At 40.9% G+C, this 244,306-nt stretch overlaps 2 protein-coding genes and 1 long non-coding RNA gene across 14 annotated transcripts; 1 reads left to right on the forward strand and 2 right to left on the reverse strand.

Annotated features, from left to right (window-relative positions):
• Positions 1 to 16,065: 16,065 nt before the first annotated feature.
• LOC138112439 (uncharacterized) lies at positions 16,066 to 146,617 on the reverse strand. 3 transcript variants are annotated; one of them, XR_011151743.1, is made up of 4 exons: positions 146,523 to 146,617; positions 146,262 to 146,335; positions 18,808 to 18,904; positions 16,066 to 17,681 (listed from the first exon to the last, which is right to left on the reverse strand). It is a non-coding gene; the product is annotated as an uncharacterized lncRNA (long non-coding RNA). The 3 variants fall into 3 exon arrangements; XR_011151740.1 differs by having other exon boundaries at positions 146,262 to 146,617; XR_011151741.1 differs by having other exon boundaries at positions 16,066 to 17,685; positions 146,262 to 146,617.
• On the forward strand, positions 111,723 to 200,416 carry COL8A1 (collagen type VIII alpha 1 chain). 3 transcript variants are annotated; one of them, XM_069019407.1, is made up of 5 exons: positions 111,723 to 111,785; positions 127,275 to 127,401; positions 167,079 to 167,211; positions 193,801 to 194,116; positions 195,900 to 200,416. In XM_069019407.1, the coding sequence occupies exons 4-5, from the start codon at positions 193,804 to 193,806 to the stop codon at positions 197,804 to 197,806; spliced, it is 2,220 nt and encodes a 739-aa protein (XP_068875508.1). In that variant the 5' UTR covers positions 111,723 to 111,785; positions 127,275 to 127,401; positions 167,079 to 167,211; positions 193,801 to 193,803; the 3' UTR covers positions 197,807 to 200,416. The 3 variants fall into 3 exon arrangements, with proteins under 3 accessions (XP_068875508.1, XP_068875499.1, XP_068875519.1); XM_069019398.1 differs by having other exon boundaries at positions 167,096 to 167,211; XM_069019418.1 differs by lacking the exons at positions 111,723 to 111,785; positions 127,275 to 127,401; positions 167,079 to 167,211 and adding an exon at positions 186,405 to 186,514.
• A 3,286-nt stretch (positions 200,417 to 203,702) lies between these two features.
• On the reverse strand, positions 203,703 to 243,477 carry ST3GAL6 (ST3 beta-galactoside alpha-2,3-sialyltransferase 6). Of its 8 annotated transcripts, none has more exons than XM_069019525.1 (11): positions 243,316 to 243,477; positions 223,596 to 223,695; positions 222,741 to 222,821; positions 221,403 to 221,480; positions 219,192 to 219,295; positions 218,076 to 218,139; positions 212,253 to 212,348; positions 211,670 to 211,856; positions 210,475 to 210,612; positions 206,819 to 206,971; positions 203,703 to 205,125 (listed from the first exon to the last, which is right to left on the reverse strand). In XM_069019525.1, the coding sequence occupies exons 2-11, from the start codon at positions 223,682 to 223,684 to the stop codon at positions 205,045 to 205,047; spliced, it is 1,071 nt and encodes a 356-aa protein (XP_068875626.1). In that variant the 5' UTR covers positions 223,685 to 223,695; positions 243,316 to 243,477; the 3' UTR covers positions 203,703 to 205,044. The 8 variants fall into 8 exon arrangements, with proteins under 8 accessions (XP_068875626.1, XP_068875591.1, XP_068875637.1 ...); XM_069019490.1 differs by lacking the exon at positions 243,316 to 243,477 and adding an exon at positions 242,480 to 242,549; XM_069019536.1 differs by lacking the exon at positions 243,316 to 243,477 and adding an exon at positions 242,315 to 242,461.
• Between the last annotated feature and the right edge of the window lie 829 nt (positions 243,478 to 244,306).

The following is a 244,306-nucleotide window of genomic DNA, read 5'->3' on the forward strand; positions in this document are numbered from 1 at the left end:
CGAAGCTTCTAAAATGTTTAGTCTCTCAGCTTGACAAACAAGCCCAAGAATGTAGGCAAAAAGCACTAGGAATACAGAAGTTGTAAAAAGGTATAACAGGGGTATAAAAGAAAAGGCAAAAATCTTCATGGCATCAATTGCACAGATTGAGAGGTCTACTCCAGGTCACGGAGGTATCATGAAGTGTGGTGTACATTAATTACACAAAGAGACTGGAGAGCCATTGCATACAGCAGTATGTAATGTAACACAGATTAAATTCAAATCTATCATATTGGAAACACACATACAATTCTGAAAATGCTTAAATCAGTACGGAGACTGAATCTCTATATTGATTTAAAAGATTTTCAATAACTTAGACTCCCTGAAAAAGGGGGAATCAAGTCACCCAATTCCATGCATCTAAAATAGCAGGCCAAAGGCCTTCCTAGGTCCTCCCTCTGATGAGAACAAACAGTGCAGCTCTTCTGAGAGCAATTCAGAGTGTCAGTGCTCTGGATCAATTCTTCTGGGAGACTTTCTCAGAATACTGACAGGAAGTATTGGTGAAACTAAGGAAGCAGTGAGTTAACCTGGGTGATAAAAGATACCTGGTGAAGATAACATCTTAATACATCTGTGGCTTTTACTCAACACTAGCTGTTGAACTTTTTATTTTCTCTGTCACTTTATGTTTAGGATATACTGACCTCCCAGTCAATTCTAGAACTGCTAGGTGAGGATATGTAAACAAGTATATTCCCAGCACAGTGTATGGAGAATATACAGACTTTGGATTGGCTTTGGAAAGGATAGAGTTAATTTTGTTCATAGCAGCTCCTATGGTGCTATGCTTTGGATTTGTGATGAAAACAGTCTTGAGAACACAGGGATGTTTTATCCACTCAGCAGTGCTTGTGCAGCTCAGAGCTTCTCACGACAGCACAGCTGAGGGTGCACAAGAGCTTGGGAGGAGACACAGTGGGGACAGCTGACCCCAAGTAATCATGGGGATATTCACACCATAACGTGTTGTGCTTAGCAGTAAAAGCTGGGAGAAGAAGGAGGAAGGGGGACATTTGTAGTGATGGCATTTGCCTTCCCAAGTTATCAACATGTGATGGAGCTCAGCCTTCCTGGGATGGCTGAACACCTGCCTGTCCATGGGAAGTAGCAAAGAATTCACTGCTTTATTTTGCTTGTGTACACAACTGCCTTTCTTATTAAACTGTCTTTATCTCAAAACACAAATTTTCTCACTTTAATCCTCTCAACTGTCTCTCTCATTCTGCTGGGAGAGAGTGAGTGAGCAATCTGGGTGGGAATGAGCTGCCTGCCAGGGCTAATCCACAGCATCTTCTAACACGCATGTTACAGTACATTTTTCCTTGGCACTCATTGTACATGCACATCTATCATGTCACATGTCATGCTTAGACGTCATTAACTTGGTATTTTTGAGCTTTCCCAGCTTCTGTCCTGAAGGGTGAGATGTAGGTCAATACTGTTTTTAAGAGTCTTAGATACACACTCTAAGAGAAAACAAATTAGCCTCTGAAGGGCATATTTTTTGTTACTGTAAGCTAGGAATTGAGGCTGTGATGTGAATTTACCAAAAGGAAAGCTAGTACACATTCTGCTTAAGATGTATCTTTTCCAACCTTAATGATTCTATGATTCTACCTCAACTAATATCTGATAAACCAAATGAACAACCTACAGAAACTGGAAGCCAAACGAGACAGGTCTTATGCTTGCTCTGTATACCTATCCAGTTGATGGTCATTGTTAGAGACAAGTGCATCAGCAGGGAGAATTTGTACAGCTTGTTGTCAACATGCAGTCAGCACAAAGGCTTGATGGATCCTTGGCAGAAATTAGGCTGGCAGACCTTTGATCCAATATCCAAAAATCATATACTGAATTTTGGATATTGAAATATTTGATCAATGACCAGAGACCTCTGCCACTCTTTAGCTAAAAAATTACCCATCGTATGCCAATCTAAGCAATTCACTTTCTGATTTTGTGATGGCTATGCAGGGAGCATTGCTGTCAATTCCCTCCCTAGAACACCCCCAGCAGCAAAAACAGATGTTACAAGCCAGTTGATGGCCACTTACAAAGCTAAGCTCAACTGCAATTTGCTGCTGTTGAAGTCTGTAAGGATAAACCTGTGCCATCTAAAGGATTTATCTCTTAAGTTCTTGAAGAGATTATTCAATGCACACAGTGACCAAATAATCTCCTTCGGATAAAAAGAGTTTTCTTTAACCTTTTGAAACTGTGGCAATTCCATCCACTCCTTTTGGCTCATCTGTCTTGTTATGACTCCAAGTGTGAGCTGCAGCTCGTTTTCTCCAAGGCAGAGAAGAAAGGACTCGCTGAAATTACTACATCAAGGCATAAACTGTCTTTGGACATTGCAAATCCTAAAATTTTACATGGGTTCAAGGAGAAATAGAAATTCATAGAAGACAAGTCCACTGAGGACTGCTAAATTCAACCATATGTAGCTCAGAAACCCCTGAGCTGCAAGTGGCTGGCAGCAAGGAGGGTATCTGGGGAAAGTACTGAGTATGCCTGTTTTCTTTGTATACTTCTTGGCTCATGCTGGAGGCAGGATACAGTGCTAATAAGAACATTGGTCTGATCCAGAATGGCTGCTCATATATGCTGTATTAGTTAAATAATCACATCTTCCATGCAGACAAACTGTCTGCAATTAAAGTCAATTTGTAGTTTCCTGGCTAGTTTCAAAACTGTAGCAAGTATTTACAGCCTCCACTTTCGCCGACCCTGAATGACCTGACACTAAAAGCTCCCAGCTTGTGGCTCTGCTGCTTAACCTGTGCCTCTGCTGCTTAACCACAGCTCTTACCCTGTGCCACAGCCGGCACGAAGCCAGCAACACTCTGGTACTTCGTGTCTGCATGGAGAGCTGGGCCTGGAAACACATCTGGCTGTGACAGGGCGTGTGCTTGTGTGGCAGAGCGCTTCATCAGCCAGGCCGACCCTTGGGTCTGGCTCAGGTGCTGCGACTCCCCAGCCCCATCCCATCCGGGAGCCTCCCAGGGCTGGTGTGCAGGAGAGGAGCCGGCAGCGGGGAGGAAGGGTCGGGGACTCCTCGCACCGGCGCTGCAATCAAAGCAAACCCGGCGGAACCGCAGCGGGGGCTGCTTGCGATTAACACCACTCCTCCTGCAGCTTCCAAGGCACCCTTTGATCCTTCCCCTTGCCCTGAAGGGGAACATGACCTTCACTTTGAAAAACACTGCTGCAGCACATGCGAGCTGAAAGGGGGAGGCCGCTGACAGTGTGCAGCTGTAAACCTGGGTTAAATAACAAGTTATCCCGGGTTAATGGCTGCTTGCCACTCCTGGTGCACAGCGGCAAATGGGACCCATTCGCAGCAGACGTGTATTGGTTTAAATCAGCCTGCTAAAGTAAAACCCAGATGTAAGTGAAACCAAAAGCAAGGCCTTGGGCCTTAAAAGGACATGAAACAGAAGGAGTGTATACACATTAACTTTCGGGTGAGAAGATATTTTTTTGCTTAAGCAGAAGCAAGCACAGACCAACCAATGGTAGAAATCAAGATTATAATTTTTGCTTTTTTTTCTAAATTTACTGCTTTGTGGGTTTTCTCCCAAACTAATGGCCACAGTCCTTCCCCAGACTTTTTTTTCCCCTGGGTAAAATAGAACATACTCCTTAGATATATCAGCTCCTGAAATGGTAGTAATCACTAATAATGTCCATGTGTAGGCCACCTGATTCTTCTTATAATTTTTTTTTTTGTTATACAACACAAAACACAATAAAACCGATACTATCCCTCTACTATCCAATTTAGAAATGAAAATTGAAAATGACACTAAAATATTTCACAATATTTCACAGAAAATGTACCTTTCCAGCTGAGGGTGGAAAATAACAGCACTGACTGATAATTACAGTATAAAGAAATCATCAGATAATTAACATGTCTTGGCTGGGAGATGAGTTGAAATGTATTCTGTCATGTCTGGCAAGGTCAGAAGCATATCTGAAAACTAACCCATTTTTTGAAAGTTCTCTCCATTGAAAAATTCTCCTTAGAGTGTCCGTGTCTCTTCCTGAAACATCTCGGATGTTACACCATGTAGGATTCATTGAGTCCTAGCCATCTACCAGGAAATTTCTGAAGACTTCTGCCACATCTGCTACCCAAGTGTAATGCAGTCTGGTTTTACCTCATCCAATAAATGCACATATTTGGAAAAACAAATCTTGGCAAGTGAGAAAATATTATGATGCATTCCACTGTTTCATGTTAAAGGGACAGTACGAAATCAAATTAAATTTTGGGGAAAAGTATATTGGAGGAGAAATTAAGCCCAAAGCTAAAGAAATATTCTCAGGGGATTAAATACAAAAGCATTCCTTTCTTTGGACTGTGCTTTTCTACTCTTTTGTCAGAATGTTCTGTATTTGGCATACCACAAAGCTCCAGCCTTCATAAAGACTTTCAGACAGGCAGTGTTGCTGAAAGATCTGTGTAGAACCCTGGAAAGACTCTGTGTGGATTGGGACTTAGTCCTTTCTATTTCAACAAAAGAAAATATAATATTTTTTCTATTGTTGCGTGATCTAACTCATTACTGTTGAAAATGCTGAAAGTTGCACCAGTGTCTATTCTGAGATCCAGCTGGATTTATAGCTGACTGCACGGAGTCTTGGGAAGCTGCTATTTTTTGTCTAGTAAAATAAATCCCTAGAATGTGTCGGTAACCTCATAGTACAGGGTAAGGGAGCAAACTTGGCTGACAGAATGGAATGGTTGGAAGGGACCAGCCTGAGCTGATGCTCCCCAAAAGACACAAGCAGCTTTTCCAAGCATAGGTGGGAAAGGAGGGGTACAACTGTCCCCAAGTTATTTTATTCTACCCAAGAACTGACCAATGAGAAGGCCAAGATGTCTCATTCATACAGATGCATATCCCTATGAATCATCTGCTATGCAGATAGACCACAAGAGGGGCCAAAAAACTGTGTAAAGAGTTACTCCCGAATCCTAGGCAAGAGCAGGTCCCAAGAAACAGGGAAATTCAGTGAATTTAGTAGGTTCTGTACCCTCAGGGACTGATGACCTTTCATAAGCCACTGTGTAGGTATAGTAATAGAATATGACAGTGAATGGTTACCCCATCTTTGTTGCTAACACTCTTTGCTCCTCAGAAGGAAAGAATACCTGTAAGCTGCTAGGCAAAGAACTCCAGCTAGAGACAGTTCATCTCAGTGAATACTAGCTATTTTTGCTCTGATGCAAAACTCCTGTAGGAGAGCAAAGAAAGGGAATATATCCTTCATTTTTCAGCAATAGAAAAGAGGATGCATGGACTGTGGGTGAAATAGGTGAAAAAACCAAGTGCAAGAGAGGATTTCAGAGAGCTTCATCTGTACCATGGTCTAGATGTGCACTAGTAGTATCATTCACATCTAACAACCATACGTTGCAATGCATAGGAAAGGTTGATTTCCACGTTTCCTACAATGGAGACTTTTCTTTGTCGTGGATGGGAGGAATGGGACCTAATACCACTGCAACTGGAGTGGCTGCCACAGAGTTGACTGCCATACATTAGCCCAGTTTACAAAAATATCAGACTGGAACAACAAAGTCAAAAGATCACCCAAGATATTATTCCTTAGCCATGAAAATAGTTAGATGTTTGAAAGAATCACTTTATCACCACTTTATCATCACTTTATCACCACTTTGCAACATTCCAGTGTATTTTATATTTTTTCTTACTGTTATTAAATATGCCACTAATACTTCTTATAATTAGAAAAGAATACATTAAGAAAAACATATTCTGAAATACTTTCTAAACTTTTCTACAATTTCTGTAATTTGTGTGTGCTACCTATTACTACCCACCATTCATTTATTTTCATTTATTCTTCCTGTGATGCTACTTGTTACCTAATCAACCCTCCAAAACCAACTGCTGGATTTGGTTCACCCTTATTCTATTGCTAGTAAGAGACTTTTTGACATTTCGGTTTTTAAGATGCTGTTATAACTTAGTTAAACTTTTACAAGTTCAGTTGAATTTTCCATGCCTGGTGTTTGTTCCAGGCTGTTGTTCATGTGTTTTTAAGTTTCAAGAGTCATGGTTCAATTGTTTCTAAGAAGAAAGTTAAGGAAAAATAAGTTTTACCCACACATGAAAAAATTAGGCCATTTCTTGTATGCAATTTGTTTAATACTTTAAAGAATGTATATAAAATTTGGCAGGGGAAGGGGCACTCCTGCCAGGAGTCCTTTTTGCTGTCTTTGTGAAAGCTCTTTTTAAAAATGCTTTTCACACATCCTTAATAAAGCCCTTGATTTTCTAGTACCTATGATCTCTGGAGGCTCTTGCCCCACAGAGCACAGTCAGCACTCCCTGGCTGGGCCCTGCTGCCAAGTCAGGCTAGGGTTACTGGGGTCAGGACAGCAATGGTGGCTCAAAATTACTCTAGACTATGCACAGAAACTTGAAGCAAGAAGCCTCTTTCTCTCTCTGTGAATAACATGACTGCCACTAACCAACAGCATGGAAGAGGAAACCCACTGAAGCAAATTCATTTGCAATATGTGCTGGAGAGTATAAATAAAAACAAGTAGTTGAAAGTAATGAATCTAATGACAGACTGAAAGCAGTGCTGGGTGCCTGTAAGAGGCCGAATGAATGGAGAGACAAGTGGCTGAAGGGAGAGTCAGTGGGATCAGACAAGAAACAAAAGGGTTGCCAAATTCAGTGGGGGTTTCTTTCTTGGTTTTACTGTAGAAACTTAAAAATGCTATATCTGGAAACTGATTTCTGATTTTTATGTTACTCCAGTGCAACAATGTTGCTGATTTCAAGTGGAGTTACTCTCATTTTTTGGCAGCAGAAGGAAGAGCAGAATCCTTCAGTTGCACTGGAAAACTTTCTGCTTTTCAAATGCACCAGTAAGAGTTATGGCTTTCCATGTGGCTGTTACAAATGTGTTCAGCCCTGGAACACATCAAGTTGTTCTACAAACCTACAACAGTTCTCAAATGTCATGTGCAGCAAACTAAGATTCTCTTAGCAAGAACAGTCAAGCAGGGAAGAAATGCATGACCTTTCCAAAACTTCAAATCATGTTCCAAGTGAATAATGACATATTTGGTTTGCTGCATTTTTCTTCATATTGAAGATGCCTTCATAGCAGGTGAAGAAAAGAAGCAAACCAGTTGCTTATTGGACAGGTTAAGCCATAGAGAAATGTTTGAATTAGAAATGTCATGAAAACAGCCACTTAGAAGCTTTGTTTCATGATGAATAGCATTAGTCTATTTAATCTACTTTGATGAGTGTTTTACATGTGGAGCTACATGAATAGAGTATGTATACCTAAGTAAAACAAAAACGCCTGCCACGCCTGGACATACTCTCAAGAGTGGATATAAAGCACTTGATGTGGTACAAAGGTCACTCTGGCATGGAGCACTAGAGCAGGAGGTGAGAGGCCTCCAAGTCCTGCCTCCCAAACACCCCACATTCTGCTCCCTAAATGTGGCTGGCTATCAAGTAGGTCTTCCCCAAAACCGGGAGCTGGGCATATTATTCAGCTCAGAAAGGCTCCATCAGTCAGATTTCGTGTAACACTACCTTCCTCATTTGACCACCCCTAGGGGAAAACCTTATGACTTTCCACAAAAGGGAGACAAAAGGCTTGGATATTGCATCCATTTTTAAAGAAAGAGATTTTAAAAAGGAAAAAAACCCCAAAAGCTCTGAACAAAACCTTGTGAAGACACATACAATAAAATTTGCAAACACATGCTGGACCAACTTCCGATCTCAGTTGAACAGAGTGAGCTGGAAGAGAGAGAGGAAGAGAACAGATGGGAGAAGCAGATGAAATAAGGAACAAATGTAGACAGAATGATTAATTTATTTTAGAATGGAGAGAACCACTTATCCATAACTGCCTGCAATGAAACACACATATTTTTCCATGTATACAATGTTTTGAGTTGGTACAGAGGCATTATGTGATTGTAAATGGAAGAGCAAAGAGGAAATGAGACTGTTTTTCTGGCCCTTGCTCAGAAAAGGATGTACTTTGTCTTCTGTGGGACTTAAGAACATGTCGTAACATTTTTCTGAACTGGAGCTTCTATGAAGAGATTCTTCATGCTATGAAAATGTTATGTCTCGAGCTATCAGAAGTCTCTGGGTCTCAGTGGTACTTTGCACTTACAACCAAATGATATTTTGAAACCTACTCTGAGTTTAAACTGCTGATTTATCACTCACTCATATCAAAACAAAGATTTGTTTATTTTTCTAGTTTTGTGCTGTGATAATTCACTTTAGTGCATTTAAACTAGGAAAACATGGCAAAGAATGTAGCTAACACTTTTGATTAATGAAAATATGCAGAAAAAACACTACTAAGACACCAAGCACTAAAATGTGAGGGGAATACTGGAATCAACTGCTGCTTGATCAACATGAATATGGCCTTCCTGCATGCAGACATTCTACTGCAACCTTTAGTTATATGTCATCTATTACATTTTCCACACAGAAACTCTATCTGCTTCCAATGGACTAAAAGGAGGGCTCAAACTTTATTAAAATAAAATACTGAATTTCTGTCTTCATCATGGGATGTGCAGCTGCCCCAGTCCCAGAACCTCTCCATTTCTCAGAGCAAAAGACATTGGTCTCTCAGCCAAGGACCATAAGACCTGCTGATCAAAGCATTAGACACAAAGCTATGTATTGCTAATACCTTAACATGCAGCTAAATGACAAACAGAAATCAATCAGAAGGATTTTGCAGAGAACACATTAATGACCAATACAAGCAGCTAAAGCTAGTGCAGGAAAATACAGAATTTTAGCTGTATTCCAGAATTTGTGTGGAACAGCACCAAACCACATGCTATGCCCATAACCCCCTTGATTAGCTGATATAAATCTGTTAAGATGTCACTAGCATGCTATCCGACAGCTGCCACATGAAAAATGCTGGCTCTATAAAAACAACTCTGGGAAAAAGAGGATCTAGGCAGATGACAGGAGCTGCCTGAAATCTCCCTCAGCAAAGCTAGATTTCAAGGATAGAGATTCCATGATAGCTGGCCTTTATAGCATTTGCTATGGGCAGATGGGGCTTTTTTGATCAGTGGATTTTAACATACCTTCTTCACAGCAGCAATAGAAACAGTGGTTCTGGTGGTGTTAGCTATCATGTTAACATCATGTTCTCATATTCAGAAATCACTCATTCTTGAGTTCTTGCAGAAGTGACAATCGAAGTGACAAACTGTGAGAAAATATCCTTTTGTGGAGGGTTTTCAGAAACCAATTGAGAACTGCTGTGCTTGAAAGTAATGAGGAGAAAATAACTGCCAAGGGAGGCGTTTCAGCTAAGACATCAACTTCTTACCACTTTCAGGTCTTGTGACAACCTCTTTTACTACAGATACTTTCTTAATAGGTTTAGAGCAGTGATTGCCTAACTACCTTCTGTCTACTGAGTTTTCAAGTGCCCAGTTACCAGCAAAGTAATAATCATAAGCCATGCACTCTAAATGCCTAAGATAATGTAAAATATGGGATGCACAGTGTTGGCATGGGGACTGTGAGATCAGGATTTTACTATTAGTTTTGGCATGCCCTTTCAGGATGATTTTGTCAAGATCTCCAGATAAAAATCTTTGAAGGTCTAAGACTTACATCTCTCTGTAAAATAACCTTCCTCTTTTCCTTCTCTAACATATATTTTTGTTGTGGCCAGGCTGGTTTCATGGTTTTTTGGGAGATGTGTTACAAATAGGGTTCCTAAGTGGCCCTTTCAGCAGCACAAAAAATTAACAAAAGTGATTTAATTTATATCCTCTTCATGGATATTCTTCTGAAGTCCTCTTATCAGTTACAATGTAAAAGTTATAGCAATGTCTCACATTATTATTGTTATTATTATTATTGTTATTATTATTATTGTTATTATTATTATTATTATTATTATTATTCAGTTTTGTCTTTGTGGGTGTGTATGTTGGGGCTGTTGGAGTACAGCCTCCCAGAGTTGTCATCCTTTCTCTTTCAAGGCTAAAATAAATACATGGTTAAATACTATGGGCCGTGGTGCAGCATCTTATGGAGAATAGAATTCTCAATAATTCATGGTATCAATTCAAAACATAAAGACAATGAGCACTGGGGAGCCTGTACCAGAGAGAACGGTGCAAAGCCATTAAAGTGAAATATTTATGGAGAACTTCCTGTTCAACACTGTGTCTGCACACTGATCTATCTTTTGAGTTGAAGGAATGAGTGGAATTATTTGCTTTGTCTGCCTCTCAAGCCTTTTTTGGACCATTAGAAAAGAGTGCTTGTTTTTATATATTTTTGATCAATAAATGCATTCATTCCTTATTTCTTTAGGTGCCCATTCATGAACCTGCTTCATGCAGGCAAAGGTCATATCTAGGCACCTAGAAATCAATTGGACTGATGGGAAAATACATTTACTTTCTCACATTTTTATGAAAAGCTTTTTTAAAAAGCTGACATTGTTAGTCAACTAAATATTGCTTTTTGTTAGGAAAGCTGTTGGGAAAATTTCCAGTGCTGGTAAGAGCCATGTTTTCATGGATTAGTAAGAAAAAGACATCAAAGTATTGGCTGGATTGTTTCATTTTTATTGCAGTTTTGGGGAATAGTTAAAACCACGGTGCTAGACTCAGTGCAATGCCCAATATCCCTGGAAACCGATGATGCAGAAATGGGAGCAGTGAATGGAAGGACATCAAGCTAACAGTTCCCATGTCCAGAAACTAGAGCCACTTCAGTTCTAAGCCCAGCAAGGATTAGTGATCTCTTTCCTGACCGGGAACAGCATTCAGGAGGCCAGGATAAATGGCAGGGGCCATGAGGACGCAGTATCTTCATATCTATGCTCACTGTATCAGCAGCTTCCCTGAGTGTCTGCCTAAGAGAGATCTAAAGTTTATGGGGTGGCACCAGAACTGGAAGACCAACTGTGGGAAGTTCAAACTCTCACTTCAGACTCTGGGGTCTCACTGAGCCTTTCTTAAAATAGGAGTTAAAAGGAAAATTATTTGACTCTCCTCTACATGTCTTCCAGTGTGAATTCATCTTTCTGGAGCACAAATTACTTGATTTCTTCACTAATGCCTTGTACAACAGTGTACAAGGAGAGATGCTGTGTTGATTGGAAATGCCTTCCTAGCTCCACCCACACATCACTTACTGAATGTGACAGTGACAACTGACAATTATGTTCAGGCTGCTGTTAGGTATCTAATCCAATGTGTTCCTCTAGGCTTCCTCTACTGTCAGTGGTGGGAGTGTTGAACTGGGCTCAGTTTATCCTTTCCTCAGAAAGATATCTGAGATAACTGGCCAGGACTGCCCTTAGAAAGGCTCCTTGCCTCTCTCAAATGACCTCAGAGAGGATGCTGGCAAGCATTTCAGGTTATGCATCTGCCTTTCAGATGCTGACAACAGGTGTTAAGACTCTTAGTCACAGGATCTATTCTCCCTGGGGAATGAAATAACTGCCGTGAGTTTCCAGGACAGGAATTCACAGCCCCAGCTGAATTCTTTATTCAGGGAATAGGGAAAATTTAAGCACACAGGGAAACAAGTAAGAAAAAAGGTGTGCTGAGAAAGAGCTACCTGAAACAGATGAACAGAAATGATCAAATGAGCAGAGCAGCTACAGCCCTGCCATTAACACAGTTATGTGAGAACAGCAGAAATCTCATGGTTTTTGATTGGTCCCCTTTGGCAACTGGCATTACTGCTATTGCTTTCTTTAGAGAAAAAAAAATGGACAAGGGTGAGAACAGTGCTTTGTTTCCTATCACAGTGCAAGGAGTGAAACACAGGATCAGAAAGGAGAAGCCTCACAAGTCCAGGGGGTTTGGGCCCATTTCTGTCCTCTCCCAAGGTAATAATTTCAGCTCCAAAGACCTAGCTGTGATGTGGAAACTATAGTGCTTAGGAAAGCCATACAAGACTGGTAAGGCCAGGAAGTTAATAAATAGGGAGGACCTACTTTTTATTTCAATTCTTTTCCTTACTTGTTTTTGTCTTGCTCCTGAGTATAGGCACCCAGATTCCTGCTGGGTTTTTTACAGACTAGAGGGCACAGATTTTTCTGGATTTCAGTCCTCAGTTCCTTACTCAGCAAAGTTTTGAGGGATGCTCTCAATCTTCCCCAGATTGCTGGAACTGCAACTCCATTCCTAAAGATCTAAAGAGGCTGCCAGAAACAAACAAATTGCAGGCTCTGGGGAATAGGGTGGAAAATCGAAATTGTTCCACAACTCTTTAAAAATCAGACCCCTGTTTATTTTGATGCCTAAACACAGATTTAAATATTTAACTTCTGGCTGTGCACTTGAAAGCTCTGGTTTTAAAAACCCTTTAAAATGCCCTCTTTGGTGGTTTAGGGTCACTGAATCTCATTTGACCTTCCCATAATGTGCAATTTCCCCTTTGACAGCATACAAACAGCACAGTACTAGGATAGCCAATCCAGACAATACTGGCAGCCCAGGAGGCAGCAGGAGAAGGCCAGTGGTGAGGTGGAGGCAGTGGTGGGGCTCACTGTCCTCACTTGTCCCAGCACTCTGCAGGCACTTAGTCCCAGCACAGGCCTCTGGGCAGCTCCATGGCAGCAGAAACAACCGTGGAGGATGAAAGCACAATCTGCCTCTTCTGTGATTTGGGGGAGGAATAATCTGGTTTGGATTAAAACATCCCTGATACATTCACTTATGAAACACCTTTGTAAAGGCAATGCGACCCCCTGAGGCACGGCAATCCTTACCAGCAGCTGCAAGCCTCCAGCTGGGCACTCTGTAATGAACCTCCTTAATCATCTTGAGGCTTTTATTGGGCAGCTCGATCCTTGCCTGTGTGCACCAGCCAAGTGAGGAGAAGGAAGCTCCGATTGGGAGGCTGGCCAGGATGGGAGCATGGCAAGACCCTCCACTGCCATGTAGGCACTGACAACTGTGCAAAGAGTGATACAGGCTATCACCTCAAAGTAGCAAGTGAAAGAATCGGTCTCAATGAACAAGAGTTCACTGGCTGGAACAGAATCAGGCCACTTGGAAGTAGATAAAGAAACAGCCCATACTTCACTTTCGTTACTTGGTGTTCACTCACCTTGCAGAAATTCATGATGGCAGAAAAAAGGGGAGAGAGTTGGACACAAGATATTCGTCTTGCTTTTGCCCTGAACACAGAGCATGTTAGTGCTCTCCAGATCGTGTTTTGGCAAGAACAGCTTTTAACATTTTAAAGGAATGTCTTATTTTACCTCAGTGAAACTTGTTGAGCTGGCAGTCTTTATGACTGAAGCCCTTTATTGAACACAGAGCACTTGCTGAGATGACACAGCCAGAAGTGACACTGTTCCCTCCCATTTTATACTGCACAAAATGAAGAGGCTGCTGTGCTAATGATAGACTGTATCCAATTACAAATAAAAATACTATGTTCCCACCACTAAAGCTACTCCTGGAACTCCTCAGGGTTCCTTTATTTTTATGACCTGTCTGTAAGCAGTCACTTTAACCCTCTGATATTTATAAACATCTGATATACACTACAATAAAAGATAGCCCTCTTTTACAATTCTGGATGATTGCCCATGGGCCTGCAGTCCCTCCCTCACTAGACATCATATTATTCTCCTTCAAGTATAATATTCACTATGTAAAGCTTACTATTCAGAGCATATTTAGATATCCTTGACTGGAAATCACCCATACACTCCCTATCCACTCCTGCTGGAGCTTCCTGGTGAGGTGGCTACATTACACTGAGTGAGGGTTGAGAAAAGGTTTGCAGGCTTTGAGAAGAGCTGGGTTGGTGCAAGAGCTCAGGAATGTCAGAGGCAGCCAGGCTGTTACCATACACCAGCCCAGACAGTGCCCTCCTGACCCGATATACCTTTTGGCTCTATGTATATTTCTTCTTGTATCACTTCCTGCAAATTGAAGTTGATCTGCCGAGCCAAAATTTTCCTAGAAGATCCAGCTCCTGAAATTCTCACTTGTTACATGGGATGTGCAGCACCTTCAAGGTCAAAACATGAGTTTGGACAAAATATCTCAGGCAAAGTCTGAATTAAGGAATTTACGAGTTTTGATTACAGCATGGTATCCTTCTAAATGGCTATCACTTCACTCACCAGTTCTGCAAATCTGAACTTGTTCCTAAAATGGTCCCATCCTTGGGCTTCAGATAGAAATATCCTGTACATCTGAGTGATCATACCTGGAGTACTGGACCTGGCCTAGCTATAATCTTTACCAGCTTCTTGGAGTGCTTCTGGCAAAATCAACTGGATGTTCATCTTCCAGAGTCGGATCACCATAGCATTGTATATCCTGTGGGATTCACTACTAAAGCCACAACTCTCTTCCATTGTCCATATTCCTTCCACCCTGAAGATTTTCTGGAAGGAGAAGAGGTGGCTCCAACACGCAGCCTCAGCTTGGAACAAGCATGGGCTGGGCATGGTGGATCAGCATTTGTTTTGAATAAAATGAGGGGGGCAGTGTGTTTTTCAGAACAGTCAAAAGGAATTTTAGCCTTTTACTTGAACCAGAGTAGAACTTTTCAATATGAGGACCAGATACCTTGTGGGGCATCTAGGAAAAACTATCCCTCTCTAGATGACAAGAGATGTTTAAGCCACGGGCTAGAGCTTTAGTGAACAATGAACCAACTTGCAGGACCATTAGCATTGCCAAACTCCCAAATACTTTCTTCTGGAGCTCAGTTCATGTAGCAGGTCATTCAGCTGTATTTTAATGAAGTTCTGCCTAGACTTCCTGGCCGAGTGAAATAACATTGCTTAAGCTCTCACAGCACTGGGTAGAAGGAAAAAACTCCAGGCTGGACTATGTTATCATCTGTAATACTATAACACACATTTTTCTTCTTTGGCAGTTTCAACAGCATTTGAAATCTTGCTATAAAGTCCAAGGAAATCAGAATATGAGACCTTTGTCGAGAATTTTCTTCTGACTTACATGTTTCTCAAAAAAAAGTGCTGACTTGAAGCTTAGGGAATTGAGAAAATTGAAAATTACGCAGTGTAAAGATACTGAAAATTGCTCTTTTGCTTTGGAGGCTTGGGCAGGTTCAGGGAAATGTCAGTGTAATAATGCAGTAAATTTGTTGAAGAAGTTGGACCATAACTGTTGATCTGTACTTCATCAGTGTTTTAAGAGCACCAATTTTCACTGATCTAACTTCAGAACTGGAAATTAGGTAGCTTTTTTTTTGTAAACAATTTTGTCTCACAAGGACCAGGCATCATCTTCTGCACCTTTGTTGTTATTTTGTTCCAGTGAGTTAAGTTTGGACATTGAGCAATCAGATCACCAGTGCTCATGAGCTGTAATTTTCAGTTTTCTAAGGAAGATACACAAAATGGAAATTGGCAAGCATGTGATTCCATTTCAGGGTGTCTGGTGAAAATATTTTGGATCAGTAATGTATCTGAGACAAGACTGGAGAATTGGCCAGACGTCCTGTATGTAATATGCCAAAAAAGCCAGAGCAGCATCCACTGACAATTCAAATACTTTTTAAAGTTCAGAAAAGTTTAATTAGAAGAGTATTCACTCTTTATGAAGTATGACTTATGGAACAGGGTTGTTTAGGAAGGCTGAAATTATCCATTAATTGACAGCTTTATCCTGAGGATTTTTTCCCCCCTTCAACATAAATATTTGTCTTGAGCATTTTTTTAAAATTACAGTAGACTAGAAGTTTGCCAAATATTTAGTGGTTTTGTGAAGTTGTTTGGTATTCATGTCTACTGCAGTTCTACAGAAAACAGTTCTAAGAGCCATTTCTTTCACCACACGGCTGGCAATCTAGAGAGGGGTGAAAGATAACAAACTTTAAAAAGATGTGCTAAAGAAAAATGTGATTTTAGGTAAAAAAAAAAAAAAAAGAAGACATTTTTGCAGAGGCTGGATTCATGTCTTGCCAATATTTATTACAGCGTTCATCATTAGGATAGTGATTTTTCACATGTTCAGTCTATTCTAAAAGACAATGCTGCCATGTTTTCGGCTCTTGGGCTTCCCGCCTTCCTGAGAGGAGATTGGAGGCTGATGAAAGCTCTCTCCTTCCCCACCCATGTTTACATCCTCACCGGCCCACAGCACAACCCAGACAGCAGAACACCAGAGCTCCAGATCTTTTTGGTTCTCTTCCAGACACATCACACACAGACCAAAGGTCAGGCCACATCTGGACTTTGAGGAGCACGGGCAAGGGAAGAGAGTGTGAAAGAAGCCCGTCCTGCATTTTGCCCTGTGGTCTAGTCAGGTGTCCAGTCACTTCCTAGCACAGTCTCCAACCCAGAGCTGCACTGACCCATCTACTCTTTTAAACAAACAGGTGACTTGATCCACCTTATTCGGCCCCCTAACTCACTGCTTTTGCTTCCACACCTGCACACTGTAAAGCTCTGAGAAACACAGCTTCCTGCTGTTCTGTGATGGCTCTTGGCTACCTTTTTACTTCATTTGTTTAAGAGCCAGAAAGGAGCATGACAACAGGCTCAGCTGGTAGGCTTTGGTATATAATTTATGCCACTTGAGTGTAAAAGTTAAAATTGGAAGCATTGAGGATAGAACAGGATTTATTTTAAATTGTAGCTGGGCACTCAAATTAGCTATTTTGTAATCCCAGTTCAGTTTCAGGAATGCCTGCCTGGGAAATCCTGAAGATCATCTGAGGACAGCTTTCAGTAACCACATATTATGTGGAACTTTGCCAGGACGACATGGAGAAAAGACCCCAGAGACAGTGATTTCTCAGGAAGAAGTGTCAGTCCACAGGAAGCTATACAATTCAAAGCTATACAGTCAGTGGAGTTTTGAATTCTCTGAGAAAAAACCTTTCTCTTGAAGAAAAGTTTCTGTTATGCTACTGCAAGTCTCACTCTTTATGAAGTGTTTTAGAGACACATGATCACAAATGAGCAAACTTGTTTCTTGCTACCTGCATTTCAAAAATCAGGTGCCAAGTTTTTCTGTCCATGTGCTATAAACTCTATCATATGGAAAACAGAAGACTTTTGTGGCATTAAGTGAGAGGAAGTTTTGAGGAATTAAGTGAGAACAGGCTATGTTTATACTTATCAAGTAGTGATGATATGTAAAAGCAGCTTTTCTATTTACAGGCTTGGCCTTTTGTTCTCACAGACTTCAGAAGGAATATGAAGAGAGGCCAGACTGCAGGACAGACAGCAGCACTTCCTCCACTGTCTCTACTGTGAAGAGGCTTCTAACCAAAGAATCACTACTAACTAAGGAATCAGTAGTTCACTTTCAGATCTTAAACATTTATCCTTAATTACTATTTACTTGCACATTTAGGAACACTGGAATGGCCACAGATAAGAACCCTTTCATTCACAATCTTTGACATTAGGCATTCATACTAGCTGGCAAAAAATAATAAAAAGGAAACCACCACTGCCTTCCCTCTGTGCCAGACAGCTGCTTGCTCTTTCCTTCTGTGGCTGACTTCAGTTTTTGATTCACCGTCATTCAGTTCTGCTCTCTCCTCTTGCCTCATTTCAAGAGCTGACATGATACATGGACTTCCATCCTGGCTTGCAAAATATAAAGGGTCACTCAAGACCATCTGAACATCATGTCCAGTTCCCATTCTCTACTAAAGAACTACCTCATCTTCTGATACAAACAGAATAATAATTTAAACAATATAACTTCACACTTTTTAGGTAGTTAGGCTATATATTTATTTCTTGCACCAGCATAAGATTACTGGGCTTTATGTCCAGCTAAATCCCTACCACACTGTTGTTTCAACCATATGTGTCTGCTTTTCTGAAAATCCATTTCTGCTTTGTTCCACAGTAAAGTATAGAACTACTGGTGGATTAACTGCATCTTAGCTAGGCTACAACCAAAGGGGTTTTGGTAAAAACTTAACAGGCTAATGACATAATGTGTTTTGTCATTAGCTGACTAATTGACAGCACTCTAAATATGTTTTTTGCTAGTCTATTCCAGGCCTTAAAAGTTGGTGCATCTCTTTATACCTGGTGCATAATTCACACTTTGTGACAGACGATTCTTGAAGACACACAGCCAAATTTAGGCTCAGAAATCCTAACACCCTCTTGAGCTTCACTTCCATCCACAAGCAAAAGAAATACTTGCTGTCTGTCAGATGCCCTTATTTGAGAGAACTTATATCAGTATTTATGTTGGTGTGATTCCACATCCTTTACAAGGAATAGGATCAGATACGCAGCAAGTTTCCCTGCTGGAGATTTTCCAGTATCTGGAGCAGTGCATCATAAGTACTATAAATGTCAGCAGTGATACTAATTGTGTTACATATACAGGGTAAAAAGAGTAGAAAGGGCAAAATTCAGTAATTTTAGGCCTCCATACCCCAATCATCACCCTTCTGCTAACATAGGCTATTACATTAAGGTATGCAGGGGTAATAAAAAGAATACTTGGCACCATCATGAACACATGTAAGGCCAAGACAGTAATGTAATATGGATACAATCAGATTATCATAAGATATATTTAATTCAGGGCTTGATGACAGGCTTATTTATAAGAGTTTTGACCTAAGGAACAATGAAACATCATTTTGAATTCCCGAGGACTTTCAAGACTTCAGAATGCAAGGCTCTTTGATATAGCTCAAGATTCCTCATTTTTTGAGACCAGTAGGTCAGGTCTCTTCCTACCTGGTGCTGAGTATTTTCTTCTCTTGCTGAAGATAGTGGAAATTCAGGATATTCTTCAAGTCCGAAGGGCTTTCAGCACCTCTAAAGGGCCGTACCTCTGTTAACACAAACACAGTCTTAGATTATATTTTAGAAAACACTTATTCTGGGACATATTTGATCAGAAAGCTTCTATATGCCTAAAGTCAGAACAAGATGCAACAGGATTCTTTTAATTACCTATGAATTTCAATCCTTTATATCCATTAAAATCTTACTAATTTCCCTAACCTTTCCACAGAGTTTGATACAAATCAGAGTGAAATGAATTTCTTTTCTCCCCACAAACCCTATTTCAGGATTCAATGTAAGGTTGTATGTTTATCCCTCCTTGAATTCAAGAAGAGAAGAGGATCAGCACAAATTAGAACATTTTGTCTACTGTTGAACTTATTACAGAACCTGCCACTTCCATATTATAAATGAGGTTTAAGCAACAACCTTCTTCTCTCAGCGCTCTTTAAAACATCTGCAGATTTCTTTATTTCCTAGAAAAGACACTGAAGTTTACAAGGGAGTCCTTGTGCCTGGATGTGCAGCCGTGCCAATAAAACTCCAATCCTTTCAGTTCTGAAAATGTTTCATGTACTACTGAGACTACAGTAATGACTGCCCAAAGAGAGATGTACATTAGATTTTTCATTCTTTCTAAGCATAGGCAAATTTTTCCATTTATGTGTACTTTCTCCCTTACGTATTTTAAGACAATTTCCTTCCCCCTTCTTGTAACATTGGTGATGTAAATCAGTTTCCTAGCCCATGTGGAACAGAGAGGGCATAACTGTTACTGTGAATTCTTTCAACATTATTTCATCTTTTCAGAAAACCAAAATGACAAGAAATACAGTTGGATTATTTTTGACAACTGACTAATATGCTGACACACAAAAGGGAGATATGAGTATCTTCAGTCATCATCATTACTAGCATTGAGCAACTGGTTAAATTTCAGACCTGAATTGTCAGGTTTTTTGTTCACAGTTCTAAGTTACATACACATGATAAGGGGAGTTAGAACACAAGTTAGCTAGCTGATTCGAGATCTAACAGAACCAGGTTTTGGCAGCTGTGTTCTGCTCTTAAAATCTCAGCTGTTATATTTTGCATTTGCTATGATGAAATTAAAAAGCTAATCACAAAATTTTTACTCTATAAGAAAGAGAAACATTCTGTTCTTTCCAAGTTTTTCCTCAAATAAAACATTAATTACTGCCTTTAAAAAATGATTTTTCCACACTTCTAAGACAATGTCAGACATTAAATATGCATACTACAGGTACCTCACTGGTATAGGTGCTCACACCTAAAAATAACCCCATATAACATCAACCTAAATCTAGAGTGATTGATAAACCCTTCTACTGCTCAAATACACAGAAAACATACCATTATTCAGTAAGGTTGCAATTGCAATGGCTTTCTGAAAACTGTATCACAATTCTGTTTTGGACTAGGTATTATTCCTGTACTGCATTATTTACTATTGAAACTCAAGTTTCATCTCTCATCCAGTCTGAATGCTTCCTCACCCCAGATTCTGTATTTTCAGAAGCCTACTATAACCTGATGTGACACATCTGCCAATGAAACTATTTCTGAACAAGTATCTTAAGAGCTGCTTAATTACTGAAGTTTTCATTATCAGCACAATGTTCACTCTGCTAGGAATGGGAGTTTATCTTAGATAAGTCTACAAGAGTTTTCTCTTCTTTGTTTGCAAATTTGGCTGTTTGGGGCAGTGTCAGGCTCTGGGTAACGGACACAAACACAGCAAATGGAGTTATTACTGCTCTCTGAATCCATGGTTATATACAGCTACCAGTATGTTTTTTTCAAGTTACAAATTTAAGAAAACATTTACCAGAAAGGGGAAAAATAACAACAAAATCACACTTCAGACAGCTGTAATTATAACTTCCAATAAATTTGTAACAGGATTCCTCCAAACACACAGGGAGGGAGGGAGGGAGGGAGGGGCAGGCTGCACCTTCATCTAGATTAGCCATGCTTGGTCCCTCTATGTACTTTTGTAGCAAAGGAGCTGCAGGTGGATGCTGACTCCCAATCAGGAGGTGTGAACTGAAGGGGAGCTCACCTGTTGAGACAGGGTCAGTTCTGGCTGAGCTTTTCTCAAGTATTCCATACTGCTTTTGGAAACAATCTTTTTTAAGGCAGAGATGGGGGATTTTAACATGTGTATCTCCCCCAGTGTCACAAGGCATTGCTGGATCTATGTAGGTTAGAGGTTATCAGGCAAGCCTTGGCAAGGACATTGTATAAGGTCTCCATGCACTTCACATTTCATGCTAGCTCTCCCATGCAACTGGCAGCTCTGTGTTTAGTTACTCCAGCACTGAGGAAAACCAACTGCAGCCTGGCAGTACTGCCAGGCTCACTGTTTCTGTGCATTGCAAGGAGTTCCCTCTCCCATCCACTCTCTCAGGGAATGGGAGTAGTTCTCTGATTTCTGCCATTTTAATCTTGCACACCAAGAGGTGATGGCTGTGCTGCCCTCCTCTACACCCTGCAATAAGAGGCCTGAGGTTTCAAGTGCCTGAGCCAGGAGATTCTGAGTGTGCTGCTGCACCTGCCTTCTGCATAGTTTTGAAGAGGAAGTCCTTACAGTTTTCACTTTCGGCCATAGGACAGAAGAATTTGACTAAGAGAAAGGATGAAAAGCTCAAGGGTTTCATGTTAGTATTAAGGGGGTTTTGGCTGAATGTTTCAAGCTTCTGTGCTTAAATTTCCAGAAATAAGGGAAGTTACTGTGTGTGTTCAGGTACGCTTGTTTCAGTATAAATGTAGAGATGAAGTTTGCTGAATTTAAAGTTTAAATGTTTTCGCCCTTCTGAGGACAAGACAAGGAACACTAAGCTGTCTGTTTCAGCTGATTAAAATAAAAATCAGCCTGCACCACCGTTCCAAAATCTTCACAGTAGTAAAATAGCTTCCATCCAAAACTTAATGAAATTAGAAGGCAAGTGTCCATGTGGACACCAGGGAAATAACAGCTGTTTGGCAAGAGCTTTCTTGGCTGTTACTCCTCTAGATCGTCCCTTAGTTTGCATTAGTTTTCTTTTACCCTCCTTAATCAATCACTAACAAACTAATTATATGAGATTACCATCTCATATCAATTCTTAGATCATTACAAAAAATCATACTTGAGATGTGTTCCTTCTGTTTCAGGAATTAAAACTGGGCTTGAAAATTTGGTATATAACTGACATCATCAAGGAATAAGCCTGGTCCTGCACTGATGGGAACAATCCTGATCCTGATCTCTTGGGAAAGGAATGTATGAGACAGAAGTGCCCTTTTATCTCCTGACTGTATTTTCCTTAGACAGAGTAGAAAAATACTGAAAGACAGAGGTTAAGCAAAAATAGAAAACAAATTTGATAAGAAAAAACAATACATGAATGGGAGTGATGAAAAGTGACTACAGACTAAAAAGAACGGATGAAGCCAATAACTTGAAAAGGATTAGATGTTATGGAAAACAAATTAGTGAAATATCAAGAGGAAAAATAAGTAAAAAATGAGATGCCCCTGAGAACTGCAGGCTGGGAGAAGGAAAGCTACAAACAGGGAACTAGTCAGGAGTAAGTAAGAAAGATCAGAAAATGCAGCATGTATTTGAATTGGCACCAACAAGAGCAAATGAATTCAAATATGGCAAAAAATATTTAATGCCCTGTAAAATACCAGCTTTATGCATATAACAGTCTGACTGGTATGAAAATGTTTTTCTAGCTTCAGGCTTCACTTGACATTAAAAATTCTTGGAAAGGTAGGCTAGCACTCTGCTTTTTCTACTCCAGGCCTTTTCTGAACATGTTAGGAAATATATGTTGCTTTTTCTGAGCAATCTCATGTGGGTGCCTCACTCTGACCACTCCTGCTCAGAACGTTTCTTGCACACCAACATAGACCACAAAAAAGGTATGTAATCCTAGATGAGAGGTCTGACTGAAGACAGAATGTACCAGCCTGGTAATTGCTCCAGTAAATTACAGCTTTTGTGAACTGATGATGATGATGATGATGATGATGATGATGATGATGATTTTTCCATATGTACCACAATCAAAATAAGGAATACTCTCCTAGTTGGAACTCTTAGCTATTTCTATGCCATCAAAAGTATTTTAAGACCACTTCATGATTCAATTTCCTGTTAAGTATGCAATGTTTAGCACATATATTTTATCCTTAAAAAACCCTAAGTGTTAGAGTGACCCCATTGAAAGCATGCTTCACATTTAGGAGATAAGAAACCATGTGGAGAGACCACTGTGCAATTGCAGTTAGTGAGAGGACTTAGTTCAAGGGTTAAAGGCAAATATCAAAGTTCAGTTCAGCCTTGAGCAAAGTATATTGATTTGGGATTTTTATATATCTCCCAATTCTCTTAGTTGGAAACAGTCCTCTTGAAAAATGTCTTTAGCACTTCCTGTGCTAGAAGTCAGGAGTTTGGGTGGTTGTTTCTTGTTTATTTGGGTTGGGGTATTTTTTGGCTGTTACAAGGTTTTGAACACAATGCCTGCACTCGGACAGGCATTTGCTTGCTACAGTGGTACTGCCAGACTCCAGGGTGTGGCACGATGTCTGGTTACATGAGCTCCTTAGCGAACAGAACATAAAACACACAGGCAAGGGGACCTTGCCAAAACTTCACGGAAGCATATAATATTTTATGTTTTTCTGATGGGTAAGCCATTATCCAGCCTTGCCCTGAGTTATATAAGAGTAAGTGTTCTCAGGGCAGGCCTAAGAGATGAGGGCACTAACCTGCAGATTTGCTCTTGCTCACTGTACTCATGGTGAATCACTGTAAGAAATAGCTCAGGGTTGGGTTTGGGAATTTTTTTTGAACCCCCTTCCCCGTGTCTCACAGAACTGATATTCATGTGGTTAGCCATGATTTTGTAAAGATAGGCTTTCACTTGTAGCACTGGATGTTGTCATTAATTTACAGGACGAGAATTTGCTAATAAGATGCCACCTAAAATGACCCAAGCACAAAAACTCTTACTGTGTTCTTACCACACACACCAGGGGCTGCAAAGCAAGGATCCTTTCTCACCTTGGACACTACAGCAAAAACCATGGAACAGGGTTTGCAGAGGTTACCAGAACCTGATGGACAGTTTTTACTACATTCTAGGCATTGACCTTCTTCCAACGGGCCCAGCACTTAAGCTAGACGCTGAAGTCAGATGGTGTTAATACTCTTGAAATACAATTTGAAATAGTGCACACTCCCAGAAAATTAGCCCCCTGGTTTCTAACCTCTTCCTTCCCCTTAGCATTACCATGCTACTCATCCTAAGAGTACAGCACCCAAAAACATGATTATTTTGATAATCTGAGCCACAATGTATTCAATTTCCCATCTATAAATGCTTCAGATAAAATAAATTTTTTGTTGTTGTTTTGTGGACATCCCACAGTTCAGGCAATTCTGTCTCAGAATGGATATGCAAGCAGGAGAAGCAGCAGCTCCCTGACAGCCTTACCAATGTATACTGCTGACCAACAAAATGTAAAACAAGTTTCTGATTGTTTGCCAGGGTCACATCTGGGTGCAGAGAAGCAGCAGGATCACAGAAAGAGATTTTCCTTGCTTGTATTACCTGGATGGATTATGACATGTGTTTTACATTGGATAGGCAAATTGATTCACATAACATAAAAGCTTAAATGTAGTCTATTCCTTAAGCCTTGCTTTCCTAAGGTTTGTACAGATTCAGAGAGGTATATCTTACTTTCCTTTTCAAGCCTTCCTGCTTGCTGCCTGGGCTTCTAATAATATTTTCCTAGGGGGCTGTGTAGAGGAGAGTTTCACTATTTTTAGCTATTTCTGCTTCTCTCTAAGTATCATGGGATATACTTATGAGCAAGAAGCCACAAGTTCTGTAACCTTACAGGTTAAGAGAAGCAGCAATGAGAAAAGTGTTTAAATATTAAGAAGAGATTAAACCCAATTAGGGAAGATTTATACTTATGAAACACCATTTTGTTACTTGCTCAGCTTTATTTTAGAAGCATGTAAAGAGATAATTAATGCACTTGAAGTTGTGAGCACTGTTTCTATCTGTCTGCCGTTTACTGGCTCCAAACCTATTGAATTTGTTAGGCATACTACCAGAGGGCTTAATGTGGCCTCAGTAGCCTCAGACCAATTCACTGCCACAAAACATTCCCATGGCAAAAGTCATTAACAAATCAGGAACTTTGACAATTCCTCTGGCAACCTCAGCAGTGGAATCAGCAAATATCAGTTTCTTTCTATGCAAACCAAGCTTTGGGCACATGGAGTGCTTTCTAATGCCAGCTTGCCTGGGCAAACATAAACTGCTGCTGTAATATCAGCCACACAAGAAACAAGATGATCTCCTGTGGTTATTTCTTTGTGAATAATGTGTCAAGAAGAGGAAGCCTGCACCAATGTAGTAAGGAGGGCTCCATATGCACCCAGGTATCCTTGCATAGACCCACAACAGGGTTTACAAAACTGCTCCTTATGCTCATTCTTGAGTTTCGTTTCCTTTTTGGAACTTCACAGATTTTTATTAAGTTGCTCAATAAAATTTAATGGGATTGGAGTTTCATGCTGTGCTGAAGAGTTTACAGTGTATAAAATACTGGCACTAAGAGAAAAAAAAAAATTTAAAAATATTTAGACATTGTACCGATGCAGCCACTTTGAGTCAAGAATTTCAAAACCACATTCTGATCATTAATCACCGCTCCCAGATGCCATGTATAAAAAGTATTGCTGAACCAAATGAGGATGAGACATAGCAAAGATTCTAACTGGCTTGTCTGAGCTCATTCGGGATCTAATCCAAATATTCTGTTCAAGTACATGACTATGGCATTACAGTTGCTGTTGCCTTAACAGCAGGATCCAGAGGATTGACTACAGCTCTGGAAAAGAACCAAGGATCCATACTCCCAGCCAGCCTGCTCTGGTCACCATACCTGGCCTGGATCTCTGAATGAACAAGGGGAATAGGTATTGTAGGTCTATGCTGAAAAATAGCTTAGAAGTTGTCACTGCATGATTTCATGTTTTTTATGGATCTTTCATTTCTAAGCAGATTTGCCATTTGCACAGGCACACATTTCAGTGTTTCTTCTGTTTTTATACGTTTCATCTCTTGTTTTGATAGTAATTCCCCAAGCCAGGTACCTTGAACCTGTGTGCAGGTTCCTGTTTCCTGACAGAGGAAAAAAGAGTTGGCACATGCCTGTGAGGACACAGCTCAGCCTGGAGCCCTGCTAATGGTGCAGACTGAAACAAAGAGATTCTCTCTGGCTCTAAGCCTGAGCTAAGCCTGCATCTCCAGTAGCTGGGGACACCAACCTTTCTGTATCAAGTCTCATATAGCACCAGTGACAGGATGCAAAATCTGCAAGCTCTTTTGATCCCCATCCTCTAGAGAGCTGTACTGTAGAGGAACAGTGAGTCAGTTGCGATGGGATGCCTTTTATTCCAGGCAGGATGAAGGTAGAGGCAGATTTTTTGGTAGCATAGATGACATTGCACTTTCTGGGTGGTAGGTTGCTGAGGTTCCTGTACTCACCACGTGTTGCTCCCTATTGCTGACAGGGATGCAATAAAGCAGTAACTGACAGGTTGGATCCAGGAATATGGCTGCAGTGCTTCAGAGGCACGCAGACCTCCCGGCACAGACCCGCAACAAACCTTGTGGGGAGACCCTCCTTCCTGCTCACATTTCTGGAATTTGTTCACCATTCTGTATGCAAAGCTTTTTTGTGACATTCCTTGGTGGCCCTCAATCGAATGGCTTAATTTATTGTCAGACATAACAGGTCTGTGGTAAACCTGTTATGGTGCAAGAAGACAGATTTCCAAGGAGCACTGCAACAGCAGCTGAATGCCCTGCACACGGAGCAAGATGAGCCCACAGGCCACACACTGCTGTAGGTTCTTATGTGGGAAAGCTCTCCTGGACAAGCATATGTTCTTCACTTTGTATGCTCTGTATTTTGATCTCCATCCTACACAAATTCTCGAGTCAAGAATTTATGTACATTAATTACTCAAATTTTTATAGATCATTTCACTTCTTGAGAAAAAAAAAAAATCAACCAAGACAGTCTGAAGTGGGGATTATTCTTTTTGTAATCTTCCCTTTCTCAGTGACATCTGCTGGAATGAGGAGAACAGCTAATCTTAGGAGGTCAAGGTTTTATGCTAATCTGTCATATAAGGGGTACAGAATGCAAATGTTATTCCACAGGACTCATTCAGAAGCTGTTAATTTCAATAATGTCACTGTCTAAGATCTGGTCAAAACTTAGAGATAGCCCACAGTGAAAACCCATGGGAAACTCACACCAGAAGAATGGCTGTTGGTACAGTAATGCTCCTTTCAAAACAGAAGCAGGAGCCAATAGGTTGACAGGATCTGTTCTTGACTTAAGACAAGTTTATTATTTTAAACTGCTTTTGAGAATTCCCCTGCATTTTAGTTGGTAAAAATAGCAAGATCTGCAAAGACACAACATAAGAATTACATAAATAACCCCTTTTAGAATCATTGGTCTTATTGTTCCTTCACAAGTCTAAAATCCAAAGAGAAATTTGCTTAGGGCCATGTTATCATTCACACTAATACCCAAAGCATTAACAGAGTAACTATGTTTATGTGTTCAGAAGTAATTTATCCTTCATCTGAGAAAGCAACTCTCAACTGTGAGAGTTTCAGGAAAAGGTGGTTAAGAAGTTACTGCCAAAGACTCACATGTAACAAATGCCCCTCTGTGTTAAAAGTGTATTAGGTAACAGCAAGACCTTTCTGGTTTGGAAACTGTAATTTTCATCTAACTCTCAGTTCCTAAGAGATTATTACAGATGATCTTTGGCCCACTCGGTGGGACTCATGGTATGTGCTTGTGCCATCAGAAAGAAGCCTCTATAATAAGTGCTGTACCTTGAAGTTCACAAGCAATCTGGGCTCTTTTCGAAGTGCAAGGAAAGCACTGCTGCAGTTTTCACAATTCCTCACACTGAACCCCACAAATATCACTGCATCAAGAAGGATCCTGTAAGAGAGAGGTTCACAAAAATCTCATTTGTACTGTGTGTTAGCAATTGCTGTATATGTGAGTTAGGTGATGAGGTACCTGCTGCTATTTTCCAATCAGATAATGTCCTCCTGGCTCCTGCACTGGAACAAACAGGTCCTTCTCAAGCCTCATCAAGGCTTTTATGCAGCAGAAGGATTAGGAGTCAAGGACAGAAAAGGAAGTTACAATTTGAAAGAAATGCTCAGTAGAAATCGTATCTGATGTGCCTCCTTCTCGTTGTGAGTCCAATTGCATAACCAGTTGTGATTGCAAGTGGCACACAGTTGTGCAAGACGAGAGAATGGCATTATGGACACAGGTGGGCAAATTAAAGACTAAGATGGATCGCTGTGCAGGTTACACGTGCAAGAACAAGGGATGTTGCTCTTGCCTTTTATCAGGAGGAATGAGTGCACCTCTGACTTCGCCTCACTGATAGCAGATAATGGGTGTTATTCTCTGTAGATTGTTTTGGTGTCTAAAAAGACATCCATACAGAGCTCCAAGGAGACTTTTTCTTTGATAATTCTTCATCTTATTATATATTGCATAGCTTTGTGGCTGATGTAATGGAAGAATCACAGAATAGGCAAATGCCGACAGCTCCATCATGCTGTAAGAAACAAAAAGTCCTGGTCTACGGGTGGAGTCAAGTATTGTGGCCCATGACCAGTCAGAAGCCAAGAACAAGGGAATCAGAGATAGGAAGGGTATAGCATAAGGCAAACCCCTTATGCTGTGTCCTCCCTAGTGAGGACAAAGGGAGTTATCACACTGAAGTGCTTATGAGGAAGGAAGGCCTGGCTCAAGGTCATGCTACTTGAGCAGGACCTGTAACAGAGAGGTAAGAAAGAACAAAAAGTGGAGAAGAGAGAAACTGGCAAGGTTTAGGATTCATTGCTTTACCCTACTGAGTGTCTTCTCCATTTGCAACTACAAAACTCTGCCAACTACACATGAGGGTCAGAAGTAGTTGGGATATGGCTGCTTGCAGCCAGCTGGAGAACCACATATCAGTGCAATATTCTGCCTCTGAAAGCATCCTGGTAGATCTTTAGTCTACCCTGTCACACCATCTTTCTCCTTCAGGCAAACAGACAAGTTACTTGATTCCTAAGAACTATGAGGCCGTTGAGAATCCAGCCTCAATATGAAGAAGGCTTAAAGTGAGTTTAATTTTCATCAGTTCTCTGCCAGAAGAGAATATAGTTCCCCTACATAAACTAGGGGACCACAGTGGCTCTTAACTGCTTCTGCAGTATTGGTTCTTGAAATCTTCTCAGGAGAGCAAGGCAGGTCCACGATCACTACTGGCAGGACTAAGGGCAAAACAGACTAAACAACCCAGTGCCCAGGAAGGTGGTGGATGAAAGGCTTTTGCTCCAACATCATACATCAAAGGCAAAAGGCAAGCCTCTGAATGTATAACCTGAAAGAAGCATGAGTTTCAGATCTCTGTTATAAACAGTAAACGTATTCACAATACAGAGGAAAGTTACAATTGCACGATTTTAAACATTACATAAAAAACTTCAGATAAATGTACTTCTTATTCAGAAAGTGGAACATAAGTAGCAAACAACAGAAGGCAACCAATATTTGCATCCAGACTTCAAATATGAGGTGTCAAATTAATACCTCATGAACTTTCTTACCTCTTTACCACATGTTCTCTCAAAACAGTAATACATTCCCAACTGAATGTCAATGTTACTTTATCAAAGAACTTGAACCAAGTAAAAAATAAGTATTCTTTATGCCAAAATCAATAAAAATGGTACCTTTCAGTAACAAACAGGAGCTTTGAACTTTGTAAAGATGTGTTGTATCAGTTGTTACCTGAGAGGATTATACTATGATGTGGAGTTACCTTTATCACAGCCTGAGGGAAGCAAATATAGGTCTCGTAGCTTCATGGAAGCTGCCAGTTTTGCCAATATACTACAAATGTGATGCACTGAAGTCCTGCCAGAGCTACAGCCTTTTGTAGCAACAATTCAAGTTAAAAGGACCTGGAAGCAAACCTGCCTTTTGTCATTGTATCTCCAACACCTTTAAAGCCAGGCAGAGAAAAAGTGAGTTCATTCCCAGGCTAATGAGCTGGATGATTAGCTGCTTCGATTGCTGAAATCCCAAAACAGCTCAGACTCAAAAGCAACAAATTATGTAGACGGGATCCTGGCTTGGAATCTGATTTTCCTCCTGGAATTACATGATATTGAAAGAAAAATATACAGAAAGAAATTGATAGGCAATTTTTTTCACAACTGCCCAGAATACCAGTGGTTGATTAGACATTACTCAATAAGCCTGTGATTTAAAGGAAATCACAAACACCTCTACAATTAATCAAGTGGGAGAGGCCACTTAGGCAAAAGCAGAGAAGGTTCAGTGCCCTTCTGCTATGCAAGAAAACAAAAGAAACCATCAAGATTTGGACATGGATTCAACTGTAGGTGTGTACTGTACGCAGCAAGGAGGAAAACAGAAAGGAGGAGGCAAATAGCATGGCAAAGCACCAGCTTTTTTATTGTAGCTTGCCGGAAAGACAGGCATGGAGCTACAGGCTCCATGTAACTGCTTTTGTTCAAATATGGTCAGATGAACATGGTTTGTGTACATCCTTTATGCATAAGCAGGACTGCTTCACTCTACCATCATCAGGGTGTTTTCTCCAAATGGAAATAACAAGTGGGAACTTTTTATTGCCTAATTGTTGGCATTTAAAAAGGGATATCAACTTTCCCTACAAAAGGAAACCATTCTGTTAATTCTCATTCTCCCTACAAGAAACTAATTGTAAGATGATATGATTAGCTATTTGGCTATATGCCTATATTTCAAAAGGAGTACTAATTCAGACGACTAACAGGCTGATATATTACAGTCTGTATTGAGCACAGAAAAATAACAAACCTAGTCAAGAACCTTCAGATTATAATCAGAGCAAGGCTGTTGAGCTCCAACCCCAAAGCAGTTTGCAAGGAATAGCGATATCCACAACAGCCAACAAAAGCTGTTAGCAAGCACAGCAAATGTCGCCTAATTATCAATGTCCCAGGAGGAAACAAAGTGAGAACATAATAACAAACCAAAATCAGCTGATAGACCTGACCAGAATATGAGGGAAAGGAATTACACCACACCTCACAGTAAGGATAAAGTGCCACATGCGCCACACAAAGCAAGCTTTTGCAACTGAGTATGGAAACAGGGAAAAAAACATACTCAGTAACCAGTCAGATGGATCTTTGACCTGAAAATTACTGAGGCACAATAAAGGACCCTTAGTTTCACTTTTGCTATCCCTTTCTGGATCAGGAACTGGGAATTGCTAACCAAAAGAAAGACTGCCCCTTTGGATAACCATTTGGTGGCTCAGAATGTAGTATAATAATTCATAGAACAGCCTTTTTAGATGTTTGCAAAGTTCATTATAGACCATTAAGAAACAGGGAATGCTTTAACTGCTACAGTAGCAGCTCTACTATAAAAAGGACCAACCACTCATCCCTAAGATAGTGCTAAAGGATAATAATACAGGAAAGGTGGTTTTGGCCAATTTTTGTGAAAGCTATTGATAATACCGAAGTGAAATGATGGAAAAGGCTTTTCCTGCCATTTCCTTTTTTCATGGTGCCTTGAGATATTGAGTCTTCTTAGTTTTCTATACTGTTTCCACATTCCCCAGACAGAACAGACAGGTAGGCCTTCTCACCAGCATCAATGAATTCCCCTCTACCATAACATTTTAAATGGGTGTCATTTCTTTTGGATGCTGACCCTTCCTCATTTTTTCAGTTAACAGAAAGCATATCCTGTTATGACTATGTTCTCCTTATTTTATGCATTTGAACTTTCCCTAAACCTTCCTTTCTAGGGAAATTTTTAAAAGTGTGTGTGGCAGGTTCCTTAATTCATTTTTAGCTGTATCACAATATTGTATTTGGCTGCCTGATTAAGACTAACATTTACATGACATTTAGGGCACACTATTTTCTGGACTGTCTGTCATGAGTTGATGGACAGCATAAAAGCCTGGATGTGAAGTCTTGTAAATTCATCTGGAAGAAGGGAGTGGGGACTGCTTGGATTGGAGGGGGGAAGAATCTGGGGCTTGGATAGCTCTATTCTCCTGTGTGCAAATGTGGGGGAAAAAACATCTGAATGTAACTCATGTTACTATCCTACACCCAGATCCTTTATCACTTTAGATAAACACATCTTTCTTGAAAAATCTGGAGTATCTTTTAACATTTATAGACTAAAACAATATATTTAAGAGCTGTGGCTGGGAATTTCAAATTGAGATTAAGGTATCCAAATCTCACCAAAATGGGTATTTGGCAGCCATTTATTTCCCTTTGCAAATTCCTGTTTTCATTCACTCACTAACAGTACCTGCACACTATGAAAACCAATTAAAAATTTTTCCCCATAAACAAATAATTTCAGTCCCATATTCTTCATGTTGTTTTAACAACTTATTGTATTTGATAGATGCTAATATTAAGACAAGAGATCAGAATTTATTTAAACACTAGACTCTATGTGGAGTGTTGTTCATTTGCAATCTGATTTTCCCATGAGAACTTGAGACCTGCTTCTGAAATGACCTACAGAAAGCTCTACCCCTTGTCAAAGAACACCGTCTGGTACTCATTTTAGCAAGTTGCAAAGAGAAAAAGAGGGACAGAAGAAAAAGGGAGGCAGAAAGGAAGGGAGGCTTGCATTTTATCTTGATCCTTGTAACAGACATATAGCATTCTGTGCCAAATAGAAAATTTGATTTAAAAGCAAAAAAAGCCCTATGACTTTGAACCCTGTGATGAGTTAAGTTCTTAGCCCATCAGCTAGCTAGTTAACAGGCAAGGGAATTGATGAGGAGATAAGCATGAACACTCCTTACCTCTTTGCCTTTTCTCATTCACTCAAGCAGAGTGAGAGCAGAGAAAGGGCAAGTTACACCAGGCAGCTTTAAAGGATGTGTCTGTGCCTTACTTAGTATTTTGAGACTAAACCAACTATGCTCTATGCCAGATGGACAAGACAGAAGTAGCAACCAGTGTGGCTCTAATAGTTTGTCTTCTCCTCCACTTGCAAAACCTCTCCATTGTGCTTTTCATCCAGGTATACTCTCTTGCAGATGGCCAGCTGTCCCTAACCAGTGTGCTCAGAAACTTTTCCTGCTTGCCTCACCAGACAGTTTTTTTGACACACCCTCAGCCTATTTCGTCCCTTTGAGGAGCATGGGGAAGACCATGTAGATGTACAGAATAAGATTCCTGCTGAAATCCCAACAAATCACATTATCTTCCACCTCTGCTGCATTGTGTTCATTCAAATCTTCCATTTGAAAATGCCTGTTACAGATCAAGCTTGCATGTAAAAGCAGGACAGCCCAAGGCAGCACACACCCTTCTACATATCTGTTCAAAGTTTGATTAATTCTATGCATGTGTGTATAGTTACAAACTAAAAAACAAACAAACAAAAACCAACAACCAACTTTAGAAACTAGTCATAGACTCAAACACTCAAAAATTGGGAAATGTCAAAGGTAAGGTTAAGTTTGTCTAATTCTGCATGTGCATGATGACAGCATACTTAGTTGTGTGATCCTATCTTTTTTCCTTGGGATCGTTACAGATTTTTTGCTGTATCTCCTCAAACTTCCTGCCTTCTGCCTCATCTTTCCCAATAACACTTTTTTTTTGGCTTTTCAGGCTTGTCCTTTTCATTTTATCTTGATAGTCTATCCTTAGTCTGAGCAACTTAGAGAGCAACTCTCCAGCCACTGTGGGACATGACTGTTTTGGGGAGTGATGTGATGCCATTAGGGCTGCAAGTCCTGTCTCTGCATCTGACTCAGTAAAATGTGTCCAATGGATGTGAACTCTGACCTCCATGTGTTTCTGAACCTTTCCAGGCTCAGACATCTTCCTCACAGAAAACATAAGTTTTACTCATCTTTGGCTACGATTTGTGGCAATGCAGATCTGTGAAATATGCTGGATTACATGAAGGAAAAATGTTTTCTAAGAACAAGTTTTTTTCCCTGCAGTCATGGGGGGACTGTGTGAGCCAAGGATACAGAAAGTGCTTATTAATATTTATCTGTTTAGATCTGTGAAACAATTTTCTTTGACAAATTTATTTACCATTACATTAGTTGTCCTAAAAAATGAACTACAGAACAGGGGTTTGCCCTGCATAGGCGGAATCTTCTTTTTTTTTTCTTTCTGGCTAATGATTTGGCATTTATTTTGGAAGAAAACTTCAATGAGTGAAGGGTACAAGACAGAACCATGTGGGTCACACTGAGTTGCCAGGGAAAAATACAAAGCTCTGCAAACACAGTGGTATTGTAGACTAGAATATGTGATATGTTGCAAGACACAAAGTCTCTGCTTGGGGAGCAATAACGACTATGTGTTCTGTAAGAACTGAAAACTCAGTGTGAGAAAATGTCCCTATCAAAAATAATACACACTTGGGTTTGTTATCCTAGCATAAGTCAAAGAAAACTTAAAAAATATTTTGTTGTTGTTGTTGCTGTTGTTGTTGGGTTTTTTTTGTTTGTTTGCTGTTTTGTTTTGGGGTTTGTTTGTTTGTTTGTTTGTTTTTTGGTCAGAGATTAATGCAGGAATTACAAAGCTTTATTTACTCATGACTTGACTATCTGTTATGCTGGTAAGAGTCACCTGAAAACAAGTGCCCACATGAGCCCTGTTTTCAGTCTTCCATTTTCCTTAGAGTCCACAGCTATGAGATGCTTCATATTAAAAAATCTAACAATTATTTTATATACACCTTTTGTTTAGCCCTTGTATTTCCCTTGTCACCTTCTGCACTACAATTCTTCATATGTTGCATCAGCCCTTACACTAAAATAGGAGTTCTCTATGGAAGTGCATTTTTTTCTTCCCCTTTGCATTAACTGCCTTTGGAATACCCTCATCACATAAACTGCATGCATAGTTTTAGAAAAGGAAAAAAGTTGATATCAAGATAGCTACAATCCAAAACTTAAAAAACCTCTCAGGAAATGCCATAATGAGGACTGCCCAAGTGGCATCAACGTGCACCTGGAAGAGGCTAATAATCATTTTCCAAAATGTCTCCAAAGAATGTTTTGCAAAGAACTAACTGCCGAGAGCAAGGGAAAGAAACACTTGGGACACACAGGTCCAAAGCAACATTCAGGAGGAGAACAGTGTTTGGATAGACTGTTTGATCCCCTAGGGCTTGTTTCCATCTCATTTCTTTTTGCACCTCCTCCTCATGGCTTTCCTCTTATCCTAATGCTTCAAATCTTTGTTCCAGAGAATGAAAGGCTCTAGAGATTCCTGATGGACTTAAGAAAAAAAGATCAACAATAGATAAAAACAATGCAGTTATCCCTAATCTTGTTCTTGGAAACATCTGTACCATTTAATCTGAAACATTAAAACAAGAATTTCAGGCTAAGAGCAACATGGAAAATATCAGTATAAACAGCTCAAATTTGGCAAAGTTAATTAAAATTAAAATAGAGACCTATAAAGACATCTCTTAAAAAATCTTGAATTTAAAAAGGGAGCATTTAACCACTTTGCATGTAAAAAAAGACTATATATTAAAAAGCCTCTGTATAATGCAATAATAAGCATCACAGAAATGTGTTATGAAACTCTTGTGGATGGTATGACCTTTCCAATTGTCCAGACTTAGAAAAAAACCAGATTCATAATGACAAAATGAAAGACAAATCTGATGAAAACGTCAGAAATCCAAAGCAAACTTTGAAAAGCAAAGGAATTCAAGGAGTGAGTCAGTTTCTAATTGCTGGGAGTAATCTGCATGAGTGAGAATTTAAGACTAGAAGAAAACAATGCCACAAATTGGCAACACATCAGCTGTGTTTGTTGGCTTAGCAGACATTAAAAATACACAAGCAGGACTCTCCACTCAAATGTTATTTCCATCTAACAGATGAACATACAACTGCAAACTGTCAGATACCCAGACAAGCATCACAGACAAATCATTTAGAAATGCATCAAGTATAAGCAGAATGCATTTGCAACAAATTCCAGTATCATTCAGAGCTAAATGTTTTCTTATCTTTTTGTCTGCCACTATAAGACCCATAATAAAAAGTAAGTACAGACCCTTATACCCACTAGTGACCCCTGCTATTCTTCTGCATTGAGTAAGTTTTGCTGTTTCCATGCACTCTTTGATCAGGAAATGAATTTAAAACAAGGAGGGTAAGTTCATCTTTCTGTGTTGTCCAGGCCAGTTTGTCCTACTCTCAGAGATAAGCACTGAATCTCCCACAATGGGATGTGTAGGTAGATTCCCTGTTGGATCAGGGAAGAGCCAACACTCTCATTTACTCCACAAATGCCAGTCTCTCTTTCAGACCATGGAAGTCCTACAGATCCAGTGGAATATACTTACTTCAAATGGGTTCCCGAAAGTCTGGTTTTGTCATAAGTCTCTGGCAGTACAACTTAGAAAATCCAAACCAAATTTCCTTTTACTTAACTCATTATAAAAACAAAAATCAAAGCCATTGTAAAGTCCAGTAGAAAGTATTCTTAATTCTAGCCAAGTGATAGACTTTCCCCTCACCTTAGCAAGTGTGTGAAGTTTCTTTTTTACGAAATTAGTTTTCATGTTCATAGAAAAAAAGTCTTGAAGTTATTACTCCTTTAATCACAGTGCTTGGTTTGCAATAAGGTCATAGTGTCTTTGTTACAATTCCTGGGGAACCATATGGCTCTGAAACAGTATTAGTGTCTGTTTTCACTTATCCCATTCTTAAGTTCCTTTTTACTTAAGTTGCTGCTGGCTTGCTTGGCATAAAACTTCCTACTTAACAGTACTCATCAGTGTTTTCAGCCAAATAGTGAAGGTAGGGCACAGTTAGTAGGCTTGGCATCTGAGTAATATTCTATGCCAAAAAGCAAAATTTAGCAAGTAATCTGGGGTCCATCTTTTTTTTTCCTCACATTTAAGACCAGACATTAGTCACTTTGTATGAAAAACTATTCATGAGCTTAAAGTAAGCATGGTTTCAAGGAACTTGCTGTTTGGCATATACATACATACATATATATATGTATTTTTTGCAGTATGACTCTATATGACCCATTTACATCATATGGCCTCTAGTTTTCCCTCAGCAGCCCCTCCTCTCAGACCTCACAATATAAAATGCATATCCAGGCAACAAAAACAATTAATCCAACTTCATATGTGTTACACCTTGTCCTGGGTTGAGGTGTATTCTATTACCATCCTCATGAGCTGAGAAAATCAGGTGGGGCAGTGTTTCCTTGCCTCCTCCCCCCAGACTATCTTGCTGTTAATGGCCCACCATTGTCCTGCTGCATGACTCAGAGATAACTCCCTCCGGACCATCTTCTGTTAATGAGCCTAATCAACACTTGGCCTCATGACTCATTACCCCATTGTGAGATGCTCCACCCAGAGGGAGGAACCAAGCATCCCATCTTGGATATAATCTGGAACTCTAAACACCAGAGGTAGGCTTTCCACTGGATTTCCAGAGGACAGGAGCTACACAGCCACCACTGGACTTTCTAAGGAAGAGCAGACCCTTTCTACTACAGGATCACTACTTCAGAGGACTGCTACCACCACCCTGCCCAACAGGGACTCAGGTTGTACCTTGACTCTGTCAGTGTTTTCTTTTACTTTCTTTTCCTTTTCTTTAATTTTCATTAAATTGTTATTCTGACTTGGTGCCTCCCACTGGTTTGTTTTCAAACTAGCACACACATGAACCAAAGAACATGTGTGTGAGGTTGGATACCTATGTTTACATGGAAATGTAGCAGATGCATGACTAAAATCCTTAAAGAAAAAGGAGGTTCAGATGTCAAAACAGAATACATGAAACTCCCTGGTCATGATACCATTGTGTCAGTTCTAATACTTCCCTTCCTAAAAGACTGTCTACAGGGAGACTGTATAATCTTTTCTGTCAATACTGGACATGTTAAACTGAGTAAGGTAGTAATATTACTCTTATTATCTGTTTATTTTCAGACTGTGAACACAGGGCCACTGAACTGCTTCTCTGGAGTCTGTGAAAGGTGAAAAGGAAACTTATATAGACAGTGTAAACTACCACAATCTCTATATGAGAAGATAAAAAATCAGTGTTGAAAATAATTGCTCAAAATGAATAAATGCTCCCACATCACCAAAAGTAAGCATCCACCCTTACCGTGGTGCTTTTGCCTCTTCAAGGCAAAATTAACCGTTTTCATTCTTACTGAGATAAAAGAAACCTAACACTTTGTTTTAAAAATAAAATCATGCCTTTCTATCCTAAAATTGATATTCTTAGTTTCACTGTTTTAAAAAGTACAAACTAGATTAAATGAAACTTGCATTTAGTATTGTAGACCATTGGATCTTAACAAAATTGACAAATTTCTAACATACCAAGCTGTTCTCTCCTGGATATTCTGCTGTCAGTTTCCATTTTTCTTGAGTTTGGGAGAATATTAAAATTTGCAAATATGAAACACAAATGCAAAGAAGATAATTTTTATGGTTTGTGGGAAACACATAACAAAGAAAGTGAAAAATCCCCAAACCCAAGACCTGAATCTTTGCCAGCTTTGCTGCAAGAGTTTTTTTTTTTTTAAATAATTAAGTTAAATTTCCAGATAAGTTGAAACTTAGAGTTAAAAGAATATTAAATTTCTATTTCAAAATTATTCTCTTATTCTACCATATATGACAATCTTATTAACCTGCATGACCTTAACTGGTATATTTTGCAATAGTAATATATTTTTAAGGGATATCCTGAGCCCTTTTTAAATCCACCTCGAGATGTGTGTGTGAAATTGCATGTAATAATAAATACATAAATAAATAAACATTTAGGTGTGTTCTGCACAGCTGGTGTAAAGAGAGTTAGTCTGTATGAAAACGATGCCATTGATAGCACAGTTCCTCAGATTATATATACACAAGACATTAACATGAGAGCAGTTGCCAGTGATTCTCACTCTAGCATAGGTCTCTGTACCATTCTCTGAACACCTGGTGCAGCCTCAAAATTCAAAAATATGTATATTTTCTTGTGGAAACAAAGTAAAGCTCTGGATTGTGATTTTTTTTTTTTTTTTTTTAATGCTTCACTCCATTACTGAACCTTTTACAAGGAAGCAAGAGAACAAAGCTGAGAGAAGCCTGAAATCATCCATACAACCTGACCAAACCTGGGTTAGGATGCCAGTTCTGGTTTGCTTGCAGAAGTGAACACAGTTCTGGTTTGATGATGAGTGCTGTGTATTTTTGCAGCCATTTCTGTGACAGCTGAACAGAAGATGTGCTCAGTGGACATCACAGGGAGCCACAAGGTGTGGCCTTCACTGTCTTAGCACATCTCCCTGACCCATGTGCATACTGCAAACTGACTCCTCAGACAGCCACTGCAGCTGTTCAGCAATGTGGTAAACTTGTGCACCAAATCACAGAAGCTCCCTTACCTTCACGGGGCAAACAGCTTTCAGGAAGTAGGTATGTTTGCAAAGGACAAAGGAAGCTTCTCGTGCTCAGTATTCTCTTAACTGTGTGGCCTCACCGTGCATATAAACCTAGGGAGTTAAGAAACCCCATGGCAAAAGCACTTTCCATATTCTTTGGTATAAGATAGGACTTTTGCAACATTGCAGGAAGAATTGCAAGCTGCTGCTCTTTAACAAGCTGTATACACGACATGAAATCTGTGTATGTCCATTTGCTGTTCACATGCAGTGCTGCTGTCAGATTTAACCAGAGCAAATTGGGAAAGCCATTAGGTAATATAAAACAGTGACTACTACTTGAAATAGAGCTTCACAAGTCCCTAGAAAAACACACACAATTATCAGGTTGTAAAAGAGGCTGAAATGCAATTGGTGTTGATATTTCTTCTGAGACAGTAGGTTTATAGAAGTACTTAAATATGTGTTTGCTGGAAGGATCCCAAGAGGAGATACCAGTGGAACAGAAGTCCCTCTTCTTTCCAATTTTTTTCTTATACTCCTCTATCCAAGAGTGGTTATTGCCCAGCTTGTAGATCTGATGCATACCTTTTCATTGTAAATATTAACAACTTGCTGAGAAGAAAATGTAAGTTCTTTACTACACACAAACTGATTTTCCATTATAAAACTGATGAATATATTAGCCAAGATCCTTGGCAGACAAATATAATGGGATGACATACAGAGAGGTCTTCAATGATCCCTGGTTTAATGAATGGCATCAGGTCATTCAGAGATATTAGATTTTCATTAATTTAGCAATTCTGGTACATAAATCTCCACTGTATCCCCTTCTGTGAATGCTGAAAATGGATATAAAAGGTGAATTAGGAGTTCCTCTTTTCAGCTATAGCTTTGTGCCTTCCAGAATATTACTTTAAAGAGTGCAAAGTTTGCATCCTGTGCTCCGACCTTTCCCGTTGCAAGTGGTAATACATATCGCTGTTTCCAAATAGAAAAATAGAGTAATAGAATCCTAGAATATCCTGAGTTGGAAGGGACTCACAAGGATCATCAAAGTCCAGCTCCTGGCCCTGCACAGGACACCCCAACAGTCACACCCTGTGCCTGAGAGCATTGTCCAAACACTTCTTGAGCTCTGGCAGGTTCGGTGCCATGACCACTTCCCTGGGGAACCTGTTCAAGTGCCCAAACACCCTCTGGTTATAGCACAGATTCATATCATTCCCTCGTGTCCTATCACTGATCACCAGAGAAGAGATCAGCTCCTGCCCCTGCACTTCCCCTTGTGAGGAAGCTGTAGACTACAATGAGGTCTCCCCTTAATCTTCTTCAGGCTGAACAAGCCAAGTGACCTCAGCCACTCCTCAAATAACTTCCCCTCATCCCATCACCCTGGGTGGCCCAGATGAGAAAGGTGTGGAGGTGGCAATGTTGGGGCCCTGATGATCCCCTTGGCATGACTCTTTGAGCCCCAGTGTCTCTGGGACTGAGAGCTTTCTGGCTCTCTGAACTCTAACCCTAATGCAATCTTGGGGTGGCAGATAAGGTCCCCCTCACCATGGTTTTCCTGAATTAGAAAAGCATGGAGACAGAAATGTTGGTGTCCTGCCATGATTCCCTGGCATACCTTTTCCAGCCTCAAGTGCCCCTGGCTGAATCCTTGCTAGCAGACATACATAATGTGAAATCAAACATAGGAAAAAATTAAGGAAAAATACCAGAAATGCAGAGTGCCTAAAGGTTTCAGATCTTGGTCTTGCTATATGAACCCTGGTTGAAACCATAAAAATAATGGCCTCTGCACTCTAATTCACTGCACATCTGAAGATGCTTGAAGCCAACAGCTGGCTTTGTTTTGGGTTTGTTTTGGTTTTTTGAGATTGATAAAACAGCAGTTTCTGATCCACCTTAGGATATTACCTTGTATTCACTTTGCTCAGAATTCCCAAACCAGAAAAAAAAAGGCTGCAGAAACATATATCTTCATGGTTTCTACAAAATGAGCCTTGAGGGCAGAATGGTGTGTCCAAGCATTCAAAGAAGAGAATGGCAGAGCTGGACATTGAATCTGCCAGTTTTCCTGTCTTTCAGTATAATGCTCCTACACTATACAAGTACTACTGTCTCTCTGCTTTCTCAAAGGCTGACACTTAGCACCTTCAGGTCTCTTCCCATATGTCTAACACTGGTATTCCCAGAATCAGTCTCTGTGCACATCCTGCACACCCCTAGCCACGCCCATTGTGATGGTACTGTGTAGATTGAAGTGTGTTGATGTCTGCACATGTAGTCAACTGCCCATTTTTATCAAGGTAAAAAGGCAAGAGTAGTTAAGATATCCAAAACTGCATGAATACAGTCTATCCAGGATGTCTCCTCCAGGACACAAAGAAAATTTAGTGGATTTTTTCTGATGGTAACAGCACTGCTGTGAAGACCAGACAGTCCAGGTCTTCCTGTCTTTATACTGTGTTGACTACTGTGTGGAGAGTAGAGTAACTATAGTTAGTCTGTGTATCCAGCAGTATGTTCCTGATGCTTTTATAGATCACAGACTAGAAAATCTGTGGTCTTTAAAAAATACTGAGCTACATAGTGGGAAAAAAACATATTCTAAATTGATAAACCACCATTCTTGATGTTCTCAGTGGGCCATCCTGTGGAAGACAATGAAGGTAGTTGAACAGTCAAGCTCACTATGCCATTTTGTTCCTAGTTTATGTGTGAACTGTTCTCATATATCCCCCTTCCCTGACTGTGCCCCTTCCCCAGGATGACAACTAAAGAATTGCTTTCCACTTAGTGCTACGATGTATGAACAAAAGTCTCCAAAGCACAAGGTGTATCTCCAAGGCATATCTTCCTACACCCTCAATTCAGCCTTTGGGCTGACAGCCATGAACATCAATTGGCCACCCAAATCCATTTTCTTTTGTCTGGTGCATCTCTTTAACACCACCACTTTGCAAAACAACACACTTAAAAACTCAAACCTAGACTTGTTACTGGTTTTTTTTCTGACACAGTGGACCCTTCCACTGTCACTAATCAATGGAAAGATATGATGTCCCTCAAAAGCCTTTTCTCTTATACAAGACTTTTCCCCCCAAAATTGTTTGAATTCATGTTCTACCTCTTTTTCCTGAAACTTCTCTCTGGGCCACCCACTGCCCTCTAGGCAGTGGCATTTATCCAATAACATGCTGAGAAAACTTTACAAGCCCTGGCTTTTCCTCATCTATAGTCTCCCAGATCCTATTCTTTCACCTACTAAAGCCTTTGGCAAAACTCCGTATGACTTCGATGGAAGCAGAATCAGGTTCCTGATGGATAAATGCACTTCTTCCATCAAATCCCCACAACAGATATAGAGTTGGTAATCGTGTGGGCCTTTTATTTTTCTCTATTGTATTATAAGAATACTGCAAAAGTATCATAACTGTATAATGCTGTATGTGACTCTAACACTATTTGCTGAATCTTACACAAAGTACTTGGCTTCTTCCATTTTGCTTCTTTTGATTTCAGGTTCACATGCCAACAACCACTTGCAGAATTAAAAAGGACTATCTTGGCCAAATAAAAAAGTACATTCCTGATATGGCATCCAGCTGAGAATTTGAATAGGAAGCAACATACTCAAAAGGCATTCTGTGTCTTCCTCCAACCCATCATCCCACCAATTTTCTGTTCTCTCAACACTCTCAGACTAAGCATCAGCAGTTTCTTTACAGGATTAGCTTAGTCCAAGATATTTCATTACCTTAACCATTTGTTTGTAATGGTGGTTGCTGAATGCAACCTTACAAAGGCACGGATGAAGAGAAAGGAGAAGGTTTGAATGCAATAAACTGGCCTGAACGTCAGCCTAGAACGTGTGGTGAACTGTTCTTTGAATTTCAGATTTATGAAGTGTCTCTGCATCCTTCTCTCCCAGTGCATTGCTTGGTTAGTTTCGTTCAGCTCATTCTGTGTGGTCATTGTCAGGTGCTGGTCTGCCCACCAGAAGTACCCTGCTGTAGCAGGGCCTCTCCAGCAAACAGCCCTTTTCTACAATTTCTCCCCCTCATCCTGCTGCCACAGCAGATATTCCCAAGGAGACTGAACACAGCACTCCTTGCAGGAAAGACATTTAATTTGCTATGATTGGCAAACTTTGCTGAAAAGGGTAATAAAACAAGTCATATAGGCTTAACACTAGATATAATCAAAACATCCATCAAAGTGAGTGTAAGCCATGATAGTTAAGACTTGTGCTGTGAGCATCCACCAGACAGACAGACTTTGGATCTGGGAGCTCTCTCTCCTCTCCTGTTATGGAGCCGGCCAGATAAACAGTGGAAGTTTGACTGCTGTGGTATGCCTTTAATCATACCAAAGTGCATTTAATCATACCAAAGTGCATTATAGAGATGAAAATCAAATTTACTTGCCAAAATGTCATTATGGAAACCCCAAAACACGATGAAAGGTAGACTGACATTGTTGTAGGCTTACTTAATCACACATAATTGCTTTATTTACCAATGAATTCCAATGAATGCACTATGATGTCAAGGGCACATTTTAATGGGAACTAAGATTATATAACCAATATTTATGAATTTGCAGTGCTGAGTAATTCTCACTGTCGGTTTTTATTAGCAACAGATCAGTCTGCACTCTACCCATTTTCATCTTGGGCCAAAACTGTTTTCATTTATTGCATGTCCAAAAGAAGTGACAGTCTTCATTTAGTCAGACAAGATATCATTACCATTCCCTCCACTTCTGCAACATTCAAATACAGCTACACAAAGAGAAATGTCCTTTATTACATACTGTCGACAGTCAAAGAGAAACAAAAGTACTTGTATTTTATTATTTTTATTAGAATTATTATCTTATAAGGCTTTTATCTTGCAAAATAATCACTATAAGGCAGTGTTTGGATTTTGGAAGTAAGAGCTACAAACCTTATCTGGAGCATAAGGCCAAGAACTAAACAACCACCAAATTAAAACAAACAAACAAACAAGGACTACAAGATTTTACAAAAATTCCAGTTGTGACAGACATTTTGTTTCTGGCATCCGTTTTGGTACAATACCCCATGGGAAGCCTAGCAAACGCAGAGTCAGGGACCCTCGAGGTTTTACATGTAAGAGCTCAGTAGTGGCTAACAAAGAAACCAAGAAAGCTCATGTCTTTCAGCCCCAGGTTACTTTCACAGATAGCCAACTTAGCATCTCTAATAACTAAGCTTACTAAAAAGTGTGCTGGGATAACTCTGCCAGAGACATACCACTGCATCACAACCAAAATCATACACTGTCTCTGGCAGTCCCACAATCTCTCTACGATGCTGTGCAGATGTCAGACCTGAGTTTCTTTTCTTATTAATGCAAGCACAAACTTCCCCAAGTTTACCAATACCTCCCACACATTTCTACACATTAACAGAGCAAGATCTTATAAAAAAAATCTCACCATAATTCTTCTTTGCTTTTTCCATTGCACTATCCTAGTCCCACCAGAGACCCGGAAAGAATCTTACCCTACAGTCATAACAGGAACAAACACTTTTGCCCTTTATCAGGATTTCTCCCTATTGGGATTTCTTCCTATAAGGAAAAATCTTCTTTCATGTACTCTTTGACATCCAAGCAAAACTTCTGGCTGCTTCAAGCAGCCCTGGACTTCACTCTTGTTTTTGGAGAGAATACCAGTGTTGCTGAGGACAAAGAAGGTCCAAACAACAAATACAAAAGAGAGACTCAGAGAAAAAGAGTAGCTTGAGAAACCATGTGCTACAGTATTTGAAACCAGAACTATTTTCTCGTGACAGAAGCACACCAGCCACACTGTGGCACTCAAGCAATATCATTGGAAGTGCCAAAGGATATGGGATAATGAAGAACAGGAATATGGGTTTTTTTGTGCTGCACAATGGGGCAAGAGTTTCCAAAGCAAATGTTTTGAAGGCAGAAATGCCCATGCAAACCACTGATAACTCAGCATGCTGAGTGATAGATAACCATCTGAGAATTTGCTCTGTGTTTATTTCTCTACAAGATTTTTCATATTATAACCAAAACCTAAATTCAGATGCTTAAAATCTCCTTTAGAACTAGATAACCATATTAATGCAGCTGATTCCCCAATTCTGCACTCAGAGTGCTTTAGGAACTGTTATGGCAACATTAACCAATTTCCTCACAGACTCCAAGTGAATCAGAAATGGAAAAGCCATTTTGACTTCAGTCCTTTGAGTCCCTCTTCATGCTATCTTTTTTGGTTTAACCTCCAGAAAGACAGAAATTATAGCAGAGATTGCTCTTCAAGCAAAAGGCAAACATCCTGAACAGTGCAGTAGGTAGTGTAGTGAAATCCCACTGTTGTATTTGCATATTTCTAAAGCATTTTACAGCAGGGCTGCTATCTATGAAATATGAAGGGTGATTTTACACAGTCATGGCTATGTAAAGAATGTTTTGCTTATACAAATATCACTCCATTACATCACAAAGGATAAATGAATGACAGGATAAGGGAAAGAAACAGCTGGGCATCATATGGGGAGATGCAAAACGGCTGGACCTCGCTACCGAAAACATAAAGTAATTTCAACAGGACTATGCCCTATCCACCTCTAAACCTCTTCCAGACACAAAGGAAATCAATAACATTATAAACAAAAAAAATGAAAAACACAAACCACACTCCTTGCAGCATTTTGATACTCAAGAAGTTAATGACAAACTCTTTAATGTAAAATGGTGCCCCCATTAATGATGTTGATGTGACTTCAGTAACTGATACAGTACAATGATGGGCTCCAAGCAGAACTAAGGAATAGATATTAGCACTCAGGAAAACATGGGAGAAGTCTGAATACTAGCTAGCCCTGGAATGCTAAGAAATTGGCTCCTCAGTCACAGTAGTTTGCAAAGTAACTGCAACACCTCATTAGAGAGGTGTGTGAGAAAGGAAAATCAGAACCACACGAAGGACCTAAGTTTATAAACAGTGAGTAAGCAGCAATGGTAATGGTTTCCAGCATGATTTAATCAGCCTGCACAAATGAGGCCAAACATTGGTCTTTGCTCAGATGTATTAACTATTCACAATGGACTATGAATTCAACTAAATTAGCACTTTTTGTTGGTTCACAGGTTGTAGAGACCTTCCATGCAATGAAACAGGTTAGACAAACTAAGGCTGACATGCAACCTGGTCACAGCAAACTTGAAACATCCACTGTTTTGCATTTTCATTCCTCCTACTGTGATGGCTGCCCAAGTGACATGGTTTTGTTTTACTGCTTGCACAGGTAACTCCTCTTCCAAACAAATATGTATGAAAGCAGGATCGGAATACTTCTGGTGAGAATTTCAATGCACATGCATGTTTACAATTCCTGATGTTCTTCAGCACCCTCCACACTAAATTTCTTGGTTTGTACAAAGAGTGTTGGAATATTAATAGAGAGTGTTACGACTTCTATGTAAAGCTGTGTATTGTTTAAATATATATTAAAATATTTTTTGCATGTAATCTGCCTACTTCTGCTTCTAATGAAATTTGATTCAAATGGAATTGGTAGGAATAACCAAATTAGAATTCCATTTACCAAACTATTTAAATGTCCTCTAATCTATCTTTTCTAAATTCTTCTGTGATGTTCTTTAATCTCTGAGGAAATGAAAACCTACACAAAAATGTCACTAAAACAGATTTATGAGCAGAGCTGCTATTGTTCACCTTTTTACTTTGTTAACAGAATGACCCTGTGTACTAGTTTGAAAACAAACCAGTGAGAGGCACCAAGTCAGAATAACAATTTAATGGAAATTAAAGAAAAGGAAAAGAAAGTAAAAGAAAACACTGACAGAGTCAAGATACAACCTGAGTCCCTATTAGGCAGGGTAGTGGTAGCAGTCTGGTGGAATGGTGGCTGCAATCCTCTGAAGTGGTGATCCTGTAGTAGAAGGGGTCTGCTCTTCCTCAGAAAATCCAGCGGTGGCTGTGTAGCTCCTGTCCTCTGGAAATCCAGTGGAGTCCCTTTGATGCTCAGAGTCCCAGTTATATCCATGATGGGATGCTTGGTTCCTCCCTCTGGGTGGAGCATCTCACAATGGGGTAATGAGTCATGAGGCCAGGTGTTGATTAGGCTCGTTAACAGAAGATGGTCCGGAGGGAGTTATCTCTGAGTCATGCAGCAGGACAATGATGGGCCATTAACAGAAAGATAGTCTGGGGGGAGGAGGCAAGGAGACACTGCCCCACCTGATTTCAACGGCTCATGAGGATGGTAATAGAATACACCTCAACCCAGGACATTATCCACCCCTTATTCTATTACCATCTACATCATCCCAAATCAATACCTTCTTAAACTCTAAATACACATACATATATATATATATATATACAATGAAACCCTACACACCGTTCTCACCTAAGATTAGGTCTCCCTGTGGTACACAACGGGTTTCCCCATCTTTTTGCATTACCCACCAAGTGCAACCAGGTCCTTGAGCAAAGACAATCCCACGGATGGGTTTGCCTTTGCCTGAGGTAGGATTAATCCAAACAGTCTTTCCTAAAATACCTCTCAGGTGTACCACAGGGACTCTATCTCCATCCACTGTGTGCAAGGGTTCGGACTCGGCAGGACCAGCTCGATTGATGGACCCTCGGGTATTGACCATCCAGGTAGCCTTCGCTAAGTTCGCTTCCCAATTTTTGAAGGTTCCCCCACCAAGTGCCTTTAGGGTGGTTTTAAGTAGTCCATTGCAGCGTTCAACTTTTCCGGCAGCTGGTGCATGATAAGGAATATGATATATCCATTCGATACCGTGTTCTCTGGCCCAGGTGTTGATGAGGCTGTTCTTAAAATGAGTCCCGTTGTCTGACTCGATCCTGTCGGGGGTGCCATGTCTCCACAGGACTTGCTTTTCCAGGCCCAAGATGGTGTTCTGGGCTGTAGCATGAGGCACAGGGTAGGTCTCCAGCCATCCAGTGGTTGCTTCAACCATGGTCAACACGTAGCGCTTGCCTTGGCGAGTTTGGGGAAGGGTGATGTAATCAACTTGCCAGGCTTCCCCATACCTGTACTTTGACCATCGTCCGCCGTACCACAGAGGCTTCACCCGCTTGGCCTGTTTGATTGCAGCACAGGTCTCACAGCTGTGGATGACCTGTGAAATGCTGTCCATGGTAAGGTCCACCCCTCGGTCACGGGCCCATTGGTATGTTGCATCTCTCCCCTGATGACCAGAGGCATCATGGGCCCAACGAGCTAGGAATAATTCTCCCTTGTGCTGCCAGTCCAGATCCACCTGTGATACTTTCACCTTGGCAGCTCGGTCCACCTGCTCGTTGTTGCGATGTTCTTCATTAGCCCGACTCTTGGGTACGTGTGCATCCACGTGTCGAACCTTCACGGTCAGCTTCTCTACTCGGGCGGCGATGTCCTGCCAAATCTCAGCGGCCCAGATGGGTTTCCCTCTGCGCTGCCAGTTGGCTTTTCTCCAGCGAACCAGCCATCCCCACAGAGCGTTAGCTACCATCCACGAGTCGGTGTATAGATAGAGCCTCGGCCACTTCTCTCGTTCAGCAATATCCAAAGCCAGCTGGACGGCTTTAAGCTCTGCAACCTGACTCGATCCACCTTGTCCCTCGGTAGCTTGTGCAACTCGTCGTGTGGGGCTCCATACTGCAGCTTTCCACTTCCTGTTAGTGCCTACAATTTGGCAGGAACCATCAGTGAAGAGGGCATAACGTCTTTCAGTCTCCGGTAGCTCATTATATGGTGGGGCTTCCTCAGCACGAGTCACTTGCTCTTCCTCTTCTTCAGAAGATAATCCAAAAGTCTCACCTTCAGGCCAGTTTGTTATAATTTCCAGAATCCCAGGGCGATTCGGGTTTCCAATACGGGCACGCTGTGTGATGAGAGCAATCCATTTGCTCCATGTGGTGTCAGTGGCGTGATGCGTGGAAGGAACCTTTCCCTTGAACATCCACCCCAGCACTGGTAGTCGGGGTGCCAGGAGGAGTTGTGCCTCTGTGCCGATTACCTCCGAGGCAGCTTGGACTCCTTCATAGGCGGCCAAGATTTCCTTCTCTGTGGGAGTGTAGTTAGCTTCAGATCCTCTGTAGCTTCGGCTCCAGAATCCCAGTGGTCGGCCACGAGTCTCACCAGGCACCTTCTGCCAGAGGCTCCAGGACAGACCATGGCTCCCGGCTGCAGAGTAGAGCACATTCTTCACCTCTGGTCCTGTCCTGACTGGGCCAAGGGCTACCGCATGAGCAATTTCCTGTTTGATCTGGGCGAAGGCTTGCTGCTGTTCGGGGCCCCAGTGGAAATCGTTCTTCTTGCGGGTAACCAGGTAGAGAGGGCTCACGATCTGGCTGTACTCAGGAATGTGCATTCTCCAAAAACCTATGGCGCCTAGGAAAGCTTGTGTTTCCTTCTTGCTGGTCGGTGGAGACATCGCAGTGATCTTGTTGACGACCTCGGTGGGAATCTGACGTCGTCCATCTTGCCACTTTACTCCCAGGAACTGGATCTCTTGGGCAGGTCCCTTGACTTTGCTCCTTTTGATGGCAAAGCCGGCTTCCAGGAGAATCTGGATGATTTTCTCTCCTTTCTCAAATACTTCCTTTGCTGTGTTTCCCCACACGATGATGTCGTCGATGTATTGCAGATGTTCTGGGGCCTCACCCTTTTCCAGTGCTGTCTGGATCAGTCCATGGCAAATGGTGGGACTGTGCTTCCACCCCTGGGGCAGTCGGTTCCAGGTGTATTGCACACCCCTCCAGGTGAAAGCGAACTGGGGCCTGCATTCTGCTGCCAAAGGAATGGAGAAGAAGGCGTTGGCAATGTCAATAGTGGAGTACCACTTCGCTGCTTTAGACTCCAGCTCGTACTGAAGTTCCAACATGTCCGGCACAGCAGCACTCAACGGTGGTGTGACTTCATTCAGGCCACGGTAATCCACCGTCAGTCTCCATTCTCCGTTGGACTTACGCACTGGCCATATAGGGCTGTTGAAAGGTGAATGGGCCTTGCTGACCACCCCTTGGCTCTCCAGTTTACGAATCATCTCATGGACGGGAACCACAGAGTCTCTGTCTGTGCGGTATTGCCGACGGTGTACTGTTGCTGTGGCGATTGGTACCTGTTGTTCTTCAACTCTTAGCAGTCCCACGGCAGACGGGTCATCTGAGAGGCCAGGCAATGTACTCAGTTGTCTGATATCTTCTGTCTCCACAGCAGCTATCCCAAAAGCCCAACGATGTCCTTTTGGGTCCTTGAAATATCCATTTCTGAGATAGTCTATGCCGAGAATGCACGGGGCCTCCGGGCCAGTCACGATGGGGTGTTTCTGCCACTTGTTCCCAGTTAAACTCACTTCAGCTTCCAGTACAGTCAGCTGCTGGGATCCTCCTGTCACCCCACAAATGGAAATGGGTTCTGCTCCCACATACCTTGATGGCATCAGAGTACATTGAGCGCCTGTGTCAACCAAAGCCGTGTATTTTTGTGGGTCAGCTGTGCCAGGCCATCGGACCCACACAGTCCAAAAGACCCGATTATCCCTTTCCTCTACCTGGCTAGAGGCAGGGCCCCTCTATTCCTGGTTCTGGTGCATGTTGCTCCCTTCCGGTGAATATGTTCCTGAGGTCCCTTCAAGAGGATCAGTCATACTATCATTCTGGTATCGTCTGGAGTTCTGTGTGTGAGAGACCGGAGCAATGTTGACTCTAGATGCGCTTCTTGTGGTAGTTGTCCCTCTTTTTAGTTCACGTACCCTGGCTGCTAAGGAGGAGGTGGGTTTTCCATGCCACTTACTCATGTCTTCTCCATGTTCCTGAAGGAAAAACCAGAGATTACCTCGTGGGGTGTATCCTCTCTCCCTGGTTGGGGAACGCCGGCTCCTAATGGCAGAGACTCTTGTTGGTTCTGGCGAGATCTGGTAAATCTCTTCCTTAAGTTCCTTTTTCAATTTCTGATGGCCTTCTTCAATCAAACTCCGGACTTGCTCAGCTGAAAGACTTGTTTCCACGGATGAGACATGGGTGCGAAATGGGGCTGTGACGGTGTCCTCGTAAATCCTCAGTTTGTTCACCAAGACGCCCACTCTGTCCTCGCCTTCCCTCCATTGCAGCGTTGCCAGGTAACGGGAGTATATCTCTGGTCCCAGGCGTGCGAACCTCAACCACATCTGTGACGTGCACTGGACACCATCTGGGCTCTTAGGGAATCTCTCGTCTTCTGAGAAAATTATCTCCAGCACAGCCAATTCCCTCAGGCACCGGATACCTTGTTCCATTGTGCTCCATTTCCCTTGGTGCACCTGGAGGTCTTCTTTACAAAGGTACCTGTCCCTGACACTTGTAAGCAGTCGCCGCCAGAGGCTGAGACTTTCTTGGGTTCTCCCGATCCCCTGGTCAATGACCACATCCCGGGACAGAGATCCCAGCTGCCTGGCCTCACTTCCGTCCAGAATGGTGTCATTGGCTGCAGCATCCCAAATGCGGAGCAGCCAGGTCAGGATGGACTCGTTTGTCTGGCGTGTGAATTCCCTCCGCAGGTCACGCAGCTCACCCAGGGATAGTGACCGAGTGATGATCTCTGGCTCTGCCTCTTCTGCTGGGTGCGAAGGTCCTGCTGCATCCTCATCAGTCACTATGCGGACTGACTTGCTTTTTGATTTCTTCTTCTGCACGGGGGCAACTGCAATCGGTTTGGGCTGTTCTGGTTCAGTGGTGGCTTGCATGGGGACGCTGACAGTGCTTTTGGTTCCTTTCTCCTCTGAGTCAGTCTGCATAGTCATGGACGCTGTTGTTTTGTATTTGGTTCCTTTCTCCTCTGTGATAGTCTGTGTAGAGATGGACGCTGTTGCTTTGCATTTGGTTTCTTTCTCCTCTGTGACAGTCTGCGTAGAGATGGATGCGGTTGCTTTGCGTTTGGTTTCTTTCTCCTCTGTGTCAGTCTGCGTAGAGATGGATGCGGTTGCTTTGCTTTTGCTTCCTTTCTCCTTTGTGACAGTCTGCGTAGAGATGGATGCGGTTGCTTTGCTTTTGGTTCCTTTCTGTGTGGCAGTCTGTGTAGACATGGTATTTGCTGCTTTGCTCCTTTTTACCTCCTCCTCAAGCAGACGTTGCACCACACCAAGTAGCGTTCTGTTTCTAAGCATGGTGTACACAATGCAGGCCATAGAGAAAAAAGAGAATAGAACTGACAAGAAGATTATACCATCCTTAACATCCAGAGGGAACTCAATATTTTCAAAAACTGCTGTGCCTGGCCTGAAAGGCTGGAAGAAACCACTCTCTACTCCTCCCACCAGGGGCTGGGTGCGATTGTTGAAGAGATCCCAGACAGAGGAGCCCAGACTAGGACAGCCAAACAAAACTGAGTATATATTCCGAATGGTATTCATTGCCTCGCAGGTTATTATGCTATAGACATAATAAACCAATAAAGCAATTCTCATACCAGTCCCTGGTTTTAACAGGAGTAACACAACAGGCAGGTAGTTCCCCATGTGAGGAAAAATATAGAGAGCAAGATACAGAACCCATGCAGACAAGCTGAGCACCATGGTGAATAGGTTTCTGATTGTAATTCTGACTTTCTCTCAGAGCAGGCCCCACGTTGGGCGCCAAATTATGTACTAGTTTGAAAACAAACCAGTGAGAGGCACCAAGTCAGAATAACAATTTAATGGAAATTAAAGAAAAGGAAAAGAAAGTAAAAGAAAACACTGACAGAGTCAAGATACAACCTGAGTCCCTATTAGGCAGGGTAGTGGTAGCAGTCTGGTGGAATGGTGGCTGCAATCCTCTGAAGTGGTGATCCTGTAGTAGAAGGGGTCTGCTCTTCCTCAGAAAATCCAGCGGTGGCTGTGTAGCTCCTGTCCTCTGGAAATCCAGTGGAGTCCCTTTGATGCTCAGAGTCCCAGTTATATCCATGATGGGATGCTTGGTTCCTCCCTCTGGGTGGAGCATCTCACAATGGGGTAATGAGTCATGAGGCCAGGTGTTGATTAGGCTCGTTAACAGAAGATAGTCCAGAGGGAGTTATCTCTGAGTCATGCAGCAGGACAATGATGGGCCATTAACAGAAAGATAGTCTGGGGGGAGGAGGCAAGGAGACACTGCCCCACCTGATTTCAACGGCTCATGAGGATGGTAATAGAATACACCTCAACCCAGGACACCCTGTGTCAGCAAAACACAGTGTTTTTCAACATCATATAAAATAACTTCACTTTTTAAGACACAGTCTGCTTAATTTAACTTTGACTACTTAGTAATAAAATATCTAGAAAGAAGAAGAAATAGATACTTATAAAATACAGCACCATGTTCTATAACAGTGATATAAAACATTACCAAGAACGATGCTGCATAATTTTAAAGTGTAGTTTGACACTTATTTTCAGAGGAAAAAGAAATAATAACTTTCCAGGACATAGGAAATGTTATGGGAATTATGGGCTTCCCTAAACAACTCAAAATCAAGTATTACGTCTCTGTACATAGCTGGGAAATTACTACTAAATGCTGTTGCTTGGTGTATCTTCTTCCATTCAAGTTATAAAACTCTAGTTAGTAGAAATGAGCAAATCATTGCTTTTTGCTTGACAAGAAATTTTGAAAATATTAGACGGAACCAATACTTGTTTCCTTTTTTCACTTTATAGGAAAACTGGGGAAAAAAACAAACCTTCCTGCACACTGAACATTTCATTTGAGCATTAACAGAACATTACATTCTGCAACAGTTGTACAAAAAGCAAAGAAAAAGCCAAAGGGAGAATACTCCTTTTTTATCTCAATACTCCTTTTTTATCTCCCAGTGCCAAAGCCTCCTCACTGACTTTGTCCACATTCCTCAAGTCTAGTCATTCATCTCCACTTATCTGTTCTTTTCAAATGCCAAAATGTTAATTTGACTTACAAACCCCCATCATTTATTCACATTGGTCAGGAATAGATAATTCAATTTAGATCTGACTTTTTAAATATTCAGCTACTGAACCAAAAATCAGTTGTTAGCACAACACTCTGCAGAGGAAATCTGGAAATTCTATTTGATGGAAGACTTAACTTGGTGAGAGCTTACATTGGGAATATATATGTACTACAAATGCATATACACTGTATCTGATGAAGAGTGGAAAGACCATCTACAAAGAATAACTAAATGTTTCCATTTTCAACTCTGAAGTTATACACTTGAATCTTAACCTAAGAGAAAGGCTTCCCATTTAGACAGGAGAATGCTTTTGGACTGATAAGGACAAAAGCCAGTTTCCTAAGTGACCAAAGCTGAACTCACAGTTGTACTATTCAAAGTTTATATTTTCATTAATTGTAATTTTATAATCTCACAGGTTATAAATCAACATGCATTTGGCAGTCTGGCTTTATGTAGATTGAGTTTAATATGCTGGCATTCTTTTTTTGACTCAGGAGTTAAGACAACTTGTAACAAAGACCCAAATTCAAACAAATTTCCTTCATTATCAAATCCGAGCATGTTTTTAAAAATCTGCTTACCAGGTTTAAAAGGTCAGCTGACTTGACTTCCCTTATTACTATCTCCTCTGGAGTTCACATTTTGTTCACACTTCTGGCATGAGTATTAGCACGATATGATGTAAAGGTTTCACTCCTACAAACTTACAGGGTCTCTGGAAAGGGCAAAAAAACTTCTCATATCTTAAGACTGGAGTCTAGCTCGAAGACAGAAAATGAAATGCTGAAATATGCTATAGCAAAGGATATAAAGCTAAACCTGAGCTTTGCAGCTGGTATTTTATACCAGTTTTGCACCAATGTGTCCTGTACCCTGTAATGCCACTTTTTTTCAATGTTCTGTTATCAAAACTCCATTCAGGTTTTGTCAGCATAGGTCTGTTTTCAAGAGTCTGGGTACTATTCTGCCAATGTTCTTCAAATGAACTTCAAATTTCTGCCACCATCCAGATTTCTGCAACCTACTCTATGAAAACAACAACCTATGATCCATTCTTATCAAGACGTAACAAGATGCCTGACCCTATTTTCCTCTAAACTATTTGTTTTTCTGTCTAGGGCTGTTTTTCTCCAGGGAAGACTTTCTTCTGGCACTGCTTCACTTTCTCCAGCTTGAAGCCAATACTGAGTTGAATACTGAGTTGAACTCCTTGTCACCACTATGAGAGAAGTCCAGGAGAGAGCTCCTGCCCATGCTCAGCCTATTTCCTCCCTGGGAAATATCCATTTGCTTTGGGGCACTTGTCTTCCAAGCACAGACAGTCTGATGACTCCAGGCAGTTTCATCCTGCAACTGGCCAGTACTTTTTAGGGCTTTTTCACTGCAGTGGTCCTCTCCCTGTCTAACATTTGATATGGTAACCAACTGAGAGAATAAAAAAAAAAAAGAGAAGGGTCTTATCAAAAGAAAGGGGGGATCTTACCAAAATGTATAAATAGTGGAGGAGGTGGAGTAAAAAAAGATGAAGCCAGAGTCTTCTCAGAGGGATTCTCTGACAGAATAAGAGGTAATGGGCACAAAGTGAAATACAGAAAGCTCCATTTAAATGGAAGAAAAATATTTTCTTCTATTTTAAGGCTGGACACACATTGGAAAAGATGCCCAGAGAGGTTGTGGAGTCATCATCCTTGGATATGTCAAAACCCAGCAGGATATGGTTCTAAACAGCCATGCAGACTGAATGTGAGATGCCAGAGAGGTGCTCTGTGCCACTTTGGGATTCAGTGACAACGATGTGTAGGACTGAATGCAGGTGCATGGAAGAAGAGATGAGGTCCAGAATAAGAATGAATGACAATACAGATTTAAATTATGCAGGATGGAGGACAAAAATACCCTATAGGAAGCTGGAGTGAGAAACAGGCAATATAGAAGAAAGAATGAAGAGAAACATGGTAGGAGATCCTACCAGGTAAATCTAGAAGCTCAAGGTACCAATACTTATTTACACATCTAAGCCAGCATTCTTGCTGAACAGGCATCTTGACCTGGTGGGACTGTAAATCTCTGCTTGGGCACTTTTCAAGCGAGCAATCAGTGGGTGACAACCCAAATACTGGTTAAGTAGATGCTAAGAAACACACTGAACTCATTTAGTAGTGGGAGATGTCTGTAAACACAGAAGGAATGCCAAATTGCTGAAAGTGACCCTTCCCTCTCAAGCTCCTTCCCCAAGTATATATTATTAACTTGTTGTGCTACTGAAGGTTTGTCTAAGTTTTGAAGCTCTAACACAGAGTTCCCATTAGCCATCACCAAACCAACCTTCACCAACTTCCCTTCCCTCCCCAGCAGTCTGTGAAATCCCCAGTTTGTGAAAGTCAGAGCAATCCAGGAAAACGGTGGTATGTAAACAAATGAGGAACATGTGCTTCCAAATGGGAAAGGGGGTAATGCAGACAGTGAAATTAGTGCAGCAAGGCCTGAGCTAGCAGCTGTGGTAACAGAGGAGTGGGTGGGTTGCCAAGGCGTTAGAGGGAGCTGACAAGGGAGCAAGAAGTAAAACTCAGGTACTAGATGATCACTGTATTTCCCAGATCCAGGCCTGGATTTTGATTTTTTTTTCTCTTTGATGCAGCTAATGTGGATTTTTCTGTCTTCTAGAGGGTATTTGCTGTCATATGGGAACAATTTCCACTCTGCTCCCAACCAGCAGGACCATAATTGCAGGTGGTTGCAGGGATGGGCTGAGAAGCATGGAAAGAATCAAAGGCAGCATGTGCCTTTGTGAAATATTGTTTCTACTTTTTCATTTCCATCCATACTGAAACTGTTTTTTAAGGGCACACTTACAGTGAATACGCTTTAGTAATTAAAAAATAATCAGTGTAAACCATATTTAATAGGCTTCTGTGGGGCTAATATCAGTATATCCCTCTAAACCTCCCTTAGAAAGAAACTCTCAACATGTGCACTGAAAGAGAAGCATGCAGCATATTATTTTCTGTTGTATGTACCCTTTTAGCAATATAGATGGTCCTAAAGTGCTTACTCAGTGACTATTAAACATCTGACTACAGCATACAGACTTAGACTTTGGTTTCTACTCAGACAACATTCAGATAAATTGTATACAACATAGAAGAGGAAGACCTAGCACTGGCTTCACAGCATTTTTCCTCTCTTGGTATCAGAGAGCTCGTGGAGGGAGAGTAATGTCACAGTCCCCCTTTAGAGAGAGAAAAAATGAGGCAGAGAATAGCTGAGCTACTGATGATAAAATCAAAGAGCAAGCCAGGGCTAGAGTAAGCAGCAGGACCCAGATCTCCTGACTCCCAGGCTGCACCCTCCCACATTTCCTTTGGGAGTTTATATCTGCTAACTTGCCTACATATGTTGCCAGGCACCACTCAGGGTTTGTAAGCTTTTAATGGGTTAATTAGCACCAAAGCATTTTTTCTTCTGTGGTCTAGACATAGAAATATCCAGATATTGTTTCCCTTGAAAGGCAGCCCATCCTGGAATCTGTACTCGATCATCCATTTCCATCTTTTTCTAGGGCCAGATGGGGCTAAACATGATTTGAAGTTTTTTTTTCCTTTTCCTTTCTTTAATGTTTCTTGTTCTTTCTTTCACTGACTACCAGCTTGTTTGTTTTGTTTTGAGGATGATGCCAACTGTAAAATAAAAAATGCAATTTCCAAGGTAGAGAAATTAGAGAATGATGGATAAGCTGTTGCCAAGAAAAAATAGTAATTCCTGGACCTAACAAAAAAGTCTGAAAATAAAGAAAGGATTATTAACTGTTATATAATTTCAATAGGACAAAAGCAGAGAGAACTTTCAAGAGACTGCCCTATTTTTTAATGTTTTTTAACACTCTGGAGACTGTGGACCATACTGTTCATTTAGGCATGCAGCTGTAAATATGTGGTTCTTCCTACTGCAGTTGAATTACCCCAGATATCTCTCTTTTACCAGTGTCTCGTATGTGTACATGCTTGCAGGCAAATACTGTATTAGATGTCTGGGCCTCAGCCAGACACCATGGAATCAGATTTGAATTTTCCCAGAGGGCAGGGGCTTCATGTTTGTGGCGTTTTGCCTCCAAATTTAGTGGTCCAAATCCGCATACTTCAAAATGTGTTTAAGTACCAACTCCAATCTAATTCTAAATTTTAGTGTCACTATTATTCTATTTATTTCTCAATATTTTTATTTTAAATTGGAAATGCAATTTTTAAGTACCCTCCAAGTACTTTGCAAGTAGTTTTGCTAGCATACACACAATAAATACATAACAGCCAGTTTGAAAAAAGGTGTCAGTGGCACTCATTTGTGATTAGCTTGCAAATCTTTCCTGGTGCTCCCATTAGATACCATCAGATAAAATGTTCCAGTCTGTACTTTTGAATCACACCACACAACTTCATGTTCTCTTCTTCCTGCATTGCATGTCACCACCTGCTACAAACTGATGTACTCCACTAGTTTAATTTCTTTCAGTCACAGACACACTGTCAAATACCTCCTACCTGTCATTTTACCAGCACTCAGGAAAGCACAAGCCAGCAAAATGTCAAAGGTGCTTGACCAGGACAACAGCACAGAGCAGAGGTGTGTTGGGGTTTGTTTATTTTTTAAAATCAGCTATGCACTCGTTGACACAATCTGAGGTCTGCATTTATTTATTATATCTGTTTATATGTCAAACCTGGATACAATAAGCCGTGCCAGAAACAAATTACTTTCATGCCCTAAAATATGAATGTACAGTATTAAGATTCCCTATGGATCCAAGAGCCTTGGGCACTTCACTCGTATTTATTGCAGATAAATACCATATTGTCTTCCTATCAACATCAAGTTTATGAATGCTGACACACAATAGTGACATTTAAATTCTTGGAATTGAAGAACCTGCTTCAATGGTAAGGCAAGTGTCAATATGATCAATTTTTATGAAAACATACTATTTTACCCCTGAAATAGTAAGATAAGTGTTCAGAAATGTGGTTAATTTTAGCCTTCCTAATCTGCCAAGGCTTAATTCCAGTTCTTTGCTAGTGTTACTGCCACGACTACAGTAGTGTAAAGCTACAACAATGAAGTGCCAAATGAAAGCCAAAAAGCCAAAGGAGTCACCCAGCAATGAAAAATATTTAATTTTATGATTCTGCATCCCAATCTCATTTGTATAGACAATCCCCAACTACTTCCCCTATGATTCCTTTCCAGACAGACTCCCAGTCCATCCTACTAAAAAATAAATAACTAACAATGCAATGATCAAAGACCACATAGAAATGGCAAGTATTTTAGATGATAACATTTTGCACATCTTTGTTGTCAGTGTGATCCATATGTAAGCCAGGAAACATGGATAATAATCTGGGTTTTCAGCTCAACTGATCTTGATGATGTCACATGTTTTTGTACCTCCCTGTCTGTTCCCACCTATCTTTTATTTACTGAGATTGCATTTCCATAGGCAAGAAAACACAACACAGCATACTGGGTTCCAATCTCATTTGTGAGTGTTAGCTGCTGGGTTGGTAAAGACTATATTAAGGCTTTACTTGCAGGTTCACTTTCCTACTCTATCTCAGCTGGTGTGGATGAGCAAGAGACATGGTCAGCCAAGGGCATAGCTACAACACAGCTCAGACAGAACCGAGGGCAAACCCCTCTGCTTAGGAGCAGCTCCTGAGAAAAGCAGTCAACAGCTCATCAGGGCTTCTCTTGGACTCAAGGCCAGCTGTGGACACTACACAAGCAAAGTGCTGCTCACAGTCATGAGCCCAGGCAGCCAAACACAGAAAAGAGAAGAGAAAGATGCCTGTTGCCATGCTACGAATAATGTCAGGGCTTGTTCAGGGCTGGCATGGGAAGAAGATGTGTGACCCATGTCAAATTGCCAAAGTGACTGCTGAAGAGCAGGAGATCCTTCTCCTGTAAAAACTGGAATATAAGAGATTTAGCAGAAGCACATGCTGCCTTGTACATCCCATCTACTCCTCTATCATCCTCAGAAGCCTGTCAACCTCTCAGGACTTTAGCATGGCCAAGATAAGCAGCAAGCAAATGGATTTCGCTCTTCTAAGTATTTTGCCTATGTCTAGGGCCAGATCTGCAGGGCTTCACTTCCTTCACTAGTTCATTCCTTGAAGCCATTCCTCAGGACTCCAAACCTAGCACCCATCTTCTGGTACAGGAACTCATAATTTCATTCCTTTAGATGTTCTTTCCTTATTTCTGTCACCTTGACTAGCCACAGATAATTCCTTCATACCACCTCTATATATCTGAATATAATTCACATTTACTTTCTCATTCATCTCCCTATTTACTCACATCTCCTGTCATGGGCCCTACTTTTAGTGTTTCTTTTGCCCTTACCTAGATCAGACATAGCACCTATCTGTAGTTGCAAAGAAAGTCTTGCCAAACTTTATGGTGCAAAATGGTCTGTGCAGAGATATAATTTAGGAATATTAAACTGTTACATACAAGTAGGTCTTTTCAGAGTCCATGCAAAATGCGTTCTCTTAGAGGCTTATCACTTGACCATACATGCCCAGCACTGAGTGGACTAACAAGTTATGTCACTGACACAAAGCTTTTCCCCTGCTTTCAGCCTCATAATCCCAGAAATTGGTACACCTGTGCCTTAAGGCACTGGAGTTCTAGAGCTTTTCAATACAAAGTTTGCCACAGCTTTTTAGACATAGTCAGAACCAACATATTTTCCTCTAGTCTTATTTTTGGAAATGCCTGAACTGAGTTTTCCAAAATAATCAGACTCGGGCAGACACCTGACATGGAAATTTTCAGCCTATACTGTGTGAGTTCAACAAAGTTATAAAGCATGGAAAAGCAAGGTGTTATCATGGGAAGACTGGGGGCAGACACTGCTACCAATCCCACCTGTGACATAGACATGTGACAGCTGACATCATCATTATCTATCTTAGCACTGATTATCAAGTAATTTCTATGATAATACATTAACCTCATAAAATATTGGTCTTTTGGGCCAAAATCTTCCATGCTTAGTATTTGGCCAAAGGCAATTTTTTCTGGAGAACATTTAGGAAAAACAAAACAAAACAATCTACTGAGACACGTCTGAGATTTGTGTGTGAGAAACACAATATGTATTGAATACAATATGTATAAATACAATACAATACAAAATGTATTGAACACTTTGTCCATTGTTACAAAGTTTCTGCAGATCAATTATGCCAGGATAGCTAAACAACAAAACATAAAACTTGGCATTTGAATAGCCTGTAATGAGCAGTGCTTGTCTGGATAAACTGGGAGGGGGAGGAGAGAGGAGAAAGATCACCACAGATGGCTTGTTGCACCAAAACCTTGAAGATCAATACGAGGGAGTTTTCTGCGGTTTCTGAACTTCTCATTTTGTGTGTGACTCCACTGTTGCCTCCCCTTTGCCACTAAGTGAAAATGAATTCACACCCTGGGTCACTCTTCTAAGCACTGACTGAATTTTCACTGTTTAGCAAACTCCTGGAGCCTGTATTTATAAGTTGGTGATGATTATAAATGAGTTACCGTAAGTTGCTGTCCCTCATGATTATTTCTGGAAGACAGACTTACCTGTCACTCCTCTAATCAACCACTGAGATTTTTTGCTAACAAACCAGTGTCTCACTCTCTGCTTGGCATGTTGGCTGTGAGCCCTGTGGGACTGTAGCCACTCCTTCAAGCTGTTGTCATTATCTTAACTTTCTAACTACTTGTTGGTATCTTAGGCCAATGCTACTATTTTTCCTTTATCTTTAAATCTCACCCAAGCCTTCTTTAGAAGTGCCCACTTTACATAAATTAAAACCAAGTCTTATCAAATCTCTACTTTTGCCCCCTTTGGGCTGGCACCCCTTGCTGCCACTATGTCAAACATGATCTGATGCCATTTTGAAGCAGGAAATTGGGATTACTAAAACTGTTATAGTTTCCTCTCCAGTAAGAACAAAAAATATTTGATAACTCAAGGCCATTTCCCTCAGTTCTGTGAAAGAAACTCATGCTCCCTACATCTTCAGTGTTTTTCCTCTACTCTTTTAGCTAATAGGTATTGTCTAATAGATTGCTTTTGTTCCATCTAGAAGACATTTTGAGCGAGGATACAAAATCTTGAGTGCAATCACATGGCACACAGAGGACAACCAGAGGATCAGGCATGGGTTTAGGAGAGGCCTAGTTGACAAGGTGGTGATCAATCAAAGGTTGGACTCAATGATCTTGGAGGTCTTTTCCAACTTAATTGATTCTGTGATTCTATTCCATGATTCTATGAAAATAAAGTGGAAGAGGACCAGGCTATATTCACATTTTCTACATCACACAGCAGATGAAACAACAGTCACTGATGTGTGAGGGTGTGTGTGTGTGGTTAAACAATTATCCTGCCCTGGAAGGCAAGGTGCTAGGCTGCAGAAATGGGACAAATTTGGGATAAGGCACAGAGATTTGTCTGTACACTGTGTACAACAATAAATCCTTTATGCCACACCACATCAAACCACTTTGCATTCCCTGGGCTCTCCAAGTTTTCTGTGCTGCATACTGTACATATACTTACAGTACCTGGTGAATTTATCATAGATACCTGTAGTCACTTAAGTCACTTATGCATTTAGGCTTGGCTGATTGTACAGGCTTCCTCTGTACTCAGTGAAGGGAGACAAGACACCTGAGGGAAACTCACCAGTTCCCAGCATAGATGTCAAAGCTAAATAGAATAATTGCCTTCTGGAACTGTTTATCTGCTGACCCCATGAAAAGCCTACATGTGGAGCCAGACTAATGGTCTATATTATAATATATATTATAATATAATATTAGCTGAAATAAATATTCCTCAGCATGTTGGCATACACACACTACAGAAACACTATAGAAACCTTATTAATCCAATTTCACTTAAATTCTGTATCCCTGATGGTCAGAATATATCCAGCTTTCTAATACATTTTGAAAGACAACCACTGGCCAATGATTTCTTTTTCCAGGAACATCTTTACTTTAGCTTAGAGTGGAATCAGACTAACACTGCCAGCAGTAAGTGGCAGAAATATTTATTTTGACTCTTAAATATGAAATTTAGCTCATTCAGCATTCACGGGGTTGGCAGGAGAAATGGTATAGTGAAGGCTTTGATTTTTAGAGTGTCTGCCCCACCTGACACAATGGAAAATAAAAAGGATTTTCCTTGTACCTATGAGCTTTGAGCAAGAAGATTGCGAAGTTCAGTAATGATTTAACAGAATCTGAGCTGTGAAGGTATGTAGTGCATTTGAAATGAATGAAGTTGATAAAGAGCACTACTGAGTAAGGACAATAAATTGCTTTTGCATGAAAAAATATATTGTCAGTGACAGGATAGTACTTACGTGTCTGCCAGCATAATTCTCAAATTCATCGAGGCTTTTGCTGAAGACATGGCTTCACTAAGTATTTCTTTCTTACATCTTATCTGGCAAATACCAAAATAATATGAATACTCCCTACGAGACAAGCTCCCAGATTATAGCTGAATAATTCAGACACAAGGAGAAGATTCTGGCATGGTCACAGAGCCAGCAGTAAAAGTCAGGTGTTCCCAATTGCATGGCTGCACATCTTGCAGAGAGCCCTCTCCCCTTCCTTGCAGTGTTCCCATCAATGCCATTTATACGCTTGGTTCAAAATCTCATGGTATTTTTTTCTCTGCTACTATCATGCCTCACTACCTACTCTACACAGCCCCTTCAGCATCTTCACTTTGTCTTTTGGACCTTTCCAGGAGTTTCACTGCAACTTTGCTCTCCCTTCGTTACACAGAGCTGCCTGTGGCCTCCGTGGTCCTGAGCAGGTGGAGAACTCCCTTCCTCAGGTTGTTTCCAGATCCCTGCAGAGGGCTTAAATTTTATCATTGTGCTCAGGCTCACTCATAGAAGGCCTTAAGTTCTTCAGGAATACCACCAGTCACAAACCTCTGCCCTCGCAAACTGAAGATCTTGGAGATTTCTTTGATGAGTCTCTCTGTGTCTTTTAACACATATAGACGACCTTCCTTACAATGACATAAAGATACTTTTTCAAATGTTTGCCTTTGAAAAGTATTGAGTTTCTGCTGGATAGCAGACCACATTTTCAAAAGTAGGATACTGCTCTCAGAACTATTTTGCATGACAGTACACATGGTACATATTGTAATATTATACCCCACTGTTTCAGGAACAGAGACTACACAATTTTTGGAAAATCACAGTTTCCAGTTCCTTCCCTATTCCTTCCTCCTAAAGATGATCACACAAAACTGGATGAGGCTCCAGAAACAGAAGGTTTACTACTGAAGCAGCAGAGGATCAAATAACATGGTGTTGTGTGGAAAATAGAACAGATCTTCCCAAACAACATTGGAGTGATAATATAAAAGCAAACTTTACTTGAAAGCTTTCAGGTACGCAGTATGGCAAAAAAGCACAAGGTACAGTAATTCTACAATTTTAGAAGGTTAATTGATTAGTATATCTATCATATATTGTCCAATTAAAAGGTTAGTTGGTTAGGTAATAATTCCCTGGGTCCTGCCCCACTGAAGTGGTCCAGGGACTTCTTTGCCCCACTTTAGTTATATCTGGTCCAGATTCTGGTTGGAAAACAGAACATCCTTGTAGTTGGTTCTCTTCTTGGAATACAAGTAAACAATATTTTAGGAATGTGTTTAGAAGGTCAGCTTATTGTTCTTAAATGTAGGGAAAGAGGATAGGAAAGGAGCTACAGCCATGCATTAGCAATCTACAAAGCTACAAATATATGAAAAATATAAAAGGCATCAGTGGACTCTGGGACATTGAACAGCCTAAAGAACATCTTTAAACTTCTAAGTTGATAACAGGCAATTTTTTTTGTCAGATGTTCTCATTAAATAGGAGTTGCACTGCCAACTCTGATGAGCAGTGAGGAGGCAGGAAGCAGAGCTTGTGTAACAAGGAGCAGGAGCAGCACATGTTTTATATTCAGCCAACAGCAGTGTTGAATGACGCTGCTTGGAACCACAGCCAGAACTTTTTGGCCAGGAAGACTAGTTAGCTGTGTGCCAACATCTGCAAAGGTAAAGGAAGAGGGAATAGAGGGGGCTCTCGGAGACCTGCGAGTTTGCAGCTAAATATCTTGAGAAGGAAGAAGGTAAATGACTCCCTTTCAAAGAAGTGTAACAAGTGTTCAGGCTCAGAGAAGTAATGTAAATAGAACAGTGGAACTCTTTTGCAGATGGAAAATTAACCTAATATCTCTCACTTTGGATCAAACCACATCCTATTTTCAGGATCATTGAGCCTAGCCACATTAGACATGCATCTGGCCTATGGTACTCTTCTCAGCCCAGCAGTACCATAGCAGACACACAGTTTAGCTCACAGAAGTTGTTACATTACAGTTTTCCACCATTAGGGACTGAAAAAACCAGCATGAGAGGATAGCCCAAAATGTACAGATAGGCCTTAAATGCACAAAATCCCTTTAAGTCTCAAACAGCCTTGATCTTTAATCACTTAGATACTTTTAATCTCACGCTCAGCCTAGAAGATATCAGGCAGGCCAAACACAGACTAAGCAATTGTAAACTCTTTCTACATAAGAATTTACATCTTCCCAACTTTGATTTATTTTTGAGGATGAACACCAGTAATATCTCATTTTGCTTTCATTTACTTTTTTTGACTCAATGAAAGAACAAGTCCTTCAAATAGATTTAAAGCTGCCCATGACAATTCCTGAATCCTATGCACTGACTTACTGTGTACAGATACTGAACTAATATAACAGTGGCACAGTCAGGCTGGAAAATTAAGGTGGGGCTAGATTAAGACTCTTCATACACCTGAGACATAAGGGAAAAGCCTGCTTTTTTTTTTCTTGGGATTTTTTAAATACAATCTTTGTAATAGACAAATTGGAGTAGGTTTTTTGGGGGGGGGGTATTTTTTTCAGGTTTTTTTGTTTGTTTGTTTTTTTGAAGAGATAAGCAGTTGTTGCAGGGAGAGCAGGAATACAGGGATTCAAGAATTTTTCAAGAAATACACTTGAAAGAAAGTGAGAGAGTTTATGTCTCGAGACTGAGAAATGAGACTCTTTTTATGAGAATTTAGGGAAAGGTTTACCTTTTAGGAACCCCAGGAAGAAGAAAGTCGAGCACTTGGAAAGGTGAACTACATACAGACCTGGTATAATTTTAATATCATGTTTCTCTAATGTTATGGTTTGCTCCTGCTGTTAGAATTATACAACAGTTTAGCTTATACAGACTGGCCTTCTTATTCCCACTCAGTCACAAATCCGCTTGTCCAAGAGAAGGACCACAGTTACCAGAAACACATTCGAGTCTGCTGGGTAAGCTCAACTGATTGACAGGCTGCAATTCTGTGAGAAAATTCAAAAAATATATGGAAGAATGAGGACTTGTAAATGCCATGGGAGTACTTTTGGAGACCCAGAAGGGAACAGTTATGTCCTCTCTCCTTGACCTTACCAAACTTTTCCTTCCCTGGAAGAGCAAACTGGTGGCAAAGTAGGTAGAAAGCACAGGAAAACTGATCCTTTGTCAGCAAGCTTCTTGTTACATGGAAGAAGACAAAGAAGATGAAGGAGAAGGCAAAGGAGATGAAGGAGAAAAAGAAGAAATAATGGGGAAAAGCATATTCAAACACTCAGATACTTAAATCCCTCCACCTCTTACCCTATAAACTGATATCAGATGTGACTGCTGTTTATGTGAGTGAATCATGCTTGTACTTCTGAACTAACAACTTTTCCTGTCTCTTATCAAACAAGGCCCTCCACAATCTAGGACTGCAGCTTTTTACCTGGTTGTTACTGTCCTAATATAAAACCTCATGTGTACAAATCATAGAATCATAGAAAGGTTGGGCTCTAAAGGCCATCTAGTTCCAACCCCCCTGCCATGGGCAGGGACACCTTTCACTAGACTGGATTGCTCAAAGCCCCATCCAGCCTGGCCTTGAACACTTCCAGGGTTGGGGCATCCACAGCTTCTCTGGTGATCGTTCCAGTGTCTCATCACTCTCACAATGAAGAATTTCTTCCCTGTATCTAATCCACATGCTCTCACAGAAAGTTCCTCTCCAGCTTTCTTGCCGGCCCCCTTTAGGTACTGAAAGGCTGCTATAAGGTCTCCCCAAAATTTTTTCTTCAGGCTGAACAGCCCCAACTCTCTCAGCCTGTTGTCATACAAACAGTGCTTCAGCCCCCTGATCCTTCATCTTCCTGGCCCTCCTCTGAGCCCAGTCCAGCAGGTCCTTATCCTTCTTCTGTTGGGGACCCCAGAGCTGGATGCAGCACTCCAGGTGGGGTCTCACCAGAGTGGAGCAGAGGATGAGAATCCCCTTCCTCACCCTGCTGGCCACTGCTTTGGATGCAGCCCAGGATGCATTTGGCTTTCTGGACTGCCAGTGCACATTGCTGGGTCATGTTGTGCTTCTTGTCGACCAACACATTAATACCTCTAAGTCCTTCTCCTCAGGGCTGCCCTCAATCCATTCTCTGCCCAGCCTGCATCTGTGCTTGGGATTTCCCTGAGCCAGGTACAGGACCTTGTGCTTGGCCCTGTTGAACTTTGTAAGGTTTGCACAGGCCCAGCTCTCAAGCCTGTCCAGATCCCTCTGGATGGCAGCAGTAAGTCACCACAGTTCCACAAAACGGACCTTAGTGTCTCCATGCAGCTCCCTGCTTCTGCATTCAGTGACTCACAATTGAACATAATCATTCACAGAGTGTGCAAACACAGCCAATGCTATGCAAATTATGTGAAGTATTTATTTTCTCATATGTTGCTGACAGCACTGGAGAGGCTGAGCACACAAACCAGTATTCCTACTGTGACTCAGTGACACTTGCTGTGTTTCTAGCAGGGGGTTTATCCTGGATTGCAAATGCTTAAAATTCAGTAATCTGCTCTGATGCTGCATGTGACAACAAAACTTGCATAATTTCAGAGCAGTGTTAGGTCTAAATGATAACAGAAGCAAAAGGCAATAAAAGGTTACTTTTTTTCCACTATGCCTTTGATAAACACAAGCTAAAGCTCTGTTGAATAAAATGAAGCTAATGTTTTTGTGTTACAAAGCTGAATCACAATTGAAAAGGTTTCTACGGAAATGAAGGAAAGAGGCCAAAAGAAAATTGTGTTTTCTTTTTCCCTTCAAATGGACAAGCTTTGCAGTGGTTATATGATATTTAAGTTACTGAATGCAGAACATTACTCTGTTCAAGAATAAATGGTTCACATATGCAGAATGATTCAGCCAAATTTACATTCTGTGAATAAATGTTTATTTATGAAATTACACACGCAGCATAACCAAAATGAAGCAGGGACAGGCAATGACAGCTCTTCTAAGATATGTACAATACCAAATCTTTCACAGAGCTACTAAACTGGCATATATATATTCAATATGTAGCTGAAGTCACAAGATGCAAACTGACAGACATGAAACAAATTTCTTACTACAGTGTTCCTGCTTCATCTTTTGCAGGCCATGGACAAACTAGGTGGACCTGCAGAGACATTATGCCAAAATAGGTGTTTTGAGACACTGGTGAGACAGCAGAAGAGTAAAGAAAGAAATAGGAAAAATGTTCAAGAGAGACACCTTCTAGCTCTGCATTTAGGGCAGGATTCTAATTCAGACCAGAAGGAAAAGCAATGATTAACAACTTTAATAAAGTCAATATAAGTGGAACCTACATAAAGAAACTTTCAAAAGCATGGCTTTCTAAGCTGCTGGAAAGGTTGAATAAGTTTCTCGGTGCGAAAGCTCCAAAAAAAATTTCTTCGAATTTGGCTTGAATGTGTATTTCTTTGAAACTTGAAGACAGAGCCACATAGGAAAAATACATGGACTGTACTGAAACTAACTGCACTTGAACTTTGCATTATATAATGCATTAACTTACAATTTACCATGGTGGCCTCCTTAGGCCTCTTCATATAGTCAACATAAAAGAGCTATTAAGAAGAGCTTTGCATTAAACAACTGAGAGGTATTATTCTTTGAGCACCTGTGGGGTTTTTTGATTTTGTTCCAATTTCCAGGTAAGAAAGCAGAGACTGAAGAAGCAATTTCTCTGAAGGTAAAGAAAAAGCTAACATATGGGACTTAGAACTTTGCTTATGGTGGAGCTGCATCCTGTTTCAGATGCCAATTCCTTCCTTACACATATATGCCTGCGAACCCATATCCTTTCCTGAAATTCCATTTTCCCATCTATGAAATGGTTAAAATAACCAGCCTAAAGAGATGCCTGTTTATTTCTGTTAATGGAAATACTTGTATGTCTGGATGATAACTAAGTGGGAAACAGAACTTGGGAGCCTTCATCCTAACACTTTTTCTTGTTTTTCTAAGCCTCCTAATTGAATACATCAGCAGCAGTATCAAAACTCATGGGTTCCCTAAAGCATTTATGAAAACATGTTAGAGTTTTAAAGAATCTGTAAGCCTTAAATTGCACAAAGGCACCCTGCACTCTGAAAATCAGAGCTCAGTATTACAGAAGGAAGACCAACATCAAAACACAAGAGATAAAGAATATATTTTAAAAGAGCTATAGTTGTTCCTTCCCTTTTGCAATTTTCCAAGCAAACAGATAAAATAAGTACTGACACTGCTAAAGCACAATATTGCCTAAGTCCTTGACACTGCTTGCAAACAATAAGGTACTGACAAATCTAAGCAAGTGGTTATAATTTTAAAACCTATTTTCAAAGTTTTGGGACTCAGTGAGAGCTACAAAAAGGCAAGTTACAGCATATGCAGCTAAATTACTGTCAAGATAGGCACATGCACATTTATGTTTTGGTAGGAGCAGTAAAAGCATTCTTCATTGTGGATGTGGTTTCTAATACTTGGCATCAGTATGACTTAATAAAGGGTGGATGTGTTCTGCTGAAAATCTCCTGACAAATTTTTTGCTTGTCTATAAGCAAGAATGTAATAATTCTGCTTGAGTGCTCTGAAAGTTAGGACTATCTGAAAGAAGCAGCTTGCTGACTTACAGAAATAATTGTACTTTTAACTGACACCATCATCACCACCCTTGTTCTCATTATAAAAATCCTGTGTAAAGAGCAAGAGTCTATTTCATTGACCATAATAGAAATTGCTGTAAGCTAAATAATTCTGCCATGATCACACATGTTCTTACATGTTATTTTGATTAGATGATGCCCATAGGCTGAATGCTTCAGTGGGAAAAAAATAGTATAGATAAAGTTTATCTAGATAGACTTTAGGTATAGATAAAATTAATCTTTGTTTTTGGAGTAGCAAGAGAAAGGAAATAATTTTTATGGATGCCATACAGTTCCAATTTAATGCATGATAAACATTTTTATGCAGATAGAAAGATCTCAGAGTTGCCAGTGGAAGGAAAACAAGTTTTCCAAAGTGCTTTTGGAATCTTGCACATATTTAGTGAGCTTGGTCCATCTGACACTTTACAAGCTTGGATAGCCTTTGTGTAGATTTCTGTACATGTGAAATACTTCAGTTCTATTCCAACAGACTTCAGAGAAACTGGATCAGTCACCACAAAAGGGTGGGGTTTTCATTCTATTTCTCTAGACAGCATATGGCCAATTCATCTATTCCTAAAGGTTTGAATTTACAGTCACATTTTTCACCTACAAGTCTTGACCCCTCTCATAGATAAAATATCATAATTCCTGTTTTACAGCTGAGCCCTATATAAGGCAGAGAGAAGCAACTTGCTCGCAGTCCTATGGGGAGTCATCATGATGGGTCCCCAGGAATTTGTTCAAGCCTCTTGTCTTGGCCAAAACGATCAAGATCATGTATTAATTATGTAAAGTATTAACAAGTCTCCTATCTGTGAATGGTTACAGGAAAGACAACCCCAGCAATGAAGGGCAGCTTGCAGAGGAATCAGCTAAACTAAACTAAAGAGAGCCTATATGAGGCATTGCATTACACAATTGCATCTGTATTTGTCATCAAATTCAGAATCATCAAAAGTCTGCAAAACTGAGTTGTTTTGCCACTGTAATACCTCAGACATTTCTGGGAAGTTCAGATTTTTCTAAGAAATACAATAGAGTGCTTATCATTCACTGTAAAATTAGTGTGAACTCAGACAAGAACCTGCAACATTCGGCAATGCTTGTCTCTCTCAGGGCCTTAGACCCAAGTAGTTAAGTTAATGTTTCATACATATATTACAGCATTTGTCAAAAAATATGAAAAGCATATCTCATATGCATGTAAGCAACAGTAAAGCAATTAAGCTTTATTAATTTCAGCTCTTATAACTAGCAAATAATAAAACAGATACAGAACATAACAAATAGAGCAGTCTGATAAGAAACGACAGCTCTCTCACCGTGATTAGGAAAAAGTGCAATCAATCACCATGACAGCCAAGAGGACAATGATTCCATTTCACAGCAGCCCTCTAGAATACCAAAACAAAATTTGTTTCTCATATGATTAAAACAAATTGTTGTTTCATTAAAAAACAGAAGTAAGCAAAGTGTTGCACAGACACTTTGATAGGACTTGGATAGCGGTTCGTTTTGGTTTTTTAATTTGGTCTTTCAGTGCTGGTCTCTTGCCCTGATTCTGAGCAGAGGCTTCATTCAGACAGAACAGGGACCAAGTCCTTACATAAAGTCACTCTTCCCCATCTTCAAAGTTTTCCCAGGGAAAAGTTTTGTTGAAATATAAATATTTCTGCGGTGCTCCTTAAATGACAGGAACACTTTTTGTTCAGCTGAAAATCTCCTCTCTCCAGGTCTAGCCTGCTAGGACACAGCTGGAGCGGCAGGGGTGCATCCCCATCCTCCTGCTGCCCCGTGCCCCTCCTCTGCCCCGCAGGACTTCAAGCCGTGAGGGTGCTAGGAGATTACACGTATCCATGGGGAATAGCTACTCTAATAATTTCCTCCATCCCCCCGGCCCCATCATGAATTTGTCTAGACACGGAACAATTTTCCCCAGGGCAGATCATCCTCCTCGGCCCTTTCCCCCCCCCCCGGGCCGGACTCAACGGCGAGGGTAAGGCGACGCGGGAGGCAGAGCCCGCGGCTCCCGGGCGCCTTTCCCCGGGACAAGCCCTCGGCTCATGGCGGGGGCTCTGGGAAGCGCCTGGACGAGTGCCCCGGGACACGAACCCGCGGGCCCCGGGACACGAACCCGCGGCCCCCGGAGCCGCTGCGCCGCCTGCGGGCGGGGGACGGCGCCACCTGGCGGGGCCGCGGCGGGCCGCAGGTGCGGTGCCCGGGGCCAGCGGCGCCCCCGGCTCGTCGCTGTCCCCCTCCTCCCCGGCCCAGTGTCACCCCGCGCCCTCTGGCCCCGCTTCACCGCCCTGAGCAGGAGATGGTGCTCCCACCCCTCGGCTTTCCGCGGGCGGCGCCTGTTTCGGTAGCAGGCGGGGCTGTTTGCGTAAATGCCTCTCCCACGTGTACGGAAAGGCGACTTTTCCCGTGTGACCAAATGTTTGTGTAAGAACAGGGGAAGGAACAAGTGAAACCCGCCTCGTTTGCACGACCCCACGCTGTCCCCGTGTCTGTGCGGTGCTACGGGACAGGCAGAAAACTGCCTGCGTGAAAGTCTCTCTGAACCCCGCCGGTGACCTGGCCTTGCTGGGTGCCACCGGAGATTTGTGAACCACTGACATGGCAACGACTTCTAGACCATCCAGGCTTCCTCTGCCCCGAAACGTTGTTTGTGGCAGCATAACGCATGTCGTGCTACTGCACCTCCAGAAAGGGAAAGTTTCTATCCAAAGGCAACAGTTAACTCCGAGCATCCTGTATCAGTGCTCCACAGCCTCCTTTTCACCACCCTTCACGGTCAAGTGCTGTTCATAAGCTGGCGAGCCCGCCTGCAGCAGATGCTAAGTGAAAATTAAGTCAGCATGCTTCGATTCCGTAAAAGCCATTGCAAAGTTTTCATGATGAGCTGCTAAGCTCCACTGAAACCGGAAAATTCTGAGGCTATTACAGCATCAGAAGGGATGTTTGCAGACTCAGGTGCAGACACGTGTGAATTTGTGCTGCCTGTCTCTCCAGATGCCTGGATGCACGCTGCTCCAGAAGGTGCTCAGATGTGTGAGCATGGGACTGGCGCCTGAGCCACCAGACCATAGCCATGCACCAAAATGGGCGCCAGCCTGAGCTGTCACCAGCCCCTGTGGCTTGCAGATTGGGTGGAGCTACCATCACTATGCAGATATACCCCAAAAATATTGTAGCTCCGCTGTGGTTTTTAAAACATTGAAGGGGAAGAAAAAAAAGAGCACATTTTGGTTAAACTACAGAACATTTTTTTCTTTCAGTCACTGTAACAGCTACAAGTGCTTGTGTGGAGAGTGGATGAGGAGCAACACTTGACCAAGTGACTGCACTTGTTTACACACCACAAGAACTCTACAGACTTCATTGGATCTATTTGTTTGGCACTCATAACAAGAGGATGGGTACCCAAGTCCTAATCTTACAGATACCTGCAGGTATGTGAGCATGGATTACTGCTTTACCTCCTCTCTTTTTCCCCACGTTCAACTTTGACTTTTTAACATCACTTTTGCTTGTCATGTAGCAAAAATTTTTGCTTACCATGCAACATAGCCATATTAAGAATACCTGAACTGCCAGGAAAGGTAACCTTTGTTATGCAGTGGTTCTGGGAATCAGGCCTTAAACCACAAATACAGCCAGAACTGAGTACACTTTAAAGCTAATTCTTGTCCTGCTTGGGCCATTGAGGGGTGGGGTAAGGAAAGGTTCAAAATGGTCAGTATGAATTAGATGCCCTCAAGTGTTCCTTTAAGTGTTGGGCTGGTTTTTTCCCCCTTTTGAAAACCTCTCAGAGAACAAAGTTCTAAGGGAGAGGAAAAGGAAGACTAGAAAAAACACCACACTTTGTTTATGCAATCCTGACAATGGCATAAGTCCATGTGTGAAGAATGAGGGTAGAGGTATTCTACTCTCATATTTTTTTAAGGACAATACATCCTCTTGTTTTAGACAACAGCTTATACACATATGCAGGCTAAAGGAGCTGCCAGAAGACAGCATCTTTGGGAAACATGGTGCACAGGACAGCATGGGAACCAGGCTTTGCTGTTTCTAAGGATTCAGCACATCAGCTTTCTTGCAGATGGAATAATGAACTACTTTCTCTCTTTAATGCATAAATGGTAATCTCTGCTTCATCCCAAATGGCATCTGCAAATAGACAATAATCTGTTTTATTGTCTAAGTGGGACCATCACTTTAAAATAAAAACAACTGAAGAAATTTAAAAATGTACAGTAGTCCCTAGATCTAGAAAACATGCCATCTGGACCATAAGATTTCAAACAATACAGTTCAGAAAGCACATCTTGAAAAGCATAGGGTGTAAGAATCAATGGGGAAAGAAATTAAGAAGAGCAGGACATTCAGTATTTGTTTGCAGCTGAACATTTACTTCAAGGTTATTTCTTCAGACAATTTGCTAGCTAATAAGTATCAAAATTTCCCACTGCAGTGTCACCTTTGGAGAGAGTTTTCCACCTGCATGCCCTGCCATTCCCAATCACACAGCAGCTTGTAATATTCCAAGAACTTCTCACTTGCTCTCTATGTTGTTTTTTTTTCTGTCTTCTCAGTCTGAATGTGCTCACCAGATGCAGTGACAGTTAAACAAAAGCACCATAAAAAAAATAGGCCAAAGAAAGATCTAGCTAAGTGCAGTACTTCCCAGTGGTTTATTTTCTAGTGGGTTATCCTTGCTGGAATGAGTATGTAACAAACTGTGCTAAGCAGTGGAAATTCCAGAGATATATTCATAGCAGAGATACGCAGCTCTATGCAATTTCGGGCAACTCTTGTGCAACAGTCAATCTAAGCATTCACTTGAATAAAGAACAACTAAATGCAGTTGGTGGGTTTTTATGTGTGTGTGTGTCTCATTTTGCTTGTCATTCATGGACGTTCGTAGAAATAAATGTGTGTGCAAGAGAAAAATTGTGATGGCAAGGTTTTGTTGATGGTTGTGAGAAGGCAACAGAAACATTCATATATCATGCTGGAAATTAATTTTAAGCTCAAGAGTTATCCATCCAAGACCAAGCACCCATGTTGTCTGGCAATGAACCTTTTTGCAGACTCAAGAAACAAACCTTCTTGGTTCTTGGGGGAAATTATTTGGAAACAATTCATAGTCTGGAAGATATGTACCCATCTGAACCATTTACCGAACCCTTGAGAATAACCAACTCATCCTTAACTGTATTTCTTCATCGCTAATTTTGAGCAATGCTGGGGCTGGGTTGTGAAGAGTATCTGCCTGGAGGACTTCTGGCAGCAGATAATGCATGTGAAGAGAGGACGAAGCGGAAGGATGCCCCCAACCTTCCCATTCACTGAAAAATCTGAGTAGGGGCAGTATCACCAGCCATGCCCCCCCAAAAGGAATGCCCCAAAGGTGTGGTCAGATCAGTTATGTGATGGGGGAAACAGACTGGAGACCACAAAAGAAAGAAAAGCTGAACTTCAAAGTGGAACAGGTAGGAGCTGTCATGTAACTTCTTTTCTGTGAGGTCTGCCACTTACCCAAGGCTCAGAAGTATCTCTGTCACACTCCCATGGATGTATTTAACACCAGCTCTGCAGAACTGCCAAATCATATGATGAAACTACAGAAAACACGATCTAAGGGAATAAATCTCACATCACTTCAAGCTGCATTTAAGGCTCTTTCCCTCCTCCCCTCCCCTTCTAGAATGGTCCTGTTTGAACACTTGTTTCACACTCTAAAGCCCCAGAGTCTTGATATGCCGGGCAGGAACTGATATGCTGTGCATCTGTAAGATGCATGCCTTGAATCCCCTTATTCAAATGGTGGTGTTTCATTAGCAACAGCTTAAAAATTGATTTAAACATTATGTTCATTGCTCACAAACACTTCTCACAAAGCCTTCTGTTCCCATTGAGGCTAAAAAATTCCATTGTATGCGTAATCTTTTATGAGTGCATTCTTTGAATACTTTATTTCTTAGAACTGTAACAGTTCTGTTTATAAAAAGGAATGATACTGATAGCAATGTTAGGAACTTTCAGAAGGGACCACTTAGATCTTTAAATTTCCATATTAGTCCTGTTTCAAGAAAAATACAAAACAAAACAAAGAGCCTCAATTACATAGTTTAAATTCTTTAAGAAACAGCTTCACATGCCAGGCTAAGAGGATAGAAAATCCAATCTTTACCCCCTTGATCAGATCTTGCAGCCCTCTGAGGACGGCTTCACATAGGAGTTTTTAATTTGGCACAGGTTTAGCTACCAAATCAGGTTTTCATGTTGGACTGGGATATTTAAAGAAGATAGCAAGCTGTGGGGTAAGAAGAAGCACAGGGCTGACTGCTTCCCAAGTAGCACAGGGAGCAGGGGAGAAAAAAACCCAGGGATCCTATGTATGTCAGCCAGGTTCTGTGTCCAAGGAGACAGATGGAACGGTGTACCCACTGTCCTCTCCTTAATATCCAGATACTTTTTAACATGAGTCGGTGCTACTGAAACAACTGCAGTGCAACACTTCAGGACAGGACCTTGGAGTCTAATCTGACCACCTGAGTGCCTGTTCAGAAACAATTCACTCTGAATCCCCTCACTTTGAGAACAGCAGCTGTGGAAATCTAGCATGCAAGCAGTTGGTCTGAATTACAATTTCTTTTAATTTAGAAGAAACATTCTTCTTTTTAATGAACATCCTGCCTCTCAGTTTAATGAAGAACAGTGATAAATAGGACACTGCTTTAACTGTTACAGTTACCAAATAATCAATCTCAAGGAAATATTCCCCAAGGGAATATTTCACTCTCTCACAATGCCACATGTTGGAAAAGGCAGTCTGCACTGCCATGGGTGACCCATTTTTGTGGGCTTCACTGTACTGCTGGTAAAGGCTGTAATCTTCTACAAATCTGCTGAGAAATGAGGACATTTCAGGGGAGGATGGGGATAATGCTCTGCTCTATTCCTTCTGCAAAGGTAATTATGCAGTGACTGAAAAGCATTATATCACTGGACAGGTAGACAATTAATTTCAGCATTCAATAACTCAACAGGCAGGGTGAAGAAATAGATCTGACATTCTTCTTTACAAAAAATCTCTTCAGTGCCTTAGTGACTTACTTGTCAGAAGTAAGTGCAGATTTAAGAGTTCTCTTTCCAGAGAGGCACTGCACTAGATTAGAAGTAAGGGCATTAAAAGTTTTCAGTGCTCAAAGCCTCTGTTGTTATGGATCAGCACTTCATGGCCAAATTAAGAGATTTCTCTTCTCTGCCTGATCTCCTTCTATAGCTTTTATTATTTTAATACTTTCTTCATGTTTGCTGAGACACTATTTTGAAGGAAAACAGCAAAATATGCTGCCACAGTGAAGCCTTGGAAAGAGTGTGCAGGACAAAAGATTCCCCAGTACCATGAAATATACCATTTGAAGAGCTTTGCTAAAGCTGCTGCAAGGACAATACAGGGCCCCCTTTTTTCCATGATGTCTAAGTCCCACCAAAGTGAATACATCTTCCATAACAGAAAAGTAAGTCCCTTTGACCACTTGGTTCTCTTGATCTGCTTAAGATCCCTCCTTAATCCTCACTCTACTTTCTGTTTTCTTTCCACATCAAGCCAGCCAAAATGCATTTATTAATCATTGCACAGTTAAACACTGATATTTAATGAGATTCCCCCCTGCCTGATTTGAATGCAAGCAGTTACTCTAGAGATCCAGGTGGGACTGAATGCCTTTATTACCTCCTAATCCAATTTAGAAACACCCTGTCTGAATTAGCAGTTGTTATATGATGCATAGGAGTCTTGTGTTAGAGGAAGCAACTGAACTGTAGCTCTAACATCAAGGCACAAACTTTTTTATCTAATCTTGGTCTTTGTGATGCCTGTAGCTGAGAGAACCTTGCTTTTCATTTGCTGCTCTTTCTCTTGCCATTTTCCTGGTTCTCCTCTTATACTGTTTCTGTGGGAGGAAATCACTCCTTATTCAAAGCTTCTGTTAAGCTTGGTAGCAGCCCAGGTCTGGCCCATTTCCTCCCTTTCACTTTGAGTGCTAGTTGGACTATGAATGAGTATGTTTAGCTTATTTGCAAAAGCACTTGCTTCTCTTTCCTCACATTAAACTAGTGCAAATAAAAAACATAGCAGAATATATAAAGTACTTAAAATACATGAAGTAGTCCTTTGGCCTCTAGGTGAGGCACAGGTAAGGCCTCAAATGCCATGCATGAATGACAAATGAACTTGCTGGAAACAGTCTAGAAGAGAGCAACAAGAGCAAGTGGAGATCTACACAGCAAGACCTATGAGGCAAAACCGAGTAAGCTGAAACTATTTTTTTCAGTGAAGAGAAAACCAAAGTGAGGAGAAACAGCAGTATTCCAAAATGTAAAAGGCTGTTACAGACTGAAGAGTTTTCCACTGATTTTTATGCTCATTGGAAATAGCATTGGTAGAGGGACAGGCTATTTGTTGAGGGAAGGGAAAGAAGCCATCTGGTTTAGTTGTTTTTCTGTGATTCCATGAGAATTTCTTTCAACCTTGGTGTGTTCTGTCCTTTTCACTACAGACTCTCTCTCACTACACTTAGTGCAGCTTCTTTTATTCTGTAGTACCAGTTATCACCATTTTGAAGCATCTATGTTGCTATACTCAGAGCAGTGAGCCAGCATTTTCCTGGATTACCTTTGATTTTAACGGTAGTTAAACTTTTCCTTCCTGTTCAGACCTCTTCTCCACTCACTCCTTCCTTCCCAATATACTGGCTAGGAGTACTCTTCTGCAAATTGGAAGCCAAATTCCTGTTCAACGAGGGTGATTATTTGAAACATGTTGCTATCCTCACACACGAGCCTTTGCATTTAATGTCTACACTATATTCTGCCTGGCGGCCAGCCTGCTGAGCCAGCACTCCTAGAGGTAGCCAGGTTACTGTGCACCATGAGCAACTGTCTTAGGATAGTGCTACACCTTGGAAAAGAAGGTTATTAACTCAGGTTCATGCCTATGGCAATAAAACCATCTGACTTTGAACTGGCTTGAAGAACTGCAAGAGTAAGCTCATTACGGCCCACAATATATCACAGAGAGGTTATCAGAGTTTCAGCACCTTTGCTTCCATTCTTGAGCCACTTCCCTGAACACTTCTTTTAGAACTTGCAACCTAAGCAGTAAAAATTAATGTTCAGCACTTGCAGTGACCTGTTACCTGGTGCTCTGAACTGTCACACATGCTGTACAGCGTGCCTCTGGGCACAGACAGAGCAAATGGTGGCACATAGGAGATTCTATTAGGGCCACAGACTGATTCTTTAGCAGAGCTAGAATTAAAACACATTATTCTCATCTTCACAGGACAGCTTGCACAAAAATGCCCAAAACCTCAATTCCTTAAGATTTCCGAAGAGTCACGAAATATATTTTGTAACTGCAGGTTTTATGGGAGAAGTTAAAATTTTACTTTTATCTTGCTTCTCTGGTTTGTTGTAGAGTTTTTTTTTTCCAGCCACTTGAAATTCAGGCAGCTATCAGCAATGTCTGAAATGTATTTTAGCAAACAGCTCTTTGCTGTTACTGGGGAGAAAAGCAACCAAGAAAACCAGACATCCTGATGTCCTTTTTGGTGGTAAAGCCTGACTATATGGTGACGAGGGTGAAAAGGTCTTTCAAGAAGGTGTTCTTTAGCTCAGACATAATGAGAGGCATGAAAGGTCAGTGAACTGCCAAATACCAGCAGGTCAGGGAACACTGTAAGAAAAAATAAAAACTTGGTTTTAACCCAAGAATGTAATGTTCAAATTGTAACTGAATTTAGAAAGTGAAAATAAATGGAGGAGGAGGAGACAAGAGACAAAGCTCTATTTTGTATTAAATTTATTGAGTTATTTGGAGAGTGCTATCAAAGCAAAATTGCTGCAGTTTCCCAGAACACTGTGGCAACAACAAATGTTTGTACAGGAGAGAAAGCTAACACCAGCAACCCAGCTGGCTGAGAAGAGCAGAAATGACAGTATCTACCACATTTTTACCCTTGCAAATCTCGTGCCACCCTTGCACAAGGCATTCCTACCCAGTGAATGTAATCAGAGAGCTGTAACTATTCTGTTATGGCTATTTCTGCATAACTCCCTCCTGTGGACACTCTATTCTGGAACAATTAGTAAGAGTAATTATTTCAGAATAAAGCCGGTTTTATTCCAGAGCACAATGTCCACATGAGGGAGTTACACTGAAATAAAGCTATTTCTGCTGTAGCAATGCTGATCAATTCTCTATGTAAACAAACCCTTTGATACTAAATTAATGCAGATATCTCTTGAGATTAAAGTTCTGTAGTCCAAGAGAATAAATCTTCCAAGATTAACTGTATGGTGTCAAAACAGTGACCCTCAAAGAACCCAGAAACACATGAATTCACTGGTTTATGCTTCATAACTCAAGTTTAGGTTGTGTGAAATATAACTGAAATAACTGTAGTATTAAGCAACTCTCTCACACACACATTCACTTTGGAGTGTCTTTGCTACCCTAGGGTATGAGAAAGTTTGATGGGTGACAGGAGGAAAGGTCAACAAAGGATAGGTAAATGCTACATGAAGATATATTAAAAGTTCAGTAGTTGCTACACTGTGCTGTAGAGTTGCAAAGGCATAAATTTAATGCCATAACATGTTGCAGTCGTTTCTGATTGCCATAAAATCCTCAGTGTAATCTTGGAAGGAAGTATTGATCCTTGTTCCTGTATTTCTGCTCATTCTGTAGAATGAGGATGGGGAGAAAGGAAGAGCTGTCTCTTCTAGGGAAAACACATTTTCCTCCCAACTCAGGATAGTACAGCAGCAGTTTCCTAATTCTTTTCATGGATGCTTTCCCTACCATAAAAAGGACAAAGAGCAGGCTGCAAGACTGTAAATCCCATGTGCAACAATGGCATGAAGGAGAGTTTCTCTGGAGCTCTTTTCATGCATTAGACTCCTCCTGAAGGCTTTGTGAGTCTAGAAAGGGAATAGCCTCTGGTTTTTCCTCAAAGGCAGGTTAGCTTTGCATTGTTCACAAACCTGAATCACGCCAAAGTGACAGCATTTAGCTTATGAGGAAAATAACCTATTGATAATATTCTTCTTTAGGCATCACCCCACCCTATCAAAAAAAATTAAATAATTAAGAGCTATTTTTTTCTAAGCACATTCAAATGCATAAAGCCCTTTCTGGCAACTTTCCCACCAGATTTAACATCCTACCCACACCCACCTCAGGAGTACAGCGTTTCTAAAAGACTGTAAACTTTTTCTTTAAGAATGAAAAAATTAATTTCTTTCATTCTCAAAAGGGATTTGGTTACCAAAGCTGAACCTTATCAAATGGATTCGTAGCTAAGCAGAGAAGAAAAAATGTTTTCATTCTCTCCATAGCCACAAACTGCAGAAGTCTAGGAAAAGCTGAGGCCCTAAGAGATGAAACTGCAACACAGATGTTTTAGCCAAAGTTCATACAGCTGTCTGCAGTTTTCCATTTATAAAATGAATTTAAATGACAGTTGCAACAAACTCTCACATGCAGGTAAATGGCACTGAGTTTAAAATTACACACAGTAAAGCATCCAATGGAGTGATATAAGAAATGCAGATCCATTCCATCAAATTCCTGCAGTTTTTCCCTAGTTTGAAGAAAAGATGGAAACTTATCCTTAGTAACAGAGTGAGGGTATAAAGGATACTTCATTTACAGAGCTGCAATAGTGTGCTGGTAAGTCTTACTGCTCTCCTCTCATACTGAAAAGACATGTTACAACCACAAGCACTGAGTGAAGCTCTCACTGCAGCCACATGGTCTCATAAGAGATCACCATAAACAGGTTGTGAAATCAAGAGATTTATATGAAAACACTTGAAAAGTGTTCAAGCGCTGTACATATTAAATCAATCCTGATTTATTCAACAAAGCTGTCAAAATTATTTATACAGTGGAAGATACATAGAAGACTATTTGCCAAGACTTTCATCCTTACATAACACACACTTAAAAACACCACACAGAACTTGTCTTCCCCAGTGGGTGCAGATTGACTCAACCTCATTCTGCTTGTACCCTGAACAGGCGGGACAGAAGCCGGTCCCGGTCTCAAATCCATGCACCCTTCAAACACTGTGCTCCATCTACTGTAATTCTTTTGCCTCTCAAAAAACAAACAAGAAAACTAAAAACCTAACTGTCCACCCCACCCCCCCAAAAAATAAAGAATAGCCATCCCTCTGCCTCAACAACCTAAAACAGTATAAAGAAAGTAATCTGACTTCTGGTACTGCTGTTCAATAGACCACTTTCTACCCTGTCTCCCAGTAGAGGTGGCATAACAGTTGCAAAGAAAAATAAGCCACCAGCTTATAGCCTGTTCTTATATGGGATCTTTGGCTTCTTTTTATTTGACTGTAAGTACAGAATTCCGGATTTGGTCAGCATCGTTATGCATTTTAACATATCTAACCTGAAGAATACTGACTGCATGTTTTGGATCAGACAGAGAAAGCAGATCAGATGACATATTTCTGACATGCCTCACACACCTGCTCTTGGACTCAGACAGAAAATAAGTTTCTACAAGAGTCTTTGCTCACAGAGATTCCATTTGGCTTCGTGTGAGGAAAGGAATGACAACAATCACAATATAAGGAGTGACAATTTCCTGATTTGCTGTCTTAAGGCTAACCAAAACTACAGTGAATCCTGGTGTAAGTCATTTAATGTCTCATCCCAAAATAAGTTCATTTATTTTGAGGGTCCCACTTTGAGACATCTTAGTGTTTGTACCACCAAGAGAAGGAGCATGGATCCTCAAAGGGCAGGTACTCAGGGCTTTGGAATACAAGGCAATGTAAAATTGCTTGCTTTGACACTCAAATATAGGGATTGCCAGAATGCAAAAAAATCTGAAATTTTGAGAATGACAAGCATAAGGTGTTCACCACTGTTAATGCTAATTTTAACTGGAAATGTAACTATACAGTGTTTCTGAATAGAAGTCTGGAAAGTCTGGAACTGAACGTATTGAGCAGGTAGTGGTACAGTCTCTTTGGTGTGTTTTTCCAAACCAGTGAAATGGGGGCAACAATCTTCACATAATGAGTTTTTATTGTTTTAAATTGGAAGTAAGATTTTTCCACATTCTCGAAAGATAATGCTACCTGTACAAATTACAGAAAATAATTTTAAATCCCTCACCCCTTTATTTTATACTGTTCATAATGTGGCTCATAAAATCAAAGTTTATGTTAATTGGCAAATCAGTTCAGTTCCAGCTCAACAGAAAGAGTAGCACAGACCTTCAGGAACTATAAACATGTTTGAAAGCTGCTTGAATAACTCACAGATTAAATGAATATACTTTTACCCAAGAAAGGAAAAAATACAGGAAGAGACCACCCTGATTACCTTCAGCTTGAGAATCAGATGACTCTACATGGATATTCAGACTCTTTTAACCTCTGTAATGGTGAGTCCCTGTGTAAAAACATAAGGATGCTGAGGTAAAGTTGACTTCTTCCTGACTGGGGACTTTGTAATCAAAGTTACTGACCTCAAAGTGTTTTAAATAGTTTGAATATCCTACAAGCAGTGCAGTGAAAATCCAGATGTCATAGCGAAATTAAAAAGATCAGAGTAGGGATTTCATCCCTTTGAGATGTCGACCTAAGACTGGTCTTAGGTGGCAGCTGAAGAGATGGAAGTGTAGCTAATGATTTTAATTTCTCATTTTAAAATGTCCAAATCAAAATAGCTCAAAACCACTCAGTTCCACCAAATAATAAAGCTTTGTGACCTCTGTGAGAAGCAAACTAAGGTGAAAAGAAGTAAACCCAAAGTGCCTTCTAAAATAACAGATTTGATTTGTTTGATAAATGGTTATGCTTTCTACATCTCCAGAATGGCTTTCCATGCGTTTCCTTATATGGGCAGATTTGATTTCCTCCAAAACTTCATTGCAATGAATATATCCTGCAAGTCAGAAGGAAGAGAAAAAAAAGCCTGCAGATCTTGAAATTTAGGACTCCCACAGCACAAAACAATTGCTATCTTAAATGTGAAGAAACAAAGCGGAAAATTGTTTGGTCAAATTCAAAATCACTTGCACTGGCAATGGGACCAAGGCAGAGCCAGTATATACCTATGAAAAAATCAAATTGCCCCAAACATGCACTGAAATATCCTCCAGACCAAACGACAATATTCAATGCATATACTGTATTTTCCATTTCCCTACGCTGTTAAAAAAGATTAACAAATTAAATTGGGGAACAGTCCCTGAAGATAAACAGCAGTACAGATTACAGTGGTTTTAAACGGGAAATAGGAGCATGAAATCATAAAGCGAGGAGGCTCTCCTGACTCCTCTCACAGGCAGACAGTCTTGCCTTTGCCCACGTTCTCTGCATAAACAAAGGTGATCTGATATTTCTGAGTTCAGTTGATCTATTTAATAGAAAATGAAGACAGTTTGCCTTTCTAAAACATTTAACTGTCTAAATTTAAGGCCAAAGAAACCTCTTGGCCTGTGTCTGATGAGAGCTGCAGCCTTTATCTTGCCAGTTTGTTCTTGGTCTGTGCTTATCAGAGATTAGTGGTTGTGTCTTAGACTTCCAGAGATAAGACACTCAGCTACCTTCTGCAGTGCAGAGTGAAATAGTGGCATTATGGGTTTTTCGTTGGTTTAGTAGTCAGGATTGAATTTTAAAACTTTTTAACAGTGACACAGAACATGTCAAAGGCAGAGGTTTGCTCTAATAAAGTATTTTTTAAAATGCAATCAAATTCTAAGATTATTGACTACAGTGTCCAGAATAGGAAGAAATACACTCATCTCAGTACAAAGTCAAAGAGAAAACACTGCTAAATAAAAATGCCAGAATCAAATCCTTTCCACTCAGAATAGAGATCAAAGAAAATCTCAGTCCTCTTTATTCAGCATTTGAGGCTGGCTTGTATTCCTTTCAGACCCTAGTAGCATACTTCCCCCTTGGCAGGGGGTGCCTAGCAGGCAGACCTAGTATGGCTGCTGGCATGAGCAAATGGGTCCTTCAGAGTTTTGGAGGTCGTGGCTTTCACATAGCAAGCTCACGAACAGTAAGAACTCCTGGGGTTATTGGTGAACTTCCCTGTGAAAACAGCACATTAGAGAACCCCTGAACAACTGAAAGCAGTAACTGAAGTTGTTGGGCTTTACCAGCCATCCCAAATTAATGGGAATCATTCTATTCCCATCTGCCATCATAGCAAGTTAGAACTTCCAGTGCGATACATAATTTCTAGGACAGATCTTTATCATAACAATTTACAAGTAGGACTTTCTATCAGAGACTCCAGATACCCCCTGCAAATATGTTCAGTCCTCAACATTCAGCCCTGATTTTCAGGTGAAGCAACAGAGGCAGAAACAGCCAGGTTATATCCTGTGTAAAGGAAAGACTTTAGTGAGTACTTTGAGGTGACTGTTAGTGGCAAGATAAGGATTCAGACTCAAAAACTACTGCACTATGGAGCTCCATAAAGGGCATCTGTGTGATCATCTATGATGCTACCGGATCAAGAGCTTAATTTTCAGAGGGTCCCACTACAATTTTTTCCCCACAGACACTGGAAGCTTAGGCTACCTTAACATTTGCCCAGTGATCCTATGAGAAGTATGTGCTTCAATTTTTATGGCACAAGACCTGACCTGCAGAAATGAAAGTTACAGTGTTGGTTCAAGGGTCTGAAAGCCACTGAATGCTCCACTTGCACAGATTTCACAGTGACAAGGACACTCAGGTCTTGGCAACAGGTATTGTGCATGTAAAACTATTCCCAGCCATATGGATTTTAATTATAAATGTATTATTTATGAGTTTTTAATTCATTCTTCAAGAAGAAATGTTATCTTCACAAGAAAAATGAAAGAATGAATAGAAGGGAGTTTCGGGAATTGAAACAGAAGCTGCATGCAAAATCAAGAAGGAAAACAGAAGCCAGATACAGAATTTCCTTCTGGGATCATGAACCCTTCCCTAGAATTTGATCCAAGAATCCATATCACCTACATGTCAGGAGGGATCTGCAGATTTGCAGGGATATCAGTGAGAAGTTACACAAATAAAAGGATCTTCTTGCAGGAACAGGCTGGAGGCTAGAAGAGCTCCCATGATACTCATATATCTAATTAAGAACAGCAGATTGGAAGGGACTCTTGGGTCATTGAGTTCAGTCCCTTGTTTTTGTAGGCAACCATGCCATATAATCTTTTTCATATGATGGCTCTGCTTATAATCAATTAGATTTTTTTTGGTTTGGGGGTTGGGCTTTTTTGGTGTTTTTGCTCTTGGTACTCTTAGGGGAGGGCTTCAGAGAGTCTCATTTCTTTTAGAATTAGAAACCTTTTCAAATCCAGAATAATTGTACACAAATAGTTTATACCATCTGTTCTTGCATCAGCATTTCCCTTAGTTTAAATAGCACTTTTTCTAATGTAGTTATAGAATACAATCATATCCCTCTTTTTGTTTTGCCTGAACATGCTGGCTAAGCTTCCTTATTCTTCCTTACAGGATACTTCCAATCCTGGACAATCTCAGCACATTTTTACACCTGTTACTTTTTAAATTAAGATTTCGTAAGTAACAGGATCTGGCTATACTGAGTATTCCTGATTGATGAAAACCATCAGCCATAATGTTTCCCAACAATGTTTTTGGAAATATCTTGAACTGAAGCAGCATGAAGCCCATTTCTGTCAGACATACTAAATGGAAATTTCACAAAAAGTCCCACTGCCTTCAGTGGGTGAGCCATGTCTGCTATTTGTCTTCCAATATCCAAACATCATTTTCCAGTAAAAATATAATTTTTTCCCAACTATTAAAATTTTGGATCACAACAAAAGCTAGCAATGTGTATTTGCAAACATTTATGAAATGAAAAGCAGTAGTACTTGTACCAACATTGGAACGAGATCTTTCTGAGAATGAATGTTAAGTTGATTGAATTCAAAAGCAACAGCAGTATTTTCTAATCATTTGAGGAATAAATTATTTGACCAGCATTTGTAACAATATATACTGAATATTTATCACAAATAAGAATTTAAAATCTCCACTGTAGTTCACATGAAGGAAGTCAGACTTATCTCACTGCTGGATGCTATAGTTGGCATGAATTCCAAATTTGCAACAGGGTGGAGTATTTGATCAAAAGATCCAGAAAATTTATGTGGGTAGCCAAAGTCAATCTGTTTGGCAAAGCATACAGATGATGTTTCTCTCACATTGCTTTGGTATTTTGGAAAAGTTGCAATATCAAAGAAAAAGTTTGTACTCAATGCACTGGAAGCAGTAAGTCATTAAAAAGGTGTTTTCTGAAGGAATAAGTAAGCATAGAAGATGTAGGATTTGAGGCTGCAAATAGTCTTTTTTAGTACACTCATAGTACAAATTCTGGAAATTCAAAATTGTGCCTCCATCTGCTACACTGCCCACTCTTTCAAAAGTGACAGCTGATACTTCGTACTGATTGATACAGCCTGAAGTGATACACACTTCTGATGCTGCTGAAAACTGTGCTCTTTGGAGTAGGTTCTAAACTAAGGTACCTCACTGCACTAATAACACAGGAAAAAGCTAGCAAGCATGCTTAGTATCTTCATATATTACATATATACTGGTTGAGAACAATGGAAGAATAATCCAGCTACAGGATGTTCTAATGATGGACTCTCATTTATGAGTATTTTTCAATGAGTAGCAACCTGCAGTGTTAGAACATGGACTTAATTGATTTGTAACATTTTTATGGCCGACTCATGCTTCCAGAGTAATGGCACTAATCATAGTGTAAATCAGAGCTGGTCCTATATTTACTAAATATGCTTGCAAAAATCTTTGAACACCTTTTAAAGACAGATTCTTAAGATGGAAGTCTCGCCATGTTTCCTTCTTGGACAGTCACCTTATTTAATCAATAGGCAGGATTTAAAACTTCATATTTTCTTCTAAAATCAAGCTAGTATTCGGTATTGGTGCAATTGCTAATGCTAACTAACATTTCTATCAGTCAGGAGGAGTCTCCATTTAACTGGAGTGACACTCTCTTGGTGCTGGAAAAGTGCTGAGGTAAATTAGCTGTCAAGATAAAATAGACGTGTGTTCAACAAAAACGAGTTCTAATCTTACAACTATGCTTTCACTGCAATTATCATTATTGCAAGACATGAATTTACCAGTATTTCCAGCATGAAAAAGGAAGGATATATAGACATAGGATTATTGTCAAGTATCAGACAATTAACAAAATAGTATCAAGAAACCCATTTTCATGTAATTACTGAAAGTCATGTGGAGCTCTCAGTATTTCTGCAACTAAGTCTATTCCTTCTCTAAGGTCTTGTACTAAAGTGTGGGTGAACTGGGAGGATTGGGAAAGTGACAGCCTATTGCCTTTGCCCTGGCTGTTGGTGTGCCTCAGCACAGCTTTGATATAAAGCAAGGCAGCTCTAACCCCAGCTTTCAGGCACTGGGCAGTGAAAGCAGAACAAATAGTTTCAGCTTCAGCTTATCCAGGAACTCAAGAGGAATGAGTTATGCTGTCAGTGAAAACTGCTCAAGCCAAACAAATTTCATTTTTCATCTGTATTTGAATGCAGACATGCACAAACTTGGCACACACTAGGCACAGGAAGTGTATGTTATTTCATGAATTTATCGTCAGCAGTAGCAGTGAGATACTCCTAAAAGTAATTTGTGGGTACATTAAATGCACTCCAGCACTTGATCAGAACAGTAATGAAACGTAGAATTATATAAAATCAATCAGTGGTACCCTTCTGCCCCTCCTTGAAGTCTGATTTCAGTGGGATCAGAGTCAAGCCAGTCCATGGCATAGTTGAAATCTGTCGTAAGATTCAAATCTATCTGGACTACTGCTGCATTAGTCATGGATCTCTCTGGCCTCCCTTCTTTCCTCCTCTTCTGTGCCCACCCTGTCAGAGCTTGTGTTACTGTTCCAAAGAGCTCCTGCTCTAAAAAATGACCTCTGAGGTCTGTTTGCTTTTCCACAGGCATGGCTCTTACTGCAGTCAAATCCTCCAAATCCAGTAGAACAGAACTGAATCTCTGAGAAGCCAAAGAATACTCCTGAATTTCCATGGTTCCCTGAAGCAAGCACCAGAGCCCAGCAAAGAAAAATTTCTCTCCCCAAAAGAACTGGCAAAGGAAGGGAGACCTAAATACCACAAACTGTCAGAAGACTCAAATCTGTACTATTTGTACCATGGGAAGGAAGAGGAGAAAGAGGAGCAAACTACTTCCTAGCATGACAGGATGATTAGAGGCATGCACCAAGGTGAAGAGAGGGCTTGATGCTCAGACAGGTGAATAAAGCTCTGATTAAAACACTTGGATGTACAGTCCAAGGAAATCTGAGTGTGTCTGTCCACTTGTATGTACATCTGTCTGAACTTACCTCAGTTTAGCACAGCTATCCAGTGGAAACTGTGCTGCACTGCAGCAGTAAACAAACAAAGCCCCTGAGTGTTCCAGTCACTTGGGCCAACTGTGCCAGTCCCAACCCAGACATAAATAGGCTGATTTTGCATGGGAGGGGATGCATCAATTTTGTACATTAACAGGTCATATCTCACATTTCACATGGTTGTAAAATAATGCTATTAATTTCTTTAGGGTGCTATGTTATTTGATTTAAGAAAAAATGCATTTTGATTCTATTTATATAATGTTTGCTTGCTGGTACACTGAGAAGCTTTAAGCAAAGAATCACATTATTCTCAGAACAAAAATAATGAACTAGGACGTCTTTTTTGATGAAAATGATCTCTTGTTGCCAAATGCTTCACATTTGAAGTACTGGCTTAAATCTTGGCCATGCTTCCTAGCTAAGTCTTTTCTTATAGCCTCTTCAAACAGTATTTTCAAGCAGTCCTTTTACCATATTAAAATTTCACATGTAGTTGTGAGACCAGATATTTGATTTTGAGTTATGGACAAACTAGAGCATAAACAGAGCCACAGAATTCAAGGTCTTGTTCTCGACTTCTCCTAAAACTCATTGTGTAGGTGCATTTGAATACAGGGGTTTGGTTTGGTCCCCCCTTTGATTTTTTCTTAAATCAATTGTCTTGTTTTATTTTTTTGCTACTTTTATTTTTGTAGGCACAGGGTAAAGCAAAAAGGAAATTAAATACCGTCAGAAATAATGAGGGATGCAATTAAATGCTGTCATGAGAAAAAAAATGTTTCAGGCTTTCTCCTTCCTTTCATATTTAAACTGAAAATACGTTTTAGTTGGATAATTTGCCTACTGTCAGTGACCAGAAGCACCTGAGTACTGCATGCAATAAAATAATGAATGTAAAGCTGACTTCCATGCAAAATAACCAGCAAAACCCATATTCCACTTTAGCTCTTAAAACAGGACCTACGTAAAATTCAAAGGGTACATCTGTTTGTGGGAATATTTCAATAGCTGTCTACTTCCTTTAAAAATCCAGGGGACAAAAAATCAAAATACTATTTAATTCCTTTCCCATTTATATTTTAACCACCATATTACTTCAACTTCTGAGAGACAGCACACAGCCAAGCTGGAGTCTGCACCACTGCAGTAATAAAAGCATAGTGTATCATAGAAATATTAACCTGAGAGATCATTGTATCAGGAAGCTCACATACAGATCTAGGAACTCCTGATCAAGGCTGTACAGATATCTTTTGCAGTTGCTGACAATTAAAAAGAAGTTACAGCACAACAATCTAAAACAAAGCATGTCTTCAATTTTTAGCAAATCAAAAGGGATGATGTGTTTAATTTATTTTTGTTTCATTTATTTTCACTTAATTTATTTTCAAAACAATGGTTTCGAAAACATACTTCCAAATATTTAGTGGGTTTCTTTTCCTATCTGAAAAGCTTTTTTTTCAAAGTGTTTCAAATACAAAACTCCAGAAATAAAAGGCTATTTATTTTCACCAGAAAACCTTACCTATACTAGCATATATTTATGAAATGCTTGCTTTCACAGTTTTTTGTGAGAAAGTTCTGACCAAGACATTTTTTCAGTTCTGTTTCATTTTCACTTACTCCTTTCTGTAGATGCACAGTATCAAAACGTCAATATTTAGGTCCACAAGCCATTCAAGAATGCCAAGATGAAAGGATTCCACTCTATAACTTGACGAGTCACTTGCCTCTCCCAAACTTCTATTTAATGGGGCAAATATTTGCTCTCTTGCATCACACACAGAGTTTGAATAGGCACTTTGGGTCTGCCGAGCCAGACTGAGAAGTGGAAACCTGTCAGAGAAGTTAGATAGAACCATAGGATAGAATCACAGAAACATTTACATTGGAAAGACCCTTAAGATCATTGAGCCCAACTGTTAACCAGTACTGTGATGCCTTTGGCAGATTTCAAAAGCTCTGCTCCAAGAGAAAGCATATAATGAAGGAGAAATTTTGAAAGACAGCAAGAATTCGGTTCCTGTGTGTCACTTATGCATGTAAAGAAACTGCTTTGTTCACACCATGCCCTGCTGCATTTCTAATACGGGGATGAAACAGCTAATGGCATAACTCTATCTATAACTGCAACCTCACAACAAAAATGAATGTAGTCATACTCATTGTTACCACATGCCTTTTACTTTCTTGGACAGAACTGTCGAACACAAAAAGATTTATTAGTTTCAGTTAGCTGCTGCATCTCTCCATGGCTACGAGTGTCTAGCTGACTGTACACCACAGCTTTATCTTCAACTTCACTCATCCACCAGACACTGGAGTGAAAAATACTGCTTACTTTTGCTCTAACTGGCATGACCCCTACCTTCAAAGTAGATATCTAAAAATGTTTTATCCTCCTCCTTCAATGAAGAGACAATCCATTACAGTGTGGGCTCTGTAAATGTTACTCAGCAAAACCAAGGTGATAGATCGCTTTATTTAGGTAGGATTTTTAAAATAATTAACTGGTTTTGGAGCACCAACACCATTGACTTTCACTGGGATTTAGACAAAAAGGCATTTGGGGGGAATTCCACAACTGTTTTGTTTCTGCTATGCTACAGAGTAATTTTGAATCTTTTGGGGGAGGGGGGAGAAATGTGGGCATTCAAGAAAACAAACAAACAAACAAGAACAAAAGTCTCAGGGGATTTTTAAAGAAAGCAAGCTGCTTTTGGAAGAGCTATTCTGAACAATTACTTATTTGAAAGTTTTTTAATACCACATTCAAAAGTTATCATTTAAATGTCTCCTTCCAGTTCTAAGAGAACAAAAGCCTGCATCACAACACCCACCAAAATAAGTCTGCCAGAGATGGCAGGGATTGCATGAGCTGCAGATATTTTCCCTTCCTGGCAAGGTGGTTGCACAATTCCAAGAATGTGTGCGGAGAGCATTTCTTCCAGTGTCTGCCTCCTTGCTGGAAGAAAACTCCCAATGCCCTACCCTGGCTGGTTCTCCTGCAGCACGGTGCTCCAGTGATGCCTTACAACTGCAGAAAGATCCCCAGGGAAGATGCTCAGATCTGTGAAATATATCATCATGCCTCCCTCAGTTTGTTATCTGTTTTCAGGGAAGTGACAGGCCCTGATCTACTTTATGAATCAATTAAAAGAAAAAAAAAAATCAAAACCACCACACAACAAAAAACCTAACCAAAAAAACCACAACCAAACAAAAAAACCCCTTCAGACAAACTTAGAAATTAATCCCACTACTATCACTTGTCTATGTTCTGTGAGGTTTTGAGGCATTTTGCAAGTTACTGTCATCATATGGCTGGCCTAGGCACAGAAAAAACAACCCCACCTCTGGCTTGTTTAATTTCTTTGTTAAAAAGGAAAAGATATTTATGCCCAAATGAGGACATTGCTGAATCCAAAGATAAAATCTGTAGGAAATTTAAATGGAAAGCAGCATGTGTCTATCAGAAAATGAATAATTTGTAATAAATTTTGTTGTCAGGAGCTCAGGCAAACACCCACATTATACATTTTAATAGAACACTATTTAAACATGGAAGAAATTACTCTAAGCCACGATGTATGTGCACCCCTTCTTAGATAATGGATTCTCCCTTGTAATCAGCAGGTTTAAGTCCTCTCTACCCCATTCAAACTTTCATTAATCGAGTTTACTGATGGATTATATAAGTGAGAAAAGTTGTGTAAGTGTGAGGGCCACATGGCTCATTTCCACATTTTACGCCCTACACATGCACCAGTCTGACACTGTACTGATGCTGCTGAACATTTACTTGAGCAGTTCCTCCAAACAGCCTGCTCTGACAGACAGCAGGCTTTGTCCATCTTCCCCTCCACAAGTGGGAAAGGGATACAGATGTCATTCCTACAAAGCTACAAGGTCATATGAAATCTAAACCTGGAAGGCAAAGAGAATTCAAGCAATGAAATCTCGTGTCCACTTGGATCTTCAAAAAATGAAGTTTCTATGTCAGATTCAGCAACTGATCAAAAGAATGGTTTTGTTGCTGTTCTTAAGGTTAACATTGCTGATATACAGAGACTACACACAGTCCAGTGACACGCAACTTCATCCAGAATTTTGTGAAGAGAAATCTAAATGTTGGCTCTCTTATTTTAATCAGTAGCTAACAACAAGTTCTTTCTTTTCTGTCTAACGAGATCCTTCCCTTCATCCTTCCCCAACTGCAAGAAAACAGTGGCTGGGACGTGGGTGTTTTATTTCATTCTGTAGCAAATCTCTAAAGGAGTGCAATCACTGTGCTCTTAGGTATTTAGATTAATAAATCTGTCAAGATTTTTAAATTCCAAGGGGATGGTTTTTTTCAAATTACTATTTTTTTTGCACAAGGCAAAGAACAAGAGGACTTCATCTAGCTTAAGGAACATAGGCATTAGTGTAAAAGAAAAAAAACCCAAACATAAATCTCACCTTTGCCACTGGCACGTGTCTGTACTGAGGATGCAGCTATTGTGGAAGCTGATGAAATAAGCAACAGCTGCAACCTCTGCCCACCGAGGGCTTAGAATTTGACACTTGTGACAGACAGCCAGTGATCAAAATAATGGAATGAAAGGATTACACCACCCTATATTGTTTACTGGACCAGCTGCTGTTCCCATGTAAGTAAACAGCAGTGGGGCCAGCAAGCCCTGAACTGTGCCACTTCCTTCCACCAGAGACCTTGGGAAGGGGTTCTGCTAATGGTGACGGGATGGAGCACTGCTAGAATATGGCTGGGAACAAGTCTGACATATCACTGAGGTCTTTCCATCTGGTATTTCCTTCATACTGGATGTATACATCTAGACAGAAGAAAAATCTATAGCAGCCATACAAAAATCAGAATCTGTTTTTAACACATAACTATTATTAACATAATAATATGTTTTTAACACATAATTATTAGCCCTAAGTGCTAAATCAACATCATTACATACAACTCCATTTTTTATCACACAACAGATACCCTTTCAGAATCTATTTTTTTTAAGAAACATTTTTTTTGCCTTAAGTTCTTGTGTTGGTTTGTGGCCAGAGGAAATTATTTTGGGAAAGTGTAAGGCCACTTGGACAAGAGATCCCTGGGAAAGTGGACTGAAAAAAAAAAAAAGGGGGCTGTCACTCATCACTTCAGAAAAAAGATTGCTTTCCCTCACTCTTTTCTTGCTTATAAGCATATCTCCAAAATCTGTGTTAAAATAAAAATTCTACAAATTACCTTTTTTATTATGTAAGAATGCACAGGATTTTTCTCTCATAAGAAAAAGCACAACTTTTGGAGATGATCAACAAACAACCCCTACTACAATTTATCCATCATGGAGAGTTTAACACCTACCTACCATGTCACTCCTGTATATATAATTTGGAATTAACATCACAGCTATTTTCACTTTGTACCGGTTTGGGCTAAAATACTCATTACTACATAAAATACAGAGGGTTTATTATGCATGGGAACAGCCTACTTTAATATCCAGCTATCAAGACAACAGAAACCTCACAGAGAAAGCCCTCTTCCACATCCACCGCAACATTGCAATTCTATCACACAAGACAAAGAAATTCCACAATCTGTGCAACCCATTCTACAGAAAGGGGGCAAAAGAAATCAGATCTCTGAAAAGTATTTTCATTTCCTCAGACTAACCACACATGCCTTCTATCACCTCTTTGCCCCTAGCACATGTAGCACACAGTTTCAGCTACAGTCAATACAGTGTAATTCAAATTTACCTTGACTGAGCCAGATATCAGCTTTCAAGAACCATCTAAAGATTTAAGTGCCACTCAATCCTCTCCAGGTTTTTATAAACACTGGGCCTGGAAAATCTTCCTTTATGGGCTATTTTAGACCAAGAAGGAAAAGAATGCAGAGTATTTCTATTTCTTACCCAGAAGACACAGAGTGCCTAGTTAGTCTTTCTGCAAGAAGGGTCAGCTTGATGCCTTTGCTTGGTGGCATCTCTGGCATTCAGACACAAGGAAAAAGTCATCTTTTCCCTCTAACCATTTACAACCATTTGTTGTGTTGGGGCTAGGAAATTGTAGCTCAGTGTAGGGCATCAGGCTCTCAGAGGTTTAAACAGACATGGAATCTCTGACATGGAAGATATTTCAGTGCAGGCAAGGAAGGATGAAGGTACAAGATCTATATAGGCATATGAACATCTTAATCTTTCTACAGTTTTTCCTGCACACGTGAAAAGGATAAAACAAATAACATTTCCAAGTGCCCTAAGGTGGTTCCCTAGTGACAGGCCTACCTCCTCCAACAGTCAAGGGTCTCACAGCCAAACTGGACAAGCTGGGAAATGCTGCCCTGTTATCCCCAGTCCCCCAGCAACTGGGACACATGGTTATGCCCAGAGCAAGGCCCACTGAGAAGCCAGAGTACACTCAGAGAAGTGTAAAACACTATTTATTTTGTAATTGTGCCACAATATTACATCATCCCCCTTACTAAAAATCTTATATTGCCCTTAAATATAATTTTCTTACACGCTCAGTTCTGTGCTTCAGGCTCAGCAGTGAGAATTCATATCTAGGTGTACCTGCACTGCAAATAGAAGCTCTGCAAATACCCCAAATGTACAGAAGTTCAAGTATTTTTCTCTCTTCTAAATACTCACTGGTTTAACTATATTTTCAGTGACATTTTCACTATTGTAATGATTTCATAAACACATTTTTAGGATTCTTGCCAGGGCTTTTCTTACACTAAGTGCTTGCATGTGTATATTTTTGTGTATGCTTGGTTTTATAATAAACTTTCCAGTGTACTATTCTTTCTGACTGCCTGATGGTCAGGAATGACTGTCCTGCACTGAGTTTTTTTTCTCTACGAGGCTTTTCAGCAACACAAAAAATTATATTCAGCTGAATTAATTGACTCAGTATTTGTTTTGTCAGCTCCTCCCCTACCTTAATCAGGCCTCTATACACATCACTGTGCACAAATACAAACTCCAGGTGTAAGTCAGAGTACATGTCACAGGCCACTTCACAAGCCTGCAATTATGTATGGAGCAGGTACCCTGCACTTTGCCTCCCAGACCAGAATATTTCACCCAGAGAGCAATGGATATTGGGTGAGGCCCACAAATTATTATCTGGAGAAAATGACAGCCAAGAAGGGTTACAGTAGTGGCCCATAAAACCATGACTGTTACAGGGAAATTATGATAGTTCTTCATTGTCTCTTCCACACAAGAATTATAGGGCAAACTTGTTGTTCAAATTCAAATTCTTTGGGTGGCTCTGGCAGCAATAAGAAAATAAGCATCAGTTTTAAGTGAATAAAAAATTGAACTGCAGACACAACTGGAAGTTCAAATGTATTTGAAAATAACCTAAGTTTGAACAGGGGTTGAGATGGATTATCTAAAGAAATGTCTAAATTTATGGCATAAACAAAGGTGCAAAAAGTTTTAGTTTTTAAAAAAATGTTTCCCTTGCCAATGTTTGATTGGCAACAGACAAACCATGAGACAGTTCAATTAAACAAAAAATGTTCAACTTATCTTTTTCTGCTAAGAGATTTCCACAAGCAGTCACACACATGCACACACTTACTCTGAACCACAGCAGTTTATCATTTACTTTATTTTACAAATTAAGAGTATTGGATGCAACAAATATAGGGTTTTGTAAAAATTTTTTATAATTGTTTCCTTCTGATACTGGCCCTGATTCCCCATTTTACACCTGTATGCCTCATAATTAGGATATTAATGTGAAAAGCCTGTTTTTTCAGTACCCCACTCATCTACTGGAAGTCTTCACATTAGCTAAGACCCAGGACTTGCACACCAAGCCTGCTTTCTTCTCTTGCTAAAAGCAGCAATGTGCCATCACTGGAATCAAACTTACTATCTAGAAGGTTAATAAGCTTCTCTCCTAACATCTATGTTATTAATTTACCAGGATAGTAATCTGATTTGTTGGAGGGGTGAAATCACTTCAGGAAGAAGAAGGAAATGGAAAAGTAGGGGAAAGTGTCATTTAGAAATTGTAGCCTTTTTTTTTTTTTCTTTTCTTCTTAGTATTATGGGATTTATCTGATTTCTGTGATATTGAAAGATAATGTGAAGTGGCATGATGTTTCTATAATATATTAAAATATAATTTGGGAAAGACCTTCAGCACATATTTTCTTTTTCCAAGAACCACATTACTCTTTATTGACAGCTCTACCAACTGGCATAAACTGGAAACAAGGGGCAACTGGAAACATACAGAAACATATAGAAATAGATAGACATGGGAGACAGCAGAAAACAACCATACATTTTAAAATGAAATTAATGTGAGAAGAAATAATATGAAACATGAGGATTGAATACATGGGAAAACCTGTAAATATTAATGCTGAATGATTTAGAAGGAAAAAAAATACTGAGAGTGGCTGGATAGTTCATAGGAATAACTTAGACCCTTTTAGTTCAGAATTGATCCCTGAACAGATCAGCATTCAAAATTATTTAAGTAACTTTTTATGTATGTTCCACTTTATAGACTGCACACAAAATCTTCATAACCACAATGGCCCTGAGTACTACTCAAAGCATGCAATGTCATTTAGAGTGTTTGATACTGATTCTCACACTGGGTAACTCCCAGTGCAACACAGAAGTCTCTAAAGTTGACTGTACAAATGTTCCAACACAAACAGACGAATTGAGATCCTTCTGCAAATAAAGAATTTACATGACATCAAACTCTGCTTTTTGTTAATCCAAATTTTGACCTCTTGTTCATTTGCCTTTTTCTCTTTGTAATGTGCTTTTACATACTTCTGAAGGGTTTTAGTGTCCCCCCTAAATTTTCTCTTTCAACCAAACTACTCAAGCTCTCCTACATTCCTCATAGGTAAGAAGTCACAGAGCTCTGATTATTCTTCTTGCTGTATTCTAAATCCTCTTCCTCTGTAGAATCATATCTTTAGAAGCTGGGTGCCTGAAGTGGGCCCTTGTCAGCTCTGTGGAGAATAGTTTCTTATGTAGAACAACACCTTTTTGCAGAAAGTGTCATGTTTTAAAAGTACTGTGTGTTATGTGAACAAACAAATGCAAACAGAGAAAATGTGGCACCCCAAATATTCAGATGGTAAAAGCCAGAATTGGTCTTTTTTGGTTTAAATAAACTAATTTTTTGTCTCTGGATATCCATAATCTTATGCTTTAATTTTGTTCCAGCTGTATTGGTAAGCACCAACTGAATGACAATGAATAATCAATCAACAGGAATGCACTGAACCATTTCACTGCTGCACACATATCAGTCCATGACGGTTTCATTGGAAGTTTTTGAGTAAAAATTAAAATACTCCACCTAAGGAACAGCAGGGTCATTAATAGTTGGGGAGGTAAATTAAGAGCTGTAAGCCACCTCTCTAATGACTCACTATTTTGCATCAACCCAGTATAAGCACAGCTACATATATATATATATATATATATATATATATATATATGCATACATAAAAACCTCCACAATCCCCAATGCTAAATCAAGTAATTACATGGAAACAACACTCAAAACCTATGTTCATTCTTATTAAAAGGTCACAGATTCTTTCCTCATGTATAGTATAATTTATTCTCAGTTGTCTTCGGAATGTGGAAAATACTATGACATGAAATGTTATTTGGGAGCATTAAGAAAGTTAAATGTTTATATTCAGTAAACGCCCCTGATCCTTCTTCTGTAGCCAGTGTGCACAGTGCATATATTTTAAAATGACAGATTTAAATATAACTGCATTCCCATTTTACTTACTAGCCAATCTACAGACTGTGACTGGTTCCCAACTCTCATTTTTAAGTAAATAAATTAATACATATGCTGGAAGTTCCTCTACCAGACAGTCACGCTTGGAATATACACTGTTCCCTTTCCTAAAGATCCCAAGTTCAGTCAAAGAAGGAAAAAAAAATCTCTTGAGGATCCTCCTATTTCCCTCTTCTCAGAAGTCTGGAAAAAAATATGCTGAAGGAACATGAGCTCAGATTTGTACATGAGGCCTTATTTTTTGATTGACAATGAATATTATATAGGTATGTTAATGTTAGGGTTTTTTGGCAGAATATCTACAGAACCTAAATATTATACAAAAATTATACAAAAAAGCCTGAAACACTTTTACTTGAGCAAATATATTTGGACTGCACAGTGCCTTTTCCACATTTGCCCTTATAGTATTTTGTAGGGAGTTTTTTTAATGTAAGAGATCAATAAATTTGTTAGCAAAGTTTACGAAAATTTTAGCAACTTCCGCAATGGGACTATGACCCATCGTAGGGATCTTATTTACAAAAATAACCCCCAACAAAAAAGAGCACAAAGAAAAGAATAAATAAGAAAAGAAATTAGTAAGACATCTCTGAAGTAAAGCCATATTTGAATCTTCAAGCTGTAATTTTGGAAAGTTGTGAACTCTTAAAAAAAGTTATGAAAAAAACCCCAGGATCAGCAAATTTCTGGAGTGTTATCTGACGTTGGCTCTGTCTTGTCTCCCTCTGTGGATTATTCCATAGTCAGAAGCTTTGATCAAGTCCACCTCTTCGCTAGTTCTCATGAACTTCACCCTGAAATTTGCTGTTCCAGAATCATAAAGTTGGCCTACAGAGACACAGCTTGGAAAGACCTGATGGAAACTGGTCCTCATGAACTGAACACCATGAAAAAATAAATGAAATCACTTTTTGCTCTTGCCACACTGTGGTTTTTGCTAGTACTTACTGTACTAGTTCACCACCTGCAGTATAGAGGGAAGAAAAAAATAAAATGTTTTTTACTGGGCAGAGGAAGTGAGTTTGAGAGTAAGAATCAGAGTGTAAGACAAAAAGTGGTAAGAAACTTTAAAACAATTTTAAGCAAATTGTGACAAACCTAGACTACATTAAAAAAAGAGTGCATTACATAGCCTCCAAGTTGCCTGCAACTTCATCGATTTCTGTTGTTTACCATAATTAAAGAAACACTAAAAACTTTCCTTTGCTTCAGGCAACATGACTGTGTTTTCAAAATACATCCAAGTGTACCCTCAGTCAGTTCACAGACAACACCAAGTCAGTGAGTGTTGATCTGCTGGAGGGTAAGAAGGCTCTGCAGAGGGATTTGGACAGGCTGGATTGATTGGCTGAGACCAATTGTATGGGGTTCAATAAGGTGAAGTGCCAGGTCCTGCATCTGGGTCAGAACAACCCCATGCTACAGACTGGGAGAAGGGTGGCCGGGAAGCTGCCCAGAGGAAAAGAACCTGGGGGTGCTGGTCAACAGCAGCTGAACATGAGCCAGGGTGTGCCCAGGTGGCCAAGAAGGACAATGGCATCCTGGCCTGGATCAGGAATAGCGTGGCCAGCAGGACCAGGGCAGTGATTGTCCCTCTGTGCTTGGCACTGGTGAGGCCACACCTCAATTTCTGTGTCCAGTTCTGGGTCCCTAAATTCAGAAAGGGTGTTGAGGTGCTGGAGCATATCCAGAAAAGGGCAATAGAGCTGAGGAAGAGTCTGGAGCACAAGCCTTACAAGGAGTGGCTGAGGGAACTAGGGATGTTTAGTCTGGAGAAAAGGAGGCTCAGCGGGACCTTATCACTCTCAACAACTGCCTGAAAGAAGGGTGAAGTGAGGTAGGGGTCGGTCTTTTCTCTCAGGTAACTAGTGATAGGATCAAAGGAAATGGCCTTAAATTGTGCCTCAAATGTGTTTAGATTGGTTATGAGGAAAAAAATCTTCATGGAAAGGATTGTCATGTCCTGGAACAGGCTGCCCAGGGAAGAGGCTGAGTTGACATCCGTGAAGGTATTTAAAAGATGTGTAGATGTGGCACCTGGGCACAGGGTTTAGTGGTGGGCTTGGCAGTGCTGGGGTACTGGTTGGACTTGATGACCTCAGAGGTCTTTTCAAACCTAAGCCATTCTGTGATTCTGTGTTCTTTCCCCAGCACGCCTTATCTTTGAGATGCCAACAGAAGAAGAGCTCAGCACATGACTATGTCGTGATTTTCTTTCTTCTGTAATATTACACAAACAAATTAATATGAAAATGTTCTTAAAGAAAAATTATGGAGGAAACCAGCTGATAGTTCCAAATCATTAACAAAGTACATATAACAATGTCCTCCTCATCCAAAACTACTTGTCATAACAGCCTGAGAAAGAATGCAGTCATGGTATTTCCTCCAGCACCAGAAAAGTAGAGAGAAGCCTATGAGAAAGTTATTTCCAGCATCTCTGACTTCCACTGACTATCCAAACCAAAAAGTGAAAAAGGACTTACCCCAGAGCTTCTCTGGAATGGATATCTGGTTAAACAACATTTTATGAGGCAAAATTGTGATAAACCATGGCACAGACATGCTGGATAGCACATTTGTCAGCATTTTACACCAAATTTCTCTTCCCTGAGCGGTTCTTTGTTCAGAGCTACCTCAGCTTTGCTGCATGGTAAGAATATTCAGAGTTGTCAAGCAGCAGCTGACTTGCCAAACAAACTACTTCCTTCTACAGTCAACTGTGTACATGCAGTTCATTTCTGAAGATCTCTGGGAGGAATTACTCTGGAACTGTTGCTGGGAAGCCTAACGGAGCTACAGAGAACTGACTCCATCAGTTTAGAAAAACAGAAAAAAACACAACACACAAAAACCCAACCAAAAATATACAAATAAAAATCTTCTTTAATTCACATAAACTTCATCTGATGTCTATGGGACAAAATGATTTTGGCTTAGAGCTTATTCAAATGTTAACAGTAACATACAAACATTTAACTGCTTGAAAAGAAGTAACACTTGTTCACTCCATCCAGTCCAACATAAATAGAAATAAATGCTTTAAGATATGAAGGGCCTTTGCATTTGGATGGAGTAGAAAGGCTTTCACATAACACACTATGCTGAGAGCTAAAGCTTCAGTAGTTCAGCCTGCCTTTTCTTGTTGCAAGTGCATGAATGATAGATGCTAGAAAAGTCCTTGTACTTCTGTAAAATAAACCCTGAACTGAGCACTCACAGAAATAAAACAATGTCAAGTTCTCTACACTTAAAAAAATTTATAACACTGAGTTCTGACATGGAGATAGGACTATAAAGTTTGATAAAGAGTCTTAAAGTATTCTAGTGCAAAAGAGACACATTGTTAGAATAGCATAAGTCTATGTATCTCCCATAGGACAATGTAGGGTCTGTACTAGATGCATTACTCTCCCTCTCTGGCAGTGGAGGCACACTGCTATTAAAAAGATAAGATAATTATGGATGCCTCATCCCCCCGACATTGATATAATTGGTCCACAGTAGGAGAAAAATTCTGTGAAAGAACATGAAATGTTCTTTCCTTTTACCAAAGTTCCTCTTAATACCTAGAGAAAAGGGGGATTGGAGATGAGGAAAACTGAAAAATCCTTTCTGCAGGTTTGTTGCTTGGTTGCCACTGAAGTCTCTCGAAGAGACAAACACAAGTGAAAAACAAGCTTACTAGCACCATCTTAAATGCAAAAGGTCTTGGTTAAGCAAGTGGTGAACTTATTGTCCTGTCATTGGTCTAACATTACTGAATGCATTAGTTAAGGCTACCTAAAGCTTTGGATAGATTAAATAAAAATAGTAAATACTGATCTGACTCCATCTATATGAACAGTATGAGAATGTATCCATCATGCAAAATGAGACAAGTTTATAAAACCAAAGAAATTGTTATGAACTTAAAGAGTTGTCTGAATTTCTACAATTAGGAAAAGGCCTTTGTCCAGAATATAATATACAGATATGACCATTTTCTATTCATCGTTTCAAGGTAATGTTTTGAATGTTCACAAGAAAAGAGGGTTTTTTTCCAGATGAAATGCCATGGCAAAAAAAGAGATCAAAGTATCAATTTGGGAATGCATGCAGAAATGCTGATGTGTCATGAAGCATTCATTTTTTATTCCTTTTCTCCTCCTGGTGAACATGGTGGCAAGCAAATTTCTTACTCAGTAATAAACCAACACTTTGAAAAATCTTAAGAGTGCTGAAATTTATGTGGGTGTTGTATCTGTTCACCAGCAATGTCAGAGAAACTTTTCATCCACATCAGAACTTCTTTTGATGTAGCTGCTGCCCAGTAGCAATGATTTCAGTGGCTTCCTGTGAAAGATCAGAGACACAAGCTGGACAGAGCACTCATGTCTTCTTCATCATCTTGCTAATATGAACTCAGAGGACTTGTTTCCAGAGTTGACTGCTCTTTTAGAACTTCACTAAAGTACTTTGTTCTTAAAAAAAAGGGGGGGTGGGAGGGCAGGAAGAAAACTAAAGTAGGGGAAAAAAACCCTGTTAGAACTTCATTTTAGCCTATGGTTCTCAGGAACAAATTAACATTGTTTAATGTCTCTAAAAGAGAGCAATGAAAACACTGAACTGTGAACCAAAATCAGTAACTTGCAACTTAACTGATTGCAACCTAATATATAATAAAAATAACGGAACTGGTGAAAGATTTGCAAATGTCATTGAGCTGACAGGCTCTCTGCTAAACACTCCATAGGCCATGCTCTGATCTATTACAGCAAAGGAAGAAGACTGAAATAGAATGAAGGATTGAAAAGCAGCTCTAGCAGAATCTGTGAGCAGTGCAAACCATGTCTCTGCTCAAGCTCCTATTTTTCCACAGTACAACTGAGAGCAGAAGCTGGCCTGCTTCCTTCACACAACACTCTCAGGAGTTAGAATAAAAAGTACTGTGTCTCCCCCAACACTAAAATTTGATGCAATTTGAAGAAAATGAGGGTTGTTGCTACAAGATCTATTTTTGTCAGTGACTAAATATGCAATGAAACTACGTTTTTCCCAGTCCTGAAGAAAAAAATTGTTATGATGTTTGGAATCAAACTGCTATTGTTTAGTGATTTTCTCATAATATTAGGCAGTTTGAACATTGATGAACATGAAAAATTTAATTCTGTCTCTATACAGCTTTTTTTTTGTGCAGAAGGGAAAATAATTTATTAATGATGTTAACTAGGATATCAAAATAGTGTATTATTTCAAAATTCATTAATTGTGTAGTTACGAAGTGAGCAATATCTGTGAGATAAGGCATAAGACCCATGTGGTAGAGATGGATTAGAAAACATGAACATTTTTATTCAAGTTCTGCTTGATTCCCTTTTTAACTTCAGTGTCACTGAGCCAAGTATTTCCTTTGATCATAAATATATTTTCCCAAGGATGCTATATTTCATTTGAAACAGGGCACAAATTATCTTTCTAAAATTAAAAAAAAAACCCCAAACCCTATACAATCTTTTGGCAGAAAGTTTTAAAAGAACATATATTACAGACAAAATGTGTGCCACTTGGCTTCATTAAATACAATTTCAGGAAGCTTATTTAAAAGAAAAATATTCAAAATGCACACACAGAATGCATAATACTGCCACCAAGCACATTCTGGTGGAACTGAAGACAAGTCTTATTTAATCCCCAATCATATGTTAAAGGTTATGACTTCTCTGTTTTATCTTGGTTACTTCTCAGGAATGGACAAACCCTAGATTTGAATGTAGGGACAATTTATGCTTTGCTCATCCTCTGGGCCAGTGTCCCAATTTCTGAAATGCAGATGAACTGACACACATCTAATCTGAACTCTTGTACAATCACCTGAGTGGAAACTTGCTCAGTGTACAATAGCATAGGAATGCAGCATAATTAGGAATCTTAGAAGATCTTTAATTGAATCAATCCCTGCTTGAGGAAGGGTCAGTCATGAAGTCAGACCAGGATGCTCAAGGTTTATCCACTTGGCTCTTGAAAGCCTCCAAAGATGGAGCCTGCACAGCTTCACCAACAACCAGTTCCACTGCCTGATTGCTTTTAAAGGGAAGAAGCTTTTCCTTGTGTCCAGACACACCCTCCTTTCTTTCAGCTTAGGCCTGCTCTCAGTTGTCCTTCCAGCACCGTGAAGAGCCTGTCTCCACCTTCTTAATAACCTCCCCATGGGTACTGGAGGCTGCTGCTTGACAGACCCCCAAACCCAACTGTTGCCAGGCTGGACAAGCCCCATTCCTGCAGCCTTGCTTCCAAGAGCACGTGCAGCAGCCCCGGAGATGATGTCAGTGGCCCCCCACTTACCCTGACCCAGTTCACTGGCATCTTCCTTGCACCAAGAGGCTCAACACTGGACATGATCTTCTAAAAATGGCCTAGTAAGTGCTGAGTAGAGGGGGATAATCGCTTTCCCAAGCTACCAGCTGTGCTCCTGTTATTACAGTCCAAGATAATGCTGTCCTTCTTTGCTGCCACAAACTGGCTCACATTCAGTTTGCTGTCTAGCAAGACTCTCCCAGTTTTAGCAGAATTGCTTCCCCAGTCAGTGAGCTCACAGCTTTTCTATGTTCAATTTGGCCAATGCTGTATCATACACCTTCCAGAAAAACTGCCAGTCTTTAAGTTAACACTGCAAAGAGTTGCTCCATTAAAAAAATATGTTATCTTTATTTTCCGTTTTGGTATGGCAAGCATCAACATCAGCTGGAGAATCCCAGTGGAAATTCCAGAGCTGACACACAGACAAAGGAATTTAGTAAATATAGGAGATAAATGATGCATTCGTAGGCTGGATTGATTGAACTGATACTAACAGCTTTGGGCTGCATTCCCTTTTCACTGGTGGACATAACAGAAGACATCCAAAATGGCATTAGTTACAGCTACAGTATGGTCTGTATCAATTCTTTTGTCTTTCTTTTTTCAGTTCTGCCTCTATCAGATTATGTGCTAAAGAATGAACCTTGTAATACTGGAGTAAACACTGTTTGAGGTAGACATGTGTTTCCTCCACACGCAGCCAGGCTCTGGGTGTATGCTCATCTACAATGCAAGATCTGCATTTTCAGAATGTATCCTGATTCTGTATCCTACACTGGATGGCATACAGTGGTTTTGTAGCCAGACCATCTGACGGGCACTAATCTACAGATAAAAATCTGAAAGGCAATATCAGACAGATTCTCAGTATCATGCAGAGAAAACTTTTGAGAACTGTTCACTCTCTCCCATTACTCTCTCCTCTAAGTATATGAATCTACTATTAAAATAAAAACCACCAGCCAACAATACTCTATAAAAACTGCAATACTGTCACATTTAATTCTTTAAAAGGCAAACTTGCTGGAAAGACTTTGAATAAAACTTACAATGATGGGAAGCATGACAGAGGACAGAACGTTGCCTGAAACCACAGGTTAATAAAATATACCACTGGTGAAATGGAGACATTGTGTGTGTCTGTGGTCCTACAGTCCTACAGTCCTACAGTCAAATAAGATGCAAAGAAGAATACATTTACATGAGGGTTGCATAGGGTAACAGAAATTTAGGCTGTTCAGAAAGAACGTTTTTCTATTAACAACCATCAAAACAAAACTCTGAAATGTTTTCCTCTTCCCTGAATCACAAATTTTTTACATTTACAGCTGAAATTTGGAAGTTTTAACTTTTACCTCACAAGTTGCTATTGCCTATGTTATCTCACTTTATATTAGGAGGTCTCTCAATACTTTTTTGGGTTGTGTTTAAAAACAACGTTGACACCTTGATCTTGAGAGCTTATCTTCTGCCATCACCATGTTATCCAACTGTTTGGGGACCCTCCTCCTCTGATAATATTGTCAAGCAGCAAGTAGCCACCTACCCAAGCTACTGCTGTGATGCTACGTAAATGGCCATTTATTTCCAAAGGTTCAACATCCCAATCTATCCATGGTGATTCTTTCCACTGCTAACACACTAGGCCACATTATTTCAGCTCTGTCACATTCAGGGCAAACTGAGAGTAATCAATTCCTTTATGGAACAAATGCAGGAATTTTGGCTTATCTCCTTTTAAAAGACCTAGAGTGAAATGCATTCAGTTGTACAGCTATAGTTTTAACCCGTCTCTTAAGGATGATATTAATAATTGCTCGTTGCCATACACCTTGTATGCCAGAACTAATTTTATTTAATAGAATACTCTATTACTAAACAAATTTATTAGAAGACACATTGAAAAGAAAATGTGCAGTGTTCTCAAAAGTGTGATAAAACCATCTAACCAAGTTTGAATACTTCGTTAATTCCCTTTCTAACAGTTCTGTTCTGCACTATGGGTATAGCCCTACCATCAAGTAAAGCAAGTACCTGATACAGATTTTGGAAAGGACAGGCCACCTCAAACAATTCTTTGAAGCTCATGGCAAACCAATCCAGATATTCTGAAGCAAGAATGAAGCAAGAATGAAGCAAGAGGGTTAGAGCACTGAAGGATCTTCTTGAAAAAATATTTATTTTTAAAAGGCAGTTGGAAACTGAATGTTTGGACATCACTCCTGGTCATAGGAACATGACAACCTTTCCTGCCATGTGTCCACATTGAATTTACTGTCCAGCCTCACAGTGTGCCCTGAAATCTAGTTGATCATATGATGACCTAATTCAAATTTCTCACAGATATTTTGGTGAAGTTTCATCTACTACAAGTCTCATTACAGAAGATAAGTGTTGCAGGGACCAGAAACCCACAGGCCCTGGGACAGGGCAACCATGGCTGTGTATACAGACTGGGGAACAAGAAGCTGGAAAGCAGCCCTGTGGAAAGGGATCCCTGGGGTCCTGGTCAATGGAAAGCTGAATCTGAGTCAGCAGTGCCCTGGCAGCCAGGAGGGCCAACCCTGTCCTGGGGGGCATCAGGCACAGCATCGCCAGCCGGGCAAGGGAGGGGATTGTCCTGCTCTGCTCTGCACTGGGGTGGCCTCAGCTCGAGTGCTGGGGGCAGCTCTGGGTGCCACAATATCAGAAGGATATAAAGCTGTTAGAGAGCTTCCAGAGGAGGGTAATGAAGCAGTGCAGGGCCTTAAGGGGAAGCCGTATGAGGAACAGCCGAGGTCACTTGGTCTGTTCAGCCTGGAAAAGACCGAGGGGAGTTTTCTCACGAGGGCAAGTGCAGGGGAAGGAACCGGTCTCTCCTCTGTGGTGACCAGTGACAGGACCCAAAGGAATGGCCTGAAGTTGTGTCAGGGGAGGTTTAGGTTGGGTATCAGGAAAAGGTTCTTCACCCAGAGGGTCGTTGGGCACTGGAACAGGCTCCGCAAGGAGTGGTCACAACACCAAGCCTGCCAGAGCTAAAGGAGTGTGTGGACAATGCTCTCAGGCACATGGTGTGACTCTTGGGAGTGTGGGGGCAGGAGTAGGTCTTTGATGATCCTTGTGTGTCCCTTCCAACTCAGAGAATTAATAATTCTATGAAGTCTCTGCATAATGTTGTAACCTCATCAGGTAATCCTCCATATAATTGCATCATGATGCTGCTTTAATAATCATTAATATAGGTCTAATACTTTTTATCCATGTTATGTGTTGGTAGGTCTATTAAACACTTGTAACTGCTTTACGAGTCCCCAAAGGAAGGAGATAAGAAAAACTTCTTTAATTATTCTCTTCTAGAAGTATTAAAGGGTAAGGCTATCCTTGAGTCTGCAGAACAGTAGGACACATGATCAGGGCACACAACCCATGGAGTAGGGAAGAGTACTGACTCACTTCTGAGAATTGAAGTGGTGCTTAGCACCTGCAGCTTATGGTCAGGAGTTAAAAAAACAAACAAAAATATATCAACATACAGCTAGTCCTTTACATGTAAACGTTTCTTCCCAAGAAAATAAAAAAGAGAACTTGATCTCTTGAAGGTATGGAGTTTATAGAAGTATGCACTGATTTTTAGAAGGGGACTACAGAAAGCTGAGCAATTTTGAGACAGGAGAGCAGTTTAATCATCACATAAGGACATGGGTATCTGTTTACTCTCTAATTTCTGAAAATTCTCAACCTAGATTTGTCCAAGTACAAAATCATCTGATTATTTAGATGGTAGCTGAGAAGAATACCACTTTATGTGCATCATTTAGTCAGTTGAACCACTACCAGGTGCCATAACTGAACTAATTACATAAGCCTATTGCAGTAAGTGGTATCCTTTCTTTTCCTATTCCCATGTTTTAATTACTTCGTGTAGCTTTCCTAAAAGCATGCTGTAATCTCTGCACAGCAGAAACTCATTCCTTAATGAGAACTGTAAAAATACTTTGAGTGCTGCAGAAATAACAAAATAACATGAATTCTTTTCCCAATTAGTTGCAATAATGTAGAAAATGCCCTAGCCAACAGCAAATCAATACCTGTGAGAAACACTAGCAATTTAACCAATCCTTTTCAGCTTGACAATTCCAAATCTCAGAGGCTACATCACCACGGTTATGCAGCTTCTTTTGCTACATAACACTGTCATCCAAGTTGATGGGTGCTTGACTGTAAGCCTTTTTCTAAAAAGACAGGACCAAATAAAGTCATATGTAACTAAGAATATTCTGATCAACTCACTCACTACTGATTTTTTTTTTTTTTTTTTTTTAAAGTATAACTCCTTAACCAGTTATCAGTTTGGCCCTTTTGTGAAAGATGCAGTAGATATCGTATCTCATCTCCACAAGCTCTGCTACAAACTCGCTTATCTCAACTCTGTAACTAAGATACTCATTCATTTTTCTACCTGGTCCTTCCCAGATTTTAAGTCAGGATGCACTTCTAGAATCTCCCTTAATTGCACACTACTGCTCTCCCCTTCCTGTTCTATCTTTCCAGCTTTCTCCACTCACTAAATGTTCCAATATGACACAGGATTTACTCGTGTATTATGGAAAATAATGCAGGCCCAGATGCCTCATGCAGGAAGATGTGGAAATAGAGAATTAGTGTATTTGAGATGGGTACAACTGTTTCACCTGCAGGAACCAGTGTCTGGAATTTGTGCCATCAACTCATCTGAGTGGAAAGCAATGAATGAGTTAAAATGAACAATGAATGATTTTACACAGAAACCACCAGGAATGCATATTCCTACTGGTTTGTCTTTTTGGCTACATTTGCCTTTTGAGAATACCAGTTGGGAAAATTGTTTAGAACTCAAACACAGTGAACAATAAAACTGCTCTAAACTAAACTGCTAGAAAGTCAGTGTGTAGATGGAACATGTTACAGCTGTGTCAAGAAAAAGCTGTGTGGCTCGGCAAAAAAGAAACTTAGGAGGGTTCTGGAGCTGAGATGTAGAAGACATTTGGAATATAAAGGAAGTTCAATCCCTGAGAAAACAGACAACTTCAAAGATCAAGGGGCTGATTCTTCATAGCTATGCCTTTTCAGAAAGGGAAACACTGACCTTTCTGATAAAGACTTTGCATTAGTATCTCACTGCTACAAAAATCCTTCCAAAAGACAATGTGAGACCTAGTAACATTGTAACTGCAACTGGAATAATTCAGATATTCAGAATTAGAAAAATAAATACAGTAGAAAATCTTTAGTTAACTACAGATTTACAGAACCCCCCCCACCCACCCAGCAAATAAATCCAACACTATTTCTCATGTAAATGCCATCCAGCTTGCTTTTCCTCCCTCTCTCTGTCCCCAAAGAGCAAAAACCTACTCTACAATGCCTTCTGAAGGCTGTCTGCCTGCTATCCTCACTGCCCACCTACCGTAGGGAGCAGCTCCTCCCACCTGCACATAAAAGCCAAGTGCATGCTACCAGCAGCAGATCAGAGCACTTTCTCAGTCCTCCACTGTTTTGAGCCAGTGATCTTCTCTCCTTGGATCTTGTGTACTCAAGGTAAGATTACTGCTACTTCAGGTTTCTGTTCTAACCAGCTATTGTGAGGAAGTCTTAATGTGAACTCTAGCACTGCCTTGCTGGGTGGTGCTGGCTCCCCCCCCGCCTTTTTTTTTTTTCAGATGTAGTGTCATCTGACATTTAAGTTAGTAACAGTCTGTTGTTTTAGCAATGAAATAAAAACAGATCTCACTGGGAAACACTGTGGCTGGGAAAAGCTCTCCTCTCCCTTTCTGATTGATTTTGAAGAGATTAGTATACCCAGACCAATTATAACAATTTATTATCCCTCTTAATAGTCTCCTTCTCAGTCCAGTCAAAGTTATAAAAAAAATTTCACTGTAAAGCTTCCTTAAATTCTGTTTGAGGAAAAGACAATGCTTAGTGCTAATTTAAGGAAGGAGTTGTGTTTTATTGCTAATACCATTTACTAGCCAGGTTGAGGCAATCATGGGACTGAAGTGCATCTTCATTGCCTTTAAAAAAAGTGTGATGGAACTTAAGCCCTCACAGAAGCACAGTAATAAGACTGATGGAATTCATTATCTGGTACCAAATATGCTTAAAATACGTATTTTACAAGCAAAGTTCTGTTTCCTGGAACAACAGACCTTGTGTCTCTATGAAACTTTTAGATCAGCTTGTTTATATGTTATCTACAGTTTTCCTAGATAGGCATTTCTAGCATTAGAGGAAGGAATAGTTAAGTGCCTCAGAGATAGCTACTGAACAGTTAAAACATTTAAAAGTGGTTTCAAAACTGTATTTGCATTCCCATCCGTGCATCTATCCATCCTCACCGAGATGAATCTATTAGTGACCAGTAGCAGTTTCTTACGTTGTGTGAGTCAGTGCGCTTTTAACACACAGTCAGTCACCTGTTTGAAGAAATTCCACCACAGAAATCCTAATCCTAGAATGCCTCTCCCCAGTGCTCAGAGAGGAAAGCATGAGCTACCAAAAGCAAGCAGTTAACACTGTCAATACATAATACATTCTTCAGTTAAATAGTGATATTCTCTTCTTAATGTCTAATTGCCTTTTTTGGTCTTCAAAAATAGAAAGTCTTCTCTAAAAAAGAATTACGTCCACATCTAACTGTACTCACATTAGCTGCAATATTTTAAGCTATAGCACTGTATAACAGCAGAACTCTGCTCAAAGTAGCCTTTTCTGCATACTGTATCTAAGATTTTTTCTGTATTTTATATGCTATCTATTCTAACTAGTGGGGAAAGGAAAACATTGCCTTCAGCTATTTGCCTGCAAGATTACATAAGTATCTTTAAAAAAACCCAAACAACAAAAATCCAAAACCCAAATAAATTGAACTATTCAAAGAACAAAGTACAGTGCTTTCTATAGCAACCTTACAGTCAAGCTGTTTTTACATCCAGGTAGTTCATATCAATTGCCCATGGAAGACAGGAATAGAGCCCAATGGTTTTCCTCATAACTGGCACTAACTCTGACCTACAAAATTTTATTTCTTAGTTAACATCTGATTTTTACAGCAAACCTCCCCTTTCCAAAAACACCCCTGTTGCAAAACACAGATGTGTGATTTTAAGTTCAATGCATACAGAATTTAGGTCTACAGTGTGGCAGTAAAATCTCATTTGTTCACACAGAATTTTACTCTATCAGATAAATCAAAAATTTTAATAGAGCAAATTTCGTAGGGAAAAAAATAAATAATGCATTTGCCACAGGAAATGTGTATATAACAAAATACCTTTTATTAAAGCCTGCTGTGAAATGTAATGTTTTGGCATTTGAAAAATGGATTGCAGGACATATTAAGAAAACTCTATTCAAAGGAATTAATCTAATTTAGAACAGAATCTCCTCTGAGCAATTTCTCTCTTAGGCTGAGTAGATAATTCAGCTTAGCATCACTTTGCAGCAGGGCATGAAGGGAAACTGCAGCCAGCAGGTCTCCAAGAGAACTCAGATGATGAGGAATGCATTTATTGAGCTCTGTGCTGATCTGAAACTCCTTTTTACAAGATCAAAGCACACTGATATTAAAATAAAAATACTGCAATTTAAAAGTAATGCTGCAGCCTGAATTAAAGGAAGAAAAGGGGACTCACTGGGAGAACAAGGAATTCAGAATTTTTGAGTAATGATCATAACATTTAAAAATAATAAAGGTAAAGAGACTATATTCATTTTTTCAGCCACAGACCAGTTAAGTGTTAAGCAGGGATGCTAAACCACTTTTCCTGGCAGTTACACTTAGGTTTTTTAGGTGTTTATTTAGGGCAGTAATATCTACTTAAGCCACTAGTGTAACTCCCAGTGCTGTCTAAAGTGCTAGACTAGATACATAGAAACAGAGGATAAACATATCGCTGTCTGCTTATCTATGCATAGTTCTGCCACTACCACTGCTTGGGAGAAATTCTTACCTACAGGAATTCATTTTCACACTTCTCTGTAGGGCGAGATTATGTTTTCCCCTGGCCATGCTGTCACTAAATATATAAAATATTTTACTCATGGTCACAGTGAAAATTCATGATAGAGTGTCAGATTTAGCTCCTCTGGTTTCCAGGCCAGCACTTTAATCCCATACTTCATTTTGTATTCAGCCTTATGAAGTCCACCCCTTTGTAGCTGCTCTGTCTTTGCATGACTTTTTAGGGCTAAACATTCCAGTGACAAATCTTGAGAAAGGGCATTTACTCCTAACACTTTCAAACTTCCTGAGACCCTTTACAGACGCCTTAACAGGATTTACAAATAAATCGTTCTTGGATGGAGTAAATAAACAATTGAACAAATAAACAAATGCTCATCTCTTTCTTACGCTCTGTGGTTAAAGGAGACCGACCCACTCTTGGCAGGCTGAGGAAGCAGAGATCCATTGCTGTGGACCAGAAATTATGGGCAACATCTGACTGATCTGACTTTTGTAAGCTGTGGGTTCTTTCCTTCTACAGGGAGATAATTCTTAATTTTCACTACTGTCATATTTCTAAAAGAGCAAGGGTTCAGTGGAGGTGATGTAGTGAGGAACAAGACAAGACAAAAACATTAGGGGTAGTTCTGCCTGTTAAAAAAACAGCAAACAGCTGTACTTAACTGTACAAAGGTTTCTTATTTTTGCCACTTACACTTTCTAGAGTTTTGTGTAAGTGGTGCTGCCTTTTTTGTGGCTTTCCCTCTGCAAACAGAAATCCCAGCAAAAGTTGTGGAGCTGTATATGTTCAAAAAGATAACGATGAGTCCTGGTTCTGAAGCCTTTTGTGGGTCTTGAGCAATAACTGTGCCTATTCTCTGTACTTACCAGTAAACAACTATGCTTGCTCTCCCTGCCCTCCTGAAATGTTGGATGTGTTTCTGTAATTGTCTTGATGTGTAATGAATTTAATGTCTCATAATTGCACTGCAGGGAATTAATACCACTATTTAGTCTTGGGACATTTTTAGCTGATTAGAACTTCATGCAAGTCCATATTTTACAGCAAAAGCAAGATCAATATAAGTTTGTTGCTTCCTGAATGGCAGGTGAAACTGTTGAGGGGTGACATTAAATGGACCCTTTTCAAAAGGAGTGAGAATCAGTGCCCTCTCTTGGTTAGAAAAAACACAGAAAGCAGCCCTATGAGAGTGTTTATCAGTTCCCTCTGCTGGCTACAAAGCCCAGGCCAGATGAGCAGCTGTGTTTGCGGAGGCGAAGGTCTGAGGTTCTATTCCCAGTGCGGGGAGCCTGTGGTTAACTGATGACTGTGGTGTCTGTGCACGTCTGTGGACATCATTCTTTATGGGGTCTCATCAACAACCACACCGAGTTCAACATGAGGGCACTCAAAAATAATATGGACTTCCTGGTAGGTAAGAAACTTCCCACTTTGGATTTGAGAAGCATGCTAGCAGCTATGCCATTCATAATTCTACACAGTTAGAGATTCGTTCTGTTCTGCATTATATGCACACCTTGCTGTTTCCACCTCTCCAGGAAAAGTGTGTGTGTGTTCATTACACTCAGTTTAGAGCTATCTGGGCAGTTAGCGCAAATATTCTTGGCAATCCTGAAGTGTAACACTTCAGAATGTCAGCTTCAGCGAACTTCACATTTGCAAGTAAGAAGTAAAGAGTACCAAAAAGAACACTCCAACCTTCAAAAAAAAAAAAAAAAAAAACCCAAAGCAAAACTAACAGAAAACCCCACCACAGAACAAGTTAGAAAAAGAACGTCTTTTTCTATTCGTTTCCATTCCTGTAGGAAAAGGCCTATATAACCTGGTTACACAACTGGAGAAACAGGTCTTACAATTTATGCAGTCACTTTGAAATAAAGCTGAGATTAAAAAAAAAAAAAAAAAAAAGTACTGCAAACTTAAGAAAGAGCTTTTGTTTTAAATAAATATCCACAGCACTAAAAATCACAAACTCCTGGATCAGCTATGCCAGTTTACTTCAGCTCCTAGGAATCTATCATGGCAACATATAGGATACATAAAACCTACCCCATTAAATGGAGAATGAGTCAAAACTAACAGCTTGACATAGTAGATATCAAAGGTATATTAAAAGCCAGAACTTTGAAACATCTGCAGCACATGTTTCCGGCTAACTAAAAAAGCAACCACTCTTTCCAGACCAACATAATGCTGCATTCTTCACTCTGAAAGTAAGAAGTTGACAGTAGCACACTGTGGATTTGCATAGGGAACTTCAAGCAAAGCATTTGACCATTTTTGCAACTGAAAATTCTGGAGAGTTAAACAAGTTTCTAACAAAGCCCACTCTAATTATATGAAGCAACAACACATGTATGTAATACATACTCTCTGAAATGGAGGTGCTTACTTTGCCTCTCTCTTACTCGACATAGTTTTCAAAGGGACAGAATGGAAGGTGGCACAACCCCAGGGACACACAAACCAAAGATAATCAGTTTACCACTAAAGAAATCGAGCTCTCAAGTCTGCTTATGCCAGCACATAACTCACCTCTGTTCTGCCCTTCCATTCTTCCCACCACACATAGAGTTCCAGTGAATGCATAGTATCAGAAAAAGAGTCTTTATGTAGCTTGGAGACCAGAAATTCTCTTTCAGCTTGCCTTAAAGAAAAGCAGCAACAACAAAAAAACCACCAAAAAACCAAAGGTTCTGGTATTTCCCAGTATTTCTTTTTAAATGAAGTAGGTGATCTTAGTTGAACTCTCAGTTGATGGACATTAATGTAAAACACACAGCTGGGACACTTGTTGGCAAATCTCAGCAAAAAGTCAAGAGGTAGCTGCTTTAGGTCAAAGCTGAGCAATAAAAGCAGGCGTGTGAGGAAAGTTTATGTTGCCAGCACTGATAGATCTGTCACCTTCACTATAGATAAAAAGCAAATAAGTGAAGAGTCGTTAAGGAAGTGTATCTCACAAGCACTAACATTCACACAAAACATATTTTAGAAAATGAAGGGAAAAAAAAAGACAGTGTTCAGTACTTACTTCATTTCAGTCAGTGGCTTGAATTGAATTTACCATAGTAGCACATCACATTGTTTGCTGCAGAAAAATGCAAAGCTTAGGCCTTTAGGAGTAAGTCTCTTGTGCTTTACTGGTTCCAAAAATGTCAGTGCTTGTCAAAGTGTTTTTGAAATAAAACCAAAACCATGTTAATAAAATGAACTTTCCAAGACAATGCTGGCCAAAACTGATTCTTAGATTTCTTTTCAGTAATAAACTGCCTCTGTGGTTGCTGAATTGATAGGGAGAAGGATTTAAAGGATCAAAGCCAAGTTCTGGTTAACTCAGGGGAAAAAAAAAGAAAAGAACACTGAAACAGAACACAAGCCCTCCAATGAATGGACAGACTTTTGCTGAAGGTGGGCAGAACTTAGCAAAATCCAGATGTGCTTTCAAAAAAGGATGTAATCATTATTAGGCTCTAATTGAAGATATTCCAGGACTGCAATATTTGTTGTGGGTACACCTTGTGACATGCTGCTGTAGGCTGCTGGACAAGCCTCAGTACTTTAATGTGCAATTCACTGGCTGAGTGTTAGTTCAGAAGAGCTACCCTGCCTGTTTATTAAGTAGCAATTCCCTAAGTGAATTAACCACTGGAAGGATTCTGTCCCATCTTATCCCAGCCTTATGGATGAATAGCTCAAAAAATACACTGCAGTGAAGGCTGAAGGCATACATGACTAACTGAGCTCCTGCTGTGCATGCAAAGCCAGGCAGTGAAATCTCCAGACTGTCTTGCTGTATGTTCATATAGGTGCAAAGGCAGCAGCAGTTTCTGTCTTCTGCAGAAGAAAGTGGTGCCACAGTTGGACATTCTCTGTCTGTAACAGGAATTCCTGCTCTCCTCCAGTTCAGCCACCCTACCTAAATTTAGGAATTCTATGCAGTACAGTCCAAGTTGCCACTGCAAGGATTTTTTTGTTTTTGTTTTTGTTTTTGTTTTTGTTTTTGTTTTTGTTTTTATGCTTAGGAACTCTGCAGACTATTACTATTTTTCGGATATCTGAGCATAACTTATTACATAAGGAAACATGGAAAACATTTTAGGATTGTTCCCTAAGCCTGCATTACTAGTCTCAGTTAAAAACATTGTTCATACAGAAAACTGTATGTGTAACATTCAGTCCTCATACCTGATTAAAGAGTAATTTGCAGGAGTGATTTTTTTTTTTACATTTGTGCACTGGTATAGAATTATCAGATGGCTTTTAAATTGTAGGTTAAAGGAAATCCATTTGTCTCAGCTATGTTTTGTAATGTCACCTTCATTCCATTTTGATTTTAGATTGCTCTTAAGCAACTGGCTGCAAATACTCAGTGTCTAAAATCCAAGCAGTGGTGGCTAGTTCTGGCATGTGATTCTTTTGGATTATTTCTGTTCCACAGTCAGGACAAGACAGCTCTTCGATTCAAATTTCAAGCACAAAAACTGCCTTTCACTGAGTTCAGAATTCACTTACAATGAATATTTTATATTATTCTTCGAAATACCCTATTTTCAACATCACATCTCTCACTCCTATGCTAAACACTGTCAAGAACTCAATACAAAAGGACTGACAGGCAAAATAAATTCAATCTGTGACTGCTCAAAGACATTTTCTCTGCTACATGTGCTTCGAACTATTAACTGCTTATCTCATGGAAACAAGTATTTCAAAAGTAAGCAAACAGAAACCTATTATATTTTCAATGCTCCATTTGTCAAGCTCGTTTCAAGAGCTTGAATTTTAGCTTGATATACATTCACAACATACACACAGCCTTATCCTTCAAAATAATGACTGCATCTGAGACCGAGAGCTGCTCCTGCAATTCTCCCCAAACCTGAAGCTGACTGAGGAAGTAACATGGGACTTTGTGGGGGCACTCAGCATGACAGACCTCAGCTCAGGGTGCAACCCGTCCTTCCTGGGTTCTCCTTCTCTGCCACCAGAGATGATGAGAAATATTTTTGCTCTCTCAACTGCTTCTAAGTTGAGGCTTCAGGAAACACTAAATGTTGTACCTAATGCCCAAAAACTTTCGAGATAGCAGGGGTTTGTGTCTGCATTCTGTAAATTCTGCATTCTTTGTGTCCACTATCAGTGGGCATCCTTCTTCCCAAGCTTTGTTAACCTCCCCCCAGCTCTAAGATCACAGAAGCATGTCAAGGCCTAAACCTTAACATCAAGGCCTAAACCTTAACAAGGCCAACAATTCTACCAACAAGTAATTAGATTTCTATCCCCTGGACATCACTTAGAGCTTACTTCTTAGCTGCTCTCTGTTTCGTGGATTAAATCTCCCTTCTTGTTGATCAGGCTTGAAAGTATACAAAGATCAAACATTAAAGAGCATCCTTACTTGGGAAAATTTTACATATTCCACATTTTGCAACAAGCGGATTGCATTTAGCGACAGTCGAGTTGTAATGGCGTTGTAGTGTACTCTAAACCAAAGCCAAACCGCAGGGCACCCTGAGGGCTCCACCCTGCTCCACGGCCATTACCTGCCAGTAACACGGTCCTGAGGAAAGCTGCCATGGCCCAGCGGGGTGGTGACAGCTCCTCCTCACCAGGCTGCGGTGACATCTTGCCCTCACTAGGCTGCGGTGACATCTTGCCCTCACCAGGCTGTGGTGACATTTTGCCCTGAGCAGGTTGTGGCAAGGGAAGTGCCAGCCCAAGCATGGCCCTGGCTCGGGGCCCCTCGTCAGTCAGGCTGGGCCCGCCTCGCCTCAGGTGGTGGTTGTGGTTCCCTCACATTCTGATGTCAGCGCCATTTCTGCACGGGGCAGTCAGAAAATTCATTTACAACCTGCGCCTCCCATTCCCAAAGGAGAGGCAAGGGTTGAGGAGAGCAGAAACTCCCCACAGCCCAGTCAGCTGAGGAGCATTTATGGAAACACAATGCATTTGAGGTTTCTTGGGTTTCAGAGATATAGCCCGGGGGCTTTGCTTCTGCGTGCCAGCCCTCGGTGCCCCTTGGAGAAGGATCTGGGCAGCATTAGCTCACACAGATGCCGACAGTGCTGGAAGGCCAAAAATGAGGGAGGCTGAAGGGGGGGGGGGGGCTCCACTCTCAGCTGGAAAGAAAATGTCACATCATGTGAGGGGTGGCTGCTCAGAAAGAGAAGGAAGGCTGCTCCAGCACACACTACAGGAGGTTCAGGACCTTTCAGATTTCCACATCTGGAGGCAAAACTGAAGCCACTGTAAGTTTTAAAAAAGGAGAAAGGAGAAAAAAAGGGGAAAGGAGAAAGGAGAAAGAAAGGAGAAAGAAAGGAGAAAGAAAGGAGAAAGAAAGGAGAAAGAAAGGAGAAAGAAAGGAGAAAGAAAGGAGAAAGAAAGAAAGGAGAAAGGAGAGGAAAAAAAGGTCCATTCTGAAGTTAATGTTCTCAGGTCTTAAAATCCAAAAACCCACCTGCAAAAGATACAACTGTATATGGGTATCTAGTATAGGAAGAGTAACCAGTCCTATAGAGTTAAAAATCTAAACCCTCAAAACTCCCCCCAGAAATACCAAATACTTGGGTGGGATGTGAGGAAAGAAATATCATGTGAGGAAAGAAAATTATAAAACTACTGTACTCAACAGGCAGGGAGTTCAGAGGGCAAACAGCTGAACGGAACAGCTTCATCATTTCTTAACAATGTATTCTCCTGGCCCCGCTTTGTTCAGCACAAGGGTTTTTAAGGCTGAGTCCTTTTGATCTGTATGTTACACCCCCTAGCATGGTGAAGCCCTGAATCATGATCAAGGGTTTGAGACACAGAGCGGCAGCTCCTGAACTTGAAGGCTTGTAAATTGTACACAGAGCAAAGCTGACTCCTGGACTCTTGCTCCAGTCACTTTAGCACACTCCTGTTTATGCAGATGATTGGTATGTCTGGAAAGATACTATGCTACAAATGCTTCACCTCCCTCTTCTGGCTGCAGAAGCATCCAAGAACCTCACACACAGCAGGTTAATAAATTTATCCTTACAAGAACCCTGGCAACATCACTCTCATTTTAGAGGAAATTGAGGCACAGAGAAAGTTGCTGGTGTAGCATTTCCAGAGATTGCTCCTGGCCAGATTCTCAAGTGTCTTCCCATCATCATGGGAGCGAGATGGAGAGTTTGATTCCCATCCGGGCACCTCAATGAGAACCAGATTTTCATGAGTGATCAGCACCCAGTAGCTCTCACAGTGACACTTGCAGCCAGATTTTCTAAGAATTTCCTTTGATCATCTAGGCCACTGCCTCAGTGGAGGCAGAAAGCTTTTGAAAAATCTGATCCCATTTGTGGGTGCTGAGCAGTTCTCAAAATTCTTGCTTAAGTGACCTGGCCAAGGATGCAGACTAAAATCTGAGCAGAACTCACTTTGCCTAATCCCTAGGCCAGTGATTTAACCACAAGTGTATTCTTCCATCTTCAGCAGAGAAAGAATAGACACTAGTTGGGGCAGCAATCAAAATGCCAAACAGCCGCCAGTATCCGTGCCTGCCAAGAAAAATGCCCGGATACTTGTGGGCAAACCAGACAGCCACATTTTGGTACTTTCCTGAGAAAGAATTATTTCTAGTAGCAGCGCCAGAATCTGGCAACCTGATTTATGCTCTTTCCAGATGTATCTCTTTCTTTCTGGGCTAAAACTTTTGTGAACATGCCCCCAAAACAGGCACACCCTCCCCACTCTTCAGAAAAACAGAAGCTATCCAAACACTGTCCTGTCTCCATTATTCGTAGAGAGCCAGGCACGCTTGGGCAAGACAACACTATTCTGTGTAACGATTAAGAAGCAGTGGTCGTGTCAGTGAAGATTCTTGTTTTCATTGAATATTTCATTCATTTTTGAACATAAGCAACCACTTAGCCGCAGTTGTGCTAGATGCAGAGGAGGAAACACATGCTATTCTTGGCCGGACTTTACCTCCGTGGGAAGCAGCAGCGTCCTTAAAGCAGCCTCTGTACACGGCATGATTTAGCTACATTTATGATTGTCCTGCACCTCTAGCAAGGACCTGAGTACCTGAAAGTGTAAATGTGTGCAAAACCCCCAAGCCCCAGCCTGGATCCTCTATTTTATGCTCTGTTTGTGTGAGGTCCATTTGCAAATGACAGTTTCCAAAGCCATGAGCTAAAGGCTAACTTAAAAATTCTTCTTCAAACTGACTATATTCATTCAGCTGCCAGTTGAGATGCTGCTCTCTGTGTCACTCAGCAGCAGCTTGTCGGACTGTCTGTCACAGGACTGCATGTCAGAATCCAGCTTTCATTAAGTGTTCTCTGTTTCACCTCTGTCCCCAGCTTTTAGACCACCTCCCAAGTAAGTATCTGACCAGTTTGGCAATACAAAGATAAGGCATGCAGTCACTAGTGTGTTTTAAGGGAGCATAGATATTGCATGGTAACTATTGAATGAAAATGTTTACAGAAAAATAGTTTTGTTAAACAGCTCAGACTAAGCTGTTGCTGAATGTTGAGCTCAAGCTGTATAAGCCAAAAAACGCAGCTGTATCTTTTCTAGCTACAGCTAAAAACAGCAGAGTGTACTGGAAAAACCTTTGGGGGGGAAGGGAGATACTCTCCTGACAGAGGATTACCTCTAAAAGCAAGTGTGAACATTTTTCTGCTCTGTTGGTTCTATACCTGCAATAGCACACAACACAAGTGATGACTGTGGTTCGTACTTTGATTGTTGAATGGCTGCTTCTTTTTCGGACATCTGCTGCAGCAATTATTGTAACAACAAATCTTGACAGAAGCTGGACTTCAGAGCAATGCCGCAGTCTAATAATACAGCCACAGCTTTACAAACAGAACAAATGAGGCAGGAAGGGATGAGCTCCTGAAGCACATTTATGCAGGCAGTTAACTGCACATACTTTGATGTACCTTGTGACCTAAAATGTTGGAGGGACTATCAGTGGAGGAACTTGGATTATGATTAGTTATTTTGTGGGCCTTATGGTTGTGTTAGTAAATTTCTCACTACAACTTTTCACTTTTTCCATCTTGCAGATTTTTGTTTATTTTAAATTCTCTTGTTCTGTCCAAGAGAAACCAAGGCATTTCAGTGTAAAAGCTAGGGTCAACTGAGGGCCCAGGTCAAGAAGTCTGTCTTGGGTATCACCTCCTGTAAATTCAAAATCTAGCAACAGTTCAAAGAAAGATCTTTGTTCAGAGAGCATTGAGGTAATCACAACACAGCTTGCTGGTAAAGGACTGGGAGGTGCAACGCTGGACCAGAAAGGGCCCATGAGAAAGGCTGGGAGATTGACAGTCCAGCCTCATGTGCCTTTGGAGCAAGAGCAAACAGGCATTCCAGTGGTGACAGGAAGGGTGCTGACAGTAATCAAGGTTGATATGCAGAAGATGGACTCTTCTGTGCAGTCGGCTTACTCTAGAGTCCAGGTCTTGGGACAGTGGGGCTGTTCCATTTTCCTTTTAGAGCTAGATATATCAGCACTGACTTTTTCACCTGGTCTTAAATGTAATTTGTGGCTTATGTCTTTTGTACTAACAAGGTAGCACAGAGACTTAAAGGTAGGATAATCAACTACAGATAACTGGTCTCATTGATTGTGTTTCTGTCAAAATTTGTCAAGAAATGCACTCCAAGAAATAGGAGACATTTCCTTTTACGACTAATGCATGCATTTCCACTAGGAAGCTGTAGTTTTGAATTGACATATTCTGAGAAAATGTTTTGCTTAGAAATTCCTGCTTATTCCTTTGGGAAATAATTGGAATTACTTATTAAATATAATCACTTAGAATTGGAAGAAAATCCACTGTCAGGAGAGAACAGTCAGCATTTCCCAAATCATTCTTCTTTCTGTGCCATGCAAATGATCACTTGAAATCACTGCCTGACACAGGTCTTGTAAGAACCTGAGTCCCATTTTTAACCCAGACAAGTGTTAGAGAAAACTGTACTTCTGGAAACTGCACAAGGCAGCCTTCCTAAACTGAGTAGTTTTCCAGCTTTTACAGATCCGCCCATGACAAAGCAAAAACCCTCCTGACTGAATTTACACAGCTAAATAAATAACTTTCTAAGTGTTTAAATATCATTGTGAAAGTAAAAAGATGAAATGTGCTGTATATCATCTCTACAAAACCAGAAGTAGTTATATTATAAATAAACAGAGTTTGCTTGGTATTAGGGACATAGGAAATTCCATTCAAGAACAGACAAATGGCACATCTTGTCTGGTATCCTGCATCTGGCACAGGCCTATAACAGATGCTTAAAATACTTGGCTCCCTTGGTCCCACAATCTCCCCTGTTCCACCTGCCACCAATATTATAAATCACAGTTTTCCTAACCTCTGGTGAAAGTCCCTTCCCTGTTCACTTGCGTAACGTGGGAGGTGGAAGCGAGGGCCAAGGGAATACATATTTGCCCTGTGTGATCCTTATGACACTGCTTGGTACCAACTTTGCCCAAACTGTGGTTCTGACTGCTGCAGAACATGGAAGGCATTGCTGCCTGTGTTGCCCATGTAGCCAAACAAAGCAGCACAGGTAAGGACCGTGCTTGGCTCCAGGGAAAGGGGGGAGCGAACCCCTTCTCACCCTTGTTTGCACCCAGGAGCACAGCTACCACTGGCCTGTTACCAATCAGCTGCTCTCTTTCTGTCAAGGCAGTGCCTCCTAATTGCACCCTACTGCTCAATGACATTTATATTCTGGTGTTGCTTTCTTAGTGACTTTGAAAGTTTAACACATGATGACTGAAAATTAAATGAGTTTATTGTCTCTCAAACAGAGTTCACCTCTGTCCTTATTCCAAAGGTTATCAAAACATGGTTCATCTACCCAGTGGGCCACTTAATGCAGGTTCCCCTCTTTAGCTGGCTGGTGCTTCTGGCCATTGTCCCCAGTGTGATATGCCTGCATCCAACAGAACTGACTGTGACTTCTCCCTTATTAGAAATGTTACTTGCCACAGACGATCTGCTTCATAACCAACATTAAATTCAATGGTACAGTTGATTAAAGGCCTCTAAAACAGACAAATGAAAAACCAAAACATTTCCATTTTGAAAGTTAAAGTCTAAAACCCCCTTTCTATTAATTGCATTAAAGCCTCCCCATATTCCCCAGTGAAATATAATAGTATTTTTAAAAGGCTATAGAGAACTTATGACTATAGGTAAAGCAACCAGCTAGGCAAAAAAAAAAAAAATTGCATTTGAAGGAAAAAAATTGTGTTCCTCAATTTGAGCATGTTGTCTCTAAACACTGCTTTTAGAGACTGACCTAATAAACCTTTACATATTAATAAAGGAAAACTGAATCCTGATGGGTGTGCATGGGCTGTTGGATACAGTTTGATATGTCAGCTTTCTCCATGCTCAAGGATATTCGGATTTTGGTTCCATCCTACTGAATATAAAATTCAGTGTCAAAGGTCTGAATCTAGAGCAGACCTTTGACCTAGCTACCCCAAATTTTATATCTACAAAGGACAAGACTTGGCCACATCAATCTGCTTGAAAGAGTGAACACATTAAAGCTGCTACAGTACCTAGAAGTTTGCATCCTTTAACATATTCCAAATCGATATTACATTCAATGAGGCTCAGTATTAACAGGAGCTCTGTGACTTTCTGTACTTCTTTCCTGTTTCACAAAAGCAATGACTTTCAGAATATTCATTTCAGTCAGGAACAGTTGTAGAGGTTTTTCAAGGCAGACAAATGAGTCAGCCACTTGTTCCAAATAAATGGAAATGGTGTTCCAAGTTTCCTAGACAGCTTTAAAAACTACATACAGCAATTCAGCTGCTTAGTCTATTATGTTCTACATCTCACATTTAAGAGGGCATAAAATCACATGCTTTTTATTCCAGATATAAGTTGTTTTGTCCGCAGCAGTCCATAGCCATCTCATTTTGTCTCTGCTGTTAACATGTATGCTGGCCACCTTACTTGTGCCATTCCCAAGAACACAAGTAGCACTCTTCAGAGTAAAGAGCAACTGCTGAGGTTCCCAGACTGCCATGGATGTCCTAAATAATAGTGAACCAAATTTCTTCATGTCTGTGATTGCATTTTCCCAGTTAAGGAGGATGTTAATATTTTGCTTTCTGAGGAGAAATGCTGTAAACCTCAATTAATATATCCATTACAAAAAGGGCATGAATTACAACTTTAACTGTGCAGTAAAACAGAACATCTGCGTGAATAAATAATTATAAGGAGATATATAAAACTATAAAAATAACTTCTTTACTGCAAACCTTGCCTTAACAAGAAACATAACTCCTTCCTCCCTCAAGAAATCTGAATACACTGACTCATGTCTTTGTTTAAGTGTCATGGTAAATTTGTTCTTTTATAACATGTAGTAGTTTAGCTTTGAACTTCTGAGTTTTGGAAAAGGCAGAGCGGAAAAATGTTTTCATGGGAGAGGAGTGTGCATTCCAGAGCTGTCGACTGTTGCTCGTTTATGAGGCAGGGGAAAAACTACTTTGGTTTTAGGCTTTGGTTGATGCAATTTGTTGTCTGGTATTTTGTGATAAACCAGAGTTTACACTGTACCTTGAAGTATTTCAGTTTTCTCTCTCATCTTTCCAGCTTTTGCTTGTTCAAAATTCTGACCAAGCTTGAAACTGACTGCTGTTGAGAAGAGAAAAATCAGCTGTGTACAACTAGAAATAATGATCCTTTGTAAAATACAAAGTAGTCCAGTGAGAAAATAACTCATAGTTTTCTGTGAATTACAGAGCTGCACCAAAGCATAGTGGAGGAATGCAGACAATACTACTCATAAAAATAGTACAAACCAAAATGTGAGCCTTTCATGGTGTCTTTGTAACCTGAGCAACAGTTTTAAACACAATTTTCCTGGGCTGTTTCATGTTTATTTCATGTATTAACGTCTCATTACATCAAAAAATATTAAAACAGGAAAATAAAATAAACTCTCTGTAGCTTATTTACTCAAGTAAAGTAAAAAGTATCTTTTTGCTCTCCTGCCTTTTTGAAGGCTATTAACATACATTCTTACTTCTTTCTCTTTCTAGAAAAGAAAATGCAGATTGTCAGAATCCTTCAAATTTGATACTCGGCACTGTCACGATCTCTTCATTACTGGATGTTGAGCCTGGATATCAGAATTGGTATAGTGAAGTACTCTCCTATTAAACTGAGGTAATTTTCTGCCATAATTAATGAAAAAGTCTAATGCTGAAACAACGCAATTAATACGTCTTTTAAAGATTCATTTCCCTAGAAAAAATATTGCCACTGGAAAGGATCTATCTTGTCAAAAATCTTCACAGACAAAGGGTAGAAACTACATGAGAATGCTAACCCCTAGCTAGAGATTAGAACTTCTCCATATACAAAGGCAGAAGATGTCAGGGTATTATTCTGAGAGAGGGAGGCTTTGCCGAGGACATCAAACTTCTTTTCGGACACAAATTGAGATCGGTTTCTGCTTATGGGGATGGGCTTCCCTACAGTGGCCTACTTCATAAATATGGCTCACTCAGGAGGAAAACAGCCTTTCTGAAAGCCCACCAGTCACTGGTGAACAGTGTCACGTTTTCCCTCAAGAAAGGAACTTCACACAGTGCAGGGCTGATGCAGGCACAGTGTGTTACAGGAACGTGTAGCTTAGGATGCAGACAGGAAAGCACTCAGCTGCAGAATTAAGTCAAAAAATACAAACTAAGCAGGTGGCTCTGAGGCTCACCCATAAGAATGCAGAGATGTAATTAACTTCAGAACCAAGTTATGCAAAAAAGATTTTCAGAAAGTATCTCTTCCTTTCCTGGCATATCAATTATCAAGATACTGTCAGTTTTCTGTCCATTGCCCTAATAGCATTGCACAACATTCATGGTATATTAACATGAATCCTAAAGATTTAAATGGGTTGTCATAAAATCACCACTCCAGATAAAAAGAAACAAAATGCAAAGATAGGAGCACAGGAAGATGAGCTAGAGGATAGATATATTCTTATAAATATATCCAACAAAGCTGCCACAGGCTACACATTTGCTTTCAAAGTAATGAAATTCCATTACAAAACAGTAACCAACACGGAGGTCATTTAAAGCCTGCCTGTTAAACAAATGATACTCCAATTTTATTTTTTTTCCCAAGGCTTCATATTTCTTACATATTTTCAGCAATTTTTGTCCTATCCATCTCCTAAACCAGCACTTTGGACCACTGAGAAGTTGTTTGCCTAAAGCAAGAACTCTGACTTCAATACCTTTCTGTTATTAATATTCCTTAAGTTACATTCCAGCTTCCAATCAAGGTTTGCTGCAACAGTTTCTCTTTTGATGTGAGTCCACTGTACAGTACCTTGGATCTCACCTAGAATGCACACCATGTCATGTGAACAGTAAGAAACAATATAGCTCAACTTTCCCAAAGTAGGTTGAATCAGGAGTTTTAAGGATAATCGAAACCATATTTTTACCAGCAAACAGGGCCAGTAAGTCACTGAAGCTATACAAATATATTCATATCCATATCCACATTGCACTTCATAAGAAAAAGAATCTCACACCCAGGAACACAAAAAATTCAGAACACTGAATAATTGTGGAACCAAGAATACAGTGGCTTTGCATGAGAAGTGCATCATAAAGGGATTCCAGTAAAACAAGATGAATCTTCAGACTTTGTATAAACTTTTTTTATGCCTTTCTTAGCAGCCATTGGAGAACTTGAGGGATTTTGCATAGAGCAGTATTAATTACAGAAGTATTTATTACTTGTATTTTTCAGGTGACACTTACTTACGTATGAATTGATATACAAATACATGCAAGTATGAAAGTGCATATATGTTTTCAGCAAAGTCTGTCGCTAAATATTTAGGACCACCTGACAGTCTTTGGTAATGTCAATAGATAGGTGCCAGTCAATTTGATATTTTATGTCAGCAGGTTATTCTGCATGTGAGAATACATCTGTGTAAAGGCAAGAGTATATTTCTTACAGATGTTATTTATGTGCAAGTCTTTACAGGACTTGCATCTAGACCAAATCTGAATTTAGGCTGCTGTCACTGACAGCAAAATATACATCTTTGTTCAGTTTCTTCCATGTTTATTTTTATTTTACATACTGGCTTTCTTTTTACTGCTAACTACAAAGGCTTATTTATCAATATAAGTGGAAGTTACCTGAACAGCAGCCAACATAGAACAGAGTCAATAGCAACAATTCATGGCCTTCTTCAGTTTGTTGTGGATTTTTTAATGCTCAGAGCCCATACAGGCAAGAAACTATTTCCCATACTGTGAGATGGAAATATTGCTCACCCCTTTGTAGAATACAAAGAAGAGAAATGAAATTTAAGTGATTTAGTCAAAACTAAGCACTTTCCTCATCGCAGAAAGGCAGTACTGCCCAATTCAGCCAAATTGTGGCTACCTGAAAAAGGGAAGAATTTGATCACCTATGCCTGAAATCACACATTTTTAAATTGTTCTAACCACAGTGTAGGCACAGCTTAACAGAATGATTTCACCATGCAGAGTTATTTCCCACGTTCCTTTGTTACTCCAGTAATGTGAAAAAATTCAGGAACTGGAAAGTCATATGATCCATAGAAAAGAGAATATTGTGGTTTCTAAGAAAAATATTTATTACCAAGCAAGCTATTTTGATTTATTAAATGATAGCTTCCCATCATAGTGTTTTTTGATACAGTGCTTGAAACCACAATGATTTTACAAAGCCAGCACCTTATTTGTTTAAAGGCACTCACTTGTGTTTTTCTTAATAGAAGTATCAGTTCATGACAATGCCAAGTTCATAGAAGCTGGTCCAGGAATAAATTCTTGAAAAATTATTTTTTTCCTAGAGTGTCCATTAAGCCAGGGCAGGCACTGTGTCCCACTGCTGGTCTTCTAACACTAGATTTATAGGATGTTATAATTAACAACAGGTGATGGGCAGCACTACATGCACAGCAAGCAAAGTGAAAAGACTGGCAGCTCAAGAGCCACTTGTGAATCATCAAAGCTTTTCCCTGGATAAACTCAGTAGTAAACCTGATAGGTTTTCTGGCAATTTTTTTGGGTTGGGTTCTTTCTGTTTGGTTTGGTTTGTTTGCTTGGGTTGTTCTTTTATTCCACCACCACCCTTGATCCTTTTTCATACCAAAGATTAGGGACCATCTGTCTGTTTTTACAGTTGTGTAGCTTTTCCACTTCTGTGTTTACTATCTGTAAAATGAGACAAATTATGCTTCCCTACTCACAGAGGACTTGTTGGAGGATTACAGACAAGCCTACAGAAAATTTTGAAACTATGCAGATTTTTAAGAGACACTTGTGTCTCCATTATTCCAGCTCTCTCAAACTTGCATTCTATACAAGTAACAGAAAGAAAAAAAGGTTCAAAACACGTACACCCGCCACTCCAATTTTAAGAAAAGCAGTTCTTCAGCTTAGGACTAAAAAGAAGGGAGAAAGATACTGAAACACGTGAATTGACAAAACAAAAATATATCCAAATGAGTTTTTCTTTGCATAGCTAAACAAATACCTTTTTTTTCCCTTCAGTTGTGAGAATATAAGCAAGGCAAGGTATGTTGGGAAAGGCAATGACTTTGTTTAACCAAGTGAAGAAGAACCAATAGATCTAACCTTTAAGAATAATTCTCAGGGTACTGTCCTGATCTGATCATGGTATTCATGAGTTAGTTACATGTTGTAACATATTAACTATAACAAAGGAGCACCTTATTTTAATTGAAAAACCACATCTGTTTTGGATAACCTACTATGTATTCTTGTGGGCATTCGTAAATACTTTAAATGCACTAACTGGTAGAAAGATATAAAAAGAAATATTTAAAAAGAAAAAATACTTAAAAGAAGAAATATTTTAAAAGAAAAAAATCACTATTCATACTGTAGAAAGGATTGGAGATTTTTCATGGATTTCACGCTCTTGACAATATTCCACGAGTTCCTCTACAAATAACTCTTATATATTAAAATAATTTACACTGAAGCACTTCTAGTGTGTTTCTTCCCTACTTTCATCCTCCCCACCTCAAAATACACTTGAATCAGTAACCTTAAAGCTCTTAGCACTACTATATTAGAGAGCAATTACTGTTATTCTAGATTTATGTTGCCAGGTTGCCAACAGGAACACATGGTGCAGTGGTGAATTTATCCTGCTTGCTGCAGAGTTTGCACTTCATTAAAATTCACATAGCAGTGCTTATCTATAGCTGAGACACAATGTGGCCCAGGGGAACACTTGTTATTCTGGGTAATTAATCAGAGGTGATGGGAAATTTTTCTTAGTGTTCTTGATAATCTCTAGGGCATCATCCAACTGTGAAATTTTGGCCTTACTGAAATGGAAAGCAAGTTTCATCAGTAACTAGGACAGGCCAAGACATTTCTCACAAAGCACTTCACGACCTGGTGTCATCTGGCAAAGTTTCTCAGAACGGTCTTTTTTCAGAGCTGGAGCAGCAGTTCATTTCTATTGAATATTTCACATGCATACATTAAAAGTCCTTTCTTTTGGCAATCATAAGCGTATTTTAAGAAAGGTTCTGCACATTCTTTAGGGTAAATACCTTTTTAAAGGGCTTGAATCTAAGCTCAAATAAAGCCTCTTAGCTCAATGAAATTGCAATCACATCCTCAGTAGGAAATTCCTAGTTTTGCATGGGCAGGGAGAAAATACATTAAACTGTCAAAATGCTTGAAGATTCAAGCACATCGCTTGAAGATTCAAGCACATAGCTTGAAACAGCCTGAAAATTTCCCCTTTCTAGAGTGAGGCTAGCCTCAAAGATAATTTTTTTAATAGAAAAAGAAGAATCACTCCCTCTATCACATATTCAAACTTAAATTTGTGTTACTGAAAAAATAATACCTTAAAAAAACCCCAAAACCCAAACCCAAACCAATAGCATTTTATTGTTACGGTTGCTAGTCACAAGTTTTCAAATTCATTTACTTTGAGATCAAACAGAATTGGGTTGTTCTTACTGAAGTGCTTCAGGATAGCTAAATGTTTACTGCACAAAAGTAGTAGGAAGTTTAAAAAGACTGAAAATATTTTCAGTTCAAAAGAAGAATCTTCCCCAGCCCAAAGGACTATCCTAACATCAGTCAGGTCTCTTAGAAAAAGCTCAGTGATTTAGACAAGTGTTAGAGCTGAAACTGACTCAGCAATTTTATTTCCCTTTAGCTCTTCCAGGTACAACTTTATTATTACTGACTGTAAATGATGAATTAACATTCATTTCACTTTTTTATCAACTATTCATTAGTTTAGCCAATCTTGTCCTAAACCCAAGATTTTTTTCCAGCTGTAACTATTTAAAACAACATTATTTCAAGAGTTACAATATATACCAAATAATTGAATCATGAACAGTTATGGCATATGGGACAGGAATTTACAAGCTAAATTTAAATTGACTGATATTTCATTTAAGTGTTGCTGCAACATAGAGAACTGCTGAACAGATATTGATGGACGGGTTTATCGACACTCACAAAGAGAGCTGCAAGCTTCCTATTCCGTTTTTTGACTGACCCCTGGCTCACAGTAAATTTTTTCTGGTTAAGAACATGCTGTGTTACTGCTGGATGCTCTCATTTTGAGTGTGTTGTACTAGTTTCACTGTGGCAGGAGCTAAATGAAAGCCCATATTCTCAAATTACTAAACAGCATCGCGAATTCTAGCTTGGACATTACAAAATAATTTCTCATTATGATGACTAATACAAGTTCTCCATAATAGATTCACAAAGGGATTAACAATTTTATGAGTTTAGCAAAAGTAACTGGCTCTCAGCATTAACTTCAGCCTTGAAAGTCTATCCTAAACAAGTCATTGTAATGCCTTGGATCCAAAAGACAATCAGTTCTCTTCTTTGCAGGTAGATACATTGATGGATGTAGCTTCTTGATACTATCTCTTCTAAAAGAAAGTTAATGCTGGTGTTTTGGTTTTAGAATGAGATATATCTTACTGATTGGGTAAATTATGAAACAAGACATTTCTGGGGTCAAGTTACCATGTGTCCAAGTGCAGAACCTGAGTGCAAGATGTATAGCCACAATCTTGAGGCACATAACTTTCCCTGAATACTTCACTGATCAGCAGCAAGGCCACCTGCTGCTTGTGTAAGTCTGAGTACAATTTTTATTTGGTGATACATGCCTTAATATAGGAGTTAGGATGATAAACTGGCTACTGCTTGTGAAGTAATGACATGTTGAAGACTGCTTAGCTCCGTGAACTCAAGGATAGAGCTATATGAATTCTGTCTTAAAGAACTCACAATCTTGCTGTTTAACTGTAAGAGACATCCACATTGCTTATCTAATCTGTGTATGTGTCCTGAGATCCTGATTCAGCTCTCTCAGTCTGTGAATGGCTGTAGTTAAAGCAATGTAATACTTTTCACGCTGGGGACAGAATTAAGTCTGTCCCTGATATTTTGTTTAATATTTATGCAAGAGTACATGTGCCTATGGATAAAATTTTCTTGATGGGGAAGTAAAATCAAAAGTCACATAGAAACAATACAAATTACGCTGAATTTGGGCTATAAAAATAAGGGAAATGTAAGATGAAGGCTCTTTACAGAAATAAATCACCTGAAACCTTTTGGTTGAACAGCACAATGAAACCCGTAACCTCTCCAATTCAGCAAAAATATCCTTTATGCTTCTGTTCTCTTATTAAATGAATGAATACTACCAAGCCTGCTAGAGACATATAGGTGGGTGTATGCTTGTCAGGCTAACTAACATCCATATAAATACTGGGACACTTGCTGTCATTGTATCAGGAAAAATTTGTGGTAGCGGGAGAACGAAGGAAATTACATCGAGTCTCTTCAAAAATTATCATGCAAACTTTACAGGTTTCCTTGCACAGAATTATTCACACCACCCCACCAAACAGCTGAGCAGGACTACCCCCAAAACTCTGCAAATATACACTGTAGAAACAAGCTGTATCTATACATATCTGCCTGAGCTTAGTACTACACCTAGCTACAAATTTGGAAAGTAGGTTACAGAATATGCTGACCCTCAAACCTGATGGATTAAAAGAAATAATTATTAATATGATTTCTTTCAAAATAAGTAATTCCCACCTTACAAGATTTTGGAAATTAGTGAGAAAAAGAACAGCTAAAGAGATCTGGATTATTCATAGACTTAGGCAAGATGGAAAATAATTAGATCATCCATCCATTTTCCTGCCAATGCAGTGTTGTTCCCTGCAGTACATTTTCTAATGCTTGGTTTTCGAAGCCCCTTGAGAAGGGAGATTCCAGCATTTCCTTTAGACACATACTGGCACATTTTGTCAGGCAGGTTTATCCTCCCTGTCTTCAATCAAGCATTTCCTGTCTGTTCTTATTTCATCTTGCACTCAAGAATTCTTCCTCCTCCTTAGTGCCAGGGCCTTTCAGGAATCCAGAAGGGACACTCTGCCTGCAGGAACAGATATCCCCAGAACAGGATATTCCATAGCAGGAATAGGAAAAGGAATAGGAAATAGGAAATATAGCAGGAATAGGAATAGGAAACCTATAGCAGACAATTTTAGGAGAACATTCTAGTAGGCTCCTTTTATTGACTGGTCCTTGTGTGCTAGCTTGGCAGGATGCATCTGAAGGGTACTTAACCACCTTGGAACATTTCCAGTTCTTCAGTATGAACTTAGGGGAGAGTATCTGTTAAAACCAAAGGTTGACTGCCTCAGATCAGGTTAGGAGGACTGCTGAATGAACATCCTGCAGTGAAAAATAAGTACTATGTCACTAGTGATTTGTCCCTTTACATATGTGGACATAAGAAAGAGGCCTGAGGAATACAGAAGAATATGGAGAAAAATACTGGCCCAGTGGTGACTGAATACGAACCCATCTGTGCTGGATGGCTGTGCTCAGGAGAGTATCACATATAGGTACAATATTCATAGTCATGCTACAAACACAGTAGCCCACAGCAACTCATTCCAAGCAGTTCTGTTATTGACACAGTAGTTGTGGGAAAAGATTTATTTCCACTCAGCAGGCTGTGTGCAGACTCAGCATCGTGAAATCCTGACGCGTGTTTGTGAAGAGATCCCTCTGTAATTCCTGCAAAAGCTGGTGGTTCCTAAGGAACCACGGGCCAAGTATGGCCTAAGGGTTTTAGACATCTGAAGAATCATGTCAAGACAGGAATTTAAGTGTGGTTTGCTGAGTGGAAGTGTTAAGCTTGTCAGATTGAGTAATACAGCATTTCAACCTGAGCAGTCCAAGTCTGCTACCTTGATGACTACATTGTACAACAGGTCATGATAAATATCATTCTTGGACTAGAGGTTTAGCTTTGTCTTGAAAGAGCCTTGCCAGAGTACTCAGGGATATTTTCTTAGAACAACAACAAATGTTAAATATCTTTTTGTTCTTCAGATTTGAGCAGGTGGACTTCGTAGTCATTGGTCTTGCAAAACAGTTTGCAGCAGGGAAGGATTAAGTTTCCATTACCTAACTCGAAAGACTGGCCAAATATAAAACAAAAATGATGAAAGAATTTGGTTTTAATTTGTTCTGTGTCTTTGAAGGGATAGAAATATTCTTGGATGTGTCCTTTGTTTTGACACATTTATGCCGATTACAAATGGAAGAGCAAAGTTGGAGTATTATTTCCTCCAAACTGTCTCAGCCCCACTTTGTTCTACTGTCTCTGACAGAATCCCTGTGACAGTTCTCTTCTAATGTAATTGTTCTTGAAGGTATTTAAAGCATCCAAAAGAGAAAAGGAAATAGTTTTACAAGTAATTTGTGAAAATCTGGAAAGGATCTAGAACTTGTAACTTATACAAGGCAATGTAATTTTAATAAATCTTCTGCTGCTCTTTTAGAAAAAAAAAGGTAGAGCCAGAAAAGGTGCATCAGGACCTTACCTCAATTAAAATTCAGAGAGCTAAATCAGTGTCTTCCTTTTCTTTTATGTTTTACTGAAACTGTGTTGGGTGCTGCTTACTTCAGCAGCATTAATTTCAGGAGTGAAAGTTAATTAGAAGAAAGACAAGCAAACCTGGAGTGAAAAAAAAACATGCTAAAAGTTAGATGTTTATATACTTCATTTGAAGAGCTGTAAGAACATTCAAAAAGGAGAAAGGCAGAACAAAAGTCCTGTAAAGTGCAAGATGTTTGTCCTGAACTACCAAAAACTGGATGATCATCAACTGACATCCAATTTATATTTTAAAAGATAAGTCAGTCTTTAAAAAAGGGCTTTTTAAATTGTGATGTGAGTAGAAAAATATATATTTGTTACTTCAAAAAGAGGGAAAAAATAATGTAGAGTATTTGGCAGTGCTGAATTATCATTAATTCGCAACACAGTAATCACTGTGCCCACCAGCACACAATGCTTCCTGCTTCAGTGATGCACTCCCTGGGAAGGGGCAGTGAAGCTCCATTGGGCAAATCTGTGCTGCTTCATTTGGTGGTAAATTTAGGTTTTCAATTAATTCCTTCCTAGTAAACTGTGCAAAGGCAGTTCCCGGGAAAGCAATGGAAAACTTGTCCCATTCGAGTGGGCAAGCTTCATCCATGCCACAGAATGTTTCTGACAGCAAATGATAAGGTATCCTAAACTACATTTGAATCTGCACCCTGACAGGAGGTGAAGTAAAGAACAACCATCCACTTGTGGTGAAGGTTATGTTTATGGATAGGACTGCACCTTGGGCAAGTCTCCTCCTGTTAGCGCTCGAGGTAGTAGCTTCAGGGCAAAGACAGCACAGTAACACTGCACAGACTTTAAGATCAACTCGATATTCATGATGAGATTAAAAGAAAAAATACTTTTTATTGAATCAACAGTCACAGCAACTGCGAAAAAGAAAAAAAAGAACACCCTCTTCTTTAGAGCTATGCATGGAAGTTACTGTCTGTAGTACTTCCAGCTATTCAACCAAATGCACAGTCAGTCATAAAACTTCCCGAAAGAAGCATAGTTCCCCTGAAGAGTCAGAGGGGAGAGAAATCAGATTCACAGGCTTTTTCTCCTATATAAGCACAAGAACAATCACGTATTTGTCAGCACTTGTGCGAGGCGCATAAAATTGAAAGGAGGAGCAATTTTAGACACTTGCACCATTTCCACTCCCACCCACAAAAAGGAAAAGCTTCTTTTTTCCTAATTCACTGGAATCAAAGAACTTGTGTGTCTGCTCATTTAGGAATTTATCATCAGAAAAACAAACAAAAAAGCAAAATCCAAAAGCCCAAACACCCCACAAAAAAACCCCAGACAGCACACATCCCCAAACACACCACAATCAGTTTGATAGGTAGGTATAAAACAGATATGTGGGTGAGCAATATAACGCTGGTTAAAGCTATTTGATTTGCACCCTAGCGAAATAGATGAAGTCTGTTTAATGAGCCATCATCTTTCAGAACACAGGAAGAATATTTTCTTGAGGTACGTTTCCTCTTTTCCTCTTATTACTCTGATTCCACAGCTTGAGCTACTGCTTTGATAAAAGCAGAGGAAAAAAAGCTTTCTAAGTCCAAATTCCCTTGAGTAACACAAGAATATTCACATCAAGAATATTCACAAATACTTTGCAACAGCTTCCAAGCTCAGTGATGGCATTCCCTTGAAACAGTCCAGTGAAGAGATGAAATCAAGTAAATACAACAAACTGTAATGTGTTTATAGTATTTTTGTCACATCTAAAATAACTTCTTTTTAACGCAATTATGTTGTTCCTGGAAAGACTCACTGCAGAGACAGATCACAAGCTGGTTCATTCCCTTTTCCTGCAAAAGAATCTTTGTTCACCAGACAGAACTCTTGTAAGGCAAGTGACTTCTAATTCAGTTGTGGGCAGCTTTATGACTCTCTACATGTGCATGAACCACCTTCTTTAATAAGCCTTGGGGCTTTTACTTTGAACAGAGCAATTGAAAACCTCTGCGGCTAAGCAGTTGTCAGTATGGGTCTTCCAACAGACACCAGCTTGACATAAACCATTTCCATTTATATTTCAGCTGATATTCCATGCCATTTATTTCATGGATGTTGCCTCATCCCAGCTCCTTGAGCTGCTCTGCATCATGGAACCCAACCCACTGGAAGTGCAATTTGTGGCAAGCAGTAGAGGCCATGAAAGCTGATGAAAAGCTCACTGCTGTTTGTGCTGTCCATTGCAGCACCAGCTCGGCCTGCAGAGCTTGGTCAGGTATTTTAGCAATGCCACAAAAACCACAGCCCTCCCAGCTCTGCACACAGCTACACAAACCACTGTCGCTCTTTGGGTGTGAGCAATTGCTGACAGCACCTAACTGTGAGGAGCAGAGGGTGCATTTTGAGTGTGGAGGTCACAGTCAAGTCCTCTAAGGAAAAATTCCAGTGACTTTAGCGCCCACACAAAGCAAACATACTGGCTAATAACACTTGGTCTCCCTTCTCTGTCATATATGACACTTAAGCTCTGCCAGCCACCTCAGAGTTGCTAAAATAAATAGCAGTGCTACTAGCTGGTACTGTTTCCACTTGTTTCACCCCCCATTCATGCTGTCAAGTTTCTCTAAAAGAAAAAGAAACCCTGTTTTTTTTGACAGGGAAGGAAGGCCTCAACTTTGTATCTGCTTTCTTTAAATTACCAAAGCTTACACGTTATGTAGTAATATTCGTCCAGTGAGTTTGACACATGTGACAGTATTTAATTTAATACAATCAGTCTATGCAGAATAATTTGCCCAGACAGCAGTGTGCTAGGTTGCATGATGTTCAGACTCCCTCTTTGTGTTGTCCATGCTACACAAACAGTACACTCAAATCAGGAAGATGTATTATGTCAGATACACTGCTTTCTCTTCTTTAAGGACATTCTCTAAAAAACTTAAAAGAAATAAAACCATACAGACCTGAACTCCAAGCCTGTTCTCACACAATTGTTGTCTTTCTTTCTTTCCTTCCTTCCTTTTAAACTATTTTGGTTTTATCCCATGATTTCATCCAAGTTTTACAATTGTTGTATTTTGGAGATAGGACATATGGTTTCTTAAAGGAGTTTCCCACTTCCATGGCAAGGTCTCTTGAACATTTCAAATTAAGTGTTTCTGTTAAGCTGTATGTAAATTTGCATGTGATACCTCACATTTGTTTTATTGGTTTCGTAGGGGAACTCAGATTCTGCTTTTCTTATGAATATCTAATAGAAAGATTCCAAGGCAAAAACACAGCTAAAGCAGCAGTGAGGATGCTTTAGTATTTTGTAATTTATTTCTGCAGTTAATTCCTTAGCTGATTCATCTGATCTCTGACTGATTTCACAGGTCACTGGACTTGCCAACACATTTTTGCTCTGAGCCACTTCTTAGCCAGACCAAAAAAAAAAGTATCCTCAGAAAGGAAACAAACCTGTCTTTCTACCTCTGCTGCTAAATACAAGACAGGAAATAATTATGAGAGACAACAAAAAGAGTAAAAGTACTTCCTGTGCATAAGCACACATGTACTCTATTCCATGAAGGAGTTAATTTAATGCATAAAATTCTAGGAAATATTCCAAACCCAACAATACTTGACTGTTCAGTCCTGGATCAATACTTCTTTATGCACTTTAAATGTATAATAAGAAAGCAACCTCTGAGCTAAAGGGCTTTATATTCCAAGCTAGATCCTCTAGTCCTCCATCAGATGCCAATGGGATTCACAAACCTGTCAATGTTACAATCTATTCCTCAAAGTGAAAAAAATTCTGCATTTAAACCAAAATATCCTGTTACAAGATACTCAGGTTAATATTCTATTATAAATGTAGCCAAAATGTCCTGCTACGACAAGTGCTCCCTGACAGAAGTGCTCCTCTTCATAGTGTGATAGGGACAGATTATACAACAGTTTTCACATCATTTGTTGGGACACCATTCACCATTTTCTGTGGATATGAAACTTATAAAACGTTAGCATTTATTTATTTCTACCCAGGCTTCAGTGCACTAAATGAAACAGACTGGTTTATTGGCATCTATAAGATCTTAAATTTATTATAGGATGAATCTATGGTAAGTTCAAATGCTAACTCAGTTAGGTGTTTACATGGGGTCTTTGCACAATGTTTATGAGATGAAGTTTGAAGTAAAACCCAGACATGTTCTGTTTCTGTTTTGTACCACAAAGATTGCAGTGCAGCTAGGAAACATACTTCAGTGAGTCACATCTTGGAAAAGAAAAAGATAAATGGCTAAAAATGCAATAATAGTAGGATATCTGGAAATAAACACTAACTGAGCTAGCAGACTTTTTTGTAGTCCTTCTCACAATCACTTCTAGTCCATGTTCAGGATGTTTCTTCTGCTATGCAACTTAAAAAGAAGGGAGACAATCACTTCTCTTGATGACATTGCATCTTTAAGAAGGGCAAAAAGCAACAGAATTGGTGTTGCTGTCCTGTACTCAGCTGAGAAAGGCTGTAGAGGTTTAAACTCCAGGTATTTGCCTTTGCAGCATCTAGCTTACCAACAACCCTTAATGTTTAACTTCATTTCAGATCTCAGAGTTCCTTGCTAACATAATTAGCCAGTGCTTTAGTCTTGCAAAGACACACAGCATTATGCAGGTTCCCCTGTCACAAAGCAGGAATTGAAAGCAGGAATTGCATATGCACTTAGAGCAGCAGAAATGGAGAGGCCAAGCAGCAAAAATGCTGTTGGTATCATTATATACCTACAGGGGTTTTATTTGCACAGGGGTATTCTTTACACACTTACACACAAACATCAAAGGAAAAAGGAGAAAAGGTTGCAATACATCATGAAATACAATTAATTTGTCAAAATTAAGGCCCTTGCAATTCTAACTGTTCACTCCCCTGCTTTTTGGCCGGGGTAGGAACTGTGTAGAACACAGTCCAGTTCCTCTGTAAAGCAGAGGAGTTGGGTAGGTTCTACAAGTAACTTTCTGGCAGTGTTTGGCTCCCAATGTCTCTTCTTCACCTAAATACATTCCAACAGTTGAAAGATTTTGAGTTAGGCCTACATCCTTTGTCACAAGAAACACTGCCTTACTCATCTCCTCTGCCTCAAAGCAGGGCTTTCTTACATTGCAGAGGTTGAATCAGAAACAGGACAAAAGTAATCTTTAACCTGAAGCAACCTTTTTTTAAAATGTATTACTAGAACAGCTGCTTGCTGCACACATTGCATTTGCAAGCATATACTGTCACCTTTTCCAAGTCACTAGGAATATATTTTGAAGCAGAAGCAAAGGGAAAAATATCCAACAAGTCATCTGATTTATTGCAGTAACCCTCATATACATGCAGTGTTAAAGTGATCATATGGTTGGCTGTAGAAATGCTATGTAATTCAGTTCAGTGGAAAGGTTTAAAGGATTAAGTGATACACATATGCTTTTGTAATTACATCAATATGTTTAAAAACCCAGTTTTTTAAAAAAGTGCTAAATCACTGTATAGGATATGCAAGTTAAACCAAGAGCCTACTTTGGAGAGAACAGTGAAAAGATATATTTGCCAAGTTAGATAGCAAAATTTTGGCACCTCTGAAGACCTGGAATGTGTCTACACGTAGGTGTGATTCAAAACAGTATACACACATTTCCAACAGCAAGATCTGCAATTCCTCACCACCCTACCAAAAATGCTGAAGGATTCTGATAGTCTGTGTACTGCCTTGGCTGAGCCTGTGTGTTCCCTGGTGCCAAATGCCATTCTGAGTGGTTATAGACTCCTGCATGAGTAGCAGGACTTAGTACCCAAGAAGTCCCTAATGCTGTGTTATTCGTGAGAAGTAAAGCATGGGGGCTTACCTTTCTTTTTATTAATTTGTTTGGGCTTGGGTTTTTTTGTTTGTTTTTCTAAAAAGCAGTGCTTATCTAGAATGATGTTTCCTGGTCTATCCATCTATTCCTCCCCTGAACAACTTTTGAGATTGCTGGGCAATTTGAAACTCATCCTGAAAGATGTCTAAAAGAAAACTGTATCCTTGCACAAGTTCCTGAAAGTCAGTGGGTGAGCAGTGGGTAGAGACACAACTTGGCATCTTCACAGACGGAAAGGCAGACAAGATTCATCTGTTAGTCATTCAGTTTGGCCTCAGGAAAGCAAAGAATGCAAATCCAGGAGAAATCAAAATTCATTGGTTTTGCTGCTCACATAGCAACTTGGAAAATCCAAATCTTGCTATCTTGGGTGATACATAAACAAACCATTAGGGATCTAATCCTGCTTCCTCAACTATTGATTGCGGTTAGAAGGGAACATCAGTAGAAATACAGTGAGACAATACAGTTTAGGAACTCACTCTTGTATTCCACTCCAACACCAAATCTTCCAAACATCAGCCTGTTGGTTGGGTTCTTTTGTGTTGTGTTTGTTTGTTTTAAAGTGTCACAGGACAGTTACATGTTCCAGAAGAATGGATTTTTCTTTAGGGAATATCTGCTTGATGAGACTACTCCTCGAGGACCCAGTTTAGACTAATGATACTAAATAGCAATGACAAACACATAATTCAGTTTTAGCAAGCATTCTGCTTCAGGGTGATCTGCATGGCAAAAAAACAGAATACATTACAACATTTTTCATTGGCTTAACTTGTCATGTAAAATCAGGCTAGGACTCCCTTGTAGGCTAACTCAGACCACAGCTCTTGGGGTGGCATCTAACAGTAATTTCCATTAACAAAGCAGATATTTCCCTGGTTAGGCTGTACACTGAGCAAAGGAGAGATAGGGATAGGCTGGTCTTACAGGAAAAAAATGCTAGGAATAATCCATTACAAAAAAGCAGACAGGAATAGGAGTTTCTATCCCATTTTGAAACTACCTTTTGCTAACATCAAAAAATGGATTCTTTTTTGAGTTTGAGCATGATGGAAGAATTTACCAACTCCAGTCCATTATTTAACCTAGTTTTGACTTGGGTTCCATGTTTCCTTGAATAAAAAGTTACAATGATCTGCCATAGCTTGTGTCCTGTGGGGAAGGAAGTGTTCAAAACTGCTTAAGTGATCTGAATGCTTACTTCCAAAACTTTTTCTATGGGTCTGTTAGATTCTGTGTAAACCCTATGACAAAATATGAATCCTGATCATAAAAAATCTTAGCTAGGAAAAGATGAAAGATGTTTTTTTCTCTTCATTTGTACTAAAGTGTTATCTTCTCTTAACAAAATGTTTGCAATCAGTTTGTAATCAGAATTTTATTTAAGTAGATTCAGACTTTAGCATCTGATGTTTGATGTTGAAAATATAAGCTGTCCTTAGGGCACACATATATTTCAAATATAATTTCTTCTTGACTCAGTCAGGGAATGCTCAGCCTCACATTTTAAGGGACAGAAGTAGCCATTACAGGTTTAAAACCTGATTTCAGATGGCTTCAGCTGGAACTGGCTGCTAAAAAGAACATGCCCAACAAACACATTTGTCATTTAGAACTTGAGCAAAGAAGCCTAAGTGTCCAGATGAACATTTCTGGGTTTTTTTTCCTACTGCTAGTGCTTGTTCAGAGAGACAGGCCTACCAGGGTAGCTGAAAAAGACAGGCTTACCAGGGTGGCTGAGTGAAAAAATAGGTTGCCATGTTAAGAATACCACTGACCATGGCATAGCCAACATACACAGCAGACTCTTGCTATTATGCTGAAATAGTCACATTTCTGTCTAGCTTTCCTTCCCATGTACTGCCTGCATCCAGCATCCTGCCTCAGTGGCATATGTGTCCTACTGAATCAATTAGGAGGAATGGTAATTATTCAGATCCTCTTAATTATTTATTCTTCTGCAGTGCACATATTAGTGCCTGGTCCTTCCACTGCTCACTCATCTTCAGCAGTGAGATTCAGCTAGTTTTCCAGATGCAAATTCTTTTGAATATTGTGCTCATTCTTACCATGACAAATCAGGGACACACATTACCTGGGTACCAGACCAATGGTAAGATAAACACAGAATTTGTGGAAGAAGAACAGCCTGATGTTCTACCTTTTTAAAAACAGAATGAGTCCTTTCCACTGCTCATTTTTTTTTCCTTATGCACAACCTTCCATTTAGCAACACATTTTAATCTGGAGGACAATTTAAAGCACTTCAATTTAAACAATTTAAAGCACAGTAATGAAATAGATGTCAGAAAAACAGAGCAACCATCATTCTGATCTACGCATGTCCCACAGGATGCAAAACAGATGCCAGTGTCCAGCAAGAGGACTGTGTACTAAGTTTGCTTGAAAGAAAATGTGAAGGAATTGTTGCACTGTTGAAAAAAAAAAAAAAAAAAACAAGCCTTGCCTGAGAAGAGCTGTACACATAGTGGAAACCTGAAAGCTTATCATGTATTCTACTATATTTACTACTATTGAAATACAAGATTCTGTGTTTTAGTTTTTTTATCTAGTCCTATTCATAATCTTAAACATTAAGCAAAATGAATTAGTAACAGAACACCTTATAAAACAGTAAAACATCCTTTAAATTGTTGACATCTACAAATTTGGAAATAAGCAGTAAATTACCAGAGAACAGACTGCAGAAAAGAGAGAAAGTGGTCATCAGCCTGTCATAAGCAGTATTGCCTCTTACAGCAATAAATAACTTTTCTTCTAACACTCTGTCAGAGTCCCTTCTCTCTTACCTTTGTGGCTTAGAATCTTATCAGCATCCACTGCAGGCATATTTCAAGCTTCACAGTTTTCAAACATTTGCATTAAGTTCTTAAACTTTTACTAAAATATGGAAACCATCTACATAAGGGCCCAGTTTAACACTTTGCCTTCAGGTAACACTCCTACTTTCTTGAAAACAGGGCTTTGCTTAAGATGAGTCAAGCATAGACACCGTTCACAATATCCACAATATCTGGTGCTTTCCCGCTGGAGATTATTTAGAATGAAAAATAGAAACAGGAACTATGCTCTTTAAACTAACTCTTTACAAACAAAACCATCATAATTATAAATGCCTTATTTCCTCATCACAGTATTATTTTGTTATCAAACTCAAAATGATAAAAGGAACGAGATGGGTGGCATCAAATCAAGGCATTTCAAGAGCCTTTGGTGCAACATGGTGCTTCAGTGTTTTGTAAATCCACCTCTATAGTCCAGAAAAACATGGGAAACACCAGATAGATTATTTTGCCTATAGACAGGTAGAAGACATCCCCTCAGAGGAGAAACAAAAGATACTTTCCCTCCCAGGCCTGGGAAGAGACAGACATAACAAGTAAGCACAATAGGCTTAGCTCCCTGTGCTCCATCTTCTACAGTCACCTGCTGAAGTGGCCCTGGTCGTGTTTGAGGTTGATATGTCATTAAAATTATAAATCTGTTGATAATTTTCAAAAGTATTTTTTAACCTGTTCAAAACCTACTACATTTGAGTTACATTTAATTCATGTTTTTCAGGGTTATTTCAAGCCTTCCTGAAATATGAGGCTCACAAGCAGATTTACCAAATAAGATGTAAACTTCTAATATAATCCCTCCCATTTCAGGAGACCTAACCAATACCTTTATAACATCTCTGCCTTCATTTTATTAACAGATACAGGATGGAGAAAGTGTCTGCATGTATGTATAGAGAATAGGGAAGTTGGCAAATTAATTCAGAAATGGTTAAACGCTCATCCTACCTTCCCTCCTTCCTCCCCACCCTCCCAAAAAAGTACAAAACCAAACCACAGCACTTTTTAGAGGCCAAAAAACTGAAAATCATTCCTCAGTTAGTGTTATTTTTTCAAAGTGTGCTATGGCAGATTATGTTACCAGCATGAATTCTGAAAACCATTTATATATGTATATATATAAAAATATGCACACTCGTTATTACTTTTCCCCCAAAAGAATGACACTTAAACAACAAATATAAACCCACCTCAAAAGCCTTAGCATTTCATTCTGGTTCAGAAATGCATCTTTCCATTTTCACTGTCTCCTTAAGTGTGGCAGAGAAAAACAAATAAGAGTATTAAAAAAATACAGCAGGAATCAAGAGCACTTACCACTTGGAAGAAGGAGGTGTAGCAAACTGCAGCCAGCTCCAAAATGGCCCCGCTAGGGCTGTAGCTTCTTGGCTCTACCAATAATGAGGAGAAAGCCACAAAAGAAGCACAGTGGGGAGAAAAAAGTTCTTGTTGCAGTCTTGCCAATTTTCAGATACGGTATTTTTCATTAAGAGCTAGATGTCCTCAAGAGACTATATGATTTTTGCATTTAGAAAAAAACCCAAAGAACCCAGATCTTTTTGATTAAAACATATTTACATAGAAATGCAAGCACAAAGTATCAAAACAATCCTCTTGCATCCAGCTTCTGAAGCACTCTAAGGACAGGGAGGTGGAAATAACACACCACAGAAAACGAGCTGTGGGTTAAGTGAGACCAGGTGTACCTCAGTACCAAGGTTCTGTTTGCACTGAAGGAGTTAGCAAGTGTTTTCTATCATCACAATTCTACTAGTTTCTTCCTGCATCTTATTTTTTCATGGTCTGCTCTTGTTATTTATTCAGTATCAAGAACACTTTCTGGTGTTTTTCAAATGTTGTACAAGGTCCAAGTCATTAAATATATTTAAAGCTAGTTAATAACTAAACAAGCTTCTATAAGCTCCTGGAAAGTAGCTGAAAATTATCTCTTAAGATGAAACTGAGTAAATTTAGGCCTAATTTCATGCAGGAGTCAGGACACTTGCAAACAGAGAAGTGGCTGGTAGCCAGCTAGGAAATGAACTTCCAGTGCTTTGGCTAATTTGTGATATCTGCGCATACATAAGCACTGTAATAAACATAAGATGATTTCTCTCTCAGCAAAAATAAGGAATCATTACCTCTGATTTTATTTTTGAAAGACAGGAGTAGATAAATATATTAGCAGGGGCAGTGTGGGGAAGAAAAATCTCAGGTTATCTTACAAAAAGTTGTTCATTTGCCTGTTAGAGAATAAAATGAGGCTTAACTGCAACATGCATACTTCTGACTGAAACTGTAACCCTAAAACCACCAAAGAGCTGCCACCTAAGCATGGGGGGACCTAAAGTTCAAAGATGCCTTACTTCTAGAACTTTCTTCTGTGATGGGGCCACTTGACTGGAAGAACATGAAAGACAAAGAAATTTATTAGGAGACTAGTGATGCTTGAAGTTTGAAGTTCAATGAAAATAAGAACATACGAAAATAAGAATCTGTGTCTCAAGAAAGGCTTATTCCTACTTTGTGACTTTGAGAGGATGTTCCTTTCATGTAACACAAGACAATTTTGCAGGAAGATATAAAAAAAGGAAATCAAAACTTGTCAGAGAAATGAAGCAAACTTTGAAATCTGAATGAAATAATATTTTTCAATGACCATTTCCCCATCCTTACACTCCTATGCAAAGAACATGCTTGAATCTGGAAGTTAATCACATTTATATGAACTCTACTTCACATTTCTCACATTGAACCTGACCTCTGGTGGCTTCAGGCATGAAATCGGAAGTTGGCCCTCCCTTTCACTTAGCCTCACTTCTTTCAGAATGACTCAACCGCAAAGTTTGTTACTTAATTCTGTTCCATAAAACAGTTAATCCAGACCTGACCTCTGTACATCCTACTTCTGGCACAGTTTGACTGGTGAAGAGCTGATCCCATGCACATATGGCTGGCTACTAGTGATTTGCTTTAGGTTTCCATGGAATCAGCGTAGACAGGAGGGATTTTTTTTTCCCTAATTATCCAGTCAAGGAAGAGTATGGTGAAAAAAATCAAATAACTCTCATGTTGATCCCTGCACCAACCTCATTTGCACAATAGTTATGGTCCTAAAACAATAACTTTTCCAAGTCAGCAGGCTTAAGGCAAGGGCACTGCCAGTCACTCCTTCTGCCAAGGGAAATTCATGTCCTCATGCAGGAACTCATTCCTGACCATCAGTACCTACAATTTCCTCTGAAGAAAGTCAGAATGAGAAATACCTGCAAGACAAACTAGCCTTATGCATATATTATATGTCCATAAAGTATTACTGTTCTCATCATTGTAACAGATCATTAGTATTCCCTAAATATTCACCTTATTTGTATGCATATGATAGAAGCTCTGTAGCTCAGTGCTGTAACACCTAGTCCCTAACCCCAACACAAAAATACTGAGTGCCTGGACTAAGGTGCTTAAATCTGTGCTTAGCCACAAAATGCTGAGCACAACAAATAATTCTCCAAGTCTCTAGAAAGTTTTGATGCTCAGCACCTCTGAAAAGAAGCCAGGCTTCAGGCAGTGACATTTGGAAAATGTTGGCCAAAGCTCCTTGGTTAAGCTCTCCATATCTTGTTAAAGGATTTTGTAAACATGAAGCAAACAAGCAATCATTGTGTGGGCTGAAGGCAGCAGTGCTTGAGATACACACAAAGGAGCATTTTGATTAGAAGGATGTGATACCAATTCAACATTAGCTTGAGGTGGCTGAGAGGAGTCCACCTGATGGCTGATAAATGCAAAGGCACATAGACCTGAAGTTTCTTACTTCTGTTTGTTAGTTTTTAAGAATCACAAGTTTTGTTTTCCCCATTCCATGGATTAAACATGCAAAGTCCTTTATACCATACCTGAGGGCTCAAATAAGGCTTTGCCCTTATGATAGGCAGCACTGTGATTTATGGAAGAATTTTTGGAAGATTTGTTAGAAAAGCAAAAGGCAAAAGGCCCAGACACTCTAACTGTACCCTACGTACCTCATAGTTGACCCTTTTCTTTCTCTGTTGCAGCAAATGCTTCTTTCCTTCTAAAGTTTTTAGGGATTGTTCTGGCAAAAGAGAGATACCCCTTTACACATCATAGCATTCACCAGTTTTTTTTTAACTCAGGACAGTATTTTTCTGTTGGCTAATTGCCATAACTTATGGCCACCTGCCACCATCTTGGTAACAGTGATAACAAAACTGATTGCATTTGTTAAAGACAGACTTGTGTTTACAGAGTTTCTTAGCAATCTTTTATTTAGGTTCATTTCAGCTCTCAAACTGTAACTTATTTTTCATTTGAACAATCACTGATAATTTATAAAACTGATTTCAATTTTTGTTCTTGCAATCAGTCATTCAGTTTGTGGGCACATATTTAGCTGCTTCAAATTCCACACACATCAGATGACTGGAACACACATTCAAAGCAAAGAGTGATTTTAGATATCTGGCTTTCCAAATGCCCAGCTGGAGACAGCACAACAAGGCCAACCTTCACCAAGCATGGACCACCCACTTCTGAGAACAAGATTGCCTCAAAGTGTCTCAAACTGAGGATCAGACACTTTTTAAAACTTAGGCATATTGTCATCATTTGTATCAGGTATAATACTAGAGTTACTATTTTTTTAAAAAGTAAGGAAAGTGAGACATAAATGTTCACTTTAAATGTTGCTTTTTAAAAACAGGTGCAATTTTCTTTATGTGACAGCATCATTGATTGCTCTGGAAGTTTCAGCACTTTAGAGTCACAAATAAAATAAGACTGAAATCTTAATCAGAAAAAACCTTTTCTTTTTGCTGGTAGTTTGAGCTGGAGAAAGAGGAATAGAAGAAATCTATAACATATGAGCAAAATTATCTCTAAATGGAGTGTTTAAAAATATTTCCATCAGGCATCAGTAGATGGGTCTTTAAATGAAAGCCAAGTATTACAATGGCATCTATTTTAGGTCTTGCATTCCAAGAGAGAAAATATGAGCCAGATAAGTTAGTCTGTGTTGACATGTAAAGTCTTCCATTAGAAGGGCTGTTGTGGATCTAAATGACCCAAAAGATGCTCTGTGGCTCAACTGAATACCAGAGAACAGAAGCGTAAATGATTTTGGACATGGGTAATTCAATTGTAGTTCTTGCACTTCTGAATCAGCCTGTATGTAAACTTCCACCAGACAGAAAGCACCTGGGAAATCTCTGCTAAGAGGGCTTGATTCTTTGACAGCTTTGGATGACAGCCGACATAAACAGAGAGTCAAGAAAGAGAGACATTGTCCTGTTTTTTCACTACAGCGTTGTTTTTAAGATCACCTCCAAAAGCCCAAATTTACAATTAGAGAGCCTTCTCTGCAAGGGCAGCATGTAATTACATGCTTAGGGGTTTCAGTATATGCTTGATATTTTCAGCACTCTTCACTCCAACTCATGCTGGTTTTCTTTCAGTGCTTATACCTCGTTCTCCCCTGAAACCTCTAAAACTGAAATTTTTGCACATACAAAAGCTTCACTTCTTAGTTATTAACTTCATGTATGACATCACTTCCTTTTGTTGTTTATAAGCAAGAAGATTTATTTAGACAAAATAATGAGAAAATCAACAAGATGTCAAATCGAGACTGATTTCAGTAGTAATGACAGTAACTAATTAACTTCATTCTGCTTGACAATGCTGTTTACATTTTCCTGGCTCTCCTTAAAGTCAATTATTTCAAAACTCAAGGGATTTCTCTTATGCACATCTGCAGATTCAATGTCAGATCCAGATTCGCATTTTGGTGGTGAATCAAGCTGGCCTCAGTTCACCCAATGAGAGCCCAGTTTTTACCAGACAAACAAATTGAGGTGACTTAATACTTGTGGGGTTTAACTGACATATTTACTTGCTTTTGCCATCCTTTTTTCACTTCTAATGAATCAAACATATTACTCCACACTGTTGATAAATTGAAGATGATAGGAGAGAACAGATGAGATAGACATTAACAACTTTAAACAAAAGACGCCCAACTTAACTCACTAATATCTCACATCACCAGCCCTTCAAAGGGAGGGTTACATTTTTTTAAAGGATTGAGAAAAATAACTAAGGTTTAAGAATTCTTATTTTTTTAATTTAAACTATATTAATGGGAAATTAGGCATGCTAGAAATACTCTATATTACTGCACCTTCAAAATTATATGTCTTAGTAGAATACATACACTTAGTGACACAGATTACCTGTATGTATTCTCTTTATATAAATGTTGGTAATGAAAGACTGATCAGCATGTCAACAGATAAGGAATTTACTCAAATTCTTGGAAAATGAAAAAGCTGAGACCTGTTTGCATGTATACGAATCTGATATGTACACGTAGTTGTTTAATTACATTGCAAACAGAAAGTCTGAGCCTGCTTTTTAGTACAGATACCCAAAAAAAGACAATTTGTTACTCAGTGTCTAGTTGTGACCTAAGCCAAGTTGACATTGACATGAATTGGACTTTTTCCACCAACGGGAATGAAACTTGGCTGCTAACATCTGTGCAAAGAGATACGTGACTCTACACAGAGCTCAGCAACAAGTCATGAGACCTAAGGCCTGGCACTGCCAGTGACTTGCGGGGAACCTTCAGGCAAGCGATTCTTTCCATTTTCCTTTGTTTTCCTAACTCGAAGTTAGTAGTAACAAAACTTACTCATACTTAACCCTAGATAGTCTTGTGGCTGTAAGTTGTCTTCAGGTCTAACCAGCATTACTACAAAACTGGCAGTGTTAGGCACTTCATTTTATTGAAAGCAGAGACATCACTTCATGTTCTCCAGTTGTGCTCCCAAAGGAAGCAATACCCCCTCCCAGCTGTTTTTAAACCCTGACTGAAAACCAACAGTCTACCTGCTAATGGTGTTTTCGGTGGGCTATTTACACTTTCACATACGTTTGTTGTTATACTGTTGGTTCACAGGCTTTTCCACCAAGTGGGAATGAGACTGGGCTGCTCATATCAGCAGTATCAATTTGCTGCTGAGCAATAGCAATTCATGAGACCTGAAGAGTGATCTTGTGCCTGTTGCTCACATTGACTTGTACTGATCACTCCTGAGTTCTTTCATGAGAGGCACTGACATTAATTAATAATCAAAGACTTGCTTGGGCTCAGAGAAGCGACAGCATCCATGTGTAAGCCAAATCTGGATAACCTCCTCATGTTACTCTCAGTTTTCTGCTGCAAAGAGAGACTTACTTAAAATATTGTAGAATACTTTCTTGGTCATGTAGAGCACAGTTTTCCACTGATATCATTTGATGCAGTGAAAAAAGTCAGAGGACCAGTTTAAACTGAATCACAGGCATTTCTGCTGAGAAAGCAACAGCTGCCTCAAAGACGTTGAACAATAAGGTCTGCTTTGAAGAGCTAATGCAAGTTTATTTGCTCTGCAACAGAGCAAACCTTCAGTTCTGATTTTTTTTAAACATTCTTTCAATAGTTTAGCCTGGGTTTTGCACAACCTTTGCAGAATTAAGCACTCTAGCAGACCGCTGCCAACAAGGGTTGCTTAATTCCTCAGTAAAGGGGGAGTCTTGTTATTTAAATAAAGTAGCTACTGTAGTAGATTTGCAGATATGTTAAGAGTATTACAGGATCTAGAGGTAGATTTAGGAAGAAAATACTATAAAGCAGGAAAAAATTAAACAGAGTACTTATTGAAACTTGAAAGACATTATGACATGTGATGTGATTGCATCAGATAGGAGCAGGTGGAATTGTGTTACCTGTACATGGAGTGTAATGCATGTTGCAAAGTGAGACTTGATTATAGTTACACGTCCCTTTAAAACACGGTCACCTTTTAAATCTACCACTGCCAATTACATTGGAGGAAGAAAACAGAAGCCACAGGGTTCTTCTGTCTGCAAACCACCATATTATGTTTTCCTAAGGACCAGTATGTTACCCACAATTTTTTGTCTGAAACTGGACTGGTGAATTCATCGGCCACAGATTCGCTGTGATAGGACAGCAGCTACTGCATTACCAGAGAACCACAGCAACACAGACTATTTAGTCTAATGCCTTTGCTGTGGTGATAGGATCTCTTTGCAATAGCCATTCTGGAAAAAATGTCCAGAGTCAACTCAGTTTCCATTCTTCAAGTGAACTTCATTCTGCTTTACTCACCAAAATGGAAGTAGTGTGTGCTATGGTATCGCCTGGTCACTGTGAGTTCCTCCAAATCCAGGATTTTAGTAAAAGTAAGCAGACCCTGTAGCTTCTCCAGCATCTCTCTATCTCACCCAGAAAGACAGAGACAACTCAAAGGCCACAGACATGCACAGAAGGTAGTGACAGCTTTAACTGAGTCCTGAAGCACCAGGAGGGGGAATCCTTGCTGCTGACCTTTTCACAGGAAAGGAGTTGCATGACTATTCCACTGGAACCTTTCACGCTTGCATTCTCAAGTGTAGATAATTATATTTTTTTACTGTGTAAGTTATACTACACCAAAGCAACCAGAGAGTCTTCTGCAAGTAGGAACAGCTCAGTGGTGCTTTCTCGTTGGTTTTCTTCCCTGGCCCATGGTACTTTACAGCAGATGGATTGCCTGTTGCTGTAGGTTGATGGCTGACTGTGCCTGCTTTGAAACAAGGTGTCAGGCTCTTGTCCAGGATTTGCATAAAAACCTCACATAAAAACACACATCTGTGTGTTTAGCTAGTGATATATACACTGGAAAGACACAAACAGTCTGAATTTTTTCACCTTGTGAAAGGTCTGTCAGACCAACCTCTTGAACAAGCACTCTGGGATTTTATTGGAAAAAATTACTTCAAGAGAAACATTCTCCCAGCACTCTCAAAAACCTGTATGCAAACTTGCTCCCTTTAGAGAATAAACAAGTGTTTTTGCAGACTCAGCTGCAGAGGTTTTATTGGCAGGTTATTAAAAGCTGCAATTTTTTTTAATATAGTTTCAAGAAAAAAATTTAGACACTTATGGGAGACTGACAATACTGAAATACGGAGGAATAAAGAGACACTTGGTAAAATACATGATCAAAAACCAGAGCTGGTTCTCCTCAGAGCTTGCTTTGCCTAAATTATTTGTGATCTCCATAGAAGCCCATGGATTTGCATAAATGTACAGAGGAGTCAGTCAATGTATTTGCTGCACAAAGTGAATGCACAGGAGTTCTTTCCTTTCCCCATATTCTTGGATGACCTTTTGCTACTAGAAATTACAAACAAACTAAGCATTGAAAGGTGCTTTTCCCCAACACCACTGAATGGTCTGGTTTATGACTTTCATTTGGGATGGTAACAAACTCTAGAATCAATCAGTTTTTAATGTAAGGTGTGATACTATCTTTTTTTCTCTACTAGATATTTATTACACTAATAATATTCCTTTGGTATCTCAGTGTCCCCATTATTTGACACTATGGAGATCTGCCTGTGTATAAATATTTCATGAACTACCCATAAGCTTGTAGATACACATATAAATCATTAACAATTGTAAGAAAAATTCTGGCATGTTTCAAGTCAATGGCAAAACTTTCCTTGACTTCAGCAAGGATCAGATTTTGCCTCTTTCCCCTTTGCAATGTCTCTAGCAGGTGTCATTGCCCTTTTAATGCCAGCTGTCAGCAGGTGTCTTTGCTAGAAGTTCCAAATAACAGCATTTGCCTTATTATCCAGCATATTAAAACTGTATTTTCTGCTGGCTCACACTGAGCTTTCAGTCCGAGGTGGAGGTTGTGACATCTGCTCAAATGAGATTGCATACTGCTGGAATGAATTCCCAGATCATTCCTTAGTGAATTTGGAGCTAATAGAATCATAAACTGAAGTTGATTTGTATTCTCTATGGCCAAAGAGTGGCAATAAAGCCTTAGGATGGTTGGATCTTCCAAAGCACCCTGCCAGTTAGAACTGTTGTTCGTACCATTGACCTCACTTGACCAACAGTCCAACACTGCGTTGCATCCAGTAGGTTTCTGTGCTGGCATGTGGCAAACACGTGAGCAAATCATCTGGGTACAGAAATAATAATAATAATATTAGCAAATATCTTGGATCTCTAGCGCAGCTTTCAGTCCAAGAGCTTTAAATAACTACACATGTTAATTAATCTCTTCCAGCTTCCACTATGAGGTGGGTAAATGTTAATATAATCATTCTGTAGATGGGAAGACATTAGCACAGAGCTGTTACATGACCTGCCTGCTGGCTGGTATGAGGGAGGGATTCTGAGGGAGGTGGACCCTGCATCTAACAAGGCTGTTTCTCATGTGCTCTCAAGCAAAGTCAGCTGAAGATAAGTTGACAGCATATCTCTACATATTCTGTCCAATTTAACCCTGTCTTTTGTCAGTCTCAGAACAGGATCTACCATGTAGGTGATACATGGCTTCTTAGAAACCACATTTCATATCCTCTGCTGGAGATACTTATGTTCAGTGAACTGGTGGCCTCTGCAAGAATCCTACCTCTAATTAATGGAGATTTCATCTTTGGGGGAAAAGTAACCCACAGGGATATCTTTCTATCTTTCTTTGAAGAAGAGCTCATTTTAGGAGAATGAAATGCTCACTTTCTCTTGTGATTTTGGGGAATTGGAGCATATCTGATTTTCCCCATCCTTTGTCAGTGTCATCCCATATCATCAGGTATTTTTACACTTCTTTCCCCAATAAAAATTCACCTGAAAATAGTGATATAAAAATAGGATGTGAATAGCTGTGCAATTCTGTTGCTAGTTTTGATCTCTAACACAGCTATATCTATCAGTCAGATACAAATTTGACCCATCTTCATCAGACCTCATCCTGTTCAAGTCCAGTTTTAAATTAAAATAACTGTATCCTTTGTTTTACTGTGTTCATAACCAAATATGGTGTCTACTAAACCTGCCAGCTATCCTGCTAAGATCTGAAGTATCTTTTTAATGTTTGCCAGACCTAAAACTTATCCCAGTCAGCCTTGTACTATTATTGCCTAAGAAACTAAAGGCATTAACCAGCTGCTGGGGAGCATAAGTAATTTCATGGTTTTGTTTGCATTTGTCAGTTTTTGAGGGAAGAAATGGCTGGTATTTTTCCAGTTTCCAAAAGCTGAAGATTCCATTTACCTCTGTGCTTCCATATAGGTTTAGATTACCACTTCTGAAGATGGAATCTGAGGTCATCCCACATGAAATCAGTAATAATATGTAAGTCCCTAGGAAATATTTAAGTCCCAAGGAAATTCAAGGCCAGGTTGGATGGGGCTCTGAGCACCTTGGTCTAGTTGAAGGCGTCCTTGCCCACAGCAGGAGCGTTGGAACCAGATGATCTTCAAGGTCCCCTTCCAACCCAAACCATTCTAAGATTCTGTGATCCCCATGTCTCTATGACTTGGACAGCAGTGAAGGTATTTAAGTCTGTTAAATTCTCCACACTTTGAGTCACGGAAACAGATGACAGATTTATTTTTTACCACATGTAACACAGAAATTATCTTTGGGTAAGGTTATATCCATGTTGGAAGTTACAAGTTTATAGATCACTTTGACTGTCATGTCACTCTGTTATCCAGAAGAAGGGTGGAAGTTATCTATAAAATGGTTTTATAACTGTTGTAGCATATGACTTGAAATTAGTTCAGGTTAAAATACCAAGGATAAAAGAAAGAGGGCTTAACTCCTGGAGGGTTCTCCCATATGCATGCAAATTTGATTTTAGTATTAATTGCAGTTTGAACTCTAGAACAGAGAAGTTATATGCCACATTCAGAGGGCTACAATATGGGAACAGTTTAGATTTAGCCACTCCATCCCGCTCCATCAAAATCCTACTTGCCATCTCTTGAAAAGACAGATATGAGACTCAATTCTACATTTATGAAAAAGTAAAATTAAATAAATGAACTAATATCATTTTGAATTTGTTCTTAATTAATCTAAAGTGATACACATCTGATTCATGCTTTAAAAGACTGTTCCCATTCTGTTGGCCAGAATGCTGTCAGCATCTTACAATCCATCTTTATTCAAGGTCTATACTTTCTACACATCTTCATAAATTCAGAAGTGTTAGAACTGTGATTAGAAACATTGTATCACCAAAATCTTTCTGTTAACTCAGAAGAGGTATCTATCTTTAGAATTAGCATTAGTAAATCTTTTTATTCTCAGGGATTCATCAAAGCCTGGACTTCTGTGGCTTTTTATAGCTGAAATATTTACAGAATCTCCGCTTAGTTACACTTCCATCCAAATGTTCTTTCTGTTGCTGTCTGTAGGACTTCAGCTAAGTCAAAGTACTTACTTTATTTTGCAGTGCTTGTGCTATTTTGTACTGTATAAACTTGAGAAAATTTTTTAATGTCCCATGGCGGGGGGGGGTGGAACTAGAGGTTCTTTAGGGTCCCTTCCAACCCAAATACTTCTATGTTTAATTAATGTTGTCATTCTTATCAGCCCAATAATTATATATATTCAATGGCATTTGCCATGTTTATTGCATGACTCATGCCTGACATCTGAGCACCACTGCTGCCTTGTCACAACTCACCTTACAGCTGCTGTCTCTTCAAAGATCTTAATCTGCATAGCAGTACAGCTGAGAGTCTAATACAGTCCCATGTGTAAATACCACCTATGTAAATGCATCTAGTGATGAAACTTCAGAGCAGAAATTCCAGGCATGATAGAAACACAGTATGTACTGTAAGTTTTAATTAGCAAAGTACACTCATAAGGGAAAAATAATTCAGTGCTTGGAAAAGTAGAGGCTCTGCTTTTTGGGGGCAGGGAGTCAAGGGGCAGGGGATCATGCAGGATCTGGCTGAGTTCACAGGACCTATCCCAAGTGCAAGGCAGTTCAAGAGGTGGGATGTGTCATAATTCCTTCAAACACACAAGCAGTGCTTGTGCTGCTGGTTCTGGATAAGGCTCCATATTCCTATAGAAAGGAAGGCTGACCCACTAAAGCCCTGAGACAGGGAATACCTCCTTCCTATGCATCTCTTACAGACCTCCTGACCAGCCTTGGGGAGAGGACTTAGCCTCATTCCAGCTACAAAATGGGAGTAGTATCTCTTCCCTATCTCACAAGGTACTGTGAAGATAAATATGTGAATATTTAGGTAGTACTGTAAAGATGACCAAATAAGCCACTGGCATGAGCTTATTGGGTACTATATTAGCATGGAGAGGAATTCTCCTTTTTGCCTGTAATGGGAAACTCCTAAAATCTTGCCTTAAAAGGAACAGACAACAAACAGCATGAATCCCTAAGGGGAATGAAGAGGAGGTCATACTTTACAGTCCACGTAGGCATTTTACTTCCAAGGGGAGAATTTTGAACATATTTTCTGTACTTTTTCCTCTGTAAACCTGAAAGCATTTTCCTCTGAGATGAAACGTTCAAATATGACATTTCTCCTTTTTGATAAATAATAGTAGACCATGTTTCTATTCATTTCCTCCTCCCAATCTGGGTATAAAACATGTCTGTTTGAGTTAAGTTTAATTGCTTTGATTTTATTTAAGAGGAAAAGTATGGTGAAAAAGAAAACCACCCATACTTTCCTGCCATTGGTATTTTGCTCTCTGCTAAGTATGGGGGCATTTCCACCTCTTCAGCATAAGCCCCTATTCAGTGAAGTATCTAATCAAGTACGCAACTCAACGTCTAACACTTGCTCTCAAAAATAAATGAGATACCTGTTTAATTACTTCATCAGTTTAGTGCTCTGGAGACTTGAACAGAAAAGTTTTGCCTTTTCTTTATGATGTGAGATTCTATAATGCCAATGTAGAAAGTGTTTGGCAATTTCATCTCCTTTAAGCTTTTTCAATTTGCAAAAAGTCAAAGGTGTAGAGTGTTCTATATTCAGTTATCTGGGAATCAGCAATGAAAGAAAGAATTTTCTTCTGTTTGTTTGCTTGTTTCTGCCCATGCACAGTATGCAGATTCTCTGCCCTGATATAATTCACGTGGATTACATTTATGGGGTTTAGAATAATTCCTTCAAATATACACTACAAAAGTTAGCACAGTCCTTATGGCTCTCCTTAACTTTTAGAGAGAAATTACATAAAAGGATGTGGTGTGGGTCATGGAGTTTAGCCAAACAAATCAACAAAGCAGCAAGAAGTTCCTGGTGCCAGTCAGGGTAAGGAATACCACCTATACCTGTGGTAAACAGAGCACATTTGTCATTGCATGATATATTAGCAAACTAGGTGTTCTTTTTATTAGATTATATAAAAAAATGTGCACTTCACTTCATTTTTCCTTATGAGACTAAGCTGATAAAAATTCCAGGATGGATAAAGAATTGATTTGTTCACATTGGCAGCAGTAAGGAACTGGAAAGTTTACATTTGTTTGGGTTTTTTTTCTTCCTTTCTTTCCTTTTTTTTTTTTAAGAGGCACACATAAATAACCTGACTGAATTACACCATGTCCTTTATACCTACTGTTTCCTTTTACAAGTACCTCTCCCAGAAACAGCTAGTCTTGGCTGCACTAGAAAATCCTTCTACATGTTAGTTAGAATCAGGAAAAAATTCAAGACAGAAGTTCAGTAGTCCTAACAGAGTTTGGATTTCATCACAAATTTGAATTTCTGTCCAAGTTCACGGTGTAGAAACATACCAGAGAGAAATATGCAGTGATACATAACTCTGTCCTGAAGACCTGGCAAAATTTCTGTCTGGACCAATAATACCTCCTTATAATCTTCTTGGCCCTCACAGGCCTAGTCCTTAATTGCAGTCCAGCGTGCTCCAACAAACTTTTTCTGGGGAGGTGGTTTTGCAGGAATTGCTTTGGCTGAAACGCCTGAGAAGCTTATCACAATTATAAGCCACTATTAACAAGAAACACATCTTGTGATAGTTCCAGTATCACTAAAAAAATTGAGTACCATTACCCCATATGCTTATGTCTGCCACAAGGCACGGATCTCACACTTTGCCTGGCAAGCAAAACTAAATTACTGAATTTTCATGGACTAAACAAAGTACAACAACTATACCTATTTGCAAACAAGTTGTAATCACACCCCATTAGCCTCTGATAGCCTAATCATGAGGAATCAAGTTACTGATGCTTGATGGATTATAGAAAATGTGGTTTGTACCTATAGAACAAGTCCAAAGTATTGCATAAACTAAGAAGGTAGAAAAATTCCTCAGGCATGATGAGGCAAATTAAAAATGGAGAAAAAGGAGAACATTCTTTTATTGGCTTAAGGGAACACCTTTACAGCTAGATACTGAAAGCATTGTGCTGGTTCCTAATTAGTCAGACATGTATTTCTCTGAATAAAGTCCACAGGAATTATCTGGTCAAGATCACCCATTTGGTTCTTAAATTTTCACCATTAGTCCACAAAGTTCACTTTCCATGTCTCCTACGCAGCATGAAAAAGTGGCGTAAAAGCAGCCCAGCGCAGCCCAGCATGGTAACTGAACAGCTACTTTTGTTATCATACAAGGAAAAGACAGATTTTGGTGGGGAGTGGGTAGGAACAGGGCCCCTGCTAATAACTAGAAGAGCAAACAAGCGGTGTTAAGCAGAGCCAATACTTATCTACCTAATTCACTCTCATGATGAGAAACACAGCTCAACTTCAATCCTAAAGAGTAACTGTTGGAGTTTACAGCACACATACAACTACGCTGAAGTTATCATAAATGGCAAAATACAGGTCTCCACGTGGATGCCTAGATCCTTCCCCACTGTTTGTTGGAGTGGGGCCTGGCAGGCCAAAGTGTCTGCCAGATTCATACTGAAGCCCCCGTGGTGCAGCCAGGGAAGTTGGAAACTCTCATAGTGCATAGACCTCCCTCAAGGACTCTGCCTGCCTCCATCAGGTACCAAAAAAAGCACAACCTTTCCCAAGACCTGAGGGTGCTGACACACTCATGAAGGATGTTTACTGTCTTGCTGACTTGAGCTCTTCATTGGATACCGGGTCAAGGAGAGGGAACGAAAGAAGAGAATACCCCTAGGAAACAGAATACCTTGTTCACCTAACAGTGAGCCAGATTATAGATAATATTACCTGATCACATCAGATGGAGTGAGTAATGTTTCTTCTTAAGTCCAATAATGAGTGGTAGCCTACTGAGAGTGTACCCAGTGCAACTGATCCTAATTACTGCCCTCTAAATAGGAAGCAAGATTATGCTTTGTATCCAGACTAAGTTAGCCACACGTACTGAAATAGTAAATTATCAGTAAAAGGCAGTCAGAATAATTCCTTTCAAACACAGTATCCACGTTGGGCGCCAATAATTATTTGTCCTGGTTTGAGACAAATTCTGAGGAATGTCCGAAATGAACGTCCTCTGACAGAAGGCAGGGTACAGCCACCCCTCCCCCACCAGGTTTGGGAAGAAATTCCTCAGAGGAAAGTGAAAAAGGAAAAAAAACCCTGTTTATTTATTTAACAAGTGCACACAGGCACGGAAAACAAAACAAAACAAAACAAAAGAATAATGCTAAAGAATAAAACCTCTCGCTGTGGAGAGAACCTGGGCAGATTTTAGAGTCCCTTGTGGGTGTGGCTTTTTCCTCTCCAGAGCTGGAGCTTGGCGTGGGCCCCTCTGGGCCTCGGTGGAAAGGCCTCCCAGTGAATCTGGTGTTCTGAACAGTTGCAGAAGAAAAGAAGAAGCCAAAGTCCCAGGGCTCTGTACTTTAGCTAACAAACAAGAAACTAGATAAAAAGCAAAAGGAATGTAACTCTCTTCCCTGCTGCAGAAGCAGAGCCACTGGGCAGGAGAAGCCATTGAGCCTATCTGTGTTTTGAACACAGTGCCGAAGGAATTCCGCTGGCTCTCCCCCCTCTCTGTTAAAGGTACAGAAAGGCACAGAGTTCAGGTCTGGCATAGGGCAGACAATAGAGAATACAGTATCATACAGTCACCCCAGGACAGACAGAAAACACAAGATTTTTTAAGCAGCACAGAAATCCCATAAAGCTAGCAGGAGTACTATCTGAATGATTGTGAATTTACTACAATGGAAAAACCAAACTAGGCAAGAGGATGTCATGACATCCCTTCTGTTATTACTCTCAGTCACCAGTAAAAACTTGGCACACCATTTCTGAAGCAACTGTAACAAACTCAATTTTTCTTCTTCTTCTTTTTTTTTTTTTTTTTTTTTTTTGTGTGTGTGTGTGTATGTCTCTGAAGGAGCATAAAAATGCTTTTACCTCGGTGTTGCTTAAAGTTTTGGTTATGATTCAAGCATTATATTGAGAATAATTGCAACATTATGTGCTGCCAGCATTTGCAGTACAAAACTCTGTGTCTTTCTCACACTTTATTTAAAAAAGAACATTTTGCACCTCAATAGCTAGTTGTGGTTTTGGATCATAAGGCACTAAGGGTTTTGATCTGTTCTGATTCCCACCCCTTCCATCTCATTTTTCTCATGGCTTAGAACAAAATATTAGTGTGACTCATCTGTCATAAGTAATTTTCATATCCTCTACCTTCTATTTTGGTGTGTGATTAGACAAAATCTGTAGTTATGTAAAAGTATTTGTGCATTTTTTATAATGGAAGATATGAATCACAGGTACTTTAAGCAAAAAAGAGAACAATGTCAGGAGCAAAGTGAATTATAATTGAAAGCAACATATATATAATAATAAATACTTTAAAACATGCTATTTCAATTTGCTATTTCTAAATATTAAATATTACAGCTGTCATCTCTGGAACACTGGAAAAGGAAATAATAAAAGGGAAAAAAAATAGAGTTTATGGACTGTCTTATCCAAAGCAAGCCCCAATTTTGATAACAAAACATTTACAAGGGCACTAATTATACTTGGAAAGGTGGAATTCAAAATTGCCAATGTCAGTTCCAGGATGTTAATGTTTTCTGGTACAGTTTAGGAAATCCTATGTAGCATGCTACTTTCAAAAAATGCAATTATGTTTATACATTCCTGTGACTTTTCTCCAGATCAACCTTCTATCCCGCAGTAGTACTTTCTCACAAAAAATCCTAAAAAATTCCCTAGAAAACAGAACAATCAATCAGTACAGAAGTGATTTTGCTACAGAGGCATTTCCAACAGTTGACCAGATTCTTCTTTTCTCCCTCAAATAACAGACTGAAATATTTTACTAAGTGGATCCAGTTCAGTGCAAGCTTCATTCCATGAAAGTCATTTGTATTTGGGCTGAATATTGAATCAGCAGGACTTAAGTTACCTGCTTAAAATAGAAGTTATATTTCTGTGACTACTTAAATTAACTAGGGATCATGATGTTTCTCTGCTAAGAGAGAGAATACAGTGATTTTGTGATCTTCTGCCTTTCTGCTTTTGTCTTTCTGCACCTGAATTGCAAACACAGAATGTTTTCTACACCCAGCTGATACCTGCAGGCAGCAGAGTGGAAGGGAGAGAAGAGTGCAAGCCACCTCACTATATTTGAAGCTTCAGTACACATAAAATAAGTTCTCTCCTCTCCTTTCAGATACAGTTTTGCAATGGAAGGAAGCTCTTATCAATCAGGAAATTCAATGCTTAAATGTTCTCTTAGGAATGGTTTCTTTCATTCTCCCCTCTCTCATATTTCCTCCCTCCCTCCCTCCCTTCCTTCTCCAAGAAGCCTTCTAGGGAGTTATTTTCTCCATAGCAAAAAAAGACTTTTGTTGCTTCAAGTTGCTCAATGCCTCATGGCTTGTACTTGGGACTTCTCCAAATAGTCCTAATATATATATCACGATCTGCATGTAACTAAATAACATGTGACTGAAGACAGGGATTGTATCAGTAGGAAATATTCCCAGAGATTATTTTTTCAGGTTAAAAAAAAATTGTTACACCATCATTAAATTTTCAGTGGTTGGTCTCAGGACATGAAGAGCTGTATAATAATAATAATAATAATAATAATAATAATAATAATAATAATAATAATAATAATGAATTAATGTGAAATAAAGCATCTCAAAGTGGCCAGGAGTTCCCCTAAGAAAAATCAGTGGAGCCCATTGAATGATCTACTAGAGCTGGAATTTGTCTTTTTATTTGTTAGACTGTGTAGCAAAACCAAATTCTCAGTGGAGGGCATCCTTGGAGCAGACAAGGCAAGCAGGGGTAGCAGTGGTGGTGTGGGATGGGGAAAGACATGGGAGTGAAAGGTGGGGATTGAGTGGCCTCTGTGTGGAGAGGTTTAAAGGGGACAGGGCACTTTTTCTGCTCATGAAGTTGTTTCTCTTCCTTGTGACCTCTTCTTTTCCTTCCTTTCTCTCCTCCTCAGAGGGAGGACACCCAGAGACCTTCCCTTTAATTCCACTGTTTCCAACATCACCATCTACACATTTTTCTGTTCTTGATTGTTAAGGATGGGTCAGTCCTGGTTTGGATGGACAGGAACTAGGCCAGGACCAGGGCAGAAAGGCAGAGAAATCCTGCTGCAGATCAAAGGACAGATGTGACTGCTGCTGCTAAACTGGGGCCCTCTGGTACACACTGGCACTCCTTTACCCTCTCCCTAATCTCGCAAAGGCAGTAACAGCAGCATGGATGGTACAAACAGGAGGCAGGAATGAGCTGTTTGGCTGAAATGCCTAATCCCTCTCTCCTCAGTCACAGGCAAAGTAGCTGCCATCCCCTTCAGTCTGGCAGATCTCCATTTTTCTAAGTATACAAAGCTACTTCTGACTTGGCGACTTCCCTCACTCACACAAGAAGCTGAGCCAAATCCCCAAACCTAAATACCTGCAAGGTGCAGAGAAGTTTGTATCCCAAACTGAACTGCGGAGCACAGAGACATCTCTAAAAGTTCTGATAGGGTGTAGATGTGTTCTGAATTACTGCCTCATTCTTTGAAAGAGAAGGCCTGTTTGGCAGGATAAACAATGAAAACCTACTCTTCAGAAAACCAGGAAGCAAATGGCAATGAAGTTGTGGATAATGCATTAGCTGTTGCTGCTCTTCATGCTTTAGTGTCCTCTCAGAAAGGTGCCAAATACACATTTCTTTGTACAGCTCCAATGAATTGGATGAAATCAATTGCAAATAATCCACAGTACTAGTATTGTACACACAGTACTCTTATTGGTTCCCCAGGTGATCACATATCTCCTAAACTGCACCACAAACTCATCAGAGATCTGCTTGCAAGAGATGGATGGAGCCAGGAGAAAATCACCAGATTATCTATCAAAGCAAGTGTGGATTGGAGACCAAATTTGGTATTGCCAGAAAACTTAGCCTGCTATCATTAAAGAGATTTTTAAAATAAATTTTACATCAGAGGCCAGAAAGCTCTGTCATCATTAATCTAGTCCATAGTCTAAGACAAAGGGCCTGGAAAGGAGCCAGTTTCTTTCTGAAAGGGGTTTGGGCTTTGAGAGGAAGCCATGCATACCTGGCTGCCATGACGCAGCAGCTCTCAGAGCCTGTGCTGGGACTAGGTGGGCAGCTGGAGTCACCTTAGGGAGAAACGGATTCCAGCCAGCAATCAGAAACTCAGGGGCTGGATGGCAACAATGTACCCCAGAGGTACTGGGGTGATGTTTGGACATCTCCTTTCTGGCAGAAAACATTCCTCTCTCTAGAAAATTCAAGCTTCTTTTGTTAAAATTCATTGTTTTGAGAAAAACAACTAATTCTTTTGTCAGATTTGAGAGACCTTACAACAGCCCTGGTGTGGCATTCAGATGAAATAGGGTAGTGGGCACATTTCAAATGGACTTGAATAAATCTGAGGTAAAACAGTCAAGCAGGTTTCCCTTGTGAAATCAGTACTCCTCCCTTTTCAAATGCCTCCTGCCCCTGAGGTTTGCATGGTCTTGTGGTGGCCGGGCCACCCAGGGCAGAGCTGCCTGGGACCACTGGGTGCTGGGGTACAGGGCACTGCTGCAGTGCAGCCTTGCAGAGGTCGGGAGCCACTGCTCTTGAGTTTGCATTTTGCCCTAGCTGGTAAAGTGCTAGAAGCAAATGGAGAGATACCTTTCGGATTGTTTGGCTCGTTGGAGTTACTCTGACTGCTAGGAAACCAGGGGCTCTGGAGAGCAAAAACACAGGCAAGGAAGATCTTAGGCCAAATAGGTCAATTTTCAACCACAAAGCAAATCAGCTATTGATGAGCAATCACCCTGCTTATCGATGAGCTGGGTTTCAGGAGCCCATGGCTCCATGTAGGACGGATGCTGAGCAGCAAGTGCAGCATATGGTGAGCAGCTGAGGGCAGGGCCTGTGCAGAGAGGTACGGGACCCTCCCCAGCTCTGATCCAGTGCAGCACCCGAGCACGTGCTCAGTCCAGCTGGAGCGCACTCACCCAGAATTCTCCATCCACAACTGAACCCTAAACATCTCGGTGGCAGCTGAACCCACCAAATCACAGAGACTCTACCCAGACATGTCAGTGGGATTTGTGTCAGGCGAAGCACATAGGACGTGGTAGCAGCTGTGTGAGAATGATCAGACTATAAAAGAGAAAAGCAGATTTTACTTTATGCAGGACACAAGCATTGTCTGTGGCTGGCTCCCCTTGTTAGTGTCCTCACATTATGAGTGCAGTAATGCTCAGGACTTTGGTAGTTCCAAGCACAATGCCTCTTGGGAACTAATGATTTTATTTATGCGTTGCATGAAAGGGTTTGTATGTACATTTTCATGGGCACGACACACATGGAGAAATATGAGATTAGGTAAAAGTTTTTCATCTGTATTTCAGACTGATAATTTTATACCTTGTAATCTGAAAAAAGTTATGCAGTGTCTCTGTAGAAGGGTGGGAACAAGGCTCAAGGCACTTTTGAAATCCAAACCCATATTTTGATTTACAGCATAATTATTACAGGATTGCCAACAAAAACACCAAACACTAGGATTTTTGGTCCATATTCAAACTGCTACATCAGTTTTCACAAGCACTGAATAACTAAAAAGGCTACTCAAAGTGAATGAGTTGCCAGGTTTTCATACTTCTGAACAGTAGACCTTGAATAAGAAGCTGGAATATGGAATTAAAAGACTATGTTAAGCCACTATGTTTGAAAAGTTTGGAAATTTTGACTAATCTGTCTTAATATTTGGGGGGGGGGGGGGGTTGGGGGGGAAGGATAGTGTGCTCATACATTTCTTATAAGCTTTCTTTTCCCCCTAGGGACCAACTTAAAATCAACAAAGTAACACCAGGACTAACACTATCAGGAAATCTTGGTCTCTTAGAGTGAAAAGCAACCAACCTATCCTTCTTCTGCCCTGTCCTGAAATCTTAATGTAAGTATATTCAGCTTTGCAATCCTGAGTTCTATGTAATACCAAAAACAAAGCACAAAGGCTTAAAACTGAAGTTGCCTTAAAGCCATCACCTGCACAGGATTTGATAAGTTGTTCAAGTGTTTGCTATACAACAAAGCCTTTGCATTTTGAGTGGAAAATTATGTGGCGCATAAATTTTGGTAATCATCTTCAGCAGCACTTTTTTATCTTTTAGATAAAACAATCTACCCTTTCAGTCATTCTCCACTGTTTGATATATAACTTTGGCATTTTGTGTTTATATAAAGAAGCTTGGTTTAAATCTATTTGTGTGGTTGGAAAAGAGTCAGGGCAGGTTTCATTAAAAAAGATATGTCAAAAACCATTTTATCCTGGGAATAGAGTGAACCACGGTATTGATGTGCTTTTGATCCCCAAAATGCATGTGTACACGTGTCCACTTCCATATGTATGCACATGCTAAATTAAACAGCAGTAACATTCATTGAGAAATCCATATACAATGTTTAGTTTAGCTCAATAATGGGAAGAATATGTTAAACATCATTCTGAGCCTTAATGGAAAAGTTTCTGACAACGAGACATTAGCTCATACTGTCCACAGTCATCTTATGCCTATGAGTATTGTTTGTTATCAAGTGTGACTTTTGGAAGAAAAAATGCATTATTGCTTAACAAGCTGCATTGCAGTAGTGTCCTACACTCTGTTTTGGTTTCTAGAAAGCTAATTAAAAGAATCCACATGGTAAGAATTAATCATGTAAATCCTTCAGACTTTCTGGGCATCTTCTAAGGAGGAAGAGTGCCACATTTAATAGCATTTCTCGCTTGCGGAGAAGTCATGCACAATTTGTCTGAGATGAAAAACCAGCAGTCACACAAACGTGACTCCACAGTGTGGCTCTAGAGCACCAGCCCTGGCAGTGACCCCACTCTGGCAACCCACTGGAGTTCACGGGGGTGGATACCCACTGGGGAGCACTGAACTATGAATCCAGTGGGGTGGACTGGTGCAGTGACAGGATTTTAAGATCTCTGGCCACTCCACAGCCGGAGCTGTCCCTGGTAACTGTTTCGCCCAGCATCAGCTGCTGTGACCTACCCTACATCGGGTGCTAGAAAAGTCTAACAAGAAAAAAAAAGAAACAAGAAGAGAAAAAAACAATGCTCAAGGCTCCAGCCCACAAACTACTGAGAGAGAATAAAACGCTTCCCAGCTAGTACTTACGTTCTCCCAGAGCATCCATAAAGTTTTAGAGCCCATCCACTTAACAAAACATCCATCCAAGAATGGCTGTGGACTTTGATAATTCAGCTGTGAAGTTGCTGTAGCAGTTGATGAAAAGACTGTATAACAACTCTCCTCTTTACATTAGTAATTTCTTCAAACCCTTCGATAAATATCTTCTGGTGTTAGATAATAATATAGATCACTGTTAAAAAATTATTACATGGGTTTTTTTAGTATTTTAGAATCCTTTACTACAACAGGTGAAACAGTAATATATAAGCTGTTAAATATAGCTTCTATACAGAAAAAAACTACAGTTAAGCTAAGCATTACAAATTAGCACCCACTAATTTTCATGAGTGGCAAAGTTGCTTTGAGAAAAACACTGTCCTCAACAATTCACAGATATCAAGGAACAGAGAATTAAGGGGAAAGCAAACTTAAAAAGAGGTTGAAAGTTCTGGAAAATATTGTTACTTCCTTTTTTTTCTTTTAATCTGTTCCAGTGAATGTAGAAGAATTTCAGCAAAACATTCAGATTTGGATAGAAATATACCTCATCAAATGAAAAGGAAACAAAGCCCTCTATCTGTAGCAAGAATACAGAAAATTTTCGGACTTGAGCATCAACTGGCAGATAGACTTGAAAGGCATTTGGGTCAAATAGAAGTCCCGAGCTGCTACCAAAATCAACAGTCTAATTGTCTCAGCTGAAACTGGGGCTTAGCTGTTGGGTTTCCTGTAACTAAATCTTGCCACAAACAGCTCTGCTAAGTTTTTCCTCCAATAATAAAATAAAATAGAGCAAAATTAAGATAAATACAAGAGACAGTGAAGATGAGTATGTAGTTCCCAACATAAGGAGGGGAACAGACGTTAGAGGAAACTTGTGAAGATATCAAAATAGTTCTTGTCAGTTCTAAATGGTTGACATGACAGTTTTTTAAAAATAAACAATCAAACATCTGAAAGTAATTGCTAGACTAAGGGATTTATTTTATTTAAGCAATAAGGTATTTTAAAAATGTACTTAGAATGTCTAGCTTGCTTCAAATTGCTTTGGTTTTCTACACAGTGTCACTGTAGTCACTACCCACCCAAAAGTGGTATTTTAATAATATTTTTAAATTGGAAAACAACAACTGAAATGAAGAAAACAAAACTATTCAGAAAGGTTACCAGAATGCACGGTTTAACTTCAGACACCTTCTAATCTGATCAGGAAGCAGAATGAAAAAAAAAAAGCTGAATTCAGAGGCAGTGAGTCAGGTGATAAAGTTATACAATTTTATGTGGATTTACTGAGGTCGTATCTCAAAATCCAAAGCAAACCTAAGCAACTGAAAGTAATGTTTCAGTTTATAGAGTCTGATATTTTTTCTGTCTACCCTTTTTCCTGTTGAACTGCCTTTTATGCCTCTCAGTGTATAAACTTCTTGAACATAGGCATCTCCTGTGTCCTCAGTTTCCTCCTCATTTTCTTGTGCTTTATGTGCCTTCATTCAATCCCTGCTTATCTGTTAGTATGGATTGGTTTACTGGTCTGCCTTTTCCCTGTCTGACTTGGGGAGCTGGAAATACTGGATGACTTTTAGAGGAACCTAAACCTCAAATTACTCAAGTATTTATGGAAATGTTACCTAACATTTCCAGGACCATTTATTTTAAATAGGAGTCAGTTGCTGGCCTCCTTTACTCACTCATGAAAACCTAGCTTCAGACTCCTCTCAGCAGCTTTGGATGGGAGGAAATTAAAGGAGAATTACAAAAGAAAAATCTTTTCCAAACATAGCAGTGTTATTCAATAGCTTAGAAATTGACTTTTCTTTTCCTGTTGGTGAATGTGGTTCCTTTAACTAATCCAAGCATTATTGTGAATAAACCCAATGGTTGCTTTTGTCTCTGTTTTGAAGAAGGGGGGCTTGTTTAGGGCTTTAGCAGCAGTAATTGACACAAAAAGCTCCACTACAGAAGAACACATAGAAAGAACAAGATGAACTTGCCTCCACAAATCATTAGAATTGGGGATATTGTATAGATACCTCCTGTTTGCTGTTAGTAACCAGGATGACAAGTTTATGATCCCAGGCTGTGCAAAGCAGAGAGCCGAGGAACCTGCTGCTCTTTAAATTCTCTGCTTCCGAGTCCCTTACTCCCCATACCAACTCACATGAAAACAACTTGAAGCCAGTAGGCAGCAGATTTCTATACTGGTAACAGGAAGTTTGTGGAAGACTGGAACAATGTGCCTCTCTGATTTGAGAAACAGTTACACCAAAGAATAAGCTTTCTTATGGGTTTTGCATTATGCATAAATCCTCCTGTTTATATGTTAAAGCATATGGTTTATTAACAGGTAGCTCATTAAAAGTAACATATAGAGCATAGAGCTGCCATCATCATTTTGCAAATGTTTTCCACACATTTTCCATAGCTTTCACATTCAGGGAAAAGTAGCTTTAAGTGAAAAGTCTTCTTTCAAAAGCCTCATTAACATAATGTATCAATGAAATGATGACATGTGGATCCAGTTTCTTTTGGAAACACCAATGTATTTTCTATGCAGAAGTCTCTCAGGAAATGTCTCAATTTAAGACAGTTTTCTAGACCTAAAGTGTTCAGACACAACTCTATTAATGCCTTTGCCTTGTAAAGTTCAAGGAATGCTACCACAGTGTGAAATGAAATTTGAAATACAGTCAGAATAATTGCCCATCTAATACCAAGAGTTCAGCTAAAACATTTGTTATATAATTCAACCTTATATTTAGTTTCAAAGGAGTTTTATGTAGCTGTCGGGTTTATTTAAGTAACTGATTAAGACTGTCCTGTTTTAACTGGCAAAGTTACGCAAATAGCAACAAATATTACAGTTCACAGTAGTCTTCCATAGGAACAATTTCACAGTCACAAAATGGTTGAGGTTTAAAAGCACCTCTGGAAGTTACCTTGTCCAACCCCCCAGCTCAAGCAGGGACGTCTAGACTGGTTGCCCAGGACCATGTCCAGAAAGCTTTTGAACTATTTTCAAGGATGAGACTCCACAACCTCCCTGGCAACCAATGCCAGCGTTCAGTCACCCTCACTTCTCTATTCCCTCTACTGACTCTCAAAATTTCTACTTTATACATCTGAAATCTCCCCTGCACTTGTTCTCTGCAACAGTCTAGCTCATCATTTACAAGAGTGGATGAATGCTGTAGCACAAGGCTGAAATCAGGGATACTTCATTGCAGAAGGCGATGCAGTTCTTTACTGAACATATTTTTGGACCATTTGTTGGTAGTCACTTGTGTGTTCCTGTGTAAATGCAAGATGGTGTAAATGAAGTCAGCTGTGCAGCAGCAAGGATTCAGGACACAACTTGGGAATGTGAGCTGTGCCAACTGATGGCAAAGCTAAGACTTTCTATAGAACATTTCCTTTGAGTGCAAACAGCATATTTCATGCCACTTTGCTTGCATTACAGCTATTTTTAAGCAATCCATAGAATGGAGACAAAGTATTTTGAACGTGCAAAAGGTCTGGTATGTGCTCAGGTCCCCCCTCCTGTGCAGTGTTTGTGAAGCTGTCCCTTGATAAATGACAAACTGAAAAGGCAAAGAAAAGGCATCAGCATGGAGCCTGTGCTGACAGTGTAAATAGCAGTTTGAGTTTAGCGCACAAAGTTCACAGTTTGCAGTGAAAGGTCATAAGGATTTCAAGCATTTTTGGTATTTTGTCTCTGCTGTCTGCACAATATCAAGCAAATAAAAAACCCCTGATAGACAGCTTCCAATTCTGTATACTTGGCATCCCTGCTCAGCCTGAAGGAACACGGGAAGCTCTGTCTTTGGCATTCTACAATTATTTGAGGACACGCCATCCTAACAAAGCTTTAACACTTACTCAGACCCAACTTTAGATGTGATTTTATAAGCTGAAAGGCTTGCCCAGCTCTGTTAAACCCAGTGGCCTGCAGTTTTTTTGCTAAAAAATTAGCATGATGAGGAAGAGTTATATAATATGTTAACTCTCAGCAGGTTATGTTTGTTTTTTCCCAACCAGTGTACAGTTACATTAAAATGTATCAAATACTTTCATGAGAAATCTCCTACAATCTGCAGTTGAACCGAATGAGACTTGGAGGAGTCTGACTTTTTATTATTATTTTTATTACAATTTTTGCCTGCATTGAGTTCATTCCCTCCTCTGGATATTACTAACATTTCCTTTACGAAAGGTTTAGCTCTGGCCTGTGAAACACTGACAGTGGCATTTTTATTTCCCAAACTCAATAAAATATATACAAAGTGGAAATTGTTTTCCTGGAGGTATGTAACCTCAGAAATCTAAAGAAGAGTTATATTACCTATGAGCCTCAGATGTGACTGCAACCTCTTGTTTTTAGGAAATCACTACTTGCAGTATTCAGGCCTGTACTGTGTAAGTGAAAAAAAAAGTCTTCTGTATTATTCTTGTCTTTGAGTGCATCTCTCCTGGACTCAGAATATTCAGAGCTATCTTAGGAGTGTGAATGGGATTAAATAGTAAAAATAGGACAGTAGGTCCTATTTTTTATAACAGAGCCAGGTGTTGGCTGAATTTTTTGCAAAGTGTACTCTTTTAATCTTCCAAGTAAGCTTTTTCTTTGTGTTCCTAACTTCACAACCTCTGGCATATCTCAGCATGATCATACATGAGGAGTTTGTTGTGCACACCGTGAGTGCCAAACACTCAAGCCCATGTTGTGTCTACAGGTGCTGAACATGCCTCTTCATCCACAGGCATACCTGACAATGTCATGAGGGATCTATTTCCAATCTCAGATGCTTGCACACTTTGCACACCTTGTCCTTTAGGCTCAGGCAGAATACCCATTCCAGTTGCTGTGCAGTGTATTCCTTCATATCCTTCTTGAGACACATATTTTTGTACCTTGAGATACTAGTTTCTTTACTGTACCTAAAACCTGCTGTCCTTTGTACCTGGCTGAGAAGTACAGTTACCTGCACAGGTAACAGTGGTTGTGAAGAGCTGAAGATTTAAGGTCTTGCCAGACAATCCTCCTTTGACTTCCCTCTCCTTTTAATTTCCACTCCCCCCACACTTTTTACCTAGATATGGACGATTTCTCTGAGATTCAGTAGTGCTGAGTGGAGCAGAAAAGATGCCTGAATGTAGATGTTACCTCCTCCTACCGTGGCCAGATGTGGAATACAAGCACCATTTCACATTGTGATTAAACTCAGCCAGGAATGCATATGACCCCTACACAGGAGTTATAATGCATAGGAACTGCAGACACACTCAAACTTTGTTCCCTTTCTTCCCGAAATATAGAATGGTTAAGATCAAAGGGCTGATGCTTACCATTGTCTACTCACGAGCAGAAGAATCTGCAGATTTTGCTGTGCTCAGAGCAAAGCACACTCCAACATGATACAGTTCCATGATAGCTAGAAAACAAAGCTTTTTGACAAATGAGTGAGAGTTTGAAAAGTTAAACACAGTTTAAAAGACAGGGAGCCAGAAAAGACTAAAAGGAAAGGTATTTGTTAATGCTCAGTTTATATCACATTTGCCCTGGCCAACAAAGGGAATACACTGCTAGTAATGAGCTCTCTGTAGGTGATCGAAATACCTGCAAGAAAGGAAGACTCTCCTCATTCAAAGGCACAGGAAAACACTGTGTCTTAAAATACGATTTTACCTTTACCAGAAAAAATATCTTTCATTTATCACAACACTGAAGGCAGTGTAACACAGCCGTGCACCAGCCGACACGGGCCATAGCACCTGTATAAAGGACACTTATGTGAGCAGGTTTTTATTATTTTGCTTTTCTTCTTTTAAGTGCAAGAGGAGTGTTAGACCTGTGTCTGTGCTGAGCGGATGGCTCACGCCACCTACAGGGCAGCTTCAGTACCGAGACGTGTCCGCTCCCAAGAACCGCCTGTGAAAACTCAATGCAATTTCCATCCTGATCAAAAATTGCTCCAACAGACGTTTGAACTGGCTATAACACCTGTCAGTATTTAAATACATATACACAGATAAGAAACATTTGATCTTCAGATGCTACACCATTTCGCATTTAGTGTGCTTGATTTTATAAATATACTTGCTAGCAATCCATTTATTATCGTCGTTAAAAATAAGTATACAAAACCATCTAATTCTCCTTTGCTGCTGCCACAAATTAGTGATGGTGACTGTATCTGGAATTAGAAAAATTATACAAGATGGGTTTTAAATGCCAAACCAAATAAAGACTCCAGTAGGGAATCCAATAAAACTCCAAAGCTTACAAAGCTGCAACTGCTCATAAGAGCTGACCATCCCTGAACTGCCCTATGCAGTGTTTGCATTCAGCCGAGAAGAATCCCAGTGTGCAGCTTTGGTGCCAAAGAGGAAAATGTCTTGGATTATAGCTGTAGAAACAGTACCCTTTACTTAGGAATAATACCATTTTCTTTACAGAACCATGCAAGTACCAGCCTTCCCACTGCTTTCAGAGGCTCATTTCCATCACCCATTGCAGCTCTTTCTTCACTCATTAGCACTACCTAGTCCTTATAGGTCATCTCCAAAAGCAGGTCACAGCTGCTGAGCTTGAAGGTGGGGCCACTGGTGGTGGTAGGAGACCTTCCCCCAGCCCCCTAGAGCAAAGGGCTAATCCTCTGGGGCAGCAGCCCCAGGCTGGCTTGCTTTGCCACCCTGGGAGAGGGTGGAGGTGGAGGAACAAGAAACCGAATAGGTGAAGACACAAACAATGGCAGCATCCCTTCCCCACCCAGCCGGAGCACTGGAAACAGCCAGGGGCAGGAGGCCAGTGCATGCCAAAGACATGGCCTCCCCATGCATTCCACCCAAATCATGCCCTGATTTGTCTTGTCTTCCTTCAGCAAACTGGGCTGTTTACAACATGACAAGGACTTACATGATTAAAGCAAAAAATTATTCCAGACCATATTACACTCTTTTCTCCTTTTTAATGTACTGATCTGCGCCAGGCCATTGTGATTTTTGGTCAGTGCTGCTTTACCCTCTTCACCTCCTTTTCCCCAAGACTTTAGCAGTCTCAGTGTATGCCATATTGAAAAGCTGGCAGTAAGGAAGGCTCCCCTCCTGTTTCTCAGGAGATTAATTAGCTACAAACATGAAGCACTTGTTCTGTTCAGCCATGTTATCCCAATTTTACACATGGACAATGCCATTGATGCAGTGGAGGATTCTTTTAAACTACACTACTCAGAGATGAACATCAGGGCCTAAACTTTACTCCTCTCTCACAAAGCGTAGAGTTGTTACAAAGCTTCCTTACAGTAAGACCTGTCATCTTCTTGACAAATGTCTTTTCAGGAAACTACTCCTTTGCATCTCACTGTCCTGAAGAGAACGTGAAGAAATGTGTCTGCTCATCAAGACTGACTTGTGGTCTCTGTGTGGCTTTATTTGAAGTCAGAGGTTCAGAGACACCTGTAAACAGTCAACTGCAGGGACTGGAAACTGTGGGAAACAATGCAGTGCATAAAAGAGCTTACGGCCACTTACTGCCACACTTACAGTAAATTCATTTGGAAAAAGTGTAAGCCCGTCTTTCCTTAGTTTTCTTGGGGCAGCATGTTCTCATAGGAGATGGGAACAGTATTTCACAATTATTATTTTCTAACCCACTCCCCTCCAGCACTGTAGGAAGAAAGAATATCTGACGAGAATTGTAAACATTCAGCATGTGCCTGTGTCACCATTCTGAATCAGAGCACTAGCCCCACATTCAGAGATAACTGTGGGAGGCTGTGTTTTATCTCAGTAAAAAGCATTGGCTTTTCTGAACACTGACACCTCAACTCATTTATAATGTGCATCCCTTGGCAGCACGCAGCAAAACAAGGTCATAGAAATGCATTTTAAAATGTGGTAACCTTCAAATTGGGTTTTTCTTGACAAGCATCTATATTATAATTGCAATGGCACCACTGCATTTCTTTGCAAGACAATTCAATTTAGGATTATTACTTTTAGTCGGCAAGGCTTCATCACCAAGAATGAACAAGGCTGAACTGTGAGTAAGTTTAAAGCGTCTTAGTAATGAGTTTAATACATTTGGAAGTCCTGGAACCTCCCATGCTTTTTTTTTCACTTATTTTCTGTGGTTGGACAAAGATCAAGGGCAGTTGATCAAGGCCAGCACACAATATGCATGATCACTTTGGTTAAATTATAAAAAAGGCTAACATCTAACTTGTCCATGTCATGTTATTTGGCAAAATAATGATGTAATTAAACGGGTTTAAGTACCAAAACCATATGTATCCATTTACATTTAAACTTTTTTTCCTCCCTATTTACAAAATAATGCTTTTGTTAGAGAACAAAATTCAATGAGCTTCATATGTAACTGGTAGAATTCTGCAGCTCAATTATTTCTTCATCACAATGGCAAGAGAAACTTCAGCACACAAATAATCTAGCAGATTTATAGACCTGATTGCAGCACTGACACTTGGCCTCCAGAGCTCCCAAGCAGGCCAACAAGGAGTAGCCTTTTGCACAGGTATGGAGTGGGTTTGCTATGGCATCAGCTAACCCATGGTGAAGGCTATGAGTAGGAACATTTACAGCCCTACTTCCAGCTAAACTAAGAAATCTTTGAAGTATGATACATTGATTTCATGAGTGTTTAAAGAAAACTTCTTCAGGAAATGGGATCCACATGCATGTTTTCTTGGGAGTTCCTTGTAAAACAATAGTCAAGTCTGAACATAAGTATGTATTTTTAATGTGATAGGTTTACATTACAGGTTCTTTCCTCATTCTCCTACTGCCTGTAGGTCTGTACATCAACAGGGACATCCAAAGTCTGCTTTCATTTAATTAAATGGGATCTTTGTCGCCAGTTGAAAAAAAAAAATCAGATATGTGAAATAATGTCTGTTCTCATGACATTTTCAGCCCAATTTCCAGGAAGACTTTGGGATAGTTTTGAATAGATGAAAAGAATGATAAGAAAAACATTTCCTTAAAAGAAAATAATTAAAGGAAAGCAACACTCCCACTTATCCTCCAACTCTTCCATCTTTGGAAAATTTCCTTTTAGCTCAGAGGGGCTAGGCTAGTGAAGCTGTTCATCTGAGACATCCCATTAAATGTTGTAACTAGTAAGATAAGTTGCAGTAAAACGGACTCAGTAACAATCACTGTTGTCCACTTCAAACCAGATACATTTAACTACTCTGGTAATTTCTACAGCAGAATACCAATATCAATAAATTTAAGCACATGCCAAAGTTAGGACTCAGTGATACTGGATTTTCTGTAAATAGGAATTACCTCCACTACAGTCAAAATGCTTCTATGACTGAGAACAGAATCTGTGCCAGTAGTGGATACCTGTTTGCTTAGCTGCACAATGGCTGGCCAGGATTTGGGTATTTTTAAGTTAATATAAACCAGAGTGATTCTAATTTTACTGCCTGAAAATGGTAATTTCATAGATCTAAACTGACATTTGTTCCTTGCCAAAATATTTTGCACTGGCACTTACTGTTGGAAAGACCAGTTTTTTCCTACTGCCAAGAACTGAGTAAAAGTCAGCCAAATTATTCAGTTCTTAATTGAGCAAAATTCTCATTGTAGTTTTGCTCGATTAGGAAAAACAGGCTACAGTCTACTGCATGGATAACTGTCTGGGTATGTTTAAGTTGAGATTAATTTTAAAATATTTAACAACTAGCAAATTTTATACAAGTTACAGTTCTCACTGAAAATAATTAGGTTATCTACATATGTCAAACTGCCTGTTTGCACAAGTGACCAGTTCTCCAACTGCTGAATTTCACAAGCTTCTAACATTGCTAATTGTTACATGAAGTAATTAATTGAATTACTTGAGAAAAATCTATTCCAGATCATGTAGTGTACCCAGTTACTGAACTCTAGGAAATATAGTTTTTACTTTACAAAATAGATATTCACCAGTATAATCAATAGACAGGAACTGACAGGACACAAGTTTCTCAAAGTTACGGTCTCTACTGCATGTAGTTTTCCATCGTGTCTGTTCAGATTTCTGCATTTTATCTGTGTCAGTGATCCTCCCAAGGAGAATTACCAGACCTTCATAGTCAGGAGGTTTCATAAAGTATTAAACTTCAGCAATCATTTTTTGCCTGAGGCAGACAAGGGAAAACAAGCCAGGAAATTCTTCAACAATATTGCGTTAATAATTTTGCATTTCCAAATGAAAAGTAAGTCTTCTCTTCCATAACAGTTATCACTGGGCTATGAAAGCCACAGCAGTGTTGTATGGTCACAACACACTGATGAATTCAAGTGCACGAAAACACAAATCTCTCCCCTTCCTCTGGATAACTTGTCATGGCTTAGTCCTCTGAACACAAGTTCACTTCAGGTGTCACATCTAATCAAGATGAGGACTTCATTCCAAACCAAAGACATAATGGCATGTAATCCTTATTACAGTAGCCAAAAAAAAAGTAAATAATTTTCAATAGACCACTGTAAGAGACTGCTTTATTTGGGGAATAAACATTAAGTACAAGAAAGGCTAAAACAAGATATAGCTATTAGTCATAGAAAGAAGAGAGAGAAGTAAGAAGGAATTCAGGAAGAGGAGAGGCAGGAGTAGAATTTAGCAGCAGTTCTCAAAGGTGATTTATGAGATTTGTACACATATTAGGAGATAATCCAGTCTAGAGTCTGAATAGGCAAAAAACCCAAAACTGACAAAAAATTAAGTATACCAAGTTGAGGGTTTTTTTCAGCTTCTTAGTGATTTTGATTACTGGTATTGTCTTTTAGGTTGACAAGGAGGGTGATAATTTATTTCTATAGATACTATTTGAAACTAATCCATTTAAAGGTAATGACATTGTCATGTGCCATGTGCCATGTCATGTACATTCTGCCCTGTGTGCCTTAAAAGAAGAGATGAAAACTCTTTGTAAGTTTGCTTTCCTTCCCCACACTGCATATTCCTTTCAAAAAGCTGTACTGAGAACAGTATCTAATGAAAGAGCGAACATGAACACTGTACACTCCCAGAGATTATAAAAGCTTTTAGATTTTTGTCCAGTACAATCACTGCTGATTTATTATTAAAGCTTAAATCGGTGACAACGGAAGAAATTGGATTGCCTCTCACTTCCAAGCAGAGAGTTAAATCTCCGATATCTCAGTTAATTCCTTCACACATTCCCCTGCATTCCAGACCCAGCTCTCCTCCCTGCATTTTTTCCTTTGCCTGCCATGAAGCTGCTGTGCTCTGGGGTCCCCTCAGCCAGCAGTGTGAAACAGTTATGTCACCACAAGCTACTCATATAGATGCAGTAATACCAGCAAAGCTGACTTGGGGTTTTGATTTCTTTATTTGAATTCTTACTGATTGTTTCATTTGTGTGCATACTCTCAGGTGTGCATGCTTGCACTGTCCCAGCACTCTCCCAGCTGCTGCTTTGGCTGCTTCTCAGCTACAACCACCTTGTCATTTAGTGTCGCTTTAGCAGCAAAGTCTTCCTGCTCTAAACACAGCCCCACTTGCACCCTGCATCTAGTACTGGCACTTGTCCAAGGGTCTCACAAAGCTGCAAACACACCTTTGAAAACACTAGCCCCTGGGTGACTTTACTAATACAAATTGTGAGTACAGTCCTCTAAGGAGCTCATTCCTGCAGGATCTAATCAGCCTTACTATTTGACTTACTGAGAATTCTGCAACAATTTTCAGGCAATACTGCTCAAACATAAGAAAAAACCTTCTCACTCTGATCCTGTGGGCTATAATTACATAGTCCAGAATATCTCTTTCATTAGCATAGTTACACATTCCACAAAGCAGATCAGAAGTATTTCTGTCCAGAACATGTGATTTCTGCTAACATCTGAAAATCTGAGCATGTTTCTTGACTAAAGGAAAAATTAACTTGGAATTAATGTAGGTGCCGCCCCATCTCAAGACTCAAACAAAACACCCAAATGAAAATAATTTTAAGCATTGCTGATAGCCATCCTGTTGTATGAAACATAACTCCATTTCCCTTGCTAGAGAAGTACCAGCCTAGTGGATTTATTTTTGAATTTGGTTGAGCCATGGCCTGTAGGTAGCCATAAACCTTTGGTTCTGATGTCCAGCAATAAGAATCTGGTGGACAAGGCTTGTGAGGAAGGATATGACATCATTTAAATGCATTACTTTTTCTAATGACAGATTTTGTGGAATTAGTCATTGTTGATCTAACTGCATCATCCTGGGAATATCTAGCACATGCTTTAACTATGCCTTTGCACAGATACAGAAATAATTTTTTAAAATACTTACCTGCTTAAAAAAATAGAGATTTTGAAACAAAAAAAGGAGGATGGGGCAAGGAATGAAGGCCTTAGCTGATTGACAATACAGGATATAAAACCTTTCAGGTCCTAATCCGTGAGGGGATGTTTGCATCTGGTTCCATAATGGAGTCCACATGCCTGAATTAGATGCCGGGACTCCATGCATGTGTGTAAGTGGAGTTAAGTGCCTCGGAGGGGGATTCACAAAAGCCACTGTTTGGAGAGTTTCCTAAGCCAGCCAAATAGGGAAAGCTGAAGATTGCAGTTCATCCGAAATCCTGACTCTCTCCTGGGTTTAAGTGCCTTCTGGTGAATGAAGTAGACAGGCACAAGTCCCTCCACTCTGGGCTCATACCTCACAATCCTCTTTTGAAAGCAGGTGCCAAATTTTTCTGTCGAACTCTGAGCAGTCGTCAGCAGCTCAAGCACAGTCTTATTTGGGCTGAGGAACACAGGTCTAGTTCCTTCCTTTAGCAAAAAGCACTTCTGAAGTTTGCATTCTCTCCCTCCTGGGCATGCCTGAGCCAGCAGGCTACAGGCATCAGCTCCCAAGAGATGGGTAAGAGATGGCACAGGTCACAGCAGACCCAAGAAGCCATACGGAGGAGGGAAAGCAAGGAGAGACTTTGTCTGAAAGCCTGGGAGGTGTCCACAGGCAAAGCGAGCCTCAAGTCCACACCTGCACTAAGAAAGGCTTGTGCACTGGGACAAGGCTCCTTTGAGGAGGATTTCAGTGATCTGACAGCTCAGGCAACAGCTTATCAGTCCCTGATCAGGGGCTTGGATTTCAGCTGCGGATTGAAGTGTTTTAACTTCTGCTCCAATCCTATATTCTCCTGTACTTCCAGCCCCAGCTCTGCCTCGTAGTGCTGCAGGAAGCTGAAGAGAGCCTGGCATCCACCTTTGATCCAGTTGAGAGCTGGGTAGTTCATGTTTGTCAGCCTGTCCCTTCATCGTGGCTGCAGGATGGATGAAACGCAAGTGCCGGCTCCTGCGGCAGATATTTTATAACTGTTAGTCCGCAGAGCCGAGCACTGACCAGCTTTCCAGCCTGTGCATCTGCTGGTCTCAGTCATCATGGGCCCAAATGGCTGCACTGAACATTTCAGGTTGTTTTCCTTGAGTACAGTTGACAGACTAAGTGAGTGACTGATGGTATTTGCTCTTCAGGGCTTGGCTTTGCTTTCCTTTGGCCTTGGTTGGGTTGTTGCAAGGTGACAGATGTGGTAATTTCAAGTCCTTTAGACCACAGCACCTTGGATTGCATATAGGAAATTAACTCCACCTCATGACATTTTTGCAGTTTACATGACTATAAATTCTCCTAGATCCAGGATAAGTGTGTGTGAGTGGGGTGGAGAGGGTCTTTTGTGTGTGTGTGTGTGTGTGTGTGTGTGTGTGTACGCTTCAGAAGCATCCTTTTTTTTGCTGTGCTTTTGAGAGGCAGGGCAAACTCCTGCTATAAGTATTCACTGAATCAAAGCTACAAGGAGTATTTCACAACTGAGGTTGCAAGTTTTTTTGGTTGTGTACTGCTACCCTTATTTCTGCATTTGCAGAGTGGGAAGTGGGTGGTATCTGTGTAGGCCTGTACACGTAACACTTGTTAACAAATAACAATGACTTCAAGCTTTGTCTTTGCCCCTCCACTGATTTGTGCTTTTGTGCTGAAGCAGACTTGAGTAAGATGCATTTCTTACCAGCTGCACAAGAGGAAAAGACAGAAGGTCTTTAGGAACAGATCTGTTCCTGCATGACACAGGGATGTGTGTGAGCAGTTCAGCCATGGTGGTAGCGTAGAGGATTTTCGGTGATTTTCAGTGGCGTTTTGCAAGCATGTCCCAGATGATGAAGACCTACATTGGTAGATCCAGTGTCTACCATCTAGCAACTTCCACCTTCGTGTCTGCCCACAGGTGTGACCCAGAGCACAAGGGGGCTTTCATAAAAATTGCAAGCCCAGTTTTGAAACCATTTTGAGTGTTTAGCTGTAGTTATTGTCATCTTAATCAAGAAGAATAGCATAAAAGTAAAATAATTTACCCATTTAGGAAATATGTTTGCAAGATAAGATCTGCTTGAATTTTGTGAATGGAGTGTCAGGTCATGATTAGCACATCCAAATACGATGATACCTGCAATATTTGATAATAAAACAGGAAAATAATTATTGCTAAATAATTTTAAAGCATGCTCCTGATTTCTCTCTGGGTGGAGTAGTCTAATATGTTTAACCTTCGAAGGCAAGATTATTTCTTCCACTGTTTGAGCAAAGGTAGGAAAAGTATGCAGAGGGCAGGAATTTTTTTAATGGCAAATAACCTTCCAAAAAAAATTGTCTGAGAGGAAGTTTTTTCAAGAAAAATATTTTACAGACATTTGTTACTGTTTTCATATCTCCCTTGGACTGCTACTCTGGGTTTCTGGTAAATGGCAGAGTTAGAGCACAGCAAATAAAAATAAGGGAGAGAGAAGCTGCTCTTTCTCTTAACAGGCTCATCAAAGCACAGTGAACGGAAATATTGTAAATGGTAACAATTCGTCTCCAAAATAAAGCCTCCAAAGCCTTTTGCTTTTATTTAAAAAAAAAAAAGTAATGAAACAGCATGATTGCAAGAGCCAAGAAAACACATTTTGTACGCCATCAAAGTGAGAAAAGGAACAGAAATGCTGTGCTGTGCCAGTTTCAGACAGAGGCAATCAAGCAAATTTTCTGGCAAGAATTCAATGCACAAGGCCACAGGATTGTAACAGGAGTCACAGAGAACAATAAATTTTTTCAAATTAAGATCAGACCAAGTACTTCAAAAGTCCCACATAAATTTCTTGCTTTGTAGTGCAAGAACTCACTGGACTGTTAAAGTAACTTCTGCTCAAATTGCAAGGGCTGGAGTATGATCACTACCAAGTATGATCACTACAAGAAATAAAATTTCTTTATAACCAAAAGACTGCAATCAAAGAACCTGGGCACCCAGAATTAGGCTCTCTTTCTTAATGATATTTCATGATCTTGATTTCTTTTTAGGGGGTAATGGCTCCCTGTAAAGCATTTAATCAGTTTGCATACAGTGCTAAAAAGAGCTAGAAAGTTCTAAACCTCAGAGATCCTGCTTCATCGTGATAATAAAAAGGCTAAAACTTACCCCTTTTCAAAGAGCCATCCCTCCTGCCTGCCTCAGGCACCCTGGAGCTGCCAGGAGCCTTCGACTCCCAAAATGTCCCACAGCAGAGCACTGGCGAGACCAGGTGTGGGCGGAGACAGACACCTGCCTTTTCCAAAGCTGTGGCTGTGTTCTGTCCACCCAGGACACAGTGCAGCCTTCTCATCCCCAAAAAGAAGACATGGTGACAGTGACCATGGTGTGGCAGGACGTCACACCACAGCAGGGTGTTGTCAGTGGCCCACAGGCCACGCAGGGCAGGTCAGACCCCAAGTGGCACCAGCAACTGAAAAGGTACTTGCTACAGCCTCAGGATCAAGAGAAGCCCAAGAGCAGCTTCTGGCCACTTCTCCCTTGTGTCCTTACGTTTGGCACCAAGTGTACCTTAGGCTGAGCAGTGCAGCCTACATGAATATTACAACTGCAGACAGCTGTAGTGCTTTACATAACACTTAAAGAAGACAGATTACCTTCCCTACAACATTTGCAACAATCAGTCACTGTCATTATGAAGAACACTTCTATAATCAGGATTTTTCTTTGCACTGCCACCTTTTGGGAAGTGTTTAAGGAAAATATATACTCTTAGCACCTCATTGTGTCTTGCAGTTGTCAATGAAGGGAATTTCTGCATGCACATCTACACTTTCCTAAAGGTATTGAGATCTACTAACTCATAGAATGCTCCTTCTCTAAGCAATCCTCCCAGACAGAAGACAGAAAATCGTAAACCATGCCATATTAGAATAAAATATATATAGCCAGATTTAAGACTCAGTGCACCTTCACAAAGCTGACAATTTTTTTTCTGCTTTTAGTACAATAATTTAATTAATCAAACGAGGAACTAAGAGTTCTCTAACCAGTAAAACTGGTAGATATCCTTCAGAATAACATTCTGCCATTTTTGCATATTTGGGCAAAAATTCAGGATATACTTAAGTTTATTAATTGTCACAGAAAGAGACAGCCTTCTTCTCTCACTTCCGTCTACTTCCAAACATCTGATGAGATGCAGCATTCCACTGACTAACAAGTTCAACACTGAGCTGCGCAGATTATTCACTTGTCATTTAGAGCCAATTGCTAGCATGTGGCTTGTTCACAAAGCTGTAGCTGGCTGACCCAAGAGGTAGTGAAATGGAAACTTTTTACACGTCTACCCATGAGTATAATTCATAGCAGCACTGCTAGAGGCACCACTTTGGGTAAAATGCTGTGATACTCTTAGCAAACGATTGTACCATAATAACACACAAACAATTGTACCATGAAAAATTGAGAGACTTCTACTGCAGGCAGCCAGCACAGCCTATCCCAGGGCAGAGCAAGGCCAAGAATGATGAGTAACAGCTGAGAAGGGATGTTTTTTTCCAAAACAAACCTGCAGTTCCCTGTTCACACTGCTATGGAACCGGCAATCACCATAGTTCATTATCAGCACTTCAAGGTTCATCCTACTGGATCCCACACTTCAGTATGAAGCGCATCACCACTTGTCTTTGCATTATTTTGGGCTCAGTGGACTGGCAGTAGATGTGAAGCATTCCCACCAAAACAATCCCCAAATGAACAACACCCCTAGGAAATGGTTGGTTGACTACAAAAGCACTTCCATGAAAACCAGCCTCCCTTCCCGTGTGCTGTGCATGGCAAACCCATTCCATCTGATAAGGTGAATTCCTTGGACAGTGTCAGTGGCTGTGGCCCGCAGAGAGCTCCTTCTGCAGCGCTCGGAAGCACCAGCCCTGCAGAGAAGGCGCTCTCAGCACAGTTCCCACGTTGAACAAACAGTCTGTGCTCGGACACATCGGCGGCCAGTCCCAGGCTCCGCGCCAGCAGCGCGATTCCGTGCTGATAAGCAGGGAGGCAGCTCTGCACTTTGATCACTTTGTGTGTTCCACGTTGTTGGGTCTGGTTTTGTGTGCCACACGCTGCCGATCGCGGAACGGGGATCTAGTGGCAGTCATTTAAGTGTCTCCATCAAATCTGCCTGCCACCAAGACGGCAGGCAAATTGCCCAGAAGGGAGCATTAGGCAGAGGATTCGAGCGCATGCCGTATGGCAAAGAACAGGAAAACGTACTCAAAGGCAGGTATTTGCTAAATCCTACCTATAATTAATTCTAATCCCTTAATTAAAGTCGCATGCTTTTCTGCAAACATTCCCCCACGCTGGTCCTTCCTCTCGAGCCCGAGGTCAGGCACTGATTCGTGCAAATGAGTACACACCACCAGGCAAAAGAGCTGCGTCCCTGGGGACTGTGGTCACCCGGCCCACGGTGCCCAACTTACTGATCCTTGTCACGGCTCCCTGCCATCTGACTCCAAGTAGCTTTCAGGCATTTTCCAGCAAACAGCATCTGGGCCAGATCCTCAAAGACATGCAAGAGATGAATCTGCCTGGAAATCAATTACCAGCACCAAGCAATCTTAATATCATCATAAATTGTGAGCTTCCTGTTTGTGCTGAGTCAGCAGAGCCCTGTGCGTGGGAGCTGGGTGGTGCCAATCTCATCATGCCCAGATCTGCAGAGAGATGAGGAGATGCCTGCCTGAGCCCACATAAGGTAGGATCACAGCACACTGGGCATGGGGAGAAGGCTAGAGGGAACATAATATGTCTGCGTGGGCTAAAATCTCCTTCTCATTGTGGCTGCTCCCACTGCCAGGGTGTGTTGTCACACACAGGCACACATAAATACCTGCACACAAGCAACAGATACAGGCCCACATGGAGATACAGCATGTCCCAAAGTAAGAAACTGGGGAAGCCCAAGGGTGCCATTTTTATACAGAGAGCTTGGTGATCATCCAGAGTGAGCATGCACATGAATGTGCTTGCAGATAAAGTGCTTTGTTTTTGGAAATGCATTTATAAATGGATAAACAGAGACCTCCCCAGGCATTGCAAGAAAAGATCACATAATTACCACTAAAGCCAAAGATAGCTTATGGATGACCGTTGGTTTTTAAGACAAAGCCATTTATTTAGATGTTATCACACTTCTCTAAGAAAGAAACTCTAGGCACCATTTTGAATTTTAAAAAACCTAGAAACAAGCATCTGCCACGTGTTGAATATTCTCCATTAGCAGCAGGTTTATGCATGCATGCATTTTAAAATGTTTATTATGACAATACTTGTTATGACTGCCTGAGATTTAGTAAATACCACATGATAATCAGACACAGTTGTTAGACCTTGAGCAAAATATGATTTAATTTATTTTTAACATACTGAACAATAGCTGTTTCTTGGTAATCTAAACTGAACACAGACACTTGAGACTACTTTGTTTCCTTGGAGGGGACAGTGAAAAGGAGGGAGGAGAAAAAAATAAACCTGATCTCTGTGGGAGAGTTTCACAAGAAGCAAAAAGGCAGGATTACATTTACCATAAATCCTACTTTCCTCCCCACTGAATGCACAGGCCCTTATGACACTGTACCAGGGTAAATTCTTCACCTACTCAAGAAACAGGTAGCCTTCAGTGAAGCTTTAGGCACTGTTACAAGCAAGATGGTGCAGGACCCCAAACCTGCTGGGGTGTAGATCAACCATCTCATGCCTGGGTCCTCGCCTGGGTCCTCGCACAGGGGCTGTGCTCTCCTTTACTGTCCTCCTGCTCCTCACTGCTCACAAAAAAATTAAATCAGTGTAGCTACTGTTAATTTGGGTTACAAAACAGGTTAGCTTTCAGAGGAAATCCATGTCAAGGTATATCTGGTTGCCTTCACTCCCTGCTTTTATGTGGAATATGATTGAATTTGCAAAAAGAAACTCCCTACATTGTGTTTAATTAGTTTGCTGGCAAATTTGGAAACATCTGTCCAAATGATGTAAAGACTGGTTTGGCACAGAAAGACAGAAGAGTGGTAATGTGTGCATTAAATGGCTCTAAGCTCTTAAGCATGTACAAAATTATTTGGCATGCAGAAGATTTTGGGTTTTTACTGTCCCTGAAAACACAGATTCCCACTAAAATTCAGTCTCTGTATAGTACAGAGTATCCTCAGTTCTCTTCAGAAAGTACTCACTGACTGACAGGTTAGTCCTCAAAGGAGTTAATGATCCAGAGATGAATTTTAGCTGTGATGAAGTTATGAAATAGTGTCTTGGAAAACGGTGGACAATGATGTGCTGGTAAATTCACTGCTCAAGTCCCTTACACTTCACAGCACCAGTGCTGAGAACAACAATCAACATTGGCTTGATTTTCACATCTTAAAACACCCCACCCTTGAAATCACCACAGTTATTCACTGGATAGGAATAGCTTAGTTCACTACAGGAACTAAGGCCTTGATAGCTGCTTTTCTTTTGTGCTGAGAATTCTTCCAAAAAAGGGAGCTGGGTAACATAATTAGTTTACAAATGCCCTACTCCCAATTTATAAACCCAGTCCTTAATCCAGTGCTTTTCATGTGGTGGAGACGTTCAGAAAAACATGTGGGGGGGGGGGGGGGGGGGCGGTGTGCACACGTTTGTGAGCACGACCCAGTGGTTTAAGGGATCTGTATTGTAGAAAGCAGGGACAGGATAGGTACTTGCTCCCAAAGTAGCACTAAAAATGGAAACAGAAAAAAAACCTGCCATCACCTTGGGAGGACTTTACTTTTCTCTTATGAGCCCCTCTCTGACGTCCTTTGAGCTGCCATGTACCTCTGTGCATGAACTGGGGGCCAGCCAGTGGAAACCCCCCAGAGAGCAGCTGTGCACCTCACCCACCAGCTCTCTGCAATGCAGTGGGGCTGCTCCTTATGCACCTTAACACTCTGATTGCCATTTCCATTGCATTATATTGCTCCCACATGTCTCTGTATGACAGAGACTTTAGTGAGGTTTATAATGTTCCTGTGGGATTGGATCTCCTGTCCCCAAACAGCAGAGCCAGCCCTGGATACACCATTGCAGATATTTGGCAATAGGATCTGTTATCAAGGTCACCCCAGAAGTCACCCTAACCACTTCTGATCTCAAGACAAAAACACCCTGGAGAATTTAGCTTTTCATCATCTATTTTTTAGTAGCATTCTTCTGGGAACAAAATCTCCAGAGTCACTGGGATTTTTATTTTGCAGCAGTCCTTTTCCATGTGGAAACCAGAGCACTAGCAAGTCCGTCCCCCCAGTGCATTGGGGAACTGGTCCCTGCAGCTTCAGGCAGCCGCTGTGGAAAGGACCACAGGGAAAAGACTTCAGGTCACTGAGATCTACTCATGCCTTATGCTTATTTGGGAAATACAGCAATTCAAAACCAAGGGGTGGTAAATTAAGCCCGTGGGGGTAGTCTCTGGCTGAGTGTCTTAGAGGTTCCAAGACAACCCAATGTTGATTGCAGAGTGATGGCTTTCCTGTAAGAACCAATAAATCAAGGTCTAGTTTCCACTCTTTCCAAGATCACCTATGATTTCAAGTCCCAAGTGGATGGGCATCACTCTTTCCATACATTCTTTACATAATTAGGCTAAACCAGCCATTATTTCTTCACACCAATTTAAGAATTATGACTGCTGGTACATTTTGTTTTGTCTCCTGTTTCTGCTGACAAACTCAAATAGCCAGAGGAAGGTCCTTTCTAGTTTTCTCAGGAGGACAGCTCTACCAAAGAGATTATTGAGAAATGTTCTCACTCAAGCTTTGCCCGTAAAAATGTGTTTTTCCAGGGACACTCTCTCACCCACAGAGACAACCAGATGCCTTCACACACAAGCAGCTGAACACTGTGGTTTAGGATAATGTTCCTTCACCCTCAACTGTCTTGTCCCATCCTAGGTAAACCAAAATGTTTGTTGTGGCTTAATCTGAATGACTGGTGCAAATGACACGTCACATGGTGGGAAGGCTCAGTTGCTCCTCTCCTCCATCTTCCTTCCAACATCCAAAGTTATGGTAAAACTTTGCTTTCTCCAAGCCCTTGGCTTCCCTAAAGGTGCACACATGCACTTACTTACCTGCCACAAATACACAGACACATTTCTATTGCTTTGTGACAAAACCCTGGCAAATCCCAATCCAAAGACAAATTATTGCTCCACCAACAGTCGCCTTTGAAAGCATATCAGATTGCATTACATAAATGGGTTTGGAGGTGATCCCTAAATTGCTGGGATTTGGGTGAAGGGGGTGGGAAGTCTTAGACTTTGGCTGCATCTTTAACACAGATTTTTCTCCTCCTCACTCTATCTTCCTTGAGTTCTGTCACCATTGGGAAAAAATCTCCTTTTGCTGTTCAGAAGCTCTGGAGGACCTGTCCAATATTTAGGATCTATAGGCTTCTTTTAAAAACCAAGAGCAAGATTTTTCAGTAGCTTTTAGACATTTAAAGATGCTGGTGGTTTCCTAGTGAGCTCTTTGAACTAGAGCTGTGCACCGAGGCAGAAACAAACTGCAAGGCAGAAAAAATACACCTTCAGCTTCTCTCAGCACATAAATAACTTTTTAGAGAAGCTGAGTAGAATGAGATAGGCAATGAGCAGAAACACTAAAGGACTATCCCTGGTATCCCTCATGCTTCCGGGCAGGCTTTCCCTGTAGTGATGGTATCTGACAGCAATAATCCAGCAGCAGCACACATGATTCTACCACATATCTCATCAAGACTAATTTTGTCTGACCCCTCCTTCCTTTGGGAGCAGAGGGAGACGAGCTGTGCAGATGGTACCAAACACAGGCTGCGTCTCCAGTACCTGCAGATCCCAAGCCCCAGACAGCTCACAAGGCCACAGGGGACACACTGACCTCCTCCCACAAAGATGTCAGCCAAGTCCCATCTAGCCCAAGGTTGTTCAGTAAATAAACCCCCACCTTCCACCTCAGCTAGTCACAGGCACCAGTCCCAGCCAAAATCAATAGATGAGAAGCAATCTGTCATTTCCAGGCCACACTGGTTAGGTTATGGATGAGTCAAAAAAACACTACAGGAAACACAGATGTGGTGAGATCACCTCCTTCTCTGGAGCCTTCCTATCTCTCCAAGTCTTGCATGATCTCCCTCAAAATTTCCATGTGCGCACACAAAACCATCTCGTGTGCCACGTGGTCGTGCCTGTTCCAGTGCAGGTGCGTTGCGTGACACTTGGCAGCGCCAGGCCAGCCTGGCACAGGCAGCAGGAGGCTGAGTTCACCCTGAGCTGCAGGCAGGCTGGTGTCTCCCCGTAGGAAATTTTTTTCAATTATTTCAAATACCTCCCACTTGCACACAAAGCCCATGTTTTGTAATAAAAACAAGGAGAAAATCTCATCCGAAGGAATTTCACCTATTTCCCCCTCTACTTATTCCACTGAAGTTATCTTTTTTAAAATAACAATGCCCCCCAAACTGGCCACCAGAACAACAAAGTAGCCAATAAGCTAATTTAATAACCTCATTCTTCAAGATCCACCTTGCCCTTCATACTAGTAGGTTTCAAAAACAGTCCTGTATCATCCAGTATCTCATAATTTTTTTTAAAGGTTTCACTGCATTTCTCCCTTCATATAGATAATGCTTTTCCTTTGAGAGAGATGCAGAGAATACTGCAAATGTTCTAGTGACTGGGATTTTCCCTGCAAACTAAGGCAGGCATTACCCTATTCAGGTATTACCCTATTCAGGTATTACCCTATTGAGCTACAGAGAGGCAAAGGTGTTTCAAGTTACTCATTCTGTACAGAAAGGAGCAGGAAGGCCAAGAAAGACAAGAAGGGGGACATATCCTTGTCTACCCCCCCCCCCCCCCGCCAAAAAAAAAAAACCAACCAAAAAAAGAAAAGGTTGCTTAGGGTCCATGTGCCGAGATGAAGCTGCAGTGGGTCAGTTCAGTCACCACACCCCAGCCGAGCCACAGTAACTGATCATGAACAGGCTGTCCTCCCACTCCAAAGCTCACCATTGAGCTTTAAGCAGAAATACCACGTCCCAAGGCCCTAATCTTTTAGCTCACAGCAGCACAGCCAGCTGTGGGCTAAAAGCCACATTAAACTCACTGGAGGAGAAGCATTTGCTGAAATGCTTTGTTGAACAAGCGACTGCTTGGACTTTAGCTACACTTACAAACTCCTGTACATCTTGGCTCCGGTTTTCTTTGCCACATGGCAGCTGGTTACGTCCATGAACTCCTGGGAGGGAAAGTGACCGCAGAAACTCAGCTGTGCAACATATGCTCCATCTAGTGTTTATTCACTGTACTTCATTTTCTTAAAAGGTTTGATTTGCTGTTAACACGTATTTCCATCTTCTCTGTAGTTCGTATGTCTATATATGATAATTATTGAAAATAATAACCTCCTGCTTGTTGTTTCAACTACACCATTTTGATCCAGCCGCCACTTACACCTTCAGTAATGATTATGCACCAATTTCCACTTAGATATTAAATCTCATAGAGCAAAACTAAGGGAAAATGTTTTAAAAGAGCAGCAAGCATTTCCCCAGGTGCTTCGCTAATGCAAACTGAATGGGAAACTTCAAGCAGGAGCAAAACCTAAAGCCTAGAGGACACACAGAGGAAAGTTTCCCCCCATAAAAGATGCTTCCCAGACACGGGGGTACAGTTTTGAGCCCCTTTGCCACAGACTGAAGTGCTTTTTTGTCCTCTATATCGAGCCAGGCTGCTGGGAAGGACAGGAAAATAAGCAGGTGGCTCAAAGCCCTTTGCTGCCTCCTCAGGCCATCCTCATCACACCAGAGCACAGCAGCTGCTGGGAGCAAGTCCCAACAAGCACTTTGGCAAAGCTCTGGAGCATGCATGACCTGGAAGCACATAGAGAACGCACAAATGACCTGGAAATGCACTCAGGTTGGGTGCAAGGCATCTTTGCATGGTAGAAAAACAGGGACAGTGGCAACAGCCATCAGGCCTGGCAACAGCCGTATGTATTTAAAAAGGGTAGGACTTGCATGCCAGATTTGGTTGTGGGACAAAATACTCCAACACAGAGTCTCTTTTTACCACATGCTGCCCCCTAATTTGCACTACTTGAGGGAGTTCTCAGTTCCTAATTTGCTGCTCAGCTGATGGTAATGCCCTTAACTGCAAAAAGAAAATCCAACAGCAAATAGGACAAGAAGTCCCAAGCTAACATTTTGATTAGGAAGTAAAAGACAAAAAGCCCAACCCCGTTCTGTTGTGTTAGCAGGACTGGTGAGGTGCTGGGATGGGCTGCCTTGCAACAGGTCAGGATCTGCAGTGGGGGAGACCTCTAGAAAATGGTTGAACACTCCCAGAGAAAGGCTTGGGTTGGCTGATCCCACCTGAAGCAGTGGTGGACCAAACAGGCCCACTTCTTCTGGGCAGAGGCCAAAAGGATCCCAGCCTAGCTAAGATGAGAGCTGGCAAGGAGCTGTGATAGAAACAGACAGTCCTTGGACGCTGGCAGCCATAGGGCACAATCACAGACACAGACTGAAGCTGCAGAAACAGAGCTTTCATTGCTGTGGACAGCAGAAAGAGCACTGACAATACAGCTTCCTGGACAGAAAGCACTTAGGAGAGCCCCACATCCCCTGCCTGCTCTTCCCCTGTGCCAGAGCTTGAAGCAGAGCTCCCCAAAGCTGTGCTGTGGCACTGACATAGGTGAGAAAGCAGCAAACTCAGAGCAGGTCCGTGTGGAGAAGCCACAGAGGGCACCTCTGGGGAAGCATAAAACTAAATACAATAAGGGCATTTGCTGTAATAGTACTGCTTGAATAGAGCCTCCGGTAAACCAGATACAGGCATGCTGCAGGATTGTCCTCCAGGGCAGCACACAAACCAGGGCCAGACATTTAGGGCCAGTTTGCTGCAGAAAATGAGAGAAGCTTGCCCTAATGGGAAATGCACAACACAAAAAAACCTGTGTGCAACTGTGTGTTTTGTGGTGCTTTTCACAGGTGATGGCTGCGCTGCTCTTCCCTCTGCAGCTGCTGGCAGTGGCTGTCACTGTTTACCTAGAGCTGGTGAGGTCTGCTCAAGGTGGTGCCTACTATGGAATCAAGCAGCTGCCACCTCAGGTGCCCCAGTACCAACCCCTCGGACAACAAGTACCTCACATTCCGCTGGGCAAAGAAGGCATCCCGATGCAGCACCTGGGCAAGGAGGTGCCCCACATGCAGTACGGGAAGGAGTACCCCCATCTGCCTCAGTACAGGAAGGAGGTCCCACAGATGCCTATGCTTGGCAAGGATATGGCCCCCAAGAAAGAGAAAGGTAGGTCAGCATGTCCCTCTCCACTCCTGCATGGTCCCATCTGGTGTGCCAGAGCACTGTTTGCCATGGGGAACACTGGAGCAGGCTGCTGCAGGCTGGGCACAGCACTCCTGTGCCCACAGGACTGGCCAGGCTGGTACCTGGCCACAGGTGGACAAAACAGGCTCATGGGAGCTGTGGGGCAGCTCAGGGTCACCAGCACAAGACCACGGTCATCCTCTGGGCTGCTGCACAGCCTCTGAGCAGCCCTACCTGCAACGAGCCTCCAGCACACAGGGCTGGCCCCAGGTTTGCTCAGATGCTTGTTCAATGCTAGGAAAAGCCTTGTCATCCCACCTGCTTGCAGAAAACCCTCTGATGGGGCTTCAAATGATGGCCCAGGGTCCTTTCTGGATCTGCTCCCACTCTCATTGCAACAACCAGACATATGAGCTAAGAGCCCTAAGATTTGAATTTATGGGAACATCACCATTTTGTCTGAATTTGTCCAGACCCTGTGATTTAGAGGTTTGCAGATAAAAACATACAATTGCTCTTCTAACCCTGGAGTCCTCTTTCTGTAGGTTATTTATGGGTGTTACAGAGGCATTGAAAGTACAGAGGATGAATGCACAAGTCTGCACGTACAAGCACTTTCCCTATTCAGTAAAAGAAGTCTGGACAGTATTAAGATGTTTAAGAAAACAAGAAAAAGTCCGAAATACAAAGGGTGACCAGGAACACCCAGTGTCATAAAATCCTTGTGAGGACCACCAGTGTCTGTGGGACTGCAGACAAGCTGGTTAACTTTGACTTACTGAGGCTTCAGCTAACCACAGCCTCCACTGACTTCAGAGGGAAATGGAAGATTTCAGGGCCTATTTTTGGAGTGTCTGAACAAGCACCATTGGCTGCAGTAAAATCAACCTATCTTGTGAGCAAGGATTTTTGACGTGCATAAAACACAACATATGCAGAGAGGGAGAGTTTCCACCTCCCAAAGAACAGTTAATTCTCTTGTCCTGAAACCTCATCTCCTGTCCTTCCCCAAGTCTCTCGCTTCTTTACCCATTTTAGAGCTGGAAAAGAGTTTCCACTTAACCCAAAAAGCCTGCAGCTTGAAAAGCAACCAACCCCAGCAGCAAATTCCCCACCCTGACCTGCAACGATAACTGGTCACATAACACAAAAATGCAGGTTTGGACAATACAAACATTTTGCAGTGTTTACAAGAGCCATAACTAGACATGGCTGTGCCAAAAGAGCAATGCTGATTAAAGCTGTAGGTTTCCAGTAATACTTTAATGGCATCCAAAGCCTTGAGGAAAATACAGACATACGTATGTATAAACTTCTTACCAATACAATATTTTTAAATTGATGTTGCTCATTTAAGCCGCACCAGAAAAAGCGCTTTTATGCCAGGACTCCTCCCACAGCACGACAGCACTGAGTTTCCTGCAAAAACTCTTAAAGGTAGATTAATCTACAGCAACATGGGACAAAATGCAGATTTTGCTTTAAGATTGTATAGGTGGAAAACACCAGCAAAGTGCAAATGGCTTTTACATATGATGCACAGCAATTATTTTGTGGAAGCAGAAGCATGCATGGAAGTTTGGAGTATGCAAAACAGTAGTAACATCCTCTCCATTCTCAACACCAATCTATAACTCACTAGTTGTCTCTGTCTACCACAAAACCATGAGGCATCATAAAAAGCCTATTTTTTTGAAGCATGTGATTGTAATCACCTTTTATCTCTCTCTCTCCCCTCTTTCTTTTTCTTTTCTTCCCGACCCAGAAATTCCCATGCGCAGTCTGAGGGGTGAGCAAGGCCCCCCTGGTGAGCCTGGACCAAGAGGGCCACCAGGGCCACCAGGATTACCAGGTCATGGTGTGCCAGGAGCCAAAGGAAAACCAGGCCCACAAGGATACCCAGGAATTGGAAAGCCGGGTTTGCCAGGGATGCCAGGAAAACCAGGGGTCATGGGGCCCCCAGGGCCAAGAGGGGAGATGGGGCCGAAGGGGGAGATTGGGCCCATGGGGATACCCGGACCGCAAGGACCACCAGGGCCTCATGGGCTTCCTGGCATAGGGAAGGCAGGTCCTCCAGGGCTGCAGGGACAGCCAGGGCCAAAGGGTGAGCCTGGGATGAAGGGGCCACCAGGAATCCCTGGGATCCCAGGGCCAAAAGGGGAGAAGGGGGTTGGGATCCCGGGTTTACCGGGTCTGAAGGGTCCACCTGGGCTGCCTGGTCCCCCTGGTCCCGTGGGGCTGCCAGGGGTCGGCAAACCAGGCATGGTTGGCTTCCCTGGCCCACAGGGACCCCTGGGCAAACCTGGACCCCCAGGAGAGTTAGGGCTCCAGGGGCCTCCAGGGGCCCCCGGGATCCAAGGCCCTCCTGGCCCGCCTGGCATTGGCAAACCAGGCCAGGATGGCATACCTGGCCAGCCGGGCTTCCCGGGTGGCAAAGGGGAGCAGGGATTGCCAGGCCTGCCCGGGCCCCCTGGCCTCCCTGGAGTTGGGAAGCCAGGCTTCCCTGGGCCCAAAGGGGAGCGAGGTGTGGGTGGTCTGCCTGGCCCCCTGGGGCCAAAGGGGGAGAAGGGGCATGCGGGGCCACCTGGCATGGGAGGGCCACCAGGGGAGCCAGGCCAGCCAGGACTGCCAGGCATCATGGGCCCTCCAGGGGCTGCCGGTTTCCCAGGACCTAAAGGAGAGGGGGGTGCTGTAGGGCCACCAGGACCAGTCGGCCCCAAGGGAGAACCTGGCCTGCAGGGTTTTCCAGGAAAGCCAGGCTTTCCCGGGGAAGTGGGTGGTCCTGGGCTGCGGGGGCTGCCGGGCCCCACAGGACCCAAAGGGGAAGCCGGACACAAAGGCTTGCCGGGGCTGCCGGGTGTCCCAGGGCTTGTGGGGCCAAAGGGTGAGCCCGGGCTCCCCGGTGCTCAGGGGCTTCAGGGCCCCTCGGGCATCCCAGGCATCGCGGGACCCAGTGGTCCCATCGGCCCCCCCGGGCTGCCAGGGGCGAAGGGCGAGCCAGGCATGCCCGGCCCCCCTGGCTTCCCTGGGGTAGGCAAACCTGGTGCTGCGGGGCTGCAGGGACCCCCGGGAAAGCCTGGGGCGCTCGGTCCGCCTGGTCAGCCGGGGCTCCAGGGGCCACCGGGCCCCCCCGGGCCCCCAGGTCCACCAGTCGTCATCCCACCCACTCCTCCAGCCGTGGGACAGTACCTGCCTGAAGTGGGGCCAGGGATAGAGGGCTTGAAGCCCCCCTACGGCTACAAGGGCAAGAAAGGCAAGGCTGGTGGCATTGTCTACGAGATGCCCGCGTTCACGGCAGAGCTCCTCACCCCCTTCCCCCGCGTCGGGGTGCCCGTGAAGTTCGACAAGCTCCTGTACAACGGCCGGCAGAACTACAACCCCCAGACAGGGATCTTCACCTGCGAGATCCCCGGCGTCTACTACTTCGCCTACCACGTCCACTGTAAAGGCGCCAACGTGTGGGTGGCCCTGTACAAGAACAACGAGCCGCTCATGTACACCTACGACGAGTACAAGAAGGGCTTCCTGGACCAGGCTTCGGGCAGTGCCGTGGTGCAGCTGATGCATGGAGACAAGGTTTACGTTCAGATGCCATCCGAGCAGGCGGCAGGACTCTATGCCGGGCAGTACGTTCATTCGTCTTTTTCAGGATATTTATTGTATCCCATGTAAAACAAAACAAACAGACAACACACACACACACACACACAAAATCAAAACCTTTCTCCTCTGCTTCAGTCTTTTATACCACAGAAGATGCATTTTATGACCATTTTGGACCATCTTGTACAAAATCAAAAAAATTAATACGAAGTTTAACATTATGCACAGCTAGTTATAAAAAACAAAGGTGTGGCGAACATATCTAAAGATGTGTATCAGGTTCATAAACAGTTGTTTTGCACCCAAGGGGGACATATTAGCTGTACACTATATATTTCTGCAATGCCATGCTTACTTAATTTCATTCACAGTAATTCAGTACTAAAGCTCAAATCAGTGTATGTCACTCACTCCTGTTGCATTGATCATAGCTGTAAGATGAAAAACAGTGACTTAAACCAGAGTAGGTCAGTCTCTAATTGTATTAAAAAATTTGAGTGGTTTATTTGACTAGGTGGGGGGTTTCTAGGGTTTCTGACAGCAGGTCTGCCTGACAAGCAAAGGTTCTCTTAGCTGGAGACCTGTATTTCCCTTCCCCCATATAAAATAATCCTGCAGGTGTGCTTTTTTTTCCTGAACAATTTTTTATGACGGAAGAGGAATCCTGATGGCATACCTATTCCCCCTAAGCCTTCTCCAGCAGTCATTGGACCTAAAATGTCACCACTGACTCCAGCAGGCACTGGTTTCACCTCCTAATGCCACAGCACTTGAGAAGTCTCCATCTCTATTCACACAGCTCAAGTAGATGAGGTAAATTCCCCATTTGCTTAGTGCCGTGCCATTGAGACATTCTGGCCAACACATGGCAATACTTCAGGGTGGCATAAATTTGCTTGGATTTCTGTGCTTGTACCAAGAACCCATTTGGCTTGTCAGAAGAGACACCTATTCTGCCACTCAGCAAAAGCTGAATCAGTTTGCTCTTCAATGACTAGGCAAAGCAGAAGTAGCTCTGTTTGCTTAACTGATTTGTTGCTTGAGATCAACCAGAAACTTTACCAGCAATACTGATCATGCAAATTTATCCGAGGAACTTGGTTCTATCTAAAAGCTGACTTCCAATCCTTATTTATATGTTACCAGTTGTCAAGGAGAACCTGCAGGCCTCAATACTTTTCTGTACTTGAGGACAGCGACTTCTGTGCCCGAAGTCTCTGTCTGCTCATCAATGGTGCTAATCTCACCTCAACAAGTGTTCTGTTTCCAAGGGGCAGTGGACCTTGCTGTGGTTCCCTGTACGGTGCTGCACATCACACACTGCTGCGCTAGTTCAAAGAGTTAAGTGCTCATCACTTCTTCGATGTCTTTAGCTACCGCTACCGCTTTTGATTCAAAAATGAACTAGATTTTTCATGCAGAACTAAGATTGGATTTAACTGGCATTACCATTATTTAAATGCAGAGTTTAATGCAGTCTAACATTGACTAAGGACTCCAGTGATATAATGTGGTGCTTTATCTCAGAAATTTTATGGAACGGTGGCAGGAATGGACGGACAGTTTACCAGACACTGGTGACTTCAGTATGTTCCCAGAATATATGAGATATGTCAAAAGCAAATAATTTTGTATTTAAAATTTTTGTACTGATTTGAAAAAAATATCTTATTAAATATCTTTAAAAATAAAACCAGAAAACCAATTCTGTTTTCATTCAGGACTATCAGAAGGAACATTGAACAGGCTGAATTCATGTATCAGCCCACAAGGGCTCTCTGAAACCACTGACAGCCTCATGTAGGGGAGCAAAAATTAGTAAGAGATACCCCCTTCTCTCTAGTTCCCATCTCCTAGCAATATATGCTCTAAGCCACTGAGGGAACACATTTGGTGGGAGGGCACAGCAGGGTCTGGGGGGAACACAAAGAGGGAGGGGCTCCCTCAGGCAGTCGGCGGGACAGGTACTACTCAGCATGAGCCCACGTGGGAGCGCAGCTGAAGAAAGGCAGAGGGGCAGCCAAGCAATCGGCCACAGAGGCTGCTTCTAAGGGCTTGTGTTGCCTGAAAAGGCAGAACTGCCCACGATGAGAGATGCTCACCACACCGCTGGCTCTCCTGATGTGGCTTCCCCACCTCACCTCAAAGACCAGCATTTCCTCCAGCTGGTGAACTCCTCAACTCTCCACACTGAAAGGAATGCACTGAATACCTACTGTGCCAGGGAACTGTTATCTAAATCTCCCTTGGACTCCCTGAAGCCCTCAGCATCTCATTTTTACTGCACAAAGAGAAAGAGAAAACAAATAATGAGCAAAGTACTGCAATCAGCACCTCTCAGTTTCTATCTAAAGCCATTTTCACTTTCTGAAATTTTTTATCAGACACCATCTTCTTCGTTCTACATCTCTTATTTTACCATTCCGCTTACAGTCCACAATAAGACAAGCAAGATTCAAAAAACAATAAAAACTTCAAATCACAAGGATGCTGCTCTTGATCTTACAAAAAAACCCCATGTCCCAGCTCTGGTTGTACTCAGCCTGGAGTGAAATCTCCACCCACAGTAAAACTCAGCCCACCTAGGTTCAAGAACTTTCAGCTGTTTGCTCTATGAAGTACTAAAGTTTGTTCCGAAACTTCATACTGTATCTGACATCACCATGTACTTTACACACCAGTAGTAATGGCCCTGGGCATACCCACACACCCACACTCACACACATAGAGCACTGCCCTTGCAAAAATAAGTCTGAGGGCACTGTCTTTAACAGTTTATTCACAGGAAAATAATCTCCTTCCATTTGTAGCATTCAAAATTTCACTTGAAACAACTCTTAAGAATTCTTCAAAATACAGGTGGCACTTTAAAGGCACATAAAACTTAAGACAAATGGCAAATAAAATAAGCATTTCCCAATACCAAAAACATATGTTGAGCTTTGTATGTTCTTAAAAATCAGAGTCCACTTGAAAGTGAAAGCATTTATGCTACCTCCCAGGGCATTGTTAAAAAGGAAAGTATGGCATTGGAAACAAGAAGTACCACATGCTAATTAAACACCAAAATTGTGATTCTGCATTATTATCATCTATATAATCACTGGAAATGTCATTTAGTAGCGTATTTTAGGCACTCTCAGATTCATATTTAGTGCAATAGTCTGTGACTTCCCTTAATTATTACAGCAGAGGAAAAAACAGTTTCCTAACAGAAAACAAAGAAACCTCCTGAAAGTCTGAGCCAAACAGAGCTTTCAGCCAACATGTGTCAGTCATCCTGCCTGTTCTGTGCATAGTTTGAGATCTTAGAGCTGGGTCTTTCTGACAGTGCAGCATTCTGAGAGGGGTGGCAGATAAAATGCAAAAGCACCTTCTCTGTAAGATGATGCTGTCTAGAAATTCGGCAGACTGCTAGAGAACAGGAGAAAGTAAGAAAGGAGGAAAACATCCAACTTCAGATAGAAAAATGATGGGAGACACTGGGGACCTATACAGTTACACCATTATCAGACACAGAAATAAAGCTGGCAGCACCCTGGGATTCAAAACTGGCAGCTTCACTCCCGATGTGATAAAAAAAAACTGGAGAGCTTTTAAGGAGAAGTTTCAGTGCAGAGATTTCATTTTCAGGAATGGCAAAAAGGGAAAAACAAAGTCTTAATAGCAGCACATTCTCAGAAACGATCGAAATATTTGGTGTTAGCATTGTTGTTTTATTCTAAAAGCCCCAAGTCTTTGGTACTGCAAACACCTGTGAAAACATGTGGCCAGACAGAAGAGACACTGATCTGTGAGCAGTGCTGAGAAACACATCACACACGGGTGTTCCTGCCTGAACGAAGTCAGTGCCAAAGCAAGACCTGTCCTCGAGGCAGAGTAGCAGCAATGACGTGTGTGAAGCAGGTGGTGGAACAGGGCTGGTGTACATGGGATCCCACAAAACATCTTGTGGGGAGAAAAATTCATAAACTTGGCTCACTGCTTATTACTGAGGAGAAAAACTACTGGCCTGCAAGCTGGGCTTTCAAAAAAAAACAAACCAAAAAACCAAAACCGAATACCCCAGGGTTTATCAGCAGCATCAGCTCTTGGCTTGGTCCCAAGGGAATAGGCTTTGTTCAAAACATTGCCCAGTCAACCTGGAACAGTAACTGTGATGGACTCAACATCTCTGCCAGGAGCACAGAAGTGGGGGAAAAATATCCCTGGAAATACTGCTTAATTTGAAAACTAAGTCAGTCATACAAATGGGGAGGCTTATTAAGAAATAAAAAGAAACAGCTGATACGGATAAATGCTTGTAGAGAGCACATTAAATTAAAAACATGACTTAAAAAAAAATATTTTGGGGAGACCAAAAAGCTGATGTGGCAAAAATAAAATAGACTAAAGGGATTTTTTTTTTAAAGTACAGAGAGTTTGTGAGACACCATTTGTTTGCCATGAAGCTTTTTTTTTCAATTATTTTGTTTGTTCTGCTACAGTTAGAATCCAAATCCCATCCTCCCACAAAAAGCAGAAAGCCTGCTAGAAAAATTAAGAGAAGGAATCAGTCTAGATTAGTGGGAAAAGCATCTCTGGAGATGAAATAAAGCAGAGAAAATCACCACATCTTCAAAAGCAGAGCTCCCTACCCACTTCCTGCAACTGGAGACAGGGGTGGAGAAACACAGGGATGCAGCCTGCACCTTCACAAGAACTCTTCACAAGTCTGGAGCAAATTCAGCAGCTATCCTGGAAAAATGTCCTCCTGGAGAGCATACTGCAAGATGTTACAGGGATGCAGCTGGATCGTGGCAGCAGCCATTGGGAGAGCCAGGGGCCCCGGCTCTGGAAGCAGCTGTGGATTGTGAGGGTGAAGGGGCAGCCCCCCACTTCTGCCAGCCTCGGCTCTCAACACAGTCTAAGATCTACCAGTGGCTCCTCTGCAACAAGAGCTTGGAGAACACTGATATGTCTGCAAAAAGCCTTGCCACAGCAGCTTTTTCAGGTGGAATTACTGTTATCAGGAGTTTAAATCACTGTAGGTCTGGGGCTGCAGAATCACATACAAACCTTTTTAATTAACTGAAGTAACCAGGAGAAAGAAATGCTGGCAGAGACAAAGACAGTACTGTCACTATTTCCTTACGTGAAGCCCCACCTGTTTGGATTCAGATTTTCAAGCAAAGATGTCTTCAAAGTCCCAGGAAAAAATAAAGGAAATACAAAAATCTAAGAGCCAGCTGGTGAAGAAATTGTGGTTTCCTCGATTTCCACCACGAATCACCTGTTCCAGTGCCCCAGGACCTCCCATGCACTCCCCTCTCCTCCACACTCCCACCTTCCACGCTGCACACAGGGCTGCAGCTGCACCCAAGGGACACGCAGCTGACAAGACACCATGGCAGAGCCTGTCCCTTGCTGGGACACACCTGCATCCTTCCCCACCCCATGCCACAGATTTTTCTGACATCTGGAGTTATTTCAGGCATGTCCAACTTGCTTGAAATAGACCAAAGCTCAGGAATCCTTGGGTGAAAACACAAGCCTCCTCCCCTTCAGCTGTAACACCTCTAAAAATCATACTGCCCTCCCTAATTCCCAAATGGCAGAGCCAAGGAGCTAAAGATGGAAATGAGCACTACGGGAAGGTGGTTGTGGTTTTGGTTTGGTTTTTTTTTAAACACCTACTGCACCCCACAAGAAAGGTGACTCTTTGGTTGCTTCAATGGTTATTCCTCTACATTGCTGCAGCAAAAAAAAAAATTGTGTTCAGTACTCTCACAATCCTCAGCTTCTCTAAGTAACAAATACCATGGTTTGTGTTCATACTGCAATTGTTTGCATTATTCCTAAACATACTCCTATATAATTTTATTTAAAAGCAACAAAGATATTTCTACCAACTTCAAAGATTTTTTTAAGTGGACTTCTTTGTACTTTCTCTTCAGGTGTGATTGATAAAGATAATCACAAAATCTTCCAGCAATTCTGCTATAATTAAAATAAGAACTTTATATACATGCCCTGTGAGAGAACTGGAACAGCGTATTGTTGTTGACAGCTGTCAAGTGCCTTCCCAGGCAGATTTAATTTATTCACAGGCTTGTCAGAGACAAACCAACAGAGGAAACATAAACATCCCTTTAAATGTTTCAATTAAAATCGCGAGTAAGTTCTCACTGCTAAATTATTTAGTTCAGCCACACACTTTAAACTTGAATGTCAAGACAGAAGAGGTAAACAGATGCCGAATGATAATTCAGCTGAGGTACATCCTGGATATTCCCCACCACACTCTACTGCCAAAGATGGGAGTATTCCTTGCTTGCATTGATGCATTACAGCATCTGAGGAAGGAGATTGTCCTCGTTTGGGAAAGACCACCTCAATTTTTGAGGAGCAAACAAAATAACACATGAGATCCTGTCCTGAAGAAGTAGGACTCCAACAAGCATTGACTCTAAACTCAGGCATGAACATCTCTATCCCAGCTCATGTTTCTGTTGTGGTCTAGGGGCTGACACGCAGGTAGTTCGGACAACTCTTCAGTCTTCATATTCCTTCTTTTTTAAGTCAAGCAACTGTAAAATTTACTGGACGCAGAGCACAGGGAGTATGATTTTTCCATAAAATGGATACAACATAAGCATTGTCAACACCAACACCAACATCTCCACAAATCAGACAAAGGAGGCAGAGTAGCAGTTTGCCTTTGGCAAAGGCAGACAGAAGTTCAGAGCTGATGGGTCAGTGCAGAAGCTGTGGCTGCTTGGCTGAAGGTGGACATCCTCTCCTCAGGAGTATGGCAGAACAAAACCTGTGCAGTCTGTATGTTCCCCGTTCTCCAGAACACACAGTAATAATTTAGATGCATAGTTTTAAAGCCATTTTCATACAACATGACAGTCACAACTTTACCATCCATCTACTGATTAAACACTGGTCATCTCAGTCTCTTGACAGTGGAACTCTTTTGGAGGACAATATCAGAAACAAAGGTATTCCAGAGAATTAATTATTTGGAAAGAGTTCTCACTGATAAGTAAGCAATGTGCATCACATTTTTATGTATCCCTGATACTTTCAGCTGAAAGTTTCATGGTTTTCCCACTATTAAATAGCTTCACAGAAATTCAGTTAACTGTTTGCAACAGTCCATTACCCTCAGGCTCAGAAGCTTTTGCCTTGGTGAGGTTTCTGGGCTCTTTTTAAACAGTAAACAGTTATGCTGCACTTAAAAAATAAAAATGTCATACAAAAAATAAAAATTTTTCAGATCTTGAAAATAGTGATTGTTCTTTGTATTTTCCATTCAGCTTTCACGTCAAATTGACGACAAAGTTCTTGTCTATAAGCTTCTTCAAAAATTTCTGCTCGGCGGTGATGTTGTGATATTCATTCTAAAGAGATGTGAAGGAATAATAAAATAAATTATAAAATCAAATTATAACCAGCAGCATCCCTTGGCTATTCCTTTCTATTACCTGTGATACTTGGAAGATGCTAAGAACAGGAAAGGCCTGGGGAAAAGACTTCTTAGCAAAGGCTTAGCCCAGTTTCCCAAGAAAACAGGTTGCTCAAAACTAGATTAGGTATTTCCATAAGGACACAACGAAAAAGGATGATCCTTCGGTGGTAAGAATGGGTGAGATGTGGTCTCACAGAAGTCCTTCCATTATTAAGCCTCCCAACTCCTCGCCCTGCTTATTCAGAACAACTGTGTAACCACATTTACAGCACAAGCAGTCAGAAAACAAGTAATTCTCAAAGCTCAGTGCAGGTTCTTCAAAAGCACATCAGGCACTTGTAGTTCAGATGCATCCTGCCAAATAGTTTCAGCAAGCCCAAACCAACCCACCTTCTGTGCTGTATCCAGATCCTGGATACACAGGAGACCACTAAGCTTAGTGGAGGGCAGCACAAGGAAAGTAAACTTACTTAAGACACTGAATCCCATAAATTAAAATGAATATAATATGAATACTGCATAGAATATTATACACATGTAGGATAGTATTTACAATTTAATGCCACTAAAAATGTAACGGGAACATTTTTGTTTAGTAGTTTGTTCTTTTGAAGTTTCAAGATTTTAGGAAACTTATGGATGTCTATTCAACTAATGATCAACCTTATTCAAACTTAGTGTATATTGTAAAAAAGCACCTGCAGACAGGAGCCTCTAAAGGAAGGCAAGTTCAGTGTCACAGGAAAATGATCTGAGAACAGCAGGCATCTAGGAGTTCTGAAAGAAACATGAGAGGCTCCTATGGGCATTGTCTCTACCCTTCCTCTTCAGCAAAGGGAAGAGGAGGAAAATTGTACCCATATGCTCTGGGCAAATGGAAAAGAAAACTTCACACTGAGGTGAAGGGCTGAGATGGGGTTGCTTGAAATACAGAGCTGGAGGCAACTGAATACAAGAGCAGAGACATGAAAGAAAACAGAGGCATGGCCATAGCAAAGCAGCAGGGAGGAGAATGTTTGCCAGCCTCCTGCTGCTCCGTCTCCTGCTGAGTTGTGGCTTCCCCCTCCTGGAAGCAGCTCCTTCTCCTCCTACCCTCCTCCAAGAGCTGCTTTCCTTTTCTACTTTCAGTTTCCAAAATTCAGTTCTTTTCCTATGCAAGACCTCTACAAGTTCATAGGCCTTAACTCCTTCCATTACCCTTTGCTCTTCTTTCTGTCTTTTAAGGAGTCTGACAGCTGTGACATACGGTACAAGTAGGTGCCAAGGAAAAAGAGAACATGAACAGAAACACCACCACTCGTGTGCTGACAGTGCTAACAAAGACATCTCTAGGACAAGAGCTGTGCAGCCTAAGGAAAACACCAACTAAGCAAAACACAACACACAAATGGACATGTCATGCAGACACTGCAGAATATGGTGTAGCACAAGGGACACAAGTATCAGTATCTGCATTTTTCAGAAGCAGCAGCAGAGAGGAAGAGATTCAAGCAACATTAACCCACAAGCAGCTGAACCAGAAGGTGGGAGGCCCTTCTGACCTGCAGTCCATACTTCTATCTATATTGAATTGCCTTCCCCAGTTACCAGCTCTACTTCCCTCAGCACAAACAACTGTTAGTTACCTGCATCATTTGAGACATGGTTTCATTGCCATAGTAGTGCAAAGAACTATTTCTGTCAGTGAAGTCGTACTTGAAGCCTGCCAGGTGGACTTCATGGCATATGTGAAATGCCAGTGTAATGGCAATTAGCCCAGTTGTTGGATGCTTGGGTTTCTACAACAAAACAAAAAGAGAACACACGCATAAATACCTGGAAGCTTGATGGGAACACTGAACTTAAGAACAAAGACAAGGGAAATCATCAGGCAGCCTGGGTCTTCTACAGATGTTTGGTCTCAGTTTGATGCCCTCCTGTCTCTAAAGGACCAAGGTACTGCCCCCCACACGTTTCCCATGACCAGGGTGTCTGTCATGTCAGCTTTCCCTGTGATTCCTTGGTTTCTATAGTGAGGGCTGAGCCCACAGTGCAGCCCTTCCCTCCAAACAGGCATCAGGAAGGTCTCCCCATTGCTCTGCTCAGCTATTTTCATGAAACAGGTTATGCTTCACTACACTGGAAAACGATTTACAACCCCCTCAAATTTGACTGAATTACAAGATGTGTTCAGAAGTTTCTAGATGATGGAGACCCAGATGAACAGAACATGATATGCTCCAAATTTTCATAGCACCAAACTAAAAAAGCATGAATGCTAGCACTACACACATTTGACTGAATTTACATTTTTTCAAAGCAGGGAAATTCCAGAAGAATTTTGCTTTAGACCTTCCCCTGCTATCCCCATTAGAAGAAATAAAACTGTAAATAAAATTATTTCTCCCTACAGTAAGTTCAGAAGTAAATGCAATGTAAAATAAAGAGCATGGCATAAACAGGTTTTAAATGTGCAAATTAATAGCACCTAACCCAAAGTTAGAATTTCTCACAAAAGCACAAAAGAACTCCATGCAACCATCTGCCCTATCTTGTGCTCAGATACATGACTTCTTTCGTAGCAGCAGACGCTAACATGATCCGGGGAAGGAAACGAGGCAAGCTTTATTAGAGAGGGATAAACTCTTTCATTGCACCAAGATGAAGCTAAGGTGAAAAAGTGTCTCCAGAAATGGACAAAACTTTCAGGCACCAATGCCTTTTTTAGATAAAATAACATGAGCTATACGCTCTCAGCAGCTGCAGTCAAACCTCCAGTTGAGCACAAAAGCATGGGCTTTTTTGATCTCTGACCCAAGGCTCAGTTTGTCTCTGAAAAAGAAGCAGACAAACCAGTACCAGACAACTCTGTACATAAAAATGCAGATGCACTCTCTGTATTTCTTTGTATCATACGACAACACAAACCCCCCCAGGAAGAAGTTACTATTCTCAGCTCTTTTAAGCCTAACTGAAGTCACAGATTTGAACTATCGCCTTTTACGGAGAAATTTCTGGTACCTTTATGTAACCCCTGGAGTACTCCAGAAATAATAACTGCTTAAAATGTGCACTATGCCCAGAGCTCCTGCTAGTTAGCAAAATAACTTTCTGCCCTAGGGGCTCAACATCATAAACTTAGTGGTGACTCTGTTGCAACATCCATACTAAACAGGACTCCAAAACTATGGCAGGAATGCTACATGTCAGGATTAATGCTACTTGGAAATATCAGGAATATCACAGGTTGTAACTAGCTCTGTTCACCTTTTTCTATCATAAAATTCACCTAAAAAGAATATAATTAAAAATCAAGTACTTTCAAAAGGTACTGTAATGAAATATCCAGACATCCTTGGCCTGTAATTAAACTTTTTCAGCCTATTTAATGGAAATGGGCACAGCCCTGGAATGACTCCACAACACTTTCTGAGTTTAGTGGTGCTGGAGCAACACATTTGATTTTATTCTTGATTCTACTAAAAATCAGAAATGCTTGCTGGTTATGCACTAATGTGCACACTGGGAACATGAGACTGGTTTAATGGAAAAGGCAGGGACAGCAGGGAAAGCAGCAGCGGTCACCGGCATCTCCCACAGGCCAAGGTGGCTGAAGCACAGGATAGTGAAGGCAGCACCAGCCCTGCCCAGGGACGAGCAATGGTACAGAAGGTTCCGATGTGAGACTTTCCTGCCCATGGGAACCTCTGTGGTGTGACCTGCAGCTTAACCAAGCTGTGCCAGGGCCACTGCAGATGTGCAGGCTCTCACTGCAGATGTGCAGGCTCCCAGCCACAGCCCACCTCCGAGATGGGAGGAAAAGGGAGGAAGAGCATACTTGAGATTGATCATTGCTGCGCAGGGATGAGGGACTGCAAAGCCCCTTGCATGAAGTAAGTAGGATATGGAGGGAGCAGAAGGGGGCTCCAGGCATGGTCACACTCTAACCCCCCTCTGTGCAGGGGCACCCAAAGGCAGGAGGAACAAAGGGTGACCAACGGGCCTGTGACTCCATACCAGCTGACACCACACACATCTGACTCACTGACAGCACTGCTTTTAACGTCTACTCTCACTGACAGGGCAGCCCTGGAAGAGTCAGGAGGCATTTCTGGACCTATAGAGGCCATGCACATTCTGTGGCCATTTAGGAAATTAGTTAAGCATCCAATTACTATGCTGCTTTCTTCCCACCCTCAGCTGAAAAGCTGAAATGCCACAGAGCCCCAAGCAAGCACATAGCCAAAATGGCTATTCCAGTTTGAGAGTTAGTAAGGGAGAAAAAAGCCACTATTAGGCTGAGAAAAGAGAAAGAAATTTTAGGAAGAGGTATAGAACCTACCCCTCCCACACGTACCAAAAAAATCCACTCCCTCAAATATTAGAATGAGTAAACCAGAAAAAAGTTGTGGCAGATGCTCCACAGTGACAGCCTGTCAGACATTTCCACACGTGTCACTTAGGTGGTGTTGATGAAGTGGGGATGTGACCCCAGTAAACTGTACCTGTGCTAAGTAGCACATGGTTGATCCTGACTGCACAAGGGAATTCTCCAGCTTGAAGCTTTACCTTTCATCAAGAACATTTTTCAGTCAGGAAGTGACAGTTAAAATATATTTTAATGTCCAAATTGCTGGTTAGCTCATTACAATGCTTGGGATCAAACCAGTAAGCACAGTGATGCTGCCAGACATTCATCATTAGCACAGGGCTGGAATATCTTCTATGTTCCCTAGTCCCTCCCGGGCCCCAGGAGCATGGAATTGCAGCAGTGTCAGAATTACAAGTTTGCTGGAGTTTTGGGGAGGTTTGTTTGTTTGGTGTGGGGTTATTTTTGGTGTTTTGATTTTTGGGGGAGGTTTCATTGTTTGTTTGGGGTTTTTTGTCTGTTGTTGTTTTGTGTGCCTTGGTTTGGTTTTTTTTTTTAATAAACACTGTAAAACACCCAACATTCAATAGTTCAAAACTCCGTATTACTTCTAGAAGCTCTTTGGATCTGTCATGTTGCATTACCTGCCCATCTTTCCCAGTTTTGTAAAAGACATTCTGTCTGTCTGGAAAGCAGTCTCATTTCCTACCAATTACAGAATCCATAAAAAGGTATTTTTGGCACACGAGGCTAGCCACTCTCTTTCTGGATTCCATTTTCTCATCTTTTTTAGGCACCATCTAAATGGCAAACTACTTTAATGTGAACCTAAAAGGTTTTCCACATTACAGTCTACTGTCAATAAAGATATAATTGCCTCTAAATACACATTTGGTTGCACAAAACTAGAAGGCACAAAAGAAGAAAGCATACCTCCTTCTTAGGAAACCTTGTTGGGAAATGAAGCCACTCATAAGCAGTTTTCCTGGTGATGCTGGGATCAAGAATCCTGATTTGACTCGATTTGTAGATCATATTCAGAGCCGGTTTCTTCCAAAAACCCTTTGCACTCTGTAACAGGCAAGTAAATATGCATTTTTGACAGCTGTAAACAGTTGAATTTAGTTTTGGAGCAACTCTAACCAGAGTGAACTCCAAGGGCATGAGGTTAAAGAAGAAGAGTGATGAAACCTCCCTAATTTCAAAAACACCTGCTCCTGCAACAGGATAACCCACTGCGGCAGCAGCGGCCAGCTGGCTGGGAAACAGCTTTGCAGAAAGGTCCCTGATGGATAACGTACCAACAATATGCCCTGGAGGCAATAAATGCTTCCTATGTGCTGGCCACATTAGCATGAGCATAGACAACAGGCAGACAGAAGTTCTCATTCTCAAGCACTTTGCACTGTGCCCTTCTGCAGTCCCACAAATGCTGTGCTGGGCTTCCCTCTGCACAAGAGAGTGTGTCAAACAGCAGAAGGTCGCTACAACAGCCAAGGGGCCAGAGCTCACAGCAAACAAAAAGGGTCTGAGGAGGCTGGGTTTGTTCAGCCCATCTTCAACTATCTGGAAGGGGTTTAGAAAGATGAGAGATCAGACTCTTCTCAGAGGCACACAGCGAGAGGACAAAGAGAAATTCTCTCCTGTGAGGGTGCTGAAGCACTGAAAGAGGGTTTGTAGAAATATCCTTGGAAAGACACAAAATTTACCTGGACAATGCCCTGAGAACCCGGCTTTAAACTTGGCCCTGAATGAAGAAGATTCAAAAAGATTTTGGACTTAAGACCTCCTGAGAGAGATCACTTTCAACATTATTCTGCAATTCCACCAAGTGCACAGGGTAAAATCTGAAAAATGTCTGGAACATGCATGTTAAAGTATCAAACAACACTAGGGAGAGGATAAAAACGTATTTCCCAGAGGTAAACTGCTTTGTGGTGAGGAACTAATCAAATATGTGCATTAGAAAGAAAACAAAGCATTTCTGGAAGAGAGATATTAAATAAACTGAGTAGGAGGAGATCCAGTGCTCCTCTCAGCTAAGAGCACTACTGTTAAAAGCAAACATGTTTTTCACATGAGAGATGTGTGGCAAGATGAGCCAAGGTGCAAGAATAATTGAACTCACTATTTTCTGACCACCTAGTATCTCCCAAAGCCACTTCAAATCCCGTGGCTTGAAGACGATGAGAACAACAGTGGTATTAGGGTCGTAGTGGATGGGATCTGAGAAGATGGATTCCGGGTAAGAAAGGCGGAAAGTTGTCCTTCTCCCAACATCCTCTTCGTACCCTATCACAGGGCCATTATTCATTCTGCAGAGGACAGAGACACAGAGACATCAGTGACTGCCCTGCCCACGTTCCTACTGTGCAGCGGCTGCCACACGCATTATTAGTCTGCGGGACAGACACTGTGTCTGGGTACAGCAAAGCTTAGCAGGCCAGCATTTACTTATCACATTACATAGCAGATGAGCAATTATCAGGTGCACTCACCCTCTAAACTCAGAGGGCTCAAGCACATATGGGAACTCTGCCAAGGTGGTTTAGAATACAATCACATAATTGCTTACCGTGTGTCACTTGAGCAGAAAGCAAGCCTTCTGATTTGGCTCCAGCACAGAAACTAGAGAAGGGCAGAGAGAGTACCTGCCTTGGACAATTACCAATTGCTCCACGTACACAAAATGAAAAGGAGATAGCATTTACCTTATTATGACATCGTATGAGTCAATTTTCTCCCCTAATGTCTTATTTCGAAGTACTCCTCCATTACCGACCACGACACACCGTCGACAGGCAATGCTGTGGAACAAAGAGAAGTTTTAATATTCATTATTTCCCTGGCTTCATATTATTAATGATACTTCTGCACGTTAACTGGCTTGTTTTCTAAGTGAGGTCCTGTTTCTTTTACAGCCCTTGGCCCCTACAAAGCAGGGGGAAAAAAAAAAAAGCATTGTTTCAGGGACTGACAAAGTCACTAACTGGCTTCTCTCGTGTGAAACTGTTTTTACACATCTCCTTTTTCTAGTGGTTTGGTGTTTAAGATCACCTAGCCAGATGGTGATACGAATGCCATTAGATAAATTATTTTCCACAGTCCTTCAAACTTATCCCAGTCTGGAGGAACCAGCCAGGACAAAGCATGTCTGGAAAAGCTAACTCAATATTAAGGTGCTTTTGCAAGATTGTACAACTCCACATCTCCAACACAAGCTAAAGCAGCAAGATTTATGTTTACAATTCACCTTACAAGCCTATGAACTGATCGTGTGAAAAACCTTACCCCATGACACGACAGCTCTTCAAATGAATATGGTGTGGATTTTTCTCCCTCTATTTAAAAGGTGCTGTCTAAACACGTTTAAACAAGTGACATGCATGCTGTCATGATGTAACAAGATGGATTCCTTGATTAAAAGTTGCATTCTCAGATGACCAGATTCAAATTAGACAGCAACACTAGGTATATAAAATATCATGTGCTAAAAAGTAAGATCTTGCACTACATCAAATCAAAACAGTAATTTCAAATTTACAATACATTCAGAGATAGAAAGCATGCAAGAAAGGTATTATGGAGATGCTAAAATTATGAAAGTAAATTCTCAGGGTAAGATTTCCAAAGTTATCACAGGTTTTCTCAATGCTATTTTGCTCTCTATTGTCTTGTTTCAATGTTAGTAAAATGTGTTAAATAAAAAAAGAAAGGGGGGGCTCACAAATAGGCTTGCTGGGTTTTTACTCAAGTAATTCTGCGTTTTGAGGGAAGGTTTGAATCAAACATGTAAGCACATCATTTTTTTGTTATAAAAACGTCTCTTTGTTTAGAGCAAAAGCCATTCAATTTGGCTGCAGCAGGAACAATGTGAAATTAAAAATGTTGGTATTTTCTTCAGACACAAGCAGGCTCACAGTTCACTGAGGATGAGTCACCTCACAGTAACACCCCACTCCCTTGGTTCTTTCTTCAAGTAAGAAAAAGGCTCTATGCCACTTCTTGCTCTACATTCAGGACACCAAAATTGTGTCCCAAAAACCACTATAACCTGTATGAATTCCCAGCATGGCACTTTATGCAGACTAATAATATCTTTCTCCTCAAACAGTCCAACCTGTTTTTTCAGCTGAGAGTTATTATTCAACATCCATGAAAACAGCCAGTTCCAGCCAAGACTGAGCGACATCTTAACGTACAAAGCAGTTCCCTGCATTTCCTACAGAATTAACAACATCTGCAGAGATACTTGCCTTTAAATATATATGTGTATATGCATACACACACACACACACATATATACAGTGCTCTAAATGCAGCTTTTAGGGTTGGGTGACATGAAAAAAGCTGGCACACCTTTCTCTACTCTTTCCTGAGCAGCTTAGTAGAAGGCAAGCATTCATAAAAAGACTTCCAGCTAATACCATAAATCATGTGACTTGGTATCTTGGAAATCAGAGGGGTGAAAACCTGTTACAACATCCTGTCCTCAAGTATACTCATTCCCTCTACACCCCTAAACCCTTTCCCTCTCTACCCCTTTTGCTCATTCATTTTCCATTTAATTTTTCTACCTGGTTTGAAAGTATCTTAAGAAAGCAGGCTGATGCACATATGCCTCTTACAGTTTATAGCAGGAGTAAGAAAACAGAAGTTGCCCTTTTCCTGAATTATACCTTGTTCCTTACAGCTATAGTTTAGAACTCAAAGTAAGGAAGGAAAAAGGAAAACTGGATGAAAAAATGTGATCAGTAAGTGATGAAAGTGGAGTGAGGGACAGGGGAAAAAAGCACAAGATTAGCATATGGCTGTATCATGTCCCTGGCATTTACTTTGAGGAGGTACTGCTTTTTCTGTTCCATGTAGATGAACTTACAGTAATTCCTTATTACATACCTTCCAGCTTTTCTAAGAGGTGATTTAAGATACTTCTTCACAAAGGTAACCTCTAGCAATTGAAATAATGCCTTCCACTCTAACATACAACTAAGAGGACTTTGCTTTCTCCTCTCTGTAGTCATGATGCAGCAGGACACACATGGCAGGGAGGGCAAAATAAAACATGACTTTAGAGCTGAGCAACTGAGGTTTGCTCAGCTACAGAAGTTGTATCGCTGTTCTCAAGTCAAATCCAAGCTCTTTTTTCTTACTGATGAATACAAACCAGATTTTGCCTGACTAAAAGTTGACTAATACTACTTGGACAGACAACAGAGTGAAATTTGAAGTTTGATTAAGTTTTTGAATTACAGTGCCCTTCATAACATGAATGCTCAAAACCAAAGTTATCAGCTGCCATCAAATACCCAATGAAGAATCTAACATTAGTATTTCAACTTCTGAAATGGATAAAGTCGACAAGTAGATCAAATATTTCTGAAGAAGTGTATGTGAGTACAGTCGAACAAATTAAAAACAACCCGCTTTTAATCTCTGTCAGGCTCAAAGTGGGCTGGCTCAAACAGGAAGTCTGGCACAAATGTGCTGTTTATGAACTGCCTCCTCCCCTTCCCCTTCCAGTATTCAAATGTCTTCAGGTATGATCCTAAATCTAAGTCCACAGTAGTACAGAGTCCACTGACAAAAATAAGCAGGGAGGGGAACTGTTTATGTAAAAAAAACAACACAGTATCATAGAAAACTAACATATGACATAGAGATAAAAATATGTAGCTAGGCTGAAGTGCGTTTAAAGATTCTTAAGTTAAATAAACTGATCTGTACTTACTACAGATCACAGAAGTCAACATACCAATTTTCAGCAGACTGTTACTCCCAGATATTTTACCAGCCTCACTACTTTAAATTTCCTTTCCATAATGTTTTCAAATTAAACAACCCCAAACACTCACCCTTTCTCCAAGTAAATAAAATGACAAGAAGAGAAATTATTTCATATCCTTAAACAGTATCAGATGTGCTACAAGCAAAATGTAGCAGATTGCAGCGTCCAGACGTTCAGCTTACGATCAGCAGCACAGTATTGACGACAGTGAAAAATATTAAGACCTTGGCCTAACAATAGCTGTAGGAAAGGTTTGAGTGAAAAAAGGATTGCTTTTATGTGTCAGAGATCTACTAAGAGAATAAATGGATCCCCATGCAAACACCGTGGTAACTGATCTCCAGTGTCTGCAGGCAGTAGTCACTCAAACCATTGCTCCAGTCAGGTGGTGTACAAGATCCTCAACCTCAAGGCCAGGCCTTGGCTTATGTATTTTGTTTATATAGTGAAATGCTAAAAGAAACATTTTCCTAGTCTATAAAAGAAAAATATTGCTAAATGGAAATGTAGCCTTTAGAGGTCAAAAGGCTTGCATCCTCCACATTCCACTGAAATTCTGTTTCAGTGGAAAAAGAAAAAAAGATCTCAACTTCAGCTCCTTTAACACACACCCCCATAGCCAGTTGAAGAATGCAAATTATTTCCTTAGAGGTTATGAGGTGAAAGGAGGATGCAGAGGTCACATTTTGTTGACTCAGGACTGTGCAAATGCATTTGTAAGAATTGTTGAGCTCAGAATCCTTAGAGTACTCAGCGAGGAACTGAAGTCACAACTGAACTGAAGTCAGCAACACTGTTCGTTTCCAAACTCTTTGGGAGAGCTAGACCTTTACACAGTGAGAACTCAACCTAAGTTTGGAACACGACACTGCTTGGAAAAAAAACCTTTGTAGCTCACTCTGTACAGATTTACCTAAGTTGTACACAAATACAGCTACATAAGCACCATAGGCTTTGTGCCTATCTAGCCTAATACTTGTCTGCCTTAAAAAACGTTTATAGGGGAAATCTATTCAGCCACGAAGGCTGAATCGGACAACAGCATTACAGAGCTGCCTAATAATTCTGCATTACTGGAAAATGTTGTTAGGATTAATTCCCAAAGCGTTTCACTATTAAAAGCCACTGTATCTCAGTGAAATATATGTATAAAAACTCTTCCCTACTACAGTGATTCATGCCATAAGAGTTCTGTACACAAAACCTGATGGACCTAGAAAGAATATATTGTATGAAGTCACTGTATGTTTGATTTGTTTATACTGCCTATTAAATAGTACCAGCTCTCATTTTGCTTCAGTACCACTGAAGCTTATTACTTTTAATAAAATGAAGCTTACTTCCCAGAATTACTAACCATATCTACATCTCAGACTCTACATTGAAAGGATAAATACCAATTTCCTTATTTATCATCTACAGGACAGACACTTCCATTTAAAAGGTCCAAACATCTCTGCTTTACAGCACAAACAATGACAGCGCTGAACTTGTGGTTTCAGGGAATTTCCAATACAACATTTGGCACTGTCCTTCTCCAGACAAAAGAGCAGCTTCTGTCAGCCAATTCTGTATAAATTTACCCCATTATCACACTCTTGATACAAAATATGGAGTTTTAATTTTTTCCTTTTTTTTTTTTTTTAAGACTAAACTTGAACATCCTAGAAACAGACTAAAGACAGAGAAAGGAAGGAGTATAGTAGGGCGAAAAAAAAGAAAAACTCAGTATTAAAACAAATTCTTAGGTTTGAACATATTCCACCCAAGTTTAATTAAAATGTGATCCTGACATTTGGCTTCAAGCAGCAATCTTGTATGATGTCTGTAATTAAAAAACAGAAACAAGTACAGCCGACCTCATTTGCACTCAACTCTATTAAGAAGTCTGTATATTAACATGGTATCTGTCAGGTTGTCAGCCCATTTCCTAGACTGCAAATCTAAGGAGTCATCTGCATCACTTTGTAAACACAGGACTTTAGTCTACTTGCCAACCCTACTACACTACCTCCAAAAAACCCCAACCAAAGCCAAACAAAAAACAAGACACACAAACACAAAGACCCTCCAAATCAAAACAAAACCAAACCTCCTGGCAGATGTGGCTTCCAACAAGAGATTTAATGTAATTGATCTAATTTAATCTATCTAATCCATGGGAAGCAAGTTACCTAAGGCATGCTCCCTTCCATGCCACACCCTTCTTACTCCCCAAAGGACAGCCAGCCTTTCCTGTCTTCCTCGATCTCCCTCATCCACGAGGAGAGGAAGTAGAGCATACATAGGAACAAGGGTGTGCAGCAGCCAGCAGATGCAGAGGCACAGGGATATGCCCAAGATTTATTCTGCATAGGAGACCTTGGTCTGCACCTGCTTATCTCAAATATTCTCCATCTTACACTGAGTTTGCAAGAGGAGATCACATTCAATCTGAGTGTAAAAGATACTACAGGAAGATGGGACTGCGTTCAGCTGGCAAATTTCTAACACACTTATAAAAGGAAATCTCTAAGTGGAAGCTCCCTCAGAGAATAATTTTTCTTGCACGCTGGTGCTACGTAAGTGTAAAACCCAACCTACTTAAACCTTGCAATCAGCTACACACTGCTCGGACCCTGCCAATCTGATCCATGTCCCGACTAACTTGAGTGTTTTCAGGATAATCCTGCAGACATTCCTTTTCAGGTAAGTACAAATATTAAAAATGCAACTAGCAGAAACAGCAGCAAATAAACCATCTCACCCATCTTCTTCATTGGAAAGGCCACAGTTCTGCAGTCTCGAAAGGGCTAAACGAAAAAATTGCTCTAGAAAGAAAATATAAACAAGATTAATAAAAACATCCAGTATTTGCCAATACAAAAGTAAGTGTGTCACCCTGACAACAGTATTTTTACACACAGTAGTTTATATGCACTGTGCATAAAAGCCTCCAAGTAAGAACACTTGGAATTCAGGGCCACACATCAACTAATGATGCCGAAGAAATTCAGATTTATCAGAGCTCCTCTCTGAGTTTTTTCTGCCTCAAAACAGAAAACAGCCTGAGATTTGTATTAAAAAACAAAACCAACAAAACTCAGTTACAGTAAGTAAGAACTGGAAGAATTTTCAAGACCTACATCCTAACTGACTTTTTCTTCTACCCACCTTCAGCTGACACAAGAGGGTTCCTACATAGCCAGGAACAGTAACAGCATTATGGATCTTGGGAGAAGACATCAATCCAGCCTGTGACAAAGCTGGACAGAGGCACATTCCCAGCCCAACCCTGGTGGACAGGCTCCTGCTGGACACTCAATTTGCCTCGGAGGAGAAATCAACTCATTCCCAAATGTAGTTTTCCTCAATGTAACCCCAAAAGTGCAGGAAAACGAACCATCCCTGTTACCACTGATGGAGAGCAAATCAGAAGTCTGAAGGCCAGACTAGGAAGATGCACTGTTCAGTGTTAAAAACTCTGAAACTGGGACTTCACAATGCTTTCCAAAAGGGTGGCAAAAGCCCTTCGGGTGTTTGGCCCTATTTACCCTGCCCTGACCAACACTGGCAGTGGCAACGAGCCAGCAAACCCTTTGCACAGGTCCAGCAGCCAGGCAGTGTCATCAATTCCCCCATACAGCTCCTGTGACACCTTCCCTGGCAGGAGTAGCCCGCTCAGTGTTGTGCTTTAGCCCCAGATGGCAAATAAGTGCCACACAGCCACTCACTCTCCACCCCTTGACAGGGAGGAGAAGCAAAAAGGTAAAATTTGCATGGAAAAGGAAAGAGAGAGGGGAATAAAATCCAAGAGATTCAGGGGGCTTTACAAGCCATTTAGGTATTTCTGTTTAAAATAAGGTACATGGGAAACACAAACCTGCTCTCTTTATTCCGTAAGGTAGTTCAAACTTATTGCTCCCTTGGAACTCTGCCACTCTGATAAAATCATTAGCGCACAGGAACGGGTATATTTTGTCAACACTGATGAAGGAAAAAAGGAAGAAGTTTCAAAAATCCAAATGATATACCTGCAGAAGCCAGTAAGTCCTGCAACTGCTTTGTAAAAAGCTCTTTTTATCCTATTACAATTTTTATCATATTATCATCCATTTTTAAAAGAAGAAAATCCATGAACACTGGGAAAGCAAGCAGATGATGGAAGAGAGGAAGACCTTGTAACAGAAAATACAGGCAAAGAGTGGGACAAAAAGACTTGTCTATTAGTGCAATTTATATAGACTTATTAGAATTGCCATTACAATTGTGTGACTGAAAGCTTACACCACGAGACCACATATTTAAGAGAATACATAACCCAGGAAGACAGTGAATAACTTCAGGTTTGAAAGTACATTATACAGGTAGCAAGGAAAGTTAAGAGTTACTATTGTACATGGCAATTTAATAAACAAGAACAGGATTTGAAGCAAGGTGTTTTAACTCGAAAATACCATCTCCTGATTTGAGCTGCTCTCCTATTCCAAACAAGTGGCACTATATGACTGTGCTGACATCAGTAAGTTGTTGGGGGCAACAACGGGTATATCCATGCAGCAAAAAAGTACGGAGTTCTCATGTCCACACTACATCCATCTTGGGTATTTTATATTCTGGACTAACCCTAGTAGGGTCCCACCCCTAAGCAGCTGCAGCACATGGGCTGTGCTCCTGCAGTGCATCTTCTGGCTTAAGGAGATGTCTGAAAGAATCCCAGTGTATTCGCACCAGGGCCACCCTGGGATGAGAAGCACGGCATGTGGGGATCACAAGGAGGTTTGCCTCAAAAGCACATTCTTCCTGCAAACTAGAACATGATGGCATGATCCCTTTTAAGTGTCAAGCTAAAAAGGTCACTTCTTTTGTCAACAAACAAGGAAGCACAGAAAAGGGATCTCTCATAGCAGGGAAGGGACTCTTACTGCCTTAGTGACAAGTCCAGGAAAATGAGTGAACAGCAGACACAAACATGTCACATGCTACCATGCCCTTGGCTTCACCTTTGAATTAACTAAGCACACACACAGTGTACTCGCTGACTTTGTCATGATCCTGCATATTAAGTCTTAGATTAAAATGTTAACACAGGAGTATACAGTCACCAGAAAACCTAATGTTAATCATAAAACGCCCCAGTCAGCACAAGCCTTGCTTGTTAAGAATATTAATAGCTGTTAAGAAAACCTTCTCTTTCAGTTTCCCAAATCAAATCCCTCACTCTTTAAGCTCTACGTATTCAGAACATACTAACAGTAAAAAGGGAAAAAACCCCAAACAACAAGACACTACAGCCCACACACTGAGAAACGGGCAATAGCTTAACTAAGCAAGACCAGCCTGCTTTGAGACATGATGCACTAAATACCCATATTAAATTTATTACTTTGCTTTGCTGTTCAGAAGCAGCTGGTAAGCTTAGACATAATAAATAATTTACCTACTGAGAAGAGATTCTTAATTCTAGCTCTTCCAGCTCTGGTTCCTTTCAAATAAATAATTCTGTGAGGTTAGAAATCCTTTCAGCCTCCCCAGGCTATTACCAAAGTGCACAGAACAGATCTCCAGCTCATGCAAACTGTCCCTATAAAGAAGCTAAACATAGGTGTGAGACTCTGTCCTAGCTGTGCATGTACTTTCTTCTTGTTGTGTACCTCTGAGTCCACTCCTGCCCCTTTGCTGAACAGCAGAGCTACCCTGCTGCACCCAACACACAGACCGCTTGGGCACAATCCATGGGCAAGGGAATTAGGACCACCTCACTGGACCAGGAGCTAACCAAAACTCAAAGACTACAAGTCTGCTTTGGGTGGCACAGAGTTAATATGCTTCCACGTGCTTTAAAACCTGCAACAGCACTAAAATTATAGCCATGTTTTTTAATACACAAAAAGTACCAGGGGAAAAAAAGAAGCCATGGTGTCTTTGTGTAGAGGTTTAAGACTTCTTCAGCCAGGACCTGGCCTAATCTTTCCAAGCTTTCTCAGGGCTCTACTCAACATTTGCTTCAAAATGTGTAAATAGCCCAGTTCTACCTCAATCAGCACAGCCTTTCCTTCCCCTCCCTGCCCCCCAACCCCCCCAGAAGACCCACCCCAGTAAAGATTCAAATGCTGGTTTCAGGAGACAAGTGTCCAATGCATTCCTCCTCTCCACAGCTGTAGGTGGCAGCCTGCAAAAAAAGAATTTCAAATAAATAGCAAGACCAGGAATGGGTAGCATAAACAAGGTAGGGACACTTGGACAAATCAATCAGTAAAAGCTGATTACTGAGTTAAGATCACACCAAAATTTCATTACTCCCTCCGTGTTACAAAGATGAAACTTTCTTATTGCAGCACAATTACTTTTACTAGTAAAGGCTTGTATCTCTCACTGCTGCTCCAAGGGGGCTGTGACCTCCCTTGCTCAGCAAGTACCAAAGCAGGCTTAATCAGAAGCGAGAACTCAGGCCCACCTCCAGAAACGCAAGACTCCTGGGCTCAATCACCCCTGCAGCCATTCCACATGGCATCCCCATCACTCTCAGGGAAGAGACAGAGTCTTGTTTGAAGAAGGAAATAGGGCACTTTAAGGAAAATGAGATTCTTTGGGGATAAGTCATTCCTCTCATAATAAGGCTAAGACTTGCACTTCTAAGCACATCCCCGACTTGGGAGATTTAGCCCAATTAATCACAAATATGAAGCCCAGAAGGGAAGGTAAAGTTCAGTGCGAGCAACATGTGCCTCTGGGTTGCATTGAGAGCAGAAGAATGAAATCACCACATTAGAACCACAAGCCAAAGAGACCATTAAGGTTAATTGATTTTTGGAACCTCAAGTTGTTATGTGAGTACTGACACTGAGAAAGCGCCCTGTGAAATCTGTCAGCTGGCCACCTTGTTGCTTTCCAGAATCAGCCTCACAGATGGCATTTTGCAGGACAGCTTCAGAGAGAAGAGAGGTCTGCTTTCATGTTTCAGCATAGGTGCTCATTAGTCCCACAAATCTAACGAAGTCACAAGCACAAGAGCTGCCTATACAAGCACTTGAACATGGCAAGTGAAACACACCTCTGGTTTAGTAAGTTTTAAGCACTGAAGTTGCCCTCCAAGCTGTGCTAACTTTATTCAGCTGTAACTCAGAATTGCACAGATTTGAAAATTTTAAGCCAATGTCCTTCCAACAATTCACTGCTTGTTACAGATAGTTATTGGAAATGGCCATAAATATTAAACAAACACTGGAAACATGACATGGACAAATTCCTTTCTGACAGACAGCTTACCACTGTGTTCATAACAGGAACAGCCACGGGACACAGTTGTACAATTGAGCAGGGAGCCTATGGACAAAGGCTACAGATTTTAGCCTCAATCCCTCCCACCTGTCCAAAACCAGAACAAAAACAAACCAACCCCATTACAAAAATACTCAACTGCTGAACTTACTGATTGTAACTGATTGTAACTCCACTAGTCACATAGAAAGGAGAAGCCCTCACAGAGGAAGTCTGTCCATAAAAGCTAATCCTGCAAAAAGGGAAATGTCACAACATTGTGGTTTTCTGTAAAGAGAAACCACAACAGAAAGCTATTCGTATCATTTGCACACTATAAACAAGATAGAAGGAGCACATTATCCACTACTTTTAAAAACTATCACTTATCTTCATAATGCTCTGGTCAGTCCTGCTCACAGCTGTGCGAAGACCAATGGAAACTCAACTTCTTCAAGTAAGTGCCCTGAATTTTAGGTCCCAAGCCACTTGTCCTGTGAGCCTGGAGACAGTGAAGGCTCACTGCCCTCAAGGGCTGCTGCTAGGCCTCAATAAATTTCAGCTTTTCAAAAGGTGTTCCCTGCACCTGCAGTTATTCCCATGTGTGGATAAGGCCTCTCTCACATCACTTATCAGACATTTAATGGAACAACTAACACTAAACCCACATGGGGTGGAGGGAGATGTGGACACCTAATTTCTTCATTTCATGTATCTCCTCACCTGAACACCTATTTTCATGAACCTCAGTGGGGCTCCCTACCACTGAGGTCCTGACCTCTCCATACAACCAGGCTCAAATTAATTACTATGTTTGAAAGTGACACAAGAGAACAGGTGACAGGACAGAACGATCATACTGATTCCCTCAGAGTACCAACAAACCCCAACCACAAAACACACACACAGAGTAATCACTTATGATGATTACTAGTAAACACTTATGGAGCAACACAAGAACTCAGAGCCACATCTCTCATACAGCCATGAGGTGCCTGCACTCTAAATGAACGAACCATCACCATACCAGTAGAGGTTATTTCTCCACAGATTTCCATGCAGGATACCATACATAACAGCAGCAGCCAGGATAAAAACCAGAAGAATTCGTTTCATGACTGATAAACCTGAAATACAAGAAAAACAAAACAAGAAACTGAAATACAAGATGAATTAATACATGAACTCTTTCTAAAGCATCTGGAAACCTACAAAAGAAAAGTTATTGTTATTACAGCCATTCTCTACCACCGCAAGTCTGGCAGGTGATCACTCCACTTTGGATCCTCACACAAAGACCCAGTGTCAGGAGATGAATGCTGCTTTGCACTTACCATGTGTGTGTACTCTGTATAGAAGCACAGGTTCACTCTAGGTTCTCTCTGAAGACATCTGAGAGTAGAACTCTCTTCTGTCCACTGGTAGCCCAAAGAAATCAGCTGGCCTTTATAGGTACCTGTGCTTCTCCTGTTCCTTGTGCCACACACTATCAGTTTCCGTAATTACACAGTTAAACAAGCATTGGCACAGCGCAGGAGGCAGATAGGCTGATGCTGATGAAACAGAACAGGGTATGAGCTGCCACAAATTTCTACTGTTTTTTTTAGGATTGCTGAATGTTCTTAAAAGTCCAGTTTTGACATTTAAAGACGCACTGAAACTATTTGCTTATGCCTGCAGAGTCTTCAGCTCCTGACACAAGCCAAACTTCATTGCTCAAGCAACAGAAAAATGTTATTTTCACACATTACAAAGTGAGGAAGAAAAGTTAAGACCCCATCTGTTGAACTTGTGAAGCTACAGAAAAACATCAGAGAAAGTGTTCGTTTTTCAAATAGAGTTTGCACCTCATTGCACAGTCTAGTGAAAGAAAAACAGAGAAATATCAGGAACTCACGTATCTGGCAAGACAGACTGAAGGAAAATCAAGTCCTGTCTTGCTCACATCTTGCACAGTGAGCAGCCTTTTCAGTAGCTATGAATGAACTGTTGTTGGTTAATCTTGTGAAAGTCCAAAATAGCCATTCCAGCCACATGTTACTGTGGAAATTTACTTGAGAGGTACAGCCTTCTAGTATTTCACTTCTCCCCCATCATGGGAAGCAGGGTCAAAACACACAATGCATATACACCTACTTGCCTATCTATATTTTAAAGTGAACTGAACAAACAGCTGTCCAGCAAAACAAGCCATATCCAAATGTACTACTTCATTTTCCAAGAGGAGAACCTTGGCCTCTATGGCTTTTTTACCTTTTTAATTTTCTTTTTTTTTAAAGTCCACGTTGGTTTTTAGTCTTTAGTTGCTGTTACCTTAACCAGCTCTAAGGCAGTAAAACTCAAGGTGGATATAGTCCAAGTGATTTACAGCAATATGCTTTATGCTAGTAATATCCTAATATCTCATTTTGAAGGCCAAGAAACTACTAGAGAGCCTTTTTGTTATTAGAAGTTGAAAACCAAATTGCTGCCACTCACATTTCTTCACTCCTGAAGAAGTACCCAACAGTGTCACCACTACTTGAGTGCAACAACCCACTACTTCCTTACTCTTTTCCACTCCTATCTTTCACCAGAATTTAATTGTAGCGTTAGAGTGGTTTTATAACAGTATCTACCAGTAACAAAGCCATGCAATGAACCAGGTAGAATCTATCAACCTGAAGTATATCCTACAGGCTATCCCGCTCTGTTTTGGAAGAAATACTTCATAAGCTGCAGCTGTTGCAATTCCAATCTTTCAACCCTCTTTGGGAAGTAGCACTGCCTCCCTTCAGCTCCAATTCCCTTGACTCTACTTGAAGGGTCACTGCAACTTAGTCTTGACAGTCACTCCCAACTTCTAGAGCAATCTGTAAGTTTTTGCAGTAATTCAGTGAGAGTCTTTCCCTAAAACTGCAAAAACAGAGGAAAACTCACCTACTGGGCTCAGTCAAGTGTCCTTAACAGCAACTGACTCATAATCTGGAGTGCCATCACAAGACACATACAGGACAACTGAGGGATCAGGCCCAGCAGCATAGGTTTATGAAAGGCAGGTCCAGCTTGACCAGCCTGATCTCCTTGCATGACAGGGTGCCCTGCACAGAGGATGAGGGAAAAGCTGTGTATGGTGCATTGTATACAGAGTCCTTAGTAAAGCCTTAGACAGCATTTCCCACAGCATTCCCCTGGAGAAACTGGCTGCTCGTGGTTTGTACGGGTGTGCTCTCCACTGGGTAAAAACCTGGCTGGCCGAGCCCAAGCAGGGTAGGGAACAAAGTTACATCCAACGGGCAGCCAGTCAGTAGTGGGGTTCCCAGGCCTCAGCCTTATTTAATATTTTTAAAGAAAAGATGAGGTCTGGACAAGGGGATCGAGTGCACATTGTCAGTTTGCAGGTAACACCAAGTTAAGTGGGAATGTTGATCTGCTGGAGGGCAGGAAGGCTCCGCAGAAGGATCTGGACAGTCTGGATCAATATGCCAAGGCCAGCTGGAGGAGGTTTAACAAGGCCAAGTTGAACCCCTCTGTCTGGGTCATTCAGCAGCACAGGCTGGGGGCAGAGTGGCTGGAAAGCTGCCTGGCAGAAAAGAACCTGGGAGTGCTGGTCAGCATTGGAAGAACATGAGCCAGTGTGTGCCCACATGACCAAGAAATCCAGTGGCATCCTGGCCTGGATCAGCAAGAGTGTGGCCAGCGAAATGAGGGAAGAGATCACTCCTCTGTTCTCAGGAGTAGTGAGGTTGCACCTTGAACCCTGTGCTCAGTTTTGGGCCCCTGAGAAGACAGAGACTGAGATGCTGGAGCGAGTCCAGAGAAGGGCAAAGCTGGTGAAGTGTCTGGAAAAGAAGCAGCTCAGTGGAGACCTTATCATGCTCTACAATACCTGAAATGAGGTTGTAGCAAGGTGGGGGTCAGTCTCTTCTCCCAGGCAACAAGTGACAGGACAAGCAGAAACAGCCAACAGCCTCAAGTTGCAGCAAGGGATGTTTAGGTTAGGTATTAGGAAAAAAATTTTCTGAAAGAGTTGTCAAGTACTGGAACAGTCTGCCCAGGGAAGAGGTTGAGTCACCATCTCTGAAGGTATTGAAAAGATGTCTAATGTGGCACTTGAGGACAACGTTTGAGTGGTGGATCTGGCAGTGCAGGGCTAATGGTTGGACTCCATGATCTTTTCCAAACTAAGAGATGCTCTTACTTACTTGAAAAACACACTGCACTCTGTAGTAGTTTCTCTCTTTCACTGTTAGTATTTTTTACCCCCTCCTGCTTTGAAAAGGTTTGCCAAAACATCCCACTGAAGTGAAACATCCCACTGAAGTGTTTATCTTTACTCCCTAATTCAATCAATGCAAACTTCAGTTAACAGAACATAACAAACCAGCTCTTCAGATAAAGTAGCTAAATTAGCGACTGATTAAATTGCTGATTTTGCTGACTTCCATGTAAGAAAACCTTGCTGAAGAGTCAGACCAAGCTACAAAACGGAGAAAAGACAAGGAAAAGCAGCCCATAAAGGATCTACTAAAAACCAAAAACATTATTCATAACAGTATTATTCACAGAAGAGGAAAAAAAACCTGTTCCACTTGCAAAGTATTTGCAAAGATATTCATACAGCCTGGAAAAAAAAATCATTAAAACAAGAGAACAGAAGTCAGCATCATTCTTCCAACAGGATCATAAGGGATCTGTAACAACTTCCAGTGTTTTATGTAGGACATTCAGCCTGGCACACATGTGATAATGGGTCCACCCCACCTCCAAACAATCCATCATTAAGAGCGTACCTAACTTGGCCCTTAGAAACATAAAATGGTCTTTAATTATGTGTCTTCTCACCATCCCATCCCCCAGTGCCTGGCTTCATTCCGTGTTTGAGAGAAAGTTCTGTAGCCAAGAAAGTCTTCACTAAGAAGAATGTCTTTCTTAGTCTGGTTTAGTAAACAGAACCATTGCCTTGTTTACAGAAGAAATTATTCAGGGTGCATTTTTAATGGTGACAGCATCTTCCAGCTCTTCCTTCCTATTTTAAAACAGCTGAGCATTGTAGAAAGTTAATCAAAGGAAAACAAACTCCTACTATGCAAATATTGCACTAGAAAATTCCCACAGTAAGAGATGCAAAAAAATAGGGAATTGAGAAGGCACAGTTCAGGTGGAAAACAGCAGTTCCGTTCTAGTTTATTTACTTCAACACAAGAGCCACCACATTGATTTAAGCCCACCAACCCAACTGACAGAGGCCATGGTTCCCTCCCTTAGGTCAATGTTAGTGAGAGTTAAACAAAACAAGGAAGACAAACCTGGAACTCAATTATTCAGTTTCCTCCACTTTCTTAAAGCCCTACAGTGATCTACACAATGAAAGGAACAAGGAACCCAGTATGACCATGCCTTATGATCATGGTGACAGCTGGTCAATTTTCTGACAGCAAGCAATGGGATGCATAAGTGTTGCAAAAAATTGATGGGCATTTTTTAACAGTAATCTAAGCTAACTTCTGTGGGTCAGCTTCCTACCTCTCCCAGAGAAGAGTGTTACAATTACAGAATTAGACAAGATTGACTCTGTTATGGTACTAAGAAGACCTGAGAGATCAGCCTGCATCTCCTACTGACAGACAGATGCCCCTAAGCTCCCATCAACCCACCAGAAAGACTCATTTGGGTATATGATCTATTAACTATGTAAGACCTGAGGCTAATATTTTCTTTCCTTGGTGGAAGCAGGGAACCCCCATCCTTGACAGAGGCACCATCATTCCTTACAATTAGTCTTTATTCTAGTACAGTGTGGTGTAAGCCACTATCTCAGAGCCTCTGTTTATCTTCCAACTTACACATTTGGTTGATGCAGTCCTGTCACAGAATAAACCCTGCAGGAATCTACAGCTGTTGGACTGGGCAATCAAATGACCACACTATCATCATCTTTCTTTCATAATGCTCGTAAGCCTTCCGTCCTTTCTTCCTTAAAAATTAGTAGTATTAATAGCACAATGCAGGAGGCTTTTCCATGCGTCCTACTTATTTTGTGAAGTACCTTTCACTACTACTGAAGCAGAGTTAATAAATATTTAACTATAAAGTGGTTACTACTAAATTAAATACTACGCAGCTTAAAACAGTCTCATCTCCATAAACTGTCACAAGACGATATAAGTTCTTTGCTGCTGCCATGAAGTGACAGCCTGAAAACTTCAGCTCATTGAGACCTCAGATTCCTATCTCTTGTAGTTGTGGGGGAGGAAGTGAACTTGAAAATATGCTTTGAGCAGACCTTGAAATTTAAAGGGACAGCAGAAAAAGCACATAAAAGCCTAATAAAGGTTTAAAAAGAAACATCAGGATTTTTAAGATGTAGTCAGTATTTTGTGGGTTTACGCTTGTGACCACCAGTCCTGCAGCACTGCCTCCTTTTGGTCAGGATGTAGCATGTGCCTGGTGAAACAACCATGCAGCAAAAGGATAATTGAGGAAGGAGTTCTCACATCATCATCTTTCTCAAGCTGTCAAAATCTGAGCACGTTATGGCACAAATATGTATGTATTTCTTCTGCCTAATCTAAATACTATTCACCATTCACTTTTCCAGTTCTTGCCTTAAGTATGTGCATTATTTCATTGTTCATGAATTCTCCCCCTCTTCAGGAAGGGAATGCTGCAGAGAGACTATATCAAAGCGCTGCTGCACAGTCTAAGAGGTACTGAAGTGGCTGAGTCAGTCTAGTGCCATCCCTCATTCCCGTGCACCTGAAATTCTCATCATTTCCAATGTTCTTTTTGATTTTAGTTTAAGAAACTTTTGTCCCCAGAAATACTGTTTAAGCGAGATGTACTGGGTTATCCTAGCAAAATGGCTCAGAATTAAAACTAATTTTCTAACTCTCCAACAACTTGGACTTGGTTTTGAAGTTGTATATTTAACATCATCAGAATTGGAAAAGATTCTTAACCTCTCCTGCCCCACACCGAACCAAAGCAGTTATTTCTGTTCCTGAAAACCTGTACAAATCATGACACTAAAAAAACCTAAGGTTTTACTGTATCAAAACGTCACTAAGATCTTCCAGCATCACACCACACATACGCATAGCTGCTGCTAAAGCTATTCCCTGCACTGGAAGATAAGACACTTTCTGCCCTTATCTCTTCCAACAACATGGGTATAAGCAGTAGAGGAACAATTTGCTGACTGTGACAATTGATGCCTTCTTTCTCTCCAAGAGCACACCAAACTACCCATTTCACTTCCATAGTATGCAGGTAATTGGAAAAAAAAAATTGTCTTTCCCCAAACACAACTTCTCTCTATTAAAGAAAGTTTCCAGTGTTTCCCCTATCATTTCCTCTTTGTCCAAATACTACAGCAAGCCTGAAAAGAAACAGCAAGATAACCTTTTCTCCAAGTACCCAACAGCAAGCAATGATGTCCAGTCGATATGATATCACAGCAGCAGAGGTGCTCAATAGATTTAGTCAATCTTTGCTCTTTATCAGCTCCTACAGCCAGAACTGTAGCCTCTGTTGACATTAATTTACTGTGGAGACAGAGACTAGAGCTGTGCCCATCTTTGACCTTGTGCAGTATTTCAGGACAGGCTGCAATAGATAGGTTTTAGGGCTTAAGTGCTTGTCTCCCTTCCTTTCACCATCCTGCTAATGGTGAAACATATTCTGTACCACAAGAGACAGCAATACATTTATTACTTCGTGGACAATTCAGGATTCTTTTATTCCATTTCTTTCTTTCAGTAATGGACACTGGTATTTCGTTCTTCGGCGCATAACTGCCCACTGGGCCAAGGAAAAGGAAAAAGCAACTTAATTGGTATTTTTCACTTATGATCACTATTTCAGTTTGCTTTTGTACAGAGTCTACAAGATCTCTGCATCACTTTTCCCTCTTGTGTGGCTCTGCAGATGTATTTACAATCTCAGCAATTCTCCCCACACAAGCATATCCTTTGGCTAAAGGATACTGATAAAGATTTCAAGTACAGTTCAATCTATTGTACTTTCATCTCCTCTAATACTAATTTACCTAGACAGCGTATCTGGTGGAAGAGGAAGGTTAGCTCCCTTCCCAAAGGCTGCAGGCAGGCCCAGGAACAAACACAGCTCATCTCTGTGTTTTGGGCACAACAGACAATACAGCACCCACAGCTCTCCAAACCTTGTCTCCAGCCCCACATATTCCGACCTCTCACATCAAACAAGATTGAAAAAACACAAGCTTGTAGCCTTCCAAGACAACATGTCATCAACACAGAGGATTTAGCAAAAGCTGCAAAAGGCCTCCATGTCCTGATTTACAGTCTCATCACCACGCTCAGACTTCCTTGTTCTTACTGCACTAGATAAGGTATCATCTGTACAGTGGTGTAACTCCCTTTTCACTCCTGTTCCCTCCCTCTGCCTGAGAACCGAGAAGCTTTTATATGTACCCCACAGTGGAGGCACAATCAGAAAGAAATTAGAGGCTGCATGCACTCATCAGCCTGTTTCTTGGAGAGCAAAATGGCACGTGGACAAGCCTAAGTCAAGTTACAAGCTTTTTAAAACTTACTGAAACAGGCCCCACTCTGGGTGCGAAAAAAAAAAAAAATGCTGTGATCCTGCTCTCTGAGGTACCACAATCAATTAAGTGCACTGTTTCACAGAGATACCACTTTTGGGCCTCCTGATGCCAAATTTCACATCACTTCTAACTGACATGAAATACCAGCTCCACAGATGAAAAAGAGAAGCACAAAGCATCAACCAGTGAGTGCATCCTGCCAGAAAATCCGGGTGAGCAAAACACAAGGGAGCACGGGCATTAGGTACCACTGAAGTGGCCCTCGAAGAAGAGCAGTATTCAGTGAACTGTCTGAGGCTGAGTTCTTTAGCCCTGCTGAGAGGCAGAACATGTCACCTCCAGCTTGGGGCTATCACAGGGTTGCTATGCCACCCTTGAGATCCAAACTAGTGTTTTGGAGATTATCACAGCGCAATGTGGATCCCTGGCACCAGCTCAAGGTGACAGCAGGCTCCATGGCATGGTGCAGATACACAGTTAAAAAACTGCAAGCACAAAAAAGAGATAACTGGATTGATATTTTTCATCTGGTAAGTGTTGTTTTTAATTATTTTTCCCCTCCAAGATAGAAAACAATAGTCTTTCATGTTCCAAGGTGGCTTAGGACTCATTCCAATAATGGACACACAGTTAAACACTGCTAACTTAAGCTTAAAAGTCAGCCCTGGATAGACTCAAATCCAACTTGTGGCTTTGAGGGGAAGGAGAATAATAACTACTGGATTCTTATCTAACTGGTGCTTTTTAAGTATCACAGATTTCCAGAAACATTGCCTATAATTACGATCAAGAGCAAAGTCCACAGCCTCATCTTCTTGCCTGCTTTTGTGCCTTGAGATGAGGGAGAACAAGAAAGAAGGAACAGACATTTCCATGCGCTTTCCCTGTCCTGACTGCCTACAGCCCTCCCATCAACACACTTCACTTCTTTTCCCTCCTACTTCCTCCTGTGTACTTGGAACACAGACGAGCCATTTCTGTCATGGCCAGCAGCCACAGAGAAGCAGGGGACTACACAAACAATTATTTGGGGTTTGATCAAAAGCTAACCTCTGCATGCAAAGTCAAACACAAGTATGAGCTGAGCACAGACAGCTCTGCTTCCTCAACTCCCAAAGCTTTAACCAAGCGTAACAAATCCAGCTCTAACTGTATCTTAAAAAAATATTTATCAAACCCCCACACGCAGTCAGTAATACAACCTTAGCTGACAGAATATTTCCTAGCCCTCTTACGTTCTCCCAGATTAACCTTTAAAGCTTTAGCCAACCTAAGCTAGGTTGCTATTTATATATTACACATCGTAGGTGTCTGTATAATACATGAAAGAACAAAGGTAGAGAATGGGTGCTATAAATCCATGCAGCTCCTCCTGCAAGATGTGGTGACGGCACTGTTCCTTCCCAGTCTCTTTCCCTTTTTCCTTCAGCTCTTTTTCCAGAAGGGACTGGAATATAAACAAGCCATGCAACATGTTCTGGGGGTCAGAGTTCAGGTCATTTTCTTCTCATACTTTGACTTGTACAACTGAAAGGTTTCAGTCAACTTGAGCTGCTCTTCCTGCAAGGAATAGAGCATTGCAATTTTGAGTTGCTTTGCTTCTTCACCTCCTTTTAAGAAAACCAAGACCACACAAATACTACACAATGCTTGAAAAAACAGAAGATTATTAATAGAAAGATATGCAACCCAATACTACATCAGTTACTCATTCACACCACTGTTCTTTGTCCACAAGTGCCTGCAGAGTCAGAGGATTGAGGTCAAACAAGCAATCCTTCTTAGGTTTCCCAGAGAGAAAAAAAAATGGAAAAAAGTGGAAGGAGAAATGGCTGGAAAAAGGTGAATTAGTCAGGTTTCAAAACAGTTCAGTTACATACCATATCCGGCTCACCATTTTTCCTCCAGGAACTATGATCAATCTAAACAAATAAAGGTCCAACCAGAAAATTTGATCTGTATTTATTATATGTGCACACTCACTACAGCATTAAGTTCACCTTAAAACAAGGCACACTTTGTTTTCTGACAATGCCTAGGATATCCAAAACACCCTGGCTGATTTGGAGCTAGTGATTTAACCGCAGCTCTCACTAAAACAGCTTGAATTATAAAACTAAATCTACCAGTCAGGGGGGGGGAAAAAAAAAAATCTCATCACTAGGTTAAAATAAATCCCCCTCCCAAAACGCAAGAAAGCAAAACACATACAAAAAACACAACCCCAAAGCCCACTCACAAGCAAAATTAAGGCTCTCAAGGACAGAGGGAAAAACACGGTGGGCTTTTTGTTGCCTTTTTTCCCCGAAGGATAACAGAGGGCTCATTTACTAGCTTCACTACCAGCACCTGAAGAATTAAATGCTCCCCATCCGCACTGACACTAAATCCCAAGTAGATGAGACTATTTTCTCACCTCACTATAACAGTATAAATCCTGATCCATACTGGTGTCAGAATCTGCCCCTATATAGAAACAGGTGCTTTTTGTATGACTAGTTTTCACAGTAACATTTGTAAACCCCAGTAATGATAAATTTCAAATGCACTAGGACTGCCATCATCAGATGGCACAGCTTTTTACTGTAATTTTTATTGTCCATATTTTACCATATTTTACAAAGGAACAGGTTACATTACACTGGCTTGTGTTGATTAAGAGGTCCAGAAAATAGGTCTTAACATGCACCTGGCCAGCATACAAAACTGAACAGTTAAATTTTCATTTAAATAACATGCCAAGTATTTCTGTAGTCAGAGCCCCAAACACAGTATGTTTCTTCATTTCTGCTGTGTTGTTCCTTGTGTTGCCTCAAGTGCCAAAGGGAAAAAAACCCCCGAAAAAACCAGAACCTTCCCCCTCCCTCCGCAAAAAACCCTAAATCCCCAGCTGTTTGTGATGCAATTTACCCCAATAGCAAATCCTGCAAGTCAATCTGCTGCAATGCATCTGTGCAGACCAGAGCTCTGGGATTCTCAGGAATGCAGCAAAACAAGTGAAAAGTGTAAAGCTAAATTAATTCAGGGAGGGAAGAAAATGGAGATAAGTGGTAGCACTTACCCCACACTACTACAAAATCTTGGAAGCTTCTCACAGCAGGGATCCTGCCAGCTCAGGAGAAATCTGCAGGACACCAGCAGTTTGAGCAGCTTCTCTGATAATGTTAATGCCTTACATTTCCCAGTGCTCCCAATGAATGCATTCATGTTGCCTTTGGATCATGATAATTAATCAGAACACAAAACTTCAGTGCTAACTACCATCAGAAAACTAATCCCAAACTGACAATGCCAAACTAGAAAAGCTTGAATATTGTCAACATTAAGACGATTTTCACAAGCCTTCTTTATACACAGCTTTGTTTTCTTAGCACTAAAGCTCAAATACATTATTTACAGTAACAACAAAACCACCCATAAGAAAAGCTCTAATGAGCAGCTTCATAATCGTGAAAATACTTTGTGGACATAGAATGTTACAGAACTCACAAAGAACTGTTGTACAGTTTGCATCAGAGCCTGTATCTGATCCCCTAAAGGCTTTTAATGCTTTGTTTTGTTTCTTAAATGTGAAAGGAAAAACTACCATATAGAATATTTCATCAGTGCATATCCTGAGGACTGAGAAGCTACAAGACACACAGCACTGTAGAAAAATGTAGTCCTGTAAAACATTTAACAGTGTAAAGTCCTGGCATCTTGTCTGAAGGGGAAAGGTTACCGGTGAGTCTACTTGCATTAAATGTAAAAAAAAAAAAAAAAAAAGATAAATTGTTCGTAAGGTAGCGAGCTTCCCAAGCAGAACAAAGATGAAAATGTATCTGAGTTCAGCATTTAGAGTATCAGTCATTGCATTTCCTTAAACAAAACTGGAATCAAATTCATAATAAAAACAAAGAACAAAGGAGCAGGCTAAACAACACAAAACCAGAACTGGAATTCTTCACAGAGCAACTGTTAGTTGCTGTAACAGAATTCAGCTCCTTGCAGAAAAGTTTGCACATGTCCATTTATGTACTTCTGTGTATTCAGAGCAACAAAATGGTACTACAATAGTCTGTATTGCAGTGCGAACTTTTAATGGGCATCCATCTTACAGCGCAGTTCAAAGTCCTGAATTATGCACTTCAGTTTTCCTACCTAGACAAGAGGAAAGCTAATTATATCCGATGGTAATCTTCAATTGCCATCTGTCTCGGAGGAAAGCTGCCTACATTAGTCACTACAGCATGCTGGGAAAGCTTATATGTTTTTCTCAGTGCTACACAGAGACACCCATTTAGAGGACTTTCAGACCTCAATCCTCACTCACTGAAGGTTAAACACAACCCATTTCCTCCCCAAAACTGAAAACTGATGTATTGCTTTCTTTTCTCTTTTTTTTTTTTTTCCCATTGAAAAAGACAGTCACGCCGAAAACTGAAGGGAATCAAAGGTGCCTGTCACCCCACCCACGCATCTTCTTGGCCGGTCTCACAGCCCTCCTGCTGGGCGTTGCCAAAATGCCTGGAAGCCCAGACGAGAGCAAGGAGGCACAAAGGCAGCCAGGCAGGAAACTGAGGGCAGGCTGCAGACACACAGCGTGGTCTCTGCTAGAGCAATGGCTTCACACAGTACCTTCTCCTGGATATCACAGCTCCCTCTGCCAGTTTGTTTTGCTCTTTTACAATCCAAGTCTGGTTTGCTGTAGGTGAAACAGAGTGTCTGTTTTTGCTGTTCAATTCTGTTTCACCAGTCCTTAAATGCAAAATGAAGACGAGTCTCTTCAGGACTGTAGTTATCTTTAAACAGATTTATCCTCCCTTACCTGATCTTTTCTGAGCATTGGACATGCTCAGGGCTGCATGTGAAACTATCTCCTCTGATGACAAGCGAGTAAAAGTCCGGAAAGATAGTGCTCACCTCCCTGTGAGATCACATCAGGGCAATAGATTTTGTGGCACAAATCTGCTCTCCCATAACCAAACTGGCCCATGCTGCACCAGGGATAAAACACAGTCTAGTATGTCCTTCAGCATAAAACCTGAAGTCCACTAGAGCAAAATACACTGCACACCTGCTGTGTTGCCTACTGACATCTTTTCTTGCTACCCTGACCACACCAAATACAGCTCAGCCTCCAGCATCACCATGTCCTATCAGATTGCTGTTCATGCCAAAGCCGATGCAGAACTCCATTAGAGCATGAAATGCCATACAGTAAAAGGCTTTTTGTTCTGTTCTATCGCATGTGTTCTCAGCATGAAATGAGATTTATGCAACCATACCCTGTATGCGTGCATGCATGCCCTTTCTTTCCTTCCCTATAGAACTTTTGAACCCCTTTGGCTGATTTCAGTCAAATGTGAGAGATTAGGAACTTAATGTGTTTGAGACCTGCACAAGTTTTGCAAAAATAAACACCCAGCTGAGTAAAACAAAGAAACCCTATACATTCATTTTTCATTAAGCATCAGAAAGTACATACAACAGAAAAACATCAAAAATCTGGTTTCATTGTATCTTGTCACACAACTGTGTGGTAGAGGTATTAGAAGAACCTCTAGCCATTGTGAAAAAAAAATGCTCAAATTTTGAAATGCCTTGCACAAACATGTAAGTGTCCAAATTTTCCAAGAGTTGTATGAAGTTCAGCATTTTAGGTATCTTTTTCAACCACTTAACAGGTAGTGTTTGCTGACTTCAGTCACCCAGCTTCAAAAAGCCACTTGAACACTAACCAGTATCTATTATAGGTAATGTTCTCTGTGAAAACTGAAGAATGAGCTATTTTATTTCACTTTACATTTCTTTCTGCAAAGCTCTGAACAACATCTTCAATTTAGGTTAGAAATCTTCAACACAAAACCTACAGCTGCAGGCTAAGCCATCTAAGAACCAATGTCCCAAGCTGAAAACAAATTATAGTGTGCCATTAGCACGGAAGAATGAAAATAACTATTCCATTTAAATTGTTTCAATTAAAATGAAGTAGCAGTATTTCCTTAACATGTACTGCAGGAAAAGGCAGTCACTCTTGAGAAACTGTACAAATGGTATGTACACTAACCAGCATTTTAATCATCCGGCTACTCAAAACCCAGCTGACACACCTGACCTGTGCTCCACAGCACAAGGTGAGCAATGAAGGCACAAGAAACACTCTTGTGTCAGACCAGTGTCCATCTAGCCCAGTTCTGTCTCCAGCAGTGACAGCAGAAGATGATTATTTAGGGACAGCATTTCATGGACATTCTGTGTTTCATTCCCCTTGTCCACACGTTCCCGCACATCTCAACTTTCTGAGAATGGAAAATTAAAACTGCCATGTGTCGTTATAAAACTGGGATGTGGTCAAGGACAGGCTTATAGAGCACTTCAGTTTCTCAGCTGAGACAAGTGTCATCCTGCCTTATTAACTACTGAAAAGTATGTGGGCAAGCAAAGCTAGCCACAGTTGTAACAGTTTCCTTCGGGGGGGGGGAATCAAACCCAGGCTTCTGTCAGACATAAAATGAGAAGGCAATAACTTGTCTACACAAGGGGCATGATCCAAACTAGCTACCACATGCCAGCAAGCCTTGTGCACATTCAGCAATCTGGACAAATCCTAACTTGTTTCCATGCTTCACCTAGTGGATTTAATATTATGGCTCCATTTCACCTTGTGCAAATGTTGTGTTCAAACAAACCTGACAACCTATCTCCCATCTACACCACTAACCTCCTCCTGGTCTCAGTCCCACACATCAACTTCAGACTACCCAAAGCACTGCAGAGATAGAGATGATGTTTCCTGGGTGCTCAGATGTGACAGTGGTGGATGATAGAGACTGGCAGGTTCCATAACTTCAAAGAACCAGGAAATTCTTCAAACAAACCTATTTTAAATGCCAAATGATGAACAAGGCTTCATTCAGCGACAGCTCCTGGGCAGCAAACATATTCCTGTCTCTTCACTGCAGTGAGAAAAACCCATAGGTTCTTCCCTTGCATTATGCTTGGGTGCTTGTATGCCCCTGTTACCAAACAGGTCATTTCCCCCACACACATCACTGTGTCATCAAAAAACCATCAGCACCCACCTCCACAAATTACCTGCCCAGGAGGGAGCTATGGTAACCTACAATTACATGAGAAAAAAAAAAAAAAAATGGCAACACCACAACTTTGATTACTTTCTTAACCTAAGAAAAGGAGTTCTCCTCTCATTCCACATGTGATGCAATTTATATTTTATACATACACACACACATTCTCTATTGACTATTAAATGGCCATCACATTTCCTATGCCTACCTCTGCTAAGGCTCTAGGTAAGCTCATGCCACTCACACCATTCTCATTTCACTGGTGGCCTCAGGACTCTGAGGAGCAGGGAAAACAAGCAGTGTCTGGATACCATTGCAATGCAAATGTCAGTCTGCAGATCCAGTCTAACAAAGAACTTTTCTGAGCTCTGCAGCAGCTGATCCTTATTTGTCTCTGAGCTGTGATCACAACAAGGGCTAAAAACTTATTTTTAAAGTGAGTTGAAGAGTCTGTGGAAATCTAAGACTGCTAACCACACACCTCATAATCAAAGTTTCCTACTGGGTAGTGGCCCAAAAGAAAGCAATACTGCAGCTCGTGAAATGGAAACTTGCACTGTAAATCAACAGATGTTAAGAGCTTCAGTGATTAAGACAGACCTTCATTTCACTCCTGCCTGCTCTTAAAACCAGTTCCTAGATTACTCCATTCCAGCTCTCCTAACAGGAGGGAGGACCAACTGGCTCCGTAGGTTTTCCAGCCTTCCCTTCCCAGTCACAGCAAGTGGAAGGTATTCGACTTTTTTACCTCACTCTTCCTGGCTCCCCATTTACACTAGAACTTAAAAAACAGCTCTGGCACACCATACTCCCATTTTAGTGTTGCTGCTAGGGTTGGGAGCAGAGGTAATTGAACAGCTCCACACAAACTTTGGGTGTTATCTGGGGACACTCATAATTTGCTCCCTCTGTGACAGTGCTGTAAAGGGTCTTCCTCATGGGATACCAAGGCTGCACTCTTGCCTTTGAGAGCAAAGAACAACCAATCTGGAAGGCTGAAGAGCCAATCCACCGAAGCAAAATGGACTTAAAAAGGACATAGTATTTTAGAATGATAGGTACAGAACACAGCAAGAAGCACTGCTGCAGAGTATTTAATCACATTCTGTACCTGCATTTTCTCAGTCCATTCTTCAAAAGGTGGTGACACTGCATGCGACCCACACGACCCCTATTTTTCCTTCACAGCCCACACTAGCTAAGACTGCCCATCACTTTTCAACCTTTCTGCACAAATATCTGCTATTGATACCAGTGATTAACACACTAAACTGCAAAGTGAGAGCTGTTAAAAGGTGATTTCTAAAGAAAACAACAGCTTGCACACTGTTTTCCTGCAGACCTCAATACACATCAAATGAAGAAAACCTGAGATTTTAGGCTCTTCTGTTGAAGGAGGATAAAAGAAAGATTAAACGCTGTAGGAAATTCACAAAACCAATAATACGTAGCTTTATTTTCATTTCCCTTGAAGGCTGTGAATAGGTACAGAAACAACTGTATGTCCCACAGCAGAAACAGAAGAAACTGGATTAAAGGGGAAGTTCAGGGGGGTTTTATTCTGCTACAAAGCTGCAGTATTTTGAGTCAATAGACAGTAGAAAATAGACTCTGAAAAAGGAAAAAATTCTGTGTACTCAGTTACCCCATATTATTTATCAGCTTTTCTATGAGGCTAGAGAAATTGATTAATGAATTATTCAAATGAATGACAAATTACATGTCATAAGCTTGAAAAACTAAACTCCTCCTTAACACACAGTGCACACTTCAACTGATTTAGTTAATGCACTGCAAACATCTACAGGGAAAGTCTTCCATAGAAAAATGTATTTCAAGTAGTCTTCAGCTCATTCTTAAAATGCATTTAACTACGGAGCCATAGCAAAGTACCTCACATCATACACAAGGCAAAAATCACCATTTATGTTTGTAAGTAAAATAACCTTAATGTTAATGTACAAAGACAAACAAAGCAAGATCCTGTGCTACAGTTCAAGCAATACTGTGGAGGAAAAAAAACAACACCCAAACAAAACCAAGAGCCTTTCCTCAAAAGCCCCTTTGAGTCAACGGTATAGACAACCTCACAGAGACTCATGGTGGTCTTGCAAGTTTTATCTTCAAATGCTTCATTTGATTGCATCCTCTTCTAGGCCACTGTACTTGAATCAACGCCCAGGAGCACATGAAGCAACACACAAGAAGAAAACCACAAATCAGCCAAAGTAGGTTTATGTTAAGTTTTCCAAACCTGTGTTGGGAAGACAAATCAAATCTTTACCAAGAGACACTAATCACAGCATGCCCAGAAACTAACAAAGAGAACAAACCCAAGATATAAGTGCTAATGGCACAACTAAGCTATCATAACAGCTTCTATGCAAAAATAAACACCTAAGGAAGCAAGCAATCACTGAAAATCTTCTAAGACTGCCTCTGCTTGTAAGGTATCAAAGTCTCGAGAAGGAGGAAGGAGAAGCATCTCAAGCACTTCCTGCTGCAAAGGAGGCCCGTCACCACGTCACCTGCTGTACTTCCCTCCTCAGTGAGGCACCTTCTCCATGTAATTGCTAAAGCCATTATTTAGCAGCACACAGAGTACATACCAACATATCTTGTCAATCACCTTGGTCTAGCCAAAACACTGTAAGTCACCTATTTCCCCACCTCTTTATAACTTAGGACTCAGGTACTGGTGACCTTTCTGTCAGCTTTCAGGTTTTAGTGTCCCTACTGAACACTCTGCAGCTGCTCCCATGGGCATATCCCCAACTGGTAACTCCTTCCACAGAGAACTTTTCCTCCTACCTTTGAACAGGGATAGATAAGGACACTAAGCAACTCATGAACCTCAGGGGATGATTCATACACCCCACAAAACAGAAGTCTTCTAAAGCCAATATGACCCTTAGGGAGATCTGAGACTTCACCACCTTTAATTCTGCTACTTTAGTAACAGCCATAAGCCTGAAGAGTAACTTAATGGACTGCTTCAGTTCAGCAGAGACAGATGAGCTAAAGAAGCAGGTATGCATCAAGTTGGGGGAAAAAAGGTAAGTACGTTTAAGTCAAATAAAAACCAAAGATCCAGCTAGTGTAATCTTACATGTGGAAGGAAACTTACTTTAGTTTCAAAAATATCACTTCTGAGACCTAGTCAGACAAGAGCACTGCATGTCGATGGGTAGGAAACCCAGTTCCATGCACATTTCCTTTTCTTTCAACACCTCTCCGAATTCAGTTCGGTTTAGGAGTGACCAGTCTAGCACCATGGCACTCTCCACAACACAGGTTTTACATACATTTTTTAATCTGTAACACTTTCACACACTTCAGCTGAAAACTGAAGTGTTTCACCAGGTTAAAACAAGTGATCTCATCCCATCACCAAGTTCATTCTTTCCTTAATAGTTCTGCAACCACACTACATGAGAAACAGCTCAGTAAAACGTGCGTGGAGAGACAAAAATTGAAGAAAGCTGGATAGAAAGTTTCAGCTGAGTAACAACAGAACAGACACAAATCTCAGTAGATCAGCCGCTCAACCTCTCCGGAAATTTTAACTTAGGAAAGGATAGCGGGACTGATCTCACAGCTTGCTCTAACTAAAATAGAAACACCACCCCCACTGCCAAATAATAATCCAGGTAGTTAACAACAAAAAAGAAAAGGCAGCGGACATAAAACTTGCAGCGTTTGTTTCTTTCCTAAAATGCAAATAAGGGATTTGCATAGCTTAAAGCAGAGTCTACCCACAGAGCCATTGTTCCTTCCCCGAAGCCTTCGGCATTTGCAAGGGGCAGTTCCCTTTCGGTACCCTGGCTAGAAGCAAGCCCTTATCCAAACCTGCCTGACCGGCAGCCATGGCAAAACGGTGGGATTTCTCGACCCAAGGAATTCAGCAGAAGCCACGAACCTCCACTCTTATTTTACTTACGAGCCGCCGTCGGCTCCGCCGGGAGGCTCCCCCTGCGCGGGGCTGCCCTGCCCGCATGAGCCCACCCTCCCCCAGCCGTGCTCTGCCCAGCCCCGGAGCACCGGGCCCCGCCACCCCCTATCCCCCCGCTCCCGCGCTCTCCTCCCGCCGGCGCGCCCGCCGCGACTCACCGCCCGCGGGGGGCCCCGAGGCGGCTCCGCCCGCCGCCCCGGCCTGCGAGTGGGGCTGCTCCGGGAAGCCCGGGGGGAGGCGGGAGGCTCCCGCGCCCACCGGGAGCAGCCGGGGATATTCGGGCGGCCCCTTCCGTCCCTCACGGCCGCCCCGGAGCCGCCTACCTGTGTGTGCGGAGTAGCCCGGCCGCCCGCTGGACCCTCCCGCGCTCCCCGCCGCCCGCCGCGGGCAACACCCGACCCCGCATGCGGAGCCGGGCAACGCCTCAGCCCGGCCTCTCTCCCGGTCCCCAGCGCCAGCCGCCGGCCTGCGGCATCAGGCGCATCCAAGCGCCGCCGGGAAGGCGGGGGGCGGCGGCACTTCGGTTTCTGTCGGGCTCATCCCCACCGGGAACCAGCTCCTGGCTACGCCGCCGTGTTAAGATTTTTTCCCGTAAAGTTCCCAGGAATCTGTGGGAAAGGTCTGGGACGTCTCATCTCACCAGCTCTCAAAACCGATTAAAATTGTGCTCTCTTAAAAGGAGGCTTGTAGAGGCAGGCTCCATCCCTCTGGAAATTCAGTTTAATTCCTTGAATGCTTTCACCGAGGAACACGCTGATGTATTGAAATAGCCAACTGTGCCTTTCAATACGCAGTAATTTACATTGAATAATAACGTTGTTGGCAGCTGCTGCCATCAGCATCCACCTGAAGGAGATTTTAGTATTGAAGGCATGCATACAGACTCTAAATGAGCTTAAAGCTAGAAGCTTTCCCATCTGAAATGACGCGAGAAGATCAAGGAACGGTTAAGGTTGGAAAAGACCCCGAGATCCGTCGTGCCCAACCGTGGAACGTCTCCCGACAATCGTCACATGTGGCGCGGCAGAGACGCCGGCAAACTCGGGAAGAAGCACTTCCAGCGCACCCAGTCCTATGGGTTCAGATACCATTCACAAGATCCTCTCAGCCTGTGCAAGGGTTTAAAGCTATACTTGACAAGGCAGGGGTGTTCACTTACCGGCTGTCAACAGAGCAGCTTTTTTTATGTTTAAATCATCCCAGAGAAGAGAACAGAACTCGTCGCGTCTTCTCAGGGCCGCCCAGGCTGTTGCTGCAGCCTCTGGCAATTCCAGCCCGGTTCCCGCATGGTGGTGCTTACGACAGGGTTCAAGAGGAGGGCTTGTTCAGCTGAGCCCCATCTGCAAGAGAAAACGTAGGAGGAAGCACGTTGTGTGTTTAGACAGAAATGTTGTTTAGCGCAAGCCTGCTGAAATTCCTCCTGCATTTATACCAAAGCCTACCGGGGGAGGAGAGACTCACGTAAAGAAAGATAAAGCGGTGCTACGTCTTCCCCGCAGCAGTGAGCCTGTCTTTTCTGACCGATTTCCCTGCGAAGCTGCAAACGCTCTTCTTCCTTCTCCTCCCCCCTCCTCGGGCCGGCGGCAGGAGCCTTTCCCCCGCCCCGACAGCCCGAGAGGGGGTGGGAGACCTGCGCTGCGGGGGGCAGCGAACCACCCCAGCCTCCAGGAGTTACCGTCGAACTCAGAAACTAATCGTCACCGTGTGTGTGTGTGTGTCGAGGGGGGTTGGTGGTGTGAGCCAAGCAACCTGAAAGCCTCTGCACTAAGTTCAGGGGCAAGGATTCTCCCTCCCCAAGTACCTTCGCCGCTTACCATGAAACCCCAGGGGAAACCCTTCAGGGGAAGAACTGCCCCCTGAGGAGCTGCTGCCGGGAGCAAAATGAAACCCCAGCGAACGCAGGCGGGAGTCACTGGGCTCCTGGAAAATCTTCTCTCGGTACCTCAGCACCCAAGCGTTTGAGGCTGGATTTTGCTATTTCAAAAGAAAGTCAATAAATAATTCTGCCTCTGATAAAGAAGGTGAAAAAATGAGTTTGTTTGGAATCCTGTGCTGCATCAATGCTGTATTTTTCCCAGAGGAGTGTATCATGCTAGAAGAAATCTGAGGGGTTGTTAATAATTTAATTGTCCTCTCCTGTTTCTATCTTT

The sequence above is a fragment of the Aphelocoma coerulescens genome, chromosome 1 (assembly GCF_041296385.1).
Source record: "Aphelocoma coerulescens isolate FSJ_1873_10779 chromosome 1, UR_Acoe_1.0, whole genome shotgun sequence".
Lineage (NCBI taxonomy): Eukaryota > Metazoa > Chordata > Aves > Passeriformes > Corvidae > Aphelocoma > Aphelocoma coerulescens.

What these genes read in the sequence shown, in the direction of transcription:
- ST3GAL6 (XM_069019525.1), bottom strand. Translation starts at nt 223,684, where the DNA reads ATGAAACGAATTCTTCTGGTTTTTATCCTGGCTGCTGCTGTTATGTAT. An exon ending in GCATTTGAATCTTTACTGGG is followed by an intron (nt 219,296 to 221,402) that starts GTGGGTCTTCTG and finishes TTCCTTCATCAG; the next exon opens with TGTTGACAAAATATACCCGT. An exon ending in CAAGGTTTCCTAAGAAGGAG is followed by an intron (nt 206,972 to 210,474) that starts GTATGCTTTCTT and finishes GTTTTGTTGTAG; the next exon opens with AAACCCAAGCATCCAACAAC.
- COL8A1 (XM_069019407.1), top strand. Translation starts at nt 193,804, where the DNA reads ATGGCTGCGCTGCTCTTCCCTCTGCAGCTGCTGGCAGTGGCTGTCACT. An exon ending in GGCCCCCAAGAAAGAGAAAG is followed by an intron (nt 194,117 to 195,899) that starts GTAGGTCAGCAT and finishes TTCCCGACCCAG; the next exon opens with AAATTCCCATGCGCAGTCTG.